Consider the following 262654-nt stretch of genomic DNA (forward strand, 5'->3'; position numbering starts at 1 on the left):
AAATTCAAGTTAAAGAATTCAGAGATTGAATTCATATGCCTTGCAAACTTTAGGAAGGGAAGTCAGTCTACTTATAAAAAATGTGGCTCAAGTCTTTTGTAGATCTGATCTTCAAGAGCAGTTTGTATGCATTTATCTCTCCTGCCTGTCCGCCCCCTGCTTTTCAGTTGAGGTTAGGCCTGTGTTTTATCTCGGACCAAACTTTAAATAATTTCAGACACAAGTCTCTTCCTTACCCGTTTTCCTTTCGGCTAACGCATGCCACAGAATGTGTGAAGTTCAGCAGTTGCAGACTTCAAGTTTATATATTTGTATTCCACTAACCTCTTCAAAAGATAAATTCTGTCCACATACGCTTCTGATATTTCTTCATTGTTTGCATGAAATGCATGACCCTCCGAGATCCTAGTTCATCTTAGGGAAAAGCACTGCAGCCCAGTTGGTGTGTCACCAATAGAAGAACTGTTCCAGCTAAAAGTATTCCATTTATGTCAAACAGCCAAGCGTGAAGTTGTGCGCTTTTATCATGATGACAGAAAAAAGGTCTGAGAATTCTCCCTTTATGGCTGCCTGAGATGAAGACATGCAATTAAAACAATGGAGAAAGCCAATTAGTGAGCAGACACCTTCCAGGGTGTGATGACCTTCAGAATTGTACCGAGCAAGAACAATTTACTGAAATGTTCAGAGCACGTAAAAAAAAAAAAAAAGCACTCTTGGTGCATCACTATTACTGTTGCTCATAGCTAGCATAGTATTGAAAAACCATAGTAACCATCTAGCAACACCATGGCAATCACCTCAAATATTCCAGCAAACCCTTAAAAAATCTTGGCAACAATCTACAATCCACAATGCCTCAGTAACCACTATCAACTTTACCAACGTCCTTGTAACCACCCTTAAAATCCTAGCAACACCCCAGCCACCATCCGAAGACGCAGTGACCACCTAGTACCACGCTACCAACCCCCTTAAAACTAGGGCTGCGTTTCCTAAACGCATTGTGAGCCACGTTGATCGTAGAGACCATTGGTGGCAATGGTTTCGTGATCTACTTAGGTTTACAATGTTTTGGGATAACGCAGTCCTAGAAATCCTAGCAACCACCAAGAAAAAACATAGCAACCACTTAGCATTATAGTATAAAAACCCAACAGCATTAAGCCCCCCAGATATGTTAGCTTCCCAAAAATGCAACACCATAGTGAGTGAACACCATTCACCCAGATTACTGTAGCCACCAGCTAAAATACCCTAGCATCTAATAGTGCATCAGTGACCACTACCCAGATAATCCTAGCGACGCATTAGCAACTATCCAGGAGTTTCTAATGACCCAGAATACCTTGATTAGCTGGTTCAAATGTGTTTAATTGTGGTCGGAGCTTGCTGGAAGGTGTCACTCCAGGATCAGGATTGGACAACACTGGGCTAGTACCCTGCCAACAACCTAGCAACTACCCAGAAAATCCTAGCAACCACCCTGAACACCGTAGCAATTAGCAACTGGCTAGCAATACTTTAGCAACCATTTTGGAAATGTTTGCAATTACCCAGGAAATCTTTCTACACTACACCCTATCAATAATCCATAACAACCTAATGACCATCTAGCCACACATGTGGGGGTCTCTGCGAAGGATCAATTACCCAGAAATTACCCTACTAAGTGTGTAGCAATGCCCCAGAATTCATTCAGCCAGAACAGAAAGAAAACAAGAATCACACCCAGAAAACCACACCATTATAACAGTTTTGCACTGGCAAGCATCACTTGCATTTTCTTTAGAAAAAGTAAAAATCTGTTTGATCAATTACAATTCCTATTCTTGGCTTTGTGACAACTCTTTGTAAAATGCCTGTGTAATTAACAAAACCCTCAAATAATACCCTGTGAAAGTCGTGGGACAGCTACTCTTTTTACCTTGGCAAATGAATGTCAGCCTATATAGTTAATTATTTTTCCCAATCTAATTGGAAACTTAATTGACAAAGGATTAGCCATGGGAAGGAAATAATTGCCTTATAGCGGACACATACAGAAGTTAGTCTGAAAGCAATTCTGTTCGGTGTCAGCCCCCTGACAAAGATTTATTTCATATTCTGTGTTAACAAGAATTTAATCTTTTACAGCAGCTTCTCAAGATGGGCTCACCGCTATTAAAAATACTCGTCAAAACTTGATTATTTCCACTAAAGCAGATCAAGGGAAAGATATCACCACGTTCAGACATATCACAAGCCAGAAATTCTCTGAAATTTTCTTCAAAGTCCTTAGACTGATCTATTACGTCAAAAGTGGTGTGATGTTTCATAATGTGTCCGTACATTCACATAAATGATTTGCAGATTATAAAAGCATACCGTACGTGTAGCACATATGGAAAGCAGACTGTGCCGCCCTACCATATGCGTACTGTATGTAGGCCACCCTTTGTGTCCTGAGACTGGTTTAAAATGCACTTAAAGTGTAAACTAACCCTGAAAGAAGTGATTACTAAAGAAACTTTCATTGCTTGGTCTGGTTGCACTTTCCATAGGGTTGCGTGAGCGGTTGTTTAATCTAGAGGTCCACCTGAGATGTTGCAGCTCATTTGGATGAATCTTGGGAACGATGTGTTTGGCCGATAAAGAGTCTCTTCTCATATCCGTGTGTTCCTCCATAGTTTCTTCACTGTTCTTTTGAAATACGATCTCATCATCGCATGCCTTCATGTGTCTCATGTATATCTTCATTTGACTGTGGAACTTCACATTTAGCAATTCTTCAACGGCCTTTTCACAGGTTGCCTAACTTTATTGAGCCACTTTGTAACTCCCAGGTTTAGCCTTCAAAAATATGTCTTGTCTTCAGCAAACTATATAAACTTGAAACCTACGGAGTGTTAAAGTCCTGGTGCTACCGGTTAATCTTTGTTCGTGTTTGTTTCGGGATCTGATTTTTCGTATTTGTTTGGGCTCGGACTTCTTTTCTATTTCTGTCCTTGCAACCCTAGACTTCTAGCTTGATTTCAGCCGGTTCTCACAGCATTTGGTCGTCTCTGATGGTCTCCTTCATATCTTCAAAAACCTCATCTAGGCACTTTTGAGATTCTAGCAGACTGAACCTCCTCTCTGAATCTGGTCAAATGGTCTCAGAAAATGCTGGTTTCTGTTTCATGCTCTTTTATTTCTTCCTGATTTACAGGCTTTGACTCAAAAAGATGCTCAATGGCGGTTGTGTTTTGATGCGCAACAATTTCAAGGTTGAAATCTTCATCGATTGAATCTATGTTCAACACCTGGCTAACCTGCTAACAGGAGATCTGAAAAGATGAATTTCAACAAAAGCTTCTCCCTTTGCACAAAAGGTCAGCTGCGCCAAAACAACATTCTGCTTTATTGCATCATAGTGGCTAGACTCGATTCAACACAGCAGGTACGGTTACGTTTTCAAAAGATTCTGTTCAACTAAAGCAGTTTTTAGACACGAGCACATACTTTACTGAAGAGAGAGCTGTATCTTTTTCATTAAATGCCAAATGTTACTTTTAGGCAACAAACATAAATCTTTTGAAGTTTACCAACAAATTGTAATCATTTGTTTGAAAGCAAAAAACTTGTATTTGTTCATTCAAAGTCGTCCCTTCACATTTGACCATTGTATTGCATCTCATATGCATCATGTGAATAAATTAGTTTGTTACCCAATCATATTTAACGCATTAAACACCTTTTTACCTAGAACTACTGAGTATATACTGAGGCCAAACGTTAACCTAAGTGTCATGGAATAAATCTTGTAGTGGATATCTTGACAATATTTACAATATAGCATCTCTCGTATACCGCATTGCTTATATAAAAATACTATCTGTATCTTACTGAAGAGCACACACACAAAGTGTGACTAAATTGAATCTAATCTCATAAATGTACAGTATCTTGACATGTTGTTAATGTTATTATGTTGTTATTATTGATACTTTGGCTTTAAAGGATACTTTCCACTGTTTAGAAGACTTTGCTTTAAAAGAGATAGATCAAAATGTTTATAGAATGCCAACTGACTAAGAAGCATATCCTGACATTTTGCTCTCATTTGTATAAACTGTCCTTATCAGAATTGAAAGGTTACCATTCGGAGTCAGAACTGTCACGTTGTAAATGCACTTACCTGGTAGCCAGAAAGTCAATAAATTTGCTGAAGACATTTGCATACATTAATCTTTCTCTCTCATCATCCAAGGACATGGTGCATAAACATAATTTTGAGTGATTTCCAGTGGGTAAAAGATCATTGTCTCTGTCTGACATTGTAGGAGTGCGGTTTTGTAGTTATTTATTGTTGTCGTTTCTTTGCTCTCCTTGAAATGAACAAGAGCAGCGTCTGTCACATACAGAGCTCATGGATGCCAAGAGAAGCTTTTTGCCGTGTTTGGATGCGAGATTTCTCCAATGATTTGCCTTTTATACTAGTGCAGAAACGTAAAGATGAAATTAACCAGACTTAAGGCGAGACACTTGTGGTGAAACCCCCCCCCCCCCCCCCCCCCGTCCAAAATACACATTTAGGTCTTTATTTTACTACACTTTGTCTATTTGCGTCTGTAGATTTCTCCTAAATTCAACAAAAGTTGGTGTTCTAAATCAACGCGCTGCTCCGCGATCTCTCTCTGCTTTCTTTAATCTCACAAACGTCTGGAAAGCTCTCTCTCTCCTGTACAATGCTATCGGATCCAAATATGGTAATTTCCTTTTTATCAGCAACCAATCGTGAAAGTACAATGGGCATTTAACTCTAAAAGCGAAATCTCATTGGCTGATGTCAATTTCTGACAACGTGATTGGTTCAGATGCATCACGTGACGCGCTCTGACATTTAGATGTGTGTTTTTGACTGTATTTCTGTTCAGTTGAAGGCCATAAATGCTGTTTATAAGTTTTGATGTGATTTAGGTGGTTTGTATTGTTGTTGCTGATGATTTGATAAGATATTGTGTCTGTAAAGAGTTGTTTCCACTAAAAAGTATGAATTTTTACATTACAAATCTTTAAATGCTGTATCTCAAAATGAGTTTTTTGTCATTCTCCAGTGACACATCTCAGCTTATGTAGCACCGATGTACACCAAACGTATTCTGAAGATATTTTCAGAGGGATTTGTTAATAAATCATTCCTGGCCTGATTTATGTGACATTTTAAGAAGAAAAAAATGGCTAAAATAGATTTTTTTAAGGCTATGGATAGTATATTTTGATTTCCTAATGAAAGCATATATCCTGAAATCCCTCTGAAATTCTTTTTTCATCTTGTGTGTAATCAAAATGAAAAAAGAATTTTGCACCTGGCTTTATCATATGTTCAGATCTATCTACCGAAAATATATGCAAAATTGTGCATATTTAATGAGATAATGCCTAATTTGCATAATTAAACATACAAATTTCCAAAACTTGTAATACATTTTTTTAATATACTTGTGTAAGTAATCAACTGAAGAAGTTTCATGGTGATATCTATTATTTAATAATGTTACCCCTATTCACCTGTAGTGTCTTGCCTTAAAGATTTGGTACTTTTCTCAGCAAGTGGGCATGTGATTCTAATGGATGATAACATGCGCAAAACATTGAGGAACTGAGCCATACGTACGGACCATAATATCACAGAGACCTTTTGAGACTTTTGTGTTCTTGCGATTGGGCCAATAAGCAGCCACCCTAGTAACAGCATAGCAATGCACTGAAATGCACTCAGATCAGCCTAGCAACTGCATAGCAATGCCATGGCCATTAGCATAATTTCTTCAGAAAATGTACAAGTCGTCTAGTCTCTTTAAAACTTTCAGGTGGCACAGATGGACTTGTGGTTTATGAAGCAAATTATTACGCTCAAACTGGACAATCCTAACACATTTCGGATGGTTTTGATACACATGAAAGATATTTATATGGGCTTCAGTGCAGCCCCTGTTTAACTAGATTGGAATTTGTAATGATCACTCAATTCATAGACAGACGTTATTGAGCCATCACCAGATGGTGCAGGGAATCAAGGTGAAGTGGACGCGTGCCCAGCCATATCCAGGCAAGTCTGTTCTAGCCTTCGGGCATAATATGGCTCATATAAAGGGGAAGCTGAATAAAGTCCTGTCCATGGATGAAACCTAATCCGTGACTAAATTATGACCTGCCATCGGTGACTATCCATTGAACACATTTTTGCTCTGAGCTCTCGTTTAATCTTTGTCTGGGAAACAAGCCTCAAAGTAAGATGAACTACCTCATTTTGTAGATAGTGTTGTATCTAAAAGTTTTGATCTTGATCCAAGGTCACTAAAAACGTCCCTTTATTTAGATAAAGTTGTTTTTCCCTGAGAATGAATGCGGTGTTTCCCACACCAGTGCTGAGATTACCCATCAATCATCACTATCTTAATATACGATGTATGCTTTGTTCTCTATATATGACGGAATATCATGCTGTCAAGATTCAAGGCTTGGGAATGAGTTTTAGTGCATTCTAGCCAGACTTTCCAACAGTTTGCACAACTACTAAACTAGAGGTCTCAAATTGACTTAGATAGTTTCTTGCAACCTCTCAAGTATTACGTGGTATCCTTAAATCCAGCCCGCAAAGAATTATTTACTTTAGTTTGCTTTGGATTGTAATGAAACACAGTAGTTTAGGGTTCTGCAACTCCGTTTCTTGGCAATATTTTCAAATGTTTCTGAAAGAAGTGTCTTATGCTCACCTTTTATTTGATCAAAAACACAGTAAAAAACAGTATTATTGTGATATGTTATAGATATGTTTTCTATGTGAATATATTGTAAAATACATATATAATCTATTCCTGTGATCAAACCTGAATTTTCAACAACATTACTCCAGTCTTCAGTGTCACATGATCCTTCAGAAATCATTCTAATATGATGATTTGATGCTCAAGAAACATTTATTATTATTATCAACAGTGGCGGACTGGGACAATAATTCAGGCCGGGATTTTGACTCCACTGCCAGGCCACCTCTGCTGCTGCAGTCACCACCACCCTATTCATGTAATCTACTGATAAACTTGTAGGCTAACCCTATTAATGTAACAGGTAGACTACCAGATGCAATATAAATGAATAAAAAAATAACCCTTAAAAACTCACTGTCCACCACCTCTAGCTCAACAGCAGGAGCATTTGCAGCTCTAGTGCAACTGTTGCTTCCTTCGTCACCTTTTCAAAATAAATAAATAAACAAACAAACATTGTAGGCTACATATTGTAGACTAGAAATGAAAAATCTAAATAACTAACACTGAATTCTTTTCCATACCATCTACTTGATTTATTTATTATTTAAACAATTTGACCCACTAACACTATTCGGTCTACTTTTTATACATTTTTATTTATTATATAAAATATATGCTATATGTAGACGAAACGAGACTTGACACATAACCACTTACATATTGTTGCTCGTTTGTTGGTTTAATTTTATATATTGTGATTATCTAAGTGATTTGTATGTAGTGTTAATTTTGTCACCTATTTTTAATTTAGTCTTAGTCTTGTGCCAAATGTCTTAGTTAGTCTTAGTTTTAGTCAACTAAAAGTCTCGTCTTTTTAGTCTAGTTTTAGTCAAAAGAAACTCAAGGTATCTTAGTCAAGTTTTAGTCGACTAAAAGTCTCGTTATTTTAGTCTAGTTTTAGTCAAAAGAAACTCAAGGTATCTTAGTCAAGTTTTAGTCGACTAAAAGTCTCGTTATTTTAGTCAAATTTTAAGTTTTAGCTAAAACATTTTAGTCTTTTTTTAAAATAACAAATTATTTCTGAGATTATTTCTGATAACCATTTCAGTCAAATAGTGTTTCACACATCTCAAATATTGGTTAAATGTCATAATTACCTGAAAAAAATGTAATAGATTTTTTTAATGCAACTAGTTTTTAACATTAATCTGTTCATAACAGATGAATATTCTATCTCCTGATGATGGCAAGTAGAGACGATTGGAGACGAAAATGAAGAGAGATTTTATCTTAGTTTTTATTTTATGCAAAACATTCTCGTCTTTTTTGGTCAACAATAATGCATGTTAATTTAGTCGTAGTCAGCGTTTTTGGACATTGGTGCAATCTCGTCATCGTCTTGTCTTAATCATGGAAAAAAAGGTCGTTGACGAACATTTTTAGTCTCGTCTCGTCTGACGAAATTAACACTATTTGGATGAAAGCGTTCGTCTGCCAAATTATTACAAATATAATGTAAATGTAATCTTGACCGACCTGTTCCCTTACTGGCGAACATGGCTGAGATTTTGCAGCAGCTTGCCGAGTCTGTGGCCAGGGCTTTTTCCCTTTTTAAACGCTCCCTCTCTGCTCCTCCTTTGCGTTTACACTCCATTTTTTGAACTATTTAGTCAGATATTAGGCAGTGCTTCGTGACGTTGGGTGGGATTGTCATTTTCACTCCGCCATTATGATTCGTCGATTGAGAGATCCGTCAATTAATTCGTAGTTGCACACCAGCCTATCACATGCCAGGCTGATCGTCTGCACCTTTTTTTTTTTTTTTTTTTGGCAGCCGGCAGGCCAGAACGACCGTCAGGCCACCAGTCCGCCCCTGATTATCAATGTTGAAAACAGTTGTGCTGCTTTGTTTTTATGGAAATCGTGATACATTTATTAAATGATTAGAAAATTCTAAAGAAAAACATTCATTTTAAATATAAATTAGTTACAATGTAAATGTATTTACATCCTTGCTAAATTCAAATGCCAATTCAAAGTCTTTACAGAAAGGAATTAAAATAATCACAAAATAAATGCCAGGAACAAAATTAATAAAAAAAAGCACTATTTGAGGGAATCAGCCATTTTTAGTGGTGTCCGAAACCATAGTGAACGTTATTGAGTGCACTCATTCAATCCCATAATGCACCGCAATAATGAGTTTACAACCGATCTGGGGTGCGTTTCCCGTACAACTATATAGCTCACTGCTTAACTACCATAGTACGATGCATCGTTGGAGAAATCAACTAGCTCGTCACGACTGTTTCCCGAAACCGTATGTCGCAATGTATCGTTCAACCACGTTGGTTAATGACGTCTCGCACGTGGTGGACTAATAAATTATTTTAATTAATCTGTTTGAGATCGAATTAACGCTAGATTTTGTCATATAAGTTACAGACATGGCATCTGAAGACCATTTCTAATTTTTCTCAGTTATTTTGCTTTATTGCCAGACTCAATATTTGGCTCGTTCTTACATAGTAGAGCGCGTTCGCACATGCGCAGTCTTCAAAAACGGTGCTTTAAATCTCTTGACAAACTAAAAGACGTAAATTACATTTGTATGTATTCGAAATAAATAACACGGGTTGTACTGAACGTCAGCTTGCTTATTTTGCTAAAGATAAGGATTATTTCAGTCTACATCTCATGTAAACTAGAAACTATGGCCGTTTCTCAATACCAAGTACGCAAACTTCGGACTTGCGTCCTTGGTAGTTCAGACTTGCCAAGTTCGACTTAGGAGAACGAACTCCCGAGGACGAGAGGACGCAAGTCCGGTTATTCTGCAAATGGGACAGCGGCGTTCTTGATCGCGTCACTCAGCACGCTCTGGCTACTCCGGTTATCTCTTTATGTATATTTTAGGCAACAATAAAACGAAATATGGTATAAAACAACACTCTGCCTCTTTTCATTAAAAAAAAAAAATCTTAAACACATTAAATGGCCACACAAATGTGGTTCAGGCAACGTGTACATTGATTATCTTCACTGCATAACAACACGAAATAAAACGCAACCCTGCTTCTTTTTGCTTTCATTTTAAAAATATTAAACATTATTGAACATTAAAACTGACATTTAAAAAACAGACGGGGTTGTGTCATTTTATTTTATTATACATGTACAGTGAAGAGAATGCTATAATAAAATAAATATATAAAATATTATATATATTTTAAAATATATAGCCTAAAATAAAATTACACAACCCTGACTCTTTTTGTTAAATGTCCGTTTTAATGATCTGATATCCAGTATAAAAGTATAAGTAAATAAAAATAAATAAAGCAAACAATTCAGTCAAACATAAGTCAGCTTAAAATAGCCTAAATATATAAAATTATGAATCTTCACTTTGCCCTCAGCCAAAACGATTTACCATGGAACAAATTATAGATTAATGAGACCAAAGATCGCCCGTTAGATATACACAAGAGAAGACGAATTATATCTCATGTTTAACCTCTAGACTAGAGACACCAGAGCCAGCGGCAGACATCAGAAGCACTAGCCGAGGAAAAGCTGGTCCAGTCGGGGTTAATGAGCGCTGAGCGCCCGGTGATCGCCTGGATCTCACAACTCCGAAAACGTCAGATACATTTTTTAAATAGACGCTATCTTTATAAATAATCCACAGATTTGAGCTTTAAACAACTACATTATCGACTGAAACACTCTTAGAATTACATTTCGTGACACGATAACAGTAGTAGTTTGATATTACACGGGTTTTCTCCTCTGCCATTGACGCTTGCTGGTGGGACGAGATGCATTCTGGGATACCTGTCTGTCTCAAGTCTGCACAAGTCACCTCTACATGCATCCTCGGTAAAAGGGGCGGATCAAGAACACATCCGGGGATTTGAACTGGACTTGGCTAGATGTGAACTTTTGAATTGGGACAGTACTTGGGCAGCGACTGATGACGTTTCACAAGTCCACAAGAACACAAGTACAGACAAGAACGCATATTGAGAAACGGCCTATGCTTCTAACCACAGCTCGAGAGCTGTCGTTCCAACCACACAAGTTTGCGATGCTGTTTGCGAACGTTCGTTGGAACGATGGTTTCGGGAAACACCAAATCGTTGAACTATGCTGATAACGACGGAACTTGCGACCATAGTTGGCTAACGATGCTTTCGGGAAACGCACCCCTGCTCAACGGCTATAGAGAATACCCATAATGCACTGTGAGAGTCGCAAGCCGAATGAATTCCCGCGTCTCGCCAGAAGATGGCGCTCACAGCTGAATCATCTATCAATCCATTTTCTTAATTAGGGGCCAAGCACTGAAGGTGCGGGCACCTATTGTATCTGTTCCCGTTCTTTAGGGGCCAAGCACTGAAGGTGCGGGCACCTATTGTATCTGTTCCGGTTCTTATTAGGGGCCAAGCACTGAAAGTGCGGAGGCACCTATTGTTTTCGTTCCGGTTCTTATTATTATTATTAGGGGCCAAGCACTGAAAGTGCGGAGGCACCTATTGTTTTCGTTCCGGTTCTTATTATTATTATTATTATTATTATTCTGCTTCTTCCGACTGGGCGTCTATGGCAGCCCATAGAAGCGTATGCGGGAAAGTTGTTCCGGTTTGACATTCTGATAGAGGACATTCCCAACAGTAATTGCACCAATTTTGGTGTCTCTAACTCATTCCCTCTAGCGCCACCACCTGTCCAAAGTTTCACTTATATTATGCTAATAACTTTTAAACCGTAAGGCCTATCAACAAAATTCTTTTTTCCTCTGATTCCTGAGCTCACGACGATTCGACTGGACCCTATGACGTCATTTTCCGTCATAAAAATATGGCCGCCATTTTGAATTGTCCAAAAAACCTTCTTTTGCGAACTCGTCCTAGACGGTTTGTCCGATTTGCACCAAAATTGCACCAGATCATCTTCAGGCTGTGGGGACAAAAAGTTATGGAATTCAAGTTGATTCGTCAAACCGTTTTCGATAAACGCGCAAACAAATTTTACGTAGCGCTTGCGAAAACAGACATAAGGCTGTATCTCCGCATCGCTTAATCGTATTCAAACCAAACTTCCTACATGTCATCACAAGCATGACCTGAGGCTACATGCTGCGTTTCGGCGCAGCGCCACCTACTGGTCTGGAGATATGAAAAAAGGCTATTTTTGCTTATAACTTCTGAACGGTTTGTCCAAAAATCACAAAAGTGGTCTCGATAGATTCAGGGCGTCATGTTGAGTTGACTGATATCCAATTTTTCCATATCGGCCATTTTGGCTGTCGGCCATTTTGAATTATGTGCTAAAATGCTGTATTTTATGAACGCATGAACGTATCGTTACGAAACTCAGTATGGGTCATCAGTACAAAGCCCTAAAGGTACTCAAAAGATTATGAGACAGCGCCACCTTTTGGTCAAAAGTTATAATGAAATTTCCAAAAATGCTAATAACTTTTGAATAAATTTGCCTATAGTAATGACACTGATCTCAATAGATTCCTTGGGTTATGCTGAAAACATAGATACCAATTTTGCCATAGTCAGCCAAACTTCCTGTCCGCCATCTTTATTTTCTTTTAAAACCTACTTTTTCGAACTCCTCCTAGACCGAACGTCCGATTTTCACCAAAATCGGATCGTGTCATCTCCAGACCGTGCCGAGTAAAAGTTATGGATTTCGTGTCGATAGACGAAACCGTTTTCGTATACCGCAGTGGCAAAGTTGAGGCATGATGCCAAAATGACTATTCAGGCTTTATATCTGCAATGCCTTGACATATTGACACCAAACTTTGTATGTGTCATTGTCACTTCACTCTGACCACATCACATCAGTTTCGTAACTGCGCCACCTATTGGTCGAAAGTGATAATCATATTTTTAGTTATTGTATGTGATTTTTCAACCATTTTGCCCAAATTCATCTTCAAATGTCTTTAATTGCTCCTTGCTGCAGTGGGTCTCACACTCCCAGCCACTTTGGCATGTCTTGTCGTCTTGCTTGCGCTTGGCCCCGGTGATTGCTGCTTGCAGCTATATTTATTATTATTATTCTGCTTCTTCCGACTGGGCGTCTATGGCAGCCCATAGAAGCGTATGCGGGAAAGTTGTTCCGGTTTGACATTCTGATAGAGGACATTCCCAACAGTAATTGCACCAATTTTGGTGTCTCTAACTCATTCCCTCTAGCGCCACCACCTGTCCAAAGTTTCACTTATATTATGCTAATAACTTTTAAACCGTAAGGCCTATCAACAAAATTCTTTTTTCCTCTGATTCCTGAGCTCACGACGATTCGACTGGACCCTATGACGTCATTTTCCGTCATAAAAATATGGCCGCCATTTTGAATTGTCCAAAAAACCTTCTTTTGCGAACTCGTCCTAGACGGTTTGTCCGATTTGCACCAAAATTGCACCAGATCATCTTCAGGCTGTGGGGACAAAAAGTTATGGAATTCAAGTTGATTCGTCAAACCGTTTTCGATAAACGCGCAAACAAATTTTACGTAGCGCTTGCAAAAACAGACATAAGGCTGTATCTCCGCATCGCTTAATCGTATTCAAACCAAACTTCCTACATGTCATCACAAGCATGACCTGAGGCTACATGCTGCGTTTCGGCGCAGCGCCACCTACTGGTCTGGAGATATGAAAAAAGGCTATTTTTGCTTATAACTTCTGAACGGTTTGTCCAAAAATCACAAAAGTGGTCTCGATAGATTCAGGGCGTCATGTTGAGTTGACTGATATCCAATTTTTCCATATCGGCCATTTTGGCTGTCGGCCATTTTGAATTATGTGCTAAAATGCTGTATTTTATGAACGCATGAACGTATCGTTACGAAACTCAGTATGGGTCATCAGTACAAAGCCCTAAAGGTACTCAAAAGATTATGAGACAGCGCCACCTTTTGGTCAAAAGTTATAATGAAATTTCCAAAAATGCTAATAACTTTTGAATAAATGTGCCTATAGTAATGACACTGATCTCAATAGATTCCTTGGGTTATGCTGAAAACATAGATACCAATTTTGCCATAGTCAGCCAAACTTCCTGTCCGCCATCTTTATTTTCTTTTAAAACCTACTTTTTCGAACTCCTCCTAGACCGAACGTCCGATTTTCACCAAAATCGGATCGTGTCATCTCCAGACTGTGCCGAGTAAAAGTTATGGATTTCGTGTCGATAGACAAAACCGTTTTCGTATACCGCAGTGGCAAAGTTGAGGCATGATGCCAAAATGACTATTCAGGCTTTATATCTGCAATGCCTTGACATATTGACACCAAACTTTGTATGTGTCATTGTCACTTCACTCTGACCACATCACATCAGTTTCGTAACTGCGCCACCTATTGGTCGAAAGTGATAATCATATTTTTAGTTATTGTATGTGATTTTTCAACCATTTTGCCAAAATTCATCTTCAAATGTCTTTAATTGCTCCTTGCTGCAGTGGGTCTCACACTCCCAGCCACTTTGGCATGTCTTGTCGTCTTGCTTGCGCTTGGCCCCGGTGATTGCTGCTTGTTAGGGGCCAAGCACTGAAAGTGCGGAGGCACCTATTGTTTTCGTTCCGGTTCTTATTATTATTATTATTATTCTGCTTCTTCCGACTGGGCGTCTATGGCAGCCCATAGAAGCGTATGCGGGAAAGTTGTTCCGGTTTGACATTCTGATAGAGGACATTCCCAACAGTAATTGCACCAATTTTGGTGTCTCTAACTCATTCCCTCTAGCGCCACCACCTGTCCAAAGTTTCACTTATATTATGCTAATAACTTTTAAACCGTAAGGCCTATCAACAAAATTCTTTTTTCCTCTGATTCCTGAGCTCACGACGATTCGACTGGACCCTATGACGTCATTTTCCGTCATAAAAATATGGCCGCCATTTTGAATTGTCTAAAAAACCTTCTTTTGCGAACTCGTCCTAGACGGTTTGTCCGATTTGCACCAAAATTGCACCAGATCATCTTCAGGCTGTGGGGACAAAAAGTTATGGAATTCAAGTTGATTCGTCAAACCGTTTTCGATAAACGCGCAAACAAATTTTACGTAGCGCTTGCGAAAACAGACATAAGGCTGTATCTCCGCATCGCTTAATCGTATTCAAACCAAACTTCCTACATGTCATCACAAGCATGACCTGAGGCTACATGCTGCGTTTCGGCGCAGCGCCACCTACTGGTCTGGAGATATGAAAAAAGGCTATTTTTGCTTATAACTTCTGAACGGTTTGTCCAAAAATCACAAAAGTGGTCTCGATAGATTCAGGGCGTCATGTTGAGTTGACTGATATCCAATTTTTCCATATCGGCCATTTTGGCTGTCGGCCATTTTGAATTATGTGCTAAAATGCTGTATTTTATGAACGCATGAACGTATCGTTACGAAACTCAGTATGGGTCATCAGTACAAAGCCCTAAAGGTACTCAAAAGATTATGAGACAGCGCCACCTTTTGGTCAAAAGTTATAATGAAATTTCCAAAAATGCTAATAACTTTTGAATAAATTTGCCTATAGTAATGACACTGATCTCAATAGATTCCTTGGGTTATGCTGAAAACATAGATACCAATTTTGCCATAGTCAGCCAAACTTCCTGTCCGCCATCTTTATTTTATTTTAAAACCTACTTTTTCGAACTCCTCCTAGACCGAACGTCCGATTTTCACCAAAATCGGATCGTGTCATCTCCAGACCGTGCCGAGTAAAAGTTATGGATTTCGTGTCGATAGACGAAACCGTTTTCGTATACCGCAGTGGCAAAGTTGAGGCATGATGCCAAAATGACTATTCAGGCTTTATATCTGCAATGCCTTGACATATTGACACCAAACTTTGTATGTGTCATTGTCACTTCACTCTGACCACATCACATCAGTTTCGTAACTGCGCCACCTATTGGTCGAAAGTGATAATCATATTTTTAGTTATTGTATGTGATTTTTCAACCATTTTGCCCAAATTCATCTTCAAATGTCTTTAATTGCTCCTTGCTGCAGTGGGTCTCACACTCCCAGCCACTTTGGCATGTCTTGTCGTCTTGCTTGCGCTTGGCCCCGGTGATTGCTGCTTGCAGCTATATTTCTTCTTTTTCTTTTTCTTTTTTTTCTTTTTCTTCCGACTGGGCGTCTATGGCAGCCTATAGAACCGTTTGCGGGAAACTTATACAAATTGGCACAGTGATAGAGGACAGCCTGAACTATCACCATAGCAAATTTGGAGTCTCCAACTCATTCCCTCTAGCGCCACCAGCTGTCCAAAGTTTCACTCATGTTTATGCTAATAACTTTTGAACCACAAGGGCTAGAAACAACATTCTTTTTTCCTCTGATTCCTGAGCTCACGACGATTCGACTGCACCCTATGACGTCATTTTCCGTCATAATAGTTTTCCCGCCATTTTGAATTTTCCAAAAAACCTACTTTTTCGAACTCCTCCTAGGCCGTTGCTCCGAATTTCACGAAAAATGAACCAGATCATCTCCAGACTATGACGACCAAAAGTTATGGAATTCAAGTTGATTCAAATTACCGTTCTCGAATACCGCGCAAATAAATTTTACGTAGCGCTTGCAAAAACAGACGTAAGGCCGTATCTCCACAACGCTTTATCGGATTCAGACCAAATTTGGTACATGTTGTCACAAGCATGACCTGAGGTTACTTGCTGCGTTTCGGCGCAGCGCCACCTACTGGTCCGGAGATATGAATAATTTATGTTTTTGCTTATAACTTCTGAACGGTTTGTCCAAAAATCACAAAAGTGGTCTCGTTAGATTCAGGGCGTCGTGCTGAGTTGACTGATATTCAATTTTCCCATATCGGCCATTTTGGCTGTCGGCCATTTTGAATTATGTGCTAAAATGCTGTATTTTATGAACGCATGAACGTATCGTTACGAAACTCAGTATGGGTCATCAGTACAACGCCCTAAAAGTACTCAAAAATTTATGAGACAGCGCCACCTTTTGGTCAAAAGTTATAATGAAATTTCCAAAAATGCTAATAACTTTTGAATAAATTTGCCTATAGTAATGACACTGATCTCAATAGATTCCTTGGGTTATGCTGAAAACATAGATACCAATTTTGCCATAGTCAATCAAAGTTCCTGTCCGCCATCTTTATTTTCTTTTAAAACCTACTTTTTCGAACTCCTCCTAGACCGAACGTCCGATTTTCACCAAAATCGGATCGTGTCATCTCCAGACTGTGCCGAGTAAAAGTTATGGATTTCGTGTCGATAGACAAAACCGTTTTCGTATACCGCAGTGGCAAAGTTGAGGCATGATGCCAAAATGACTATTCAGGCTTTATATCTGCAATGCCTTGACATATTGACACCAAACTTTGTATGTGTCATTGTCACTTCACTCTGACCACATCACATCAGTTTCGTAACTGCGCCACCTATTGGTCGAAAGTGATAATCATATTTTTAGTTATTGTATGTGATTTTTCAACCATTTTGCCAAAATTCATCTTCAAATGTCTTTAATTGCTCCTTGCTGCAGTGGGTCTCACACTCCCAGCCACTTTGGCATGTCTTGTCGTCTTGCTTGCGCTTGGCCCCGGTGATTGCTGCTTGCAGCTATTCTTCTTCTTCTTTTTCTTTTTTTTCTTCCGACTGGGCGTCTATGGCAGCCTATAGAACCGTTTGCGGGAAACTTATACAAATTGGCACAGTGATAGAGGACAGCCTGAACTATCACCATAGCAAATTTGGAGTCTCCAACTCATTCCCTCTAGCGCCACCAGCTGTCCAAAGTTTCACTCATGTTTATGCTAATAACTTTTGAACCACAAGGGCTAGAAACAAAATTCGTTTTTCCTCTGATTCCTGAGCTCATGACGTTTCGACTGCACCCTATGACGTCATTTTCCGTCATAATACTTTTCCCGCCATTTTGAATTTTCCGAAAAACCTACTTTTTCGAACTCCTCCTAGGCCGTTACTCCGAATTTCACGAAAAATGAACCAGATCATCTCCAGACCTTGCCGACCAAAAGTTATGGAATTCAAGTTGATTCGAATTACCGTTCTCGAATACCGCGCAAATAAATTTTACGTAGCGCTTGCGAAAACAGACGTAAGGCCGTATCTCCACAACGCTTTATCGGATTCAGACCAAATTTGGTACCTGTCATCACAAGCATGACTTGAGGCTACATGCTGCGTTTCGGCACAGTGCCACCTACTGGTCCGGAGATATGAAGAATTTATGTTTTTGCTTATAACTTCTGAACGGTTTGTCCAAAAATCACAAAAGTGGTTTAGTTAGATTCAGGGCGTCGTGCTGAGTTGACTGATATTCAATTTTCCCATATCGGCCATTTTGGCTGTCGGCCATTTTGAATTATGTGCTAAAATGCTGTATTTTATGAACGCATGAACGTATCGTTACGAAACTCAGTATGGGTCATTAGTACAAGGCCCTAAAGGTACTCAAAAATTTATGAGACAGCGCCACCTTTTGGTCAAAAGTTATAATGAAATTTCCAAAAATGCTAATAACTTTTGAATAAATTTGCCTATAGTAATGACACTGATCTCAATAGATTCCTTGGGTTATGCTGAAAACATAGATACCAATTTTGCCATAGTCAGCCAAACTTCCTGTCCGCCATCTTTATTTTCTTTTAAAACCTACTTTTTCGAACTCCTCCTAGACCGAACGTCCGATTTTCACCAAAATCGGATCGTGTCATCTCCAGACCGTGCCGAGTAAAAGTTATGGATTTCGTGTCGATAGACAAAACCGTTTTTGTATACCGCAGTGGCAAAGTTGAGGCATGATGCCAAAATGACTATTCAGGCTTTATATCTGCAATGCCTTGACATATTGACACCAAACTTTGTATGTGTCGTCGTCACTTCACTCTGACCACATCACAACAGTTTTGTAACTGCGCCACCTATTGGTCGAAAGTGAAAATCTATTAAATCATATTTTTAAGTTAATGCATGTGATTTTTCAACCATTTTGCCAAAATTCATCTTTAAATGTCTTCAATTGCTCCTTGCTGCAGTTGATCTCTCACTCCCAGCCACTTTGGCACGTCTTGTCGTCTTGCTTGCGCTTGGCCCCGGTGATTGCTGCTTGCAGCTATATTTTCATTTAGGTTCATACATGCTAGAGTCCAAGATAAAACTTTTCATCTTAATACTGTAGCGGTCAGCGGAGCTAAACGTTTTTTACGTTTCAAATGATAGTTAAACAGCAAGCACACACTATGCAAAATCGGCAGCCCTTCCTCCGCATTCAGTGTCCCAATTCACTCACTCATTTTCATTCACTCCTTCAAGTGAACTATATTAGTGGAGTAAAATAGGGAATAGTGAATGAGGGTATAGGTAGCCTACCACTCGTTCCAATCCCCAGAATACTAAACACCTGCACCTGCCATTACCAATTAAGGACTCATATGTATAGGCTACCAGTGCGGCACCCGAAATCACATACTTCTCTACTATATACTAGGTAAAAAACAGTATGTGACTAAAGAAGTATGACCGAATTCACAGTACTCATAAATGAGTAGGCAAAAGTCCTCGGATGGCCTACTTCTTCCGGTGAGATTCTGAAGTGTGCATACGATGGAGACTTTACTATCCCATGAGGCAACAGGAGAGGATTTGTGAATGGCAGTGAAGTGACATAACTGACGCTGGCAAATCACATGATAATGACAACATGGCGGATGTAGTACGTCCATATTACATTTACTCAACATACTTTTTTAGCAGTCGTGAAGTAATTACTTATTCAAAATAAGTATCGACTCAAGAGAGTATGCGATTTCGGGCACAGCCGAGCTCTCACACTCCCCTTATTGTCTGGTCTTGTCGCTCACCCATGAGAAGGACTTACATGACAACCTGCCTGTTCGCTATTCATCCGTTCACCCAGCTCCCGCTAGCAGTCCTCGGAGTCCTCGCCAGCCCGATTACCTGTGGAAAAGATACAGAGACTTTATATTCGGCTAAGTTACCAGTATGGATGTTCAAGCGTTTCCTTACATTCCTGTGGTGTGTTTTCCAGTAGTTCCTCTATAAAACTCTGAGTTGAATCCACTCCTCTTATCCGCTCTCTGTTCGTGATATACTGTACAGTCAGACGGTCATGATCTCAAAATAAACCCTTAAAGGGTGTTCAGGAATCTGACATGAAATGTTGCAGTGATCTTCTTTACATATTGATCTTACATATTGAGTTAAGTTCATTTCACAATCTTAGGGGCTGTTTACACAACACCGTTTTCAACTAAAAACAGAAAACTTGTTATGCATTTTGGCCGTTCGTTTACAGGACAACAGCGTTTTGGGTGCCTGAAAACGCAAGGTTTTGAAAACGGGTTTCAAAGTGCAAGTTTTTGAAAACGGTCTCCGTGTAAACCACAAAAACGTGAATCTCTGAAGATGATGACGTCATGCACATGCACATGTGTATTATGTGTTCAGTCTATAGTGTTTCATCGCCATCTAATGGCCTGGCAGCAGAATACAGGGTTTTTTATTCGTTTTCACGGATCCATGTGAAGGGGATCGTTTTGACAATGGTGTCGTCTGGACGCGGAAAACTCAAAGGAAAAACTTCTTCGTTTTAAGCATATCCTTGTCGTGTAAACACCCTTTAAATAAGATCAACTTTTGTTAAAGGGTTCTTCTGTGGAACATAAAATAATATGCTTTGACAATTGGCTCAGTGTTTTAAGTCAATGGTAACCAAATCCAAAATAATTTCACTCCAAACGACCAGTGAGACAAGATACCGCCGGTTGCGTTTGTAAGAAAGTGTGTGTCGGTGGTGTGGAATGAAAGATTCAGATGAGTGGGAATGTCACCATTGAACCAATCGGGGTTAAGTATTCCAGAGAGCCATGTAAAAAATAAACTATAACATTTCTGTCATAAAACCAGTTACTGTTACTACAGCAAAACCATGATCATTTGCATTTGTCATGATTTAAAAGCTTGTATTTTATGTTGATGGATGGTACAGTGTGCTCTTCTCTTCTCTTCTCCGTTGTTGTTGCTGAGGATATCTAACTGTATGAGATGTCTGACCTCTTCCATTGTGCTTTAAAGCAGAATATTCTGTGTAGAATTGGGTCAGATACAGATTGTGATCTCTGTCGCCTTGTTGACTTGTGCAAATGATCTGCTCTGCAATATCCTGTATCCTGCAGTTCTCGAGGAATACAATCTCAGGCATCAGTAGATCACTGAACATGCAGAGCAGGAGTATGAGCCGTTACGAAACTCTGAAAAGGGCTGTCATGCATTGATAACTGTTTACTTTCAAAATGCATGGCTGCGGAATCCATTCGACGAGAATTGATGAAGTACACCACCCGTCTAATGGCCCTCAGGTTAGACTTTGGGATCCCTGAAGTAGACAAACACTTCTCAGTGGACGTTCTCTTAACATGCCGGTCTTCAAAGTTCCTGAACTACATGGATTTTTTATTTTTTTTTCCCTCGTGGTGAAGATTTGTGATGATGCAACAGTGCTGAAACACCAGTGAGAGTTTAAAGGTGCACCCTATCAAAGTTGTGGATAACGGCCAAGTGTGTTTGCTGAATGATGCTCTTGTCATAACAAGCCGACAACATGAACAGAAATGTGGTGTGATGTGCCCTGTGCGATTACACAAGCTTTTTTACGGAAAAGTTCAAAGCGTTCACCTTGAAATTGACACGAGGTTTGACAGACAGCGCATAGTATAAAGTGACAAAGTGTCAAAATGACGGTTTCGTCAGAAAGTTTAGTTGCGATGTTCTTTAGTGAAGTGTCAGTTCATTCAGTGTTGGCGGTGTTGGTTTAGAATAAAGTAAATGTCGATGACAACGCTTAATTCGGTCTTAAATCACAATAGTTAAAGATCACGTGACATCATTGGGAAAATCGGATCCAGAGGCAGGCTAAATGACTGGAGATGTCTAGCATACGTAACCAGAGAGAAGTCTGACGCTTTTACTGGACGATCCAGTTATTACATTTTGATTAAACAATTCGAGGTCAAATTAAAGTCACCATGAAATTCAAATTGCTAGTAGTTATTTTTTATGGAATATTGCAGTAATTATTATAAATGATTTATCCTTGCACATGATTATTATTATTATCTTTTAATTCATGTCCCGTCCCCATAATCCACCTCCCTCTTGCAGAATCTCTTCTTTGATGATGTGTTTACCGGTGTGAGGGCGGGACAATAACCTGTCACTCACATGAGATCCACCAATAGCAAACCACAACTATCCAATCAATTCCCCACGGACAAAAATTTAATCCCGCCGTACATTTATTATTGTTTAAGAAGCAGTTTCACTCTGATATACGTCATAATATAGAGAAGAAAAGACTATCACAACTTCCATTTCATGCAATTAAAAAACAAATATATCCATATCACAATTATAATCTGTTTAGTTCATGGACTTTTCGTTTGCATTTCTTCAGTTTTTCCTTGTGTTATCCGTTACTATGGTCACCGTCAATATGAGTTCATCTAGATTTACAGGTGAAACTCGAGACATTAGAATATCATGCAAAAGTTTTTTTTTTCAGTAATTCAACTTAAAAGGTGAAACTAATTATATAGACTCATTACATGCAAAGTGAGATATTTCAAGCCTTTTCACAATATTCTAATTTTGAATTTGGGGTTTTCATAAGCTGTAAGCCATAATCATCAAAATTATAACAAATAAAGGCTTGAAATATCTCACTTTGCATGTAATGAGTCTATATAATATATTAGTTTCACCTTTTAAGTTTAATTACTGAAATAAATTAACTTATGCACGATACTCAAATTTTTCGAGTTTCACCTGTATTATCTTGTTTGTGATTGCCTTATAACTCGTTCATTCACACCCTGTCGGATCACCGTTATGTTTAGTTGTGTTTGCCATTGCCTGTCTGAGGTATTGAAATTAAATTTTACATTTTCTGAACTGGATCTGTCTGTCTTCATTTTAAGCCTGAATCACAACATGACAATCCACAGATTAATTGTTTACAATACATTATCTAACAGCCATTTAGAAAACAGATTCCATTTCATGCCGACTTTAATCCCAACCATGCCAGGAAACTAGTCCCAAAAGTGTTCACCCCAAAAAACTACATTTCTGTTTGGATTGTGAAGAGATTAAATTGCTTTATATGATGAACAAATATGATTTAGGCTTTACATTCAAACAATGATTGACACATACAGAACATTAGATAAGGTAAACATGGAAGCTCTGGTTCATTCTAGCGTGTGACTCACTCACAAGCTTTTGTATGGTGTTTAATATATGTGATGCACTCTGTGTGTTTATATTTTTAGGTGAAGCATATCCCTTTAAATATCATTACATTATATATAAATATCAAACCAAGAGACATTTGCAAACAAATAATGCTCAAACTTTGATAAGTACTAACTCTTTTAGACACTATTTTGTGAATGTATGAAGTCAGTTCCCTTCAAGTTCACACATGTGTCTTGGCAGAATATAACTGTCACTATTATATTCAGGGGGCTTTCACACTGGGCTTGTTTGCTGCGGTCCGAGCGCGATTGTTCCCGGTGAGCCCCACAGCGTTGGTCTGGTTTCACACTCAACTTGATTCTATCGAACCCCGGTGCGTTTGCGTGAATATTACGCCATCGCAAACGTGCACGGCGTATGATAGAAAACAGAACGTGGGTCAATATATTGTGTTTTTTATTAATTCGGTGCTATTATGCGCAGCTGAGTAAACAACACAGGTTTACTGTGTGTGTGTGTGTGTGTCGCATAAGGTGGGCTTCTGCTGCTTGCAAACTCTTTTGAGGAGACAGTGGATTTCCATATTTGTTGCCCTGATTCCACGCGCTATGCGCGAATACACTGCAGGCTCACTCTCGCTCGTCTTATCCAAGGTAAATCATCAACATTATCATCCCTTACATGCGTTTTATTTAACTAAATACATAACAATCAGCTAAAATGGCAGGTCACTTTACTTCCTGAACAAGCGCGCATCCGAGTCCGTGTTGCTTTTACAACCGAACTCACCCGGAGCAAACGAACTCAGAGCACCTCCTCCAGGTAGTCTCGGGTCCGCATGACAGCGTTCACATTATGTTTTTCATGTGAACCGTGGATCGTTCTGAACTAAACTGCCAGTGTGAAAGGACCCTCAGTTTAGTTTGGTTTTCTGTCCTTGTGTTCATCTCCTGTCTGCATGTCTGATATGTTGCCATGGTTTCTGATTTAATTGTATTATCCGGTTCAGTGTAGTTCACCTCGTTAACCTGTGTATTTAAGTTCCTGTGTTTGAATCTTCATTTGTCTGGTATTGGCAGTGTTATGTGGTTGTACTACATTGCCTACTTTGAGTTTGTTCTCTGAATCTTTACTATTAAAGACTAATTAGTATCTTGATCTTTATCGTCGTGCTTTGGACTCCTATGAGTGTGACAGAATACCGGACCAATCAATAAAATATGGATTATAAATTCATTGCCCTTGCCAGTGAAGGACTTCAACTGCTGGAGTGCCAAATCGCCCAGTGTACCTCTTTTGATGATGGGACCATCAAAAGCTTGTACTGGGTGGGAGCAAACTATTATTCGCCGCTGGACAAGATCTGAGTGAGGGAACATAAAGGGAGGCCATCCTCAGGTGTCTGCAGTGTGCTTACCCTGGACTGATTCCATCACTTTCAGCCACTACAGAGCCTGAGCCAAGCCCACAGCTCACCATTCTCTGCACGGAGAGACAGTCAGTGACCACTGCAGACAGAGTGCCCGAGCCTCGTGAGTCTGACCTGCAGAGCCGGCCAGAGTTAGGCCGGCGACACACTGGCTGCGTGGCGTGAACGTGGCATTTCTGTTGCGTGTCAGCTGCGTGATGGTTGCGTGGCGTTTTCTATGTCTTGCATACCAGAAACGTGTCTGACGCGGCGCTGCTGCTGCTAAAAAAAGTCACGTGATTTGGATCACCCTTGTTCGACATATGGAGAGAGAGTTGTGGAAGGCCTATACTTCATGTTAAACATAAATATATAGCCTATACTGATACAGCAAAGACAACATCTGTAGTATTGACGTCAAAATAGGCTACAGAATATTTCGTTCTGTATTGACAGGTGCAATATTCTAATAAAAACGGACACGCCACGCAGCTGACACGCTCACGCCATGCAGCCAGTGTGTCCCCGGCCTTAGTCAAGGGAGCGTTGGTGGAATGAGGGGATGGAGGAGTTGCCTGCCCAGTCCCTCGCCGCAGTAAGTGAAACCAGGCTGACTTCCATAGACGATTTTCCGGAACTCAAAGAGGATGATTCTCTGCCTCCGTTAATGTCACCCATCTCATTATCAGTTTCACCTGTCCCGCCCTGCCTCCCTCTCCCACCTCCTCTTCCAAGTTCAACCCAGTCTCAAATGTCTCCCGTCAGTCCCTCTGTTCATCCTCCGCATCCTCTCTGCGGTGTGGAATCCCCTGGCTCCACCTACGGCCGCTGATCCCATCACTCCACCTCGACCCGTCGCCCTGACACCTCCGCTCCTCCCTCCCTCTGCTCCACCAGGCACCATCGGGCTTTCGGCTTCACCGAGCTCCCTCAGAACATCAGCTCCGCCTGGGTCCAATGTCGCCATTCCATCGCCACGGACTTGGTCTGCTTTGCTCCGCACCTCCACCCCTACGGCTCTGTCTGGCTCAGACTCCACCACAGCCCTCAGTCGCTCTGATTTAACCTTTAACCCTCAGGTACCCCACTTCCAGCTCAGGGGGTGGTCGCTGAGGCTCCGTCACAGACCCCGAAGCCTGCCATGTTGTCCGGTCCCAGCTGTTCTCCATCTACGCCTAGGGCTCCATCTCCATCGGCTCCGTCACCGTCGCTCATCTCCATGTCGATGTTGACACCACCACCATGGCTCCTACTTCTTGCAACGCCGCCATGGGGCAGCATCAGGGAATCTCCTTGTCCCCTCACACCATCAGCACCTCCCTGGTTTCTCCCATCACCTTCACGGGATCTCTGTTCGATACTCCCCATCACCAATCGTCCTCAACCTAAAACTCCTCCCATCAGTGAACTTTCTGCCTTTTTGGAGGCGGCGTACCGTAGTGGTGGGCAGATTGAGGCTTCGTGGAACAGTTGAAGCAAATGTGCCATATGTTCTCGAGGCTTCGGAACAATCCGACACCATCTCCACGGTGTAAATGCAACAAAAACCCACGCCAAACATGCATAAAACACCTTTATAAGTCTATTGCAATATTGTTTTATTAAAAGTAAAATCAATGATCTAATCATTTAAGATTATCAAGTGTATATATGTTCTTTTATCAAAATGTCAGGGTTTGTTTTGTTTGTTCTATGAATGGCTCAGCTAAACAGGCCAATATTAACTACCATTATTCATTTTAATTATAATAATGTCTAATTAAAATGTCTACAAATGTATAAAACTGATCAGATATCAAGTAAAACAGTGACTCCTCATGATTCATGAGTTGAACCATTGATTGTTTTGAAACAGTTATGACGTAATAAAGCCTTGTTTACTAAAATCACGTGACTCTGGCAGTTTAATACACACTCCGAATCATTGATTCGTAAAGGTTTCGAAGCTTCATGAAGCAGTGTTTTGAAATTGCCATCACTAGTGTACTGTCACAATTATATTCAGTTTAGTTTGGTTTTCTGTCCTTGTGTTCATCTCCTGTCTGCATGTCTGATCTGTTGCTATGGTTTCTGATTTAATTGTATTATCCTGTTCAGCTGAGTTCACCTCGTTATCCTGCGTATTTAAGTTCCTGTGTTTGAATCTTCATTTGTCCGGTATCATCCATGTTACGTGGTCGTACTACTTGCCTACCTGCCTTTATCTAAGTTTGTTCTTTGAATTTTTACTATTAAACATGAATTATTATCTTTTTATCTTGTAATGTCGTGCTTTGGACTTCCACGAGTGCGACAATAACAACCACTGTAGTTCATTATATAAACAATAAACGGTGAAACTTTTTTCACTATTATCTAGATCCTTATTAGCATGCATATTACTAAGATCAGTAGCAAACCGTGACTTTTGAATCCTGGCCCTTTCACCCCCTTCCCTGGTCGTAAACTCAGCCTAAAATCAGCCTAGCTTACCGTGTACTCTTCTATAATACTGCATGTTACCTTTGACAAGAAATACCACAAGCATACATCAGAGTGAGCGTGAGAGTTATCACCAAAATGAAACAAAAAGTAATAAAACGCAAATCATCATTACCAATCACAGAGCTGAAAGCATTAAGCGGAAAAATCCTTATATGGAGAAAACAAACGTCTACACAACACAAACTGGAATGGCAGATTTGAAGAGTTTATTTACTCAAAAAGATTTAGATGTCAAATTATAAATTCCATTAGAACTGATTACTTTATTAAAAAAGTTTTTCCTTTTCAAACTATTATTTAAAAGTTTGTAAATATTATTTTACAATAGTTTAGGTATCTCTGAGAGCCTAGAGAGCCCTGATGGTTTGCCTCTGACTAGGATATTGGGTGTTTAATAGACTTATAAAGCACATATTAATGCCTTATTCTGCATGACCATATTCTAAATCCCTAATCCTACCCAATTCCTAAACTACTACCTTACTAACTAGTAATAAGCCGTAATTATGAGTTTCTTGAGGCAAAAGCTCCACAAAGTTTACAAAGACTACTCTTCATTTTTTAATGTTTTTTATTTTGGAACCAAACTAATTTCATTTTATGATTTTTTTTTTTTTATTATTGAAAATTGTGCTTGAACTAAATTGCCACTATAAATGCCACTTGTTTTGGTATTTTGTTAAAATTTTAATTGTATCTTAAGTGTCCAAAATACTGTACGCTTTGGGGCCACTGTACTATATATCTGAGCAAAACCATATTCTCTTTTAGCCCTGAGCATTTAACTTTGGTGGTGTTAAGAAGTAATTAAGGCCTTTTTTAATTTTAGGTTTCCTTAAGAGTAGTCGTCTGTTGTGCAAACACACATCCCCATATTCGCTGACCATTCCGGGCGTCTGAAACACGCCTCAGGGAATATATCTGCCTGTGATCTCACTCCTCTCTGAAGTTCTTGTAAGTAACAAACAGCTTCAGACAGCTTTCAGTCCACTCGGTGTCCATGAACCTGAGGCAAGTCTCTACAGGATTCCTCGCTAATATTAGCATTTTCATATCGTAAATACAATATGCTATGATGAGACATGCATAAAAATAGCACTAATCAAACGAGCTCAGACACACAAGTGGGGAAGGTTAGAACATCCACGTCCAGTTACTTCCTGTGTTCAGTGTTCCACTGAGAGGTTTTATGAGAGTACATTTGAAATTCTGTCTGCAAATATTACAATGGTTCCATTACTGTCGGTTACATTTTAATGGGGAAACATTCAGTCATTGTAAGTCAATGTAAAAAGGCTGAAATTATCGATGAATCAAAGTTTGAATGAAATTTGCATGTTAAATGATTTGGGCTGAACTAACTGCAGTAAGTTAATACTTCGGGTTAGAGGTTTAGAACAAACCCTCACCTGGATGTACAGTGTAATTGAAAGCGGTGTAATTACCTCCAGGGAAGTTCACCAACATTAACTGAACAAAAAATAAACTAGTATGATTATTACAATCTCTCATTCTTTTGTAATTTCTCACCAAACTTGTTATAATTAGCATATCCTGAAAGTAGAGAACTGAGGCTGGGCGAAGCAAATAACCTGAAGCATTCATGAAGCGCTTGTGCAGTTTTGACACTGGCTGAGAACTCACAAACATTAACACACAACAAGGATTCACAACTAATCCGCAAGAATGCCTTTAACTCTGTACCATTAAAGTCAGAAACCAAGTATATTGGTAACACTTTATTTCCATCCATCCATCCATGAAATGTTGAATTTTCCATTTCTATCTATCCAACCACCCATCCATCAAATGTTGAATTTTCCAAATATATCTGTGTATCCAGACATCCATCCAGGAAATGTTGAATTTTCCAAATATATCTATCTATCCATCCATCCATCCATCAAAAGTTGAATTTTCCAAATATATCTGTCTATCCATCCATCCATCCATCAAATGTTGAATTTTCCATATCTATCTGTCTATCCATACATCCATCCAGGGAATGTTGAATTGTCCATATCTGTCTATCCATCCATCCATGAAATGTTGAATTATCCATATCTATCTATCTATCTATCCATCCATCCATCCATCCATCCATCCATCCATCCATCCATCCATCCATCCATCCATCCATCCATCCATCCATCCATCCATCCATCCATCCATCCATGAAATGTTACATTTTCCATATCCATCCATCCATGAAATGTTGAATTTTCCATATCCATCCCTCCATCCGTCCATGAAATGTTGAATTTCCCATATCTATCCATGTATCCATCCATCCATGAAGTGTTTGAGATGCAGGTTTGAGAGGTGGCGCCCCGCCAAATCTCGCGGGAGTCAAGACTTGCTTTACGGCACAACGTCACATACATCAACAACATTTGAAGCAGCCTCTATGGAACACACTAGCATGCATTTCAGACGTGAATCATGGCAGAGTCGACAAAGAAAATGAAGAAAGCGTGGTCGGAAGAGTCAAGGAAAAGGAAACGAGAAACTGACCGCGTGAGGAACCAGACAAGAGTCCCACTCGGTTAGGCTTTCACTCGTTGGCGAGAGTCTGTCTGTGTTCGATGTCCGACGCTTCCATCCTACTGAACAGATACCGGTATACAGGGGGAAGGGGATCAGGCTGTGAGTGCAGAGACGGCTCTACGTGAGTGGTATTTACGACAGTAACGTTAAATACAAGTACTCCACAGCGACTCGAGGGGTCGCTGTTTGACAAAAACGGAAACTGCATAGTGTGCCTTTAAGCATCATAAAATGTTCATTAATTAAGCTGCGTCCCAAATGTCACACTATGCAATATGTACTCATCTGTGTAGTGTATGGATTTTATAAGGTTATTTTGTCACTCAACATCGGAGTCTGATGCCCCTCCCCCTCCGCTACGTAATTAAAGCTGCGACAGTTGAGCGCATGAAGTGTCCAACATTCCACACTTCGTTTTTTCCTTTAATTTAAAGTGCACTTTTTCTTTTTGGAATTATGTGGACACTATGTATACTTAAAAACATCACAGAGTAGTGCATAAGTATGCAAATTGGGACACATTGTTGACATTAAATATAATGTAACTGAACCCCAATTTCTATCATTTTATGGTATTTCAGTATTTGAGCTGCTGAACCTAAAACCGGTTTGGCCTCTGAACCAAAATAACAGTAATTCCTGTTATCACTTAACAGTATCACTATAGACTTCAGCTCATCTTCTAACTTTACACTGTGACGGAATAATCCCGCAGTGCATTGTGGGTAGTCTCCCCCACTGACTGAATGGTGAGCAGACTGACAGGAGGGCTAGTAGTGACTTTGCTTTTCTGTGGAGCAGCTCATGTTTAATGCACAGCCCTGCTGAGCTCTGAGTATTGATTTGTAAATGCACGCCGTGTGTTTATCCGGCTAAGATTCTCACCATTGTTTCAGGAGGCGCATTTGCATAGAAACAAGAGCCCAGGAGAGAGAGAGAGAGAGAGAGAGAGAGAGAGGAGGGGAGCATAAACTGGTGATGAGCTGTAGTTCAAATGTGGTTTAAAGGAATACAAATAAAAAAAAAACACGCGAGAGGACACGCCAGTGAGGTAAACGGTTCAGAGGCTAATGATTGTGATTGGTGGAAATATTCATTCATTCATTAATTTTTGTTGTATATTGTTTACTATTTGGTATATGGGTGGTCTGTTTGTTATGTCTGGTATGGTTGTTTATATTTGGCGTGTTGTTTGTTGTGTTTCATGTGCAGTGTTTGTTATGTTGAATTTGGGGTTTGTTGTTATTTATGTTTGGTGTTCTGTATGTTGAGCACGCTTTGTTTGTTGTGTTTGGGGTACAGTGTTTTTTAAATTGTGTTTAGGGTTCGTTGTTAGCTATATTTGGTGTTTGTTTTTTTGTTATTTGCTTCATCTTTGCTTTTTAGTTTGAAGATAGAACCATCAAACGGCCGAAAGGGACCTTTACAAACATTTAAAACATTATCTTGATAAACATTTACATTTATTATAATTATATGTATACAACAAGCAATTCATCTTAAACAACCCAGATGAGAGGTGTCAGTCGGGAAGTATTTTGCATTTTAAAATGCCATGACCACAAACCTAAATGTTCCTAGTAAATGCCAAGTGGAAGGAAATATGGCTTATCCTCTTTTGCATCTCAATAGTTTCTCCTGGACAATGATGTGATTAAGGAAAGATCAAATTGAGACTTTTGGTGATTTCCCTCCTGTAAAAAAAAAAGAGACTTCAACAGTTTCAGGCAGGATCCCAACAGCTGAGCTCAGTCTCTTTATAAACAAATTGTTCCTTTATTTCTGTCTATTTTTATGTCTCCTACAAAAAATGTAGGCAAAAACTTTTGAGGTAAAGTGAACAATTAAATAACGCATAACCAAAAACCACATTAAGTCTCCTGAGCTTCTAGAAATTCCCTTTGGGTGGTTGCATTTGTGTTTTTGTTAATGGAGCCCTGGGTATTGCAAGCATATGTCATTGCGCGCGCGGGTGTGTGTGTGTCTCTGGCAGCGCACACTTCCTGCAACAGTGGCTAGGGGGTGCATGTGGACAGAAGAAGCCACACTAATATATTCCTCACTGGCTGCTGTGAGCTGGTCACATGGGGAGCCAGTGCGAGTTTAAAAGTGCTTTGGTTTCCCTTCAGCCAGTGCAGTGTGAGCCTTTGCTTGAGACGCGCACACATACACACACACTACACGCCTTTGCCTACAGAACAGCAACTTTCTGTACTGGAGCTTCTCTGATACACACACACACACACACACGCACGCACGCACACTTTCACATCTGTGTGCAGCTATAGAGGACAAGACACAGACATTAAGGAGCAGAGGAAGATAAGGCTAGAGACGGAAGCGCACGCTTTTAAGTAAGTACCTTGATCGTATCTCTTCTTTATAAACTGTCAGTCATTTTTTTAATGGGACTGTTTTGTTGTATGCGGTGCAATTTGATTTGGTGCTTTGAAGGACGAGAAAGACATGCAAAGATGGACAGATTGTTTTGTTAGCTATTTTGGAGCTGGTTGGGATCAACAAATGATTGGCAAATGTCACCTAATGGATTATTTCCTGTTTGCTTGAGGTTGAACCTGGTGTCACAGTGTTCTCGTATAGCCTCAGCGTCCCCGGCTCTCTGCACGTGTTAGAAGGATGCGAGCGTGTTAGACAGCCGCGCACCATACGAGAAATGTGATTCATGCAGCCTCACTCCGGGAAGAGGAGGCAAACAAAGTGCACGGACAGAGAGGGAGACGGGGGTGAGGATCAGGGTACGGAGGGAATGGGAGAGAAAGACGGGGCGACCGAGTGAAAGTGGAGAGGCTTTGAAAAGCCCTGACACTAGGCAGACAATTAGCCCCGGCTTCTGTTATCTGTGCCTTTTCTGTAGCCGCTGCCCTGAAGGCGCGGGTCAAGGGAAGAGCTGACCCAGTGTCAACACTCCTGCATGGAAGCCATTATCAGGACCTGATTGATTAGTTTTAGCGGAAATCTCCTCATCTCCTCCTCCTTCGCCTGCTTGGGTGCCGCTTTTTTGTTCTTTGGCTGGGGTTTGGATCTTGTTGGTTTCCCTGGGTTTACTTTCTTCATCTGTCTCTTGGACTTTCGTTATGGGTAAATCTCATGGAAACTTGTCTGGGTAACATTTAGTTTTTTTTTAAAAATCAACAAAAATATTTTGAATGAAGATCCATTTTAAAAATAATTAAGTTAATTTGTATGAATTTTTTTGTTCATTATTTACATTTTAATTTACAATTGAAATTTACAATTGTGGAAATGTTTTGCTTGAAGGTCTGTGAATCTATTTTGGATTTACATGTATAGCTATATATATATATATATATATATATATATACACACATGTAAGTATAAGCAAACGCTCACTATATATCATATAATCCTTGATGACTCTACAGTCATATATACAAAAAGTTTGTAATGCATTTTTAATCTAGTACATAAAGTACAAGAGATATCAACAAATTAACAAATGTATAAACATTTTTACATATTGGTTTAAATAGTACGTTTTTATGTAATTTATTTCGCATTATGGTAATGAGCGACTTAAAAAAATAAATGAAAAAAAAAAGTGCCACAAAGCAAAAATTTGTACAATCAAAAGATACATATCAAATTAGCAAAATCGAATGTCTTATTACTGACGTTGAAATATGACCTGGACACATTCTTGACAGGTTCCATGAGATTCACCCTTATTCTGCACATCTACTGCTCGTTTTGACTTATTGGGAAGCGACATCCATTTATTGGTGGGCTAAAGCTCTTTATCTGTAACACAGGAACATGCTGCGGGGGTAAACCTCTTTCTCTTTGGTTTTAAAGACTCTGCCCTCCTCACATTAGCTCAAAGGGGGGTCAGCTTAACTCCGGCAGGGTTGACACTGCCTTAATGACGCCCTGTTTCATGCCTTATTGAAAGCGGTGACTGAATGGCTGCCGGACACCTACTTTTCTTTTTAAACGAGGGTCTCTGCTTTCTCTGTGCAGCGTTTCAGTTCGTAAAGCCTTCACTAAAGGGGCTCTCGCTGTCATCTGAGCAGCCTATAGCTTGGCACCTGGTTTTAGTTTGACTCCATCCACATCAACACAGTAAAAGAGCAACACGTGCTGGTCCGGGGATCTCGTGTGGATGTAAAAAAAAACGTTGCAGGCTCAATAAAAGAGTTAAAGTGAGGTGCAAGCGCTACATTAGGCGTAATGGAACTAATACTGTCCTATTGGCATATTAAGGTCTTGGAGAAGCAGTACATCTTTAGGTCTGGAATCTCGGTAGGGATTCCTCTCGCGGGGTGTGATTCGAGACCCCATGCTCGCGTTCTTTGCTCTAATCTCTCCGTCTTGCCCCGGAGCAGTGTTTATGATTCAAACAGAAGAAAAGTAAAATAACACCAGCATAATATTTCCCTTAACATACTTACCCCTTGGATAAACATCCTTAAACAGATGTCAGAAAGCAGGCTGATCACAGACAACGGGGGCTGCCGATGCTTTCTATCCCCAACATACACAAATTCTACAAATTAGAAGCTGGTGCTCGAGGAATCCGCCAAGAAAACGCTTCCCAGTCCGTGGTGCTGCTCCTGTTTTTAAAAGCCAGGACCACACTGAGATGAAATAGTCTTGTCATTTTTATGAACTGAATTGTTAAACTGTTGTGGTGCGTTGGCAATTCATTGCTTATTCAATTATGATTTGATTGATTTATCAATTTCATTTGACTGGGATTTTTAAGCATGTGTCTTTTATGCAGTAAATAAGAATTTTCAAGATGAGCAGCGATGTTATTTTCTTGACTCTTCCAATTTAGCCCTTCACTGAGCTAACTAATGTGATGTTGCCACCATTTGATAGAGAGAATGTGGATGGCGATTGGCGACAAACCCATGCCCTGCATTAGTATTCATTAAAATGCATTTAATTGCAAGAAATCTTGTTTTGACTTCCACATGGGAGAACTTTATATTCATATCACTTTATAAAGAGATTGAACTAGATTTGCATTTCCTGAAAGAGATAATGCTTTTGCAAGGCAGTAAAACCCAAAGTATATTTTGGTTTTCACCCAAAGGCACGTAAATTTAGATTTTTTAAATGCGTGTATATGTGCATTCAGCTCGCACATGAGCCTTACATTTTTTCTTTTTGCACTAATTAGTTGGTCCACATGGTGGCGACGCTGACTCTAGCATTATTTTACATTTGAAAAAGTAACAGAAGAGACGGAACAACAACAAACTACTGGAGAACGCAACAACAAAAGATGCCCACGTCACACCCAAATAAAAAAATACACGTAACTCTAGTGGTGTACATACATTTGTATCTGTTATAACTTCTGGAGGGAAATAACGCAGACACTGGAAAAAACGTTACACTTTTCAGGGCGCACGTGTCGACCACCTGTGCTATCAGATTGGAAGGCTATGCGTTCGGCTGAAGGCATACTCTAAACATTAGTGCCGAAACTTTAATTTAGTTTTACATAAAATTAGGTTAATGCATGAAAATGAATGTGCTTAAAACTGAGAAGTTTTTCCTTTTCCGCGTACAGACGACTAAACGAAACCCATTCACACAGGATCCGCGGAAACGACTAAAAACGCTGTATTCTGCTGCCAGGCCAGTAGATGGCGATGAAACACTATAGACTGAACACGTAATAAGCATGTACATGACGTCATCGTTTTTGTTGTTTACATGGAGACCCGTTTGAAACCCGTTTTCAGGCACCCAAAACGCTGTTGTCGTGTAAATGAACGGCCAAACCGCATAAAAAGTTTTTAGTTTTTAGTTAAATACGATGTCGTGTAAACAGCCCCTAAGCCTGAAATTATCTACAACACAAAGTTTGGATGAGTGATTAAGTAGTTCAGATTGAAATGGTAAAGAAACATAATAATTATGGTTCTGAGTTAAGAACAACTTAAATTAGGTTATTTTAATTATAATATTTGCACGTTGATGTTATGATTTGTTGTGTCTGCCTTGGTATGGGAATTATATAGCCTATTATATGCTATAGATGGATGCATCTGTTGCATGGATATGGATCATTTTCATGTTTGTAGGTGGGCTGAAGGGATTGTGAATCTATACATCTATCCATCTATACATTCATTGACACCTTTTGGGCTCCAAGTCAACCTCAGATCAAACTATCCCTGCCAGTATGGGCAATCTAATACATTGACTGCACCTCACCCCGATGCTCCTCCCCCCAAAGGAGTCTTCCAGATTTGCCTCTACTTTAAACTAATGAATCCCTGGGCAGCATGAAATCTATTATTCTGCCTTTTAACCCGTTTAATCCCACCGGTCACAATTGTGACCGCATATTTTTTCTTATTTCTGGAAGCTCTAAAAGTGTTGTTATTGGCTTTGGGCAAGTAATTCAACTTTTAAAAGAAAAAATAGATTGTTTTGAATAAAATATATAAATGTCATGTGACTGGTGTGAAAGGTCACATGACTAGATCAGTTTATTTCCTGCTTGCACATCTAGAAGAAGATGTCTTCCTCACACTACTACAAAAAGTAGTATATAAAACACCTTAATTAACAGATAGAACTATCAAATTTTGTACATATATTCTTTAAAGGGTCTACTACTGATATATTTTGAGAATTATACTCCTGCATATATATTTTGCTCGTAAGACATGTAAATTTGTTAACGGTCACAATTGTGACCGGTAGTATAACACAGTGTTTCAGTTGAAAACACAGGTTTTGGCTGTTAATCCTAGTTATCAATTGTTTATTATTACACAGTTTAAAACTATCAGATGTGTTGGACCTTCTAGACGTACGTGACCCCCCCAAGTGCTGTGTGCAGCAAACAGACGCAATTAAAAGTGATTGATAGTGATGGATCAGATAGGGAGTACCAGGGTGAAACGGCCTATTTGCCAGGTAGATTATTGAATGGCGATGCAGAGGTGAAACATCTGGAGGATGAGGCAGATGTTCATGAGAACCAATTGGTGTGCGCCACACATCACCACAAACAACCCTTTCTACAATGTACGGCCCATCTTTAGTGCACTGAATGAGTGCACACACATCTCCCTGAAACTGGCCTATAGGCAGGGCCCAAGTGTAGTCTTTGGTCTACTCTTGCCCATAGAGGTCTAGCCGAACAAGCGGAAGTTCATCCAGGGTGTAACTTTGTCCATGACAACCTTTTCATCTCACTAAACCTCCTTCATGAAATGACAAAGCGAGGTTATGGATGTCTTGGAATGTGTTGCGTAAATAGGCCTAATTGAAGAATTTGTATGAATTCTGACTATGTTGTTTCCCACCGGTCACTATTGTGACCAAGTATAAAACCTAATATTTCACTAACTTAACCAACATAAAATCAAAAAGGGCATAAAGTTTGTGTGTTAGGGAGGTCTAAGGAGTAAAATGCATGTATTAAAATTGCAAGAAAAAATTTGGGATTAAACGGGTTAACCCTGTCCACAAAACATCCTCTATTACTCAATTTTGCTTTTCACTATACATGGATCATAACTAATTCGATAACTCAAGCATATGACGTCTACACAAATCCAGATACATTTGAAAACACATCTTTTTCACTTACTGTAAGTTCAGCCTTCCGTCTACACTGCGACTGCGTTTTTGTCCTTTGAAAACTGGGGTTTTTCAGTTTTTTTACATTTTAGGCTTGATGAGGAACATGCTAGTGTGGACAGAGAGTGTTTTGAAACATAAACACCATTTTTAAATGTATCCAAATGAATGTAAATGTAGCTCAACTTAACATTGGTCCTCTCCTCAATGGCTCTCTTCATGTTCAGTGGCAATGAAGATATTTTCATGGGGTATTATGACAAATCCAGTACCTCCATCCCAAACTCTATTTAAAGAGACATCTAGACCCTTGCTAATTAAACACTGAATATACATTTGTTATTTACAGGCTGAAGGCCAGAAGAGTGTCTGCTTGTCTTTGAAAGGTCAATGAGTTTGCCGTTGCCTGGAACGTAATTTTGGTTTCTGAACTTTTGAGTTTCATTTACTGACCACCTCTCTCACTTTTGCACCTGTAGATAAAGATTTAAACCAGGCAAAATTGTCCAAGGTCAGGGCACAAGGGTAACCTGTACCTCTAGGCGCAGTGAAAAATACAGGACGAGCAGGAAATAAAGTAACCTAAATAACAACCCTCGAATACCTCCAAGTGAAGAGCAACCAAGAAAAATGCTGGAGCTCTTCTTTGGCCACAACGCAAGCTTTTAATCTATTAACTGCTGATCCTTAAACTCTAATCAATGCAGGCTTTTATATTTCCATTAAACGAGAAAGGGAAATGAATAAATAAATCATGCCGTCAGAGTGCCCAGCCTCCTTCACTTGGAAAACCATCACAGACGGACCTCTTCTTAGCGTGTGCATTGCAAATCGTGTTAGCGCTCAGGGGCAGAGTTATTTACCCAATTTCCCTCCATCCCCTTGGCTTTTTATGGCATGTCTGCATTATTAGTGCCTCTGCTTTTGATAGCAAGCACACTCGTTTATTAAGGGAAGGGGGCTGCAGACTTTTTGGTCAAGGGGGGAGGCGTTGTGTTGACTGGGAAACGTTAACTGCATTAGCATTCCCTATTTGGCCTCTGATTGGAGTGGACTGGGGAAAATGCCAAGGTACATTTCTCTGTTTACACCCCTGCATGGGCTACTATGAATCCTGGCACTTATTCAAGGTTGAGGGCCACTGGACACGCCACATTTGTGTCGCCTTAGACCTGAATGTCCTACGCAAGCTGAGTGCTTGGTTCCTCTTGCGAATTCAACAAACCTCATGCATAACCTGTTGATGGCATGGTGAACCTCATGTGAATGACATTTACGTGTGAGAGTGATAAAGAAACGCGGATAAATGTGAATATACAGAGGTTGACGTTTGCTAAATTGGTCAAGAGAAGGATGACATTGTTAAAAAGGAGGCACGCCATGAAGCAGAGTTTACATTGTTTGCTGGTGCCAATTTCTTCAAACACATCTGATCATTATACATATGCGTGTATATACTGCACATTACATTTAGTTTCCTCCTCAACAAGGTTGCAAATTGTGTTTTTAAAATGCAGTTCAAGTACCGCCATATGTCTTAACAATGAACAACACTATTAAGCTGTCTTAATGGCAAGAAAAGACTGTTTAATATTGCATAAGTCTACCCTTTCGCTCTGCAGCTTTTCGAACGGCAAACCTGAGCGATTAGATATTGTGAAATCCGTTTAAAATAATCTCCTCTTATTCTTAACTTAACGTGCCAAGCTAACTTGTATTGTCACCTGCAAGCATGATTAGATTTAGAGTGTTTAAAAGGCTTTTAATTGAAAACGGTGGCTTTATTAACAGTGCTGTGAAGCCCCGCAGGTGGACTCAATCTGCCCTGTAATCCTAGCAGTCTGGGTGTGATACGATTGTTTTCACTAAGCATACTGAATTAGCTGTGCTCCCCGCTGCCCACAGCTGCTAGTGCCTCCATCTAGGAGCTGTTTCCTTCAAGATAAATACTTTCATCTCATTAATGTGGCTTAATAGTTGTGGCTGCTATGGAAAATTGCACAGATTCCTTGAATGACCTTTTAAAGGAGTCATATAGAATTTTCCTTGATCCATTGAGGTGAAGAAGTTCATTGTACTGTGAAAACATACAGTAAATTTGAATAAAGATCCATTCCAAAAGACTATTAGTTTTTTGCAAGTTGTAAAGATTTATTATTAGAGGTTATTTTATTTTTTTGTTAGATTTAGTATTTTATTGAATGGGTTTACTGTTAGGCTATTATTATTATTATTAAATAAAAACGGTAAATTTAATAAAAATCAAATATGTAATATTAGTTATTCTATTAAGTTAATGTTCTCTCAGTTGTTAATTACAAAGGTTAAAGAGAATTAAGAAACCCTTGTTATTAGCGGCACCAGTGGCCGTTTAGTGAACTGCAGCCAGTAACAGCCACTCGTGCACAAGTAACACTGTAGTGTACTAGCCTACAAGAGACTGAACGTGAATCAATGTCCCGCTATAGTCACTGAAAAAGTTATTTTTCGTTCTTTGTTAGAAGTAAAAGTAAGTTGGAAATACCTTTGCAGCAACACTGTTAAGACGAACATCCCGAGTCCCGACGCCATGCACACTGCTGCGAGTGACAAAGATGCAAATATGTGCCGTCCGCTTTCCTCTCAGTAACAAAATGAACAAACAACAAAAATGACAGCGGTGAGAAAGCAGCAAAGAAAGCATCTAATCATCGCGATGTGGATATTCCTCCAGCTCTGCGATTCAACGGCATCATGTCGACAGATGACCCAGATAGCAGACCGATGTCGATTCAACGTTGATTTTTAGTTGTAAAGGTTAGTATCAATCATCAATCAAATTTCAACGTTGAATCAACTTCAGAACGTTATTACACCGAAAATAAAACATCGATTCAACATTGAAATGCGGTTGAATGGCGTGTCTGACGTTGATTCAACGTTAATTCGATGAGCAAAACGATGTTGTTTCAATGTCACGAGAAACGTTGTTTCCACATTGATTCGATGTCAGTTTGCTATCTGGGGAGGTAATTAAAATCACACTGGTATGATAGTTTGACTATTTGGCATATTTAAGACTATAGGACTATCTGGCTATGTGAGACTAGTTTGAATTAATCCATTTTCTTTGCATTATCCTAACGCTTTGCAAGCATTTCATGTGCAGGCTCTCGTGAGCGCGCGTAACCGTCACATTTTAGATTTTCCCGGCAAAAACGTCCCCTCACATAAAATAAATAAGTCTGGCATAGGAAGTCGGGGAAGGTCTCTTTTTTTCCGTTTCAAGCTGTTCACATGTTGGCATAAATAGTGATTAATAGCCTACATGAAAATTCTTACGCACCTTTTAAGATGTTGTTTGCTGTGTGCATAATAGTTCCATCATCATGTTGTTATGTTTTAGTAGCCTACCTTCATAGTTGCTTGACACACAAACATTCGCAGATAGATATTGAACTGAATTGCTCTGAAACAAGCAATGATTTCAACTTTTCAGGCTTGGCACAAGTAAAATCAATGGCATCAAAACACAGCATATGGATGATGTACAGTAGTACTGCCGATATATTTGTCATGTCAGGAGGATGTCTCTGAGAGAGCCGGGTGTCCAGGTGGCTTAACTGCCTACTTAATGAGCACCAAATGACTATATCTCATCACCAGATGGCAAATGTTATAAGAACGTCATTTACTTTGAATCTGTCTTTGCTGTGTTTTTTAGAAATAATTGGACTGTGATTACAGTAAAATGTCATGCTGAGTACCCTAACATCATCAGGCTGACGATATTTCCAAAAACGAGGACCCCCTGCTGTTTGCTCATTAGGGGTTTCATCTAACTAGCATGGCGCTATAGGGCCGGAATTATTTTTTTAAAGAAAAAACATGTCCATAAAATAATTTTAATTCTGTATGATCAGTTGTTTTAATATTACATAGTACAATAATATAGGCTACATCAATGACAGGGTGCCATGATGCACATTTTATGCAATATTTGTTGTTGTGCGAGCCAGAGAGCAGATATTACCATTTTATAGGTTGTTTGATGATGATGAATCGCATGAAAAATATGAACAGACTCTGTAGTGACACACACCTTCATTTAGAGGTTCTGCAGTTTAATACGGTCCGTTCAGTAAAACATACACTTGGTCTTCCCGATATATCACGTTTACACATTTTAGAGTAAAACCTATGAAAACCAATGCAGATATGGAGAAATATATATTGGAAACAAAAATGCTCAGATTATTCATAGTAAGGGTCAACACAAATAACTATAACTATAAAGATAACAATAATACTGTTCACACCAACAGATGACATTGTTCAGTTTATTCTAAATGCACGCTGCAGTTTTATCTGCCTCCTTAAACTCTCATGCTTTTTATAGCAGGATGGATTCTGATTGGCTGTTAATTTTTTTCTATCGTTCAGCAGCTGCAAAAAATCATTTTGAAAGTGATTCCAACGATATCGTTTCTCTGTGCCGTCAGCGTTATAGTTTTGGTGTGGACTCTCATGGTGCGTTCACACCGGACGCGAATAGCGCGTCAGGCGCGAGTCATTTCAATGTTAAGTCAATGCAAAGACGCGTTACGCGCGTAAGCGTCTTTGCATTGACTTAACATTGAAATCACTCGCGCCTGACGCGCTATTCGCGTCCGGTGTGTGTGTGCAGTCAGAAGGATTTTTAGAACCATATCTTTATTGTTATAGTTATCGTCCTTGGTGTGAACGGGACTTCATTTGTTAATTTATTCATTTAAATATTAGTTTTGTAAAGAAATTTAAATGTAGGCACAATTTTAGTTCTCTTTCGAGGGAACATCAATGCCACCTCATGGTTTTGACTTTTAAAGCTGGTTGAAATTTGGTAAATATTATTTAAATATTACAATAATATTAACAAAATATGTAAATATCAGAAAGTGTTGCCAAAATGCTGGGTTGTTTCAACCCAATTGTGGGTCAAATATGGACAAACCCAGCCGTTGGGTTACATTTTTTAATTACATTTTTAACCCAATGTTTGGGTTTGTCCATATTTGACCCAAAATTGGGGTGGAACAACCCAGCATTTTTTTGAGTGTATATATTGTGTGTGTGTGTGTGTGTGTGTGTGTGTGTGTATATATATATATACTTTTTTATGTGCATTTCTTTGTTCATCGTTCTGAAAAAAGATCAATCCAGATCCACTAATCAGGAAAAAAAAAAGTTCAGCAACGACTGCCCACTCCGATGAATTATTGCAAGTGACAAAATAATTAAGTTTGTCTATTTGTACTCTCTTGAAAAAAAGAAGAAAAAAAAAAAAGTTATTTGGCAGTAAGACTGTTGAGCTGGATTTTCATAATCTTTTAAAATAGTTACTGTGTCATTCATTGCAAACTCTATTGATTCTTAGCCTCTTTGAACTTTGGACTGAACAAAATAAATGATTATTTACTGTTTCATCTCATCTTAATCACCGTAATGAAGTAGGGCAGTATGATTGGAAGTAGTTAATCTGCTTAGAGAAATGCTCTCCTCTACGTCTCTATAGTCATAATTATTCCTCGTTCATTCCGGAGGGAGGCAGTTTCCTTAAGACGTTCATTAATTATGACACAAACCATAACTCTTATCTCGTAAATAGTTCCCCCCCACACATTCACGCTGATTTCTAAAATGAGCGGGTTTTGACAAATGCTTAACACAGGTGGCGGTGCGAATCTGGGGTGAATTTATAGCCGTCTTGCAAAAACCTGCACTTGTCCTTTTTATGTCTCCCAAAATAATAAGACATCCTGATTAAGTAGCGAGTGGTGAAGATAGCGAGGAACAAATGCGCTAATGGCCGCTGGAAATAAAACAGTTGACAAGGCTGCATGTAATTTAAGCGGTTTGACGGCTTAGGGTGCTAGTGTTGTGGAAAATATAGCAGCGTATAATTTACCTGGGACAGACTGAAGCCAAGATTTAAACCTTGTGTAAACAGTTAGAAGTGTCTTTGAACAAAACCCATCAGTCTTTGTCACTAGGACGCGAAGACAGTTACAAGTCCTTCGGGGGAAGTTTCATACACAACCATTCAAATGAAACTACTAATTAATTAGGATTTTTGGGCAGCTTTATATATAGATAAAAAAAAATCAGATTTGTCTTAAATGAATGGTTCACCCAAAAATGAAAATGTGGTCATCATTTACTCACCCTCATGTTGTTCCAAACCTGTGTGAGTTTCTTTCTTCTTTTGAACATAAAAAAATATAGTTTGAAGAATGTTGGTAACCAGATACAGTAGTTGACGGTAGCCATTGGCTTCCATAGTATTTTTTTTTCTACTTTTGAAATCAATGGCTACCATCAACTGTCTGGTTACCAACATATTGAACATACTTCAAAATATATTATTTTGTGTTCAAAAGCAGAAAGAAACTCAGGCTTGAAACAACAAGAGGGTAAGTAAATTATGACAGAATTGTAATTTTTTTTATCCCATTATTATTAAAGCGTAACTCTCGCCAAAATGCAACCTAGGCTATTTTTGTTAATCTACCTGAGTCAAACTTTCGCTTAAAAGCATAATTAGGATGGAAACACCACTTTTAAGATTGACCGTATTTTCGTTTTCGGTCAAATTGCCTTTTCAATGGAAGTGCTAGGAGCATTACTATGATAACATCAAAATCGCTATTTTTAAAATGCTAAGAAGGCTCGACACAAAATAAAACTGTGCTCGAAGTATCACCAGCATTGACTACATTGTTTGTGTACACAGAGTTTACTAAAAAGAAAGGTTTTGAACAACTCACTGTAGCTGTTGTTGTTTCTGGCCGCCGGCAGTTTGTCAGTCAAAAGTAGTCAATCTCCGAATGCAACGTAACAGGGAGGAGAGTAAAGATGGAAAGCTTCTAAAGCTTAGTTCCATATACATTAACGGATCATTTGTTGTTTTGTCGTTAGTGGAAATTAATATTGACCTTGTATTTGAAAAAGGATCCTCATATATCCCTTTTTATTGCATTCGGAGATCGACTATTTTTGATTGACAAAATGCCGGCGGCCGATTACATACTACAGTGAGTTGTTCAAAACCTTTCTTTTTAGTAAACTCTGTGTACACAAACACTGTTCTCAATGCTCGAGTTCATGTGTAGAGCCCCTGGTGATACTTCAAGCACAGTTTCATGTTGTGTCGAGCCTTCTTAGTCTTTTAAAAATAGTGATTTTGATTGACTGATATATTACTGCAATAAGGCTGTTTTTTCTTGCTTATTTTCCCATAAACCTCACTGAAAAACAACATAAAGCAAAATGTGCATCAACTTAAAAACAGTTTACATGCACAATTACAACTTGGAGATAGAATGTCCTGATTGATTTTAATCCCATTCATCTCATAAATATGATTTCATCATGACTTGACAAGTCTGCCTGTTCAAAGCTAGTGACAAATGAACCTTGATGTGGAATGGCACACACATATATAAACAAGGAATCATGCTAATGTTAAAGGAACAGTTGGTTAGCATGCTACATTTGGAAAAACCTGTAGTAGCGTAATTGTCAAGAGCTTGATTTTCCCCACTCAACGTCTCGGGCTCTCAGGTAATCAACCGCACATTCAACACATGCAAGTTATGATGCAAAAACTGATTAGACTAATTAAGACTAACAAATGGTCTATGAAATAAAAATTTTCTTCCAGTCCCTCGGCTGATTTGTTATGGTAATGCTCACATTTAAAAACTAGTGAACTGCCTACATAGGCAGCATTTGAAGTCGGCACGGGTACCAGGTCCAACCCCAATGTAAATGCAGTTTCAAAAGGTAGGCAGCTGAAAAAAAGTAAAAAAAAAAAAAAAAAAGATTGGATCACTCCACAAATTAGAATATGTTTGTCCAATTTGCATTCATTAAAATCATGAACACAGCTGTTCTGAATCAGAAGTTTTTGAGGTAAAAAGTAAATAAATTGTCTTTTATAGTTTGATAAGATGCATGAATTTATACCAAATTTCAATAATTTACACTACCGTTAAATTTGTGTATTATTTTTTTTTAAAACTTTTATTCAGCAAGTTGATCAAAAGTGAGAGTAAAGACATTCATAATGTTAAATATTTATATTTCAAATAAAAGTTGTTCTTTTGAACATTCGATCCATCAAATAGTCACTGTTTCCAGAGAAATATTAATCAGCACAACTGTTTTCAACATTGATAATAATAATAAATGTTTTTTGAGCATCAAATCATCATATTAGAATGATTTCTGAAGGATCATGTGACACTGAAGACCGGAGTAATGATGCTGAAAATTCAGCTTTGATCACAGGAATAAATTACATCTCACTATGTATTCAAATAGAAAACATATATAATAATATTTCACAATATTACAGTTTTTACTGTATTTTTGATCAAATAAATGCAGCCTTGGTGAGCAGAAGAGACTTCTTTCAAAAAAACATGTATTTTATATAGACTATATATTCATTAAATAATAGTGTATTAAAGTATTGCATATCAAAATATGATTTCCTTATGGAAACGGCAATTAAATAATTAAAAAACTCAATTGAGGATGGTGTATGAAGCTATACTTGTACTTCATTCAACACCAAAAAAATAAAAATAATAATAATAATAAACAGATTAATTTCCCCCCTGAATCGACATTTGTTTCTCATTTTGGCAGGAGCTATGTATGTTTAGAGTATTAGTTTAGCAACATGCTAAGACTTACTAAAGTCAATTTTGAGTGGTGTAGTGTGTGTGTGTGTCTGTCTGTGTGTGTGTGTGTGTGTGTGTGTGTGTGTTGCTGCCTGTGTTTCATATCAGTCCCTTATGAGGTTCAGTTGGGATGTTGCCTACAGGCAACAAACATCAAGGCTTCCTAAGTTTTGGAACAGAGTCCTCAAACAGAGCTCAAATTGTGCTAAGCTGACATATTAATATGCATTTTTGGCACTTCGATTGTCAACGTGATACACCTGTTAGATGCATTACTTAAAAGCATCAACGCTTCACCAGCAAAATCAGCTTAAAACAAAGTTTAGGGCATGTAAATGGCAAGTTTGGCCTAGTTAACATTACTCGTGGCTCTTAGCGTGGAGGATGAGAGACGGAGGAGGTGCAGACGTCGTACTTCGCTCTTAAACCTGCTTCACCTCCGGGGGACTGGAAACACATCAGTACGGTCTTGAAGATGGGATTGAGGGATTTTGTCATCCTGTGACAGATTTGTTTGATATCAGATTTTGCTGCATTGTCTAATCAGATAAACTCACAGCTGTTGAAATATGAATCGTGGATTGATTTAATTGATTAAATGTAGATGGAGTTTTTGGAAGCGTGTTCATATCCATCCATCCATCCATCCATCCATCCATCCATCCATCCATCCATCCATCCATCCATCCATCCATCCATCCATCCATCCATCCATCCATCCATCCATCCATCCATCCATCCATCCATCCATCCATCCATCCATCCATCCATCCATCCATCCATCCATCCATCCATCCATCCATCCATCCATCCATCCATCCAGAACACAATTATGTGGCAACAACATTAAATCTCCATAAAGTGCTGCTTACTTTAGCTTACCTTTAACAATTGCTCCTGTGTTGCTCCTGAAACCTCAATCCCCATTTTCTTCCCTCTCCCGTGTCAAAGGAGGAACTTTGAACTTCAGTTGCATCCAATCCAGGAACCATCTATTACCGACGGCAAAGCCGAACCTGTTTACCGCTTTCCACATCACATGTGAACTCTTGAAGCAAGGTTAGATGTTCTCGGCAGAGCAGGAGGCAGCACTGACAAACTATGATAAATTAGTTGTTTACTGACATTTTATGCTGGCTGAGGATGGCGGTTAGGGAGGAGATGCGTGTTAATGAGAAGAAAATAAGTCAGGGAGATATGCTTACATTGATAAGAGAAAGGCAAAAGAGCACATGAAGGAACTTGGAAGAAGATGATTAGGTCACGCCACAAACTACTAGAATATACACGAGATATATCCCACACAATGTTTATTCATGTGATGCTTATCGTGTCCTAGATTCCATCAGATTTAATGGCTCAATCTGTAAAGTGGGTGTCATGTACAGTTTTATTAAATGCTTTTTAAACGTTTTGTAAGATTTTAAACTTCATATTGGATAAATAATGTGTTTAAGTTTGAGTAACGTAAAAAAAAAAAAGATTAATAAGTGATTTATTTTTTAATATGTATTGATTGCTCAACTTTAAGTCATTTTTATACTGCTTGTCATTTTTTGTGTGCCAGCTTCCAAGCTCCAGCTTGCAAGTGTAGATTTGGACTTGACCGATTAAAAGCACTTTAGAGAATGCAGTGCCAGCAGATTAAATAGCATTTTAATGCACTTTGTAATGATCTTATATTGGGCACCTCCTCTGCCTACTTCTCATATGCCCTTAAAATCCCCTTACTGAGCAGATACTCCGCTGTCTGAGTCTTCATTTGTGCGTCGACCATATAGTGGGTGGGGAATGCTTTGTCTAGATGAAGGACATTGCTGACAGCCTCATATTTTGCTGTCCTTGTAAACACTGACCAATCGAAAAACACCAGAGCGTGACACCTTTATCAAGCCAGTTGCACAACTGCAGAAAACGTCTGAAAACCGACCATTTATAGCAGCATGTAAAGGCAGCGCACATATATCACTTAAAGTATAATGACATATAGTCAAAATAGCCATATTAAAAGAAAACCAATCAGAGTCTCTGTCACGCCGCCAATGTAATTAATGTGCCAGCGCCGGCATAGAGCTGTAACTGAAGATCAGTATTAGCTGTCTTATTAGCATTTTAAATAAGATTGAGATTAGTTACATTGGCAAAATAATGTGGCTACCAGTGCAAGTTTGGGGCCAATTTGGGCATTTTCCTGTCTCCATGCAATTAGATCTTTGACACTCACATTTCACCTCTATTTCACAGAGAGCAATTAAATGTTGAGTTGAAGCTGTAGAGAAGAATGGGGAAAAGAGAACAGAGCTTATTTAGCTTGCTCAAAGACCGACAGAGGAGCTAATGAAGAAGAGAATAAGAGGCGACAGAGATGAGCAGATAAATAGTTTGGCCTGAAAAAGGTGTCACTTAATATCACAGAACAAGCCCGTTTGGTTCCCATTCCAGTTAGCTTATGCTTGGATGCAGAATTAATGGGAAATGCAAAAAAGTTAAAAACATGTCGCAAAATATCACAAGAGATTAATTTGAACCTGTAGTTGACCCTTTCGCTAAACTCTTTCTGACCAATCATACATTATCAATGTATGTATTGTGTTGCAAAGTGTTTTGTTTTTATTGAATTCTGATGATTGAATATTGAAGCTATAAAGGGAATATTGTAAGTTTAGTAAGTTGAACTTGATTGACAGCACTTATGGCATAATGTTGAGTGCCATACAAGTAATTTCCACTATGTTCCACTTTTTAATTTTATTATATATATATATATATATATATATATGCATATAATATATTCTTATTATTAGTGTTAAATCACTTTCTAATCTTGCCTGTGTAAAGTTTGCATAAAGTGTACATCATTATCAGCATTAAAATGACTGTATATATTATGATTTATAGAGCTTTACAGCTCAAATAATGCACAGTTTGAAATAATTCATGGAAGTGTTTTTAAAAAATTACAGATTTCTGCTTTTAAATAATTCAAAAGTTGCTTCACATAACCTTGATTCTTTTTTAAAGCATTTTTTTCATAGTTTACCAACATTATGTCACACTTACTGTTGATTGAGCCTAATATGTATTGAACGTGGCATATTTCTTTAACTTCACAATACATACCCATCTAAATATTATGTGACCTACTAGAAAATGTAGCTCCTTTGATGTCACGAATTGCAACGGCTGACCAAAAATGTCAAAATAAATGACTGTATGTTAAAGTCTGTCTTATCCAAAGCAAATCATCAAAGTAACTAATATCTGACGTATGATATCTGTCTGGTAACATATTAGGTAAATATCACATAGCATCCAAAAAAAAAGCTTCAAACTCAGGATCAAACACAGCGCAACTTGGCAACCATTTTACATCATCAGGCTTCTTTTTGAAAGATCTTAACTTTAATCTGAGTCAGAATGTTACCGAGTTAACATACGGCACAGGGAAGTGCCAAATGAAAGGTCAAATGCCCCAGCATCCCTCAGTGCACAGATGTTTAGCGCAATTGCATTTTTCACCCACCGCTGCTGCATAATCTCTGCTGATCATAGACTTGGCATCTACCTGTACACTCATTAATTGATTCCCACCGGTTCGCCTCAACAGCCATGACCTAACTGACATTGCATCGGCCTGTAAATGGTCCTATTAAATCAGGAGATCTCGTAAACTTGCCGAGCAGGGATGTCTTTCTCAGGGCAGGTCAGCATTGGCTATCAATTATATGTCCAGATGACCTTCTGTGGCCTCACAGTGGGATGACTGCTGACCAGACAGTCACTTGCAAGTGTCTGGTTCAGAGCTCTCTTTTTGTTCTCAGGGCTTTCCTGTTTAACAAAATGGATTTAGCAATCAGCTTGTGTTTAGCCTTGCACAGGTCATATGTGTATACTATTATTGGTACATGGTCTTCCATTATTGATTATGTGGCCTTGAATGATGATGTATGCAATTCCCAACATGTCAGCCTATTGCTAAGTATTAAATGTCTGCCCTACAGACATGACTGATACATAAAAGCATGTGTCTTGTTGAGGGACTATTACTTTTCAAGGTGATTGGACATACTATTAGTGTCTGGTGGACGATAAAGTGGGCAAAACAATCCCATAAACTTACAACAGGAATGCAAGTAAGCAAGCAACCACTCAGAACACCATAGCAACTGCATAACCATGCCCTAGCAACTTCCTAACAACATCATAGTTACACTGCAAAAAACATCTGGGACACCCTAAAAAATGCCTGGCAACTGCCCATAACACAATATAAACCGCACAGCAATCCCTTAGTAACCAACTAGGACATCCTAGCAACCATCTAGCCACGTCCTAGGAACCATCTAGGACACTCACATATGAATGCCTAGAAACCACCTAGATACACATAACTCACCCTATTATCCAGCTAGAACACTACAGGAGCAATGCCAAAGCAACCATCTAACTACAGCAATACCATAACTACTTAGCAACCAGCCAGAGCACCCAGGTTAATGTAAATGCATGGAAATCACCCATAATACCACATCAACTTCATAGCATATGTAGGAACACCTAGTAATCCCTAGCATCCACATTCAAGATCCTAGCAATCACATATGTAGGAACACCTAGCAACCACTTAAAGTATTCTAGGTTATTGTGTACAGAGGTTTTCTGCCCAATTAATTAAAACCTATGTTTTTTTTCAGAATTTAGTGTATTATAAATTTACTGGTCGTTTTTTATTTGGGCTACAATACTTTTTTTATTGTTATTTTTTATTAGGCGGCAAAGAAATATAGAGCTGAGTATCGTTAGTGTAACAGTGAAAACTATTTGCATGTTTTCTAAGGATATCTCTCAATACTGGCATGTACAGGGTGATAAGCAACGGTCCTAATACTGAGCCTTGTGGTACCCATTGAACTTTGAATCAACCATATTGATTTATTTGTTTACTAAATTGATAACAGTCAGATACGTATGATTTGAACCCACTCAAAACAGTCTAGCAATAACCTAGAACAATACAGCAACCTCATAACTATGCCCTTGCAACCACATACGAATGAACGCCTAGCAACCACCCAGCACACCCTAGCAACCTAATACACTAAGTGAGATCCTCTGTGACATGCACTGATTAGACTAGTAAATCACTCTATTCTTTGATTGGTTCAATGGATTATTTTCTTATTTTTTTTATTCCCCTAAATGTTGTGAATATCAAGGAAACACTAAAAACTCAACTGTCGGCCAATTGAGTTGGATATTTGGCATTTACCACAGGAGAACACCGTTGTGTGTCACACAGCACTGAGCTGTCAAAAGACAGCGTAAAAGTGTTCGGCAGCCGGTCCATCTGTCTGGTTCAGGTGTGAACACTTCCATTTCTGTTCTGTTGTTGTTTGTGAAATAGTGTCTTTGTCCAAGAAGAAAATAAAAAGATTTCTGAAATGTTTGCTGGAGCGCTCGTGTGGAAAAGCGCAGCTGGTGACACCCCGCAAGGTGAGTGTCTGGTTGCGTCTCTGCAGAGCTGATTATTCCAGAACGCCGGACATATCCGCGCCTCCTCCCAGTCTTTCTGCACTAAGCACTTTCACCTGCTTTACAGTTATATCAGCGGCAGTGACACAGTGATATGTGCGGTCCAACATCCATTAAAATGTGTTTACTTCAATGTGAAAAAAAGAGTAAATTGTGCCCTGGAAGAAATGCGCTCTGAGCTGTTTCTGCCTCTCTCTCTTGCCAAACATGAGCCGGCCCGGGACAAATGCATTTCCTGCCCGATGCTCGGTGCATACTGAATGACCGCAGCTGATCGAATAAATAAATGGTATTTTGCCAGAGTAATCAGTAAAAAAATCTAGATTGGTTAAACATAAAATGCATTATGTGTACGAAATAGTGGTATTTGTTTGTGTTTTGGTCGTCCCACCCAACTCTAGTTGCTAGGTAAGACACAATCTTGGACCTTGTTATGTCTTCTGAAACATAAGTATGCAAACATATTTCCAAAACATGTTCTCAAAATATGATGGCATTAACATAAACCGAACTCTGCTGGGTCGCTTCGTTCACGGACCACCAGACAGTGTTGATATCTGCAGCTGGTGGTGAGAGGAAGATTGTCGTTACATGGTTGTCTACAAGCCAGAATTCATGTGATGTCATGCTCGCATTTGTTTGGCTGTGTTGCTATGTCGGTTGCCTTGGCAAGTGATGAAAGCACTTAAACAGAGTATTGCGTTTCCTGAAATGAGAGGAATGACAGTGACGGCCGGCTGCTCCGAGAGCCGCTCTGTGTGCTCGCTTTGTAACCAGAGCAGACCGCATGTTGCAGACGTTTAACATGTGTTTTTCTGGGATTGATAAGGCTTGGTGTCATTCGCACACATTTTTAAGATGGTTGTGTCAGTCACGTTCGGAGATTTTGAGATTACCTTGCTGATCAAATCATTTTAGACCACCATAAGGTGGTTACTCTGCTGAAAATCTAACTTCAAATAGGGTAGAGGGTCTCCCATTCAGGGGTGCATTTCTCGACATCATCATTAGCCAACAATGTTCTGTCGTTATCAGCGTAGTTCAACCATTCTGCGTTTCCCGAAAACATAGTCCCAATGAACATTCCCAAACTTGGGGTGCTGCGCCAAACACGAATTGAGCGTCAAATTCGCTTCTATCGTGTCTAGTTCGACAACATTTTTAATCCACTCGCGCGTCCAATTCGCTTTGAATAAAGCGAGCGTTTGAAGCGAAATATGTGTACAAATGTTCGTTTTTTTTAAATGCAAAAAATTTGCGTTCGAGGTGAAATTCGCTTCTTGTGGGAGGGGCAAGTGCTAGGTGGTTGTCTGTTTGCAAGATGGCTGACGTTGATCGAGCATTCATCGAGAGAGTCACCACTCTGTATTTGCTCTGGAGATATATAGCTCCGTATGACTGCTCACTGCCAATATCAGTCGTTCCTCAATGTTGAATGAGTGAATTAAAAAAAACAATAATAATTCAATGCCACAAGAACAAGAGGTATTACATATTCACAATATCACATTAACATTAGCTGCCAGGAAAAATAAAATGTTTTACATAAAATCCAGTGCTTTTAAAGCATTACATGTTTTCATTGCTTTTTTGTTTTTAGTTCCAAAAGATGTACACATAATGTGAAAATTTGGTTTATCTTAAGCCCACTTATTTTTACGTATATGGTATTTTCCCAATAAAACTAATAACTGTATAATATGTTGTACTTTACATTCCGTATTGTCGGATAAGTTGTTAAATGAGTGACTCCGGGCGGGACTGCACTCGTTTATCACGTCACTTCACCATGTGACAGCAGCAAGCAGGCTCCTGATTGGTTAATGCGGAGCAAACAGACGGCAAAGTTCATATTTTTCAACTTGGGAGTCAGACGCAAGTTTGCTTCAAACGCGTGAATGCACAAAAAGCACCAAATAAAATCACTCGCGCGTAATGCACGTATCGCACAAGATGCTCAATTCGCCTCTTTCACGCGAACTGGACGTGCGAATGAGACAAAATCGTGTCTATCACGCCGCAGGACCTCCTTTACATTGACTTAACATGGAAATCACTCGCTTCAGACGCTTCGCGTTCGGTGTGAACGCCGCATCAAGCTGTGGTTAGAAGCATTGTTTCTTGTTATTATGAAGTGGACGCCAATTACATACAGCATTTTAATGTGAATTGAAAAATGTATTGACATTATTTGCAATCTTGATATATTGATGAACCAACAAAGGTGTGAACATGTTACTATTGTTCCAGCTATTTAATTTGTCCAACAATTCATCGTACTATTGTAGTTAAGCAGTGAGTTGTTGAACGGGAATGTTGTTGTATCCTGGTCAGGGGTGCGTTTTCCAAAGCCAACTATGGTTGCAAGGTTTGGTGTTACCAATATAGTTCATTGGAACTTGCGACCATAGTTGGCTAAAGATGGGTTTTGGAAATGCACCCCAAAACTAGATTGTTCTGTTGTTCTGAACTAGTTAGATTGTTCTGGTTTGAACAAACGTTGCATTGTATCAATTCCATGAGAAAATGGCTAGTTGTTGTTAGCTGGGAAAGTGTAAGAGTCCGTTTAAACTGGTCTCACTGGTCTGGCCTGCGTGATTCATTTCTTTGACTCCATCTGGCTCTGTTGGTTTACGGTGTTCTAGCATGTAATCTACAACATCCCTGACCAGATAGCCCTTCTGTCCCGAGCAGTGATACACGGTGTAATCCATCCTCTTGCTCTTGTCTCGGTCGCTTTAGCAGAACTCAGTTAAAGCACTCTCCCCGCTGCCATGACTAATTCCCCCGAATGGCACGGCACTTTGCCGGGGTATTTGTAGTTGGCAGTCGTGTTGGGGACGTGAGTTTTCCCCTTGCTTGATTGTATCCTGCTTTACACCAACCTGATCTTATAACATGTCCAGAAAAGCCAGACTTATTTTTCCACTTTAAAAGTTGAATGTGGGAAAAGAAAAATTATATAATAATGGTGTGAGTTTTATTCAATTTTTAACTCAAATTATTGTAAATAATAAAATACAATTTTAAATAAAACAAAAAATGGAGTAAAATAAGTAATAAATAAGTCAAATAAAAAAAAAAATATATATAAGGTGATATTAATGGTGTTTTATTCGATATTTAATTTAATTTTATATTTTGGTTATTTTGATATATTTGTTTATATTTTAAATAATGAAACTAAGTTTAAAATAAATTGAAATATATATATAAAAACAAATATGAATAAAAATAACAAAATTAAACAAAACAAATTAAATGGTTTCCTTATTTTATTTATATTTTAATAAAATAAATAATACAATTAAACAATAATAGTGTTAATGGTGGTGCTAATGGTGTTTTATTCGATATTTAATTTTGAATTTCATTTCATTTTTATATTCTTTTATTATTGAAAATAATAAAATAAAATATATAATGAAACAAAGCAAAATAAGTAATAAAGTACAATTATAAAAAATAAATAATAAAATAAAACAATGTGACGTAAATGGTGTTTTATTCAATATTTAATTTAATAATTTATTTTATTTTTATATAAAAAAAATAATCATTTTAAATAATGAAACTAAGTTTAAAATAAATTGAAATATATATATAAAAACAAATATGAATAAAAATAACAAAATTAAACAAAACAAATTAAATGGTTTCCTTATTTTATTTATATTTTAATAAAATAAATAATACAATTAAACAATAATAGTGTTAATGGTGGTGCTAATGGTGTTTTATTCGATATTTAATTTTGAATTTCATTTCATTTTTATATTCTTTTATTATTGAAAATAATAAAATAAAATATATAATGAAACAAAGCAAAATAAGTAATAAAGTACAATTAAAAAATAAATAAAAATACAATAAAAAATAAATAATAAAATAAAACAATGTGACGTAAATGGTGTTTTATTCAATATTTAATTTAATCATTTATTTTATTTTTATATATATAAAAAAAAATCATTTTAAATAAAGAAACTAAGTTTAAAATAAAGTAAAATATAAAACAACTAAAAAAACTAATATTTTAATAAAATATAAAATAAAACTAAATATAAAACAAAACAAATTAAATTAAATGATGTAATAAAACTTCCATCATTAACATCCACTGTAACACAGAGACTGAAAAGATTCAGACCTGAGACAGTTTAGGAATATGCATGAAGTATTAATGAGCATATGTCATGACAAATGTTCAGTGTGGTGTGTGTAATCCTGCATATAGAGTCACCATTACAGAGATGGAACCTGTCCGCACCGCAGTCCATCACACATAAGTAAAGAGCTAAATATACCTCCTGGAAATAATGCAAATACGGTTGGATTTATTTAAGCTTAATCATCAGTCCTATGCGGTCATGCTGCGTTGACCATTTGAGTTGTCTTTCGGACCATCTGCTCTGCAGTCTGCTAACAGTTGTAAGTCTGCTGTTGGACACGGCCGTCCCACAGTAATGCACTGTCATTGATAATGCACTGTCTCTGTCTCATGTTTAAAAGTGGTCACTAATCTTTCTAAGGCCATGGTCATCTCTCTGGCTCTCTTTAGTGGGGTGAGAGTCGCTCATGCCACATCAGAGATCGTGCGATAAGCAGAAAATCCCATTGTATGAAAGTGACTCTGAGATTCAGCTTAAAAGTGTTTTAGCCTGGACAGATTGGGATGTAGAATTCCTGCTGCAAGGGTATATTCATACAAAATAGCCTATATGCATTCTTAATAGCACCGGATAGTTCAGATTTATTTTATTTTATTTTATTTTATTTTATTTTATTTTATTTTATTTTATTTTATTTTATTTTTTATTTTATTTTATTTTATTATTTTATTTTAAAATTGGGTACATTTCTGTTGAATAATGTAGAAATGTATTATTTTAATGGTAAAGATGTAATGATAATGTTTATCGCACATTCGGCAATGAAATGATTTGATTTATAACAATTGTTATAGTAAACAAGTAAAGTATTAATTGTTGTTTTGATTTACATTTTTTAGAAGAAGTTAAAAAAGACAATTTAAGGACAGTTTAAATATATCTATAATATGTTAAATATATTATTATAGGCTACATATATTTATAAAAAATACATATTTAGAATAAATTAACATTTTATTTATTGCATTTTATTTTTCGTTTGATTTTATATTTACGGCACATGAATTGTTTTGATGTAAAAAAAAAGACAATATAAGAAGTTTAAAAATATATATCATGTTTTAAGCATATGATTGTACATATCTATTATAAATACATATTTTGAATGAATTTACATTTTATAAAAATTTTCGTTAGATTTTTTAAAATATAATATTTCATATATTATATTTGTATTATATTAATATTATATTATATTATAAATTATATTAATATAATATTTATTAATATAATATTTACGGTGCATTAATTGTTTTGATTTAGATTTTTAGAAGTTAAAAAAGACAATATAAGGATAGTTTTATATATATATATATATATATATATATATATATATATATATATATATACATATATATAATATTTTAATGATATGATTTTAAATATATACAGTACAAAATGAATAATTATTTACATTTTATTTATTTTATCTTATTTGATTATATACTTAACTTTTTAGTTTTAATTCATGTTTTATTGAAAGAAAATAGTATACATAACATAAAGTATTTTTTATTTTATTTTATTTATGCTTGCTAATAGAGCATTTGTTAAGAAATAAAATACATTTAAAATACTTTTTTTGCAATTAAAAGCATTTTTTGTTATGTTTGCTTGATTCCATTCTTAAATTGCAGCAGTCTATAGCCTATAAGTATATATATATATATCTACATATATATGTGTGTGTGTATTATCAGTGCTTTATTATACATTACAGGGTTTGTAAACTTGCATTATTACACAGTAACAATATAGTTTTTAATGTGCAGGTATTAACATATTAACCAGTTCATTTTGGTTAAAAAAATGTCTTGCTTACCATATTACAGCTACATTGGCCTATTTGGCATCATGTTTTGGTATCCTGAGACTTGTGCTGTTAACCCATTTTTACAAGAATCAGCCATAATAAGTATGCTGCCTTCTGGTTATATATAAAAAAATGCATTAACAGGGCTCCAAACAAAAAAATCAAGTAAGGAGCCAATGGCTCCTATAGGGGAAAAAAACAGGCGCCAAATAATTTTTTTAAGAGCCACATAACAATGCATTTACTTTTAGTCACCCTGTTGTGTGCATGTCTCTCCTCTTCTTACAGTTTCAGCATTTTCATCTTGTCAATGTTCTGGGAACTGAAGCTTATTTGGGAACTGAATATCACTTCCGACTTATGAACTATATACAGTCAAATAATTTTTTTTATATAATAAATAATAAATTCTCGCAGCTCGCATGCACGAGAAACTGCACGTGCTAACGGTGCAGTCTGTGGAGCATTCTTCGCGATTATGTGATCGCGTGCATTTTTATGCTTGTTACTGTCCCCGTGTTTTCTTACAGTGTCTTTTTTTTTTAAATGGTTAGTTCCTGTAATGAACTCCGTTTTCCCCGCTATTTCTTTGCCCGTTCTTGAACAAAAGTCACAAAAAAAATTTTGTGTCTCGTGATCATACCTCAGTAGGGCTGCACGATTTTGCCCAAAATGATAATCACGATTATTTTGATCAATATTGATATCACGATTAATTATCACGATTATTTGTTGATTTGTCACATAGCCTAATTATAACTGCTTTTTACATTCATATTGTGCTACATTTCCTGCTAATGTGCATCAAAATAAAATGGGTCCTCTTATTCACCAAAATTCAGTGCATCTCCAGAATAAATAAAAATAAATAATGTATTAATATTTTAAATTGTATTTATATTTTATATACATTGTATTTATAATAATTATTAGGATTGACTAGAGATATTATCTTCTGTTATTATTATTATTACCTATTATTACATGGCTTGGTTAAATTCTAATGTAGAATCCAGTATATTATTTCTTGATAAGACACAGTTGCCATGAAAAAACAGCGTTGTCATGGACACGGAAGCAATACAATCGTTTTTAAATCAATATTTTGTGTCAAATTATTGATTTATTTGGAAGGTACCCATGTAAGCGGGATCCCGATGTCAGTTAATACAATTCTGTAGTTGTTATTTGAAGTCTCTCGCGCACTATTGCTCGTGCACAGACACACTCGGTCTCTCTCGCGCACTATTGCTCGCGCACAGACACACTCGGTCTCTCTCGCGCACTATTGCTCGCGCGCAGACACTCTGTCTCATCTCGTCCAGTTCGCTTCGCTTTTGTCCAGTCCGGCAAAACATTCGTTTCTACATCTAGAAACTAAACTGTGCGGTGCAGGGAACAACTCTGATTATTGGCTCGTCATGGAGCCAGCGCTCAGATTTTACAATCAAAGGGAGTAAATTTGTATTGTCGCCAATGGCGACCTTGGCAGAAATTTCACTCGCAAATAAATATATTTGGTCGCAAATGCGACCATTTTAGTCGCAGTTTGGAGCCCTGATTAATGAGTTTAGGCTTTTCAGAAATATCAGCGGTTACCTCGACCAGGTGTTTTCTGTGATCGTGCCACTGCCCCTTAAACAACAGGTAACACACAACCTCCATCCATTTGGCAAAGCTGGTTCATGCTAGATAAACTGAATAACCGAATGCTAGTCAGACATGCCAGGCGATTTGTGCTGACAGGCTGTTTATTATTCCGCGACCTGTATTAATGCCAACCGCGGTCACATTGAGAACCATCAAGGAAAACGGTAACAATTTTGAATCTCTGATTACTGAGCTGTCAGGCGCTGGGACAGAGAACTGGAGACGGATATCAACGCCAGGAGAATGTTAATAATAAAGTGGCGTTCAGGGGGCATTGCTAAGGGTGTCAAGGAGGCGCTTTGTCTTTCCCGTTCCCCCTCCTCTTAGTCCATCTATCTGCCCAATAGTCAGAGCGATCCTGCGCTTATTCTTTTGTCGGTTAATATTACAGGCGCAAGGTCAGGTCTGTTTGTAAGCACGCTCCTGCTGGAGTTTGATATTGATTTTAATCAAAGCTGCGCGGCTTGTCACCTCCTCACCTCAGAAACGTCCTGTGTCAGGGTTCGTATTTCACGCTCGGAAAGTTTTTTTAATTGATTGCAATTAGAACCAGCGGGACGGTGCCGTTGTGTCCTGAGCCCTCGTGAGTAATGACAAGCTGGAGGAGAGAGAGAGAAAACACACTTATCCTTTTGATCCTTTATAAACAGAACGTCATTGAAAAGTTTATTTGTGCTTTTGAAATTGTATATTTAACACGATTATATATTTTCACAACCGTGTAGTCCACGCATATTGGTAGGAATTTCACAAGCTAGAAACATCAGAATTGTTAAATTGTCATGTGCAGGGAAATTATTTACACACACACACACACACACACACACACACACACACACACACACACACACACACACACACACACACACACACACACACACACACACACACACACAAATAGGCGTAATGGTTTTTATACTGTACAAACTGTATATTATATCCCCTTACACTGCCCCTATCCCTAAACCTACATACACACACACATACACACACACACACACACGCACACTGCCCTTATCCCTAAACCTGCCCATCACACACACACACACACACACACACACACACACACACACACACACACACACACACACACACACACACACACACACACACACACTGCCCTTATCCCTAAACCTGCCCATCACACGCACACACACACACACACACACACACACACACACACACACACACACACACACACACACACACACACACACACACACTGTCCCTATCCCTAAACCCATCACAGGAAACATTCTGCATTTTAAATTTTTTAATAAAACATTGTTTTTTATGTTTTTTAAGCTTCTGCTTATGAAGCTTTCATAAACCATGTTTAAGTTGTAATACCAGTGTATTACGCATGTCATTATACAAATTTTTGTCCTCATAAATCACATAAACAAGCACACACACACACACACACACACACACCAATTGCTCACCAATTGATGCTTTTATTACAATAAACATTTCTGAAAAAAAAATTATACCATTTAAAAGTTTGGGGTAAATAAGAACACAAACAAACAAATACATAAATAAAGTTTTATTCAGGAATGATGCGTTAACTGATCAAAAGGGACAGTAAATACATTTATAATGTTACAAAATATCCCTTTTTCAAAAACTGTTCAAAAATTGTTTTGAACTTTCTATTCATGAAAGAATCCTGAAAGAAATGTATCATGGTTTCCACAAACAAACAAACAAAAATAAATAAATATATAAATACATACATACACTTAAATTGCAATATATCATAATATTCCTGTTTTTACTGTATTTTTGATCAAATCAATACAGCATTGCTGAGCAATCGAAACTTCTTTCAAAAACATAAAAAAAATCATGATTCTATATATTATCAATATTATATAATTGTTGGTAATCAATTCACACACATGAATCAATGTATTACAGTTGGTTGTTAAAAATAACATGTGCATAATAGCTGTGCAGTGTGTCAGAGAACGTCCACAGTGGCTGATCTACATACAGTAGACGTACAGCAACTAAAAGCGATTGGATTGAACTCCACCCCGAGGGTTCTGCTGTTGTGTCACGCAGCGTCCTGCGATCGATGCGGCCGACGTCAGTAGGTCTGCTCCTCCGCCGAGCCATCGAACCAGACACCAGATATGGAGAGAGAGAGGCAAGAGGAAAAGCACTCACTACCATTATCTCAGTCTACTCCTTTACACAGTAATTCCATTCCCTTGATAACGCATGCTGCCAATTCCCAAGGGACATCCTGGCAAGTGTAGGATCCCCAGCGCCTCACCAGATCTCCCATAATGTTAACAATTACAAGACCAGCACGTCTGGCTGGAAGCAACCTCTCTCGCTCTGCATGCCACCCAGCTGCCTATAGCAGTGTGATCGGCAGAGGGAATATGATACATTTCACAATAGAATACAATAGAATAGAATGGAAAAGAAAAAATATCATATGTAAAATATTTAAATGAAAGAAATAAACTGTTTACAATACAAATAAATAGACAAATAAAATGTATACAAAAATACATTTCGGGAAACAAATGTAGAAATAAGTTATTATTATTATTATTATTATCATTACACATTAAGTAACAAAATAACATTTTAAATTATCATTGTTGTAAATTTTTTATTTTAAAATATTGCAGTTTTTGACAACGTTAATGACAGATACGGTTCTATATATTTAAAGTATATAAACATTTATAATACTAATCATAATAAAATATATATCTTTCCGATAATCGTATTTACAAATTGTATTGTTTTGATTTGATTATTTCACCGATTTTTTTTAAAGACACGTTAATGAGAGTTATAATTCTAAATATATGTTGTAAGTACGGTAAATTGAATCAATAATAATAATAATATACTGGTAAAAACATATTTATTTTATTATTTAGCAGATTTTAATGACAGTTATAATTCTAAATATATGTTTCAAATAAATAAATATTACAGTAAATTGATCAATGATGATAATAATATACTGGTAAAAAAAAAAAAAAAATCATTTAAATATTTAGCAGATTGGATTTTTTTCTCCAAGTCAATTTTAGTGACAGTTGAAATTTATAAATTTATGTTTAAAAGTTAATACATATTCAGAGTAAATTTACTGTTATGAATAATAATAACAGTACAAAATGTCCAGAGCACTGCTACCAATAACAATACAAAAACGAAACGCCTCAGAACTATAATGTGTAAACAAAAATCCATCTCTTGCTTGCGTCACGGGTCTCGCTCTGCCTCAACCTCTAAGTCGTGCTATAATGATATCCAGTGGAGTCTCAGCATCCGTGTGTCTTCTGACTGTGGGGGATTCGAAACGCTTCACGTTTATTGATCAGAAACGTCCCCTCTGTCCACAAGTCTAGACTACAGTCATTTTATTTCCCTTTAGGGGTGAAAAGGAAATATCAATTCAAGGACCGACACTGGTTTAAAGCTACACTAAAGTTTATTTGCACATTGTACATGTTCTATATGGTTTTGATGGACATGAATTGATCCAGTGACTTAGAAACATATACTACACTTTAAAATGTATAAATATAATATTATATAATTTTAACATTATATATTTTAATATTTATAACAATGAAATGAAAGTGCAATGAGTTATTGTAATTTATTTATTTGACTGCTTTTCAAACAACATGATTTCAAACAGCTTAACAGAAAATGCATGTTTGTACATTATATTATTATATTGTTTAAAAGTGTGACATTATTTCGAATATAGAATATCGAATATTCGAATATCACACATTAATTGACATCTCTCTTTCTGAACATAATGCTTCCTTTGTACATTCTCTCTCTCTCTCTCTCTGTAAGAAAAGCTCATTGTAAAGGAAATTCCAAGCGATCACCTCCTCTCCGTATTCTCCTCGGAGAACCGCTAGCCTCTGCTCTCTCCCTTTCATCCGTCTCGGAACATCACAAACACCATGAGCAGCAGCAATGCGATCCTATGCATTATTTTTCAAAAACACATACCAGAGAGGAGAGCACACAAGGAAGTAATTTACTTTGAGCGTCTGAGCTGGACTCACTGATGTCTGCTGGACCCCTCGAGTGATTTGCTTTCTCCAATTTCTCTCTCTCTCTTTCACTCTCATTCTTTCTCTCACTCTGTCTCCATTTCGTTTGATTCTTGCCATGTGTGAGCTCTGACACCTTCCTACATGAGAACAGCTGGAGAAAAACTGAAGCCTCGCTTTTCAGATGCTGTGATTTACCGCCACGAGCGCTGGCAAAATTGCAAAACAGCATTCGCGCAACATGTCATGTCATCTATGGAAGATGTGATGACTTTCGAATGGAGGTGCCAATGATCGTCTTGCAGGTTTAATCTTGTCATCTTTCACTGGATATGTATTTGATATTATAGTCTAGCAGTTTTAGTGGTGCTCGTTGAGGCAAACATCCGCTTTTCAATTGCTCATACTTAGAGTAGGAATTTGAACAAACCTCTAAGCATTCGAAATTAAACTTCAGTCCCACAATGTTTGTGTTACAGACATGATACAATACCTCAAAATTAACACAGTTTATCAAAAAGAAGTTCATGACTTTTGCTTGGCGAGCTAGCAAAAGAAAGTCTCATAGACTTACATTGAATTAGGGACATATTTAGAGACAAATCAAACACTTGTCGGTGGACTGGACTCTTGAGTTTGCCAGTACACAACCACCTGGCAACCTCCCAGACACCCTTACAACTGCATTGCAACATGCTGAACAATGCCCAGAGGACCGTAGCAATGTTTTGGGAACCTAGTATTCTGGAGGAGAGTTTAACAAGGCAAGTGTTACTGGTCTTTCTCGCACTGCTCCTATTGTGATTCGAACCAACGGTAACCGGTTTAGAAGGCAGGCACACTAACAAGGACTCTAAAGACCTCAGTCACTGGTGTGACTTTTGAGGTAAGGGGAGTGAGGTGACCTGCACAGCTTTTACTTGCTGGCCTCTGTTACACTTATCCACCCTAAACCTCATTCCCATCCGGGTCATGGCACCAATATAACTGCTCATATTCCACTCCAAGCGGGACTAACATGGAGACTAACAAGGCACCAGTGGCGTCAATTCACCAAAATACAATAATAGAGCTTCAAGAGCTCGTGTCGTTTTACCTCACACACTCATGCACTGAAAATGTCAATGTTTATGTTCAAACCGGAGTCAGAAAATAATGGAGAGACTCAAGAAGAAGTGACAACATGTAGAAGCAACAGGACATTTCTGAATGGTTAGTTGATGAATTTATGTAGCTTATGTGTAATTATCTTCTAGTCATTGATTAGCATATGTCATGATAATATATAGATCGCGTTCCCGGGGGCGGGGTTTATGTAAATTTTAGGGCTAGTAAAGTCATAACCCGGGAGGAATGTTGTGCAGTCCCTACCAGCCGTTTGTTGTAGTCCTTAAAAAACGACTTATTTAAAAGCCAATATCTTCCTTTGCTTTGAACTTTGAGCGTTGTAACTTTGCAGATGTAGTTTATGCTCAAACAGCAACATTACACACTAACTAAAGTTAAAAAAGTGAAATCATAATGAACCAAAAAGCAACAGGTAATGTGCTCAATTCTTTGAAGAGCTGTCAAACCGCTTACATCATTCTCATCTTTTAGCTCAATCTCTACTTTAGCAGGTTTGATCTGTTTGAAGCAATGTGTCATCACTTTGCTTGTCATATTGTTTGAACTTTTCAATCTAACTTGCATTTGAAAAAAAATAATAAGGGAGATGAACAATTCAATGCCTGGGCATCTATCAGTGAAGTGTCTATTAAACTCACTGTTGAAGTGAACAAATATTTCAAAGTTCAGGCTTTTCTTCATGATAATCTGGGCTGTCGGTTGTTGGCCTTTGGCCACCGCTTGACCCTACTATACAACCTGCTAATGCTCTGGACACATTCCTTATTCGAGCAGGCCGTGGGGGAGGAGGTGTGTCTAAAGACAGGCCCTCTTCTGTGCCAAATGCCCTTGCCTCACTGAATGTGTTCTGCCACTCAGCATCTGACCTCGACATCTCCAGCTGATGTTTCGTACTTCTGATAAGGGTTGCAGCTGTTGTGATAGAAATGCCTACTTTTTGAAGTTGTTCAGACAACCCATAAGTCAATGTTAAGGCTTTCTCTAGAACATGCAGGCGTTCGACGAAAGAAAATATTTTCATCTTCATTCTGCTTCCACAGATCCCTCTGTATGGGTCTCCGGGGTGGCCTCCAGCACAGCCTGTACAGCCTTATAGCGTATAAGCGTAACTTATTTTTTTTTGCAGTGCCCTATACCAATATAATCAGTGAGTTGTACAAGTGCACTCCAAGTTCAAAACTTTCTGTCGTAGTCGCTTCTGCGTCTGAATGAAAGGCATGCATCTGGTATTGTTGTTTGCAATAAAATGATAGTGTTTGTAGGAATTTGCTCAGGAATTTCAGTTACAGAATTCTCGAGCACAAGATTGAATCGATGTGTGTAACAGTGGATGTAAACAGCGTATGACACTATGACGTATAATAGCCTGTAGTCCATGCACTTTTCCTCGCATTACCCCTGCACAATGCACATCTGGAGGTTAAAACCTTGACTTGACAGCTCGTTCATTGTTAGTCTTTTTTGTGCTTCCTTAACTTCAGTTATTATTTTGTATAAATTTTTCTCCAATAACACTAATCAAATTGTTGAGAGACTCTGGTGATGAATAGTTTCCGTACCTGTGATCCAATTTGATTTTCAGGTCTTTGCTATGTGATGCAACAATATCCAAAAGTTCCAGGAAATGTCCCTTATTGTCACCACAATCTTTCTCATTGTGATCAAGGAACAAGAGTTCCTGTCATCCTAAAAATTACGTAATTTGTAATAAAGTTTTGACGTATGCTCAGTTTTCTTTTACCTACAACAGACTGTTGGCATCAATATGACTGTCAATCAACTCCTTACATCCACAGTCCTGAACTCATTCCATGCTAATTAGGGATGCAAACGATTAATCGACGATCGATTAATTGTCAATAATACATTAATCGATCAAACTTATCGATCATTGATTAAGCAGGTTCATGCGCGTGCGTGCTGCTCAACCGCGAAACACAAGCGAGCGCGCCGGAGTTATGTTTGGGACTATTTTACACCTTCATCATGACTATAAGTTTTCGTGTGCATTCGCAGCCTTTTGTTTTGTGCAAATGTAAGTTGTAATAGTTTATTATGTGATTGTGTGCGCCTATCTATATCTGATTTATCTCATATCGGATGCATTTGGTTAAGAATTGTTGAAGCGTGATCTTTAGCGCGCGCAGCTCAAACGGCAATGCACGACTAATAATGACTATTGGGACTGTCATATTACATAACATTATAAAGAGAACAATAGTGTAATAAAACATTGTGAAGTATTTGGGTTTAGTTGCCGTGTCGCGTTGTTCCAGGAAGAGCGCGTCCACAACATGAGTCATTCTGAATGGCACGTAATTCAAGTTCACTTGTGCATTCACGTCATTTTGTGCAGATATAATTTGTAATATCATAATTGATCGTTAATTTAAATTACGATCAATCATGGGAATTTGTGAAAATTGACATCCCTTCAGTTCTATATTTGAAGTTTCCAGGTCTAGTAATCTTACTGTTACCTTTCTCAGACCAAGCATCGATAAGTGCTGCTGCTAATGTTTCAAGTTTTTCAAGTAGTTTACCAGATATATTATTATATGTAGACTTAATATAGTTTAGGCTAAGCCTACCCATATAGATTTTTATTTAACATTTATTTTATGTTGCTTCATGTTTGCAACAGGTGAGCCAGTGCACAATTATTTTTTATTTATTTTAATTTTCTGTGCATAATTTATTTAGTTAAACTACATAAATGCCATTCTGTACCGTATCCCAACTGTTACAATAAAACATCATTTGAGCAATATAACATGCATTTTTGTTCAGTGTATATAAGCAATATTTTGCTTTTTATGTTAGACACTATTGATACCGTGAGAAATGTACATTCTCATGAAAATAGCCGCTTATCAGTTAATCGTTAATCGATCGATAAGGTCAATCAATTAATGATTAATGAATTAATCGATAATTTGCATCCCTAATGCTAATACAGCATTTGTTTCTTTCTGTCATTGTGCTCCAGAAGATTATTTCGCATATTTTTCCAACATCGGTATCCATGGTCGATGTAAACACATTGCCCTTGTCCGTCCCCAGCAACAGTTGAACCCCCAGTGAAATGGCGACATGCAAAATAAAAAAAATAGCATTCCACCCAGTCATAGCTTTTATATATTGAAAGTCATTGAATTGAAAGTCTTCCGTTTGTAAATAGGAACTGGGTTGTCTGTTGTATTTGCACTGATGTCAGCTCTTTGCATTAATGTCGTGACGTCATGGGACTGGTAGTTGATTCGTGGGGCACCTGCTCCATGAGGTTTCGAAGCTAGTGCTGACTCTCACCTCTCCTGGCGTAAGGACTTCGGTGTCACACAAAGGGGATGTTTCGCTTCAGCTGGGACAGTCACATCTGAATCGGATGATGTTGTACAGCTGTCCTTTGCTGTCTTTTTCATGAACTATGCGTCTAGTAATACTTCGTTTCTTTTCATTTCTTTTCATGTCGTTATCTAAATCTGCTACAAATTCACCTCACTTCCATTCTAGCATGTAATGGTGGACTAATAGCACTGTAATCATGCAATAAAAATATATTACTTTGCATTGACCTGACCAGGCTGCCAAGGTATGAAAGCCGCCATACCCAATTGACGCTCCTACAAGGCACCACTGCTCATGTAATGACTAGACAACAACTCTAACATAATCAAGCTGCTGTATAAAAGTATTCACATTTGGAATGAAAGTATTTATACTCATTTGCATTTTAAATTAGTGCAAGTACAACAAATAGATAGATTCTTGTTCTGTAAATTAGTGAAAGTACAGCAAATAGATATATTCTTTTTCTGTATTAACACACATTGGGACTGAGAGAGCAGATATATTTGAAACTGCCCTGCTGCCGTCCTTTGTTCCCTCAGGACAGTAATTGTCTTTGTTGTCTTAAGGGACTGCATTTATATGTGCTCTTAAAATTCAGTCATTGTCTGATCCCCAGTTGCACTGAAAAATGAGCTGGTATACTAAACTGACGTTGCGCCGATGGACGTTCCACTTCAATTTATCTTCAAGAGAAGGGACAGTGAGAGGAGAGTCAGGGTTTAAGCACATTTTGGCCAGCGACTGCATCTAGCTTAGTGTGCAGTGCTTAAGCTGAAAATGTCAAAGAAATCCATTACGGCAAGGTTTAGGAACAGTAAGATGCGTGGCATTACCGCTGTCATTTTGAAGAGTCCCTTCAGTCTCATTTGAGAGGGTTCAAAGACTCCAGCCATGGGTTTCACTAAAACTCTTGATGATATAGACAAAACTTTAGTGTTTATTAAATCTGTAACTGGAACCAATTACTTTTTTAAGGTGCTCGGTGTAATTTTTACAATGTTCATTTGAGCAGCCTGACCGCATGAGGTTTAGGCAAGGATATCTGTTTTCTGACCAAAGGCCGGTTAAGGTTATTGTTCATGAGGCCTGTTAGGGAAAGGTCATTATTATCTGCGCAGCTCCATTTAGTGCTGCAGGGTACAATAGTAACTAGTAAAATGTTGTCACTTCACCATTCAATTTCTTGAGGTAAGTACTTAACACTTAATTAGATACTTAAAAAAATTAAATGTTACTGTCATATCATTATGAGCAGTGTTGGGAGTAACTCATTACCAGTAACGCAGGTTACATAATCAGATGACTTTTTCATGTAACTAGTAAAGTAACACATTACTTGTAAATTTACAACAAAATATGTTCTTTTTTTAAATAACTCAAGTTACTTTCTTTTTCCATTTATTGACTGACGGCTCTTCTGTGCACATGTTAGGAGAAACCTTGAGTTAGTGCAGAGGCGCTGTGTGCGCTGTGTGTGAACTAGATGGTATGATGTAGTTCTAGACTAAATATGAACATTCATTTACTCATCTCACTTGCACAAAAACAGATTATGTATTCCTCAAAATGAATAAAAACAGTGAAATTCAATATCTGCATATTATGCAGACATGCAATAATTACCGGTAAACGTTATATTACACAAATACTCTTTATGCATTTAATATCACTTTATTAAGTGATTTTACTTTTTTGCCTCTGACCTTCGATGACCCAGTTCAACCATAATAAACAAAAATGACCAGATAAAAATCACATTTGTGTGTTTTTTTTTATTGTTTTTTTTTTTTGAATTTGCATTTCCTTCAGCTTGAGGCTTTTTCATTTCAATTTTGGTGTGAAAGCATTTACATTTGCTAAAACAAAACATGCGAGCCAAACCCAGGTTAGAAAAAGTAATGCAAAAATAACATTACACATTACTTTCCAAAGCAACTTTCCCCAACACTAATTGTGAGTTAAAAAAATACACATGTAATTACTATATAATAACTAATTAATAACATTACACAATGCTAAACATTAGTAGTTAACTTAAATATGAATATATATGTATATATATATATATATATATATATATATATATATATATATATATATATATATATATATATATATATATTAAATTATGAATTAATATAAATATAATTTAAGGTATTTTTGATGTTTCCAAATAACCTTTAAAACAGTGTATAATATTGTTTTCTAATATTTAATAAAAGAGTTAACAAAAGTTAAGATGACCAATTAGAAACGGTAATAGAAGTGATGATTTTAGGGAATTTGCTTTATATAAACATCAGTGCGTAAATCACAATTTGAATGTGTATCTGCAAGAAAAGAAGTGGATAATACAAATCTTAACACATTTTGATTGAGAAAAAGAGCTGGTCTCCTCTTTTCTCACCTCTTCTCTCTCTCTCTCTCTCTCTCTCTCTCTCTCTCTCTCTCTCTCTCTCTCTCTCTCTCTCTCTCTCTCTCTCTCTGTGTGTGTGTGACTGATACTGGCTCTCTCGGGAGTCTCAGCGCTGAACTTGAGCAATTTCAAACATTAATTACTTAAGTGCTGCTCCCTGAGGGCTGGAGTCTCACTCCACTATTTGTTTTTCTTTCCAATGCAGAGCCCCCCCCCCCCCCCCCCCCTTTTCTCTCTCTCTCTTTCTCTCTATGTCACTCTCCTTGACTATTTCTGATGTTTGATGCCAGCATGACCACCATGACAATCCCCTGCTTTCATGGAAATAAGCACTGCTATTAGTAATTAAAAGTATTTACTATAATTTTCTAGTCAGTGTTGATGTGTTGAGGCAAATATGTTTATATGTTATCAAGAGAGGGGGAAGAGAGAGAAAGAGGAAAATTAGCAGCAAATTATCAGAACATAATGACTAATTATTAGGCAAGTTGGAACTCGATCTACACCCGACCCTGTCAAAAAAGAGGCAGTTTAAGTGATAGTTCAGCAAAGTAATGAACACTCTGTCATCACGACCCTCATGCCAGTCCAAACCTCTATGTCTTATTTCTTCTGAAGATAAATCAACAGTCATAAGAGTTTGGAATGCCATCAGAAGTAACAACACGTTCTGTTTGTATTTATGTAATCATGCTGAACATTACGAAATTAGACAAATTCTAGCAAGGACTTTAATACTATTAGGAGCCATAAAAGCCGCATTTTAAAGATAATACAAAAATATGGCATTTCCTTTGACTGAACAAAAAGAGTTACGGGAAACAATCATGCGTTTGTTGCATTAATAACCAACAATCAGGTTATGCTGACAGGCTAGTGGGCTGGGAAAGTTGAATACTGATGGATTTGACCATTTCAGTCATGTGGTTAGGGATGATTCACAATCATTCAATTATTTCACTACATTCAATTCATCTTTGCTCTATGAAAACATATGTGCAGTATTGCAGGAAACCACATCATGATGATATCTGAGACTTCTCTGACAACAAAGGACAAATCTCTAAAGTACTTTATGACAGATATGGAAGTCGATTTGAGAAGACAATTTACAATGCCATAAGCATTTTGGTTGTATCCATCATATCTGTCCAACATGTCTTCTATTTCGAGAACTGGCATCATAGCAGAAGTAGTTGTGAATGGGTTTCTTTGAGGATATAAGAGGTCAGAAATGTGCTTGTGGAGAGAGAGGCTTTCTCTGATGTCCTTTGTCTGGAAGTCTCTGATCCTCTGGCGATGTGTCCGGACATTAGTGCCGTCCGTGACCCCCCTCATCCTCTCTCGATCCTGTTGCTACGCGTCATTAAACTTGAGAGGCTGTCTGCGAACTGAACACGCGCGGAGGGCATGATGTAGATGGTCGTTTGGCCGACTGTGTGTGTGTGTGTGTGTGTTTGCTATGAATTTGTACTTGACTGTGTGTGTTTGCCTGTGAAGCCGGAAGTAACGCGATAAGCATGATAACTAGACATGAACTGGAAACTTTTAAAGAATAAAGGGGAGAAATTGCAACACTCAACATAGTGACTGTAGGAAACACTTTTCAAATGAAAAAAGTCAATCATCTTTAATCTTTAATCATCTTTTTTATTCAAACCCGAGTATTCAGACGAAGAACTAGCCTCACACTCTTCAGTCAACAATACCTCTTTTTCCGGCAACAACAGGAGTTCCCACGGGACTTCAGCGCGAGACTACAGCTAGCCGTCTAAAACACTATTTAGGTGAATTTAAACAATGCTAAACGCATCTTGTTGTCATGTAAGGACCCTGTTCATGTTGGACAGACATTTTTTTTTTTTGCATTCTGTGTCTGTTAAGAGGCACAAAAACACTCTTTATGAATATGCCCCCATAACTGCCGTTTTAGCTGAGTGGGAGCTCTGGGCATTAGCGGTAGCAGCTCCGTATTGCAAGCACCAATCCGTTTTGTTTTTTATTTTTTGTTTTTTTATAGACAGTACTCTCAAAGGTATAATGATCAAGATTAACTTAAAAATTGCCCGGAGTTCTCCTTTAAACTTATACATTGTACATATTTTAATATTTTGCATTACACTTCCTATACAGAAAGTGAATATATCCGATGTTGCTGAATAAGCGCATGGTCAACGTTGCAATCTTATTAGTCCTACTGTCACTGGCCAATTAAACAATAAATATCAGTGGTCTTTTGCTGCATTACAACAATAATGCAGAAAACAGCATTATAGTTTTAGGTCGGCAGTAAAATAAATAAATAAATCGCAAGATCTTGGTGGAATCACAAACATGCCTTTGTTTTTTTTAAGCACACAACCTTTAAGTTATACCCATTCATCCCTCTATTCCAAGTGTCTTTTCATCTATTTCTCTTTTGTGAACCACAACATGACTGCTGTCTCCCTTTGCCCCACATGGTTGTTCCAGTCATATCCTCTCCTCCACCACCAGAACTTCCAAATCCAGAAAACTCTGACCTGCTCCCTGGATGTATTTGTTCTCCCAAACCCTCTTACCGCTCCCCCTCTCCTCATCCTGGGGAGAAAAAGCCTTGCTGTCAAGTAAAACACAACTGACACTATCAATAATCGATTCCAAGGCACTGTAAAAACTGTCTCGCCCTGCGTGTAGATGAGTTGGTGTGGGAAAAGGTGTAAGAAAGGGTGATGTTGCATTGCAATCAGCTATTAAGTCTATGATACAAAGATAAAATGTATCTACATTGTGCTGTTTGCAAAATAAAACAGAACTATGGAATATCACATAATTTAAACAGGATAGCCATGAGATCTCTTTGGGGAAAATAGCACATCCATCATTCTGCTAGTTGTCTTTTGACATGAAGATTTAAGTTCCAATTACTTATTTATTCAATTCTAATCTTTAATAAGACATCCTAATAATATTGTCCGCACCCAGAAAGAGCACAACAAACTGCAGCAACATAAAGTTAAGTCATCCTAATGTAATGACCCTCTCAGTTTGAGCCTTAATTTCGATTTTATGCCCACTTGATTAAGATATCCTTTCTACCGTACAGTCCGCAGACACTGGACGCCTGCCTCGGCTCACCAGCATCAGCCGTTAGGACAGCTCCACGCGCCGACCAGTAAACAAGTCTGACACACACGTCTGTCAACCAGATAGGGGACGACAGCTCCTTCAAATCGAGACCGAGCTGGCTCGTGAAAAAATGCTGTGCAGTTAAGCAATCCACTTTGTACATCAGCAGTTCCTTTACATCGCATTTGCATTAGGGTTGCCATGAATTAAAAGCGGGGAGTTGTTAATAGGTAGAGGGTTAAACCAAGGAAGTTTATTATAGCTGGAGAAAGCCATCCATTACCATTCCCATTCATCTCGATGACAGCTGCTCCGGGCACACCGGAAGTACGCGACCTGCTTACTGCCATCTTTGCTCATGGGCAAATCACTCACAGGTGAATTACGATGTGAAAAAGCAGTCGTCAGAGAAATACTCAAGTTCACACTTTAAATAAAATCGATCACTTGCAAAACATCTAGTATAATGTAAGGAAATAGTTGCGACATATCTTGCTTGATAAAAGCATTTTCAAGTTCTGTCGTTACCAATAGAGTTCAATGGAACTTGCGACCATGGTTGGCTAACAACACTTTTGGGAAACGCACCCCTGGATGGCTAGTTTAGCTAGCTATGAATACTTTCTCTTCTGAGAACCCTGAAATGTGGCGAGGGTTTATAAAGAAAGATGCTTTTATCTTCAAGAATGGTGTAGTGCATCTACCTGCAGAGGCTAATTTTCCCCTCTAAACTCTCATCCCTTGGTTTGGGTTAAACTGGTTCCCAATGTTCTCTTAAGTGGTCAATATGCTAATTGTGAATCGATATTCATCCAGGAAGGAGTTAGCTAGATAGATAACTATGTGCAATAAAGATTATGCTTTACCCAGCCAAAATATTAAATCCCTGCCTGGTAAAAAGAAAATATGCGAAATCAAATAAACAGCCTTAGGAATTATTCTGCCACCCCTAATTATCCGTACCAGAGACTTTCCCTCATCCATACAAGGTGGATTGTCCTTGAGAGTTTGCAAAAGCTATTTTCACACCAGAACACTCCACAACCAAGAATAAACTAATAGGTTTTCTGCACTCAAGTGGAGAGGAAATGTTCAATTTCTTATAAAATTGGAAAGTAACCCTTGTCTCCACATTGTACGGTTCAATTTGCCACGTTTTGTGACTTGGCATCACATCCAACCAGAAATGTCACATCTCGGCGCATTTGCAATATGCAGTATATCTGCGTAAATACAAGAACTCAGTATGCGCGAAAGCGGTACCCTTTCCAACAGATGCCTGGTTTTAATGTCTCATGGCTCGCTCCGGTGTAAAAGGTCATCAGGCCCTTCAGCTGAATTCATTTCTGGAAAAGGTCTCGGTTAGGGCCAAACACGGTGGAGGAAATCCAAGGGATAAGGTTAGCACAAAGGCAGCCAAAAGTGGAATGACATATCTTCTGTGCTATTCCTCCTGTTATCCAGAAGTAGATCCATATTTGGTAGGGAATATAATAGAGCTTTGCTTATGAGGGCATGAACCCAACCTGTGTGAGAGATCAAGCTTAAAACAGCTTAGTAATATTTGTCCTGTATGTGCTACTTCATTTTAAGCCGTTTACTTAAAAGCAATTATTAAAAAGTTAATTCTAACTGTGTAAACTTCAGATTACCATAATAATTGTAACATAATAAGTGTGTTTAAAGGTCACAATATGTCAATGAAATAAGTGAACGAATCTAAATAAAATTTGTGAATGCATGAAATATTCACATCTCCTACGGTAACAGGACTAGATTACGGACCAGACTATTGTCAGACTATCTAAAGGGGGCACATACTTTGGGTACTTTGGCATATAAAATGATGGCAGACCTTTAGGGTCCCAGAGCTCATACAACATTAGCTGTCCCAGGTGCCCTCAGGCCCATAGGCCTCGAAAGACTATTATCCAGCCCTGTGAGGAAAATAATTAGACCTGGGGTCTTCAGTCTACTTTTCCTGGTGGGTCACTTACTTGCGGAGGTACAACCTGCTCCAACACACCTGCTTCTAAGTTTCTAGAGTTGCATCCAAAACCGCATACTGTCAGAATCGGTCCTAGATTTAATGTAGGACTTATGAAGGACCATTAAAAAGTATATTCTCGAAAGTATAATTCAGACATACTACGTCTGTCATGTTATGACAGTTGAGTCGCTTCTCTTCTCTCTCAGAAAAAATTTGCAAAAATATTATATTTTGGAGTCACTGGGGCAGTACCCCTATTTAAACCTCAAAGGTTCCAAGTTTTCTAGTTGTACTTTAGGGTACATATTACTACTCTAAGGTACTAACATGTGCCTTTTAGGAGTATGTAAGGTACTGTAAGGGTACTGTCAAAGTGACAAGTTGTTGTACCCCTAGAGGGATAATTTTTGCAAAAAAAATTCTGACAGTGTAGCCTTCTCATCTGGCGTTATGGGTCGACGTGCCTTTTGGTGGATGCACACATCAGAGTCTCGACAGAAGCATGAGACCATTCAGGTACTGTTCGCTTATTATTTCATGAATGCAATGATTTTGGACATACTACACAGTTCACATACTGCTTTTGGCATACTATTTAAGAGAAGTAGACATTCGGATGTGGGGTGGTAAATCCTGAAGACATTTATTATCTGGTTCACTGTGCTTAATTCGTGTTGGAACTAATCTCTACAGGAAGATTAAACACTTGTGGGCTAGACTAAAGACAAGTTGTAGTTTCACAGCTTTCAGAGATACAGGTTTTATTGTTTAAGGCACTGGACATTCTTTTATCTCAGTTCTGTCCAGTGCCGCATCAAACTACTATAGGTTCAAGGATCAGAGTTATCAGATCAAGCCTCTGTGTAGAAGAAATGTTCAATATCAAACAGCAAGAAAAAAGCACAAAGATAAGGCGAGGTGCACTGCATCACATTCAGCTTCAACTGAGAGAGCTGATGAAATTGTTCCGGCTTAAATTAAGACTGGCAAGGGTTCTTTGGAGGGAAAAGCAGCATTTGGTATTGGTGTCCTTGATGGGCTTACTACCTGACAGGCTACTTAGTCTGAGATGTACAACTCGCCCATTCAACTGTAGAAAAGTGGGGGAGAAACAGGGTATACTGACGCCCAGTTTAAACTATCACACTTCAGGGATGGTAATTAAAATCACATTATCACAAACAAAACATCTGGAATCCCACCGCCTATGAATGCTGGGAGCCTGGATTCGGGATCAGAATTATTTCAAAGTCAAAGCTTACATTGTTGAAAGAAGCTGCCACTAATAACACACTACCCTTACTGTCGACAGTTGGAGGTTTTCCTCCTTTGAAGACAATGTTAAAGGTGTAGGTGAAAAGTTTCCTTTGCAATTGGAAACAGGATTGCTTCACATATCCTGTCTGTTGTTTTGTGCACTGGCGTAAGTCTGCTTTCAAAGCTACTGTAAAACAAGACAGCTCCATGAAACAGGATTTTATTCTGTTTTGTACACAAATGGGGTAGTTTTGTGCCATTAAGTTCAAAGGAAAGCAAGCCCATAGAAGAGAGTGCCATCAATCAGTCTAATGCATCTGGGAGAAAATGTGTATCCAGACAATGCACAAGATGCTAAATTTGATATATAATGGTTGTCTTCGAATCTTGCTTTCTGAGATTCACGGGGTCTTGTATGTATTGCATCAGTCTTCCAAGTTTTCCGCAAGGGCTGTCTGCTGTAGGTTATTCTAGAGTAAATCTTCCGAGTCTTTATTCTCAGAAACCTTGCATATGTTGTTTCTCCTTAATTCGTGCCAGCTGCATGCATGCGGCTGTTTATGTCTGCAAATATTCTGTGCATCCCATTGCATAATTCAGGGTTAATGTGTCGATTGCCATGTCACGCATGCCAGGTGTGCCTAGCCAATTTCCAATTCAACTCAGGCAGTTGTTGTGGACTATTCTGCATTATCTCCTTACTGCAAAATATCCCAATACATTTCAACAAGCAAGCAAATTATGGTGGTTAAAATATAAGCCACACATCGGAACAAACTGCCTTGCATGTCATCGAAGGCGATCGCTTCACAGCGGAATAGTTTCGTCCAGATGGGTTGCTTGTGGATTCTTCTTGCATGGGGGATGCATGGACGGCTGCCTATTTCCTGCCAAGCACGGCGCTGCCATTGGTTCCATGTCTCCCCTTTCCAGAATGTTCTCTGTGACATTACTTCCTAATGAGCGTGTCAATTAGACTTAGGTGAAAGCTCCAGATGGCTGTTGTATGGTCAGGACTGTGTGTTGATACATTAGCAGTCCAGATGCATGGGCTCATGTACAGGAGATGAGAGATGCCAGGACTGCAAGTTGTTTTTATCCCACTAGATGTATGTCTTGTGTGAAGTGTACCATCGTCACTATCATCTAAGATAGATACATTTAGTAATTAGAAGGGTTGGGAATTGAGAACAAGTCCTTATCCTAGACATGGTTAATGGTTCTTGAACATCTGCATTCGTCTACCAGTAAAATAAATGTTTTAGATGAGTTGTACTTGTCTTGAATGTGATGAGAGAGAAAGACTGGCTGCTGTGAATTTGAAATAATACAGAGACAATGCAAAGTCATACATCTGCAAACATCTTTCTGTTGCATTGGCCTCGCTGGTCTCACGATCATCATGACAAGTCCGATTCATGAGCGAATTACTCTCATGAGTCGATTTGTTTTAATAAATGACTCTCAATATAATCTGTCGAAAGAATATCAGTCACTCCTAATGAATCAGTCAGGACTGCGTTTCCCAGAAGCATCGTAAGCCTACGATGATCTCAGAACAATTGCCACCAATGGTCTCTTCGATCAACTTAGGCTTACGATGCTTTGGGGAAACACGGCCCAGAACAGTTAGTGAATTACCTGACTCTGTCTCAGTCTTGACTTTTTGTTATTTCCAAATTCATACACACATCTGGTGCTTCCACAAAAGTACTGAATGAATCTTTAATGGTATTGTACCGAAAATGGAATCGTTAATCCGAATCGTTAATTTATTTTCGACTAATAAACCAAATAAACACTTATTATTTATCAAAGGGACAGTCACTAAGGAGTGACCTGATTTTAACTATCTTGATCAAGGATGTAATGGTGATTCATTGATCGACCAACTAGAGTGAATCTACTACGTTACAGTTAGAGGGCCAGATATTTAGCTTCTAAGCTATGATGTTAATGCAGATGGCATGCAATCATTTTTAACTGCAGAATTTTGACTTTTGGGAGTGTTAATAAGTGTTATAGTCAGGTTGTCTTGGTAATTAAATGGTGGTAGATACTATTGCACTATTGTGCTGTTAAGTTGACTAATTATCTAAGCGGAGCTCAAACAGCCATCAGTGAAATCGCATGAGCAGGTTTCATCTGGCCTGTGATTTGATTTGCCTCTCTGACAGAGCGTGAAGACAATGCTCAAGGAAAATACATTTTGCTGCTTGCCGCTTACTCTAATTTAACAAAGCTAAGAGTTGTTTTTTTGTACTCTTCTTCAGTGATATCTCAAATGACCCCAGATTAAACTACAGAACATGGCCTCCGGTTGCCAGAAATAAAACATTAGAAGACATCTGGGCTCAGTGTGTGTTGTGGTTTCAATACAATTTCCCATTGCCTTTAATGCAACAGGAGAAGATAACTGAACCAAAACATACATAAAAATTGAGAATATTTAGTTTTAATGGATAAAGAATTAATTGCATTACTTTGAATGCTATGATGACCTCATCTAACAAGTTTTCAGGGACACAGTAATATAAGTATAGCACATTAGCTATAATGATGTTTAACATAATTTCCACAATATTCTTTTTGTTTAGAATATCAGTAGAAACTAAGTTCCATTTGAAAGCAAAGAATGTGTTTCGGAAGCTCAAGTGCAATCAATTGAAAATTGTAAAGTAATTTTTTAACTTTTTGGGGAAAAAGCTCAGGCAAAGCACTGCTTTTTAAGAGCATCCCATGCATTCAGTGCTAGAATTGGTTGAATGGCTCAATACAGTAATTTATTTATTTCCCCTCTTACTTTTAACTTAATTAGTTTGGTCGAACAGTTTCCTTCCGAATACCTTTTTTCGCAGTTAATCCCCCGCAGTTATTGTTCCAGACTGCTAGTCCCGACTGAAGTTGCTGGGCTGTTCACGTCTTAAATTAATTCAGTCCCCCATGTCTTTAATCCACTGCTTCCCATGCTCCTTTGTTGCATATATTTATTTAACGCCTACCATTTCACTGGGGCTGGTTAAAGAGCGGTCTAGCCACAGCGGCTCTTTGATTGTTTTGTAAATCTAGAGCGCACAAACATGGGAGGCCGGCCCAATGTGGCTGTAAACACGTTTCTAGCGCTCCCCCGTCACGTGCTACCTTCCGTCGCTGGTCATCTTCCCTCGCCTCATTTTGCCCCAGCATTAACTTACAATGACTTGCAGAATATATGCCCTGTAAACCTGTAATTGCTTTCCTCGTCTCTGGTCCCAAGTGGTCCTTTATGCCGAAGGATCCATCTCTCACTCCCATTTAAAGGAGGGTTCCCTTTCATCCGTGCCTGGGATGTGTAATGATAATATGAAACCGGATTTAGCCTCGGTCTCTCTGAGTGCTGTCTTGGCAGCAGCTGCCTCCCTTACTGTTTTTATTGATGATGCTCTCTATGTATCACGGGTCTCATATCACCCATGGGCTGTCCTCTAATATGCCTGAGTGTAAACCAAGCCTCTTGTGAGAGTAAAGGTCATAACTCAAAGGGTTATTTAATAATGCAACAAAGGGACATGCATTTACCAAAGCACAGCTATAAGAAACTTTACTAGGCACCATTCTGGGCTATTTCTTTGATGTGAGCATACACGTAGTTTGAGAATCCTGTTTTGCATCTATTACCTGTGAAAAAGAAGTACACTAGCATACTTTTAAAAAGAGCACTTATTACAGAAATAATATACTTTAATGTAAAATACTTAGTGTGAACTGAATGTAATGTTTTAAACACAGTGCACGTTAATTCAAATTAAATGAAAATGTATTAAAATTTATTTTAAATGCAAGTTAAGAGCGCTTTATGACCCACAGGTAAATTGTATAATGCAATTTCATAATAACATGCTTAAAGTGTACTGCCGATTGTACAGTCTTGTCAAGCATTTATGGTAAATGAAAATATATTTGAATCTGATTTCTATTGAAACTTGAATGTCATGGATTTAAATCTATTTATAATTACACATTTGTAATAAAGTTGCAATTTAGTACATTAACATTTTTTTACGTAACTTTAAATGTAATATCAAATTAGCACTACAACTAAAATGATGGATTTATCGTGCATTTATTGGGGTGTTTTGTTCCAAGCTAAATCATCTTTTGTCAAAACAACTTCCACCTCTTATCCTTTTTGGCTTATGATGCGAACATCTCTTGCTATTCAACTTCTCTCTTCCGTCCATCTGGCTTCATTCTGGTAGCTCCTCCCAACATTTGTCTCATTTCATGCCTTGCTTTCCCTCAGTAAAATGGGTTGCAAACAGCATGTCATGTCTCTAAACCAAAAGCCATCTTATAAACAATCAGGCTATTTCGAGGCAAGGTTCATTCATGCAAAGCTGTGTACCGTTGCAGCACATTGAACTGATTTGTACGAATTAAAAATGACTCATGTGCCAATAGAAGAAAATCATTTAGTGTTTTTTTTTTGACAGGCAGACATCTTCAGCTCACGGGGTCTTAATTTGGTGTACATAGTAAAGGCCATTATTGCGTCTGCTCTAATATAATCTTCCATTTAACAAAAGGTACTTTGCAAGTGGAGACCTTTCTCTGAAACTTGTCAAAATGATGAATGGTGCGCGACATGATCTGAAAAAGATCAAGGGCTTCGTTTGTCTGAAAGGCAGGGATGCAAAAGGCAGGGGCTTGCTGTCTAATCCTTGAAAAGCCGCCATGAAATCTGGATCTCGATTGGCTTCGCCTGCCTTTATTCTAAATGCATGGAGGAAAGTTGACGGTTCCACCTTTATAATCCACTCACAGATCACACAAGCAAAAATTCCCCCTGTCATTCATCAAATATCATTTTTTTAAAGCAACAACTGAGAATTGAAATCTGTTTCTTTGCATAATTAGACTGTACATTAGTTGTTATATGGGAAAATGTACTTATTTGGCTGCTTAATGAGTTGTGTATGCTAATCTTCCGTAGTACATTATGGAATTCCACTGTGTAAAATAGAACAGGGACATATTAATCTCCAAATTGATTAAAATGTCATTTAAATTCCTCATTTAGGCTTACATCTGAGCCACGTTCAATCAGCTCTGTGTGAGAGATGTGTGGTTAAAACTTAATGTTGTAGATAGTTACCTGTGTTGAAATTGATGTCATACTTTGCTCGAAGTCTCTCAGGATGTCTGTGAAAGAGTAATTAAAGACTGAATTACCCGCAAATCCCTCCTAAAGAATCTTCTTTCCCCTCTGTAATGGCTTTTTGTTTTTGTTTGGCATATGATCCATCTCTGATTTATTTTCTATCGTTACCAGACCAAATCCATATATTTAAAGGGTTAGTTCACCCAAAAAAGAAAAAATCTCATCAATTACTCACCGTCTTGCCAAACCCGTAAAACCTTCATTCATCTTAGAAACACAAATTAAGATAATTTAATAATATTTTAGAGATTTCTATCCCTCCATTGACAGTTTATGCAATTACAACTTTGATGCTTCAAAAAGTTATTAAAGAGAAACTCATTTGAATTGAGTGGTTTAGTCGACTTAGTAAAACATTAAACATTCATCAATGCACATATCAGATATGGTCAGATATTGCTTGATGTGCGAGAACCAATGAGGTCCATTCTCATGTTAAGCAACACGTTTGAGCTTCCAAAAGAACCAATGAGGTTCATTCTCATGTGTTACACAGCACGTTTGAGCTTCAGCGAGAACCAATGAGGTTAATTCTTGTGTTACACAGCACGTTTGAGCTTCAGCGAGAACCAATGAGGTTAATTCTTGTGTCATCCAGCATGTTTGAGCTTTAACGAGAACCAATGAGGTTCATTCTTGTGTTACGCAGCACGTTTGAGCTTCAGCGAGAACCAATGAGGTTAATTCTTGTGTCATCCAGCATGTTTGAGCTTTAGCGAGAACCAATGAGGTTCATTCTTGTGTTACGCAGCACGTTTGAGCTTCAGCGAGAACCAATGAGGTTAATTCATGTGTCATGCAGCACGTTTGAGCTTCAGCGAGAACCAATGAGGTTCATTCTTGTGTTACGCAGCACGTTTGAGCTTCAGCGAGAACCAATGAGGTTAATTCTTGTGTCATCCAGCATGTTTGAGCTTTAGCGAGAACCAATGAGGTTCATTCTTGTGTTACGCAGCACGTTTGAGCTTCAGCGAGAACCAATGAGGTTATTTCATGTGTCATGCAGCACGTTTGAGCTTCCGCAAAAAAAAAAAATTGGTTTGTTCTTGTGCGCCAAGCAAGTACAGTTGAGCATCTCTTTATATTCCTCCCAGACCAAACTCAATGTGAAAATGTTACAAGTCTCAACAGGACGAGATATAGTGAAAGTCAGGGTGAGAGACCTGTGTTCACCTGTCTCTCTCTTTCTATTCCCTAAACTCACACCTTTGGATCAATCCAGAATCCACATGACAGGAGCATTCGATCCACCTTAGAGTTCAACGAGCTCTCCTTACATGCCAGGCCTTGATAAAAACATAACTTCCACCCTTATAAAAAAGAAAGCAGGCTTCCTTACATCCTTCACACCACAGTTTTAGCCTGTACTGTATCGATCAGTTTCATGCCAAAGGTGTGGAGGTGCCTATAAGGAACAAAAACGTAATTTTAACTTTTTTTCAAAATATTGTATCCTGCTTTTATTAAAAAGTAAACTAGATTTTCTGTAGAACTTGTCACCTCTGAATGCTAAGGTGGGAGTTTGCCAGGGCATTGGTAGGGTATCCATGGTCATTTCTAGATGCTTTAATTATTCTCTTTTTTGCCCAATTTCTAAGACTGCATCATGTTTGTTTCCTCAGTAAGAAGTTGTGATCAGGATTTGCCAAGTGAAATAAAACTAGTTTAGACTGTGTCAATAATAATTAGAGAAGTAATCTCTGTTTAAGAGCACTGCCTTAATACATTTTCTTTCTCAGCAAATCACTTGCTGTTCATTACAGTGTCTACAGTGTCGTGATTTACCAAATCATATATTGAAAATAAGTCTCAGATTGTATAGGTTTAACACATTTGTGCAATAGGCAGTAAAGGTTAGATCTGATTCAGAACAAGCACGATTATGATGATGGTGAAGTCAATGTATTATAATAAGGATGTTTTCTCTCCAATACACTGTCCACAAAATCTTGCTGTACTTTTTTAAACCATAAATAATCATTATGGCATCCTACACATGTCAGATTATAAACATTCTGCTCTGTAAAAAGTGCTATCTTTACCTGATCTGACCATTGTTATAACTTTCAGTAACTGAATGTAATGTTTTTTTTTTTTTTTTACTTGAATACATTTTTGAAATTCATTCATTCATTCTTTGGTCATATTAAGTTAGCAGACAAAACACGATTCACAGTGTGGATATCATAGAGACGAAAAGAAAGACGACAAAGAAACACTGCGTTCGCTCTGTAGCTCTGCACTCACAGAAATTGCAATTCTCTTTATAAATAAATATTTATAGTTATGCAATACAGTCAAGAGGCACCAGCTTTAAGCCAGGGTATGAAGCAAAATGCATGCATTCCCTCTTCCTCCCCCCTCTTCCGCTTTCTGTAGCTGTAAACCATGTTCAGAGGGATCGATATTCTCTCCGATAGAGCAGCTAATGCACTGTGAGCTGATTTTGCTCAACATGACAGCAGCAGCTCTGCTTGTGTGCAGTGTTTATTACTGACCAAACAGGAAGAACGAGGAAAAGGGTTATTCAGATATTCTTGGCTTTCTGACAGTAATGGCTGACATGTTAGACAATCAGGGTAAACAAATATAACAGAGCTGTTCGTTATTATAATATTTACATACCTTGTAATCAATGTCATTTCCGCATGGTTGGTAATTGCATTAAAAAAAAGGCATTTAAAAAACATTATTCAGAACTAAGTTTTACCTTAAGCATCAGTATTTTGCTGTGAATGATATAAGCGATACCTAATCAATGCCTCTTGGATTTCTCTTAAAGAAGGACTAATCCCCTTCTCAAACCATCAAAATGCTAATATCCTTTCTGTTTGAAATGCTAGGAGCTTTCGCTCTCTCTAATTTTCCTATTCTGAAAAAGACCTTTCTGAGTAACATGAGAGAGCGAGAGAGATCAATAACTCACTGAAGCTCATTATTTATTATCCTACAGGCTGAAGGCAGCCGAGGAGAGGTGGTGTAAGGATTAGCTAGCATGGCTATCCCTGCCAAACATAGTCAATAGATACACAAAAGTGGCCCCAGAAATAAACTCCATTATCCCCTCCCTATTAGCATGCTATTAGCAATTATAGATTTTGCTGAGTTGCATCCCTCTGGGTTGAATGCAAACATGCCAGGCGCCTTGTCTGAGTTCAATCATAATATGCGTGACAGAACGTGATCACAGGAGTGGCCTGAAACTCCCTAAAGTCAACAGCAAAAATATCAATATTAATGATATCACTTTTTTAGTGAGGTATGTAGTCATTTCATATTTGGATTCCCCAGAATGGCCAGAGTCACGTCATGTACTGTTCCATTCCATGAAATGGTTGTTAATAAATGGGCGACTATGCAACCGGCTTGACTTTGAGAGCAATGACAATAAGAGTCAGCGGATCAATAACCTAATTCTAAGTTTTTTAGACAGGCCTTCTTCAATATGTGTGAAATGAAATAGTCAATTGCACTCTGGTGAGCCGGAGCTCAGCTGGAGTGGGCACATTAAGTCAAACACCTGTCACTTGGGGAGGCGCTGTACTCAAAAGAGGGAGGTTATTATGCAGCATGACTGAGTCAAAGGGACAGGAGGACATTGAGACATGATCCGGGTCTCTTTTTAATCAGAGGAAGAACTGTAAGTGTCTATTGAATCAACTTTTAATATGTGCCAGTGACTGACTTTAAGGTTCCTTTGTGCTGATGTGTTCTTTACTTTCATAATATGTCTGCACTATAGCCTCCTGTCTTCCGGAAGCAAGACTGCTCAATAAATGTATATCATGTTTCTAAACCCATTGGTTGTTACAGCAACAGTTTCATTGAAGGCAGACTTAGTAGTTCACTCTACTGTAACGTCCAACACAGCAAAGAGGTTGCTGATGAATATCTTTGTGTGTTGAGTCAGGAGTTGCCCATCAAGGTGAAAAGACCCACAGCAGTTGCACTCAGTGATGCAAGAGAGTTGTCTGTCTCTGTCAGCACAAATCGATGGACTCTGTCAGAGCGAAAAGTGCACACACACCGATTTCCAGGTTGGTGGTGTAATTGTGTTGAATTAGGAGGATGTTGTTTGTGATCCCTGGACTATGTGAAATGAAATCTGAAATGAAACTCAAAATGGCTCCTATAGAAGAAGACATTTTTCAATTACTGTTCACGAAGACCATACACAATGGCTTGAAAAACAATTTGTATTTATTTCACTTCAGCAAGCTTTGCCTCTGTTCCAAATGGTGACCTCGGCTATTTTTGGCCCTCATTTGACTCCACACTGGAATGACGTAATGTTGCATGGACTGTTGGGTATCACCGTGAAGTCAGCACCAGTGCTATCTTCACAAAAGGGTGCACTGTTGGTGCATCAAATGTGTAACAGAAGAACTGGTCGTCACTATTTTGAACCGGAAATTGTTAACGGGGACACCCATTTATCCTGATGACCTCTTGGACACAAAGACAAAAACAAAGGCCACAAGATTGCAAGTCCACATCAAGTGCATAATTTTGGTCATGGCCTTTGTCTGAGGCATCATTTGACCAACACTTTTAAATGTTTCACTGAACTTCTTTCACCATTAGTTGAGACAACACGAGGGACATTTCATGTGAAAACAAATTGTCATTTCCTCCATCTTATAAGGCTAAAAAACTTTTCAGAGTGAAGGAAAGTGACCAACCACCTCAGTGGAATATTTTCCCCATGTGTAATTTAGGTATCTGGCAGGGAAAGACGATGTGAGCATGGACTGGCTTTAATTGATTGTATGACTAATGAGCACTGAGAGGAGAAGGAAGCTGGGAATAGAATCCTAATCACTCTGTCAGACCGGCGATGAGACGAGCTCCTCGCCAGGGTCCTGCCTTACAGCTCACACAAGGCCCCTGGGCAAATTTCCAATGGTTTCAGCTAGCTGTAGGACACCAGCCTCAGGGGTGTGCACATTAAGGTGTGCAAACAGAGAGTTCATCAAAAAGAGTCTAATATATACTAGTACAGATTACACCAGAGTGTCTACACAGTCACCTAACATTCTAGCAACAACAATTACTCCTTTGTTTTGTGGCACAGTGGTTTTCAACAGATGGGTTGCAGCCCAGGAATAGAATGTAGAGTGGATAGGGTGGCATGAAAGGTAATGTTTCCAATCAAACTCCACAGTATTTTTTGAGCAATATCAATATATCACTTGAGGGAAACTTATCAAAATAGGTAGGGGCCAACATGGACAGGTTGTGTGAAAGACCCTCATCTTCAAAAACCTTGAGCAAACCTACACAAAGTCGAAGAATATAAAACCCTGAATGCAATTGTGCATGGTTTGTGCTGACCCCGATGTTGGGTCACCACTTGACGTCAATGTAAATGTTGGTCCCTAACACAGAACCAACTGAGAACAACTGATTTAGCAGACTCTTAATTTGAAGCTACTTTAGTACACGTATTAGGGACCGTGCCTCTGATGTAACCTTGGGTTACATTTGTCTATTATGGACGCAATGGCAATAGAACCGTGCAGGGTTGGATACGTCAACCTTTCACTTACCAGCTCAGATCTTCAGCCACCCCAGCCTGTGTTGTAGATTACCCCCATTGTAATCTTCATTGTAATCTTTTTTCCGTAAATTGTACCTACGCTAAAAGGTTCACTCTGTGGTGGATTTCTGATCGTCTGAAAGACAGAAATACATTGCCACTGAACTGAGCAAGTGGTGAGGTTTCATGTTTGGCATCTCCAAGGTCCATGGACATAAATGATCTGAGAAGGACCAAGCCACTGTGGTAGTTTGGTTTGAAGAACTCTCTGAAGCAAATCAATCCTTTGGAATGGGCAGAAAAAAGCCATGGCTTCAGGACTAACCACATGTCAGTCTTATTAATTTCTCCTCTTCTCATTGAAGCCCTCACATTGTGACTTTTCTACATTTCTTGCTTGGTGTGTCACGTCAGAAGAGCATAGTAAACAGTTGGCTGCAGTTTTGGTAGTTTGTCTGAGGAACAGATGTTGCTTTTGCGCAGTGGTGGCAGAGGCAAACCCCCGGTAGCATCACAGGGCATTTCTGCCGGCAGTTGCCAGCTGGAACCTTTGAACCCGAACTATCTGAATGGCTGACTCTGTCAAACATCTGTTTCCTTCCCATGCACTGTTATTTTTGCTTATAGACCTTGCAACATTGACAAATTAACCTTTTTCACCTGTGGCCAGGGTAATGTGGTAAGCATAAATACTTTCCAATCAGAACAATGCGGTGTGATGGAAAGGTAAAGCATTAAAATGCATTCTGCTTTTTCATTGGACATTCGGTTGGCTGATAATTAACTGTGATCCATGGATCTTCCAAAAGTCTTTGGAGATTGAAAGTGCTGCATTCGTCTCTGATTCTGAGGGGAGAAAGAGAGAAACAGAGTGCCCTTATACCATTAGCCCGGGCTCTGCATGACAGATGTCCTCTTTAGACCAGTAAACCAATAGAAAAAGGATAATTACATCACAAGTCACAGATCACTGAGTCACTGTCAAGAGACCTTCTACTGCTCCTGCTAAGCTAAGACTATCTAAAGATCAAGACATTTTGGGCCCACAAACATTAGCAGGGGGAATATCTGGAGACCTTTTTCATTCCCAAAAATGATATAGAAGTTTATGACTTCACTTTATGATATCAAGATTAATTTTATAGTCGGTCCACTCAGTGGCCACCTAGGTACTTTCTAGTTATTTAGGTCCTACTGCTCTAAAGAGTGAGATCTCCAAAGTCCATGTTTCAGTAACATATGTCCAAATCTCCAATACAATGTCCCTTTTAGCTTCTCAGATTTCCTAATTCACTCCTTAAATTATCTTTGAAGTAAAAGACAGCCTTAACAGTTGCTCTTTTGTTAATTTGTAAGTTAAATGATGTAAACAACACTATCCTTATCCATAGCTTCAGAACCTTACAGAGGGTGAAAGCATCCTGTGTGCATTCCGTTGTAGTGTGTCTGCTTTTTTAGTCTCTCTGTAGTGTCCCAATTGGCTCGGTGTGGTTAGCACACAGGGTGGTCAGGGTAAGGACCAGGCCCAAAGCAGGAAGGGTCTATTCATGGGTGCTGCATTTCAAGGTCCTTGTGGAAAAAAAAAAAAAAAAAACGTAAAGAGAGTGTGCTTTTAGCTCCCACATAGAGCTCGGTTTATAGCTAGCTGAGTCTCACTTAAATAACTCATTTAGAATATGGACTGCATATTTAGTGCAGAGTGGGATTGTGGGTAAATACCAACAGCATGCTGTTTGCAGTGGGGCTTTCTGCTTACATTTGCACAAGGGCTGATACATGTCATGCAGATGAGTAATGGCAGAGCAGAATGGTGTAAAATCGCACTAAATAATCTGTATCACAGCCTATAAACCAATTCTGTTGATGGCCTGCGTATTCACATTGGATAATATAGTCATAAAGCACTTCTTTAATGACACTGACTGATGAATATTCATTGCATAGGTCCATCTGCACTATTTTATCATAAAATTGTTAAAGGTGCCATATGCGTGATAAACTCTTCGTGCTGCATGCTTTAAAATGCAGCTGTGCCTAACTTGGCATGAGGGACACAATGGTTCCTAATTAGATTGCAAAAAGAGAGTGCTAAACAATCTAGTTTAAAACAAATCTGCCAAGTTTTTGGAAATGTGCTCTTTGTATTCATGTTGGTTTCGTATGATTTTGAAAAACAAGTATATATATATATATATTTTTTTTTTCAAAACAGGTTTTTAAATATATATTTTTTCTTACAAATATCATTTATAAATTTCATTACACTTTTGAGGAGTCACACCACATGACACAACTTGACAGGTTATTGACCTTCACACAGAGTTATGAGGTTCATGTGACGGTTTTACCACATGACTTTGGTCACACCATGGACAGGACTTATTAACTCTTTCCCCACCAGTGTTTCCATCTACTGCAAGCGTTTTTGACCATTTTCACAATTTCATATCACCCAGAATATTTAGTTGTATGAATATCTGAATGTATCAAAAGAAAGAACAGACCCTCTGCTTTTAAACAAACAAACAAACAAACAAACAAACACACAAACAATCAATCAAACAAAAAAACAAACAAACAAAACGTTTTATTATAGCTTCATGTATTCTTTTTTTATCAACACTTGAATATGGGTAAGTTTCATAAAAAAAGCAACGTTCTGAGCAAAAAGCTCAGAAAATCGCAATTTTGTCAAAGACTACATCCAGATCAGATTCAGAACGATGATGAAAACACAGAGGGAGTAGATAGAGTCCATCAACACCCCTAAAGCTTCAAAGACGTCCTATAGCTCGTCCTGGGTCAACATTTCATTCAGTAACATTAGGCAGTTTTGATTTATATACTGTTTAATGTTGATGATCGCGTTATTTTACATACTTTATGCATATGATTACATATGATATGGCTTGTTTCTGCTTCTTCTTCGCATGTGTTTTGATCAGGAGATTCAGTAATCTTTCAGAAGATGTGTAATATCACCCCCACTGTATAACAGTGAGAACACGGAAAGCCAGAAAATTCCATCAAAAGCGGGGAAGCATTTTTTTACAAATGGCGGGGAAAGAGTGGATAGTAATAAGCAGCGAGTATTTTTGCTATGATAAATGTGTTAGTATATAATTAGTTTGTCTCTCTAAGAGATGAATGATTTTGTCACGATTATGAGACTTCTTTTCAAGAATTTCATTATTTTAATGAGTCTTTTTTGATTTTCATATACAATTGGAAAATAATATAGTAAAAAAATGATATTTTATAAACAAAGTTCGGGAGGAGCACGTTCAAATAATTGATCCAATTATCACATCATTCCAACCAGCTGTCAACAATCAGTAATCAACATTTCTATCCAATCAGCATGAGTGGAGACCTATATACATACTCATTTGACTCACCAACGTTCCTCGACAGTTTTTCAGCATCCCTCCACCACCCCGTCTCCTCACACTCGCCTGGTTACTTCCTAAACCTGCAATACGGGGGGAGTACTCTGGGTTCGGGCCGAATACCGAGCCCGGAGCCCTCTCTTCGGACAGCACGCCAAATATGCATACCATTTATTCCATCTGACTTATTTGTAAGTGTGAACTCGTGAAAAATATATAAATATGACATGGATTTCTAATGTACTTTTGAAATAAACTTGCACTTTTTCCAACTGGTCTATGTGCAGTCCTGATAGCCTCATGTATATTTTCTCCTAAAATCACTTAAACAAACTTCCCCATTTGCATTTTAAGTGAACAAAGGTTCCAGCCCTCTAGCATTAAAGCACTGATCCAGTATTGATTATTGGTCTTTTTTTTTTTCTTCTTAAATAACACCAGCACAGCTGCCGGAAGATCACAGCTCCACACCACAGGCTTTGACAGGATTGACATTGTATTTGGCATGCGATTAGGGGTGATGTGACGGGTTTAAATGTCAGGGCTATTGGCTGTATGTGTGCATGGCCGTGTGCCATGTGCGCTGTAGCATGGGTGCTAATCTGAGAGATCTGTGATACGACTGGATTGATGGAGGGAATTAGTGTCAGGGGGGGTCTTGGATGCAAGACTTAAATTACAGGATATGACCTCAGAGTTTGTGTGTGTGTGTGTGTGTGTGTGTGTGTGTGTGTGTGTGTGTGTGTGTGTGTGTGTGTGTGTGTGTGTGTGTGTGTGTGTGTCAGTAGGAAGACTACAGCCTTTGTGGAGAATTGATTGAGATTTTATCTTCGGATGTTCCGACACATTTAGGGCTGAGTGATATATTGAATATTCATGATATGTTTGTGATAACTTTGCTGGACATATAAAATTTGGCATCATCATGCATATTGCAAAGATTTAAAAGCAAGTTTTTTTATTTGGTCATTAAGATTCTTAAAGCCTGTTTCATTAGACTAGTTTCACAATCCTTCTGGCCTTGTGACTATGATTATGACTGAATATTACTATGAATCAAGTTGCTTTAATGTGATTTGAAGTGATTTGAAGTAGTAAAAATGGCATTAAGGTTGGTTAAATCAAACCATTTTCATGAATTATTGTGTTATATAAATTGATGCACATCTACAAATGTTTTCTTTTTCTTTCTGCCGTTTCAATAGCAGTAAAAGCAAAATATGCATTATGCAAAATGTATTTACATAATATTGTTTTTTTTTATTGTGAAGTTATATACACTATATATTTATTTAAAATGTATTACAGCACATACCTGGTTCTGAAACTGATTTTCCAGTATAAAACTTAATGTTGGTTAAAAAATGTTTTTTTTTTTTTACTTCATACATGTAATGGTGAGCTATTTAAGAAAATTGCTTTATGTATCATCTTTGCAACTCTAGGGAGACTTCTAGAAAGCATTGATATGCTACTGAAGATATTCAGAGTGCACTGCCATTGGCACTGCTATTTGTATTCAACATGTAGACTAATCTCCATATCCTTTAGGCCACATTGATTCATATTGGAGAATGCTTTGGCAAGTGGAGATTTTTCTGAAGGGAAAGTAAAAAAAAAAAAAAAAAAAAAAAACAGATAATAAAAAGTCTTTGCGATTTCCGTTCATCTGTCAGCGAAAGGTTTGGTGGGATTTTCCTGGCTGGTTCTTGTGATACTTCATACCTTCTTTGCAAGTATTCAGTTCAGGCTTTCCAATTTAAATGCAAATTTTACAGGACATCACAAGAAACCTGAGATGGGTGCAAAAAAAAATCATTCAGCACCAACGATAAATTATATATTTTAATTAACCAGCGAGAAGAAATGCCTCTATTCAGCAGCAATGGCCATAAATAAGATATGAATAAATAAATAACACAGGAGATAAAGGCGAGCAAAATGGGTCTCATTGAGCAACATTATTATAAAATCTGCAAAGCCATGGGATGTCATTAAGAGAAGGATCCTGAGCTGTCAGATATCAAATGTATTGTTCACGAGTTTGATGGGCTAAATGCTACTTATGGCCGCCAGAAAAAGGAGGAATTCTGAAGAACTGACAGAGAGATGCAATTTTAATTTCACTCCTGTCAGTCCTTTTTTTTTTTTTGAGTGCTGGAATAAATATGAAGTGTCAGTCAACAGACTATTCTCTGCTTTACTCAAGAATCTCAACGGAGTAGAGGAACGCTTTGGTTTTTATGCAGTGGTAATTGAAAAAAACGAAAAGTGCACTTTCTGACACATTTTTAATTTGGGCATACTTACTAAGTTGAACGTTAAAGGGTCATCAACTGTATTCTGTAATGATATTACTCCATAAGTAGTGCTGGGCAGCAATATTTGAGTAATATCTGGACATATTCTTGATTTCAAAGAGTTTATTGTCATTCGAATATAAATGATGACCTCATACAATGTTTATGATGAATTTTTGATGAACGACACACGGAGACAAACAAACGCAAAGACGTTATTCAGTGAGGATGTACAATATTGACTTTAGTCTAAGACATTGATCAAACAAAGAAAATAGTTAGCTCTTTTGTCTTCGCACTTGTGTGTATGTGAACCTTGTGTTTAGTGAGTGACGAATGGTAAATACAGCATGTTGATAAAAGACACGCTAAGTATGCAGACCCATGAATCAGAACATAATAAGTAGCTGACAAAAAGCAAAATATCCACAATATTAAACACCCCCATCAATAAAAGCAAATATTATAGGCACATCACTCCCACTTACATCTTCGACACCAGCCAAGACGAGCACGTTCTTGCCAGCAAAAACAATCAAGAACTTTTGCTACAAGTGAGCTAGGTTCTCCCGCAATTAGCGAGACGGTGTTGTGATTACAATGTTAAATATATAAATAAATAAAGTGTGTATACATTTCCTTTAGCAAGTCAACCATCCTGATAATGGGGTGTGTTATAATTTCCTGTTTAACTTTAATGAATAACTACCGTTGGGATCATGGGAGACAATTAAACAAGTGAGTGTACAAAACAAATAAAACCTTCTGCTTGTATTCCATCCATGGCTTTATGTGTGCATTCATTCAGTTTTTTTATTTATTCTTGGTTATGAATATTCCCTGTCTCACTCTGATGAATGTCTCTCTTTATGCTTGTTTTAACTGTGGGCTCTTTTTAATGTTTTAAATGCTGGTGTGCTTAGGGAGACAAATTGATATCCTGACCCTACAATGTGTTGCTTTTGGTCTGGATTTCAAATGTTTCACTGTGAAGTCTTCCCATAGGAAAGAACATCACAAAAGGGGTCCTGTTAATATCTCAATTATTTCTCCTGGACAAAAATGAGATTACATTGAGATCAAGTTGTGTTTAAGTCTCCTGCTTCTCAGAGTTTCCCAGTAATCTAACATATGTCGCCTCTACAGTTTCAGGAGTGATCTTAGAAATGCCTCAAACTGATTTTCTAAGATATGAAAGTCTTTCATAAATTACAAATTGGTAATTATTAATTATTTTTGCAATTCCATTTGGTTCCACTTGTGGTGCATACATTACACACTGTAACTTTACATTAATCTCCATTAAAGTGATTTCAGCAAACTTCCACTATTTTGCTTACTTCAACCACATGCCCTCCAAAAACATACCAGCAGCCAATGTCATTCAAAAACCCATGAACATTTAAAATGATTGATAGGCCTAGAGTTTTTCTGATTTAAGTTAAAGAAGGGTACTGTTTTGCTGTTCGCAGGGCTGTCAGAGACAGTTATGATTGATCAGGAGAACTGTTTCAGTGATATCTGTCAGGTAGTAGGAAAATCTTCTGTGTGTTTTTTGTGCCACTGTTGACACTAAAAGGAATTGAAGGCTGTTTGTTTAAATGACCCAGCTAAGTCAGCCAGAACAACAGTGGCTCAACCAATGGTGTGATTTTGAAACAAGACTTCCCTGTCAGGTCTTGGAGTGACTAGAAATGTGTGTGTCAGATAAGGGAGACATTCAGAAAGTGTACGTTTAGGGGTTTGGGAAACACTGTCCTGAGTTCTGAATTAGCAATAATGATCAAACAACATTTCCCCTGGTTTAAAAAAAAGTATGTGTGTATGGAGAGAGTGAGAAAAGATAAAGAGAGAGAAAAAAAGAGAAATAGAAGGCCAGATGAAGAGAGACTAAGGAGGTCTTTATGATGGTCAATCCTGGATCCAAACAGTCTGGCATTGTCTTTTCTTCTTCCTATTTCTCATCTAGGTCTGTCTATCCCACAGCCAGTTGGCCAGAGAGAATATCAGTCCCAGAGGGCATTGATTCCACTGATGAGACGCTATAAAGTAGGGAAGAGAGAGAGAGAGAGACAGAGATAGAGAGAAGTGGGGCGGGGAATCAGCAGGCAGAGACATTGGAAGAAAGAAAACAAGTGAGAGAGTGAGAGAGAGGGGGAGGGAAGGAGGAAACTGTCCTCCTCATGCTGTCTTGGCATCGGTGCCACCCAGTTTCTCTCGGGCAGGCCAGAAGCCTCACGATCTACCTCTGTGTGTGTCTCTGCAGATGGCCAACATTGTGACGTCCTTCTGCTGTGTGGTGCTTGCAGCCGTGGTGGTGGTTTATGCCCAAAGGCGCAGCCAGCAAGGTAAGTCCACATTTTGGATACTTCCTCCATCTGTTGTGGGTCTCCGGTGTGCGTGTTTGGTCAGGAACAAGACAATTTCTTAACAAAATCAGCTTCATCTTTTGTAGATTAGGGATCAGTTTGTTCTTTTCTGGTTATGTGTCTTGACTTTCTCTTTACTTGTCTTTTTTTTTTCGTCCCTCCTTCAGTCTGTCTGTTGGAGTGGAACAGATAAGTCACGTTGTGAGCAGAGGGTCAGTATCACCTGACTGTGGGGAGGGGTGTGTGTATGTGTGTGTGAATGCTGTTTAACGCATGGCCTGGCTGCCCGGAGACACAGAGGCTAGCCTGTCACTGGGTCAAAAACTAGAGCTCCAGAACAAAACAATCCTCGGAGTGTTTCTGAATGTGTCTAAGTTTGGACCAGACATGTTATCTTGCTGACTGTGATGGGTTCTCTCATGCTTGGGTGAATAAGCAACTATGTTGTTTCTGCATTCCAATTCAGTGTCATTTTGTAAGACCTCGGGGTGGAAGTGCTACCGAGGTATCCTTGTTTTGTTGGAAGCTACTATAAAGCTATTGTCATTTTTTTCCAGTTATTATTTAAGCCGGCATATTATGCCGTTTCCTAACCAGGTGCAACTCAAGTTTCCATCAACAAGTAATTTGTCTGTCCACAGAGAAGGTCAAAATGCTTCGCAATGCCTCACAAGCACATCCAATCAGAACATATTTGATGGACTTTGCACACTAGAGAAAACTAAGGGTTTGATGGAAAGGAATGCGTATAATACATTTAAGGGGTTTGGAAAAAGTGACAGAATTTGAAACGAAGAAGGAACAGCTAATTGGATGAACTGCCTACACCAGAGTGCTTTTCAGAAAAAGTGTTTCTCAACTTTTGGTCAAATGATATAGTATCACTTTACAAGACTCTTTGAGTTCCCTATCAGTCAGTCACGTCCAACGTTACATACGTCAGACATGATCTGACGAATTGGGATCTCGTCTGAGAGCCAAATAACCTTTGAGTGTAAACTGAACGAGCCAATGCACATTAGCACAAGATTTGAACCAGATTCTTATGCCTAATGCTGAATCAGATTCCGAGTTGACATCCATGATTTCTGCTGCGCTCTCGGTCTTGCTCTGAGCTTTTCTTAGCTGGTGTCTGGGGGTGCAGCATGACATTTCAATCGCATTGCCCAGCCCCCGTGCCTTCCTTGCTAGATGTGCATTAAGAACTTTAGCAGTATGGAAGCATATTTGGGCCAATATGGAACGCCATATATGCCAACATCTACGTAAAAAGTATTTTCCTCTTTCGCTACCCTTGATGGTGGGGTGGTCACAGGGTTCGCGGGGATTCCCCAGATGGAGTGGGCAGTTGCAGTGCCGCAGAGTGCTGCCACTTGTTGGGGTCATCCGCAAACCCATAAAGCACCTGTGAGACAACAGAAGCTCTGGCTGCTGGGGCTTACAGTGCTGCTGGACAGGCCGCCTCTGCCCTGCATGCGATGGCCACCCTGTAACTCTACAAGGCCAAAGCATTTATAATGTACGAGGGTAGTTCTGAGCCAGGGTTGATGCAGGAACTGCTCACAGTGATTGACCATGATGAAAGTCACAGCGCAGGCCCTCGGCCAGACGATGTCCATTTTGGTGGTCCAGAAGCGCCCCCTGGCTAAAATTAGCAGAGGTGCGAGATGTGTTAAAAATGAGCTCTCAATGCCCATCTCATAAGATCATCTTTTCGGCTATACTGTCGATGACTGTGACCAGCTGTTCTCCGCAATTCAGAAGCAGGCTGAGGCAATCAAGAGCTTGCCCTAACGTGCTAACGTCCGGGACGCTGTGACATCCGGGTTGGGGCCCTGTCCTCCACCTCACCGCCCCTTTGTGGGTTCGTCTGTGGTCCCTTTGACCCCCTAACTCAGAAATATGTTTGCAGCGATCGACCCGAAGGATGCACACTTTCATGTCTTGATTCTCCCTCAACACAGACCACTCCTGCACTTTGCGTTCGAGGGTCTGGTATATTAGTACAAAGTCCTCCCCTTTGGGCACCTTAGCCAGCTGGGGCTTCGGGTCAACTGGGAAAAGAGAAAACTCTCCGCTGTGCAGAGTATCTCTTTTCTCGGTATGGGGCTGGACTCGGTCAGCCTGAAAGCCTCACAGAGGAACGTGTTTGCTCCTTGGGCACATGACATCCGCAGCTGCAGTAACGATGCTCGGATTGCTTCATATGAGGCCGATTCAGTACTTGGCAACACTGCACGCACCGGGTGACAATTACCCCGGCCTGCCGCCAAACCTTCAGCCTGTGGTCGGACCCTGCTTTTCTACGGGCAGGAGTTCCCCTAAACCAAGTGTCCAGGCATGCTGTTGTCTACATGGATGCCTCCACCACTGCTGGGGTGCCACTTACAACGTGCATGCAGTTTCGGGGGTTTGGACGGGACCTTTACTGCATTGGCACATCAACTGCCTTGAGTTGCTAGCAGTACAGCTTGCGCTGGGCCACTTCAAATTGCCGCTACTAGGCAAGCATGTACTGCTCCGAACAGACAGCATTGCGACCACTGCGTTGATCAATCATCAAGGTTGAGAGTGTTGCTTCCTCCTGGGCGCTGGCACATGGCGCCTCGCTGCCAGATATATGTAGAGCTGTGGGCTAGGCAACACCTAACACTTTTGAAAGATTTTATAGTCTTTGTGTAGAGCCAGTGTTCTACCGTGTACTCACCCTGAGTGGCCAGTGAACGCCGGGGACCAACACTCATAAGTACGCCCAATGGTTGACCCATGTGGTAGGCTAGGTGCCATATGTTGTGATCCCTATGGTGATCCTATATTTGCATTCTTCCCTGTGGGCAAGCCCATAGCTTTCCCTTGGCAGAGTCTGCTCTGCCGTCCTTGCCGGTGTTGACTCTCCCCTAGTCTCGTGTAACCAGACCTTCAGACTGACGGCTGAAGGTCTGGAATTCATAGCAGCTTTCTTTGGTCAAGGCCCACCCATAAGGCCGTTTGACCGACATGTCAAACAACCAATTACAGATCGTTTCGTTCAGCGTCACGTCTCGGGGCGTGGAAATGTCCCCACAACAACAGACCGGCGTGCAACAAGTCAGTCAGCATAGAAAATCAAAGAAGGAGAAGAAAACAAGCAGGAAGTCATTGATCTGTTCGTGCACGTATAACAACAATGGCGTCTGCATTACCACAATATAACACAATACTGAATCGGCCAGCTGCGATGTCAGCGTCTGTTGTTTCATGTTTGCCCGCAAACGCGGCTGATATCCCCTTCGCAGTTAGGTACTTCACTTGATCTTCCATAATAGATAGGAGGGGACACACAACTAGTAAAATTGGATCTGCTGGGAATCCTTCTAAATGCTGACAAAGGGTCGGCCAGGCTTGGAAAATAATACTCTTCCCAAATCCCGTCGGCAAACAGGCTAACATATCTATTTTTGTCTCCACTAAGTGCCTCAAACAAAACTCCTGGACATCTCTTAAAGAGTCTATGCCGTGAACCTTGCATACTTTTGAGAATCCTACGTTTAGCTGATCTTGATAAATGCTCATTGTCACTCATGTAAACACAACAGTTTTTCTTCCACAATCACACGTCTGCGCTTTGTTTCCCGGCGGACCGAAAATAAACGCGACACTCGCGCCCCCCGGAAATCCGATAAAATTCAACCAATCAGATGACGACTTCGACATTCCTGAAGTGTTTCCAGTTAAGTGTACCATATGCATCAGACGTTTCGCCAACGTTCCGTGGGCGTGACGTCTGAGGCTGAGACTAACTCTCCCCTAACTAGGCTGGGGCTATCTCAGAGATATTCCATAGGTTGCACTGCCCTAATGGCCAGTCCCAATGTGTAATTTCCACATGATACCTCCCTATAGGCAGGATGTGGGTTCTGTAGCGTCCCTTTCCACCTGGAAAAGGCACACTTTTCCAGTGTTATCCAATAATCTCACTGTATGGGTCAGGCGGAACAGCAGTGATCGTCTTTCTCGGCGTAAAGTCCTGTCCCTCTTCCGCCCCAATAGGTGTGGGGGGATCAGGTGGCTTATGCTGAGCGCTGGATGGAGCAGAGATAGTGGCCCCTTTGGTAGGGAACCCAATTTGTCAGATCACGTCTGACGTAACATTGAACGTGACTGACTAATAGGGAACGTCTCGGTTACATTTGTACAATTCACGCGTTTACGATTACTGTACCACCGCTGAGCGGCCGGGTCAGGCTTGAGCACCCCTGATGTAGAATCTCAGAATCAAATTGTTCCTCATTTGTACTATAATGTACTTCAAGTCAATTAAACTAAAAGTGGTTGCTAAATGACTACTTACTAAAAAAGGAATCCTGACCCTATGCCAGTCAAAACTGCACATGTAGCTTCAGTTGGGAACATGGTTTGAGAGTGATAAGGCATCTTCTTGGATGTCTAATGCTGTTGTCATCCCCCCACACCCCTGCGGCGGCCCACGTTTTGTTGAAGCTAGTCTCTCACTAAAGCTGATTACATCGCTATAATGCCTAGTCATTGGCATGTGTTTCTTTGGCAGGCTTGTAGCACTGATACAGTGATGTCATAGTGGGGTGACATCACCACGTCATCCATCATCAGTGTTGCTTATCTGTTGCCACCCTTGTTCTGATTGGTCAGCTGATCATGTTTAATCTAGACAGCAGTCATCACAAATCTAAGCCTTTTGCGTAGACACGCACGCGCACACACACACACACACACACACACACACACACACACACACACACACACACACACACACACACACACACACACTTAAAAGTGAATGCCAGTACACAAACAGATTTAAGTACAGATGGACAAAAACAAATACACAGATGCAGAATCGAGACCAGTTTCATTACAATACACAAATATAGAGAATTGTATGTTAATGTGATAATTAACTTTCTATTCACATGGTCACACAAGATTTGTGTTTAATGCATCATTAGTGTAGGTATAATTATTGTTGAATATCTTTCAAAATTAACCATGACAAATGCAAAGAGTTTGTGACTTAATTAAAATGTTTCTTATTGACTAATTATAACTAAACTGGATTTGACATCTTGGAAAGTCTTTATTAGAATTCTGCCATTCATTTAATATTCATAGACTTAATATCCCATATGTCTGTACTTGAGACAAACCGTTAAAGCATCCTAATTCAGTTGTAGGTGGGTCTCTTCTCATATCTCTTCCATATAATCATGTCAATCACAAGGATAAAGATGTAAATCCTGATTTTGTGGGGGAAGGAAATGGTTCTGCATCAACATCTTTTGTTAGTCCATGAACAACATTCCATACTAACACACATACAGTAGTTTAACCCCATTTCCAAACAATTACTACCTAACCTAAAAGCAGATTGAAATGATTGGGTAACTAAGGCTTGTACAATGATGTGCTGTTTGTTGTCAAAGAAGGACAAAGACGGTTTATGTTTCGTAAATGAAAATATGCAGCATGAATAATATTATTAATGTGAGCTTCAAAGGATAGGGTGCTATCAAGGACAACACCCAGACCTGCATGGATGGCAAAACTATGGACTTTTTTTCAATGGTCAATAGTCACAGAGAAGCTATACGATTTTGCCAGAGTATATTTTGTACCTACCAGGATAATTTCAGTTTTACCACTATTGATTTTAAGGAAATTTTATGAAAACCAGCTTTTAATTTCAGCTAAGCAGCAGCACAGAGAAAGTGGAGGAAAAGCAGAAATAGGCATGGAAACAGGGGTAAAGCTGGGGGTTGTCAGCATAGCAGTGGAAATTAATATGGTACTTCCTAAAAATGTGTCCATGGGGCAGTAAATAAATAATGAATAAAAGAGGGCCCAAGACTGAGTCTTGGGGAACACCAGTGGTAACTTGCGATGGCTTAGATCTGAAGTTGTACAAACTCAGTGCGATATACAATCTAAATATACAATCTAAACCAAGACTGGCAGGTTCCCATAACTCCAAGGGAGGCCAGCCTTTCTAGGTGGATGATTGTATCAAAGGCCGCACTCAGATCAAGCAAAATAGGTAAAGTCAGCTGACCAGAAGCCACTGCCATAAGAAGATTATTAGTAACTTTGACAAGTGCAGTTTCTGTGCTATGAAGTGGACAAGTGAATTAACAAATGTTGTAATATTTTTTGTTTTAAGTTAAATTTTAGTTAACTATAATTACCCTGCAGACAACCAAAGTAAACTTTTGACTTTCTGCACTCTTCTTGTACATCAGACCAACATTGAATTTATTTTGAAAATAGATTCATAAATGTACATGAGTTTGCACGTTCTGTACGTACTAACACTGGAAAGATCTGTGATGTATTATTTTAAAGTGTTTTGATTGGTCATTAATTATTCAATCACTCTGTTTACATGTAGGGGCGGGGCTTATCATGAGTGAGCAAATTCCCACAAGAAATCAGAATGAGTTAAGAAATTTAAGCGAGAACTCACTCTTAACTCTCAAACAAAAACATGTTGGTTAAGAATTTATAATAAAGTTACATTAATAATCATGTGCTAATACCTGAATGAACTTAACCTGAATTAAGTTACACTTATGATCAGGAATATGGTTTTATATTATATGGACTGATAAAAAACTGATGAAAAAACAACAAAGGTGGTGTCAATACACATTTGGCGATAACAGTGGTAAGATTTTATCTAAATGGTATGTTTAATGGAATGTGAAGTAACATGAAGATGAAAAAAAATGAAAAAAATATTAAAAACTCTTCTTTTTTGTTTATCTGACACCTTTGATTTCCAATTCCTTGTAACGGACTTTCTTTGTTAAATACACATTTTACACATAACAGAAATATAAATAAAGGGTAGAAGTGTAAGGAGTATGCTTTCGAGCTAAAATATAATAGACCAAGTCTAGGGATATTTTTAAGACAGAACTAAGAGCACTACCCAGCCCCATCCTTCCATCAGAAAAAGACAGACAAAGCCTTGTTTTATGTCATCAGTCAGTGAGATGGAGTCCAGACAAGCCCATCTCTAACAATTTAATTATTCATGAGACCCTAAGTGAGAATGAGAGCAAATATATTTCAGAGCATCCATTGTCCTGGTCAGTTCCAATCCGGCTCAGCGTGGAGAGGCTGTTGAATTCAATCAATCACTTGTTTGTCTCTAGTGGCCTAAAGGGCCTCATAATACACAAGTACCCTGTTTGATGACGGCATCTTGATCTAGTATAGAAATGAGGAATGAATAATGTTGGTGAATGATGTGTCTCATGTGCAGACGTGCTGGATTATGACGGCAAATTGACAGCGTTCAGATATTTGCATTTCGACATGCGTGATTTCAGAACCAGGATTAAGACTTTGTCTTCAGTTGGTAAGCTGTGACTGGATCAGACATTTCTCTGCTGGCTTTCTTTGGTAATAGACAAATAATTTTGAAGCCGTCTACTAGCTATCTTCCCTAAATAGAAAAAAAACAGCATCCTTTTGGGGAGCAAGTGTGAATTTTATCAACAACTCCAAGTTTGGCTGTGCTAGAGGTGTGAGAATATGTGCGTATTGCCTCCCTAGAGAATTTGCATGGATTTTGTGGCACAATTGCACATTAATGTTTACTTCAAGAGCGGTGACGTTAAAGCTAGAACGTGTGAACCGTCTCTCATGCTCATACCTTGAATCAGCAGGGGGTGAAGAGAGAATAAAAGCGAATGCAGTGGCTATTTTCAAGCACGTCCTTGTTGGCAAAAAGAGCGTGTGAAAGAAGTCAGGTGCATGAACTTCTCACACTGTCAGCACCCTTCAAAATACATATCTCTTTTACTACCATTTTCAATGTGCTCTAGCTCCGCTTCAAGGATTTATACTAAACACATTGGGTGTTAAATGATAAAGCCTTATTCAGGAAAACCAGCTTCAGCCTTACCATGTGCTTGTTGAACTGTTTACCTCCAAAGATGTGCAAAAATAAATGTCTCACTACAGTGTATAAATCATTCAAACTCTCCACTGTCAATAAAGAACCTTTTCCTGCATCAATCAATGCTTAAGATGTTCTCCTTGGAAATCCCAACACCGAAAGCATAAAATTGGCATGGCTACACACAGCGCTGAGGAAACAGCTGTTTTGTGTGAAGCTACAGATGTAGGCCGTGTACTTCCCTTCCGTAGTTGCACTCTTATCCTCTTTTAATTAAACTGTGGAAATGAGACAACAAAGGAGAATCTTATGAATCCTGTCAAGGACATGTGTGCGGCATATTTCACCCTTATATCACAAGATAAAAAACAAGATGATGCCATGTTAAAAAAAAACATGTAGAGTAAGTATGTTTTTAATCATTTTATTTGTTTGTATGCATTGGTTTTTAGTGGTGAAATATTAGACATTATTCTTTATATTCTGAATGAATCTCACAAAAACATGATCCTTAACAGGAAAGTTCACCAAAAATTGTCTACTGGTTGTTAACTAAAGTTGTTTCAAAACTGTAAGACTTTTTTTTCCCTGTGGATCATGAAGATATTTTGAGAAATGTCTGTAAATCGTTGTCCATATTGTGACACTGTCACATTAACTATGATCTTATATTCCTATCTCTGTGGGAGACAGGATGTTGTGTATCGTCACGTCCTGTCTGATATCATCTCTGCACCTCCGGGGCCTTGTTTTTTTTTGCAAATCCCATTCTTATTCTACACCTAATCCTCAGTATGAGCTCCTATGCATTATTGTATTCAAATAAAATGCACATTATAAACATTAAAGATATACATATAACATATACTAATTAAATTAGGCTACAGTAGATATAGGTCTACTTGGGGCGGAATATACAGCCTATTTCGTGCTCAAGCGCACACATCAAGCTTGCCGCTTAGCACCGGCAAAAGTAATGATTATGAATGTGTCTGAAAAAATAGCAAGGGAAAATTGTAATTGTTTATTAATAAACTAGTGTGTTGTGAGTCAATTCGTTTGCTATTTGAATTAGTTCATGTAAAAGTACAAACTTCACGTTTCCCATAGATATATTTCTCATGTCTGTGAGACAAGTAGCATTCGCTGAGTTTCGGTTCATGTTTGTAAGTTCATGAAAGCTCCAGTTCATGAAAGGCACATTTTGTTTGTTTTCTTTGTTTTACAAAGGCACAACCAACGTTTTTATGTTATTGTGTGTTTACACAAAAGTAGGTTTACTTTACAGTTTCGAATGATATATATATATATTTTTTTTATATATATATATATATATATATATATAGACATATATATATTTATAAAAAAAAAAAAAAAAAAAAAAAAAATATCAAATGGTAAGCTAAATTTGAGGTCGATGGATGATAGATTGGATATTTTAAATTCTATGATTGTTTTACTTGCTAGCTTAGAATTAGGCTGCCATTTTGAAATAACCTCTGTGTCTGGAGCATGTATAAAATGCCTTAAAATACAGCTCTGGTAGGCTGCTCACTAGGTTTTGGAACAGAGCTTAAGTGTCCATCCCCTTGGTCATGAGCCAAATAACATGGCCATTCTAGGATTTTGCGAGCTCACTAATGGGGAATGTTTACTCATGGGGGTCAGCATAGATCTTAATATGCATTCGGGCAGTGGGCTGAAAGTCTTAATGGACTCGCACAATGCAATGCAGCTTCAGCGTTCCACTGTGTGTAAATTCATCTAATTGGCAAGGCAGAGTTGAACTCGGGATCAGACTGCTGGATTTGTGTTTGTTCAAGCGTGGTGTTCTTGTTCAGTACAGTGAACACTGCTTAACAAGAGAGAGACTTAGTATTATTTCACCTTAGTGAGATCAGGAGAGTTTCCAAGAGATGAGGAGGTTTATTCTTGCAGTTTTCTGTAAATGATCGTGTGAAGACTTAACGTCCGTAAGTGTTTCCCCTAGTTATCCTGCTTTTTAGTGTGTGTAGAAAAAAATCAGCTTTATAACTTTATAACATGGTCTTCAAAGGTTTTTTTATTTTATTTGCATTGTGGGTATAGTCTTTAAACTTTATTTAAAATGTAGAGTTCCCTTGGCTAAAGCCATCTAACTGCTCGGCTGGCAAAATGATCAAAGCTCTAACGGATAAAAAAAGCTCTGAAATGTTAATGAACTACATAAAGTAAAGTACACCTAATGCTGGGCTAGCAGTGGTCATGTTTGATTCACACTGCTCTTAATGATTGTGCCTGGAGAATAAAGGGCTACAACTGTGCCTAGATATGACTTGCTTGATTAGACTATACAATGAACTGCTAAATCTTTCCAAGAGGAAAAATAATCTCCTAACTTGTGTATAGATGAAGAGTATTAACTCTATTTTCGTGTTCATTATTCACCTACCCCCTATAAACTCTTGGCAGCTTCCTCTGGTGAGTCTTTATGCAGCGCTGCACGTCTTGGCATTGGAATTTCTGCCCATTCCTCTTGGCAAAATTGCTTAGCTGCCATCATGTTGGATGAAGACAGTTTGTGAACAGCAGTTTTTGAGTCATTGCACACATGCTCGATTGGACTGAAGTCTGGGCTTTTACTGGTTTGAAGCCACACCACTGTATATTTTGCCCAATGTTGTGGGTCATCACCCTGTTGGAAGATGTATAATCTTTCAATCCAAGGAGCTCTTGCAGATAGCGACACATTTTCCTTACAGGATTTGTCTTGTCTTTACGGGTTTTCCAGCTCCTGCCGCAGAGTAGCATCACAAAAACACAAAGCTCCCACATGCATAAATCACTGTGGAGTTTTCCGAATGTGATGTGCTATCTTTGGTTTGTACCACTGAGGTCTCAAAGATCTTATTCTGGTCTCAAAGAACATGTAATCTTCCTCCAAATTGTTGAGACTCTCACATTCCTTTGGAATTCCTTTGCCTGACAGTTGGCCAGCCTAGATGCAATATAAATAATATAAAATCAAATATACATTTTAAAATAAATTAATACACTTGAATTTGTTATAATAGCCTGCATATTGAAAAGTGCTGGTATCCATCTTGCAACAGCATGGCTGAGATCTTGGCAATGAAAGTTTGCTCCAAAAGTAAAAGTTCAAATAGTCGCCACACCATCCTGCTGAGATCAAATTCAATCTTTATTGAATTTTAAAGGAGTGTCTGTGTAATTTTTCTATAGCAGCACATCAGAGCATATCCCAAGGCTACTTCACGGACTGTCCAGACAGCTGTTTAAATCACACACGCTTCCACACAGATGTTTTTGTTTGTGAATAGAAACCTAATGTTGGATGAAAGTCTTGCGTAGGACATGAGCGATACATTTCTGGTGTGGATGGAAGGCTTTCCTCTGTTATTTCCCTTTTGTTGGTTGTCTGTGTGTGCGTGCACCTTCAGTGCCAAATGAATGCCTATGTAAGACATGCAAACGGGGAAATAAAACTATGGGATCTGTATTGCAACAGTGAGAAGGTGTGTGAAGGTGCCCATGCAGCGTTTCCATTACGGTATTGGGACAATCACTTGCATACAAAATAAATAATGTTACGGCAGTCCCTCTTGCCTTATTTGCACATACAAATAAAACTGTGTGTGTGTGGTCCTGGTAAACCTTACATTATGGAAGTACAAAATGTACCCACAAACATGGCAATATCCAAAATCTCTGATCCTTGTGGGGAAACTATTTGTTGGTCCTCAAAGTGTTCTGTGATGGGTAGGTTTTGGGTAAGTGGCATAGACAGAATGTGTGTAAGTTTTCGCTAGAATAATAGCATATTGGCGAGATTTGGTGTTTGAACTCTTGAAAGCGTCAAATGCTTCTATTCATGTTTTTGCAGTGTTGAGCAATGTAGCCAATCACAAACATCTGTTGATTTCTTGAATGCAATGGCCAATCAGACTTGTTTACGTTAGAATCCACTCACCGCTGGATTTTTTGTCCAAGAGTTTTGCACTCTCACAAATCCTCTCATTAACTTAATCTTTAACACAAAGATATTCTTTGTGCAGATTTTCAGTGATTATAGGGAGCGCTCTTTGAATTTTTAGAACTTTAATAAAACTTTTGTTTTGCTGCATTAGGTAAGGCATGCAGTGGCTATTTATTATTTGTATTGGTTGCCATTAGTATGCTTGCTTTTCTGTTAAAATTATAGTGGTTTAATAACAAAGGTATGCTGGGATGTGTAGGTTGTTACTAGGCTATATAACTTGAAACCATTTCATGACTTGCTATACAAGTTTGTTTTTAAAGAGGAAATGCATCTCCTTAGCCTTACCCTGGAGTTTGTTCACTCTAAGCCTATGGGTTAGGGGATAGAATATAAAGTTTGTACAGTAAAAAGAAAGCATTATGTCTATGGAAAGTCCTCATAAAATGTGCTAGTTAGACAGACTACCTGTTTGTCCGACCAATAGTGTCCACATTTTTATTTTAATCATTCGTAATAAATTATTATTCACAGTAGAGCCCGACCGATAAAGGATTTTGAAGGCCGATACCAATACAAATATTTGTTGGTTTTAAAATCCGATATTCCGATATATCGGCCGATTTTTTTTTATTTATTTTTTATAAACGCGCAACAAAACATTAACAGATTTCCCTAACATTAGTTATTTGTAGTTATTTATGAGTTTTAACTAAAATAATAACATGGATAATAATAATAAATAATAATATGAATAATAACTATTAAAGAAATACTTCAGTCACATTGTCAAAAGTTAAAAGGACAGTCAGTCAACTACACTGTAACAACGTAACGTTACTAGCTAATTCCGCTTCACTCTCGGCTTATTTAACAGCAGCTAAACTGGACATGATAGTCACAAATTTTTCATGCTTATTTGAGTTAAGTGAACTGATAGGGATGTTCTTTTAATTGTTATTCAAGCAATGTATGTCTCATGACCAACTCACCATGAACTCACTTAACCGTTGTTCTCTCTGCCCGACTCTGGCTGGATCAGCAGGTTGCAGGATGTGTGGCGCGTTATACACGAGTGTTGCCAACAGGGAAGTTGTAGAGTGCCCTCTGGTGGACAAACTATACAATGCCAGCACTCATGACATGGTTGAAGGCTGTTTCGTCCATTTTTTTTTTTTTGGTAATATTAATTTATCGGCCATTATAAATGCCGATACCAATAGTTTGGAAAATGCCTAATATTGGCCGATAATATCAAATTAATACTGGTAACAATACCGGTCATGTTCATTATCGTGATATATCATATTACCGTATCGGCACATGTCTACAACTGGTGAACATTCTTATGGCTTACTCAGTTGCATTTGCACATTACACTGGGAGAGGATAAATATATTTTAAGAATAAAAATATTACACAATCCAACATAAGGTGCAAATCTGCCTAAACCTTTTGATCCCATATTGTTAATGTGTATTACTGCTTTACGGCATGCACACGTACCCAAACAAACCTAACAAAATATTATAAGCAGGTCCCCAGATGCCAAAAAGAAGAGTATTAAAACGGATTTCAAAAATTTAATTCCTAGTGTCCTGAATAATCCACCAGGTATTTTTCAACCCCTGGGCGTGCATTCATTTTCCATATGCGTTTTTGTAATTGCATGATTATCTTTTCTCTGCCCTGCTCGAATGTGAGTGTTTTTCCTGCTGTTGTACTCAGAGCACCACTTTAAAATATGCAGATTAACTACCTGTCATATGTCAAGTGGTATTACAGAAATGAAATATATGCAGAAGAGCTCCACATTTACAGTGTTGTACTATAAATCTAAAGTTGCAATTCCAGTACATTTTGTGCATGAATTGAATGAGACGACACTGACTAGAACTTGAACCCGAGCTATACACAAATAGAAATACTGCAAAGCTCTGGGAGTTCTTGCACAAGGAACAGAGCTCTTTCGAGATTTGCTGCAATTGATTTGCTGTGATATTCTCTGTACTCTGTTAGCTATCAGAGTAAGAAAAACACCCTCATGCTCTGTCTGTAACCTTTTCAGCCAAACTGGCAAAAGTGATTCAAGCCTGGAAATTGATTCAAAGGACGGTGGAATTGGATTTCCAAACTACAGCACCCTGAATGGATGGATACTGCTGCCTTAAACATGCTTGTTGGGCTAAAGAGATTTCTGAGACATTCTGGCAAGACCTCTAGCAGGAAAAGCCAGTTCAGCTCAACCATTGCGACAATAAGCCATCTGCTATCAACAAAGCTAAAGTAAAAGAGTTTGAGTTAACCAGCTAGACTTTCTTGGTCAATCAGCTTTACAAGTGATACACTGCTGGTCAACAAGCCTCAACATCTGAAATGTATTTTAAACAGCTTTGCTGCGCTAGTCAGAGGACACACGTACTTATCCAGTTGCGTCTGTTTCTGTTTATTTGTAGTCGCAGGACAGTATGGTTTTATACTGTCACTGGAGAGAGTGCTAAAGCTCCTCAGGCCATATTTTTGGTGGCATATATTTGTAGAAATTATAATTCTTTCTAAATGTGATTTACATTTAGAAAGAATGATAATTTCTACAAATATGCCACCGAAAATATGACGTGAGGAGCTTTAGCACTCTCTCCAGTGACAGCCCCAATACAATTATATTTTCAATCAGAAAAAGCCTTTGAAAAACCTCGAGTTGCTTTATTTTATGACATATGCGGAGATAAATATGGATATCAGACAGTCCGGTATAAAGAGTTGAGACGTACTGACAGATAAAATAAAAACATGATTGTGATAGTCTATATGATTTGTCTGATTTCTTCAAGCGCTAATATTTACCATGTTTACCATGCTAATGGTTAGCACACATAGTCTTTTTCAGAGCGTATCAATATTTTTTTCCTTATACGGTGATCAGAATCCACATCGGATCACAAACAGAAGGTATTCAAACATGAAAGTGAGTTTTTATCTAAAATTATTTTAAAAGTATTTAATGCTGATGTTAGCTGGTATGAAGTGATCCGGCGCTGCCGTCTCCAGACTCAGGTAAACTCCGCCTCTGTTCATAAACACTCCTCAAGACCGAGATGGCCCGCTTTGGACCAAGGTATTCGGCGGGCCAAAAAACCCTGGCCGTTGCCCCCGAGGAAGCCCTGATGAGGCCCGATCAAGCCCTGGAAGTAACAGTGGAAACTTGTCTCCCTTGTCGGGCCAGTGATGCATTGTCAGTGAATCTTACATTTGTTGATCATGTATGCTAGCGTTCAAGTGTTTGAGGTCTGTAAGATGTTTTGAAAGAAATTAAAGATGAAAATTCTTTTGAAGTTTTCGAAAAACTTTTGAATGGCAGTGTTCTGCAAAAATTGTGCAAGCGCAATTGGTTTTCATTTGGTTGCAAAATCCAGCTAACACTGATGTTTTATTCAAATACTAAGATTTTTTTTATGTTCTTACTGTTGCTTCCAAAACTGGGTTAAAAAAGAAAAGAAAAGTAATGCCATTCAGCAAAGTGCTTATGAATTTATGGCTGCCTTGGTGTTATATTACAGCTGTATAATTTCCAACTATTATTGCATATTATCTTTGTAAATGAAATAATTATGAAGGGTGGAAATTGTGTGAAACAATTATAATCTGATCAGTTTAATGTAGAAATTATTTAAAACTACATACATTTAAAATGTATACCTGAAGCGGTTGAGAAAAAAAATGGCTTGAAAAGTACCAATCTGAACTAGACCAGGACTAAACCAGGATTAACCACCATAAACTTTGAAATTACTACTATTTCAATCTGGCATTTTCAAGAAGAATTATCTCAGTGGTCAGGCTTCCCTGTTTCCAAAACCATCTATTGTGGAAATCTCAACTAAGTAAAGTCTAGCTTGTTCAGCAGTCATTGTGTTCAGCTAACGTCCTCTGTTTGGTATTCAGGTTCCTAATCAATTGTAGTCCCAATGATGAACCTTTAGCTAATCCATTAGTTTTTTTATGAAGGTATGAGTATCAATATAATGGTAGCATTTCCCGTACACTGGGTAGTCTTGAGGTGTGGTCAATACATTGTTGGGTACACAGTGTTTTAGATTGCTTGCCTGCCATGATCTAATGGGACTCAGGTCTTCCCTACTGATGACATTTGTTCTGGTGTCTTTTGTACTGCATAATGACCTTTCCATTATCTCACAGCACACCAATATTATTTTATACTAATTAACTAATTAATGCATGTCCTGAGGGGATTCTTAATTAGCTCATTCAATCAGCATACCATTCTCTCAATTTCTACTGTACCCCTGGGACCCGATTCACTTCTGGATCCTTCTGACCGTGTGACCATCCCCATTCCAGCTTACTTGTCCTGTCTTGACCTGTCTTCAACTTGTCACCTATGTCCTCAAGCTCTCTGTCCATGTTTTTATAGAACGGGACCTCTTAACATCTGTACGCACCTCCGGCTGTGCTACACCGTCTTGGTCTAGTTTGGACTGTTGCTTTTCCAAGACCTTAATGACTTGAAGGTTAATGATGTGTCCGTCTTCTTGAGCAGAGACTCCTTTCCTTCAGCAGGTTCTGCTTGTGGATTCTTCCTTTCAGGGCATTTTTTTTTTTTTTTTTTTACCTAGGATTTTCTCATATCCCAAAACAGTTTTGCCATGTACCTGTTGCCTTTGGTTTGCCCTCAAAGGTTTAAGCCCTGTGCTTTCTGGAAAACATAGAAGTGGCATTGCCATTGTTAAAAGAATCGAATTGAACTGAGAATATTATAATAATCCAACAACAAAAACTTTTGAGTGTGCAGAAAAACCTTTCTGTGTTTTAATATTTTTGTCTGTATATGTTGCCTGTACTGTGGCAAAGATAAATCCTTTATAAAAATCAAACCTAATAATATATATATTTTTTAAATTGCCTCTAGAATGTTATTGCTCGGTGGTTGCTCTTTAATAGAATAAAGTAAAAAATAAAAAAGACACAACTGATAAAATAGTTAAAGGGATAGCACACCCAAAAATGAAAGTTGTTCAAATTTACTCATCCTCATGTTGATCCAAACAAGTATGAATAGGATAAAGCATCTAGGATGAGTTTGAAAAATAATGTTTTTTGGAAAATTCTAAATGGTGGAAAAATTTATGAAATCAAATCAAAGAACGAAGAAATCTTATTTTGTGTCTAGCCCTCACGGTTAAAAAAATATTAGCATGAACGTGAGTTTTGGCGCTAGAGGGATTGAGTTAGAGACTCCAAAATTGCTCCAAAAATGTTGATGTTCAGACTGTCCTCTATCAGTCTACCAAATTTCATAACTTACCCGTGAGCAGTTCTATGGGCCATAGACTCGAAGAAGAAGAAGAAGAAGAAGAAGAAGAAGAAGAAGAAGAAGAAGAAGAAGAAGAAGAAGAAGAAGAAGAAGAAGAAGAAGAAGAAGAAGAAGAAGAAGAAGAAGACGACGACGACTAACAATTACAATAGGTGTCTATGCACCTTCTGTGCTTGGCCCCTAATTATTTTAGATTAGTGTAAATGTAAAGCATGAAGAAACAACAACACAAGCAAACCACGCACGACACCAAGAGTTTTAAGAGTCCTAATACGGATAAATCTTCACCTGCTGCAATACAAGCCCAGGATGAGTTCAGTGTGGAGTGCACTGTCTCCTGAAGTCCTGAGTGGATCTCATGTTCAGTGATTCAGTGTTTGATTTCAGGTGATGGGGACTTATTATCTGAAACAGTGCAGGTTGGCTGCTTATCCTCTGGGGTGTATCGATCCAGCAAGCTCTCTGGGACAGCTAGACCATTCTATTCTTACTGATGCATTTACTCTATCTCTCTCTCTCTTCCTCTAGCCCTGCGCGTTCTGCCTTTGTGCTTTCTTCATCCTTGAGAGCATTATGTTACAACATTGACTGTGGAAAGCATCAGTGTGACAGCTCTTACTGTCAAGTCCTGAAGAACAATGCATACATTTAGAGATCGGTCGACCGGTTTATTTTGGCCGATCTCTGTACCAGACTTGCATACAAACTGCATCGCAATTATTTCCCAAAACTATTTTGTTTTTGGCTCGAGGTCATGGGTTCAAAGGACCCTAGGTTGATTTTACTCCGAACCATCTCTTTAAATGTGTATTAAACTAATTGAATTAAACTAGCGTTTTTTGCTCCTGTACCTTAAATTATCTCTATTATGATTGGCTAATTTCTGTGCAGTAATGTATTTCATACTGTTGTTCAACAGGTTTGGCCATGTATTCTTTCGGTGATGTGTTCATTTCATTAACTTATGACATCAATACCACGATTTCTGAAGGACTTATATTTGCAACTTATAATAAGATAGTCTAAGTAGTGTTGGGTGAGAGTTTGTGTTAGAGTACTTACATTATTACAGTGCCTTATTTTAAATATAGACTATATTTATTCAGTCACCCCTGACAAATACTTCAGCAATGACTCAAGCTGTGCATCACGGTGTGATTTCGATTTCCTGAATTTAACTTAAACAAGGATCGGTCCACTCGTTGTATCTGTGAATTACTAGAAAACAAAGAAACAATACCTCAGTGTTACGTTCAATATTCATTGAGTAGCCTATTACTGTAAATGTGACACTGTACCAGCAACATTTGTAAGCAGAATAGGCTGAGGGCAATTTCACTCCACAGCTTTTGATGTGAGAGTTTTGTTAAGGTAATTTTGTTGGCTATACAATTAGGCGAAATTGTAAAGGTTTTCATGATTTGAATACACTTTTGGTTTGAATAATAAGTTTGCTAAAGATTGTCATTTGACTAATAAAAAAGTGTTAAGACAGATACTTGTACAATATCTATAACATTTTAAGTTTTACAGGTTAGAAATTGTTTATTTTTACGTCAATTCATGATTTTTGCATTTATTATTATTGGTTAATGTTAATTTCTGCATATAGGCCTAGTGTCCTATATTTAGTGTAATTATTGTGAACAGCATTTTTTTGTTTTAAAATGTTTTAGAAATGATTAAATGTTGTTCTTTATTGCTATGATATTGCTGTACTATATTGGTGCATATAAATGATAATGTAATAATAGCGTTTTTTCTTTTCTTTTTTAAACCGTGATTTTTACAAAATTGTAATACTTGCGTTAACTATCTTAAATATATTTGGCTACTGAGTCTGTTTAGTTGAAAATAACCTGAAATTACCCATTTTCTTGAAATTTCAGAGCAAATATCATGAAAAACCTGCAAAATATCAATACTTTTTGTAAAGCTTTTCCAGCCATATTAACTACCAACGATAATGAGTCATTTCCTTGTTATGCATTTCTCATCTACCGATCTCAAAAAGCGTTTTTGGTGAGAATAGCTTGCATCTTTCACACTCCTTTTGAATGGAACTTTGCAGCTGACTGATACAAGTGTGTGTGTGTGTGTGTGTGTGTGTGTGTGTGTGTGTGTGTGTGTGTGTGTGTGTGTGTGTGTGGCTGGCTGGCTGGCTGTAAAAAAACATGAATTAAACAGTTGGCGTCTTCTACTCATGAATTGTACTTGGATACAGTGGTGTACAGTCGATGCTATGTATGATGTTGTTCACAATGATGATGCAAACATCGGAAACAATCACACCAAGTGTGAAAATACCCTGTGAGTGACTCTAACTGTTTTTCACACGTTTCCATCGCTTCCGTCTTTGCTGTTGACTCTCTATGAGCTCATTAAGCCGAGCACATTAAATGAAGCATTTGTGAACCGTCTGGTGATAGTTTCTATTTCTGCCCTTCATTAATCCTTCAAAAGATGTTGACGGTGACAAAAAACATTCCCCAAACAACTTTGAGCTTTGCGCTTTGTTCACCAAGTATATCATCAAATTAGTTATGCGAGAAAGGCGTAACTCGATGCTGAACTTGATGAAAGTGCTTGACTTTCATTGTCTTATAATGCATTATTGAGGGGGAAAAAATGCTATTTGTGGTCCGTTGAGGATAAAAGCTGCTGACAAGTGGATTCATTGGAGAATTCGATGTGGGTTGCAGCTTGCAGGTTGTGCATGGGGTGTAAACGTGAGCGTTCTTGCAGAGTTGATTCTGAAAGCGTATGCAGGTGTGCTAATGTGTCAGTGACACTCATTGTTTCGTCTTAATTGCATTAATTTATTTTGGAAAAAAACCCATCAAAAATTCAATAATGCCTTGAATACACCTTTTCTATTTAATTTTCGTATTAAAATTCAGCCTAAAGTTGCGATATTTGTAAGGTACTTTGTATCTTATCTTATTTTTAAGATAATTATTCAAATTTACACACGCACATATTCAAACAGATACATTAAAACTTTTACCTCACATTTTTGTAGTCATTACATTTAAAAGTTTCTTTAAAAAGGTATGTTATAATGTGAAATTTGATGGTTTGAGAGAGGTTTTGTGCTGGTCAGGCTAAACGACCAGTTTGGCCAAGGCTGGAAAACAAGCTTGAACCAATTGACTGTTCGCAAAGACCCGCCCCCCTTCGTTACTGTCGCTATGTCCGACAAGCTACGCCGCTCTCACGCCACACCATGTTCTCACACAGTGAAAAATACATCGCAGAGCAGAGAGGACACTGACAACACACCGACAGACAGGACAGACCAGGTTCGTGAACCGATCATCTCTTCCTTCTAGTTCATTTATAGCATCAAATTATCCCATGTTAATCTACTAACTCTCCTGACTGCTTTGTCCGACAAAATGGCGGATGGCAAAGTATGATTGGTCAGATAACCTGTCAATCAAGCTCCCAGCGAAGGGTCAATTGAGAGCACTAAACTTGGAAGAGTGGTTCAAGTGGCTCTTTTCAGCAGGGCAGGCATACGCTGTAAAAATAATAAAGTTGTAGTAAAAGATAAACTGTAAAAACTTCCATTGTCTGACAAACTTTTTTATTAAGGTTGATTGGACTATTGAATGTAGAAAAAGTTGACATTACTCAAAAATGTAAATAAAATTTCCGATAATTTAGGGGCTGTTTACACAATATAGTTTTCAACTAAAAACGTTTTTTTTTTTTTTTTGCGTTTTGGGTTCCTGAAAATGCAAACTTTTGAAAACGGGTTTAAAAGTGCAAGTTTTTGAAAACAGGTCTCCGTGTAAACAGCAACAACGCGAATCTCTGAAGACGATGACGTCATGCACATCCACATAATGTGTTCAATCTATAGTGTTTCATCGCCATCTACTGGCCTGGCAGCAGAATACAGGGGTTTTTAGTCGTTTTCGCGGATACATGTGAACGGGGATCGTTCTGAACGCAGAAAACTCAAAGGAAAAACCTCTCCGTTTTAAGCGTATTGTTGTCGAGTAAACGTACCTTTAGTGTGAGTATATCCTAATTACTTTATCCAACTTACAGGCTGCTGAGCATACTCCGTTTGATCACTAATGATGAAACATTTTGTTTTTGGTCAAGGGGAATTGTGACGACACATATTTGTTATTCGGAATTAATAGGTGCTTTTCTGTGAGGTTTTCTTCCATTTCAGTGAGTAAACAACATCCAGCAGTAGCTCTATATAACCTTTTCAGTTTGCTGATATACAAGTTAAGAAAGTTCTACATTTTTGAGTTGATAGAAATTATTGTATTATTACAACTTGAATTGTTAAGTTGATACTGGTTGCCTCAAGTATTTTGAGCTTTCTTAACTTCTTTTACAGTGCACAGCCAGAGCATTCTTGCTCTATTCATCTGAGTGCATCTGCTTGTTCAGCTTCAGCTGCCCCTATACCAGTCACTAAGGCATTCAAATTGAGCCCAGTGACCCAAATGATGACAACAAAAGTATGCATGCCATCTGTTTCAGACTCCATTTGATGTATCATGCCCCATTCACTACACCTACAAGCATAGCAACTCAGAGAAACTCATCAGATTCCGTGTTGATAGTATAACCCCCACTGTTTTTGTAACTCGCTTTTTCTCATCACTTGCAGTTATAGGTGCGTTCTCCTCTAAAGACACCAAAGAACAGTCCCGTCCCTCAACTTTTCTGTTTTTCATTCCCATCTAGCCATGATAATTCATCAAAGTGAAGCTAGCATTGTGTTCACGTGAGGCCTTGCTTGAAAAGAGGGCATTGGCGGACGCAAAACAGAGAACCCACATATGTCAAATGGCAAAGTCTGTGCATTAATCTTCACGCCTCCATCTGCATGCGCAGAGGTGTTTGTTGGAGAAACTGGGTCAGGAAATCCACAGTTGTTAGAATTAACCTTTGTTATCAGCTCTCACTCCTCTTACAACTCAGAGTCAACCAAATGCAACTAATAGTTGCTATGATACCAATGCAAAACAATGCATAAAAAAAATGCAACTTTAGAGGTCAATAGCCATCCTCCAGACTGATAGATGATACAGCGTTTGCTAAGTATACACAATTAGCAGTTTCTAAATGAGCCATCGAAGGTCACATTCCATGTCAAGTGCATATTAATATATTTTATGTCGTATTTAGGAATGTCATCACAATTAATGAATGTTGCTTGAATTATGCTCATCAGGAGATGCATAAAAGAAAATGCCTGTGATGTTTGAACACGCCGCCATTCTGAGCCTCTGCTCCTCGAACTGCAATGTAGTATTGAAATAAAGTACACTTTGAGATAAATTGTGCAAAGATAATTACGTTTTAATATCACCATAAATGCCACGACTGTATATGTAGTCATAATATTAGTGCAATTACTGTACATGATCTAATGTCTCTGTTTGCATGTGTGGCAGCGGCGGTAAATCTACTGATAGATTGCCCTCTTAGATTCCAAGCTTCTGTGTGTGTGCTCGGGTTGTGCACGATGAAGCAAACACTGAAGTGAAATGGTTGTTTCCAAAAACTAATGCTTGCAATAAGTTTTAATTTCCTGTGTGGGTTAGCAGCTGTCTGGTGGCCCTTAAAACAGAAGCTCAAAAACGAAATTCTTAAAATGTAATGATTACTTCCCCGAAAGAAGAGAGAAGTCAATTTAGTGTTGTTTACACAACACCTTTTTATGCGTTTTGGTCATTCGTTTACACGACAACGCTGTTTTTGGGGGCCTGAAAATGCAAACTTTTAAAAAATCGGGTTTCAAAGTGCACGTTTTTGAAAACTGTCTCCATATAAACAACAAAAACTTGAATCTGTGAAAACGATGACGTCATGCACATGCGTATTACATGTTCAGTCCATTGTGTTTCATCGCCATCTAATGGCCTGGCAGCAGAATACAGCGCTTTTAGTTTCACCTGAACGGGGATAATTTTGACAATGGTGTCGTCTGTATGCGGAAAACTCAAAGGAAAAACTTTAAGCATATTTAGGCACAAATAACCAAGCGTTTTAAGCATACCGGTGTTGTGTAAATGTACCCTTAAGGGGGTCGCACACTGGACAACTCGAGGTATCGCACACCGGACGTGCACTTTCTCAGTTTAAGGCCAGCAATATTGTTATGTTTAAGGACATTATGGAATTAAGATAATGTCTGTACTATGTTTTGATTGTACTGTACAACTAAATACAATCGTTGCTAAGTCTGCAGTCTGAACACTTTACCTCAGAGCGTCCGTTAACAGTAACTGAATGAATTGAGAATATCACCTGAAAATCCGATAACATCAGCAATTTTCCTTCAAGCAGCTGATTTCTGTGAATGAATGTAAAACTAAATGTATATTGCAGCACAGAGTTAAGTCTGTATATACATTAACAACGATTTGAGACAAATAAATGTAAATTTAATATAAAACTATGTAAGTGGCGCGGCAGGATTTTGAACACGGTCCTGAACCATTGCTGGGCGCCGCGGACAGACGCCAAATGGCGCCGCCGGTGTGTGTACACTCATAGAGAATAATGTGTTCAAATTTTAAAAATCTGGCGCTGCGCTTCTCGTCCGGTGTGCGACCCCCTTTATTTCTGAAAGTGTGAGAGACAATTCTTCCCAGTTATAATGATTGTGATGCCGTTGTGCGTACCATTAAATGTTACCTATGTGTTGCACTTTGTCTGGGGTGTCCAATCCTGCTCATGGAAGTCCACTAATTTATAGAGTTTAGCTCCAGTTTCAAATAAACACGTTTGAACAATAATCAAGGTCTTCAGGATGAGAATAAACTTCTAGGCAGGTGTGTTAGAACAAGTTGGAGCTAAACTCTACCGGACAAAGAACCCCCAGAAGCAATACTGGACACCCTTGCATCTGGTAGTCCTAAAATGTTCCTGCTCATGGCGGACAGAAAAGATGAGAAATTGCAATGTCCTCTCATGCGGAACCAATCGAGATCAGAGCTGAAGGTGAGGAACTCAAAACGTAGCCATGCTTAACAGATGATGGGGTTGGACTTTGCTTGCAAAGGTGGCAGCAAGATCCTGCAAGGTATCACCTAAAAAACACTATGCCTCTGGAAACATTCTCTAGTTGGAGAAAGCAGCCGAATGCTCTTTTCTTCAAACAGACCTGTTATTCCAGTGACACTCACGAACAGGTCCTCCCTTTCCGGACAGATTAGCCCTGAGTGTTATCCAAACAAGACTTGCACGTTGTTTTCCTTGCGAGTGGCAGTGTCTGGTGAGTAGCGTGCCACCTGTGGGAGCAAGGAGAAGGGCCACTAAGCAGGGCAATCACGCCGGGATTACCCTGAGGTAACGGGAGAATTTGGATGAAGTCACGGCAGCCTTTGGTCGTCCTGCAGTGAGAGGCTCCAACTCTGGGTGTGAGTTTAGGGAGGTGTTGGAGAAAGGAATTGGAGAGATGAATACAACGGAGGAAAAGGAGGTGGGATAGATAAGGGATAAGCACGGGAAAACACAAGAGCATAAGACTGTGTTATGAAAGGTTTTCTCATGGGGAGTAATAGTGTGGAATACAAAGCAGGCTTGTCACAGTAGAGTCTGTTGGGCTGCCAGAATGTGTACCCTTCGCAAACGAGAGCATCCCGTAGCAAACAGTTGCAGTTTCCTGTCTGCTGTCACTCCGCAAGTCTCGACTGCTCTCTCTAGAGAATCTGTAGTAAAGGTATGATAAGGTCTCGATCAAATGGCTTTGCATCAGAGATGAGTTGTAAACTCACAATCAATATACACCTGAAAAGATGAGAATACCACAGAGAATTTGTCAAAACCAGAGTATACATGTATCAGCCAAAACCTCAAATTAACAAGAAACTGTTACCAGATTTTAAAGACCACATACCACCTAGAATGTTTTATAAAATGTCTCTCCTTTTTTGTTTTTTTTGTTGTCTTAATTGAAATATGTTTTAAGGCACTTTTTGTTCAACCCATGCATTACGATAAATTAAAAATAACTTGAAAAGTAGGAATAACTACTAGTCTTAACATGACTGACCAGTCATCTGTCAACCATATAGTTGATCAATGTGGTAAACTGTTTAATTTTATGTTTATCTAAGTGATGAATTTTGAGATATAGACTCTCAGAAAGGGTTTTGAAAAAAGGTATATATATATATATATATATATATATATATATATATATATATATATATATATATATTTATTTATTTTTTTGTTCAAAAGACGTTTTGTTCTATTTAATATTGCAATGGATTTAGACATTTTTAATATCTGGTTTCCAGCATAATTAATAATCTATTATGACACACATACATTTATTTTCATACACTCGTTCTATTCCCTCATTATAATCCTAATTTTCACTTTATTACTTTGCAGATTACAAAATATTATGAAATTTGTTTTAATTAAATTAAATACAAGTCTATTATAATCAAACCACTTTTTTAAGACCATCAATTACATTTCCACTGTATTCAGAAACAGTTCCAAAATGTTTCCCCGAACAATATAAATGTGTATCATCTGCAAACAGAGCAATTTTAAAAAATGTAGACACTTAACAAATATCATTCATTTATATACAGTACAAACAATATGGGGCCTAGCTCCGAACCTTGAGGAACACCATAAGTGACTTTTATTAGATCCGATTTAACATTATTTATTTGTAAAAATGTATATCTATCATCAATGTAACCTCTTAACAATGAGAGGGCTTTTCCTCTTATACCATCCTTTCACCCTTTTCACTTTATAGTTATATCTCTCCTGTTTCATCATTAATAAGCCGTGATCAATAGTTTCAATTTTTTTTTTTTTTTTTGTAAGTCTAGGAACACTCCACAGTATATTCCTTACCATCCATTGCAGTGGAAATCTCTTCTACCAGTTCCAGCACTGCCATTGAGGTTGACTTATTTGCTCTAAAGCCATACGGATGTTCACTCAGTATTTTGTGTTTATTTGTAAAATGATCAAGCCTGCACACAAATCATCATTGTTGCATCATCATTTACACTGCAAACATGCAATGCATTGCTAAACTTGCAGTGTAGACAAGCTGTGAAGCTGTCCGGATGTTAAATATTCCTCTTAGAAGTCTTTAATTTCATCCCCTTTAAATCAAATCACTATCAAAGCAGTACTTTTGTTACAAATTCACCCCTTTCAACAAAAAAATCAAGACAATCACCTTCAGACTTCAGATCGCCTGCTGTGAACAATGTTCTCTCTCATTATTATGCATAATCCATTTTTGTGAGGACTATGACAGTGCAATACAATATTTTGGTCCTGATGCATCTGATTGGTGCTTAATAATTGTAACCCTAAATCAGCCGAATTGTAGAGGTTGTCCTTGAGATGATGAAGTAGTGGTTTACACCTAACCTTGTCACTAATCAACTTTGAAAATATATATTTTTTTTTGTTCCCTTGTTCCCTTTTATGGGGAATATAGAAATATTCTTGATTGTAGTTCACCAGAGACTGTATAATCCAGTGGTCCAGAGAGAGCTTGTAAACACCTTGGTCAAAGGGATGTTTCTAATCAGAAAAAAATGATTTATCTTTCTTTCTGAGACATGCCTCGGCCTGACATGATAAATGATCTAAAAGTGCTATTTTGGCGGGCACACTGGCATCCTCTCAGAAATGCTTTGTGATCCCTTCAGCATTGCAAGGTTTTTACATCAGAGTACATACTTTGCAGTCATCAAATTCCAGTCGCAAGGATTTCCTCTTTTGACATAAACACATCAGCATCTAAAAAAGACACTTTGCTTCAGGATTGATTGGGGAAATGATAACAACGGCTGAGCAAATGGAGACAAATTACGGCAAGCATTGTTGGTGCTCTGAGTACCTGTCAAAACAGACGTAAAAAACGAGCGGCAGGATTCGTTCTGACCCTTACCGGAGCTCGTTCCTTCCCTCTCCCTCCTGCTGCCACCCTGCGAGGAGAATGGGAACGGAGAAGGAGCGGTTGTTGGTTTTAGGCCTCAGTGTACTTCCTGTAAACTATGGGAGTGCTTTGTAATGACATCCAGGTATGTTTGCTCTTCATTTTGCACGGCTCATCTGTGATCAGCGCTGGAGGACATGTGTGCCGGTGGAGATGGAGTAAGAGAGGGAGGCGTACAGCAAGCAGATTTCAATCCTTCCTGATGAGGAGGACAGGGGGCCGCAGACACAGGCCTGCCACGGGATGTTTACATTCCAGCAGCAAGGCCACGCAATTCCCTCATTCAAAGCAGAGCCGAGGTAGAGCGGCGGAATAAATGTGCAAGTAATCTGGGTATAAAGGAGTGTTTTCTCCAAGGGCCCGGGGCCAATGCAGCAGGTTCATGCCATCTACTTCATTCTGAGAATGAATTAGATATTAGAAAATAATTGCAGAGTCGCCAGACAGCAAAGTGCTCTTGAAACTTAATTTTACAATCGGTTTATTTCTGCCATACTATATTTTATAGTCCACATCAGTTGTTAGTCTGTGTTTACAAATATTTATAGGCTAGAGGACTTTATAACATGCCATTGGCACTACAGGAATAGCATCAGTGACTTACCTGAAGACTCCAGAACATCATCAGTCGATTGGGTATGCTTTTTGATTTGGCTTGTTACCATTGAACATTTCACTCTAGAATATCTTGGCCCATGGTCATCCATCAAATATGAATGAAACCTTGGTTGGTGTATGTCTGTTTTTACGCTGTGAATTTACACTGCGCGCATTGAGTTGGACTGCATAATTTTTTGCAAGCACATCTTGAGAAAATCTTAGTTGTACTGCAGTGTTTAGCCTATTTTTTTTCTTCCAAGCCATGATCTTCACAGAATTAAATTAGAGTGCTCTGACATGAGACAACGTAATAAAGCTACAAGAAATTAATCACATTTCTCCAGCTACGTCTGCATCAAGCTGAATTTGTCACACGCTTGGTTTTGTCATTGGTCCAAAATCCCAACAAATAGCTGTGGAAGTCAGAATTAACAACTTCCTTCTTGGAAAAATACAACATAACATCACATAAACTCAGACTTCCAACTTGGAAAGTGATGCACAACTTTTTCAAGGAAATGCACAACTTTTTCGTTTACCCCCAGATGCGCGAGTATGACATCATGCAAACATGAGAGCGCTCAGGTACACAGTGATCATTCTCATTTTGGCACACAGAATGTATTCCTGTGCCTGTTTAGCAAAATGTTTCCAGTGACAGGCAATGATTGCATTTATCCTCTGTTTGCTTTAATAAATGTACTGCATTTATAATTTGGTTTCTGGGGAATCTTACACTTGTTTTTGTTTTTTTCCAACAATATCTTTATTTTCAATCTTACACTTGTTAAGCTAACAATAGCTTTGCTATTTTGTTAATCTTTTGAACATCAGCACTTACAATATAATGGCCAATGGAACACACACCTTTATGATTGGAAGTAGGTGAATATAAATATCCCACATCAACTTTGTATGAAACGCAGCATTAAACATTAAGTATGTTCTGATTGGCTGTTGCATATATACTTTCAGTGAAGACTTGACACTTCAAACGCCCGGTTGATTGGGACACGGTGTAAGACTAGACCAGCTCCCTGCATACTTCGCAATCATGATAATCACAGCATAGCATCAATGCCACCATAGTAACACATGGTTCAATTGCTGCAATAGTCTTATGCTGCCATAACCATGCTCTCGATAGGCTGTCTTTTAATACTTGTGTGATTCCTGAAATTCCCAACCTTGCACCAAATCAATGACATGAACACAGCAAGCGCAGCCCCATATATCTGCACAGCCTGTCAGCGGCAGCTAGATTTCAGCTCCACATGTGGAATGCTAAGGATGTATGTTACTGTGTATTAGCAAATGAAGAGGAGGGGGGTGCTATTGCTGTGGAGTGCATTTCTGAGATTAGGATCCAGTTCAATCAGGGTTGCCTTTGTGTATTAGGGCTTTGGGTGCGAGTGGGATGGGGTGCTTTAATCTCCTCTGGTGCCGATTTGCATTGGAGCGTTGCCTCATGCTGCTCTCCATCACAAGGGGCTGTTGAGTTGTACATCCTGTTTCATCTCCTCTGGCAGCCTGCTCATGTGTCTGGGGAAACAAAGTGAGACTGAGTTTCTGTCAAAAGTTCCATTGTGCATTGAATTGGGAAAATAATAAGCCATTATAAAAAAAAAAAAATCAGAACGATGCAAGGCCCACATCATTACATCCTAGTATATTTTTTCTTCTGACTAGTGAAGATATGAAAAAATGATATATAGTGATGTTATAGAGATTTTAGAGTTGAATGACATTGTTAGACATGACACTGAGCAGAATAATACGACCAATATTAAATAATGTTCATATAGTTTCACATTGCATAAACAGTATAGAATAACATGACCTGAATCTTGACCTGGGCCAAAACGTAAAGTTGTCCCCCTCTTATCAGTGGCCCTGTATGTATGTATGTATGTATTATAATATGAATTGTGGGCTGTTTATGCTTTGTTCTCAAAAAAATGCATCCATTAAAGATCAATTTATGATCTTTGTATAAAATTCAGCTGGTGGGAGTAGAGCAGCGATTTTACAATGACCCTGAGCTTGGCTCCAGCAATGGATCAACCATTAGCTTTGAACATGGTTTGAGCAATAGTTCCATCTCTAAAATTTGACTGGATAATCATTCATTTTAGTTAGTATACTTAGTATATACCCATTTAGGGGTTTTCGTAGGTCACAAGCTAAAGCGAAACTTGTGTTGGTCTTCAACTAGATAGTCTTTGAAGCATGTGGTGCATCACGGGAGGTCTGGGAGGAGAGAGAAAATCAGGAACAGCGCCAGTGGCTAGGAGTAAGCAAGCATCCCCCCTGACAAGTGTAAGAAAATAAACCAAGTAGCCAAACCCACATTCCCAATGTAGAGCGTCTAAGCCCAGGAGCCCAATGATGAAGCTGTCTGATCCATGTAGTACCAATCTGATACTTTTGTAATCCTATTGACCTTTGCAGACTATGGAGCATTTCATGACCTTTGTTTGTGTGAAAATCCCTCTGTGTTACAATATAATATCAGCCAGGGATGGAAAACTTCCATATGCCACAGTACTACCCAGCCCACCCGCAGCCTGGAGGCTTGAATGCGATGAGTCCCTGTAAACTCTGGCAGCTCTGAAAGCATGCTAATGCCATGAAACCAAAGATGGAACGGCATATTCATGATTTGGAGGAATCAAATGTAAAATTTTAAGACTCAGGCAATGAAAGTCATTGACCTTTTTGAAAAATGGGGGTAATACAAGTATTTTCAAGCTGGTTTATTGTGGTCAGTGATGGTTTGAAGCAGGTAAAGCTGGTTGTTGAAGTTCTACTGGTTAAGTTAGTTAAGAACCCTCTTGAGACAGCAGAATACCAGCATCCCATATTGGCCACCAGTATCACAAACGCGACAACTGTTTTTTGTAGGGACTGTCCTGCATGAAACTTTTGTTTGCACTGTGTACTTTCACAAAACAATATTCTGAGATAGTTAGTTATAAATTGTTAGTTCCAATGTCTTGTGTGATAGTTTGAGAACAAAGGACACTCATTAACACAGACAGCTTCTGTTTGCAGAGCCAATTAACTTCTTTGTGCTTTTGCCGCATATTTCAGAAGGACAGCTGTTCCTCATCTAGCCAGGAGTTCTAGTTGTCCGTCCGGTCCTCTATTGGCCAGTCTAGAATTCCCTCCACAAGCAACACTGCATATGTCCTGCTCATAAACCTTTAGCACTTCCATGTGGGTGTAAAGTCCCTCTCCTCTCATCTCTACATGACGCCTCCGCTAACCTCTGTGGCCAGTTTACATCTACATTATTAAGTGTCAGTTTGACAACTGCTTTAAACTCCAGCCATATTTCCCCCTTCCATTCTATTGCTAACGGGACCTTCAAACTCATTGCCCTTGAAACTGCACGTTCACTTGCATGCATTGGAAATTGTTTGGCTTCTGTAGTTGGGTTTGTTTAAAGAAATATGTTTGGAGCTTTTGACATGTTGAGCCATGATGTTATTGTGGGTAGTGAAAGTTTAAGGGCAACTCCTGGAATCAAACTTGATGCTTTTTGGCAAAAGACTTCTATCCTAAAGATAAAATGTGGTTGAATTGAATTGAATTGCCAATTCTATGCCACCATGTGGCACAATGAAGCAAACCTAAGATCTGATAAGGCTGTAAAAGAAGTACCTGCTAATTGCATAATGGGATAGGCATTCTGAGCTATCGAAAGGTAGCAGATATGAGGGATTGTTCTTGGGCTTTGTTGTGTCGTGCCAATGCGCCACCGTTCACTCGCCCTATCGGTGCCTTCCCGCAGCTTCAACAGATAAGCAGGCAGGAAACAAGAAATGGATTTATTTGATGCTCCATAATAGCACGGTCTGGAAAAAGTGGGCAGACAAGTGAGAGGCAACCCCTTAATGAGAATCCTCAAAGGGAACAAGGCAGAGGGCAAAGCAATGACTCCCATATTAAAGATATTTAGAGAGGAGATATTTCACAAGCTTGCACAACTGAGATTCCCCACAAAGCATCGTCTTCTGAGGGTTTCTCAAAAAAAAAAAAAAAAAAAAAAGCTATAAAATGACCTTTTTGAATTCAGGTATTTACCCTCCTCACAATTCTTCTTTTTTTTTTTGATATCTAACATATGTTTGAGAATGGTGATAATAATGTTTGTTCCATGGACACAATTCAATCGGTTCAAAGAAATGATATGGGGGGAGTTGTATTGAATATAAAACATCATGAATGCATGCAATACATTACATTTTAATTGAACGTGAAGAGAATATAATTACCCCTTTTTTAAAGTTGAAAAAAAATCTATAGAATGGTAATCAGGATGATGAAATCAGCAGACATTCAAGTTAGTTCACAGTACAAGGTGACCGGAGATTTTTCTTTGAGCTAAGACTGACGAAAGCGATGCCTAACTTATTCAAAATGTTCTTCTACTCCCATTCTGTCACTTTAAAATGATAGATCACATTATAAAGTGTCCTGTTTGGATATAAAAGTGTGTGTTTTTAAAAGTGTTAAGTTTTTGGTTGCTTGGCAGACATCAAATCAACTTATCTGTAGCAACATTGGTGCTATCAAAGATATTAATATAATATTTTTTACAATTGTGTCATTGCTTATAAGCTTATAAGGTATGATCTGTAAAGATAGAAACATGTTTTCTCCAAGCAGGAAATTTGCAGTCAAATTTGCGACTGCATGTCACGCTATCTACTGAACGAATCCTAATGGGCACGTCTGTGTTATAGCAAACATTCGCCGCTGTCACCGTCCTCCTCTCTTGAACGCAACAGCCTTTCTCTTTCCATTCTACTCAACACTGCTGCATCACAGGCTTTGACATCGGAGTAAATGTAAAATTCATGGATTTGGTTTGCCCAGAGCGTGTGGATTAAGCTACAGGGGTAGTTAGTCAGGTCAGTGGAAGAAAGAGAGATTGCTTTTTCCGACCCCTGTGCATTGTCGGAGTCACGACGCCGTAATGAAAGTCAAAGAGGAGCATTGATGTTTTCTCCGAGTTGTGTTTGTTTGCCTGTTTGTGTATTCTGAACCTTCCTTTTTCTTATGTTTCTTTCATTGTGGCAGCTGTCGCATGACGGCGGACATCTATAGGGCATTACTCGTGGTTGCGACATGAAGAAATGTATTTTCGTTTGATGTCAAAGCCCATAACAACACGCCTTAGGGTGTGAAAAAGATTACGTAGAAAAACAACCACATCTTCCTTTTCTTGTGAAAAACATGGTAATGACCGAACTGATTTTAAGTAGAAAAATAAACAGACCTGCTATTTTCTCATCTTAGGCAAACCAAAAAACAATTGTGTTCGATATTCTTAGCCAAAATACATTCATTCATAGATTTTTTTTTTTCACTCACAATCTCAAATAATTCAATGTGACAAACACAATCTTTCAAGAGTCTCTCCTCACATTTTTTTTCGCACATAAACATCACCAACGTGCCCTGTCTAAAACACAACGGTCAAAGATTGGTCATTTAAGGTCATAACAGGTATTGGTAACGCTTTACAATAAGGTTCTCTAGTTAACATTAGTTAATGTATTAACTAACAGTAACTAACTATGAGCAATCCATTTGTCCCTTTATTTATTAATCTTTGTTAACGTTAGTTAAAAAAAACACAACTGTTCATTGTTAGTTCATGTTAGTTCACAGTGTATTAACTAATGTTAACAAGATTTTAATAAAGCATTAGTAAATGTAGTTAACTAATGTTAAATAACGAACCTTATTGGAAAGTGTTACCAAAGTATTTAATATATTAAATTATATAAGAAAAGTCTTAATTATCATTGTTAAGAGGTCTTAAATGTAAGGGTGAAAAAACAGCAATCCCAATACAGTCTAATGTGATTATTAAACTTCAAAAGGCTATGGTTTCCTTTAAAAAAAAAATGTATTAGCACGGTTGCACATTCTCCAGATTAATTATGGCAATGTTTACTCGTGTTTATATTGTGATATGTGGTTGTAAGAGTGCATATTTGCATATCTCCCTAATCTTTTTAAATGAACAGCCGGCAACAGTGAAGCATAGACATTTCAAAATAAGAGTCCTATTAAAAGTTCCCCATTAAGGTTTTTTTCCCCTTCATATTTTGATTATGCCATAAACCAATGTAAACTGAATATTGATACATTTCCCTTTATAGTTCTTTAAATGCGCTCTTAAATTTTTCAACTTAGAAGCATGTGTTCTTTGGAAAAAAGTAAATGTAAAGCCATGTGTTGCAATTATGATGACGTCTGTTGCAATCGTGATGGCCTCATGATGATTCTGTTTCCCCAGGTGCCAGGATTCAGTATGAAAGGATAGGAAGTGATGTCACTATGCAATGCGGCTCGCTGGACAACGACGCCTCTGTATCGTGGAAGGTGAATGGCACGGACGTGAAGGCCCGTCGGCGAGAAGAAGGGCCGCGGCTCATCCTGATGGAGGTGAACATGAGTAGCAACGGCTTATACAGCTGCTTCCAGAACCCCGACGGCCAGCGTCGCGACCAGATCAATCTCCGTGTCGGACGTAAGTAGTGCCTGTTTATGCCGATTTCTTCTTCCTCATATTAACTACATCCTTCCCAGAACTTCGAATAACCCTGGACAGTGTTTACCCCGACACTTCATTCTGTAAACAAGCACTGCGGTCGTTTCCGCCACTTGCTACCCGGTCATCTCATAAAGGCCAATAACCTCTTGTTTGGATGTCTCCACTGTGTATTTGAAGAGTCTAATTATTAACAACAAACGTCATTGTTTGACCCTGACCGCTCCTCGGTTCTCCTCCGGCCCCTGATCCCAAACCTTGTCTTCTCCAGCAAGCAGCTGCTTCTATCTGTGTGGGAGTCACCGGGGTGCAAGTTTTACATCTTATCTATTTGTCGACGGGATTAAATTGTCGTGCTGGATCTTTTTTATGAGGATATACAACATGATGTGAGAGACGATAGCAAGCCTCGTCCAGATGTGCACAATACAACAGGGTCATTTTGTAGGACTTCTGAGTGCCCCCCAAAAACTTATTCGGACATTCAATCACTCTAAGTGGTATACTAAATATATGTATAGCTGGATATTAAAGGGGTGGTTGATTATGCTTTCACTTTTTTAACTTAAGTTAGTGTGTAATGTTGCTGTTTGAGCATAAACAACATCTGCAAAGTTATGATGCTCAAAGTTCAAAGCAAAGGAAGATATTTTCTTTTACAGAAATCGTTTTTTAAGGACTAAAGCAAACGGGTGGTAGGGACTACAATGAGCTTCTTCATGGGTTAGTGACATCCCTAACTCTAAAATGTACATAAACTGGGAACGCAATTTATAGATTATCATGACAGAATATGCTAATCAATGACTAGAAGATAGTTAATTACACATCAGCTACATGCGTAAATTAATCAACTAACCATTCAGAAAAGTCCTTTTGCAGTCTACATGTTGTCACTTCTTCTTGAGTCTCTCCATCTTTGTCCGACTCCTGTTTAAACATAAAAGGCTAAAAGTTTTCAGTGTGTGTCTGTTAGGTAATCTGAGCTGCTAACACACAAGCTCTTGAAGCTCCGCCCTCTTTGCCAGGTGCAGCAGCTCATTTGCATTTAAAGGGATAGACACAAAAACGGTGCGTTTTTGCTCACCCTCAAAAAGTGACAATTTTAACATGCTATAAAAATAGCTGTGGGGTATTTTGAGCTAAAACTTCACATACACACTCTGGGGACATCAGACACTTATTTTACATCTTGTGAAAAGGGCATTATACATCAAATGTGTTCAGATAGGCTGTGCATGAACATTTAGAACAACGGTGGGCGACGTGTTAGACTTTGGTAGATTCTTGGTAGAATTGGTAGATTATTTTCCGCAACTCTCATATAACCCCACAGCTAAATTATAAACTGCTATGCAGTAGCAAATGTGCAAAGCACTGCAATCAATATGATGTGACGAGATGCTACCCGTAACGGCGCCTGACAGCAATTTCATTGACTAATCAAATTAGACGAATGAAGAGGGGAAAAGTGGAGATGAGTCCTCTTATGAGAACATGATGAGGAATGCACTTCATCACCCGCCTCTGCGTACTTCCACGGCCGCTGAAAATGACTGAACGAAATGTAAGCGACATCACATGATTAATAAAAAAAAGTCTGGGTTCTCTAAAGGAATTTCATTTTACATGCATTAAAAATGCAACATTTCATTGAGCACGATTGGGATTTTTACTTGCCAAAAACTATGGCAAGTTTTTACTTTATTTCCATTTATTCTGTATGTCTCTGCAAAAAAGAAAAAGAAAAAAAGAAGTGAACTAAATCTCGATTGTTTCACCTAAGATAAAATGGAGAGCAAATGAAGACTTATCTTAACTCCTTAAGTGTCACCGGCCCACCGGTGGGCCCAAATTCATTACATATTTAAAATAGTAATATCCTATACTAAACCTAAACTAATATTGACAAACTATATATCATTTGAAAGCTTACAATCTCTAGTTTTCATATTTGGTGACTGATTTTCAAAATATATTACAGAGGAGCCGTAATTTATCAATTTGCAACAATAATATTTTCATACTCCTAAGGTGTTCAGTCCTTTATTTTGAAATAGTGATGAACATGAAAAATCATGAAAAAAAATGGTAGAAACCTCAGTTTGTTTTCATGCCAAGAGTTCAAAAGATAGCATTTGTTCAATTATTTTAGAAAAAAAGGTCTGAAAATGTTTTAGAAATAAAGAAAAACCATATATGGAAATACAGGCGCCCTTATATGGGCAGTAATGTCAACTAGTGAAAAAGTGTGGTACTGCGCTCAAACAAAATCTTACTGAAAGCTCATTTTTTGAGATATCAACCTAAAATTTAAAACACAACTTGTTCAGATTTTTGTCTTTGATTTTTGTGCAGTTTTAGAGTCACCAGGGTTTTGAAAAAATATATTTTATATAAAATATGAATTATTATTTTTTTATTTTTTTTATTTTCATAAACTCAAACTTCTATAACTTTTTTTCTGTTACACTTTCTTAATTTATTTAACTTCTACAAAAATCTGCAAATTTTCTTCTTTAAAACAAGACCAATCTTACATCCATATTCCAAAGCATTCTTGAGTTACAAACATTTAAGTTCGGAAAGTGCATTTTCATGTATATTCAAAAAAAGGGGGGTGACACTTAAAGGGTTAAAGGGATAGTTTACTTAACCACATGTCGTTCCAAACCTGTATCACTTTCAAACTAGTTTGGAAAGAAACAATGTTGAGTAAATTATGTGAGAACTTAAAATGTGGCGTAAACCGTCCCTTTAAGACATTACCGTAATCACACACGTCTCCGCAGTTTACTTCTGGTACCGTACTAACATCCGTTCCAGGTGATATAAACACAAGTGTAGCCAAGACAGATTGCCATTTACACATGGTAGTAACATCTTAAATGTGTCTCATGTGATCAGATCGTATGATCACATACTCCACCTGCTACGTCAGTGTGTTACTGCATTGTTGATAAAGCATAAACTGTTATAAAGTCAGCACATTGAGACACCACATTTTGAGAGTGGGCTACACTGTGTTCTGTTTAGCAGATGCCGTTAATTTAAACAAGCAAAGGTGTAAACAATGTCATTGTGTGGCTTTGCTCCGCAAAAAAAGCAGATTGTGAGCTCATGTCTGGTGGGCTAGTGGCCGTGTGGTCGCGCTTCCTCTCTCACAGCGGCTGAGTCACGGGCAAGACGGCTCAGCTAACAAGATAAGTTCTGCAGCTAAGTGTCTGAATGAGAATGGCATGGTCCCAATCCCACAGACAGGGAGAGGCTTCCTCCGCAAGTACGTCAAACACTCTGCCTATCTGTGACAGGAACGCTTGCCAGGAATTAGAGGGGAAGAATTTGGGTCTAGCCATTTACAAGGATTCCTTCAGCTCCTCTAAACAGTCTTTAGTGGTCTGTCCTAACCGAAACAGTTTGTAGGTCAACTTTCACTGAGAAACCATAGGAAATAAGTTATGATTTCCTTGATAATTACGCTGGTTTTTGTACCCACGGATACAATTATTTATTTTTTTAGCGTCGCCTCTCTTTCTTCACCATTGTGCTAGGGATCCCTGCCTACAGTTAAATCCTCATTGTTACAATGTATATTAAATAGTTATATGTTCTTATTGTCTGTGATTTTGTTGCACTGCACAGCATTTTTGCTTTCAGTGTGGGCCTGTAGCTGGAAACAAGAAATTATATTTAAAAAAATGAAAGATAAGGAGTGAAATCCGTAAACATCACAAAGTTGATGCGAACCTAAATCATCCACACAAGCAGCATGGCTCAACGTCTCAAGTGCATTAACATAAATTATTGTCCACGACTCTGAATAGTCTTTGTGGGCCACCTCTTCATACCCACCAGTACCAGATCCAACACTTTTTAATATGCATTGAAAAGAAAGTAGCAACATTTATTTTTGTTAGGGATGCACCGAAATTAAAATTCTGGTCTGAAACCGAAACAACAGGATAGGGCTGTCACTTTTGAGAAAATCTAATTCGAACGGATATCAAATATAGAGCAATGTATTTGAATATCTAGCCCCTCCCCCTAAAAAATAAATAAAGGAAAAAACACCGTGACGGAGGTTCAATCACAAATGTATTAACAGTCTAACAGTCATAAACAAGACTCAAGCCATAGCCTGTCTGAAAAAAAAAAATGTTTGACTTAATGTTTGAAACAGCAGGTTATCACCTTAATCTATATCAAGTCAAGTCAAGTCATCTTCATTTATATAGCGCTTTTAACAATGTAGATTGTTTCAAAGCAGCTTTACAGAGATAAACGTATAATTTAAGGTTACAGATTGTTTTGGCTTTATAGGTTCTTGAATAAAGATATTTTCCAGCTAAAGTTAGTTTTGATTGATTCACTTCCGTCGCAACGATCATTTGTTATTAAATTAGAGACGGCTAAGACGACACCATTTTTCTCTAAACTGACTTTAAACGCGAACCTGTGATAAACACTGATGGCGCTCACGTGCGCATCAATAATTAATTCTATAGTGATATGCGTTTGAATATATGTGCGCAGGTTTGAAAGTGTTTGATGTGCCACTATGCATAGCCAATCACAAAATTAGGCTACATGGAAAAAAAACAGAATCGGAACAGCACGGCACAAACAATAACGTGACAAGGCCGAGCCTAATTCATTTTTTTAATATTGTTTGCTAGAAACACCAATCTATCAACTTGATCTGGATCAAGTGCGGCTCTCTTTTTATTGACGATGTTCCCCGCGGTGGAGAACACGCGTTCGGAGCGCACAGACGTGCCTGGCACACACAGGTGTTTGCGCGTCAATATTGAGAGAAGAACCTTATTTTTAACGGTTATTTGACCATCTACGGTGTAGAACACAATATTTACAGACAGTACTTTTTAGATGAGTTGAGGTCGTAATTGTCCGCTCTACAGCGATCTACTCCATCTGTGTTTTGAGTATCATTCTGAATCTGATCTGGATGTAGTCTTTGACAAAAACATGTTTTTCTCAGCTTTTTGCTCAATGTTGCTTTTTTTTCCCTTTTTTTCTTATTCTCTGTTCTTTCTTTTGATATATTTGATGTTCAGATATTATGGGGGCCATTGAAAAGGTTGTGAAAATGAAAAAAAAAAATGCTGGTGCTGACTGGCAACTTAAAAAAAAGTAAAAGTAAAGAATCTTCAAGAATTCAAGTACCTTTAACAAGATCCACAACTACATTTCTTAAATGTGACCAGATTTTCTAGATGTCTTCTTTACATGATGTGCATGCTAGATTGTAAATTGTGTAATGACTGAGTGTATGAAACCCCATGATTCTGGAATAAATAATGAGCTCATCTATCATACTTTCATAAAGCTGTCTTGAAACACTCAGCATGATTAATACAGTCCTCTGTAGCATTATTGGTTGGCAGGAAATATGATGCATAAGCAAAGTTTACTAATAATGCTAAACTTTTGTGAGCGTGTTTGCTACTTAAATTTGGGCCTTTACTCCTTCTGAAAGTTTCCAACCCAAATCTCACGTGCACCAAATGTATCCATGAATTGAAATCACTGGCAAGTCAAATCCAACGGTTTGCCATTGCACAAAAACTAATGACTACCTACATAGAAGTCATCTATTAAGAAATTAAAAAAACAAACTGGGTTGAACTTCACTGAAGAATAAAATCACACAGAAAGGAATGCCAGCCTGATAAGCATTTTCATAAAAAGTATAAGGGCATAAAAAAACATATTCACCAGTAAGTTACCTCTTGTAAAGTTCAAGACTTGCACCATCCTTTTCTCCCTGCTGTTGATTTTCTGTTGCTCGTGTTCTGTCTCCATTTAGCTGTAAGAAACAAGAGAAAGCCATTAAAGTGGCATGTTTTGTCTGCCCTGGGAAAAAAGCTGCTTTCCTGAAGGATAAAGTGCTGGGTCTACAGTAAGCAACGCTGAGGGTTCAGGCAGGACCACAAAGTATGCGTTAGTGGGTTAGCGAGCTGTGCCGTTGTCGGAGATGGCATGCTCGTGTTGGGCTGCTCTGCGGTGGTTGTCAGGGAGGAGGTTGGAGAGAAGACACATGTCAAGGTCATCACTTCTTTGCTTGAGTGCTCACGATGCCGTAACTATTAAACTTTTATTATCTCACTGCAAGCAGAGGCAAACAAAAGCATTACACTAGTTGCCACAGCGCTTGTGTGGTGTGAAACCTGGGGAAGATAACAAGGGATCATCAAAAATATGTTATTTTCTGGTATTGCAAAGATACTTTTCATTCACTCGCCCTTGTGCCATTTCAAACCTTTCTTTCTTCCATGAAACACAAACGGGGATATTTTGAAGAACATCTGATTTGGTGTTTCCTTACAATGAAAGCATATTGTGTCTCTGAAATGAAAGCCAAAGAAACACAATTAAGGCCCATTCATGTCAAAGACAATAACTGTAATAACCAGAATTATAAAGCTTGATTAATTAATCTATTGCGCCACCATTCATGCATTTCAAAAAGTGAAAATCAAATGCCTGGCTAACCTTATATCTTCTAAATAATCAAAGTAGTTCCATACCCAGATTGAATTTCTCACACGCTTGCATATTTGTGCTCAACTAAAATTTCCACTATTAGGCAGATTCTGTGTCATTAGCAAAACATGAAAAATGACTTTCCTTTCCCCCCTAAGGGACAGGAAAAGAAAATTGCTTTCAACTACACACCCCCACTAAAAAAAAAGTCTGAATTACCATGTCCTGATCATTGCTTTGGCCAAACATTTGTTTGGTCAATTTCTTTAAGAGATGGCCCCAGTTCTTATTTGTATTTTGTTAAGGCTGAGCTCATTTTCCCTACCAGCTTTATTGTATGTGATTGATATTTTGCGTACCATTGGGATCCTCTGGGATTGTGGAGAACGGGTCGGCCAAATGTAGAATACAGTAATTGCATCAGAGCGGGAGAGAAAAGCTCTGCGAGACAAACCTAGACGAGACACACCAGCATGAGAGGAAAACAATTGCTTCTGTTTTTAATGGTTTTAGAAACATAGACTTCCCTCTGCAGAACTTCTTCAATAAAAAGAAAAACAACCTGTTTTGACAATAAATTGCCCATCATAATGTGAAAGAAAACTTGGTAACACTTTATTTTGATGCTCCCTTCCTGAACTTGCTGTTGACTATAAGTAACTTTGCAACTACATGTCAACTAACTCTCATTAGAGTTTTAGGGTAACACTTTACTTTCAGAGGTGTGCATAAGACTGACATGACACCTTCATAATCATGACATGACACACGTCATGAATATGAAGGAGGTTTTATGCATGTCTATGACAACTGTCATTAAGTGTCAATCGCTCAATTATGACATTTTTAATGCAAATATGACATTGTTTGAGATGTCTTTGTTATGACAACTTGACAATACCAAGACAACATAAATTGTCATAAATATGTCACAAACATGACATAGATTCATTATTAAACTTAAGAAACCACTTAGCTTTATGGGTTAACATTACAATATGTTTCATTTTAATGACAAATTCAATGTGTACCACTGTAGTTGAGGTCAAGAAAAGTATACATGACACTGTTTGACAGAGTATTAACACTTAATGACATTTTAATGACAAATTCAATTTGTACCACTGTAGTTGAGGTCAAGAAAAGTATTCCTGACAGTTATAATGACCTCATGGCAGCCAATGTCAAAACCAATCACATGACAGTTTAATGTAATGTTAACCCATAAAGCTAAGTGGGTTTTTAAGTTTGATCATTTATCATTTTCAGACATATTTATGACAGGTAATGTTGTCTTGGTAAGGTCAAGTTGCTATGACAAAGACACTGACAGGTTGTGATGTATTAGGGTTATGGCAAGTTGTCATAACAAAGACATCGCAAAAAAATGTCCTATTTGATTTATAAATGTCATAATTGAGCGATTGACACTTAATGACAGTTGTCATAAATATGCATAAAACCTCCTTCATATTTATGACATGTGTTATATCATGATTATGAAGGTGTCATGTACACCCTTTCAAGTAAAGTGTTACCCAACGTGACTTATAGTCAACAGAATGTGTTAAAGGGACCATTAAAAATAAAGTGAAACCGAAAACTTATATTATTAAAAAATATATTTTTTTTTTACTGAAGAGAAGTATTATAAAAGTTTGAATTTGCTAAATTATGTATACATGTTCTTTTTTGTTGCTATGATCCTATACAAAAAAAAATCTGATTAAAATATATGAATCTAAACCATTTAAGTTTTTGGATACATGCGCACACTTCATTATCAGAATTGCTGCTGAAATTGTCCATGCTGATCAATTATCCAGGGCTTTACATTAAGCAGAAGTGAGGGGAAAAGGAAAGAGAATTATAGAGATGTGACGTGCTGAAGTTCTCTGCAGCAGATTTATGCCGTTTAGCAGCTTTTCTCATCCTTTGGGAGGAAGGATTGCTGAACTTTAGCTGTAATTTACAAGCTTCTTTCTCCAGGATTTCCTCTCTAATCAAATTTTCCCCATTCTTTCCATACTGTCTGCATGTTCTCAAGAGAAAGACAGATGCAGGAAGAAAAGGGGAAAAAGAAAGAGAACATATTGCTAAATACTTACCCGTTCCAGACTATCGGTATATTTTAGCAAAGCTTTTCCATGTTATTCAGTGGGAATATGGTTACTGTCAAACATTTTTTCAAACCTAAGATGGATGCGGGTCTGAAAAGCAAGAAAATCAATAAGTAATTTACATTTTTTGTGTGGTTCATTTCCTCAGTCATAACCTTATTCCCTAGTAACATAATAGCGTTGTTATTTATAGCTGAAGTAGACAATGGCATTACAGGCCGTGGCATCTGGAGATTTCTGGATACCTTGGAATTTGGAATCTATGTTTTTAATCAGAGTTGTGATTGTACTGGGGAATTGTGGTAGTAAGGAAATTAATAGAATAATGCATTGTAGAAGATGTAGCGGAAAAGCTAGTGTAAAAAGAAATCGACAACCATCTGCAAATCCTCCACCAAAAACATCTGCATCCACTCAGACCATCCGAATGTTTTCAGGACAGGCTCGAAAACAGTAGCTGAGCTTTAAACATTACATAACACACCCCGTGTGCCACCAAGATGAACCATGTCAGATTAGCAACTGCTTTAAGAGGGTCTGTACATTCTTAACAGAGAAACATCGGCTCCAATGGACTTATGCCCTCTTTTTTTCTTCAAACAAACAACAAGAACTCAGCCCCTCATAACCCACGCATAAGTACCCAGGCTAGATGAAAGAAATCAAAGATGACAAAACACAAGAGCTTCTTTCGGATGAGCCTGTTTTATTGCAGAATAACACATCACTATTGATCTTGGCTCGATTGGAATCCTAAATGGTGGGCGCTTGCTTTTTTCCACCTACCGGCGTCAACATGGAGTGTGTCCCACATTGAGTGAGCTCATCACGCTGAAAACCTGGTGAAGCTGTTTATCTGTGAAGGCTTAACTTCAAAAGACAGCCCACACACATGCATGCAAACACACTCAGGTTGGGGTTCTGTGTGTGTGTGTTTATACTGTATTTAGTGGAAGGTTCAAATACCTCAGGCACCTGTCACAGCTGAACATCTAGGAAATGCAAATAAACATACTACAGCACATCCAAAGCTGATGACGTTATTATTCTTTTTTTAAGGAATGTTCTTATTTATTACTATATGACGTTTCCAGTACAGATTTTTGGGGGATTCTGTCTTAAATCAAAACTATTTCATTTCCTAAAGGCATGAACTTTTGTATTTGTTTAGTGCTTTTCACAAGACTTTTCAGTCAGCTTTACGGTTAACAGACCCCTACAATTCCCCCAGTGAGCAAGCCAAAGATGAAAACCAAGCCAAAAAACTTATTACTACCTAGCAAACATAAACTTACCAACCCATCCACAAACTCCTATGTACCCACCTTTTTATCTACCTTACCAACTGACCCACCTAGTTTGCCTACCCTACATGAACCTAAGCTTATCCCCCCACTACCTACCCTACCTGCCAACATACCTACCCTACACATAAGGGGCTTTCACACTGGGTAGTTCTAGGAACTAGCCACCAAGGTGCTACCCCGAGAACTAATGGTTCCCTTATAAACATTTTCCTGGTTGCATTCACACCGCCAATAGGAACTCTGAAGTGAAGTAAGCCACGCTTGTTGTTGTGACTTTTATTTTGACGGCGCAGGAGACCTTTATTTTGACACCATTGAGAACCTGTGCTCACTGAGCTCACAGTGCTCGCATTCTCTGTGTTTATTAATTAAAATCTATCTAACAGTCCTGTCTAATACGTTATTAAATAGAACTGTTATGCATAGAAAGTAGACAGTAATGAAAAGTTATTAGCGAATGGCGTGTGGTTGATGTCCAGTGTTGCTAGGTTGCTAGGTCCCCGTTGGATTTTCTCCTCAGCGTAAAGGTTGAGAGGCCCATTCATGTTTGTAGAGTTAGTTTGTGGAGTAAATATATAGGCTATAATCTGTGTGTTTACACAGCTTTTTTTTTCAAATGGCGGGTGCTGGTGTTTCGCGTGCGTTCGGCCAATCAGCGCACACTAACGTCACTGGTTCCTATAGTGCTGGTTTAGACCCAACTCTTAAGTAGAAGCTAAATTAGCTCCCCCAAAAGGAGTTCCTAGAACGAATAGGCCAAAAAACGTCTACTCCTGTCAATAGTTCTAGGAACTAAAGGTTCCTCCGGGGCGAAAGCCCCTACACACTAGGAACTATAAAAACCTATTTATCTACCCTACTCAGAGACCTACCCACCTCTGATCTACCTGCTTCACACAAACCCCACCCACTAAATAAACTACCTGCTCTACCGCATCTTACTTTATACCCACCCTATCCACTCGCCCACATACCAACCTTAAATAGCCTAACCTAATCTAATCCCCCACCCATACATCCACCTACCCTGCCTGCCAATCTACATATCCTGCACACACACTGAACCTAATCTAACTTCCACCCATGTGCATGTTTACCTACCCTGCCCACTGAACTACCTACTCCACATAAAAGCACCCACCTACCTATCTGCTCTATACTGCCTATCTACCCTACCCCTCTCCCACATTTTCCTTTCCTAATCCAACAATCTAACCTATAAAAAGTTAACAGTCCACCTATCAACTGACATACCCTATTGTACTGTATGCACCAACCGTCCTACCTAACATCCTATATACTTAATGGCTGCACCCACCTAGCTTCCTTACCAACCCCACACAAAAATGGAAACATTATTTGTTCCACAATTGAAAAAGGCAGTTGTACAATTGCGGCTTATTCAGCCACAACGAATGGGCACAGGATAACCTTTCTTACACCCAACAGAGCCTTGAGCCAAATGAAACCACTTTGCACACAAAGATGGCTGGCGGCCCCGTGTTTGATAATGCTTACATTGATCGCTTGTTTACAATAGCATTTTGTCAAGTAATAAGGTCAACCAATGCATCGTTTGAAAGATATGAGACTGCAAGTTCGTCTTACTACAAGCAGGATACAATCGATAACTTTGTAACAGTTTTGCCTTACCTTTATTCTGTTGTGGGAATGTAATGTTTGCCAGAATAATGGTGACATCTACCTTTTTTGTCCATGGGAAAGTTCCGATATACATTGTCCATAGTAAGGTCCTGACTCTCTGTGGTCATTAAAAATCCCAGGATGTTCTTCGAAAAAAAGAGTAGGGATTTAACCCTGGCATTCTGGCTAAATTTGCCCATTGCCCATTCAATGAAATATAACTTATCAATGTATTTAGTAGAGTGTCTGGAATGGAATGAGAACAGCCCAGATTTCTAATGAAAACTGGCCGTATAATTTTGAGAAAAGAGCGAAAGACGACAAGCGCTTTTGGTGACATTTGATCATGCATAGGCCAATTTCTGATTATGAGTATGCAATATAAAATATCTAATGGGAAAGTACTGTGATGTCATCTAACGTGTAGCCAATGCAATAACATATACAGTATGCCCATGTGCGGATTTGCATATTATTAAATAAGTGATAAATTCCTTAGAAACATAACTTAAACACCCTTTCATTATTCACCCACCTCTACCATGATCATATATTCTATAAGACTGTCTCTTGTCAACATTTTTTGCTCCGATTAATTAACAATGTCAGGATGATTCTGAACAAAAGCCACCTGCTTGCATCTAAATTGACAACAGAATGCGGCTTCCCAGAGGAAACATCTCGTTCTGAGCAAGATATAAGTGCCAGCGCTCATTTCCTGTTCCCTGCAGTATGGCACATGCCTTGGGTGTGTGCTCAAATTGGGAATTAAACAGCAGTAAAGTGTGTGAAGAGTAAGTTTGATTATAAGATATGGAAGGTCTAACAACTCCCACGCTGTGAAACACTCTTGAAATTCTTTTGAAGTTCAACAAGATAAAAGCAAGCTGTGAGAACTGTTTTCTCTGTCTAGCACTTTCTGTTTTTTAAAACTCTTTAAAGACCCTATGAAATACCTCAGTTGAACAATGGGTCAATAAACAATGAGTATATATCTATATTTTTTTTACTGTTATAATGTCAATTCTATTACAACCATTTGAGGCGGATCATTCAGAAGACCAACAGTCTTTTAAACATTGCCTATAGTAGCTTTTGTTTACATCATAGTCGTGAACCTTGATTTGCTGCTAGCTATCGTTAATTGGAGGCAAGTAGCGTTAGGAGGAGGGGCATTCTTGAAGGCTTTTTTTTAAACAGAAACATAAACTTGAATATGCCCTTGAGTGATTAGTTAAAGTATCAGTATTATTTTTTATCTGTATACTAGCTTATCCCTTTAGAACCAAATGTGTCGTCACACAGATCAGCAAGCTGTATTCATTGTACCGTAACTCTTCAACCGTTTGCACTATCAACCTCATTCAAATTGCCTCTGACAGTAGACAACATGCGCTTTTCGGCAATATACGGCTTATTACGGTAATTTCATGCTTTCTGTCAGCAAATGACAGCCGGCTTTCTGGCAGAGCGGAAAGGAAGGATTTGAACCGAGAGATACGATGCGCGGCAGGTTAGAGTGTTTTGGATTGCATAAAATAATAAAAGACACAAACAAACACATGGTGAAAGAAGTGGTAGACAGCAGAAGAGGGGATTGGGAAGATTTTTAATGATACTTGGGAGGCGGATGGCCGTTACTTTTTCACGTATCTTTACATGTGGTGTATGCATGTGTATGTGTGCGTGCCTAATACGAATGGACGCATTTGTATGTGTGCGTGTATGAAAAAAAGTGTCCTAAATGAAAACTGTGCAACCCAATGTCACAAAAAAGACTTGTATAGTTGTATTATACTTCATTTTTCAACTTTAAAGTGTTAGTTTCTTTCGTTCGTGATTTTTTCAGTTTTTTTCTAAATAAAAATCGGAAAATTTATTCTCGTTTTTTTTATTTTTGTCTATTTAAAATTCTATTTACAAACTCACCACACACAATGGTCAATAACTGTAATTTGTTGAAAGCTAATCTTTTTCTGAAAAAGATGACACCTTGCACATGAAGATAGCACATTGTTTTAGAATTTTACAGTCAAAAAATCTAAATATGTGAAAAACACCCATTTTAGCTTCAGGTTCTAAAGGGTTAAAGATGACTTCAGAGCTAACAGACATTCCAAAGGTTCTCTGTAAAATAGTTACAAAATGGATTTCCCTTTCACTGGATATGGAGTACAGCTGGATAAAATAATGAATAATTCAATTATTCAAGCTGCCCACCAAAAAAAAAAAAAAAAAAAAAAAAAAAACATACAGGTGTAGCGGCTAAGGCTCTTAGGGTTATTGCGTTTCCGAAAGGAAAAATGATTTCAGAGCATTTCCACTGGGAATCTCTCTCGTCTCGCCTCACTGCTTCATCAGAGATGGAATAATGGAACGCTGTGTCACACTCTAGCGACTTGCTATACAACACCTCATTCACACACAAAAGATTAATCATGTGCTGAATACTAAACCATTTAACAAATATAGTCTCTATAAATCCTAAATCTGGATTTAAACCATTTCCAAGGGCCATCGCCGTAGGCCTAATCATAACCTACTAGTCATTACACTAGTTCTCTCTATCAATTTGAATGCCGTTTGAGCCTTGAGTTTAAAAGGGCGTTATTTTCATTCCAATAAAAGGGGCCTTCATTTAGAGATGAAAAATAAACAGTGTTCATTATGATTAGGATCTTAGCCAAGTGTATAAATAATGTAGGAATAATGCTGTACGGTCTATCTCTACTCCCCCTAGAGGTCTTTCACCTCATATAATGAGGGCAGTGCTGCGCCCATACTGTGAATTATTAAAACCCAGAGCAATTACAAAAATTACACTACATGCAGTAGAAAGGCTATTAACATGAGCTGTATTGGCACTGGCTTCCTCTGATTGTGTTTGAAATGTCCCAAGGTTGAGCAATTCCTGCACTTACGGTGGCTCGCCAGTTAACTTTTGATTTCTTAGCATGAGTTATTCTTGTTTACAAAATTGTTGGACTTGAACTCATAAACTGCATTTTGCACACCCTCGGTTCTTGTTAATCAGGTCATGTGATGATCTCTGTAGGAGGCATATGTTTGGAACAGTGCAATTACCGAATCTATGCACACTTTTAAATGCAAGAAGAGGTCAACTTGATTTTTGTCCCAATCGTTGCCATTTTCCTATGTCAAGACTTGCATCTAGATTTGCACATTCTGTGGTTTGACCTAACAGGTTTGTGTTAGTGTGTTGGAGTTAGATTTCCAATGAAAATCTTGGTGGAGGGTTGCAAAACGAGGAAAGAATGTGTCTCTAATTTGTGTACAGTAACGGCATGAGGTTAGAGTTCCCTCTCTTCTGACACACAAACATACACAAGCTCACTGTATATGGTTACGGAAAAGCTTTAACGCAAGACTGGCAATTTTGATGAGTTGCTTTCGACTTGATGCCCAAAATGAGGGCTCGGAATTGGTCAAGCTCTTAAAACGCAAAGTTCAAAGTACAGACACCCTCTTCGACTTTTTGAGAGAATTACCCCAACATCCCACTCTGTAGTTAAACTCCTTCAGCTTGTTATTTTTCATGCTAAACGCCAGTATGCAGCTCAGAACAAGCAGTAATAAGTAGTTAGACGTTTCCTGAGTCTGTCTGGCTCCATGTGATCCAACCTCATAAACCAGCATGGAAGTCAAATCAGGTCCGGATGAAAGATGATAAAGCAGAGCCAACATGTAAGTGATCTATCTGAAATCTCGCCGCATCCACAGAGCGCGTGCAGAAATCCAGCACGCTACAAGAGCTGGATTGCTTATTTTCAGAGCAGAGCAGCTGAACTATTGTTATGTTTAAGGCATTCCATTATGTTAGATAATTTTCACAATCATAATCATTAAAACAAAGGCTGCCAATTGATCCGTTAATCAACGTAACTGCGTATCAATTAGCAGGTCATTAAAAACGCATTATTTGTGGCAGACAAAAACATTGAATGGACATTACAAAACACAGCTTTAGAAATCTATACATCGTTATTTCTTCAGTTAACAGCAGTCCACAGCAATCCATTTAGCCACATGTAAGTTGTTCAACATTGAAAATCGTGTTTTGAGACCCTTTTGTCCTCGTTCCGGATTCTACAGACATGACTAATTATATTACTGCTTTATCGCTTTTCTAACTAATCACACTTCATTAATTCTACCCTGTTTTACAGCCCTGTTTAATCCGTCTATAACTTTCTAAAACATCCAGGTTATAAAATGCTCAAACAAACTCTTTATTTAAAAATCACTGGACTGTGTCAACAGAAGAGAGGGATGCCGTCACATCATCATGTGACTTTCAGTATACTTGTGTGCAGATCATGTGACTTATGTGTATATTTGCCAGAGTTACTTGAAGATGGTGTTTGGATGCAAACAGAAATGTCTTGTTTCTTATTATGTAGTCCAGTGATTTGTTTGAACTGCCCTATTTAAGCATTTTATGTTGACAAAATGTGGTTGGAATGTTTTAAGGCGAGACACTACAGGTGAATAGGGTAACATTTAAAAATAATAGATATCACCATGAAACTTCCTCAGTTGATTACTTACACAAGTTCATTAAAAAAAATTTATTACAAATTTGTATGTTTAATTATGCAAATGAGGCATTATCTCATTAAATATGCACAATTTTGCATATATTTTCAGTAGATAGATCTGAACATATGATAAAGCCAGGTGCTTTATTCATTTTGATTACACACAAGATGAAAGAAGATGTTCAGAGGGATTTCAGGATATATGCTTTCATTAGGAAATCAAAATATACTGTCCTTAGCCTTAACAAATCTTTTTTTAGCCATTTTCTTATATTAAAATGTCACATAAATCAGGCCAGGAATGATTTATTAACAAATTCCTATGAACATATCTTCAGAATACTGCTAAGTGTATAACTGGAAAGTTTGGTATACATCGGTGCTACATAGGCTGAGATGTTTCTACTGGAGAATGACAAAAAAAAAAAACATTTTTAGAAAAAGGCATTTAAAGATTTGTAATGTAAAAAATCATACTTTTTTAGTGGAAACAACTATTTACTGACACAATATCTTATCAAATCATTAGCAACAACAATACAAACTACCTAAATCACATCAAAACTTATAAACACAGCATTTATGGCCTTCAACTGAACAGAAAAACAGTCAAAAACACACATCTAAATGTCAGAGTGCGTCACGTGATGCATCTGAACCAATCACGTTGTCAGAAATTGACATCAGCCAATGAGATTTCGCTTTTAGAGTTAAATGACCATTGTACTTTCACGATTGGTTGCTGATAAAAAGGAAATTACCATATTTGTATCCGACAGCATTGTAAAGGAGAGAGAGAGCTTTCCAGCGATTTGTGAGTTTAAAGGAAGCAGACAGAGATCGCGGAGCAGCGCGTTGATTCAGAACAAATAAATGTGTATTTTGGACTTTTTTTCACTACAAGTCTGAAAGAAGACATGTTATTGAAGACAAATAGCCCAAAATATCAAAATTGACCAGTGTAAAAAAAACGATGTTTTTGCCTGCCGTGTCTCGCCTTAAATGAAGGAATTTTGAGTGGATGTAGGAATTCAGCACAGAATGTTCGTTCATCCATCCATCCATCCGTCCGTCCGTCCAATGTCTTTTGTTACAATATAGCTAGAGTCTTTGTGCTTTGAAAGAAATCAATTTTTCTGCATAAAAAAGCTTTGGAAAACTGAAAAACCAAACCTTTACAAGGTTTTATATTCTCTCATGTGTGTCTCGTCCTATTGATTTTGCACCTCCAACACAAGCAGACTCTGCTCTGTGATATTCACAAGTGATTCAGTTGGAGACTTGATTAATCGGCGTCAATAAATCCATCAATGCATGCCTGTGCGCTAAAGTTCAGTATGCAAGTAAAGCACACACAGTGACTGTGAGTGTTTGTGTGTGTGCTTTAATTACTCTAGATTCTGGCTGTATTTTCATACAGCTAACTGTAAATTAGATCTATGAGGTTACAAGGGATACAAATTGGCTCAGTCTAAACAAACAGGGCTGGCAGGTTTGATTGGCAGCGGAGAACATAATTATGTGAAAGAGAAAAAAAACGGAAGAGCAATCGGCTGTCCTCTGCACACGAGCAATTCAATTAGTGGCCTTGTAACCAGAAGACAATCCTAGAGTGTGAAGCCGTGAATGAATATTCATTATGTGAAAGTTCATTACGAAGACAATTACGAGGCAAGGACCTTGAAATAGAGTCTTTGTTTACCCGAATTATCAAATATACTGTATTGAGGGGGGCTCAAATCATCTTAGTTTAAGTAAAAGCAAGTTTTGTTTACTTATTATAACGCACACAAAAAAAAAGTAAAATGAGCTTCTGTTTTGAATGCATGAGAACGGAACGTGCCACACGTTTTACTATTGATGGAAAGAGTAATTGGTGAGAATGACCAGTCAATGCAATGCTGTCGCCACTTGGAGACAATTTAGAAAGTCACTCAAATCGAATGGAAGTTCACTGAGATTTTATCGCAAATTGCTTCGATTGCCCCCTGTTTGATCCTAATTTAGTTTTGCAGTTTCAAGGAGTTCTGTAACTGAACTCTTAGATGAAGCTTGACTTCATTTTATGGTTTACAAGCTAAGGTTTGATATTTTAAGTATATGACAAGTTTAGAAATAAAAGATTGAAGGAGTTTTACAGACTGTAAAGATGGAATTACAAGGCAATGAATATGAAAGAGTTTTACTGCGTAATAATATTATATTTGAAGTTTTGTGTTGTATTGAGTATTCTGCTGGCAAAGAATAGAACATAACTCATACAGTACTTGTGTTGTATGAAAAAAAAATTGATCGCAAATAACGTGCTCTGAACGACACAAGGATGAGTTTGTGTTGACAAATTTCTCCATTCTGCCTAAAATTTAGAAGGAAATTATGGAAGCTTGTTTCCGCCACAGAATAAAAAATAAAAAAGGTAAAAATTGCGACTTTTTATCTCAATTCTGACTTCCTTTTCTCACAATTGCAAATTTACATCAGAATTGCGTGATATAAAGTTCGTAATTGTGTTTAATAAAGTCAGGATTGTGAGTAATCGCTATTTCTGACTTTTTTTTCTCAGAATTGCATGTTTATATCTTGCAATTCTGACTTTATAACACAATTGGGAGATATAAAGTGAGTCTATTTTCCTTAGAATTGGACTTTTTAACTCGCAATTGCGAGTTTATATCTCACAATTCTGAGAAAAGAGGTCCGTATTGCGAGATGTAAACTTGCAATTGCTTGTTATAAAGTAAGAATTGCGAGACTTAAACTTGCAATTGCGTGTTATAAAAGTTTCTCGCAAGTGTGAGTTCATATCTCACAATTCTGAATTTTATAACACACAATTGCGACTTTATATCGCGCAATTATGACTTTATTTCTCAGAATTGCGTGATATAATAAACTTGCAATTGTGAGAGAGAAACTCGCAATTCTTTGGCGGAAACAAGCTTCCATAGGAAATGTTACTTTTTTTGTATTTGTTTATTCTAACAACGCGCACTGTAGAAAGCCAGAAATGTGTGTCTTCTTAGATGCGATTTACCTTTGAACCTTGTTGTACGACTTAAATTCTCAATTCTAAATCAGTCCTCTAGGAAGCACTGACATGTTAATTATATTATATTCAAAAACACATGGCCATTAAATAAGCAAATATTTCTCAGTTTAACCTAATTAAAAATCCTATTTGTCAGACTAAAGTTTATTCAGATGTAACCCCTCACTATGCTGTATATTCTGTTTCTCATTAGAGTTTGGCAGTGATCTAGCAAAGGAGTGATGATTATGTGGTCAGATTGTTTTCTCAATAGATCCTTGATGGGACTTTAATGGAGAAATTGTTCCGTGTGCTCATAATGTCTGTGATTAGGGAAATGGCAATAGACCCTTGACAATGGAGGAAGGAGGAAACCATTCGAGTATTGGTTATGTTGATGACATCATCATGCAATATACAAAGCACACACACACATGCAAACATTAATCGGTCAGTGACCTTGGCACATGCTATTTAGCAAATGCTGTCTGTCTGAAGTGACAGTAAAATCTATTAAGAAATGTTTCCCGGGGTTAAGTGGCTGCTCAGTGATAATAAAGCAGAACCGCAATCTCAATAATTATTCACTGTGGAATCATGTAATTGTCGATAAACCTGAAACTACACTCTAAAAACTCCTGGGTCAAAAATAACCCATAATGGGTTGTTTTTGACCCAACTCCTGGGTTAAAAAGGGACCAACTAATTTCTGGGTTATTTCAACCCAGAAAATTGGGTTATTCTTTTTGACCCAACTTCTGGGTTAAACACCTGACCCAAATTTTGGGTAAAAACAACCCAACATTGTAGTTAATATAACCCAACTTCTGGGTCAAAAGAACAACCCAACTTCTGGGTCAAAAGAACAACCCAAATATCTGGGTTTAAATAACCCAGAAATTAGTTGGTCCCTTTTTAACCCAGGAGTTGGGTCAAAAATAACCTAACTTGGGTTACTATGCCAGTATGCCTTATTTCAGAAAATAAAACTTTGTTTTAAATTATATTACACACTTCAAGCACTTTTACATTTTTATTGCATTAAATTAAATTAAACTATATATATATAAAAAAAACACACACACACTTGGACATATTTATTTTCATATTTATTTTAGGTCAGACTGTAATAACAATATTAGAAAGAAAAAATAGAAAAATAAACAACTAAAATATTCGGCAACATTCAATAACTTGATTGAATTTAAGGCTTAAAGGACAAGTTCGGTATTTTACACTTAAAGCCCTGTTTTCAGATAGTTTCTGATGAAATAAAATGGTTAAGATTACAAAGACGTGAAACTTACCGAGTGGTCCGGGGTGTTCACTGATATGCTCACACAAAAATCACTGCAAAAGATGCTTTCCAACAGGTTTTATCGTAGTTAATCGTAGGATTGTTCCAGTGCACCTATGCAGCCATTGTGGAGGTGGGGGTGCTACCACAGAAACCAAAAATTCTCGGGACAGCAGCTTGTGTCCAAATTTCAATCTTAACCGTTCTATTTCATCAGAAAAGATCTGAAAACAGGCTTTAAGTGTAAAATACAGAACTTGTCCTTTAAAGGACAATTCCGGCGAAAAATGAACCTAGGGGTTAATAACACATGGTTACCGAGTTGACCGTTCTCTGGGATGTGTTTTCATGATAATCGAATGTAAAGAGTTTTATCTCTAAAAACTGATTAGCTTATAACGCTAGTATATATAAAATAAATCGTTAGTTAATACCACTAACAAGGCTCAAAATAGCCTAACAGGGTAGCATAATGAGGGTCCCTACATGCAAACCGAAGCATTGAGAACTGTGTAAGTGTACAGACAGTTTAAAAAGAAGATACTTTATAAAGACAGTACATACCAGTCGAGCCACGAACGCCGTGCTACGTGAGCTGGTCTGTAGGTTAAAGTCACAGTTCAGCTGTCTTAGCACGGCGTTCATGGCTCGACTGGTCGAGTCTGTTTTGCAAGATGGCTCCTGCCTGTATACGCGTAATGTACTGTCTTTATAAAGTATCTTCTTCTTAAACTGTCTGTACACTTAAAAAGTTCTCAATGCTTCGGTTTGCATGTAGGGACCCTCATTATGCTACCGTGTTAGTGTTAGGCTATTTTGAGCCTTGTTAGTTAGCCTGGGTTTCCCCAGACTGCCTTTGCGCAGCGCGATTTTATTCTCGCTGAAAGGCAGTCTGGAAACCATGGACCTGATTTTCGCCTCGTTTAGGGAACCAATCACAGAACGGGGAGGGAGCAGCAAGACGATGACGACATCTTTGCGACACAACTAAGCAGTTTGTTTATATCTATGGAGTCAACATGCAGACGCGAAGCTACCTTTTGATGCAGCCTTAGATATTGTTCTAAGTAGTTTAGATCGCAATTTTATTTAGAAAAAAGAGCAGCGTTTGGCGTTAAACCATTTCTCTACATACGTCATCTGGTATAATGGAAACGATTGGCTATGAGCTACGTACAGGCGCATTTGATAGACATTCTTAGCACCCAATAAACGGCGCCGGCGCATTCGTAAACCACGCCTCAAATACGAGAAAATGCACATGTGGTTCCCAGACCCAAGTCTCAACGAGAATTGGGTCTGGCGTTAGCCAGGCTACTTGTTAGTGGTATTAACTAACAATTTCTTTTTACTTATATTAGATATAGCGTTATAAGCTAATCAGTTTTTAGAGATAAAACTCTTTACATTCGATTATTATGAAAACAAATCCCAAAGAACGGTCGACTCGGTAACCATGTGTTAATTACCTCTAGGTTCATTTTTCGCCGTAATTCTCCTTTAAAGTCTCTGGAGAGCTTTAGGAATTTAAGCCTGGGACAAACTTTGGGGACAAGATTTTTGATAGTGTCCTCATCTAAGAGAAGAAATGCCTCCTCATCCATGTCTTCATCTGAAAGACAGAAAACAAGACAACATGAGTATTACTAATAAGTCGAGACAATTGTGAACCACTCACCAGACACTCTTTGATTATAAAGCTAAAAAATAATCACTTTTAAGGGAATGTTGTGTTGTTGTTTTTTAACGTGGCCCAATTTCCTAGTTAACTAATGTGGTTATTTTGCAGCATTGCCCATTTAGTGTGAATGACAGTCTATACTACTGTCCATCTTTTCTTTCATTAACAAGTGTAATGACATTAATGCAAAGGTGAATATCTGGCCTATTCTTATGCATAACAGCTTAAAGACAAGGCACAAGTATCTTTATAAGGGTTATATAGATATGCATACTCCACTGTTGAAGAAGTTGTGACTTTCACAGAATCTTGCACCGACACATTTAAGCCCAATTAAAGAATTTTTTTTAGGTATAGAGAGATGATATAAGGGTAGTAAGAGTAAAATGCTCACCTTTAAAATTCTCTATCAGCTCAGAAAGCCGCCACTCAGTTGGCACATCAGCGACAAAGCTGTCCATTTAAAATGACCTGGAGAAAATATAGAGCAATATAGAGGTTAGCAACAATTCGAAGACTTGACCCGCTTCTTTAACCTGTTAGGCTGCAACCCCACTTTTGAAAAATCCTCAGAAATGGCATACCCAAACTGAACCCTTTGTACTAAAAGCATAAAATATGCTTTTCTTTTGTCTGCATTATAATTACTAACGACTGGCTGTTTTAAATAACCTTCTGTGATCTGATTGGGCTTCAGACAAAAAAATTAGACAAACAATATATTATTTTTATAGTATTCAGCACGATGATAAAGTCTATATCCATTAGCATTACATTATAAATATAATCTATTATTATGAAAATACCTGGCATGGCTCGAAGAACACAGGTCAATCAAATATCATTGCAATCATGTTAATTGTCTTCACAACGTCTTTATCTGCATGTTACAGCGATCTCTGTTAGCTTTGTTTATGTCAGGGGCGTCCTTACATCGACACATTTGGGTATAAATTCAATAAATATTATTCCTGTCTATAGAACTCTGATGTAAACCTATGAGAATCTATCAATATTTCTCCAAATCTGCACATTTTTGAGCTAAAAGCCCTGAGGCACGTTGTTTTGTCAAGCGCTGTCATGACGACAGCACAGGATTTTTTTTTTTTTTTTTGAATGAGAGCGGCTGACGATCATAATTCATATTAAAGGACTCATTTTTTCATAACTTCTGACACAAATTAAGACATAACTGTCAATATAAGTTTCTCAGAATACAATAGTGGTCAAATACTGAAACTTAAGTCATATATTTTTAATGATGTATAGTTTGTCACGGTAATAACATTAAATCTGATAGTAACTTTGAACTATTTAACCAAATAACGCTTCAGTGCGCCGGCGCACTTGCAAAGGTTAACAGGTTTTACTTCGGCCAGTAGAGCACTGTATAATATGATAAGCACGGCGCAGCTGGTAACGTTAAACATAACTCAACGATTGTGTCGTCGCTCTAGCCGCGGCACGACCCGTTTATATACTGTCTATGGGCACGACGTCGCCACTAAGTTAGCTGCACTGTAACGTTAGCTAACGTTACTTAACGTTACCGTATTATTGCCGTTATTATAACAATGAGATAAGTACAGCACATGTTATGAAAAATAGAATTTAAAGACCGTGAAAAGTGAATTCAGTCATTTTCTTCTAAACACATTAAATAGCCTAGGTCATAAATGTATTTCTCAACAATGTGTAAAAAGCATTTCAACCATTTTGTCACCTAATTTCATGAACCTATCGTTATTTTTAATCATTCAAATTGTCTGGGTGGTTTTACACTTTCTTCTTTAGTCTGACAAACTCAAAACACATATTTATTTTGACTTTACACAGACTTTAAACTAGTTAAGTTAGATGTTTTCGCGATAGCGTAACGTTAGCTAACTTTACATGACAACCACAATTAAGTTAACGTACCACAGCTAACACTAGTCTCAACGTAGCAAAGCCATGGTAATTTTTTCAGCAAATGGTGCTAAACTAGCAACGGGGACATGGACACAGAAAATATTACATTATATCAACACTGAAAATACTCGCTTACCTTGAATACACGACGAAGTTGCATCGAAGAAGCACAGGCCAAAACGGATCGAGCGCGAAGTGTCGGTTATTTCAAATGTCTGCTGTGAGAAAATTCCAGAACAACTGCAGGGGGAGGAGCCGAGGGGGGACCCAGAACATGGGTTACTCTTTGAAAAATAACCCAGAAACTCAAACAACCCAGGAATTGGGTCAAAATATTAGCCCTATAACCCAGAAAATGGGTACTCACTGAAAAAATAACCCATAATTTTAACCCAACACAAATAACCCAGAAAATGGGTTGAAGAAATAACCCAGGAGTTTTTAGAGTGTATTGTGTTGTAAGCTAATAGTTCAGTCTGTGTTGCCATCCTGAAACAGGAATAACTTTGCTCTTAAATTTATAAATCTTCATCAGGATAAAAAAAATCCTGTTTTTTTAAGTACCTACATTTAACTTATTTTTATTATATATTTACTTTAAACACAAATGTAATGAAAATTATTGGATTTCATCACAAAAAATTACCTTGAAAATCATTTTCTCTGATAACGACTATATATTGTATGCAGTTGCTGCTCTCATAATTTGATATTGAAAGTATATTTATTTATTTTTATTGTAAAACAAGACAAAAATACTGATTAAGAACATGGCAGTCTAACTTTATTCCATGCACTTTATGAGACGACTTTCTTCCGTTCTGCATGCGTGTATCTTCAAAGGCTTGACTGGGGCGTTTAGTAAAATATGAACACATGTGGACAGCATACAGTGTATATCATCAGGCGAACGCATGAATGATGAATATTTCATAAGGAGCGCTTTTTCAGTTTTCAAGATCTTATGTTACCCCACTCACAGCAATAACCTAGAATACAGAAGCAGACTTTTTTTTAGATGAAAGATACTAGATAGATAGAAACTTCTTCATGAAATATGACTCGCAGTCCCAACGGTTGTGTGTTTTATCAGTGATAAATTTAAGACATTCATTTAAGATTTAATTTAAAACTGGGATGACTTAATTAGTATAATGACAAGGGAACTAAATTAACTTAGCAACACCAATTGGCAAACAAAATGTATTTGTTGTCTTGAATGCAGTTAGGTCACATGAGGACACAACCCTGTTTAATTAAACACGTCTATGTAAAACCGAGCCGCTGCTTTTTCTGTGCTTAGCATGCAAAATCAGCGGCGAAACATGAAAAGTATGTTTTATTTTTGTTTATTTAAGTTCTAAACCAATAATATTATTTAGTTACCATGGTTTGGAACGACATTGAGTTGAGTAAGTAATGCCATAATGTTCTTTATTCAAATCTTTTCTTGACCTAAACCATGTCATGTTTGAACACAAGCAGATCTCTGAAGCCTGTCGTCTTTCCAGAACGTTTGCGGTCATTGTAGCCAACTATGTGGCAAAACCTGTCCTTTCAGACTCAATGCTCGGACAAATCATGACGATTCCTGGCTGTGGCGAACATTCACGTCCTTTGATTACGCTCCACAAAGGCCTGGTGATGTGCGCTGAAAGACTTCAGTCAGTTGTTGTCTTTTGGTGTCAGAAGAAAAGAAGAGCAAACCAGAGGAAGCCACAGCATGGCAGAGCAGCGAGTGAATAAACCCGACTCTGCAGGACACCATTCATGACTTCATCCCGAGAGAACAGTACGCTCCATGTAGAGCTTCTCCAACATGTTGGTGATCATCTCCTTCTGGTTTCGTTCCTCATTTCTTTCTGTTTGTTGCTCTTTGAATATATGGCGCCATTGATGTGGCTCTTTCTGCCGTCTCGCTGTATCTTTCTGTGTGTCCCAACTGCAAATTCTTTAAAAAAACTTTTGTTTCTTTTAGAGGGGTTGATGTCTTTCATTTGCCCTTTCTCTCACTGTTTCTTTTCCAACCTAGGTTCATTGGAAAAACGTGCCTCTGTCTACTTCAAAAACGTACCTATACATACAATTTACTGCAGTTTCCAGCTGAAATGTACACTAGACTCTAAAAAATGCTGGGTTGTTTTAACCCAATTTTGGGGTAAATATGGACAAATCCAAACGTTGGATCAAAAATGCAATTTAAAAATTTAACCCAATGGCTGGGTTTGTCCATATTTGACCCAAGATTGGGTTAAAACAACCCAGCATTTTTTAGAGTGTAGTTATGAGTAGTGGTGCACGATATATCGGCCGCCGATATAATATCGGCCGATATGGTCATTGTTTTACACATCGGTATCGTTCCGATGTCAAAATAGGGTCGATGTGAACAGGCCGATTATCATTCCTGTGTATTTGACGTGCGTGTGGGGGCGGGGATGTTTGTTCTTACACTAGCGCATTTCAGCGCTGTGAACAGCGCTCGTGTGTAGGGGCGCGCGCTTTACAGAGGGTGCACCCTTTATCACGTCTCTCGTCAGAGCGAGGGGAATAACTGATACTGTGGGAACAGTTTTTATGTGTACTGGTGCGTACTTTATAGTGGGCACACGATCAACATTTGTTATATCCGTGCTGGACGGGGCGAGGTTTGAACCCGTGTTTGTGTGTAGGGGCGCGCACTTCATTGTGGGCGCGCAAACTAGTCATTACACCGTGTCCTAACAACACGCGACGCCGTGACACACGATAAAAGGTATCTTTTCCATGTTAATCAGAGTTTATGTCCTAACCAGCCGCGACGGCGACACGCGATGATTCTATTTTAGAAACTGTTTCTGTTTATATACTGTCTATGATTTTTCCGCGACGTCGCGCTGGAACAACAAAGACAACGTGTGGCAATGATAATCTCAGGCACTGTTTATGTGCTTTATTTAATGTTAAAAGCGTGTAATGTGACTTTGAATATCATTTAGTGCTCCAGCTTTGAGCTGTAAAAGCAACAATGGATAATTCACCTCAGATCTTGAAATTAAACAAATGGAAGGAAACAAGAAGGTTCAAACTGAAGAAACAAATGTATTATTTGACAAAGATTGTTTTAGTAACTCAGTAGCCTATGTATTTGAATACTGTTTAAATGGTGTAATATTTGTGAATTTGATTATGTAGCTACTTATCCATTTTCTTGCGATTGCCGTCAAGATTACTCTCTGGTGCTGTGCACTTGACGCGAGAGCCCGTCCACACGCTGTTCTGATTGGCTCTGGGTTTTGATTGATTTGTACGCATGTCACGTCGGGGCTAGAGTGGACAGACAAATTATTTGTCGCTGGATCTTATCGCATCGCGTCTGGTACACAGGTAAAGGTGCCCAATATCAGTCATAAAAATGAATTACAAAAGTAAAAAAAAAAAAAGTTTTGGAAAATAGCTCTTTATTTGATTATCATAAAAATCTGTTTTCTATACAGAGATATCGACATCGGTAAATATCGGTATCGGCCATAACAGCAATATTAATATCGGTTATCGGTATCGGCCACAATATTCACATCGGTGCATCACTAGTTATGAGCACAGTAAAACACCAACAACTTCACACATATGATTACAGGGCAGATTAATAAAGATTTGTGAGCTCAAATCACTCTTGCCATTGTTTGTAAATGTAAATATTGTCATTTGCATCACATAACCAGCTCCATTATGGCTTTTCTACCAAAGCAAACTTGCTTCGTAGTTCACCTGGTACAGAAATGCACTTGCGATGTGCTTGAATTAGAGTCCCGTGACGCAAAAGTCATGACAGAAGAGCTCAAATACTTGTAGAAGCAAGTTAAAATTACATGGTTGCTTCTGCAATTGTGTGTTTATCTGACATTTGCCTTTGTCAAAACTATTGGTAATAGTGTACAACAGTGATGCCAAGAGTGTTCCCATTCATTTGATTCTAATTTCTACCACACCATATAAAAAAAAAAAAACGAGCATAAAAAAAACCTAGCAAAACGCGCCGGCGCGTTTGCGGTCCCCAGAGGATTCATATAACGTTAACATGCATTTGTTTTTAAAAGGCAAAATACTGCCTCTAGTGTAAAAACAGGGAAATGTTAGTGCCGTAAATGGTCAATTGCATGCACTCTAAAAAATGCTGGGTTGTTTTAACCCAAATTTGGGACAAATATGGACAAACCCAGCCGTTGGGTTACATTTTTAAATAAATAATGTTAACCCGACGGTTGGGTTCGTCGATATTTGACCCAAATTTGGATTAAAACAACCCAGCATTTTTTAGAGTGTGACATCCAATCAAATGAACTTATCTTTTGTGGTCAAGGCTGACTGCATTCACACAAGCGATTGCATGCAGAGTCTTCAGCCTTAGAAAATCGCGTTACACTACTGTCATTCTCGACAATGCACCTTTGTAAAAGTGGGGATTTAGAACTTACTAGCATGGAGAATATATATAGAGACAGACTGTGCATAGAGATCCATTTAAGACTCAAACTCTCTTTGATACACAAACATTGTTTTTCTTGAGTTTCTTGAGTTTTTCTTGATGTAAATGTTGATAATTTATTGTACGAGCGAGAATGAAATTTTCCCCAAATATCCCAGCCCGGTCTCACCCCAAAACGTCATATACTGACGGGTCTTGACCATACGTCAACATACGACGAAAAGGGTACCCCTATAACGTCAATATGAGACGCAGACATAAGCGCACCAGCAGCGCCTCCTAGCGATACCCTAACGCATACCTAAACCCAACCATACCCGAATCGTCACACATGGACGTTAAAGGGTACCCTTTTCGTCGTATGTTGCCGTATGGTTAAGACCCGTCAGTATGTGACGTTTTGGGGTGAGACTGTGTTAAATATCCATACGATCACAAATGTGACATTGATTTTATACGACATTTCGAAAAACAACAAGGGTAATATAATGTGAAGTTTTAAACCCAGTATTGTCAGTATAAGTAGCTCTTTTACTTTTCGGCCAGGTTACTTTTCGGTTACTTTTGATATTAAATGTATAAAACAAAGTCTCACCTTTCAAAATTATTATTATTTTTTTTATAAATGTAAACAATAAATACTGTTTTGTGGCTCTTTAATGTGTCTGGCAGATCGCTGTAGAGCATCAGTTAAAGCTGCTCGTGAACCGATCATCTCTTCCTTCTAGTTCATTTATAGCATCAAATAAACATGAATGAACATCAGAAGGAATGTTGTTTTAACCGCGGAAATGTTGTTTTACACTCCGCTTCTCAAGTTCAAATCCTCCCATGTTAATCTACTAACTCTCAAAATGGCGGATGGCGAAGTATGATTGGTCAGATCACCTGTCAATCAAGCTCCCTGCGAAGGGTCAATTGGGAGAGTCAATGATTCAATGACTCAATAATAAATACAGCGACTGTGTACAAAATCGCATACGCTCTTGAGTAGGTACTTATTTTTAAGTAATTACTTCACAACCGCTAAAAAAGTATGTTTTATATTGTATGAATGTAATCTGGATGTACTACATTCGCCATGTTGTCATTATCATGTGACCTACCAGCCTCAGTTACGTCGCTTCACTGCCATTCACAAACCCTCTCCCGTGGCCTCATGGAATAGTAAAGTGTCCATCATATGCACACTTCAGAATCTCACCGGAAGAAGTATGTCATCCAGGTACTTTTTGCCTGAGTACTGTGAATTCTGACAAACTTTGTCACTTTTTTTCGCCTACAATTTCAGATGCAGCCAGCCACTTGACTCGATGACTTGCTCATTAAAACAGTGACTTGCCGCCACCTACTCCCGGGTTTAATTGAATATTTTAAAGTATCATTTCGTTTTTACCATCATTTCATATTTCTCTGTTGATTTAAAAAAAAAAAAACATTATCCCATAACATTATTTATGCCATTGTAATTCCATTCATGCCACCTCTGAGCAGCATTAAACAGTGTAAATACAATCTATATGCTTGTGCCACTGCAATGCAAGTATTATTTTTGTTGTTACTGATTTCATATGATTGAAATTGTTTTAGTTTAATGTAAATGTTGCCACAGGCACATTTCTCCATTTGACGTTCCAATTGTTTTATACATTTGTCATTTTGCAGTTATATTTAAATTGACCTGCCATCATGACAGACATTTTAAAGTTACTTTTATTATTATTTTTGACATTCATTTAATATTTTTGCTGCAAAAACAATTAAAAAGGTTTCTTAAGTTTCGAAACGAAAAGAATGTGGGAGTGATTTTCACACTAGTGACTCCAGAAGGCGTTTTTGAAAGGAAAAGACTTCCATTATCAGGTGGAATTGTGGTTTGTGTAGCTTTGCACGCAATAATTAGCATTGTCACATTCCATCCCCATCCACAGACCAGAGCGGCGTCTTTTGATTCCCCCGGCACCCTCCCTCCATTCCTTGGCCCAAATTAGAATTGTTACACGCATTGAGAAGTTGCTTTTATGTGTGTGGAAAAGTAACAGAAGAAATGTGGTGAGGTAATCCCCTTTGTGCCTCATTCATTTAAGAGATGTCCGGCTACATTTAGTGCTTTCAGACAGACTTTTTCCTCCCATTCTCTGCCTATTAGCATGCTAGTGCACAACACAACGACAAGCTGGTATTTTCATGGCTGTATTTTTTTAACATATTCTCTGGAGTTTAAGTTTGAGAGCTCTCTGCGTTAAATTATACTGATCAGCAATAGTAGAAGTGTTTAGTTCAATGTGTCAAGCTCTGTTAATGTGGGAAAATGTGCTCTTTTATTCATTTAGTAGACCTTTAACCATCGGCCTACCACATTATTATAATCTGAGCGGTTTCATCTGCACAATGTAATTTTTTTAGTGTTTGGAATGTACACGTTCACTAACATTGAGGTCGGGAAGATTTTTGCTCAACAAAACAGTAATATTAAAATATATTATTACAATTTAAATGAACAGTTTTAGTTTTTTGCTGTAATTTTCAGTCTTCAGTGTCACATGATCCTTCAGAAATCATTCTAGTATGTTGATTTGGTGTTTAATAAATATTTCTTATTAATACAGTATATTTGAGTAAGTTGTGAGAGTGTTCAGGATTCTTTGATGTACAAAGTTCTACAGAACAGAATTTTGGGGGCAAAAATTTTCCGTTTTGATCAATTTAATGCACCCTTGCTGAATAACAGGATTAATTTATAAAAAAAAAACAAAAAAAAAACACTCACTTTTGCACAACAGTATACATTGTATATATGAGAATTTGCTCTTTTTAAGATTTTTTGTTTTTACACAAAAATGGTCCTCAAACAAATGTGCAATACAAGTTGTTATATTTACAGCATGTGTGAGACGTGTGATAAAAATCACTTCACATACAAATTGTGTATGTCATGGTCAACTCCATGACCATGTAAAACCAGTACACTCTAAAAAATGCTGGGTTGTTTGAACCCAATTTTAGGTCAAATATGGACAAACCCAGCCATTGGGTTAAATTTTTAAATTGCATTTTTGATCCAACGTTTGGGTTTGTCCATATTTGACCCAAAATTGGGTTAAAACAACCCAGCATTTTTTAGAGTGTACCTTTCACATGATTTGTGGACACCAGAGAATTGTGTAAAAAATAAACAGAAATATGTCTACGTACATGTCCTTAATGGGTTTTGCGTCAGGGGACAGGAGCTAAATACTAAATTTTTGATTATGCTACCTTTTATTATTGCATCTGTCCAATATATTTGAACTTCACACTTTTTTGTATCATATTGATAATCATTAACTCCTGATTAGCTGTTTAACTGGTGCACTAATGAAACACAAACTGGCCCAATATCAATGATCTGTTACCATCGAATGTGCTCTTACATTGACTCCATGTGTTTTTTTGTTTGTTTGTTTTTTGTCCCAGGAATATGTCATCTCAACAATGATTTAAGGTCATACAAACAGCAGCAATGATTTCTGCTGAACTGCTTATCCCTTGTTTGCTGTCTGTTTGCATTGAGTTGTTTTATCTGAAGACTGGCGCCTGTTGCCCAGAATAAGACGTTGCTAAAACACTGGGGCACACAGCGACGAGATCGTGCCATCAGATAAGAGTAAAGACAGTACAGGCGGTACGGCCCTGGGCGCAGATTGGAAGAGCGCTTTGTAATCTCCTAATCCCATTAATTATTACATACCGTCATTATGGGGGCCGACGTAATCCCCTACAAGAATCAATCCTTTCTGAGACACAACAGCGCTGAAATGGAAGCAAGACCTTCATTCTTCATTCGTGATCTAGTTCAAGAACAAATATGAAGCATTGTGTTTTAAAACAACTATTTTCTGAGTTATTCCCGTCTCTGAAGCTGTTTCTAGTTGTATCCTTCAAGAATCAACATTCTAGGACTGGAAAAAATCTTATTTTTGCTGGCTGACCTTTTAAGAACCTCAAGACTAATAAAGATCAATGAAATAATGTGCATAGCCCGAGGACAACATAACTAGAAATTGTAGCAGTTGTAGTAAGTGTTCTAAAAAATAAAAAACAGTTTCAATGGGGCATGTAACTCAATAATCTGCGTCTACTAACATTTATAAGGCACTTCTATCATTTGTTTGACAGTTATTGCATATTAAATCTGCCACAAAAACAGCAATTGTGGATGATGTTGTTGTAACCAAATTAAACTGCTAAAAATGTATAGGCCGAATAAATCATTTGTAATAAACACGGCAACATTCCATAAAAAAGTGAATTGTGGATTTGGACTTCATGGTAACAGATAGTTCATTCATCCTAAAATTTGTATGTCTTTTTCTTCTGTTGAACACAAAAGATATTTTGAAAAATTAATTTTTTTCATACAATGAATTTGTTCAAATGTCCTTCAAAATATCTACGTTTGTGTTTTGCAGAAGATCGAGATTCACACAGATTTCTCTCTTTATTACCTGTATAAAGTTCAGAGTAAGAACGGTCCAAAAAAATGTACATGAATAAAAACCTTATTGGGTGAATCTATAAAACTTAAATGATGATGTTACAGATGGTTTAGTCTTCTCTCCTGAGCCTCATTAATTTTAAAACTTTATGGCCCGGCTTTATGTGGAAAGCTGTTTTTATTTACTCTAGGATTAAAGGCAACTCTTTGAAAAGAGCTTTGTTACATGGGGAAAGGGTAATTGAAATAGCAATGTAACATTTAATAAAAGGAGCTAAATTTTGCTCAGAATAACAAGCTTGTACTTTATAGATTGTTTCCTACTGTCTCTCTTGCTTCCCGGTAAACAATATTAGTTATGGGCCAGACACACAAATGTGCAGAGGGGAATTTGGTTTGATTTCTGCAGAATCTTCAGTCTGCACAAAATTCTCTCTTGATGTTTCTTTTTTTTTTCTTCTTCCTTAAATTGCATTTTCCAATTTGTAAATGGACCAGATGTCTGCAAGTGAATTTGTCCGACTCTTTGGAGATGGAAGCCGACTGTCTGGAGAACCCAGGTGATTTGTTCTCATTGCGGACGTCGTTGCCATTAATTGAGACAGAGGACTCTGGTTCTGGCTAGCCCATAACTCCAGACCCTAATGAGAATTGCATATTTTGCCCAAATCGCATGCTGCCTTGCTGATCCAAACAGTCCTTAGCTGTGTGTGGTGTGAGGCAAACTGCACTGTATTTAGTGAAATATGTTAGCAGACAATGAGTTGTTGGTTTAAGCGTTTAAGGCCATTGGTTGTTCTTGTATACGTCTGTTTGACTTTAGGTATTCAAGTTTCAAGTTACCTTATTGCCACATGTAACAGATACTAATGCGCATTATGATACACGGTTAACAGTGTTAAAAAAAATTAGCATTTATTTTATATGTTGTGTTTGTTGTAGATATCTTCCCGTACGATTACATGCTGTATGTGTTGACCAACCATTTGGACTGAAACATCCTCTCCTCCTTGAGATCCCCGGCAACCTCTTGAACTCATCAGGATAGAATGTGTGTATTTGTGAGGATAACATGCCTTGAATACAGATACAAGATGCCATAATCCATTCTTAACTTCTTTATAATGTTCCCTATATCTCATGTTCAGCTTATGAACGTCACTGGTGGTTGGCTGCCTTGTGTTCAAAAAGAGTTTTAAGCCCTGCTAAGAAATTACTATTTCATAACATTTTCAATAATTTTAGTGGTTGCTTACTTAAACTCAGTTCCATATGCATTCGTCTTAAAAATGACATCTTGTCAAAATCCCTGCAAAAACAGACACTGTGTTCTGAGTGGACTGTAGGTGCATGGAAGAGAGGATGCTTAACTCAAAAGAAGTTTGGGTGCAAGGCGGCTGCGGTGGGGGTAAAACTCTCTGAATTCATGGTCCAGTGAATCAATGGAATTCATTCTTTCTTACGCCCGGAGCACCCAAAGCAACCCTGGTACACATTCCCAAATGGCCACTGTCTCCCGGCTAAGTGTGTGATTTGTCATTTGGGACGAACCCCAGAATTCTTTGCAATCGAGAATGTAGACAGAGCACAACATCCTCCGCTTTTTGCCCTTTGTGGGAGGGAATGTTTACATTGGGTCTGAAGCTGGCTTGAAAACCTTTACTTAACTTCATATCCTTTTTACAGAAATTACAGACATCTGTTGAACTGTGACTAATTTTCACTTGGCCCAAGCATGTTCCAAAGTTACAACGGAGTCCCGATATCTAATTATAAGCAGAGGGATCATTTATGCCGTCGTTGCGGTGCAGAAATTAAGTCCCCGATGTGATTCCTGCAGGGATTCTTGGCTTACCCATCAGAAATGTTAATCTGCCTGATATTTTCACTAGAACACCGCAGAGGAAAATGTCAGGAGAAATGGTAAATATTAAGGGGAACCATTCAACTTAACCTGTCATTTTCCTCTCAAAGAAAATTAGACTGAAATTAGAGCGCACTTTATGCTCCTGCTGCCCCCATTAGAACTATTTCCACCCGTTTTTTTTAACCCTTGTATTTTAACTATTCATCTGGCAAGTGTTTCTCGGCTGAAGCCGTCTTTCTGAGGCAAACCACAACTCTGGGGTTGCCCTTGTAGTAATATAATCTTTATCCCACAGGTCAGAAGCCCTGGAGCAGTCAGACCTATTAGAATTCTGAGTGAAATCAAGGCATTCCATCTTTGGGGAGAAGTGTCCATCTAACAGACTGATAAATTAAGCTGTCAGGCATTTCTTGTGTCAGGAGTCTGCCTGACAAACACAACCGTGAGGTTTGCAATCCATTTGCACGCCAACATTGGCAAGAACCGCCCATCCTTAAATGATTGCCTATAATGACACCTTTCTGGGTTTCTTTTTCCACAACGAGATGAACTCTGCCATGCATTTAAAGCCTTGAATCTATTTCCAAACCCAGGCTGGTATTTTGGACTAATCCTCTCACTAGGACTTCTAATCCCTGGTTTAAACTTTTAACTTTTAACAGTTACTAATTAAACACTGAGTGATAAGTCCTGAGACCAACTTTGTGCCGGGATTAAATTTGCCAGACAGGAACTGAGCCGTCTACAAATACCAATGTGTCGTTGGGCTTTTTTGGCCAAATGACTTTCCTTACGTGCATATTAGAAGCCATTACTTCACCTCACCTCACTGAAGATACATCTTAAACTTTTAGCAACCTTCTCCATTATCTAGCGGACTGATGGGCCAAAACAGGATGAAAACAATCCTGCATACCCATGGGTTTCTGAAGCACCCATGTGCTGTTAAATTGCAATTGCTTTTGGGCCTGTCAGAGTAGATTACCTTGGTATTTTAAGCTGATTCACTCTCATCCCTGCTCGACCCACATGGCTTTAGATTGTCTTGGTGTACCAATTTTCAGCTCAATTGCTCAGTCTGTTCGCATAATAAGGAGGCTGCAGCCACACTGTACACATCTGCAGGTGTCTAGGGTAGATCTAGGAGGCTAAAAATGTGTAGGTTTATTGCCCTAAAGCCAGAGTGAGTCTAAGCAAAATATCTGCTGTCATTTTCAGTGGATCAAACTCAACGGTCCGCGGTTTTCCGTCAAAGAAGGCTTTGCATGAGCAAATTCCTGACTGATCAGAAACAATGGCTAGTGATCAGCAGGGGTAGAGTGAATGTGGGCCAGTGTTTGAGCTTAGTGGTCTCAGGCAGAAACCCAACATCCTCCCCCTCATAACACCCGTTTTCTCAGTCTTTAACCCCCAAACCACTGCCCCTCCTAACCCAAACCCTAATAGCTGGAGAAGGCTGTATGACAATGGGAACAAACAGGCATGTAATGCCGCCCGTTCCTGGCGGATGACACGGGGGACAGGAATGTGAAGGGGCTGGAGGTAGAGGGGGGGATGTCAGGAAAAGGCAAGGAGCAAAGAGCCGACTGCCAGAGCCCACTGTCAGATTAGAGCCATTAGCATGACTGTGAAATGACAGGGAGCTCCGTCCACACAATGAACACCATTTATCCCCTGGCTTTCTTTGGAATATTAGACTTTGCCGTCCACCATTACCCACCCTACTGTAGACTGGACCAAACTTCCCAGCTGTTCTCACACATTCATAAAAAAAGGGAAACTGAAGCACTGTTCTGAGGGATTTAGAGGGAATATTGGATTTTTTGAATGGCTTGATGTTTCATTGAGGTCTGTCCATCCTCACCGCTAGATAATCCTTGACTAATTGGAGAGCTGTGAGACATTGGAGATGATATGGTCTGTGAGCTATAGCCTGATGCTTACCTCTATCCTTATTTGCACATCTTAGCTCTCCCATTCTGACCAAGCGGGTTAGTCCAGTCTGTTTGGATTGTTTTTGGCAATTGCCAGGCAGACCAGCTGACCAGTCAGCAAAACCAATTTAACACACATTTAACCAGGTTGGGTGTTGAGCTAGACTTGCTGACAATCTAATTGGCCAGTCTATGAGATTAGCTTTTTTATGTTGGAATAAGCTATATTTCTTTAGCTAGTTTGTTTAATGCATAGCTATGTCAAATATTGGTGATCGCACCTTTCACTCTAGTTTTAAAAAGCCCCTTATTACCAATTGGAGAATGTTAGAGGTTCTCAATCATGATAACTTTCATGCTTCAGATCATATGCAATAGGTTTTTTTGGGGGGGCTTTTGACTAATAATTTTGAGTAAGTGCAAACACATTGCCCAGTGCTCTCGATTAAGAACACCCCTGTCAAGACCCATCTTTCACAAATACAGACACTCTTGGCATGCATGATAATGATTGAACTCTACAAAACACACACACACACACACACACACACACACACACACACACACACACACACACACACACACACACACACACACACACACACACATACAGTAAGAGATATTTAACTTCCCTTGCATTTCAGGGTATTGTTAAGATAGAACTAAGAAAAACTCCCAGGAAGAGACACTTTTCTCATGGAAGTCCACCTTGGCTCAAAGACCACCCAAATACTGCTCAGTTCAGGCTTTACTTTGTCCATGCTGTTGTCTAGCAGGGCAGTCCATTTACCTCTCCCACCCCTCCTTCATCCATCAGCCCATCCCTCTTTGTTTTTCAACCACATGCTCAGCGATCATCAGTCTTCCTCCCCGCATTTCTGTCAAATTAGCCCCTCATGATGACCCACTTCAGAGGCTAATTCCCCCTAGATGACTTACGCCCCCTCCCTGTCCCCATCAGTTTTTTGTCTGCAGTATTGGGTTCTTTGTGACTGCATGGAAGGAAGAGACACAAATAATTGCCTCTGGACACAAGCTTCAAGTCTCAGGACACAAACTCACCATAACGATGCTTATTATCATATGATCATACAATATTATACCATAACTTTGTGTGATGAACATGCTAAAATGTAAGTTATTTTTCACTGTTGATCTTTCCACTCAGTGTGCTGTCAATGAGGTAATCATGAGAACCACATCTGTCTGATTAATGTACAAATCAATCAGACTACTGAAAAGTTTGGATTAATTGATTTACTGAAAAGATTTGACTCAAAAGAACAATGCTCACACAAACACACAACGTAGAGCTAGAGTAAACCCCAAGGTTCTTAGTGTATAACATCTTAAATGTCTGTCTGTTGTTGACATATCGTATGGTTTTAGAAGAATATCATTGCACTATATCAGTTTTAAGCTTAACAGCCCCAATAATACCTCAGTGGCCAGGATTTTCTCAATAAATTCTCCTTTTGTGTTCCAAAGAAGAAAGTTATACAACAAACCCTTTAAGCAGGGGTGTCCAAATCCTATTCATGGAGGGCCACCTTCCAGGGGAGTTGAGCACTAGTCTTAATTAAACACACCTGAACAACTAATCTAGCTCTTCAGGATCACTAGAAACGTCCAGGTAGGTATGTTAAAGACAGCACTGCCTTTCAAGAAGGACACAGTGTGAGAAGTTTTCTTAATGCGTTCTGAACAGCAGATACCCAATAACCTGTACACAATGATTACAAATGTTTACTTTTAGGTCTGACTGTTAATATTCAGTGGCAGAAATTTATTTTGTGTGCAAGACTTGAAAATGCAAAGACGGGGTCACAGAATGTAGTCCACTTTGTCAATTCCAACATGTCCATTTTAAAATACTGCACTGTGAAGTATTCCTTAATCCTAAATCGGGATTCACTCTAGTGCTAGTTCAGAGTTCCAGCCCCTATCCGAGGAATTCCCTCCGGAGCGACCAGAACTTTTTACGTCCTTAAAATTAACATCTCGCAAACATCCCTTTGTCTCATTGATAATCGGATGGTTAAGGGACAATGCAGGAGAGGGTCTGTGGAAACAGAACTGCTATTTTTTTTCCACCACATGCTAATGGTTTCAATATAAAAATACTGCCTTGAGGTTTAGAGTCTGAGAGCATTATTCATGTATTCCACCCCTACAGATGGTCTCTGCTCTAGTCGCTGCATATGTACAACTTGTGTTGCTACCTTTGAAATTCACCTTAGACAATTTCACTGAAGTGGATATAATATTAGACCGGTTGCTTTGGTCACAGAGTGCTAAAAGGGATGACTGGTGATAATGTAGACTCCGATGTGATTTCTGGGAATACTCCAATTGGTCTGAGCAATTGGCCTGGATAGGTTTGTCTGTTGGTTTCCGCAGCATCACACAGCTCAGCAGTTAACAAGAGACAATTAACCAGTTTGAAAAGCTGCGGGGACTGTTACATATTAAACTAATTGCTTGCTGTTATATATTTAACCAGTAGCAAATGTATTACTTAATTACTACTCATAGCTTCGGTTAGCTACAAGTCATGCTAAATTATTCTTTTCATGGGTAAGAAAATAGTCTAAATCTAGTGATTTGAAGCTGTTGAGAGCTGGTTTACATTACTAGACCACCCTGAACGAACACACGTTGAGTGAAAACAACAGCACCTACCCTGACAAAGCCTTTGAGACCAGGCTTTTTTTTAAACAAAGTATATACCATGTTTTTCTACAGCTTTCACTGTTAAATAGATTGCTAACCCCACAGACTGTTAACACTACACAGTATATTACACTGAGATTTACTGTCACCGTACCATGGTGGACTTTGCTTGTGTGATGCTTTGAAATTATTCTGCTAAAGATTGCTGACTGGCTTTTTCCTCTCCCATTTGCTCAGCTCTGTCTGTCTCTACGGTGTGTCGAAACATATGGTCAAGAGGAGAAATGTTTTACCAGCAAAACATTGCATGAGTAAAGTGCCGCCTTGTTTTTCTCATGAGGGGTGGGGGGGCAAAGACAAACCCTGCCGCTAGCGTTCAGTTGATGCAGTACATACTCAGAGGAGATTGATGATTTATTGGCACTTGTGGGAGAACAATTCATTAAGCCGGTCTATAGCAGTGGTCTTCTATAGGCCTCACCCTCACTCCGATTCATGCACCTCTGTCGAGGATTTATGGGGCTTTTTTATATTGGACTTTCGATTAGGATCCAAGGCAGAAGATGAATTTGCATGCATGCACAGACGGAGCAAAGCTGTTCCTTGAAAAGATGCCAGCCAGGCACTTTCCGCACAGGACGAGCACTGTGACTAATTTATGATGATGGTTTTGCCTGTTTGGAGACCCCACCCCCCCCCCCCCCGAATCCTGATCTTCTAGACAAGATGCAAAAATAAAAGCACAATTTAGGATAACCAAAATATAGACAAATAATACGATTTGGAATTTGTGGATAAAGGCGAGCACATCTTTAAAACATCTTAATTCATACAAAAAGAAAAAAAATAAAACAATCCAAATTAACAAACATCCACGACCACGTTAAATGAAAATGGCAATTTGACTTTATTGATACAGCAATAGAATATGCAAAGAAGATTCTGAAGAATTTATATAAAAAGTTGTTTATCAATGCTTGCATGGGCCAAGTGTTGCATATGTCGTTGATTTTACAGGTCAAGTGTTGTATAGAGCACCCGTGTGTTAAAGCAAATATTTAAAAATGCTGTGTGTATCACTTCAAAAGCAGCTGCATTAGACAACACATTTTTTTATTAAATAATTAATAAATGGCTATGCAAGCTTTCAAACACCCACAGCATGCTTCCAGATTATGAACTTCTTGTCAGCTGTGTCTGACGGCACATTAGGTGCTGGGCTAGACAACATTAGGTGTTTCCTTTGACTGATCTCCACTTTCTTTGCTGTTAGAGGCCTTCCATGCAACTCGAGCCCCTGTCCCCCTCCCCACACTCCTCTCGCCGCTGCTTCCAATTGCCGAGCACATAGCACACATTCCAGACATGTCATGGAGGGGGGCTCAGAGCCAGCTTTGACAGATCAGCAGTTAGTGATGATAGCGGTGGTCGCCTGGGATTCTCTCGCTCGCCTTTCATGTGGCCAGGCGATTTGACGTTTGTCAAGTGACCCCTGCAACCATGTCTTTCATTGTGCTGGCCTTTTAATGGCCTCAGATTAGGGAGCAGACAGCCGACAATGCAGGGGGCCAATAGCACAGCCTTTCCTTTTGGGGTTTTGTATGACCAGCTGGATTTGTTGAGTGTGTGAAAGAGTTTACCTGATGCGTCTAGGGTCGTAGACTTGGTCAGAATCGCACATGATGCTTTCAGCACGTTGAGTGACAAGTAGGATTCGGATTTAAAAGTGGGGTTAAGGAATAAGCAGCCGAGGTCAAAGGCAAATGTTTTCGTCTGTTTCATTTAAATTGCATCAATATAGAAAAACAGGACTCCGGAAGGCAGAGAAGGACTTTTTTTCACCAGTAAGTGTATTTCGTCTGACAGCTAAATTGCACCTCTTCATTGACTTCTGCAATTATCAGCTTTTATTCCAAATAGTACTGAAGTTTCTCTTTTTGTACCAGGAGTTTGGAAGGTATCATTTGCTACGCCTGTAAATGATATGACAGCACTCTTAAGGTTATGGCTCCATAAAGTGAGGTCTTGCTGACCATACTGAGATCACAGAGGTTGGAAAAAAAATGTTGGGCTTATCCCGCCCTAGTTTTTCACATTCTTGCATTCAAATGCAATCCAAATACAAAAGAGAGGCCTGAGAAATACAAGAAAAAGAAAGTCTCATGCACACACAATTTCACAGTCATGCACATTAAATAAATCATACACATTATCAATGCAGAGGTTATAGCATATATGTGAGGCAAACAATAATGAGGCAAGCAGTTCCAACTTTAAATAAAGCATTTTTGCTTTGACAGTGTGGTTTTAGGAATAGATCACTTAATATTCACGGGAAATCTAAAAACCCAGACCTTTCTTTGTCAGATTTACCCTCCAAACTCTAACATTTGAAATAACTTTCCCATTCGCTTCCTACAACGCTAGTGTAATCAAAATGGCTTAAGTGACACTTTTGTGTAGTTTCTCTACATCTCCGTCTAATGCTGTTCTTTTGGCACTGGTAGCCTAGATGAAATCACTTGTAAGGAAGAACGCTGAGATATGTCTTTGTTGTTAATTCAACAACATTCTGTCCTACAAAAAGGGGGGGAACGAAAGAAAAAAGCATAAAGGAAACAATAGAAGTGTTGCTAGGTTGCAAATTCTCTCCGAAAAGCAACCTTCTTTTGTTTTGCCGCTTTTGCCCCTTTGAGATCTTCCACTGTGCGGATGGCCATGCACTTTCTTTTGGGCAGGGTGGGGAAGTAAAAGGGGAGGGTTCCGGTGTTTTTAGTAGCCAGGGATGAGGCTCCGTGAGCTGTCAGTGTGCCCATTTGTCCTGAGGGTGAGGAAGGCCTCCTGCAGGCCGAACTCTATGGAGGAATGCACTTCCTAAGGAGAAACTGTCTAAGCACTGAGCTAGCAGCTCATGGTTGGAATGTCAGGTCAAACACATCATGATCTGGACCCCTCCTCTCCTCTAACAAGTGTGCTACTATGTTTTCCCACACAGATCATTTTCAGCATCTTATTGTTAATATTTTAGTCTAGCAATGAACTATGCAACACCAGTCTGTTAATGTGTGGGTTTTGATTTTTTTTTTATCAATATTCCTGTTTACTTCTTAACAAAAGAGTAAAACTCAATTGGCAATTGATTCTTCATTGCGGACTAATGAATTGGACAAGATGTTTCACCCAAGTAACAAAATAAAATATGTTTTCACAGCTGTCTATTTTCTACAATTCTATCCTGCTGTAATACGCTCATCAAAATTTGACGAAGGAAAAATGTGAAAGGGTCAATTGAGAGGTTACTGAAGGATGGGTTATGTCGTCATTTGTGTTTGTTTGTGCACTTCAGCAAATAATATTTGTATCTTGTTTTATAGTAAAGATATATAAACTTGATTTATTTACCGAAGAAGAAAAACTGATGTTAAGGCTTGTTTTCTATCTAGAATGCAAGTGTACTTTGTCTTGTAGCACTAGTGGATTTTCTTCATTTGTTTTTCACTTGTTTATTCTATAATGTGGTGACAATCTATAAGGTGTTCTTGGTGGTTGGTAGACTGTTGCAATGTAATTGCTGATTGGTCCAAATCAAAAGAGTCCACCCTCATGTCTATCAATATATTCTAGTGTCTTTATTTTGGATGCTCCTTCAATGTACAGAGAAGTTTACTGGACTTTTTATCATCCGCCAAGTTGATCATCTAAAGCAGGGACAGGCAACTCCGGTCCTGGAGGGCGACTGTCCTGCAGAGTTTAGCTCCAACCCTAATTACACACCTGAACAAGGCAATCAATGTTTTCAGGATTACTAGATAGATACAGGCAGGTGAGTTGTTATCAGGGCTGAAGCTAAACTCCGGACCGGAGTTGCCTATCCCTGATCTAAAGTAATAGTACATAATTTAAGGTAACATTCATGTCTGTTACACAAAAAAGGACAAAGTTCCAAATCTAGGTTATGGTACTTTAGCAAGCACCACTAATAACATCGCACAGAAAAAGTCTTAAAGTCCCTTTCAAATGTTCTTCAGTCAGTGCCTTTTATATCAGGCCTTAAGAGCTCTGCAAGTTCCCATAAGGGCAAAGATACAAGGATCCGCAGCCGAAATTTCCATCAGAAATCTCAAAGCCAGACTAGTCGCAATCACGTAAGGAAAGAACCTGTGTGAGCTGACAGCTTAGTGCGATGTTTAGCGCAATCAAAGCTCAAAGGGAAACCCAGAGGTGAGCCTTAGAAGCGGTTTTGTTTCTTCTGGGCTCTAGTTTGTCAGGCCCCCGGGGGCCGATGGGGATGAGGAAGGAGAAGGCGGCGCTCGGCAGCCAACGGAGCTTAAATCACTCTCCATTTCACATACAGGAACACATGGGAAGGGGTAATAGTATGCGTAACCCTGGCAACTGGTCCAAGTCATCAGTTTCAATTCTTGCAGTGGTAGGCACGGTCCAGTGGCGCTGTAAGAAAGGGCCCTAATCTGGAAGGAGGGCATGGGCGGTTATTACATTTCCTTTCCCACTTGATGCTTGGAATGGGGGAGGTTCAAGGGGTTACACAGCCAAAGGAGCAGGGGGATATCGTAAAAGCCTCCTGGGACTTGTATTTTGGGCCGCTGATGGATTTCTGAAGGTGTTGTAGCTGACAAGGTACTTACATTTCCCCCCTTCTGCTTTTTTCACAGTTCTTCCGAAGGAACCGCAGGTGACGTGTCGATCAAACACCTACCCCAAAGGCTTCTACTGCAGTTGGCACCTTCAGCATCCGACGTACATCCCTACGGACTTCGAAGTCAACGTCCAGTAAGATATTTTCTTGTCTGCCTTTCCTTTTGTTTGCAACTCCATCTGTCAACCCTCGCTTTCCCGATCAGCCCCAACTTCCTTCTGCTTGCCTCTCGCTCCGTCTGTCATGCCATGCCCTCTCGTGTTCGGCAGAGGCTTTGAGACGCATTGAGCTCATCTGAATCAGTGATCTATGCGGTCAGACACTGTCTGCTGAGAGCTGATTAGGCCTGTCTGAGTCTGAGTGCTGGAACTCAAGGCAGTATAAGTGGACTCTCAACTGAAAGCCCCTGCGGATAACGCTGCACAGCTCCAGTTCTCCTTCTCTCAACCCCTCTTTCTCTCTCTCCTTCTGTCCACATCTGTCTGGATGACCATACGGCAGCTTTATCCATATGGGAAGCGTCTGAATCTACACGTTGTGCACTACTTACTATTTCTAATGAGATTACTGATCTTAGTTTTAAATGGCTTAATATAATAATTCAATTATTTAAGGGTGTATAATCAATGTCCTGTATACTGGACATTTGAAACACATAAAATATTATATTAATCCAATATAAGAACACATAGCTCATCGGAATCGTATGAACATACTTCCATATTTACGCCCATTCAACCATGTGTACGTCTGATTTAAGCTAAGATGATCTAAGATGGAAGCTAAGCAAGGTTCGACTTGGTTAATACTTGGATTGGAAAGTTTGGCAAGTACAACATTTTCCTGGATCAACATCTTTGTTGATCATGGAATAACATTCCATTCAACCAGATTTGAGGGACAAGTTAACAGTTTATGTCAAGTTTAGGCTTAAAACCAGGCGTAGGTGTGTCTACAAAAGTGTTATTCGCCTATCATTTCCCTCTGATTTTAGGGATAAGTTATGGGTAGAGTTAAGTTTAAGGGTAGAGATAGGGTTGGGAATACATTTTCGGACAGGAATGTTATTCCAGGATCAAAAAAATATGGCAAAATCACAGTGACCATGGGAATAACAGGTCATGTGAGTTTAGTCCTGCAATGGATAAAATATGTATTAAAGTGTAATTTAAAATGGAAGTTAATACCCTAATTAAACATTTTATTATGTTGTAGCTTTTTTATTTATATAGTTTAGCCAATAGTTGTTTTAATAGTTTAGCCAATAGTTTAGATTTGTACCTGCCCTGCCAACATGTTTAATGGTCTCACCACAATATATTTATTTCAGTTTTAATGGATTATATTTACATTTGTCAGCATGGAAAAAATACACTACAGTTAAAAAGTTCGAGGTCAGTAAGATTTTTCTTTGTGATACTTCGGCAAGGAATACATTCCTTTTTTAAATAAATAGCATATTCACTCAAAATACTTTGGTAACAATTTATTGTACAGTGTCCTACACTTATAGTTACTTGTAATAACTATTAATTATACATAAATACATGTAACTGACCTTAAAACAAACCATATTCCTAACCCTACAGTAAGTAAGTTGTAAATATTACTCAAATCTTACATTTATATCACATGTACAAAGACATATCTTGTTGAGCTGAGAAACGAATCACTCACAACATTTAAAAAAAAAGAAAAAAATCAGTGGCTAATGTGTCAGATTTGAATATAAAAGTATTAATACCCACTCATCCAAATGAAGTAAGTGGTTGACTAAAGTTGACCTTAATCAAATAGCATTGACCTTGTTTCACCTCTAACTTATAATCCATTAAGTCTCATAAATTGTGCAGTTTGGGTCATTATACAAGAACATAATGGCAGGACTAGACATTATCCACATGACAAGTGATTTATGTATGAAAATAGGCTGCAAGGTTTGCGAAGTATAACCTCAATAAAGCTTCATCAAAACCCAATAAATGATTTCTGCAATGCACATGCAGAGCTAATATCAGGAGGTTTAAAGGTCAGCTACAAGGCCTCTGCCCAGACGGTACCCTGGGGGCAAGCAAATGGCAGCCCCTAATTTAACATTATCTGCTGTTCTTGTGCCATGCGGTACCACTGCAAAACATCAAAATGGAATAATAATGTTTGTTTCTTCCGGAAATTATGGACATTTATTACATACAACAATAACTTAGTGTTGCTGTTAAAGGGATAGCTCACCCAAAACTGAAAATTCTGTCATCATTTACTCACCCTGACTAAAAAGAGGAATAAAAAAAACATCTTTTGGAAATTGATCTTAATGCCTTGATTAAAAAAATGAGGGAAAATCCAACCTCCAAGGAGACCCATTTTTTTTGTGAATGAATAATGTATCGTAAATAAATAAATGTTCTTCCTTAATACAGGGTTTATGCTAACTTAAAACCACTTATGCTAAGCACTGTATATGAATTATTGTGCTAAACACAGAAGAAGATATTTTTGAAGAATGTGGGAAACCAAACCGTTTCTGGTCCCCATTGACTTCCATAGTATTTTTTTTTTCTTTCTATACTGTGGAAGTCAGTGGGGATTAGCAACTGTTTGGTTACCCATATTCTTCTAAACATATTTTATGTTCAACAGCAGAAATAATTTAATGTAGGTTAAGAACAATTTGAGGGTGAGTAAATGACCGGATTAAAATAGTTGGCTTAATTTTCGCTTTAAAGGACTAGTTTATGTAAAATATGTTGTCTTTTACTGACCAAACCTGCATGAGGTGGTCCTGTCAGGATGCAAGACTGCTACAAGAAGATTACATTTTCTTTACATTTTTCAGACACAACCAGAGGCCCTTGGAGGTGACGAGGGATGATGTTCATAAGAACAGGTGTCACGTGAAGTTTCCAGAACTTTTCTCCACCTATCCTTACCGGGTCAACGTCACAGCAGTGAACTCGCTGGGTCGGGCTTCCACCGCCGTCACCTTTGAGGAGTCTTCAATAGGTACAGTTTATTTGACTAGTTCAGCGTCTTGTTGGAAAATGTTGTTGTTTTTTTAGCTTCAATGTCGACACAGGCAATTGTGTGTGTCGTTTAACCAAAAGACGCCATCTTGAAGTCATTTGCAAGTCGTTTTGATGGAAACACATTAAAATGCTTGAAAAAAATTATTTGTTTCGAAAATTCCCAATGGTTATTAACCTTGGATGATTTACTGGTGATGAGCAAACTGACCTGGCCAAAACATCTAGCTCAAATATCCCAGACACTCTGGTAACCTACAATCACCTACTTTACTGGAAGAACAACACCAATGCAGACCAACAGAAGTGGAGAAAATATCTCTGATATATTGGTTGTTTTTTTTGGTGGTGTTTGTTGAAGTGGCTTCTGGCAACTAAATAGAATACTTACATGCATGACTACATGTGTGCTTGATAGTAATAAAAATGCTAATGCCGTCTGGATCACTGGATTGACACCGAAAATATTTTCCCTCTGGTTCTAGTGTATATTTTATGGAAAATGGAATGAATTTCATATGCAACAGCGATTTGATTTCATTTGAAAAAGCAACTTACGATTAGCATACATTTCAGTGACAAGTAGGGAACATATTGATGGAAGTTTCAAAGAAATAAATTGCCTTACAATGGAACTAAAACATGCAGACCATTACATTTGGACCACAACTACAAAGTATATGAGAACTAAATGTAATGTTCAGCTACAATGCGAAAATAATTTTCAATCAATATTTTTGTATGATTTTTTTTTCTATTAAAAATATTGAAATCCATTATATATATATGACTTAGTTTTCCTACCCCATTGCTAAATTGTTTTTTCCTTGCTTTAAGCAAAAATAGAACCAGACTTTAGTGAGGTTTATGCTTAAAACAAGGTAAAAAAAATATATATATTGTCTACAGGATGCTTAGATATTTCACTGGGGAAAAAGATTACTGATTCAGAAAATGAATTTTTGCAGTCTAGCCCTCCCTCTTAGCATGCCAAGACGTAAAAAAAAAATTAGCATCCGAATAGCTGACATCTAAACAACATCAACAGTGTTTGAAAGTCGTAAAGAGTGTTTCGCTCAAGCCAGGTCAAGGCCCGAGCTATAAATCCTGAACCCACTATGTGTCTGCTATGAATAGTAAAGGGAACGGGGCTCAGAAACATCTCTTTGTCCTTGTGTGTATGTGTTTGTGTGTGAGTGAAGCTAAAACCGCAGAGCAAACAGAATGATCCTTGGACGCCGCAGCTTGAGAAGAAGAGAAAGGCCACTCTGTTGCTCCCTACTTATTTCCCATAAACCTCAGGATCTCCTGATATTCAGGGGACGCCTTCGCTCAAAAGACATCTCGAGAAATGTCACAGTGTGGCTTCTTTAAAAGACGTGTGTGTTATGTCAAACTGATTTTCTGCTCAGAGGGACGAGCCGGGGATCATAGAGAGGAAATCTCAACACTATTCATCATTCATCTCTTTTTCCATTGTAGTGGCATTCGTCATGAGTGCTTCTTTCTGTTTAGCCATTAAAAATGTGTTCGTGTTGTACTGAGCCTTGTCAAAGCTCATTTACCATTAGCATCTCAACATTTGAGGCAGTTTCACACTTCCAAACTATGTTAAATGAATGGTTCACAACTTGTCTTACTGTCATGACATTGCTAAACCTATATGATTTATTTAACTGATATGACTTGTAGGAAACACTAAATGAGAAATTTTGAACAATGTTGAAGCTGCCCTTTTCCAAGCTTAAAAAAGACAAAGTACCTTAAAAGTAACCGAAACGTTTTCCAGATACTAATAAGAAAAGACATTATATAGACTCGATCTATATTGGAGGTTTTCAGACGGGGTTTTATTCAAATCATTCACCTGGTTTATATAAAATGTTATTCCTAAAAACATTAAGGTTTTTTTTTTCTGGATTTTGACAAGTTTTCCTGATTGAAAAAAAATAAACTTGTAAACAAAAAATGTTTTAACCTGGCTTTTCATATTTTTGGTCTAGAGATGTATGAAAATGAATGCATATTTAATTAGATAATTTGCATACTTTAACAACATTTTGAAAAACAGCTGTCTTAAAGTACGGTACTGTGAGTAATCACCTAGGGTGAAATTGATTAGTTAAAATGGGTGTCCTGTTCAACTGTAGTTTCTTCCAGTAAACCATATCATTGTGTGAGAAAAAGGATAAAATAAATTTTTGCATTTTCAAACTAATTCTGTTACGAGTTGCCCCAAAAACATTTGGTGCCATTTGGTGTCAATTACGTCAAACCTGGCGAGACGAGTTGTTATGTGACTACGGTTAGAATATGACCATGTGTGAATACGATTTGAGAACGTTTCTCCATCTGTGTTCCACAGAAGAAAGAAATTTAATTCCGATGACAGAATTAATTTGAGGGGATTTATTCCTTTAAAATATGATACCTTTGATAGGCCGTGAGCTTACACCGACGTCTCTTTGGTCCAACAGTGAAACCTGACCCTCCTGAGAAGGTGGTGGCCAAACCCATAGCCAACAATGCACGAAGACTAGAGGTGACCTGGAACAGTCCCACGACGTGGCCCGATGTGGAGACCTTCCCGCTGAAGTACTTCCTGCGCTACCGACCGCTCATCCGAGACCAGTGGCAGCACGTAAGTGTGGACCGCCACTATTGTAGCTTCTTGTCCATCTCCGTTGCATCTTTAACATGTATGCAGAGCACATATGCTGTGTGAACTCTAGATTATTAATGATAGCCTTTTCATAAACCCGACCAGCTGGTGTTTTGGGCAAGTCGGTCAAGCAATGTAGTCTTGCTGGCTAACTAACAAGCTCCAACTAGTTTAAATGTTTCAACAAACCAGTTGTCTGTGGCTCAGCATCCCACAAGCCAAGCACACCTTACTTGTTAGCGTGCAGAATACAACATGGCGACCGGCTATGTTAGCCTTTTCTGCAAGGTTTTGAGTAGTGTTGCAGACATGTGTCATTTTCTTACAAGAATACAGCATCCTTTGGGGTCAAAGTGGGCTGGTGTGATTTGGTTCCATTGTCAGGTCTCCGCATGAGTCCAATTGTGTCCCTCATGCTCTACAGAATAAGACCAGACATGTTCTTTGGGAAATGATTTGCTCACTAAGACGTCAATCAGAGTTTTGAAGACAGCTGAAAGTAGGTGATTTATAACCCATAGTTTCATTTGTTGGCATACAGCTGAATGAGAGCACGTTACACCAGCCAGTCAAATACTCTTTCTTAAGAAGCCCCTTGGGTTTCTTGTATTTATTCCTCTTACATATCAAGGCTGAAAGTAGATGTTGCGTCATGCTCATTTCCATTAAGCTCTTTAAGTAGATGAGCACATCTTACTCTATAATCTAGTTACCGCCTCGCACAAGAAAATTGAGTGTTTCAGAACTACTTCAAATTGTTTTGTTTTTTTGGTGAAAATGATGAAGTTAAACTACCTGCTCTGGATGAATAGGATGTGCAGTTCAGGAGTGTTGTCATGATACAGGAATTTCTAACTTCAGCTTGAAAAATTGTAATTTTTGATAGCATGTGGAATATTTCCACAACATTAAAGTCATAAAATCATAAAATTACATTAACGCCCGCCAACCCGCCAATTGTGGGTGGATTTCAGCAGCGGCGTGTAACGCAGTCACTCCTACTAGCCACTTTGACAGGTTGAATTTTATATATAATATGTGTATTTTTCAATTGTAGTCTTAAAATGACATCTGAAAATAATAAACTGTGTGCAATGTACTTGTCAACATTTTTTATTTCTCGCTCTCTCTAATCTCTCTGACAGTGAGTTACACACAAACCCGCCTCTCCTCACTCACTCGTTTAATTTGCGCCGGATGAATATTGTTGGTTACAGGGCTTGAATTTTGGCGTGGGATTGCGTGTATTGTGCATAATTTTACTCATTCCCGCATATTTTATGTTCACACCCAAAGTGTGCGCACATAAAGCCGCCTCTCAGTACTGAACTGAGTTATTGTCCGCTGTTTCACTTAAACAGTCAAATACACACAAAATAACCGGTTGGCAAGTATCCACATGAACAGTCAGTTATGTTTTAAGGCGAGACACTACAGATGAATAGGGTACAATTTTTAAATAATAGATATCACCATGAAACTTCCTCAGTTGATTACTTACACAAGTATATATAAAAAACATTATTACAAGTTTTTAAAATGTGTATGTTTAATTATGCAAATTAGGCATTATCTCATTAAATATGCGTAATTTTGCATATATTTTCGGTAGATAGATCTGAACATATGATAAAGCCAGTTGCTTTTTTTTTTTTTTTTTTTCAGACAAGATGAAAAAAATCATTTCAGAGGAATTTCAGGATATATGCTTTCATTATCTAGGAAATCAAAATATACTGTCCATAGCCTTAAAAAAAAAATGCTCGCCATATTTTTTAATTAAATTGTCACATAAATCAGGCCAGGAATGATTTATTAACAAATCCCTCTGAACATATCTTCAGAATACTGCTAAGTGTATAACTGGAAAGTTTGGTGTACATCGGTGCTACATAGACTGAGATGTTTATACTCAAGAATGACAAACCCATTTAAAAAAAAAAAGGCATTTAAAGATTTGTAATGTAAAAATTCATACTTTTCTAGTGGAAACAACTATTTACAGACACAACATCTCATCAAATCATTAGCAAAACAATACAAGCCACCTAAATCACATCAAAACTTATAAACACAGCATTTATGGCCTTCAACTGAACAGAAAAACAGTCAAAAACACACATCTAAGTATCAGAGCGCATCACGTGATGCATCTGAACCAATCACGTTGTCAGAAATTGACATCAGCCAATGAGATTTCGCTTTTAGAGTTAAATCCCCATTGTACTTTCACGATTGGTTGCTGACAAAAAGGAAATGACCATATTTGGATCCGACAGCATTGTACAGGAGAGAGAGTGGTTTCTAACGGTGTGTGTGATGACTGGGTGCAAACAGCGATCGCGGATCAGCGGGATGATTAACAACGCCAACATTTGTTGAATTTAGGAGAAATCTACAGACACAAATAGACAAAGTGTAGTAAAATAAAGATCTAAATATGTATTTTGGACTTTTTTCACCACAAGTCTGAAAGAAGACATGTTATTGAAGACAAATAGCCCAAAATCTAAAAAAAAAATATGTTTTTGCCTGCCATGTCTCGCCTTAAGTGACCATAAATAGTTGAGCAAAAAAAAGCACTTGTAACAGTATAATGGATCCATGTGTCAGGTCTTAAAGCGAAAGCAGCCTAATATACCCGATACCAAATTATAATATTAAAAATATCTATATGGGAGTTTTTCCCCATGGTATCAATGTCCATATTTTGGCCAGTGAGTAAATAAAATTATGTCAATAGGCCTACCTGATCATGGCCATTTTCAAAGTATTTTCTTATCAGCTGAAACTGCTGTCTGAATTATAGAAATTCCGCAGGCAAAATATATTGATTTCAATAGGAATTCACACAGGATTTTTTGCTCTCGTCTTCCATCTACCTGTACTCGCAAAAAAACAGCTAGTGTTGTGTAATCGTAGTCATGGATGATGTCATACTTCACTACAGAGTACATCTCATCCCTCCTTACACAGAGCCCAACTACTAAATTTCCAAAACAACTATTACTCGGTGCCATACGAATCCTATTTGAGTTCCCTGAGACCACTACTCATCTGAAACAAACCATATCAGCCCGCACACAAGCTCATATCAGCTTGCAGCAAAGACCATATTGAGCTCCATCACGGCGAGGTGGAAACCTCATCAGTCTTCTGCAGGGCCGCGTCTCAGCTGTGCCTCATGTGTACTCACGTAGTGCATCACGACGAGAGGGCTTCAGAGAGATGAAAGAGCCAGCTCGGCACGGGGAAGCCATTCATTCTGCTGAGGAATGAGAGGATGGCAGCTGGAACAGTCCTCGCTGAGCGATGGGTGCCTCAAAGCTGCCTGGGATCTGACGCCGGAATATGGCATGGAAACAATCAAGCGCTCGCGGCTAGCGGACAATGTCCTTGAGTTTAAAAAGGGGAGCTCTTTAAATATTAATAAACTAACTTCCTGTTGTATTTAGGTGCAGGTGTACAAACATAACTCAGATTTTAATATCTCCAATTTCTGTGTCTAGAAACGCATCTTAAAGGCCCGCGATATCCTCACGGCAAAGTCCTTTTGCATTATTCGCTTAGGCCGTGTGTCCACCAAAGCGTTCTTTCACGCAGCTGGCTTTATTTTTCAATTGTTTTCAATGGGAACGTCGCGTTTTTATAAAGCCAGGAGCGTAACGAGGCGCTGAGCGAGTATTTAACGCTCAAGCGCTGAGCGCTCAGCGTTTTTTACAGGTCGCCGAGAGTTGAAGAATGTTCTTTAGGTAAAACGCAGCGCTCATAACTGTCACTTTTTAGCCATCCGTCCACAGTGGAGGAGGGGCGGGACTAATACCACACGGACCAACGGATGTTCTGTATCACAGCAATGATGCGTCTCAACTGAAAAAAAAACTGCGCTGCCAAAACGCTCTCAAGCGCCCGCAGCTCGGCGTTTTCAGCAGAACGCCTAGCGTTTTCAGCTGGCTCAAAACGCTTTGGTGGACACACGGCCTTAGGGGTAAAAAGAAGCAAAGAAATACCTTTGCTGTGATACACTGTTAGCAAACATCCCCACACCGTCCAGCCTATTAAGAGTGATGTTTATATGAATATGTAAATATGTGCTTATAGCAAAAGAAACGCATCAAAACTGACAGCGGTGAGAAAACAGCAGTTAAGAAAGCATCTGATCATAGCGATGTGGATGTTTGCACCAGATCTGTGATTCAGCGCTCCTGTCAAGTCACATCACATTTATTAATATAGCAGTTTATTCAATAGATTTCTTCAAAGCAATAAGCTTTACATTTTAAAACAGGAAAAAAGAAAACCAGTGTCAGTGTCTCTTTCAATTAAAACGTAATTTTCTACTATAAAGCGGCTCTCCAGTGTGTTCGTGTTTTGTCTGTCCTTGACGGACTCAACAGAGGAAATGAAGGAGAAGGCGGAGCCTCGGAGCCACACCCACTTATTACGTAATCGCCAGTTTTTTTCTTCCATTTTTTCTTCAAGTGTATCGGGGCGTTCAGGCACACTTTTTTTCCATTCTGTGCAGTGCAACTTTTTTTCTGAACAATCTAGATTGTTAAACGCGCTATTTAAAGGTGCATTAAGCAACTTTTCATGTTAAAAATACCCGTTTTCTAACCCATACATGCTTAAACAATTGCCTGATGGACTGAATGAGCCCTTCTCTGATCACTGAGATTGTCTCTATAATCCTGTAAAGTAAAATAAATAAGAGGGATTCGGGCCGGAATTTGAGACTGGGCGTGACGTCATGAGCGTTCACGGCACGCTCACATAGCTATGTCTGGCAGGTTTGTGTATTCGCCGGCATTCTCCGTAGAAGATGGATTGTAAGAGACCTGCTTGTAGTTCATTTCAAACACCAACGCAAACTTCACGTAAGATAAAAAAAAGAAAAGTGTTTTGTCTAGTGCGTGGCACTGCGTGCACATCTCTGGCTGCAGTTTCGCTTGCCGCCAGAGGTGGCATCGTTCTGCAAAAACTCGGAATATTGCGCTATGCACCTTTAAATGAAGGTGACTTGACTTGACTTTGAGATCTACAGGTTTAGGTAGACGGGTAGGTAGACTCAAATTCAAAGTACTTTTATAAACAAAACACACAATTTTGTGTCGCATGAGTTAATTTTGGATTCATGATATAAATAGTCTGGTAATTACGACTTAGCATTGTCTTTTCCTTTTTTTTTTTTTTTTTGAGCAAAGGACAAAAAATAATCAGCCATCTGTTCTGAAATCACACATTATAGGAACACAGTGAAACCTCTCAATTAAGACTTATTTGGATTCACTCATGACTGCTTTGGCACAGACGAGTTTGAATTAATTTAAAGGAACAGTTCCCTCTAAAATGATTCATCCTAATGTCATCCAAACCTGTATGACTTTCTTCAGTGGAACACAAAAGAAGATATTTGGAAGAATGTTTCCAAAGTATCCAAAAATTCAAGTCTTTGGGATCCAAAACAACATTGGACCTCACTGATTTTCATTGAATGGATCAAACTAAAATTTTCCAAATTGCTTACAGAAGAAAAAAACTGCATATAGGTTCGGAAAAATATGATTTAATCAATGACCCATTAAACATATCACAGCTATATTACAAGACCAGAAAAACAAACTGTACTTACAAAACGTCTCATCTGTACCACAAGTAATAGTTTGGTCTTGATGTATTTATTGAAACCTAACATTAGAAACGATTTTCAAACCAAACGGCTCAAATAAATGACTGGACTGAGAAATTCACCGGATCAATGTTTCTGCTTAGTTTTAATTGATGGAGCTGAGATGAAGAGACATATGGTGCAGCGGAGCTTTAAAAAGCACTGACATTTAACGGAAGTGTGGAGTAATTATAAAAGAGATATGCATACATTCACACCCACTGAGGGATGATCTTTGAAAGTTTTCATTCCCCCGAAGGTGTTTGGGAAGAGATTATAAGACATTTACTGAAAGTGGGAATATATCGGTGACTTTCTCTTTTGAAATGATCAGTATTTTGAGAGATGATTTCTGCTAAAGGAATAAATGTAAACGTAAATGTGATTTTTTTTTTGAACCAGACGGTGTAGTTACAACATCTACCAGGAGGGGCTAAAAGGGTATGCTAACCTGCAAAAATTTGACTAAGTTTAACCTAAGATTTTAAATACACAAAGACGCTGCACTCATATTACTATGAATGGGAGAATTTGCAATATAAATGGTAAATATAATCCAAATAAAAGAGCCAATCACCCATTCACCCTTCGCCTATCCGCCATTTTGTCCGACAAGCGAACCAGACAGTAGAGTTAGTAGATTAACATTGGTGGACTTGAACTTAAAAATGGTGTATTGGTGTCTTTCCGCGGTTGAAACTATATAGCTTCTGGTGTTCATTCATGTTTATTTCGTGCTATAGCTAGTAAAGAGGAACAGATGTTCGGTTTAACAGCGATCTGTCACGACACATTAAAGAGCCACAAAACGGCATTTATTTTTTTTAATTTCTTATGACAACATTTGAAAGCTGAGACTTTGTTTCTGACCAAAAGTAACCCGTATGTCTTGTCTGTCTGCGCATTGTCCGTTTCCTCTTTGTTCCGTGATGTATTCTTCACTGCGTGAGAACATTTATTTCCGGTAAGGACTTGTTTACATGACATGAGCAAACCTCTTCACTCCCGTTTACATAAAATTTGAATTATTATGATTATTTGCTCTGATATGTGGTTATTTTTATCACCATTTTTCGCATACCCCACAGCAAAATGCTGAACTCGTACAGTAGAGTAGGTCTGTTCCTGGCCACTGTTTTAATCTACTTGCAGCAGGTGTAAATCACACTTCTATGGACGTATTGAAAGGTTATTCTGCGGTGTGATGCCGTTGTAACTGGGTTTGCCTGTATATACGCTGTGCCGAAGTCTTCCTTCCGTCTCTGCATGAAGACACGGAGCAGAGACTGTGCAGCGACTTGAGTTGCCAGTTTTGCAATTCGGATTGGAGGGAAATATTCAGAATAACGTCACAGAGTTCATTCATGAAGTTGAGCGAGCACATGGTGAGAGTGGTAATAATGCAACTAATGTGTTTACATGCCTGTTTATTGCGATAAAAATAGCCAATCGGCACAATTTATTTGTGATCGTTTACTACGATTATGAGCTTAATCACTTAATCAATTAGTTGGATTGAAGTATTGTGTGTACAAGAGGTAAAGTTTAATTGCAGTATTACCAAAATCCCATTATAATCACATTATGAGGGTACATGTAAACTGGCGCATTGATATGTGGCCTGAGAGCGCCATGGCGGGCGGGTCTTTGCGAAGGGTTAATTGGTAAAGTCACTGCAGCTGAAGTTCGAAGCTCTGGTTGCTATAGAAACAGTCCGTGTTCTGAGGTCGCGTTCTTTTTTTTGGTCATGATTTGAGCGTTTAGCAATTTCATTGGTGATTTAAAAAATGAAATTTAATCGTAGGCTTGGAGGACAGCTTTGGAGAATATGATGTTGCCCGTTCAAAGAGATAGGAGCTGCACTCGCATGACTGAAGACCTGAGAGGTGTTTCAAAGATGGCTGCTGAAAGAAATGACTTGCCTGAAAGGGACTTTATTTATACCCAGGGATATTATAGTTAACTAAAACTGAAACTAAGGGGGCGTTTACACGACACCGTTTTCAACCAAGTAAAGATAACTTTTATTGCGCTTTGGCCGTTCATTTACATACAAAAAAAGTGGGTTTTGGGGGCCTGAAAACACAAACTTTTCAAAAACGTGTTTCAAAGTGCAAGTTTTTGAAACTGATACCGTTATCATCTCTGTGCAAACTACAAAAACGAGAATTTGGGTAAACTGTGAGGTCATATGCATGTGTATTATTTGTTCAGTCTTTAGGCACAAGTTTTTCTTTGCAAAGAGACATCGCCACCTACTGGCCTGGCATGAATAAGCATTTTTAATAATTTTCACGGATCTGTGCCAGGGATCATTCGTCTGTACACAAAACACAACGGAAACACGTTTCCGGTTTTAGTACATGGTTGTTGTGTAAACACCCTATTTTTTAAATTAAATAATTAAATAAATGTTAACTGAAATAAGGTAAAATATTTTCACAAAAAATAAATGTATTTTATTGCAACTAGTTTCTCAAGGCATGTTTCTCATGTCTCTAAACGTCTTGATGTACTAAAATAAAACCAAAAAATGTTGAATAATTTTTTTTTTATATATATATATTTTTAAATTACAATATACAATCATTCAAAACATTAATTCAAAACATTAATAAAATCTATAATAGTCTCTCAATGACACTAAAATAACACTGGTTACACCTGCGCAGTTAGTGCCCATTTTGCTGGTGGTTAATGTATAAATTGTGGGTTTTGGCATGTTAATACAGTCTACCGTTTAGTTAATTTTCCCTTGGGTTAAAGATAAAAAAGACAAGATGCAATGTTAAGCTTGCGCATGCACTTCATTAGCGCACACATTACAGAACAGGTGAAATCCTGTTAATTGTAAGCTATTCTGGAGAGAGATGTGAATGATAGATTGAAATAGATGCGAGCGGCGAGAAGACACGAGACAGCTGTGAAATGACTGCATATGTTTCACGCTCTGTCTTTTGTCCAGGAAAAGCAGCAGCATGGAGCATGAGAAAAAGAAAGGGGGCAGGGGGTGTGGAGGGGGGGTTGGTGAGGTGGGCCATTTTTCTTCTTTGCCCCTTTCATTCCCAGAAATGATGTATTTAAACTGGAGCTTTAACAAGCCGCTGTGGTGCCACTCAGCCAAATGAGAAACAATCTGCTCTTGACCAGTGTGGGCTTCTGGGAGTCGCGCAGAATGAATGTGCCGTTTTAGAGGCCAGGCTTCACAGAGCACCATCCAGTTTCAGGTGACTGATATGTGACTGTAGATCTAATGGGGTTTGGCCTTCTGTTGCTTCGGGAAATCACAATGATGGACAAGACTTAAGCTAGAGAAGGACTGCCGAGTACGTTTAAAAGAACACATGGAATTGCATGAGATTTAGATCGTTCTTTGACGGAAAATGGGTTGTAGAATAGCTAATCTTTTGACTGTTGATATAAAGGTTGTCCACGTTGTAGTTTATTTCTAGCTGAGTGTCGCACACCCAATGTGTTACGTTTTTGCCGGTTAGCATAGCCTTGTTAGCATATGCTAGTAGATGCCGTAACCATTTGGTTTTAAAAAAACACAACTTTTTCCATTTAAAATCCATTTAAATCAATTTAAAATGTTCTTGTGTGGTCTAAAGGAATGTTAAAAAGCTGAGTATTGATTCAGAAGGACTTTATACTGACTCCTGCTGGCATGGATGTAGAATTACACTAACGTATTTTGGTTACTGTTTATTGAACTGAGGGGTTATGGATCTTAATATCTCTGAACAGAGTAAAAAAAATACATTTATTAGGTTACTGATATAGCTTTAGTCTTCATCTCCTGTGAGTGATTTTAAACATGTTTTTGAGAGTTCTGTTCTTTTGAACTTTCTATTCATCAAAGAATCCTAGGCGGGAAATACATCACAGTTTTCACAAAAATATGAAGCAGCACAACTGTTTTCAACACTAATAATTATAATAATTAATGTTTCTCGAGCATTAAATCATCATATCAAAAAAAAATTCTGAAGGATCATGTGACACTGAAGACTGGATTAATGATGCTGAAAATTCAGCTTTGATCACAGGAATAAATTACATTTTAACATATATTCACGTAGAAAACAGCTATTTAAAATTGTAAAAATATTTCACAATATTAATGTTTTTACTGTATTTTTGATCAAATGCAGTAAAAATCTCAAAAACATAAAAAACAAATCTCAACAACTCTAAACTTTTGAACAGTATTGTATCGCATGTCTGCCCATTCATAATTAATAGCTAAGTATTATTTCATGGACATGAACAAAATCGTGCTTGCTACTAAACATAAATCTTGAATATCCTTCAAAGACAGTCCTGGCAAACTCTTCCTCTGAAACGCCTGGTTTCTTGTACACGAAACATGATTTGCTTTCACACTTCAATCTAACGTGTGCTTGAATGGTGCGAGTAACAGCATTCTCCTCTCTACGTCTTCCTGTTTATGTGCAAAAGAATTGTTTTAGTTTACATTTACGAATAAATTGCAAAACGATTTTCTTTAATATCTTATTTCACGAGGAAAACTGCAAGCATAAACAACAGCGCGGCGCAATAATTGCCTTGTTCTTATTTTTCCTTTGTTGTTCTCTTTTTGTAATGGAGAGACAGGTTCAAATAACAGTGCACTTATGCTGATTTATTGACTGCTAGACTGTGTTTCATAGGACCCATTAGCCATTAGCGTGTGATGTCAGTTAGCAGTCGCAGTTATGATATCAGTCCGCGGCGGGAGAAACACGGCTTTACTCCGAGGCAAATGAGATGCCAGCTCGGTTGTCTCGGGTGTGCGAATGTATGTGCGCAAGACGCTATGAGCTTTGAAAACACCTAGCCGAGACCTCAAGACTTGGTTAATAGCACTAAGCAGCGGTGTGATCTTATAAAATGTGTGTGTGTGTGTGTGTGTGTGTTTGGGGACCCTGAGATGTATAAGTCTGGTAAAAGTATGCTCAGTCACGTTGCGGTGCGGCCCAGGGGCCGGCGTTTTGTTTGTCGAGGCGACAGAAGGTGGAGCGCTATCATGACCTGTCCCTTCTCACCGTCCTGTCGGCCACAGCGTTCACACCCCCTCTTATTTATAGATCTCCACAGAAGCCAGGGTTTATCATGCAGGAGTACGTCCCCTGTGACCTATAGACACACACACACACACACTGAGGCTTACTTCATGCCAACAAAAACATCTGCTGAGAACATGACAATGTTTCCTTGTATTAGAAATTATGTCTGATTTCTTGTGTTATTTGATTAAAACGGCCATCTATCTTGAAACGGATGCCGTTTGAATCACAGTTTAGTGTGTTATTCAGTGGACCATTCCAACACCATGTTTGAGTTAATTGAGAATATTGCACTACTAAGGCCCCGTTTACACGAGAACGCTCGCGGGTGAAAACGTAAAAATATTTTATCGGATGTGCCTTTTGTTTACACGGCGACGGCGTTTTTGGGGCTTAAAAACGCAAAAAAGTGAAACCACCCTCCAGAGTGGAAATCTTAAAAACGCTCCACCATCGCGTTCCCGTCTAAAGGGTAAAAATGGTAAAAACGCAAAAGTCTGCTAGACAGCGAAGGCGCCGCGTACGCGTTTACGTCACAGGCATGCGCCAGTACAGGAAAATAACAAAACATTATCAAACTAAAATATAGCATTAATTTCATTGACAAAAATTCTGTCATTTTGAGCAACACGCGAAGAGCACCGAGGGTTAAAGCAGCAGCTTTACCGTATTAAACATTAAAAACTGTGTCAGCGTCTCTTTCACTTTCAGTGCTTCACATCGCCACCTAGCCGCCTGGAGTGCACACTACATCCAATTTTTACACACTTTTGCGTCACCGAATGCACGCAGATTCCCCCCCAAAACGCTCGTCTAAACGCAGAATAAAAAGTGATAATGCAACGCCACTTTTGCGTTTTCTCTTCAGATCGTTTCCGTGTAAACATAGCCTAAATTGTGTGTCTGTGTGTGTGTGTGTGTGTGTGTGTGGGGGGGGGGGGGGGGTCACAGGCTTTTCATGGCGTTTCAGGCTTTTAAGCTTTAAAAAGGATGCAAAAGCACCATGAAAGTATCATAAAGTGCTACATCGTGCACTATAATCTAAGTTGTCATTTTAAATCACATATTTTCAATGAATGGGTTATTCCGATTCACAAAACTGGTCTGAGTGATGTATTGGTGAATTAGACATGCTCTGTTCAATTCACTGACTCAATGATCCGATCGCAGCATATAACATCCCACCGGAGAGCCAGATTATCAACGAATAACAACTTCTGGACTTTTTCGACACAAATCGTGACTTGAAACTTGGAATGTAGTGCGCGAGTCGGATGGACTACATTTGTGACACTTTTATGTCCTTTTTGAAGCTTCGTTCCCCATTCCACAGCACAGTCTTGAGAATTTCTTAGCGTTCAACTCAAGAAAGAAAGTCATAGGGGATTGAAACAACACGAGGGTGAATAAATGATGACAGAGTTTGAACTATCCCTTCAAATCAGCTCTGTTTTTTATTCTCACATCAGATTCAATCCTCTTGTCAAACTCAGTCTTACACGGAAAGAACAGCCGTTATCGTTGTCTCGCTTACCATGTGCTTATTTCCCCACAATCCCCTTCTTTCTTTCATTCATTCACCCCTTGATTTCTCTCTCCCCTTCCCTGACACGCCGCATTCCCCGTCTCCCCTCCGGCCGCCCTGCGTTTAATGGCCTTTTGTGCATCTGCCAAAAGAGTCTCTCATCCTCCAGCCCGCACTTAGATTAATCAATAGCACCGGCATTGCAGTACCATTAGCATGGTAAAGGATATTAGCGGGAGAAAAAGGGGGTATTCAGCCATCTTTCATGAGTGTTGCCCCCGTCTGACACACTCGTCCTGCGGGCAGATACACACCAATCAAACATGTATGCATCTCTTGGATGCTGTTGCTCTTTTTGTGAGACAAAACTAGAGATCTTTTGTTATAATATTCAAGGTTACATTGCAAGTGTAGTGAGGGGAATTCATATATAGAGTCATTTTAACACTCAAGGTCACTGTATTGTTAATGTCTAGTTTCAAATCATCTGCAACAGTGCAAAATGCATAAAATAGCATCTAAAGTATTCATTTGAAGTACTATTATTAAAAATCTTACTGACCCCAAATACTTTTTATTCAAGCTCTCTCTTTTTTATTTACAAAATTTACAGACTAACAGCTGTTTGCAATGAACAAATCAAACAGAAGTATTTGAAATAGCTCAACACACCAATAATTGAAAAATGCAGAAGTCATTAAAGTTGCATTTTCAGTTAAATTTGCGGAAACCACTTGAAAGATGTGTTGTGTTTAACTATTTTAATTACTTTTGTATGATTAGTTAATTTCAAATAGCGGAAAGTTCATAAATCTTGCCAGTAAACCTGATTTCCAATGGGGGTTAATTCATTTTGATTACTAATGTACAAATACATACTGTATACTTTTACATATATATATATATATTTTACAAATAGTAATATATGAATTATTAAATGTTAATTTTAAAGCAACCAAAAGTAATTTACTGACCCTAAATATTAATAAAATATGACACTACAAATATATATAGATATATCGCTTCAATCAAAAAATGTTTGTGATCAGTAAGATTTTTAATAATAGTGCTTCAAATTAATAAATTATAAATTAATACTTATGCATTTGTACACATTTTTGCACATCATTTTTTACAAATAGTTATTTATTCATTAATAAATGTTAATTTTAAAGCACACTAAAGTCATTTATTTTTAATAAAAAAAATATTTTATTATTTATATATACATTTTTATATATATAGCCTAGCCTATATATGAATATACAATTGCACGATCTCTTCCGTATGTCATCGAACTGTCTGATCTGCTTACACCCAGTGATGCTTCGGTTTAGGGGTGTGAAAAAAAATTACGTTTTTGTACAAATCACATCCATCTAATATATTTATGTTTTCTCATGGCATCGGGTTGGACAGGCCAATGAGAATCTAAAGGTGTGGTCACATTTATCATTGTTCGATTCATTTTCACGGGCGAAATCTAAAATGTGTAATAGATCTTCATACACAATTTTGGATTTTGATTTTAAACCCATTACAAAATCGATCTAGTGTGCTATCTGAAATCCAGTTCAATGTGCCTTCATATCTTTACACCCTTTTCGGTCCAGTATTCTGTCAGTTTTTGGTAACTTTATTCTAAGGTGACAAACCAAACCCTAACCCATAATCCTATCGTAAGTATATTGAGTAAATGAATATTACATGTGTAATTACACGGTAACAACATCACCTTAAAATAAAGTGTAGCCGAGTTTTTCTCTAATGTATTTAGAGCAAGTGTAGACAGCTTCGTTGATCATCCCAGGTCTGTTTTTGGTCCATCATGTCACTCGCTCTCAGTATAAATGGTAGGGCTGTAACGATTAATCGCGATTAATCAAAATTCAAAATAAAAGTTTGTGTTTACATAATAAATGTGTGTGTATTGTGTATAATTATTTTGTATATATAAATACACACACATGCATGTATATATTTAATAAAAATGTGTTATTTATATATAAAATAGTTCTATTTATATATAATATAAATCATATAAAAATATATATGCAGTATATAAATGCAAATATTTCTCAAATATATACATGCATGTGTATGTATTTATATATACAAAATAATTATACACAATACACACACATATATTATGTAAACACAAACTTTTATTTTGAATTTTGATTAATCGCGATTAATCGCGATTAATCGTTACAGCCCTAATAAATGGACTGTGTGTCACACACACACACACACACACACACACACACACACACACACACACACACACACACACACACACACACACACACTTCCATGCATGTGACACTCCAGGCTCTGCCCAACACAGGCTCATATCACTGTAATTGGCCCATCACTGCCCTGACATCAGAGATGCTGGACTTCTGATTATTTCAGAGACAAGTGATATTACGCATCATTATCTATCATCAGGATGGCGATGGCACTAGTGTGTGAATGGACACACATTCATATACACACACACACACGAGTAAGTGCTGATGGGTCTAGCTCTCGAGCCGTTCCTCCTCAGTGCTGGGTTTAATACATTTGCACCCAAAACCATTAGTCTCTCTCCACAAACATTCTCTCCTTGTACCTTTACCCCTCTATTAAACAGACAACAAACAGTGTTAGCATGAAACTACTTTGAAAAATTATTCTTCTTCGTTGTCTTCTTCTTATTGTTGTTATTATAAATGAAGTATGATGCATGTCATACATAATATACAGGCAGTTGGTAATTATTGCAAATTAAATACCTGTGGAAAATTCATTTGGAAGTTGAAATTATAATTCTTTAATAAAAGGGTACCAATAAACATGCCCAACATATTTTGGAAAAAAGCATGTGTTGCATCATGTGACCACCCCACCCCCCTTTCAATTTGTTTATTTTAATGAAAGGTTGGATTTTTAGACATTCATACATACATACATACATGCAGTACACACATACATACACACACATGCATGCATTCATACATACATACATACATGCAGTACACACATACATACACACACATGCATGCATTCATACATACATACATACATACATACATATACACACACACACACACATACACACACACGTGCATGCATAGATACATACATACATTCATGCACACACACATGCATGCATACATACATGCATATATTCATACACACATACATACATACATACATACATACATACATACATACATACATACATACATACATACATACATACATACATACAGTACATACACACACACGCATGCATGCATGCATACATACATACATACATACATACATGCATACATACATACATACATACATATATACATACATACATACAGTACATGCATGCATACATACATACATACATACATACATACATACATACATATATACATACATGCATACATACATGCATACATACACACACACATGCATGCATACATACATACATACATACATACATACATTCATACATACATACATACATGCAGTACACACATACATACACACACATGCATGCATTCATACATACATACATACATGCAGTACACACAAACATACACACACATGCATGCATTCATACATACATACATACATACATACATATACACACACACACCCACATACACACACACATGCATGCATAGATACATACATACATTCATGCACACACACATGCATGCATACATACATGCATACATTCATACACACATACATACATACATACATACATACATACATACATACATACATACATACATACATACATACATACATACAGTACATACACACACACGCATGCATGCATGCATACATACATACATACATACATACATGCATACATACATACATACATACATACATACATACATACATACATACAGTACATGCATGCATACATACATACATACATACATACATACATACATATATACATACATGCATACATACATACATACATACACACACACATGCATGCATACATACATACATACATACACACACACACACATGCATACATACATACATACATACATACATACATACATACATACATATATACATACATACATACATACATACATACATACACACCGTACATACATATGCATACAGGGCCTAAAAATAGCAAATTCCAAGCAGCAAATGAGAGTAAAAAACAGCGTTGGCGAGTGTATGAAACGGTGTCAGTCGCCAGTTGGCCAGTAACCATTTTTGGAATTGTAACAATGCAATGTTGTGACAACATGAACGTGAAAGACGCTCTGTAAAGTTGACGGGTCAGTGCTTCATCATCACAAAAGTTTCAGCCTTTCCAATGTAAATATTCACGCGAAAGGGAATTTGTTACTCAAGCACTATGTGGGAAGTTTAACATCCGGAGCGCGCAACCTGAAAGCCACGAAATTGAGCTCTCTTTCATGCCTTCCTGTGCCTCAATGGACAAATTTAATTAAAATGATGTCAAAAACGTGGCTAGTTTCCTAGTAAACATTGTCGATTATGTCTTAAGTGAACGCAAACACATAACGCATGATCCGTATACACACACATGCATACATGCATGCGTAAATAAATAAAATGGAGAGAATCAGGACACTTCATTAATCTCACATCCAGGAGAAAAATTGAAATATTAAAGAGACTTCAGATTTTTCTCTCCTATTTTATTCAATGTAAGCCTTGGGTTAAGAAATCGATTTGATCATTAATAATAAAAGGAAGCCCCGAATAACTCATAACTGAGATTTTACATTGTTACCTATATTCCAGATTCATCAACCACTTGCATGTCAACGGTTCAAACTGAAGCATGAGCCTACGGTAGACTTACCTCTTCAGTCATCCTTGCATGTCTCTCCTGTTGCATTATAGTGCATTAGACATTAACATTCACCCTTGACAGCTTGAACACTATGATTAAGTAGTTTGTTCAGCTCTGAGGTTATTTTTCCTTGGGCGCTGTAAGCTGTTTCTTGATACTCGAAAAATGCACCTTGGCTCCATCTCTGCCGCCCATATTGATTCTCAGATCAGCCGGGGCATCCTTGAGATGTCGATGGATAAAGGTTTGTGTATTCACATGTCTTATTCAGTGTCACAGCCCCCTAAGGACTATTATCTTATGATCTGAGACTGCACAGCGTGGGGAACATCTGGGGCACTCTGCGCTGTATCAGTGTGTGTGTGTGAGATAGAAAGAGACGTTCTCAAAATACTAATTTGAAACGAAATACAAATTCGATACAAAAATAGACTACAGAGGATATGTGCCGACGTCACCGTCGGCCGGAGTGACTGCTGTGAGTCACTGAGTGGCAAAAAGACTGAGCCGTCACATTGGTTTTTAGCGTGAATGCGTTGAAAAACACACAAAATGCATCAAAAACGGGGAAGAGCTTTGAGATTGAATGTATAAATAGATTTGACAAGAAATCTGAGGTATATTTTTACTTACTGCTGAAAGCTATAGAACAGGGAAGCAAATGGATCGCTGCAATTCACAGAAACAACTGGACTTGCAGTTATCATCTTGTCAATATGCTAAATTTGGGGTAAAATCATACCCTAGATATTGTATTGCTATATATTGTATTGACAACTCATCAATATAATATATATCATCGTATATTCTGCATAATTGGATGTTTTTAAATAAAAACTATACAAGTTTTAGGGCTGGACGATATAATGATATATATAACATAAGTGGTCACATGGATTTAAACCTACCTATATTGTATTTACCGTATTTTCCAGACTATAAGTTGGAGTATAAGTCGCATCAGTCAAAAAATGCATCATGAAGAGGAAAAAAAAACATATATAAGTCGCACTGGACTATAAGTCGCATTTATTTTGAAATTTATTTCACAAAATCCAAGACCAAGAACAGACATTTAATCTGGAGTTATTCAGCTCCACAATAGCACACAGAACAACAGGCTGAATAGGTGCCCGGTGTGTTAACGTAACTCATTAACAGTTATTCAGCTCCACAATAGCACACAGAACAACAGGCTGAATAGGTGCCCGGTGTGTTAACGTAACTCATTAACAGTTATTCAGCTCCACAATAGCACACAGAACGTATACCTGGGAGGCTGAATAGGCTAAATTAACATTAGTCAGCGAATCCAACAAGTTACCGGTAAGCAAGTTCACCAAGCTCCCGATCTCATTCCACACTGAATCCATTGAGTTCTTCCTAGGTGTCGCTTCTGAACAACTCCGCTAACTAGAGCGCCCTCTCGCGGCTGCAGACGGTAATGTTTTCTCTTGGTTCATCTCAGTCCGTATGAATTAATTTTGATATATAAGTCGCACCTGACTATAAGTTGCAGGACCAGCAAAACTATGAAAAAAAGTGTGACTTATAGTCCGGAAAATACGGTATATAAATTAGCTTTATGTTTTTCCCTGATGTCGAAATCAGGCACATATAAATGTCAGGAAACACGATTCCTGGCCGCATGTCAATATCCATAGATCACTGGATCTTTGGAAAGTTGTAAGGAACACTATATCGAGTCCAACCTTTAGTTTAAACTGATAATTGTTTGTTTTACTCACGTTTTCAGTTTCCCCTATTAAATCCAGTCACGCAGCAGCTCTTCTGCCACTCCGGCGGGAAAGTGACGTAAATGCAGAACCAAACGAGGAGGCAAAAACACATCTCTAGCTGTGGAGCAAATGGGATATTTACCAGTACTTGTATTTGAAATATAATTTATTAAAACCAGGGCTGTAAATGTAATTCGGAATAATTAATTCATCATACAATATATAATACAGTTAGTTACTAATCTAATTTTATGAAATGAGCGATTTACACAGTACGTGAGCTCATATTTGTTTTCTTCTCCCAGTGTTTTTGACGGACACGGCCTCCAGCGCCTCCTCAGGTTATGCGTTAATACCGTATGTATTTTCCAAAGGCGGTCTATCTCCTTTGTTGACATTCAACCCATTAAAGAAACACATCTCATTAGCGACTGCTCTGCACGAGTCCCACTTAAATAGCATAAAAGGGTTCACATGCTGAATGAATTCCTGTACTTTCACACAGTCAGTTCTTCGAGATAAGCGCTAAGGTGTTTCCACTACCTTTGATATTAATTGCACCGCTTTTGGCTGGGCATCAAAAGGGGTCTAGAACCGTGGACAATTATCTATTAAACCTGTTGGTCAGCAGTAGCGATCCCGCAGAAGGGGGACTGAGGGAATAGCTCTCATTAGCTTGAGTGACAGAGCCTGCGCTGCTCAGCCTCTTTTATCCCGTCAGTAGAAAGTCAAACGTGAATTTTGAAAGTGGCACGTAATTGCTTTTTCTCTCCACAACAGTAGACACGCTCTCCAACTGGGGTGCCTGGCGTATTTATATCCCCTGACGGGAGGTCGAGGAGGAGCGCACGGCGCTATACACTCAAATGAGAGTTTCCTTATCTACAGTAGCCTTAAGTATGCTAATGGTCCCGTGCATGTGTATGCGACTCGTGTTTGTCTAAAGAAGTGGCTCTCAAGTGGTTTCGCTGCAGGTTTTTTTCATGGAATTCAAGTGGCAAACCATAATTGTGCACAATTATTATCATGACATTCACTGCGTATTGACCATTTGGGTTATTAAGAACAACAAAAGACATGGGAAGCATATTCTATGAAAACCCATTTACACCTCAGAGTAAAACAAAACAAAACTATATTTATATTTAGCCCGCTCTTATTCTTTATATGTAGGTATAAGTAGCCTACATAACATTTGCATAACCTAAGGTTTGAATAGATGCTAAAATGTACAATTTGGACGTATTGTCAACATTTTAAAACATAATTGTCAAATTCGAAATCTTTTATATTATAAAGATATTTGTATAGTTGCACCGTTGCCATTTTATAGATACATTTTCAGATCCCTGTTGTAAAACGTGTCGTAACGTTTCTTGATGCGCCAATTTTTGAATTCATATCGAGAGCGGGATTTGACAATTTGACGTTTATGGTTGCTGTTGCAAGATGGAGATGAAGATCGCTGATTTTGGTCTATTCTTAATAATCGTATGGATTCATAAATATGTGGATTACAGCTAAATAATAAAATTGATTACTTTTGTGAATTTATATTGTGTTTTTAAGGTGTTTTATGGTTCTATTATCATTCACAGCACATAAACTTCATTTAATAAATGCAATTGAAAACGCATGAATGCACAAAAAAAATTTTTTCAATACTTCTAAATAAGGATTTGTTCGATTTGTACATCTGCAAAGTTGAGCATACGTAAATAATAAATATTTTAGATGCTGTCAATGCGTCAGTATTGTAAGTTTCAGTATCTACTGTATGCAAGCACAAGTAAATGTACATTACTTTATGTTAATACATATGAATACACATGAGATCACATTGTTATATCTCAAAAGTGTACTTTTTCTCACAATTGTGACTATATCTAACAGTTTGACTTTAAACCTTGTGGTATGACTTTATATCTCTCTTACAACTTTGTATTTTACAATGTGACTTTATATCTCGTAATGTGACTATATATGTCTCACAATTGGATTTTATTGGTTGCAGTCAATTGTGACTATATTTCACAATGTGATCTCATAGTGTGACTTTATATCTAATAATGCAATGTGATTTTACATCTCATGAGACGTACTCTCACACTGACTTTATATCTTCGACTTTGTATTTCATGATGTGACAGTGTCTTATAATGTGACTTTATAGCTCAAAATGTGAATATTTTTCACAAGTGTGATTTTCTCACAATATTTCGTTCCATGGCATTATATCAAACATTTTTGCAACTTCATATCTCACAATAATAATATTTCTCACAATTGCAACTTTATACAACACAATGCGACTTTAAATCTCGCTATTTGACTATATTTCACAGTATGACATGTTGCAGTGGATTTAAATCTCACTATGTGACTTAATATGGTATGATTTGTCACGTTATGACTTTTTAATTTAAAACTTTACACACAATTTACCTCACCTTTTAATTTTCTCCTCTGAGGTAAAAACAGGCTTCCATCATTTTCCTCCTCCATATTAGCCTATGGTTTGTCATCATTAGTTGCCTTTTATTTGTATCGTTAGCATTTGTTTTCCCGCCTGACCCTATCAGGACAGATCTGTGACCCATGGTTTGGGTTGCGTCCCACCAGTTTAGAACTATTGATCTCAAAGATTAAAAGAACATTTGTAAAAAGTTGCCTTTTTTCCCGCTAGGATACTCATATTGAATTGTCCTTGGATACACAACGGCAAGTAAAAAGCCCAAGAATTTCAGGCCCCAATAAAAGAATCCACATCCCTTAAAGCCATGATTTCCATACCAAAAGCCTTAAGTCAGGACAGGGTGACAGGATTCTGAAGGGAGAAAGGGGTCACCATGCCCTCCCTTATGTAATCTCTCAAGAATGTTCCAATCTCCCATTCCTCCGGGCCTCCCCTCCGCTCACTGTATAGGCTAAGCTGTTTTCGGCGGCCATCTTTGATGCTTAGATGAAAATACTGTAGATAATACACATTGAGCGGAAGATCTGAGCGCTGCACCTTTTAGAAATGGGATGAATTTATAATGTCCCCCGCTGATATAGCTCAACAGATGAAGAAGGTGCTATTGTGTAGCTTTCAATGCCAGAGGAAACTTGAAAGCTGGAGCAATCACATGCAATTAATAGATCAAGAGATGATGTTATACTTGAATAATTATCAAGCATATGCTACAGTATATCAAGGCTTGAGGAGTAACACAATATTGGGAACTGTTACAGCACTGTTCATTTATAGGGACAGTTCCTGTCATAATTGGCTTCCAAACCTGAGAAATTTGTCAAAATATCTTATTTTATGTTCCACAGATAAGTCAATATTAAAAATAACGTAGTTAAAATATCAATATTAACTGTTGATTTGAATTTTGTCATCATTTGCTTCCAAACCTGAGATTTTTTTCCAATTATCTCATTTTATGTCCCACAGATAAGTCAATATTGACTACGTTAATTATAATTTTGCGCAAATAATAATTCACGTAAATGCATTGCTTATTCTGCAAATAGTGATTTATACTGGAATACGATTTTTACTAAACCCTTCAATCTTTGCTTTTAGCTTTGCCGTAACAGCTACAGTACATCAATGGAACCTTTCCATTGCACAAAAGGTTCTTTATACTGGAAAAAAAATGTTCTTTAGATTATTAAAATATTCTTTACACTAAGAAAAAAAAAGGGTTATTTTTGAGAAATGTTCACTGAAAGTTTCTTTGGGGAACCAAAAATGGTTCTTCTACGGCACCACTGTGAAAACTGTATGCACAGATACGCAAACAGATTATAAAATGTATGTGCATTAATTTATATTCAGATAAAAAGGACTTTGATTGAGCTTATAATGAAAATCCTAAAAGATTAAAAAACATGTAAAAATAGCACTGGATAATGAAACCAGACACAAAGTAAATAGACATTAGAATATATTAAATTAAGTCTTTTTTTTTTGTCTCTCTTGTTCTGTCCATTCAGGGGATATCAATTATTTATTTATTGAGATGCTGTTCAGATCCCGTGCATATTTCATAAGTGCTCATGTTGCATGAATAGCAAAAGACAAATGGGACACTGCGTTGGTACTTTGCCTGAATTTGGCGACTTGGAACTGTGGACTTCGACCCCTGAGGGAAGCTTGTGTTTACTCAGGGATTAAACTGAACTGCACCACATTAGCACTTCTTTTATTGAGCTAGTCTTTAACTGTTTTTTGGGCATTTCGCTCGCAATTCCCCAATTCTTTGTTTACGGATTACATCCTATATAGAACACGGCAGTATTTGCATTCGGTTAAACAAACAAAACAAAAAAACCCGGAATGGAATGACTTTAATCGGTTGGCTAGTTTATTCCAATCTGTTCCTCCGAAATCTGCGTGTATTCTTGGAACGGCACAAACACTTCCCTCGGTGCGCACTCCAAACCATCATTAAAAGCAATTCAGGTTAATGCACATACTTAGCGAACCACCATTTCTAAATCAGTTACTTTGAGAATTAGCACTGTTTGTTTGCACTCTCGGCGATGCGAGCCGCCGCTTTGAGAAGATGGGCGTTGGGTCTGGAAGCCGTTAGCTGGAATTAGTCGTCAATGATCTGTGATGCTGAGTTTGAACGCTTCCTCTTCCTCTAGACTTCCTGTAGTGATGTCAATGGACACATCAAGAAAAAAAAGAGGGTTGTAGCTGACAAAATGAGGGAAGTTGTAAGTGCTAATGAAATTAGTCCTTCAAATGTAATGCTTAAGTGTCCAGATACAGCCACACATTTCCTTTTCAAGACTGGAGCCTTTGAAGATAAAAAGCTGAATTAAAGTGCCGTAATGAGTCGCTCCACACTCGTTTTTTTTTGGCTCAGGAAATGGAAGTTGGGATGTTTTTTGTTGTTGTTGTTTTTTATCTGGTGCTATGGAGGGATAGCATATTTTTGTGAGTGCAAACTTGTTAACACTCAAATCACATCAAAAAGGCCACTTGTAGACTTTAAATAGTTAAATCTGGTGCTGTATGAATCTTTTGACTGGGCCACAGACAATATTTATTATTAAAATTATTGGTAGCACTAAGGTTCTGTTTTTAACATTAGATAAAGGAATAGTTCACTTCAAAATGAAAATGCTGTCGTCATTTACTAACCCTCAAGTTGTTCCAAACTGTATGAGTTTCTTTCTTCTGCTGAACACAAAAGAAAATATTGTGAAGAATATGGATAACCAAACAGTTGATGGACCCCATTGACTTCCATAGTATTTTTTTTCCTAATATGGAAGTCAATGGGGTCCATCAACTGTTTGGTTATCCATATTCTTCACAATTTTTTCTTTTGTGTTCAGCAGAAGAAAGAAACTCATACAGGTTTGAAACAACTTGAGGGAGAGTAAATGACGACAGATTTAACATTTTGAAGTGAACTATTCATTTAACTGCGTTAACATGAACTAACAATGGCATACACTTCTAAAGCATCTTAATGTTAATTTCAACATTTACTAATACATTATTAAAATCAAAAGTTGTATTTCTTATTATTATTTAATGGACCTGAGCTAACATGAACTTCGTTGAATTTGTATTAACTAACATTAAGAAAGATTAAGAAATATTGGTTGATGCATTAACTTACATTAACTAATGAGATCTTATTGTAAAGCTTTAGCAAATTATTAAAATCATTTCCTGTATGTATTATTTAAGGTCCGACCATTTCCAAGTCATTAAAAAGACCATCAGTTGCAGTGTACTTAGCAGACCCTACTAAATACTTGTGAATGCAGTTTCCAGTTTCAGTCTCAAAGGTTCTGCAAGGTCAGGGTTTCAAATTTCAATAACGGAAGAGTCGGAAATATATATCTGACGAAATCACTGGATTTTAAAATAATGAGAGATACAAGAAGGGCCAAGTTCCCTTTCCTGAACACTGTAAACAACTACTCTAAACTCCCATTCATAGCCGTTTCCGTTCAGTCGAAGTGTCCGCAACGTACTGGAAGTCACTCTTGAAAGAAAACTGTCTAAAATCCGACTTGCACCTGTTTGGCCTTGTACGCTTTCACTGATATATCATCAACAGAAGCTGTTTACAGCCTTTCGTGTTTGGTCAAGCAGGCATCAGGTGGAGCGCCGCACTCCACCACCGTCAGCTTTAAGCACAGCTGGGCTGGAGGAACGAATGAAGAGAAGTGGGCAGAATTTAGAAAATATCACAGCATGGTGGCAGTCATCAGCCAACAGTGACTGCTGGGAGTCTGGCAGTCCATTTGCTGCTCAGTAGCCTTCATGCAAGTCCCAAATCTTCTGTTATTTTCTATATCTTAGTTGGAATTGCTTATACCAAAAGATATCAGCGTAGTTGCAGTGGAGTTCAAAATATGCTGAATGGTAATAATAATATTTTTTATGTTTATTGGACTGTAGCTCATATGAATATCCCAATTTTCTAATATGTATATATGTATCAATAATATCCTACATATGTAAGTAAAGATGAGTATTCTAAACAGTAACAGTTTCTACGAAGCCTTTAAATATAAATGTTATGAATGCATTATTAAGCATTTATAAAGCCTTATAATCAGTTCTGAGTTATAATATGTAATTGTAACCACATTTGTAATCCATAATAAATATAGCTTAATTTATCTTTATTACAGTTTTAGGTTTAGTAATTGTAGTACTCAAATGTATTCATTTCATTTAGTTGCCAAAGCAGCATTTGTGCTTTTCTTTTTTCTTGTACGTTTAAGGTGTTCATCTAATATTCATATTTGATCTTATTTCAATTATCAGAAACGAATTGTGTTTATTTTCAGTTGCCAATAACAACTAGAAGCAAAAAGCCTACACAGAAATCACAGCCAATGCGAATGTGTTAAAGTCAACATGAAATGTTCACAACCAATGTGGAAGTAGGGGAGGATTAGTGTACAGGTGTTTATCTTTGGAATAACATGTGCCAATAAATAATTCAACCTGGAACATGTATTATGAAAGTAAATAGCATTTGTATGTCAACATTTGACTTTAATGTTTAATATACAGTTACATGTGGGTTTTGGACCAAATAAATGTAATTTTAGGTGGGGCTACTCTGTGTAGCGGCTCACTAATAGAAACCAATAGGCTGGTTGGGACAAAAGCTCAGATTTACATGGAAATATAGCTTTTATCTTGTCTCATAAGTACCCAGTGTGCAGCTGTTTCATTGTTTCACTGATTGCAATACACGATGTAAGAGAGAAATCCTCTTCTCGTTGTTCCGATGACACATCTTACACCTACAGTAATCTCATTTATGAGCTTTGGCCGCACTGAACGAGGGCCGGAATACAGTGAGGCGTCTAGGATTGTCGAGGTGTATCCATGTATGAGGGTCAGAGAGTATTTGGTATAATGATACGGCTATATAAATAGCTCTCTCTAATATAATGTCTCAGACTATTCTTTATATCCATCTTCCCCTCTTTCTCTCTCTCTGCACTCTTGCAATGTTACCCGATCCAGTAAAAGACAAACCGGAATCTGTTGATCAATTTCTTTTAGCCTTTAAAGTTTTATTTTAGGCAGGGATTTCCATGAACTTGTTATTTGTAACCGATGGTAGTGTTTTATTTGTGGATTTATAGCCTAGTGTCTTAAAAGTGCAGGCTTTAAAAGGACATTTTGACTCCCGCTACCGTTTCGGGAGGTGACGGCTTTGACAAAATGGCAGCAATTGTGAAATGGTTTGTGTAACAGAATTACAGGGGGAATCAAACATTAAAGATGCATTGACCGTTCTCTGAATGGCTAAAACTATTGTTTTAAAGCAGCCTTGCAAATAAAATCAGCTGATGTATGTAATTGACCGTTCGCAAAGACCCGCCCCCCTTAGTTACTGTCGCTATGTCCGACAAACTACGCCGCTTTCACGCCACACCATGTTCTCACACAGTAAAAAATACATCGCGGAGCAGAGAGGACACTGACAACACGCTGACTGACAGGACAGACCAGGTTACTTTTCGGTTACTTTTGATATTAAACATATTAAACAAAGTCTCACCTTTCAAATTTGGTCAGTTTTAAAAAGAAATTTAAACAATAAATACCGTTTTGTGGCTCTTTAATGTGTGTGTCAGATCGCTGTGTCGCCTCAGTTAAAGCTGCTCGTGAACCGATCATCTCTTCCTTCTAGTTCATTTATAGCATCAAATAAACATGAATGAACATCAGGAGGAATGTTGCTTTAACCGCGGAAAGGCATCAGTACACTCCGCTTCTCAAGTTCAAATCCTCCCATGTTAATCTACTAACTCTCCTGACTGCTTTGTCCGACAAAATGGCGGGTGGCGAAGTATGATTGGTCAGATCACCTGTCAATCAAGCCCCCTGCGAAGGGTCAATTGACCAAACTAAACTGCAAAACAATTATTGTTTCCTGACACATCTTTCAGACACTCTCCGTCTGGCATTGTTGAAACACGCCATTGGTTGAGGGTTTAGTTGGTAGATGCCGTAACTACACCATTATTTCTCCAATGGCGCCCATTTAAAAGTAGCCATGACAGCTGAGAAATTGTCGTTAGCCACTTTTCCACCATCGGACTAAACAGTTTTAAGAATGTTAACGTTCCCATTATCATACACCAGAGTTTGGTTCAACAAGGTACGATTACAAACCCTTCTTGGCCCGGAATTCTCAACGCGGCTGGCTAACCGTGCTGGAGAATGTGTAGTGCCGTCGTCACTCATTTGAGCGATGGAAACAAAAGTTAGTAATATAAATACCTGATCATCCTCCATAATACTCTTGTGTTAACAAGGCAACAACTACCGCATTTGAATTACATTCCAAAGAGCTCCATTATCACAGTGGAAAACGAAACCATACCCGTCCCGGCTGGGCCGGATCAGCACGGAGTGGAGCGCTTCAGCAGCGAGAACTGTTTGGCCCGATGGTGGAAAAGCGGCTGTTGAGGTGAATGGGAATTTGGTAATGAAAAGCACACATTTGCAATTCAAGGCCATATTGGTCTATTTCAACTCTAAATATAGGACAATAGATGGACGAAACGCTGCAGTTTGATAATAATCGAATCAAACGCCTGACAGCCCAGGTGCTCAGTGGCCACTTTGTGGGAAAGCGCAGAGAACGCGGTTTAGTCTGAAATTAAAAGGATGCAGCTTTTGTTTTGTGGGTTTTGAGGAGCACTGGGGAAATGAGCAATGCTCTCTTTTCCAATTATGAAAGATAAAGTTCAATTAAAATGTAAATGCAGAGACTAACAGCCACACAGGCTGTGTTTGTCGGCGCACACTATAGATGGAAAGACTTGCAGACGGTGCTAGTGGAAATTCAGTGAAGAAAAAAAAAAGCTCTTTTGGTCTTTGTTCTGAGCAGCTCAGGTGCAGATGAGCTATTCTCCGAGTCTCGAAGCAAACACACTCCAATTTTCCTGCTCACTCTTTCTCTGTGTTGTACAGCGGCACTTAGGAGACCTGGGAGGCAATGAAGTAATAGTAAATTCTTCAGAAAATATGCTCTGTTCTTTACTGCAGTAGGATCTTGCTTTGTGGGCAAAGTAATTCTTCCATCCCACTGTTTCATTTCGACTAAGCATGAGTGCGAGAGGTCTGTGCACCGGTCAGAATTGAACTCAGAACGCCCGTTACATTTTAATTGAATTCCTGAATTTGATTTGATTTTAAATGGAGGTAGCAAACTGCTGCAGATGGTATTTTAAATAACTCACTATGCATTTGTATAATGCTGCTTTATAATTATATAAATAATTAACACAGAGAAGCAAGACGCAACTGACAAATAACTAGTGTGTCAGGGCACAGGAAACCCCCGTTAAAAGGACAGGATATCGCAGCGGACATTCAAATGGATTTTTATTACGAATATAGGATTGACCTGAAGGAAAATACATATATCTATTGTAAATGCAGGTACACTCGCTTACTCTATCTCACAATACTCTACTCTATAAGCTTCAATGAACAATATCAATGAGAACGTATGTTTACGTTGCTAAGAGTGGTTGCTAGGGGTGCTGTGTAGTGATACATAGAACCGTTTGGTGAAGCGGTCACAGCCGTGTTTTATCGTGAATAAAAACTGCAATTGACCAATCAGAATCAAGGACTGGAACTTGTGTTATTAGTTGAGAAAATGTACAACAGTGTACATCATCCTTTCTGTTATGTGACTATATTAAATATTCCTGTTATTCCAATTCAACATCTTGTGGGGTCAAGGTCAATTGAATTCAAATTCCAACTGGTGAATTGAAAGTGAATGTCCCCTAGTCCTGATGTATGACAGATAAAAGCGAGAAAAGCGCAGATTGAGCAACTGCACATGATTTCGAGTTCCAGACTGGAGCTTCGGCAGTGCAGGACAGGCCAGTGATGGATGCGCGGGATGAGTCACAGACGCTGGGCCGTCTCTGCCATCACTCATCTCCCTCCACAGGCCTCAGCTGCAGTGCATTAGTCAAATTCCCCCTCTCCTCAAAGACATGCACGGGACTTCCCAGTCTCTTTGCGCCCCCTCCTCTGTTGTGGTCAAGTGACCCTCTCAACCTCATTACCCTCAGACACCAAAGAGTCCACAGGTGGTCCTCAGGTGTGTGGAAGTCCACGAATCACCCACCCAATCTTTTTCCACTACAAACACCTCAACATCGCATACGTCTCGTATGTAATCATCTCAACAGCGCACATCATTCCCATAAGTTCCATATCCCTGATTGGCTCTCTTGTTATTGATTGACAGGTGGAGCTCTCCGACAGCACCTCCCACACCATTACCGACGCTTACGCGGGGAAAGAGTACATCATCCAACTGGCGGCCAAGGACATGGAGATCGGCACTTGGAGCGACTGGAGCGTGGCGGTTCACGCCACCCCCTGGATGGAGGAACCCAAACCCATAACCTCCACCACTGAGAGCGACGTTATCCCAGGTATTCATGAGCTGTCAACCGTATGCCTACTCTCCTATTCACCGTAATGACAGTTCTGTCTGCCTCCGTGATCTCTGTTCTCTCATAAAACAATAATAGTGACTGATAATGAGGAGACGGTGTCTATAGCCCTGCATCTCACAGTCACGCTGCCCTCTGCTGTCAGAGAGGTTTAACAACAAATGAATAGAGTTGATGCACTCTTGAGGTTAATGATGAATTAACATCAGGTTCTGTTAAGTTTATGAATGAAAATTATTAAGTAGATGCCATATTTAATCGGACACCAGCGAAACCCCTTGAGGGACACATATGTCTGTTCAGTATGAACTCAAAATCAACCCTACCTCAAAGTCCAAAGTTATCCAAAAGAAAACAAAATGGGATACATTGATATTCTCTTTGTAACTTGGCCTTCAGCCTCCATATCTCAGTCAAAAAGCTTTTAAAAAACTGGGAGGTGTCCTTTATAATCCACTTTAAAGGTTTGGATTCTGCTAGGACTCACTTTTGACCATCCAATCTTTCCTGATGGATTTAATCATGACTTTCTCTTTTTTTCTCATTGAAAATTATGTTCTACCGTGAAATGATAGAATTATATTAGTAAATGGATTTGGAATACCACCGCATCGTAATATCCACGTTTTCCGAGTTTTTTGTCAGTCTCCCCAGTTGAGCTATGAATGCTCAGGTTTTTAACTGTAATTCTACCGCTATCCCATCGTTCACATTAGAGGTGTCGCAATATACCGTATTGACGATAACCGTGGTATTTAAGGAATTAAATATTGATGATATGTTAATACTACAGAGTGGTGGGCAATTTTTACTCGATTATATTTCATAAAAGAATATTGTTCCCCATTATTTCCAACAAAAAAAAATTGACACCGGCACAGAGTTTTGGTAATAAAATAAAATGTTAACTTATTTGCAGATGAATACATCAATGCATCCACGAATCCTCCTTATTGCAGGATGAAGTATATACAATAGCTAAATAAATAAACGGTTCATTGATCAGTACACAAACACATTAAAAATCAAGTAGTTTTGTTTTTTTACCCAAGTAAAATTGAAAGGGAGTACTTTACTATTACTTTACTATATACAATTAGTGGAGTAATATTTTACCAGGTTATCTGTACCTTTCCTCAAGTACTTGATTTGTGTACTTCGCCCACCACTGATACGACATATATGATTTCATAATCCTGTGCCAATTTGTTGACTCCAACACAGTAGGTGGCGGTATTGCACCTTAACACCTGTTGCCACCTGTCATAAAATGGACAACCGGATCTTACAGGAAAATGTAACTATGTAACGAGGTGGAAGTGTTGTATATGATCTGTATGATGTGAATCGTGCAAAAACGTACAATCATTAGAAAAACTATATGAACATAGCCACCAATTTTCCAAAATGTAAAATAGTCACAAATTGGCATGAGCGAGTGTTGAAATGGACAAAAGACAATGACGCAGTGTGTAGCTACTACTGCCGCACAAAAGAATCACAGAGGAGATAACAAATGAAAGAAAGACACTACCCACACCCCAAAAAAAGTTAGTTTGACACTTTACATAAAAATGCAGAGTGTTAAACATCCTAGTCAGCTGGAAATCCTGATCAGCATAATGTCTTTTAGTACGCTTTTGTACAGTTATGGTTTCAAACTCTCTCTCTACCTCCCTACACTTGTATCAATGGCCAAAAAAGAGATTGTGACAGCCATAAGTAAACAAGGAGTGTAATGTATGTCCTCCTATCAAAAGTAGTGTCACTAACTGAGCCCCAGTTTTAGTTTTCCCACCTTTAGTATTTACGAATCAACTTTTGGGATGGACAAAGAGAATCTTGTCTTGAAGACCCTTGTGATAGCATATTTACATTTTGTTTTATAAATAGCACTGACAACTTTATGACTGTTATTAGAAGTAATATCTAGTGACGGCTGCCCTGCTCGGCTTGATCCAGCAGACGGCATTGAGTTTCTATAAACTATACTTGGAACGGAGGAAGGAATCAAAAAGTCAGCAGAAATGCATGCTAGTTGTGTGAGCCGTGTGTCAAAACACTCTCTCTAAAAGCTCTCTTTCTTTTCTCCTGGGTAAAGCAGGAGAACGTCCTTGTAATAATTCACCCATTGCCTCATGTTAGTTCAGCATTTTATTTGCTTAATTTGAGATGAGAGTCATTGTGCGAGACAGGTCTTTCTACTTTATCTAGGGAGTCATTTCACACATCGTCACACTGCACAAATAATACAATAAACAAGCGATATTGAAACAATAACTAATATCTACTTACACTTGTGACATTCACAATTGCACAACATGAACATGTTCAAGCGATAGTGGAGCAGTTGTTTAGTTAACTGAACATATTGTTCTAACTCTATTGTATTGTGAGTTACAATTAAAAAGTTTATTTTATTAAGTTGAATGTCTCATGTAACCAGGCTTTTGACTCTTGGTTTAAAATCTGGACCAGCTATTGGGCCAGGACCCGACCAATACAACAGGAAGAGACTGCCTAACTGATATGTAAAGTGACCAATTACAGTTCGTTTTGTTTTTATGTACTGTTTGGAGTTTCACATTTATTTATTTTTTCTCCATGTTTTCCAATATCTATATATATAAAAAAATAATAATCTCATTTTCAGATTTTTTTAAAAGTTTAATGTCTATACATCATCAAGCAAAAGTGGTTTAACTTAATAAAATTATTTCCTTACACCATAAAGCTAACTTATTTGCCACACCTGCCAATGATCAGTGACTTAAAGGTAGGGTAGGTCAGAATTGTCTAAAAAAACTTTTATTCAAATTTGTTTAAACTGTCTTTATATACCAATACATAATTAAAATGCAAGTACTCTGAAATAGAGAGTATAAAAAACTGAGTGACTGTATTTAATCTTCAATAAACACAGCTCATTAATTCCATTCACTCCCACCTAAAAACGGGTGCGCGACTGCGCGCACGTGGGCAGAGCCAGTAATAGCGGCGGTAGTCATGGCGACGGAGAGTGACAGTCGCGCAAGCCAATCACTTGTTTCGTCCCTGTAGAAATTAATGAGCGGTGTTTTTTGAAGATTAAATACACTATAGTCACTCAATTTTTATACTCTCTTTTTCAACTTACATTTTAATTATGTATTGGTATATATAGACAGTTTAAGCCAATTTGAAAAAAAAGTTATTTAGACAATTCTTACCTACCCAACCTTTAAAGGCACATTGCGGGAACTTTTGGCAACTAGGGGCGCTAGACCTGTAACTTTCACGTCTAGCGCCCCTAGAGGCCACAAGCGCCGCAGCACTGTTGCTAAAGTCATCCCTCTCGCGTTTTCTCTTTTTTGCCTCCTCAGAAGCAGTTTTAAACTTTTTCCTTGCCTCAGCCATGGCCAGGAGTCGAGCAGGCGGAAAAATAGTAGCAAAAGCGTTAGCTCCTTGAGTATATCAGAGCTTGCGGTCACGTGACGGTCGTAAAGTGATTCGTTCTCCAGGCATTCTCCAGGTCACATGACCTGGCCAGAGACGGTGCGTCTTCTCCAAACTTACATAGGCGGTATTTCAAGAGGGCAGCCCCGCTCGGAGCATTGATAGTGTCAAGCGCTGTATATTGGCCTGAGGAATCATTTAAAATAACTCATATGCTTCAACTCTTTAGGTCACAAAGTCGCGGTGTGCCTTTAAAAAATTTACCGGGCTTAAAGGGATAGTTCACTTTGAAATTAAATGTTACTGTGTTTTAGCTTACCTCAAGGGCATCCAAGATGTAGGTGTCTTTTTTTGCGCAGTAGTTTCAATTTTTATATTTTTAGGTCAGAGCGTTCTTGTCTGACAGTCATATCATGCAGGTCTATGGTCATTGTCTCAAAGAGCATATACAGAGTCCAAATTAAAACAATTCCCCATCGTAAGTACACATTGATGGCCTAAGACACGAAACGAGCGGTTTGCATGAGAAAACGAACGGTATTTATATCGTTTTTACCTCTTGTAACACAGCCACGTCCAAATGATCTGAGAGCGCGGGCGCTTCCTTCTGTGTGACGTGTGCGCAGACTGGTGCATAGATGTATACACTAGATGTCGCCTTGGCTACGGCAGTTCATTAGAATGAATGTCTTTAATGTGACATCTAGTGTATATATATCTATGCACCAGTCTGCGTACACGTCACACACCAGGAAGCGCCCGCGCCCTCAAATCACTTGGACCTGGCTGTGTTACAAGAGGTAAAAACAATATAAATACCGTTCGTTTTCTCACACAAACCGCTCGTTTCGTGTCTTAGGCCATCAATGTGTACTTACGATGGGGAATTGTTTAATTTGGACGATGGGGAATAGTTTAATTTGGACTCTGTATATGCTCTTTGAGACAGTGACCATAGACCTGCATGATATGACTGTCAGACAAGAACGCTTTGACCTAAAAATATCAAAATTGAAACTACTGTGGAGACAAAGACACCTACATCTTGGATGCCCTTGAGGTAAGCTAAAACATGCCAAAATTTAATTTCAAAGTGAACTATCCCTTTAACAATTTTTTCATAGCCATTTTAATCCTTAAAAGAAAGTTACAAAAGTTATTCAGTCAAGGGCAGCGAGTGATTTTTCTTTTTCTTTGTCTTTTGTGGTTTGAATCAAATAAAAAACACATAAAACACGTGTGTATCAGTATATTGGATATGTCCATTAGCTCTTAAAGTGACAGCAGCCTGATATTCCTGCTCTTGTCGCTTTAAGAGCTAATGCACAGATCCAATATACTGATACACGTGCATTTTCTTTCTCAACTGTTTAAGTTAACGTAAGACATACCTGACAACGTTTACAAGGATACATGTCAAGACAGGCATTTTGACATCATTTTGATTGAATATGTCTTTTCAAGCACAAGATGATGTGAAAGAGAGCGCAAAGTTGGTATTTGTGAGCTGTCTGAGACGCTGATTTCTGGGCACGTCCCATACAGCGTGCGAGAAACGAGTTGAGTTCCCCTTCGTGTCTTCTTGCACTTTTGACCTAGACACATAGTATGAAGGTCTGCAGGGTTTTGTTGTTGTTCACACCACGTGAATTGAGTAAAAAATTGAATACATATAATAATCCATTTAAAATATGCTAATTGTATTCAAGTCGTATGTACGAATTACATTTTGATTGTATTTTTGAAGAAATTAATAGATAGTCATTCACCCATGCAGTATGTAGTACTTGAACCAAGGACATACAAACCCTTTCCTGTTTAAAAAGTGACCATTTTCTTCTTCCCCGGCAGAAACCACCCCTGGTCCGCCGTCGGCCGCACCGCGAGTGGGTAAACCCACAGCGGCCTGCTCCACCCTTCTCTGGTCAACCCACCTGCTCCTGGCCTGCGTCCTGCTGTCCATCATGTGGTATGTGACATCACTGCAATGCTATTTCCAGAATGAACATCTCATTCCCTGTGTGTATGTTAGAAAGGATCACAAGCTTTCAATGAAACAATTGAACAATGCCTGAGGTATTAACAATGAGCAATGTGCGAACATAATGTGCAAGCATTTATAAATCATAAGAGGCTTACAGTACCACTTTATTCATGCAGATGGACTGCACTTTTCCTAATTGTGTGCCATACATAATGACAATACACTTGAGAAACCAATGACTAACTAATAGTTGAAATTTGTTGATTCAGTTCATTAAAATAGAGTCTGGGTCTGGATATTAGTGGATCTGATATTGATCTGGGTCTTGGTTCAGTATGGTATTTGTCTGGTCACAGTATCGGTTTAGGGGGGTCAGGTCTGGGTCTTAAGGCGAGACACTTCAGGTGAATAGGGTACAATTTTAAAATAATAGATATCACCATGAAACTTCCTCAGTTGATTACTTACACAAGTTCATAAAAAAAATGTATTACAAGTTTTTGAAATGTGTATGTTTAATTATGCAAATTAGGCATTGTTTCATTAAATATGCACAATTCTGCATATATTTTCAGTAGATAGATCTGAACATATGATAAAGCCAGGTGCAAATTTATTTTTTCATTTTGATTACACACAAGATGAATAAAGATGTTCAGAGGGATTTCAGGATATATGCTTTCATTACCTAGGAAATCTAAATACACTGTCCATAGCCTTAAAAAAATTGATTTTCGCCATATTTATTTGATTAAAATGTCTCATAAATCAGGCCAGGAATGATTTATTAACAAATCCCTCTGAACATATATTCAGAATACTGCTAAGTGTGTAACTGGAAAGTTTGGTGTACATCGGTGCTACATAGGCTGATATGTTTCTACTGGAGAATGACAAAAAACTCGTTTTGAGAAATTTAAAGATGTGTAATGTAAAAAATCATACTTTTTTAATGGAAACAACTATTTACTGACACAATATCTTATCAAATCATTAGCAACAACAATACAAACCACCTAAATCACATCAAAACTTATAAACACAGCATTTATGGCCTTCAACTGAACAGAAAAACAGTCAAAAACACACATCTAAATGTCAGAGCGCGTCACATGATGCATCTGAACCAATCACGTTGTCAGAAATTGACATCAGCCAATGAGATTTCGCTTTTAGAGTTAAATCCCCATTGTACTTTCACGATTGGTTGCTGATTAAAAGGAAATTACCATATTTGGATCCGACAGCATTGTAAAGGAGAGCTTTCCAGACGTGTGTGAGATTAAAGAAAGCAGAGAGAGATCGCGGAGCAGCGCGTTGATTTAGAACGCCAACTTTTGTTGAATTTCGGAGAAATCTACAGACGCAAATAGACAAAGTGTAAAATAAAGACTTAAATGTGTATTTTGGACTTTTTTCACCAACACGTCTGAAAGAAGACATGTTATTGAAGACAAATAGCCCAAAATCTCAAAATTGATCAGTAAAAAAGAAATGATGTTTTTACCTGCCGTGTCTCGCCTTAAGATGATATACTTCGTTTTCTGCATTACGTGTCATCTCGCACACTGTTGAGCGCACAAGCCTTTTAAAGTAGACTCCTTTGACCATGAGCGTGGAAAGATAACTTGCACATGCGCTGTTGTACATGGACTGCACCGATGATGAAAATTACGTCACCAGACCGTTTGCGAGCCGGACCGTGAAGTATACTTTCGGCTTTAGCGGTTCTGGTATTGATCTGGGTCTTAGGAGGCCTGGTCTGGCTATTGGTGGTGTGGTAGTGATGTAGGTAATTAAGGGGTCTGGTTTTGCTCTGGGTCTTAAAGGGTCTGCTATTGATCTTGGTCTCATGGGTCTGGTATTGATTTAGGTCTTAGTCTAGTCTTGAGTCTTGGAGGTGGTGGTCTTCAGTCCACTCAGGCTTTAACATCATTCACATGGCCACAGTCCTTGCAGAACGTGATTTTGTATCACTCTCGGTACTAAAGTACTAAACCTAATGAACAGACTTCTGAATGAGTTCCACTCTCAAAACAAAGACTATTGGGCCTTTTTGTAATTATGTGAAATTCGACTTTCTCAGACACAATTGCAGTGTGGTCAGCCCTCTTTCATCCGGGAGAAACTAGAGATTGTTGACAGCGGGTTAGAATACAGGACAGCGACTAGAGACCATTGGCTCATTAGACCAGCACAATCCACCCAGAACCCCTGAGAAACTGAGGGACGGACCGTTTACTGATGCTTACAGCCATATAAACCTCATCGATCCCCTGCAGGAGACAGAAAGCAGGGGGAGATAGCCGAGTAACAAGCCGGAGATTCATTAGCGCTCGGGCCATATGTTTACAGCACGCCTGTTATCTCAAACTCAGCAACACAGTATAACGAGCCTATCTCTAATTAAAGCAAGCTCATGCATGGAGCTGGAAGGCAGGAGGAAGCGTATGATAGCGCCTCGGGGGTAGGGATGTGTTCGCCCTCGCGAGACGGCCACGTACGCGCACAAACACCTTCGCCTTATACCTGCACACTGAGCCGTGCTGAGCAAGATTTAATTGGTCAGTCTGTAATAAGCCAAGACAAAATTAAAGGCAACATCACGGGTGGCTGCTCACCAATTACAACTTCCCACTGGCATGAAGTGGGAGCCATTTGGATATTGCTCTCATTGGCCCCTGTTTGTTCTCATTTGCAATACTGTGTCTGTAATTTATGCTGGAGTAGGCTGACCGCTGGATAGAAGTGCTCATTTGGGGAATGTTTTCAAATTCAGTTAAGGAGTTCACTATATTGGTTTTGTGTTATGTACATACATACCTTCAACATTTGGTATTAATTTGTGATTAATCGCGAGTTAACAATGACATTAATGCGATTAATCGCAAGTTAACAATGACATTAATGCGATTAATCTCGAGTTAACAATGACATTAATCGATTAATCGCGAGTTAACAATGACATTAATGTGATTAATCGCGAGTTAACAATGACATTAATCTGATTAATCGCGAGTTAACTATGACATTAATGTGATTAATCGCGAGTTAACTATGACATTAATGTGATTAATCGCGAGTTAACTATGACATTAATGCGATTAATCGCGAGTTAACTATGACATTAATGTGATTAATCGCGAGTTAACAATGACATTAATGCGATTAATCGCGAGTTAACAATGACATTAATGCGGTTAATCTCGAGTTAACAATGACATTAATCGATTAATCGCGAGTTAACAATGACATTAATGTGATTAATCGCGAGTTAACAATGACATTAATCTGATTAATCGCGAGTTAACTATGACATTAATGTGATTAATCGCGAGTTAACTATGACATTAATGCGATTAATCGCAATTAAATATTTAAATCGTTTGACAGCCCTAATATATATCTATTAAGTGAATGAGATGAAAAAAATAATACATTGCACAATTCATTAAATTCCATAATATAAATACTTCAGCACAAATCTAACATCTATTTTCTTTTCTTTGTTTTCAGATGTGTACGCTTCATTCCTGTGGAAAAAAAAATGAGGAGTCTTCTATTTCTATTTTGCACATGTTAATAGATATCGTGCATTGATAATTTAATTCAAGTTCTTTTTCTCACGAAAGAAAAAAAGACCTAGAAAGATTAATAAATGCTGACAATTACAAAAGGAAGACAAAAGAACAATAAAGCATTTCGACATCTCTGGCGATGACAGCTGATGGCAGACCAGACGCAGACACAGGACCCGAACCCCAGGGGAGCAAAAGATTTGGGGACACGAGACTCACCTGCCCGGCAGCACAAGAACAACACACACAAAAGTCATTCACCGCATCTCCGTTTGTCATACAAGATTTCTCCATCCATTTCGATCTTTCAAACCGTTCCGAGGACTGAAAAAGCTCATTTTGTGTAACATTGATTTCCACGACATACAGCTAACTCATCATGCCAAAGACTTGGACTGTTTTTCTTTTTTCCCCCATGATCCCTAGCTTCCCCAAACCTGTGTCTGTAAGGAATTGGAACTGGCAGTGCAAAATCTTCCCAAGCTTCAAAGACTGAGGAGTAACACATTTATTTTGAAGGCCATCATTTGATATCTGTTGTATTCCTTTTGTTTTCCTCTTTTCTTTTAGCATTTCTCTTTTGGCCCGTGAACACAGAGAAGTTGAAACTGTAAATAACAAATTGGTTTGGAATGTTCTGGACCACCTTTTGTAACAGGAAGAACAATGTGTCGTGTCAGACCATCTGAAGATTAAGCACCATTCGGAAGCATATTTTCATTCTTCGACTATTTGCCTTTCACCATCTGTTTTTAGCAGACTTTTCTAGTCGGTATCACAGTTTAATACTACCTTCTTCAAGGACAATTTTTTCACTTTGTTTTTGGTTATCATTGAACAAAATATAATTTTAGAACCTTAGCTTTTTTTTTGTTGTTTATCTGTTTGTGTTTGTGTTTTTTTTCTTCTTTTTTTCAAATCATAATTGCTTAATTCTCCTTGATCATATTTTGTAAACTATGATATGTATCTTTAACATGAGAAAAAGTTTATTATTTAATAATGTATGTATTAGCTTTAGATTCTTGTAACCTGTATCTGGGTTCTTTTTATAGATGTATATAAAATGAGAAGTTGTTCATTAAATGTGACCATTTCACAATGAGTAGAACTTGTCAATCTTTTTGTCCATGTCCGTCATTGAGTGTGGTACATTTCTCAAATGGTTTTACGTTGGACATCAATAAGCGACCCAACACAATACCAACATTGTTCACATAATAGTCCTTAACCCATTTGTGCCCAAATTTTTCTGAATGGTTTCATGCATATAGTCGTGTTAATAGTGTCCAATATGAACATATTCTGCATTTATACCAGTTTTTTTTTATTTTATTTTTTTTATCGTATTTGAATGTGCGGTGGGCAAATATGTTGTATGCACTCCCTCAATGTAAAATATGAATAGGAGGAGAACATTTGGGATCATGGAAGAGGTGTTAGTGAGATTCTTAAATCTTAAAACACAACAAACAATAAATCCATTTGTCTTAACCCTTGTGTGCTGTTCGGGGTCTTTTTGACCCACATTTCTAACTTGGATAATTTGACGTGGTTTAGTGTAAGATTTTTGCACATCTTTTGGAAAATGCAGTTTTTAAAGAAACAAATTATCACTTTAACCAGCTATTTGCTATTTGACTAACTGAAAGACATCTTTTCACAACTTTTTCCAGTTGTATTCATATACATATTATGAATTAATAATAATGTAGAAATTAAACTAACTGGAAAAATTTGTGAAAATATGTCTTTTAGAGCTCTGCAGTCATCTACTGGTTAAAGTGATATATTTTTTTAATTTTTAAAACTGAATTTTCCGAAATATGGGCAAAAATCTTACACTAAACCATGTCAAATTATCCATGTTATCCCAATGAATGAAATTTAGAAATGTGGGTCTTTAATAAGTTTTTTTGTTTTTTTAAATAAAAACCTATATATTAAAAATATACTATTTACATTTATTTATATACATTTTGTGGAGTAAAAATGTCCAAATGTTAAGTAAAAACATTAATAAACTGAGTAAAATGACATTGTAAAAACAAAAAACAATTATGGGTTTGCCTTCGCCATGCTTCCTGGAAGTAGGGATAGGAAGTTGACAGCCTCATGTGACAGGAAGGAAGTGAATACCTTTTCTTTTTCTTGAAATCCTTTACTTGGTTGTTTGCTTGCATGTCATTGAGGCATTAAACATTGATAAAATCTAGAAAAATACTTACAAAAGGAAAATGACAACTATACACTGCGGCAACTATAGTTGCCGGTGGGCTTAAATCTAAAGTATGATTTCACTTTTCTAACTTTAGTTAGTGTGCAGCCTAATGTTGTGTTTGAGCATACACAACATCTGCAAAGTTACAACGCTCAAAGTTCAAAGCAAAGGAAGATATTTGCTTTTAAAGAAAAGGACTACAACAAATGACTGGTAGGAACTAGACGACATTCCTCCCGGGTTAGTGACATCAGCAAGTCTAAAATGTACATAAGCCCCGCCCCCGGAACACGCAGTCCATGTTGAGAAGAGGGAAAGTTGTTGTAGTCGAGGACATTTGTGAGTCAGCTTAAACTTTAGCATCCATCTTTTCACATGCAATAGAAAGTCACTCTGTGTGCATCTCACAACAGTTCCTATATGTGATTTATAGATTACCATGCCAGAATATGCCACATAATACTCCACATCAGCAACATAATTCATCAACTAACCATTCAGAGACGTCCTGTTGCTTCTACATGTTGTCACTTCTTCTCGAGTCTCTCCATCTTTGTCCGACGCCATTTTAACATTAAAGGCAGAACAGTTTCTGTCATTTTAGTGTGTCTGCGTGAGGTAATCGCAGCTGCTAACACACACAAGCTCTTGAAACCCCGCCCTCTGCAGCAGCTCATTTGCATTTAAAGGGCCGGGCACAAAACGGTGCATTTTTGCAAACCCTCAAAAAGTGACAACTTTAACATGCTATATACAAATATCTGTAGGGTATTTTGTGCTAAAACTTCACACACACACACACACGTGATTTCACGATGTTGGCCATGTTACCCCACTCTATCAAGTGACAAATTAATTTGAAGCATAGCATTTAACATTATTTCCCCCTGCCATCTGCAAATCTGGAACCAACTCAATTTCATGAGAAAACATAAATATTTTACAAGGTGCTGATTTCGTATGAACACATATGTGATCTGTACGATTTTAAGAAAAAAACATGAAGGTCCACCCCTAAACTTGTCAGTAGGGTTTAAGCTAATTGAATGAAATGGTATGAGTGAGAATGTACAAATTCATACAAGTTACTTACCAATTCACTAAACCGTAAAATATTTATGAACTGTTTTGAGAGTTTGCTGAACAGAACTGACCTGTGACCCAACTTTGGAACCGCTGATCTAGTATGAGCCACCCTTCGGATTATTACAGAGCGTGGATAAGGTCTCATGATAGATGTTTTCCTTTGACTGAAATGCACATGCGGAAGATGAGGTTGAAGATGATTACAGATGATGGCATTTGAAACGTTCAATTAAACCATGCTGGATCTCTGCAAAACACGTTCATCTATAAAATCATAAAACACACTGCAGTAATTTATATAAGTGTTACTTCTTTCTTCATATTTTTTCTATAGGCTGCAATTTGTGTTTGTGTCCACTTGCAACTACTGGTATGTCAAAGTAATAGTTCCCAAAAAGAAAATTGAAATCCTTTCCTCAACATCATGTCGTTTCAAACCAATTACTATCTTCAAAAACAACAAAGAGCTCCACCATTAAGCTGGGCTCAGACTGCAGGAGTTTTTAAACCATTTACATTATGAAATCTGGTTGCATCATGAACATTGAGATAATCTTTACTGATTGTCTGCTCGCAAATTGCAAACATACGCACACTTCAAGATTCGAAAATCATCTCACAATACAATATATTATTATGATTATCATGCCAGAGGGAGCAGCTCACATGATCTCATGCGGAAGCGGATGTAAACAAAATATATATTGTTTGTTCTTTAGTGAGAACTGGAGGTGAGATTTTAAATGGCGATTTTAATATCTGTTAAAGGGTTAGTTCACTCAAAAAGAAAAATTTGCCCATGATTTACTCACCCTCTACACTCGTCACGTTTAATAAAGGCCTTATGAAGTGAAGCGAAAGACCTTGACCTTGACGCACAACGTAATGACTAACGTGGATAGAGCAAAACAAAACACCAGTCACGAAGTCAAAAATAAGAGTAGCTTGAGTTTGTTGCTGAGCCCTGTTTGTTTGAACCGCGAGAGGTGTCAAAGCTTAAGCTTCTCCTACATCGTCAAGTGTTACTCTTTTGGCGCAAGTCGTCTACCGGAAGCGAGTTATTTTAGTCAATAAAGGTTTACATATGGATATTTTTGTTACACGAAAGCATCACTACACTTCAGAAGGCCTTTATCAAACCCCCGTAGCCGTGTGGAGCACTTGTATCATGGATGGATGCACTTTAATGGATATCAAAAATATCTTGCCATTCACTGCCATTATGAAGCTTGGAAGAGTCAGGACATTTTTTTATACAACTCCGATTGAAGTCTGAAGTCCGATTCGTCTGAAAGAACAAAGTCATATACACCTAGCTCTTGAAGATATTTCACTTGAGGGTGAGTAAATCATGGGCTAATTTTCATTTTTGGGTGAACTTTTCAACCCTCTGGAGATCTTTTTTTTAGTATTATAATTATTATTATTATTTTCAATGAAATGATTGTACTATTTTAGTTTGATCATGTTTTTATTTAATATTTTGTGGGGACTTTATGGTATTAAATTATATTTATGCAGTAGTTATAATACATTTATTCACTTTTTGAGCATGGACCTGTCATGAATCTTTAATGCTTTGGAGCACACATGAAGTTTGGTCTCTTTTTAAAGATGACATTTGCCATGTTATTATGTGAAAAAAGTTAATAAAAAAAAAAGTTAACTTGATTTTTTTTTTACATTTTTCTTTACATTTAGTATTAAAAAATACACAAACATACAATTTGAAATCTTTATATGAAAAATATTGTATATATATATATTAAAAAAAGAGCTTTCAGTAAGATTGTGTTTGTGCGCAGTACCAAACGTTTCCAATAGATGAAATTCATATCCCATTCATTTCCAATGTGGCCATTTTTTAGTGTGACAATTTTTTTATTACCATTTAATGTTTTCGAATCATGTTCATGTTCATGCTAGTAGCAAAAAAAAAACATTAACGTTTTTGTTTGAAAGTAACCCATCAGCTCTAGAGGGTTAACAGTAGTATGCCAGCCAAGGTTAGTCGCAACGGCTGTCACATGTCAGCTTATAGCACTAACAGTAGCTTGTAACTTCTCCCGCTCCCCCTCCTGCTCTACATACTGATGGCACCTCTGACCAGGACCATTTAGTGTCAGGACACCAGGTTAATTGACCCAAAATTAAGGTTAAAACACTTAAGATTAATTGGTGTCCCGTGCCACCCCTGTCAAGATGCGGCTCGGGGCGGTTGCCCTTGTCGCCCATCCCCATCGTGTATTGTAGTGTTTCTAGGCTCCAGGACCAGTTTAGCTTTCTTTAATTTCCTCTCTCGCTGTTTAGACTCCATTTGCCCTCTGCTTCTGCCCTGGCTGGCTTTCTGCTCCTCAAGGGCCGGCTTCTCTCACCCCATCCCTCGCCCACCAGCGATCTCCCAGCCAGACACGTCGCCCGGCCTAGCCTTTCCCGTTATGTGTTCCCCTCGTTCTTTTGAAGGCTGCCTGGGAATTAAGCTGCCCAACGCACTCTGCTGTGTTTTAAATATTTTCTGTTGACTGCTTTTGACCATTTGTGAGCTAATTATCTATAAACTGATTTTTTTTTGTGTGCCTGAAACTGAATTTTATCCTGATCCTTGAAACAGATTTTATTTTTGTCCGTACGGTTGTAGTACGCTTTTGAAGACACAGGCAGCGGTACACCAGCTTGTTTTGTGGTCGCCGTTTCATAACTTCTCTCATTCGCATCTGTCTCCTTGTAAACTTGTCTCTCATTGGGTATTGTGAAAGTACTGAGGTAATCATGGTCATAATCATCATCCTGATTTAAAATTCTAAATATCACATTTGTTTGATATTATCGGGGTCGTCCCGAAGTGACTGTGAGCGGACCGGAAGATCTATGAACGACCTCACATTACCAGATAATCTAAACTGAACATCGTAACCGACCAAGATCCTGCACAAGATTTTATCTCAGATTTTCTGGATGGTTAATCAGGGATAAATCGGCCTAAAACTCCTGTAGCCTGAGCCCGAATTTGGGTAAGTAAAATATAAGTTGTGCACTATTTTCCAAGTCTTCTGAAGCCTCTGAAGATATTTGGAATGAAATATCTCTTCCACCAACTCTGAAATTGACAACAAAGCTATGTTCACACTGTCAGTGTTTGGGATTAACTAACAGTTGTGAGTCTCTAAATATCCTGTTCACGTAGTAGCAATAGCTGATCGAGTAGAAGTTGAGCCCATATTCTGTTCATGAATATCGCCTGTAGCCATAGTGACAGTGGCTAAACTAGTATCAAAGATGGCGATATTCATAAAACTCAAAAGTCTTATCACAGTTGACACAACAAGAGTCCAATCGAAGTGCGAGTTCTTCTATCAAATCTTAATTAACCAACAACAGCTTTTATAGTAGAGAGCGGAGCGTTTGAGTCGATCACGGACCACAAACCTGATGGGGCAGCTCTAGTGGAAGAGGACTCTAAAACCTTCAGATGACTTCTCACAATTATGACTTTATTTCTCACAATTCCAAGCTTATATCTCACAATTCAGACTTTTTTTCTCGAAAATACAAGTTATAACATAGGTCAGTCTTAATTTTGAGTCTCACGATGTTGAGTTTACATCTCGCACTTTGAACTTCTGTTCTCAGAATCATGAAACGTTCTGATAAGGTTATTTCCCGCAATTTTGAGCTGATAGCTCCCGTTTATATCTCACAATCCTGACTTTTCTATCTGAATTCTGAGATTACATCTAGCAATTTTGACTTCCTGAATTGGGTTTATATTTCTCCATTCAGACTTGAGGGGGAAAAAAATTGGAATTGCAAGAAATAAAGTTAAAATTGTAAAATAAAAACGTGCAGTTAGCCATGGAAGAAACAGCTTCCGTATTGCGGTCTCGGTAAATTACTAAAACCAAAAAATAAAATATGCAACACACACATTAGACATAAGCAGTTGTCCCTTCCAGTTCAGTTCACACAGCTGGGGTTTGCAGAAAATGCCCTAAAAATGTACAGGTATGAATTTGGTTACATAATTTGATTGTCACTCCAGTAAATAACTGAACTGTTTGTAAATGTAACGCAATAAGAACTCATATACAGGACTGACAACCATATTCTCCTGCTATGTGAAAGTGACCCAAACGATTTGAAGTCATTGGCACTGTATTTGAGAGCTTCAGTGGAGAGGATAACATTCTTCAAAATATTTATGTTTGTGTTCCAAAGAAAATAAAGTAATACAGGCTTGGTGTGACATGAGGTTAAAGTAAATGATGGCAAAACTTTTATTTTGGGTGAACCTTTCCTTTAAGGTACAGTAACACCACATCACTAGTGTACATGAAGTAAAAAAAGAGAGCATTTCCTTATTTTCTTCCATATTTCTTCTAAGTTCGATCATGAACTACTGACATGAGAGTTACTATGTCTGGGAGAACCATAATTCTCCTTCAAGCATCAATCTCTCTCAGTCTGTACACCCGAAGGCATACTGTTGACTTACCCTTCACTTAAAGTCTTCTAAAGTCTAGACCCAAGAACCCTTATTAGCTGGCAGGAGAGAGGAGAAACTTACAGGAAAATCAATGGCTCACAGGCTTGCGGTCTCCAACGGCCGTCTAGCCAGGCATTACGATGACTGATCGGTCATGCCAGGCCTGTAGCGTTCAGGGGCTCGGTTAGTTATGGAGGATAGATTTGAGTTTTCTGACGGACAGCTGCCATGCCAGGATATTATGGAGCTTTTTTGACTTTTTAAAGTGCGTCAGTTGTTTCACACAGAAGCACGTCTTTGACACAGCTGGTGCTCACTGTTGCCATCTTGATTGACAGATGAAATAGCACTGATTTGCTGTAAACGATTTGAATCAAGATTTCTGTGAGGGGAGTAGAAATGATTTATATTTTTTGAGAGAGGTTACAGGCTATGCCCAAACTTTGCAATTTTAACAATGTTTTCACTCTCCACAAAGGCCTAAATGAATTTTTATCATCACAGACCTGTCTGTTTCATTTTTTATGTAAAATTGAGGCCGAGATTTTAGGTTTTCATACATTTTGCAGCTACTGAAGCAAATTAATTCCAATGATAACAAGTTATTCTTGCAGCTGAACACAATTGAAATGGGCACCACTGTTTTAAATGGTATTAAAAATGTGTTGGCTTCTCAAGCCAAAATAAAATATGTGCTGTGTTGTTTCTTTTTACTTTAAAACAAGATGGTTTATTTTTGCCGCCCTTACAAAAAAAAAACATTTGTTGTAAAAAAAAAATTATAATTACTGAATAAAATTTTGGTCAATGTATTAGTAGTATAGCCTACTTGTAAGTGTAGTATTTCATTCATCACATCATTCTTATGACTAAATTGATCCAATTTTTAGTTTATAAAAGTATACTTTTAAGTGTTGTTTAGGCATAATCTTTGTAGTAGACAACTATTTTTTTCTTCACTATTGCATCTATGCTACAAGTGAACCTTCAGGTAATTTAGTGTACTAGTGTAGTTAAGTTTACTGTTAGTTTACTAATTATATCTTTCTAGCTGAAACAAAAAATCAAGGCAACTATGACCAAGATTAATCAACATGAACCAATCATAAGACATAACTTATCCAGACTAACAAACAATGACAAGAGTAGCAAAGGAAGGGGAACCAAGAACTAAAAGACAGGAACTAGACTAGATGCAACAAAATAAAAGAAAACATGAAACTTATGCATATAAATCCATGCCACTTTGTGCACCTGTCATTCACTTCGATGTTGTGTCGAAACTGACACTAGGGGTCCCTATAGTAAGCACCACAACTAGCTGAACTGTGTTTTGAGTTTTGACCCAGAGTCTCTCTGTCTTAGGGGACTTGTCCTTGCAAGGGGAATAGGTCACTTCAGCCATAGATGACATTCTCTTTTTTTTGTTTGTTTTACTACAGCTGGAAACACCTGGTTGTTATGTTAGGGAAGTGTTCTCCTTCTTTGCCAAGAAAGGAACACTGCCGATATCACATCCTACCCAAGGGGAGGGTAGTGTGTGGAGAGTACGTCCTATAGACTCACCTAATGGGAAGTACTATATAAGGAAGAAGTTCCTGTGGTGGGCTCCACCTAAGGCACATACAGTACTACAGGCCAAAGTTACTGGTGAAGGTTCACCGACAGGGAAACTGAATAGTGGAAAGATACATCATATGGGATCACAGTTAGGGAATCAGCACATATGGAGCACTTAGCCCAAGTATAAGGGCTCATCTGAAAAGAGGCATACTATGAGTTCTGGGCCTGGTAGTGAAACCCTCCACAGAAGTTTGCCACCAATGAGTGCTTGAAGGTACAAAAAGGCGTCCTGGGTTCTCCAGAATAAGGGAATTCAGATTGACAACAAAGCAACATTATCATCCCAGAAAGGGAAAAAGGCACTGAATGCAAGCATTACTCCAGACCAGTTTTCACGTTTTACATATTAGTACCCAAGACTTGAGAAAAAACTGGCTCTACTTGGAGATTATAGATTCTCACAAAGGTGCTGGGTGTTGCCCAGCCCACAGCTCTACAGATGTCTGCCAACGGGGCACCATTAGCTAACGCCGAAGAGGTAGAGTAAGTTCTCACTCCCAGTGGGCATGGTATGACTTGGGCTTGGCATTCTCGCAGTTGTACTGAGGTGAAAAGAACACTGCTGTTTCTGGGCACGCGCCTGATGAACTGGATTGCAAAGCCGAGCCGTTCTGATGAGCTAGCTTGACAGGTTGGAAAGCACTAGCCACCCATCTAAACTGCACCAGCAGCACCAATGTAACAATGTCTGGCGTACCCAGGCTGGGTAGCTCCTAGTACGGTGGAGCAGAGGCTGCTACATCGGGAGGACTTGCGTCCCTTAGAACTCATGGCAAGTGGTGCATCCGAAAAGTAACCTTGCTCCGGACGCCCGCGGTATAGGGGGTTGATGGCGGTCGAGGAATATGTGCTTCTTAGTATGTCATCACAATTACATGTCTCTCTGCGGCAACAGAAGGGCAGGGTGCGAAGTACTTACATCCCCTGAGGTTCTGGTGCGAATATTCAATGCTTGGCCATCGTGATGATGAGGGCCACAAGCATTAGGTGTTTGAGTATGACCAAGGGAAAGAGGACACTGCTCCTTTGCTGACCATGAAAGAGCTGTTGGCCTTCCATCATCTGTCAATAGAATATTAAAACAAACTCCTTCCAACGGGAGTGAGGCCGTCCCCAGTCCTGGGGTGGGCAGGTCAGCTGCTTCTCCTCCTTTCTCTGGGTTGCCCGTCTCAGGGCCTTCAAAGCCTTGGATAGTCACAAGGGTGACAGGGCCGGTGCAGCCTTCGCAGGGGGGCACCTCAGTGGCTTGAGTCTAAAGGGGGAATTAGAGCAACGCCTCCGTTTGCATCTTTACTGCAAAGAACTGCTGTGCAAAATCCTCAACAGTGTCACCAAAAAGGCCACCTTGGGTGATCCTGAACCATGAGAATGGACATCACTCGACCCAGAGCCTGTGCTGTGATCTTCTTTTTGTGATCTTTGGAACAGTCAGTCGCTGAATGCATTTCCTTCAAAACCTTTGGATCGGAACTACCCTGGTGCTGATCTTTCAATGCTTTGACTTATTAGAGTTACAGGATGGCCATCACATGCAAGGCAAAGGTGGCCTGACCAGCGCCATTTTAAGCCCTTGCTTTCAGAGACGAGGTAAACTTATATGCCCTGGAAGGGAGCCTCGGACGATTCCTCCAGGTGGCAGTATTTTGTGGGCATAAACGCACCGCAATCGCACTCTCCACCTCTGGAACCTCTGAGGACCATCAAGGTTGTGAGGGCAGAGGAGCCAGCAAAGCGTGTTCTGGCAGAAAAAGGTGTCTTCCACAACTTTGTGATCTTCTCATGAACTTCGGGGAAGAAAGGAACCGGGGAAAAATGTGGCAGTGCATTGCAGTGCATCCGACCCCAGAAACCAATTGTCCAATCGCAAGCTTTCGGGGCAGGGCAGAGGAGTCCACTCAAGCCTGATGTATACGGTTGCCCAGGCAAGCATGGCTGCTAACTTGGCATCAGCCATAGACTGAGGGTGGAATTCCAAGCAAGTCATCTGTTTCGGAAGTCATCACCCTCCTCCGATGCAGCGATTGGCAGGTCATTTTCCTCTCAAACCCAGAATGAGAAATTAAGTTCACCCTCAGGTGAACCGCCTAACTCAACTGGGGGAGGAATGGGAGACCTGTGGGGAATCACTCGACAGAAGCTCTCTCATTGTAACTCCCAGATCACCCTAAGTTCTCGCTGCCGAGGCCTCGTACCTAGAGATCAGTGGTGTGCAGTGGTGTTCTGAAATGAGGAGGCAAAGTCCTCACGGTAACATTTTCCTGGTTAAATATGAACTTACATTGCATTAAAAATATATAATTAGGGCCCGAGCACCGATGGTGCGAGGACACTATTGGAATTGCTCTGTTTATTATTATTATTATTATTATTATTATTATTATTATTATTATTATTTTCCGCATTTAATCGCATTTTTGAGGGCCTAAACATGCACGAAAACTCACGAAAATTTGCACACGCGTCAGAACTGGCGAAAATTGACATCTGATATGCGTTTCACAATTGGGCGGGGCAAAATGGCTCGATAGCGCCACCTATAAAGGTTCAACGGAGTGCGCCTTCCGCTACGTTTCACGTATGTGTACGAAATTCGGTACATACATGTAATGACCCAATACCTACAAAAAAGTCTCTTGGAGCATAGCCTTAAACACAACAGGAAGTCAGCCATTTTGAACTTCCTCTCTGATTTTTGTGCAGTTTTTGCCATTTTCAGGCCTCGTACTTTAACGAACTCCTCCTACAGTTTTAATCTGATCATCTTCAAATTTGGTGAGTGTAATCTTAAGGCCTTTGCGACGTTAAATTGCGAAGATCTAGAGTTTTCGTCGAAGGGCGTGTCCTCGGCGGCCTGACAAATTTTGATGTTTCGCCATGAAACAGGAAGTTGCTGTAACTCAGGCAAACAATGTCCAATCTGCCCCAAACTTCACACGTTTGATAAGCGTTCTGTCCTGAACACATGACCATGCTCAAATTAGGCTACAGTCATAGCGCCACCTGCTGGAAACAGGAAGTGACATGTTTAACACTGTTTTGGACTCCTAATAACATATAAAAAATTGCCAGCAAGTGCTTAACAAGTTAACAACATACTAGAAACATGCTAAAACATGCTAGCAAACATTAGCTAAGTGTTAAAGCATGCTATTACTGCAATTAAATAGGAATTTGCTGTAACTCAGGCATTGAATGTCCAATCTGCCCCAAACTTCACACGTTTGATAAGCGTTCTGTCCTGAACACATGACCATGCTCAAATTCAGTTACAGTCATAGCGCCACCTGCTGGCAACAGGAAGTGACATGTTTAACACCGTTTTGGACTCCTAATAACATATAAAAAATTGTCAGCAAGTGCTAACCATGCTAACAACATACTAGAAACATGCTAAAACATGCTAGCAAACATTAGCTAACTGCTAAAGCATGCTAATGCAATGAAACAGGAAGTTGTTGTTACTCAAGTAGGCAATGTCCAATCTGCCCCAAACTTCACACGTTTGATAAGAGTCCTGCCCTGAACACATCTACATGACACTTTTCAGTTATAGCAATAGCGCCACCTACTGGCGACAGGAAGTGACATGTTTAACAGTGTGATGCAGTACTAGCAACATATTAAATATGCCATTGAGTTATATACATGTTAGAAACATGTTAAAACATGCTAGCAATTCTTAGCTAAGTGTTAAAGCACGCTAATGCAATGAAACAGGAAGTTGGTGTTACTGAAGAAGGCAATGTCCAATCTGCCCCAAACTTCACATGTTTGATAAGAGTCCTGCCCTGAACACATCTACATGACAACTTTAAGTTAAAGTAATAGCGCCACCTACTGTCGACAGGAAGTGACACGTTTTACACTGTGATACATTACTAGCGACATATTTAATATGCCATTGAGTTCTAAACATGCTAGAAACATGCTAAAACATGCTAGCAACTCTTATCTGAGTGATAACGCATGCTATTATACCCATAATAAAGGACATTTTTGTAACTGACTTTGACATACTCCTCCTATTTTTACCTACTTAAATGCACATTGCCCACCATGCTCTGTCTTCCTAAAGCCACCGGGTGGCGGTGGCACGGGTGCGAGGGCCCTTTCATCGCTGCTTGCAGCTTTAATTCTATTTTGGATTTTTAATGTCATCAAGTTAATGTTTTAAGCATTTTTACATTTATTCCAAAATATAGACAGTAACTATTTAAACAATATAACAATATAGCTGTTCTTTTTAATAGTGAACTTATTTTCAGATAATCAGTCATGCTCTGTAAACACTGGTCACAGATATAAACTATCTTTAATTTCTCCAAGCTGATTGCTCACCATTTCAAGTTTGATTTTGACATGATATAAAGCGGTGATATCTAAGGGGCTGAGCTGTTTACTTACTTTTTTAATTAGCCTTCCAATTCCCAAACGTGAAACACGTACGAAAACAAGAGGCGGGATTTATCGCATTAACTCATCATATCATTCATAACCCCTCTCAGCATGAGCATGGTCCATGCAATCAAGACAGCGATTGCGGCCATCCGAAGGAGAGAGAAATCGCTGCACCAAGAAGGACACGGACAAAAAAGCATCTTTATAAATACGTGATCTGCTGTGTAGCTCTTTCAGAGGAATTTGCTCTCTTTTCAATGAAATTATCTCTTTTAGACCACCACTGAAGCACCCAAGGGAACTCCCTGCACTTTTCTGTGTACACTTAGAGAGACCGCTAAAATGTGCTGGTGGATCCAGCAGCGGAGAGAGGTGAATGGAAAATCACTTCTCTTTTACCATAAGAGACATGGTGCTTCGGCTCTGAAGAACAAAGATGAATGAGTGGAGCATGCCAGCATAGGTTTTTTGGGCTCCCAAGAGTGGCCCCCAGTGTCAGTCTCAACGCAACGTTGAAGTGACTGACAGATAGGAAACATCATTTTCCTTTAAATGCAATATCACTTTGAAATTATCACAGTGATAAAACTCTTCTTCAAGTTACAACATTTTTCAACCTGTTCTTCCTCTGTCAAATGCTGAAAGTACTCAGGCTAAACCAGTCTGGTATTTTGACATCCTTTGTCAGGCCTAAAGTTTAAACCTCTGACAGCACGTTGGGAAAAATCAATAGACCATTGCATGCCTGTCTGCACCTCGGCCTGTCTAATGACAACCTCGACCTTTCAGAGGCGCTAACTATATGAATGACACCTAATAACTGCAGGGCAAATTCAGTTTTGCCCCTCCCTCTATTTCCAGTAGGTTTGGGAATCCAGACGCAGATACAATATCAATCTCCAGGAATAATCTCCTAGCTGATCTTTAATATTTCCTGCTCAGCACTGCGTGGCGTATATACTCGTGGAATAGATATGATATTTACTAAGATAAAATGTTAAATAAATCTCCATTTTAATACATTTTGGATAAGTTCAGTAAGTGTGTAGCAAAAGTTGACATTTAGATGTAATAAATAATAACTTTTTCGTACATATCTTTAAGAAACAATGTGCAAATTAAGACTTTGAAATGGGATAATGCATTATTAATTAATTTAAAACATAAGTTTTAATTAATCTCATGTCTCAAAAATTAATACATTTAGGGAAACTTATAGAATAACTCAGTTTACAATATTTACTTTATCCTACACAGTTTATAACTGTCATTGTTATAACAGATTATACATCATTATAACTATAACTCATATATAACTCATTAAGTGTACAAGGTACAGTATTACAAAGCAATTACTGCCATGCTGGGAAAACCACATCATACCAGTCTAGGGGCGCTTACACATTAGTGGGAAAATACATTTTAAGTTTGTGGAAAGAGCAGTGCAGTTTGAAATCAAGTAGAAATACAAAATATTGGATCTCCAACAGCACAACATCAGTGTTCGTTTTGTAAATGTTATAATCCTCTTCAATATCTTGAGATTGCATGATGGGATGTCACTTTTGCAAAACCTTGAACTTATTATGCACCTACCCCTTTTATATTAATATATTAGCAGAATCAGTTCTAAATTAATGTAAGTGTCATATGGTTATCACGATGATTTTTGGAGCATGGTATAGCTGGTGCAAAGTGGTCTACCAGCCTCCAGCTGGACCCATGTTTTCTGCCAAGTTCAGGTCCACCAAATAGTCCAGTTCTAAATCTGCTTGAACCAACTAAACAAACAAAACAAACAATCATACAATATGTAAAATATCTGAACCTAGCCCAGAGAAACCGCATTTGAATTTCTTCATTGCATCTTCACAACACCTGTAATAAGAATAGAAAAGTTGAAAAAGTTGACAGTTTTTATGGAAGACAATTTTTTAGGTGACTTTGCAATCATACAAAATAAACAATAATTTGTGCAGCAATACCACAAACATGTAATACAATTTGTTTGGATTTTTCCCCCCGAATATTACAGAAATATCAAAATAAAACTTTTCTACTGCCTCTCTGAAACCTGAAATCTTGCCCACATCTCGTACAGATGAGAACGTTGTCAAAACGGTCCTCGTTCACACGGATCTGCAAAAATGACTAAAAATGCTGGATTTTGCTGCCAGGCCAGTAGTTGGCGATGTCACTTTATTAAAGACACACTACACGTTCGCGCACATACGCATTATTCTACAGAGGGGTGAATACAAACAATAAAGATAGGTAAATAATGCATCTCTGCTGTGTTGGGGAAAGTTACTTTAAAAAAATAATGCATTACACAATTGCATTACTCCTTAAAAAAAGTAACTAACTGCATTACTTAGTTACTTTTTTATAGAAAGTAATGTGTTAAGTCACTTTTGCATTCATTTTTATCATCTGGCCATGCTTGTTTATTTGCAAAACAAAAACCAATTTTTATTCCTTTAACCCCAAAACTGAAATGAATGTCTAAAGTCAGTGGCATACACTTTGAAGTAAAAAAAAAACATCTACAATGAGATTTTCTCTCATCTACACAGACACAGCCATTTTCATTTTTGCAAATCATACATTATTACAAGGAAAAATATTAACAAACAAGGGAAATCATTGTTGTGTCCATGAAGAGGTGAAAAAATTAGGCATAAATCTAGCTTACACATTTACCCAAATTATTATACATGTTTAACCGAAGCTAATTTTGGTGGGTTTCTCCCATCCTCATACAATGTCACTTCTGTCTTTTACGGCCCTGACGAGAACGTCGGTCTCCTGCGCTGGCAAATCCGCCGTTATAATAGCGATCCCCCGTGGAACAAGCGCGCCGGCTCTTAAAGGGAATGTGAGAGGACGCTCTGATTGGTTTATTTCACGTTACGCCCAAACCACACTTATGAATAATGAAGCTACTTCAGACCAACCCATTTTAGATTTGCGTCGAGCGCAAGAGTCATTTATCCCGCCGGTATAATAGCGACAGCGCCTGAGATACGCCCATAAAGCTACTTGCGTTTCGCGTTTGATACTTGCGTTTCAGATCGTTCAAATAGGGCCCAAGATGTTTATCTAAAGTCATGTTTTGTTATTAGTGTGGTTGAATTGGATCATCAACGATCAGCAGCAAAGACTGTAGAAAGTGTTCCCCTTTGACATTGGTTAAAATGTTGTATTAAATACATAAAGTATATTAGTATAACATATTATTTGCATTTCACAGTGCTTATTTGAAAAAGTAACTGGACCCAATGTCAACGCAGTGCTGACGTGCCAACTAGTCTCTCCCTATGGAGGATCCCTTTACCACTCTACAGATAAAGCGTTGTGGAAAATTTGCGTATCTCCCCGTAGTGATAAAATTAAATTAAATTCTGCATCAAATTTATAGGCAGGACAAGTAGTTTGTTTAGGCTTGGTTTGTAGGGAATTACAAACATGCGCACATATATTCAAACGCACATAACTATAGAATGAATTATTGATGCGCACGTGAGCGCCATTAGTGTTTCTCACAGGTTCGCGTTTAAAGTCTGTGTAGAGAGAACGGTGTCGTCTTAGCGGCCCCTAATTTAATAACAAAGTATCACTTCGATGGAAGTGAATCAATCAAAACTAACTTTAGCTGGAAAATAACATTATTCAAGAACATTATTCAATATGTTACCTTAAATTATTCGTTTATCTCTGTAAAGCAGCTTTGAAACAATCTACATTGTTAAAAGCGCTATATAAATTAAGATGACCTGACTTGACTTGACTAACGATATCATTTTCAAAAACTTGCATTGAAACCGGTTTTCAAAAGTTTGCATTTGCATGCCCCCAAAATGCCGTTGTTCTGTAAATGAATGGCCACATAGGATAAAAAGTTTTGCAAAGTTGCAAATGATGTCGTGTAAACCGCCCCATACGTAGTTTGTGGATCCTCGACTGCTTCCCTGCTGGAGACTTTCATCTGGCAGATGCCGGGCCAGCAGGTACACCCTATAAACTCCGTGCCCGTCTGAAAGCTCTTCTTCATGCAGAGCCAACCGGTGGATATATTTCTGTCTCTAAGCTGCGTGTTTAGTGGGGGTGTAATTCTTCAAATGTAGATCTTCAAATTTTGAGCTTGTTTTAAATATTTTGAAAGTTTGTAATGTACATCCAGCTGCTGTAACCCAGAAGGCATTAGTGGCTCTCAGGCATTTTAATAAAATGGATTTCAACACTTTTACAAATAACTATTTAATATATATCAAACAAAATATCAAACAAATTATTACATATATTTTCTCAGCACTAACTGTACTTTTGGAGCTTATTTATTCATTTATTTTTGCAATGACAAATACCCAACTGGTATTTTAGTGCTTTTTTGTGGATGTTTAAAGCCAGTTTTTCTCAAGTTCACATATGTGTCCACACTCTATTTCAAATCAGCTTACTTATGATTCACTTATGTTTTTTCTGTCTGTGCTTTTAAGCCATTATGCCAGTTTCATGTATACAGTAATATCTGTATATGACTATTCATCTGTTAAGCGTTAACATTCTTTTGTAATGTTATTAAAATGACAATTATTTTCTATTTTCATATAATGCCATAATAATTTCATATAATTTCTCACCAAATAAACATGATATTTAGTACACAAGATGTGACTCACAACTGATTCCAAAGTTTGTTGTCACATATTGCAATACTCTAACATAGAAAATATATATTCTACTTTATATTCTACTTTTTATCAGAGGTGTAAGGAGTACCTGAATGCTTCATTACATTATGAAGTCATTACATTACAAGTCACCAGTTCCAATACTTGAGTAAAAGTCTTAAAGTATCTGACTTTAACAGTACTTAAGTGGAAGATGCACTAATTCTCAAAACCTGAGGCATGCAAGTGAAAAACAAGAAAGTTGATTTGTGAGGAGAACAATCACATGTATTTTCTAAAAACAAAATTAAACATATTGCAATAAATCAGGGGTGACAGCAAAAAGTCTCAGCTAAGCTCAAGTTCAAAAAGGGCATAAGTAAACCAATACCCGTTAAAAAGGTCTCTTCAATAGAACGAATCAATAAAATAACGTTAAGTAAAATAAATGAGTCAAAGCCAACTTGCACTGGATGTGCTGGTTTCGGATGCGGTCACGTCCTCGTCTCATATATGAAAAACCTGCTAATTACGTAAAGCAGCCATGTTGACATGTAGCCAAGTTTGGTTGAGGGTAAAACACACAGGATATAGTTCCTTCAATGTCCTGTAGATGGCGATATCACTTCTTCTGTAGCAGATATAAACTGCTAAATGCAAAATGTGAGTACCGATAATTGCATCACTCATCACAAACGTACTGGAGTAAAGAGTATATACTTCAGTGTTTCCTCTAGGATTTTTTCCAGCTGTGGTGGCTGACCCATTTCCCCAGGGGGAGGGGCGCCGCCCATGAGTGATATTTCCATGGGCCACGCCCCCTTGCCCCAGGTGTTTAAACGTCCCCTAAGTATTATAATTAGGGATGGGTATCGATTCAGATGTTCCGATTCGATTTCAATTCGCAAGCCCTCAATTCGATTAAATTTCGATTCTCGATTCGACTCAATGAATATAGATTTAACACAAAACCTATATTTATAAAAAAGAACAGTGAACATAAGTTTACGAGTGGTTAATTAATAAAAAGAAATTAAGAGCCAGTATATTAAACTCTTATTATTTTAGGTACACTTGGGTACATTAAAACAGATCCCAACCATATATATCAAATGCATACAGTGAATAGACAGGATTTTGATGCAAGATGAAAAATCGATTATTGAAAAAGTCAGAACAGTCTCATGCCTTGATCAAACAGGATCAGGTTATTTTATGTTTAAGATAAAACAAACATAAAATCTCACAGCATTAGAGTAACATGAGGCTCCAAGCCTATGAAGTGTAGGAAAACTAATACTGGCTTTTGGGTGATATAAATAAATATGGCAAAAAAAAATCGATTCATAGCCTTTGAGAATCAATATTGAGTTGACCACATTTTAAAAAACGATTAATCGAAAAATAGTTTTTCTAGTTATAATATGAAAGGTTCCAATTTACTGCGGCAAAGCGATTATGCGCATCCCGTGCGCCGAATGATGCACTTGAAGCAACTCGAAGTCACAGCGTGCAGTGCGTCGCATTGAAAAGTTAAAAGCACAAAGCGAAAAGAGATATTTGATGCTTACTGTATTATATCTATGCAACAGTTTATTGAGCCTTTTCTGTTAACAGTTTTAAATTTCAGTTACAGTGCGCATGAAGAACAATTCATAGTGCTCTCTACTCCAGTGCTGTAATCTAACAGAACTAACGCAATACACTCCAGTAAGATAAAGTCATTTTATGCAAACCATAGACCTTTACCTACAAATAAAGTTATAATAATGTGAACATTGATCTTGGAGAGTGTCATCGTGTTACTTGTAACCGAACGCGACGCGCTGTTTGAATAAGTTACTGAATGGAGAATGACTGAGGAGAGATGAGTTTTCACTTAACGACTTAAATATTATTTTTTACCTCACATTATGCTCTCGAATGACTTTAGAAGTCTTGGAATATAGTGCACGAAAACTTTATGGAGCTTTACAATGTTGTTTATGCCTTTAGTGGGGCTTAACAATAACACAATAGTATGCACAACATCGGACCTCACAGAGAAGCTGCAGCCGTGGCGGGAGGATTTTTGGTGTGGCGGCCCACCACGGCAGAATGAATGTAGCGGAAACACTGTACTTATTAAAAAACTTAGTCAAGTAGAGAGTAAAAGTTGCTAATCTCTTTAGAGAGTAAATGTTGCAAATACATTTTTATACTCCGTAAAACTAGCCAAAAAGATACCTAAGTACATTACATTTACGCAAATAATTTACACCACTGCTTTTTATCAATACTTTTAGCTATTAATGAAATATTCATACATTTTAAACAAAATTTATTTTACTATTATTATTATTGAGCTCATGGCATTGTGAGATTTCCATCTCTAAGAAGGACACATGTGATACTGTCTTAGAATTTGGCCAAATTAGGTGTCTTAGAAAGCAATAATTGTCTACTGTGTCATTTAATTATCTTAGAAGATTTAGCTTAGCAAGTATTGCATATCTCAGATTCAGAAGTCATAATTATGATGTGATTTGTAATTAAGTGACATTTAGCTAACTGACCAAAAAAACAGGAAGCTTCCTTTGCACAAAACAAATAACAAAGAATACAGATTAGAAGTGCATTTACTGCTTTATTTGTATTTTTCCAGTTAGCCACAGGCTAGAACATGAACTGGTTATATTTTGTCAGTTCATGCATTCTGGGGTTTTGAACCCATGACCTTGGGAGTGCTAGCGCCATGAGCTAATGTTTGAGCTAAAGTAATGCTAAATTAGCATTGAGTGTGTTAAGAGCAAATGCAACTCCACAGGGATTTAATTGGTTAACTCCATCATGCAGTCACATTTCAGGAAAAGGTCAGATTTCATGTATTCAAAGAGTTCAGAAAAATTATGAATGGGTCCGAACACCAGACTAACTATCAGGACATACCGACACTATAAGGTTAGGGTTAAGTTTAGGGGTTGGTGTTTGTTTCAGCTCTGTGATTGACATGCACTGATTGTATGCCCAACGGTTGCTAAATGCTATGGTAAATATTGGTTAATGTTAAGTTTCCTTACTAAATATGGTTAAAAAAAGCCACTGCAAAGCCACCGATGAAATAAATCGGTAATACTTTACAATAAGGTTCATTAGTTAACTACCTTAGTAAACATGAACTGAGAATAACAACAAAAGTAGTACCGTAGTGACAACAATAGTAGTAGTAACAATACTTCTACAGCATTTATTGATCTTAATTAATATTAATTTCAAGATTTACTAATACATAAAATCAAAGGTTGTATGTGTTAACATTAGTGTGAACTAACAATAGCAAACAATGAACAGCTGTATTTTTATTAATGAAATACTCTAACAAATGTATTGCTCATTGTTAGTTAATAGATTAACTAATGTTAACTAATGAACCTTATTGTAAAGGGTTACCAACAAATCTGATGGGACATTTTATGTGATGGAACATAAAATTGTAATTCTCAGAATTCAGTGTGACACGTCACATTTGATGTTTATGTTGTTAAAATAACGGTTTCTTCTTCTTTTTTTTTCTAATCAGTTCATTAGGGTTTTATGAGACATCTTATGTTGATAAATTTATGTGTATTTCACATGACTAAATGAGGATTTTTTTTTATGAAACATAATGCCCATTCTATATCTATGTCCATCATGATTCATAGATTGACAAATCCCAAACTCAATCCTGGATTTGAAAAAAATCCAGACTTTCCCACTTGTAAACACGTCATTTTCATGTGCGCTCATCTTATAAACACGATAATTCCGACGTGACTTAAAAGCAGTATGTCCTGCATCGGCTGAGCTTTCTTAAGCGTCCGTGTAGAGCACATCTGATGCACATCAAGTGTGAATCACTGTGTAATCCGCAGCAGAGAGAGGAGAACCCCACGACCGCCCTGCTGCCCGCCTGACAGATGATCCTGGCCCCCGTAGACGTCCCGGGACAGCTGAGAAGTGTGCTGTTCATCTTCCTCTGACTCTTGCACCTCCCAGCAGCAGAAGCGGAGCTTGATGAATTGGTTCTTTCCCAATGCGGATGAAGGCGGCCTCCTTTTATGGCCGGTATTGAGCGCCAAGTCTGGTCCGAGAAAGGAGGGGGGCCGGGTTAAGGTGGGAAGGCGCTAATTAATTTCAGTCTTGGCCAGGTGACCGGCTGGATTCCTGCTTAGCCAGACGCGAGCGGTGGCAAGCACTCCGGGGTCACGAGGTCAGCGGGGGGGAAATGGGCCAGACGACGGACAAGAAAAGGAGAGTTTCCTCCCTTTCTTCTTACTGAGACTGATTTACAGTCCACTCCATCAGCATGAACTGCATTTGGCATTCCCAGTCCTGCCAGAACGGCCCGGCGCACGGCTGTGATGTCTGTATCTGGTACCGGAGCGGAGACGGCGCTCAAGGGGCCGCGGAGAAGCCCGACACCTCACAGACTGGGAGGGCCGCGGGGTGTCCCGTGACAGTCTTCAAAGACTTGCCCTGGCCAGGCGCGCAATGACTGGCATTTTTATGACTTGGCAAAAAAAAAAAAGAGCCGCTGTCAAGAGAGGATATAGCACTCTTCTGTAAGGTTTAAGGTGAGCCTGATTCACGGTCACTGTCAGGGCCAAGACACAAATACTAGCTGCCACACTCCGACCCCAAAGCCGCATGTGTTGGCATATCCAAGCCAGTCTAACAGAAAACACACTATATCCTGCTAAAGTGACGGGCGTACAAGCGCTATTCCGTTCTTTGGAAACACTCAAGCCTCAGGAAATCTGAAGGAACTTTCTGGGATTTTAAACTAACAGTTCGTGCAAAACTCTAGATGTATTTATTCCCCCTCATCTTGTTCCAAACCCATATGCTCTTAAAAGGATTGTTCACCCAAAAATGAAAATTAGCCCATGATTTACTCGCCATACTAGGTGTATATGACATTCTTCTTTCAGACTAATACAATCTGAGGTATATTTAAAAATGTGCTGGCTCTTCCAAGCTTTATAATGGCAGTGAATGGTTGTTTCTGTTTTGAAGTCCATCAAAGTGCTTCCATCCATGATAAAATTGCTTCACACGGCTCCGGGGGGTTAACAAAGGCCTTCTGAAGCGAAGCGATACGTTCGTGTAAGAAAAACATTCATATTTAAAACTTTATTAACTAAAATAACTAGCTTCCGGCAGACGACCGTACGCAAGTCGACTTACGCCAAAAGAGTAACACTTGACGGTGTATGACGTAGGAGTAGCGTAAGATGCTTCTCGTGGTTTAAACAAACAGGGCTCAGCAACAAACTTAAGCCCCTCCGACATATTTCTTAAAAAATTCTCGTTTCAGACTTCGTGACTGACGTTTTGCTTTGCTCTATCCTCTCCGCTTCTGAGTCCGTCATTACATTGGGCGTCAGGTAAAGGGTCGCTTTTTCGCCGTAAATCGATGCGTACGGCCGTCTGACGGAAGCTAGTTATTTTAGTCGATAAAGTTTTAAATATGGATATTTTTCTTACACGAACGCATCGCTTTACTTCAGAAGGCCTTTATTAACCCTCCGGAGCCATGTGGAGCAATTTTATCATGGATGGAAGCACTTTGATGAACTTCAAAACAGAAACAACCATTCACTCCCATTATAAAGCGTGGAAGAGCCAGCAATTTTTTTAATATTACTCCGATTGTATTCATATACACCTAGGATGGCTTGAGGGTGAGTAAATTCATTTTTGGGTGAACTAACCCTTTAAGGCCCCGTTTACACGAGAACGCTCGCGGGTGAAGATGTAAAAATATTTTATCAGATGTGCCTTTCGTTTACACGCCGACGGCATTTTTGGGTCTTAAAAACGCAAAAAAGTGAAACCACCCTCCAGAGTGGAAATCTTAAAAACGCTCCACCGTCGCGTTCCCGCCTAAAGGGTAAAAACGCAAAAGTCTACTAGGGAGAGAAGTAGAAGGAAGGTTGTACGCAGGCGCGCAGACTTGCTGTTGTTGTGTGGCAGTGCTTCACATTGCCACCTAGCCGCCTGGAGTGCACACTACATTGAATTTCACACACTTTTGCGTCACCATATGCACGCAGATTTCCCCCCCATAACGCTCGTCTAAACGCAGAATAAAAAGTGATAACGCAACGCCACTTTTGCGTTTTCTCTTCAGATCGTTTCCGTGTAAACATAACCTAAGTTATTTTGATTACATTTTGGAGAAGGCTCACCGTCTCATTTGAGGGACGAATACTGTTTTGAATAATTGTACATAAAATAGTTTTTCCCTCCCAAATGATGTCAGTTTATGGCTGTCCAGTGCCAGAGTAGCCTGCAGAAAGTACAGTGAAAGACCTGTACGCCACAATCAAACGAAACGCATCAGTGTGGAGAATAAATCGGCGTGCAGAATTTTTCATTTTGGGGTGATAAGGAAAGTTCAATAAGCAGAGGGAGTCAAATGTTCCAACTGTCTGTGTCTGTCAGCAATATCAGACAATGCCTGCCTTAAAATGGATAATATGCCGTGCAATTATATGACAGACGAAGTACTGTGCTTGATTAACTTTGATTGCTGGCCCATTATCCAGAAAATAACAGCTGATGTGGCCATTAGAGAAGTTAGTGAGACACAGCTTTTCACCTTTTATTTTTAGACGTTTGAATCACATCTCTTAGACACCCTATAATTGTTGCTCGACGCATCAGAACTTAAAATGCAGTGGCTTATTTATTAGTTTGTTCGTTATATTCATGTTTTATTATTATTTATTAGATGGCAAATCACATTTACATTATCCAGCGTTCTCAGAGAAAGTTCTGAAGAGCATCGTTAGAAGTGGACTCCAGTGTTACTAAAGTCAATATAATTTCACGGTTGGCGTGATATAACTAAATACATTCCTAATAAATTACTGATCTTTATTCATAAGGCCCTTGTTAGATTGTTTTTGTCTATGAAGTTGGTCTTCAGACGCGGCTTGTTGCTCTTTATTAGTTGTGTGTTTTACTCTACTTGTCTGTGCCCATATAAAAGTGTGCCACTCACTTGAAGCAGTCACCATTAAATTTTACTGTCACTGTTACACTGTCTCCTCTATCCAAACATGTCTAAGTTAGTACCCAATAAAATCTGCTTCATAACATTCCCTAGGCTACAATGACACTTGCTGGACACACACTGAAAATGCGTCCTCATCACAAAATGCAATTGACATATTTATCTCTTATAAATGAATGGCATCAATGCCCACAGCAGATGGTTCAAAATCTGGGGGTAGCAGGAATTATAAATAATAATAATAATTTAAATCTGCAACCCTGTTACCTATTCTGGAATTATTATTATTTTTTCTAATTTATGTTTATGCAATTTGTATGTTTAAAATTGTGTTAATATTGTTTAGTTATGTTCAATTGTAAAATCACATGTCCCAAATTTGAGTAAAAATTGCCTAATAAAAATGGTAAACCTCATATAAAATAGAAACAATAGAAAAATAAAACAGACAAATAAATAAATCTTAAAGGGGACATATCATGAAAATTGGACTTTTTCCGTGTTATAATCGGGTCCCCAGTGCATCTACCAACCCAGAAAACGTGAAAGGTGGCAACATAGCAACTTTGTTTTGATGAGCCTTTCTCTGCAAGCATGTCAAAAAATAAGCAGATCAGATTTTCCTCCCCTTCTGACGTAGGAAGGGAATCTTATAATAATATTTTTGTTGGTTTTTGTAAGTGACAACAGTCACAGTGTGACCAGTTCTAACGCAAAGGCAAAAGTTTGAGCAAAGCATGTAAACTGTTCTGTCGTTGCTGCACAGACGAGCACTGAACACTATTTGATCAAAAAACGTCACAGCTGTTTTATAAAGACCTCAGGGAACTGTGTCAACTTTTGTAAAAGTAAAATATGACGGCACATGCAAGTCGATGAGATAAGTCAATGTATCTCAGACAACAACTACATAAATGTATCCACTAACCATTCAGTAACGTCCAGGTGCGTCTAAAAGTTACAACCTCTTCCTCGGTCTCTCTGTAAGTCTGCACTCCACTGCTGGTTATTACTGAGATTTAGGATGAGTGTGTGAGATGCGCATATGTTTTGTTATTGATGATGTATCCGAAGCTTGTGTAAAGAATCGGCCATCTTCTGAAATGAGGCGGGGAGCAGCAGCTCATTTGCATTTAAAGGGACACACACAAAAAAAAACGGTGCATTTTTGCTCACTCACAAAAAGTGTAAATTTTAATATGCTATAAAATCTTCCTGGCATGATTATTGTTTGGGGAATTTGACATGTGTTCCATTTCTCATATTACATATATTGTATTTGTTGTGAAAACTGCACCATTTTATGAAAAACGTGAACAATTATGTTCAATTACATTAACAACTTTCAGGATAAGTTACAATATCATGCAATGAATTGTACAACAACTCTCAAATGTTAAACAATAACAACAGTAAACAGATTTAAAATACCAGCAGAACTCTTCAACACTTCATGTGAACAACATGACAGAGTTTAGTATGTTCAATTCAAAGAAAATAATAATAATCTAAGCATATTAAAGAGCCAAATCCAGCAAGTTTAACACTGTAGAATAAAAGTGTAATGGCCAAATAATTACACCCATAAAAATAATTATAATAATAATTTGTTACATTTATATAGCGCTTTTTCTGAGACCTCAAAGCGCTTTACATAGAAGGGGGGAATCTCGTCAACCACCACCAATGTGCAGCTCCACCTGGATGATGCGACGGCAGCCATATTGCACCAGAACGCCCACCACACACCACTAGTGGGCAACCAGTCTTGGGCTACAGGGTGATACGGCTGCTGGTAGTTTTTCTGTATATGCACGCACAATTTAGTAGTGTAGTCTGTTTCTAAACGCAACAGCTTTGTTTGAGAGTTTGTCCCCATTCAGCTCCATGACTGTTTTCTGTAGGACTTCAAAAGTGTATCGAACATTGGCTGGGTAATGAGGTTCTGGGCATAAATTAGGCCGAAGAGCATAGAAACCGAATCCAAATCTTGTAAACACCTTAATTCCTTTAAGCACAATCCTAATGTCTTCTGGGTTTTCACCAGTAGTGGGACCTTTTATTACATAGGCTAGATCCCCAAGGTAGTGCTCTCAACTGCTGTCTGACAGAGGCTTCATTCAAACCCTGATTTTTTTTTTTTTATAATAATAAATAAATAAATAAAAAAATCATTCACACATAACATGTCAAGAGTTAACACTGGTCAGCACTTTTCCATAGTGCTATTTTGATCAAATTAAGAACCACAGCATGATGTCATTCTCTGCTCCTGGGGGGTGACCTGTGTTTACTGTTCATCTCCAGCTTTAGTCAATGCCTCATAAATGTTGTTTATTATGCTCAAATAGCATTAAAAAAGCTTATTTGTTCAGGCTGGAGCCGCCAATACGCACGTGTAGTCATGAGGGTTCGTCTCAGATCACTGAGTGTTTCTTTAATGAGTAGGATGTAATGTAGTCCAGCAGGTGGCAGTAACGGATTGTATAAAGTTAAAGGGGTGGTTCAGGATTTTGGACATCGGACCTCATTTTCAAGTTAGCCTAGTTGTTATTCATCAGTGGAGACAGTTTTCAAAAATGTTCATCCAGTCCTTCCAGTTGCTTAGTTCGCCGATGCTAGGCTAGCGCGAGTCAACGGTATAAGCTAGCCTGCCATTAAAAACTGTTTTACCCACTCCACAGTACACCAAAAGCAAATAAATTATAACGCCAGACTGTCGATGTAAATGTCTATTGAGAGAATAATGTTAGAAATCAAACTACCCTTTCATTACATTGCAATAGTTACACTTTGTTCCCTGTATTTATAAGCACAGTCTACAGCAGCGGCGGACTGATATTAAGTTACCTAGGCAACCGAGAGAGTCTCCACATGACGCAAGTGTATTTACCTGCCGCTGACACTCATCACTACAGAAGCAGAGTATATTTCACTAAGAAATCAACATAGGAGTCGGACTATGGCCACGTTTGAAAGCCATGCCAATGTTTCAGACTTTGGAGACGAGGAATGTGTTTTATTCAACGAACAGTACATGTATGAGCCGGAATACACAGACGAAGAACTAATCGAGATGGATGCTAAAAGGGCAGAAATTGAACTGTAACGTTACCTCCACTAACGTTGTCATTGTCATTCTATCAGTTATGAAAGGGACTAGCTTCATAGATAGCTTTAGTAGCCTAACAAAAGTTATTACCTGTTCATCTGCTGTTGGTGCATATGGAAAGACGGCTGGAACTGCATTCCTTGTCAGTGACTTATGAACGTTTCGATGATGGGGGTTTTCAAAGTCGTCTGGTCTAAAATAATCACTACAAATTCGCAACTTTAATAGTCTCTGCCGGTGTCTCGTTGTCCAAGCCAGCAGAAAGAAGTCACAGTTGGTTCCTTTCTGGATCTCTCAATGGAAATTTGTGGAAACTTTTTGCATGACCATCTATTTGGTTTATTTTTACAATTTCGAAATGCACAACGAATCACCATGTTGCCAATTCCTTAGTTTACAATCAAATGTTTTTCAATATCGTTGTTCATGGCTACTACTAGCTAGCTAGATGTCCCGTCTGTAGTGCACGCTTCTGTTCTGTGTTTACTTTTCGGCGCAGTACTACTAACCGGAGCAAAGTAAAATTCCGCCGCTGCTGAGAAACTAGTTCCTGTAAATGTAATGCGATCATTGAGATGTAAGAGTACCGGTACGGTAGTTTGATTTCTAACATTATTCTCTCAATAGACATTTACATCGACAGTCTGGCGTTATAATTTATTTGATTTTGGTGTACTGTGGAGTGGGTAAAACTGTTTTTAATGGCAGGCTAGCTTATACCGTTGACTCGCGCTAGCCTAGCATCGGCGAACTAAGCAACTGGAAGGACTGGATGAACATTTTTGAAAACTGTCTCCACTGATGAATAACAACTAGGCTAACTTGAAAATGAGGTCCGATGTCCAAAATCCCGAACCACCCCTTTAAGTGCATTGGCTAAGGTGAGGTCTGAGAATGTGTATATGATGGGTGGTTCTGGTTCCACATGGAATAAAGATGCCAGCACCAGCAATCCCTTTCTCTTGATTTGTTGAATATTTCATAGAATATAATGAATAGATCCAAGAGAAAGAACCCATCAGGGATCCTATCAACCATATCCTTGGAGTCCCCGCTCTCACTCACAAGGCTTCACCAAAAACACTTTTTAAAGTGCAAAAAGTGCATTTATATATATATATAAAAAGAGTAAATAAAAACCATCAAAATCTTCGGGAGGTGACAAAGCCAAATCAAATAACAAAACCAAGTTAACTAAAGGGGCTTTCGGGGTAGTTTTAGGAACTAGCAACCAGTGGTTCCCCGAAAACCCTAATAGGAACATTTTCCTGGCTGCATTCTGCAACCTCTAACTTCACAAAATACATTATACTAATTATTTTGAACATTAATAAAGAAAATAATACTGAAAAATAACATTAAAGTCCACATGAAATCAAAATTGACCATATTTACTTTGTTTGCCTATATTGATCGTTTTGTGGTGAACAATTCATCCATGCAAGTCAATCCACACAAAAACAATTTTTGGCTTCGTAATCTTTAATCAAAATCTGAAAATGCCCCTCCCCTCTGCATTGGAGGACCTTCCCTGATGACGTAGGTTTGACGGTTTTGGTGTCTGCTTAACATCTGTAACCACACCCCTCCAACTGACAGTAGACAGGCTGCCTGTGTGTTTGCGAGCATTGACAGCACGTGAAAGCAGAGATGGAGAGTTGGCGAGGAGGTGCATTTTTGGTTGTGGCACTCACAGAACACTTTTCGCATTCCCTAAAATTCCCTCATTACGGTAACATTTCGAGGAAGGAGGGATAACAGTGAGGTCACGGATGTGCTCGAAGCACTTCGCGCGCGAATGCTTCAAAAACTTATGAAAACATAAAACGCAGGTTACAATCATAACGGTTAAGGTTGCAGCAGTAATAGCAAATCAAAATAGTTTTACAATTACAATTAGTGTTACTATTGACACACATCGAGATGCTCGCGATAAATTATCCAGGGGACCATTCGAACTCTCCGCATGTAACGGCTCAAACATGTAAGGTCTGATTCCCGTGACGTGTGCTCCTGTTCTTCTTCATCTTCCCCCTCCTCCTGCTGCAAACTAAACTTCTCGATTGAAGGGGACTGCTGGCGGTGTAATCCTCAACAACTGATTGTAAACTTGCGTTTAGATCTGCCTCCATTTCTGAATGAAACACCTACTTTTCTAGATCCAATCAGGTGCTAGTTGGAAAAAAAACAAAAACACGCCAAATACAATTTTTATAAATGAAGAGAAAAATAGCATTACGTGTAATATTCAAAATGTGAATGTACTGTATGTTCACACACATATATTACAAGAGATTTCTAGTTCCCAGCATGTTTTGCTCCTTTGCATGCTTTAAAGTGTTATTTAATGTCTTTTGTTCAATATTAATATATAGGGTAGGTAGTTGATAGTAGATAGGTTAGTGTTTAATGTTCTATTATTTTGGAATTTAAAAGGTTTTCTGGTATGTGTGAGTTTTTGGGGTGACCATTGTGCTGAAGAGTAGAGCCTGTGGTTCGGTTGATGATTGGACAAACATCATTAAAACTAAAATAACAACATTTTAAAAGTAATGGCTGTGCACTCCTCAGCACAGAGATAGTCTCTTGGTTAAAGCTAAAAATTTATCCCATCTAGCGGTGAAATTGTATATGACTACCAACTGAACATTACTTTCTAGCCCCTCCCGTACCGAGGGCGTTTTAACTCCTACGGTGGCCGTATCCTAGATGGTAAATGGACTGCATTTATATAGCGCTTTCACAGACCCAATGGCCACCAAAGCGCTTTACAATATTGCCTCACATTCACCCACTCATTCATACACCGACGGCGGTGTCAGCCATGCAAGGCGATCCAGCTCGTCGGGAGCAGCTGGGGTTAGGTGTCTTGCTCAAGGACACCTCGACACTTGATCAGGTGGAACCGGGGATTGAACCACCAACCTTCCGGTTTGTAGACAACCTACATGAACCACTGAGCCACTGTCGCCCAGTGCTGCTAGATGTTGCTATAGCATTATGCACAACCATGCTATAGTCAGCCAAGAAACTATAAAACTTCAAATTTACACACATAGGCTGAATTACCTGTTGAGAAGAAAGCAGGCGACTTCTGTGTCCCTTTTAAAATCCTTGCTCCTCATTAGCGCTTTCCATCTTGGAAAAGCCACTCCAATATTGACTTTGGTCTTGTTGATTTGCCTGTTGCGTTGTCGTTTTAATTCTCTCTTTCGCTTCCTTGGCGACTCTCTTACATGTTCTCAAGAATCACATGATCCTCCATCTTCAACAGGCTTTCAAATCTGCCGGCAGTCGCGAGTAATCTCTCCCCTCGCGTTCGTCACGGTGCCACTGAGTGTAAAAGCGCGAAAGGCGAAGCTTGAATTTCCAGGTATGTCCCTCTTTGGCTAATGTATTTTCAAGATGGAGGTGCAACATGGCTGCCACCATTTAAGTGACTCGCTCGTATGTATTCTAAATGGCAGTTTCTATACACTTACGAGAACACTTGATTAGTTGGTAGAAGTAATTACACATTAATGAACACATATAAATTTGAAAGAAAATGTTTTTTGCTAAGAATCAACTTAAAAAATGACACAGTGTAGCTATAAATATTTAAGTACATGCATGTGTGCTTTTGTTAACCATCTTGAAATCATGAAACATTTATTATGTAAATAATTAGAAATATATTACACTATACATGAAGACTTCAGATGCAAAGACTTTAAGTGCCATCTGAAATGTTCTTCTAGAATGATTATTTTTATTAAGCTTGTATGTTTATGTACAGTTATTTCACTTTAATGGCAATGAAACTTACCTATTAATTGTCATTAAAGTGAAATTAAATATAAGAGCTTGATAAAAATGCACTTAGAGGCTTTTGCATCTGAAGTCTTCATATTTTTCTATACAGTATGTGTTTACGTTGCATGAGTAAATATATCTGCAATATATTACACATGCAGTACCATATCTGATCACATGTACATCCACATATTATGAAGTGTATTGCTGAATATAAATTTACATACATTATGATATATTAGTAAATATATTGTCACATATTTTTCAATATATGAAAAGCGGCAATTCCTAATGTATTATTCAATATATTGTAATATATTAACACAATGTATTATTCTGTATAATTTCAAATATACTGTTAAACCATTTAATATATTGATCATTCATATATGGGAAATATATTTTCGTTCCGTAAGGAAGAACAGCTCCGATCCCAAAAGCGGAAGGATGTACCCCAACCAAGAAACGCTGTGTGAAATCAAGACTTTGAAGAACTGCTGAGTCCAGAGAACCTAGCTTGTTCAGGAAGCTAAGCTCTTGCAGGAACAAGGATATTGAGGGCAGGAGTTGCCCAGCCTTGGATTAGAGGCAAGACCAATGAGCACCTGCCAATTGCTTTTGCACATGCCACTCCTCTGTACATATGGGTATACGATGGCGGCACACATCCACTAATTCAGATAATGAGCGATTACTCTTCCAGTCACCTACTACAGCGATAGCACTCATACTGGTGTTATGATGCATTGCTGTGGTGTCTTGTCTGTTTTTGGCATGGTTAAGTGCAGCGTTCCTGGGAGCTTCAGCATAAAAGTGCAGTTTTCCTAAAAGAGCAAAACGGACAACGAGCGTCTCTTTAAAGATGCCTTTCCGTTTGTGCGTTTCTGTATGTGTTCGTTTTCTATCTTTGGCCATGATCACTGTCTCACATGTCTGGGCTAAGAGCTGGATGGTTTTCATTGAGAGAACGTGACCATGTCGGCACTGGGGTCGCGACTCTCCTTCCTCGTGAAGGCTAGAGTCCCCTCTGCTGTTACCCATCCCGGTTCCTCTGTGCTAGGATGGTTAACACTCTGGGAGATCTGAGGGTTACAGTGGGCACGTTTCTGCTGGGCCAGTCCACACGGTCCTTCGGCTTTTCTAACGTATCGCGTGCCGTCGGGCCGGGTGATGGCGCAGGTCTTTCTCACCGGGGACCGAGCGTATAATTCATCACTCTGGCTGAGCTTCCCCCTTCGGGGGTGATTGCTCATGCGGAATCGGATTCAGAGTTGACAGCCATGCTTGCCCTGGTGGCAGCGGGCTTCGAGTGGAACCCTCCACCATGTCCCGAGCGCTCGCGGTTGGATGATTGTTTGCCTCCCAGGAATCCTCCGACTGCCAGCTCGTTTACTCCCTGACAGAGGCACGCCTTGGCACGCCTTGGCACGGATGTGTTGGCACACCCTACGCAAATACGCATTACCCCCATTAAGCCTGCTCACACAGACACTGTGCAAGGTTAGGGAAGACAAGGAGCGGGTCTTGATGGCCCACCCGGACTCGGTTTTCGGACCCGATGCTCCTCGCGGCAGCCCCTCCTTGGCGAGTTCCCCTGAATAATTAATGCACCCCCCCCCCCAACCCCCACCACCACCTTTTTTGTGCATATTACATTGATGTGATTTCCAGCATAACTCTTCATATATTTACAGTAAGTCAGGATTTAATACACGCACCCTAGTGTGTAAACTAGGCTTCAGTTGAAGCGATCTTTAGCCGAGTTTCCACCGAAATTACCCGGAACAATTTGTCATAGGAACTTTTTTCCCAGGAACTTTTATTCCCCAGACATGTTGCTGTCTACTTTTCCACCATGGTCTAAAGTACCATGAAGATTAGGCAAATTAGTCCGGTGACCTAGACTGCGCGCTCCTTTATAGTTCCTGCTGCATTTCATCTTCTGCACTCTCGGTCGGTCAAATTTTCAAAGCTCCATTGTAGATTCGAATAGCAAACAACTGTAACTGCACGCACCGCAACAGATAAAAAAAAATGGTTGTTGAAATAAAATGCTGCGTGGAGTCAACCAATCAAAATGCGGCATGCACTCAACCAATCAGCTTGTTCAACGCCCAAGTCCCACCCCTGAAAGTTCCTGAACTTTAAAAGAGTACTACCACGCAAGCAGGGACTTTCGGAGGGGGAAATATTTACCCGGATTTCATTTAGACCCTGGTTCCTGTGCTGGAAACCACCCCAAAGTTCCTAGTTCCTGGGGAAAGTTCCTAATGTGGAAGGCCATGATCACTGTGTCACATGTCTGGGCTAAGAGCTGGATGGTTTTCATTGAGAGAACGTGACCATGTCGGCACTGGGGTCGCGACTCTCCTTCCTCGTGAAGGCTAGATTCCCCTCTGCTGTTACCCATCCCGGTTCCTCTGCACAAAGCAGTGCCAATGGTTAACACTCTGGGAGATCTGAGGGTTACAGTGGGCACGTTTCTGCTGGGCCAGTCCACACGGTCCTCCGGCTCTTCTAACGCATCGTGTGCCGTCGAGCCTTTAGTCTTTTAGTGTTTGAAAGGTTTTAGTGTTTGAAAGGTTTTAGTGTTTGAAAGGCTTTAGTGTTTGAAAGGCTTTAGTGTTTGAAAGGCTTTAGTGTTTGAAAGGCTTCATGTGTGGAGACTGTTTGTGACGTACTGCCCACTTTTGGAGTTCACACACCATTTTGGAGCTCTCCGGCCTGGAGCTACATTTATATATCTATATCGCTATATCTACTCGGCTTAAAGGGATACTCCACTTTTTTTGGAAATAGGCTTATTTTACAACTCCCCCAGAGTTAAAAAGTTTAGTTTTAAAGACTGCACTAGACCAATGGTTTTCAATCCTGTTAAATATTTTCAGCCATTTAAAATTATTATTTTTTAAGTCAAAAGGCTGCCTTAAAATTTTAAGTACAATCAAAGTGTCCATACTGGTCATTATAACTCATTATTTTAAATATCGTCTGGTTTTGGATTGCTCTTTGTAAATTGACATGAACATTATTAGATGTTTCAATTTAGCAAAGTAAGTAAAAAAAAAAGATGAATTAATAACTTGAATTCTGTAATAAGTGAACTGTTGCAGTGGCTGAAAGAGAATTAAATTTCCCCTAACTAAAGGAAACAACTATGAAATTATATTTTAAATAAAACATCAGCATTAACTAGAGCTAAAACTCTTTTCATTCTCACTAAGAGCTTTTGTAGACATACAACAATAAATAAAGTCAAAATGGTTTGTAATAAGTGAAGAAGGCAATGCTAAGTTGTTTAATAACTCTGGTGAGATCTTGAGAGATTTAATCCCACCAGACATTTTTCTTTTCTTTTTCACAAAGCCACTTCACTCTGACACGTCACAATGGGGGAAAAAAGACTAGAAACTTCCATTTCATGCTGACTTTAAATGGATACTCCACTTTTTTTGGAAATAGGCTCATTTTACAACTCCCCCAGAGTTAAACAGTTGAGTTTTACCGTTTTCGAATCCATTCAGCCGAACTCCGGTTCTGACGGTACCAGTTTTAGCATAGCTTAGCATAGATCATTGATTCTGATGGGTCCAGTAGCATTTCTTTCAAAATGACCAACGAGTTTCAATATTTTTCCTATTTAAAACTTGACTCTTCTGTAGTTAAACCGTGTACAAAGATCGACGGAAAATGAAAATTTGCGATTTTCCAAGCCTATATGGCTAGGAACTACTCTCATTCCGGCGTAAGAATCAAGGAACTGTGCTGTGCAGCAGGCGTAATGATATGACGAAGCACTTGCCGTCAACAAACCAACGTGAAAACCTGCTTGCACAGGGAGTGTGCCTTGTAGCATGGAGACATTTGTGAGAGACGATTTAGATGACATTTACTTTGGTGCTGAACCGTATTTATTTGGAAACCTAATTTGCCGCCTAAAAACTACACAAACTTAGTCCCGGTCATGTTGGAAGTTACCGAGCTGGGGACTATTTTCAGGTGCTTCGTCATATCATTACGCCTGCTGCACCCATGGTACGGCCGCACAGTTCCTTGATTCTTACGCCGGAATGAGAGTAGTTCCTAGCCATATAGGCTTGTAAAATCGCAGCTTTTCATTTTCCGTCGATCTTAGTACACGGTTTAACTACAGAAGAGTCAAGTTTTAAATAGGAAAAATATTGAAACTCGTTGGTCATTTTGAAAGAAATGCTACTGGACCCATCAAAATCAATGATCTATGCTAAGCTATGCTAAAACTGGTACCGTCAGAACCGGAGTTCGGCTGAATGGATTCGAAAACGGTAAAACTCAACTGTTTAACTCTGGGGGAGTATTAAAATGAGCCTATTTCCAAAAAAAGTGGAGTATCCATTTAAAGTCAGCATGAAATGGAAGTTTCTAGTCTTTTTTCCCCCATTGTGACGTGTCAGAGTGAAGTGGCTTTGTGAAAAAGAAAAGAAAAATGTCTGGTGGGATTAAATCTCTCAAGATCTCACCAGAGTTATTAAACAACTTAGCATTGCCTTCTTCACTTATTACAAACCATTTTGACTTTATTTATTGTTGTATGTCTACAAAAGCTCTTAGTGAGAATGAAAAGAGTTTTAGCTCTAGTTAATGCTGATGTTTTATTTAAAATATAATTTCATAGTTGTTTCCTTTAGTTAGGGGAAAGTTAATTCTCTTTCAGCCACTGCAACAGTTCACTTATTACAGAATTCAAGTTATTAATTCATCCTTTTTTAAACTTACTTTGCTGAATTGAAACATCTAATAATGTTCATGTCAATTTACAAAGAGCAATCCAAAACCAGACGATATTTAAAATAATGATTTATAATGACCAGTATGGACACTTTGATTGTATTGAAAAATTTAAGGGAGCCTTTTGACTTTAAAAAATCATTTGAAATGGCTGAAAATATTTAACAGGATTGAAAACCATTGGTCTAGTGCAGTCTTTACGGCATGGGATTTGCTAAAGTGTTTTATAAGATATTTCCAGAAGATGTCGCCATATAGCTGCTCAGACATCCCAATTCAAGTACTAGCAAAAAATCATGATTCAAAAATATTAGACAAGCACATCTTTTAACTAAATGACCAAAGTGTGATATACACATGTAATTGAAATGCTTGGAACAAATTCAAATGGTTAATTAATTAATATTTGTCGATCATGAATGTAATGTGTTTTAGGATTTTTAGATACGCATAGTTCAAAATGAAATGTTGTTATAGAACATTTATGATTATTTAGACAAGCTTGAGCGCAGATTGTGATATAATAAAAAAAAAACTAAACTGTAAATTGTGTTATGTTCTATGAAAATGACACTGGACTGAAATGTTCAGCTATAATGTAAGATTAACCAACAGTTGTGTGACTGTAATCAGAGTATGGTAAAATGCGTTTTCATTTTAGTGGCCACAACACCATTTGAAGATTAATATATATTGGGCAACATATTTGTGGGGATGTTGATGTGGTGGGACATCTGGTGCATCTGGCTTTCTTGCTCAGATTACAGACTAGAAACTTTACTTCTGAAATGTAATGGAGGACAACAAGTTCAAGACTGTGAACACAAGACAGCATGATCTGGATTTTGATATGCTCATATCCAATCCATATCATATGTAAGAAATCACCTGTGCTCCAGTGATTGCTTCTATTGTCAAGATGGAACATGTTTAACTCTGGAAAATATCCATTGCCTTCTCCACTCTGTGGTTTTAAAGATTAAAGGTTTTAGATTAGTATTATCCACCACCAGGTCTGCCACTATACTTTTGAAATGGAAAAACAAAAATATTTGCTTAAGGGGGAGGGGCATTCTTGGAATAAATGAGACTTGAACGCTTTAATAAGAAGTGACATAACACTAAAAGTGCATAAGAAAGGTGAGATTATTTAGAGGAATGACGTTACAGGCAATTTGTATAATTTCTGTAATTATTCTTATTAACAATACTTATTGTTAGTTAAAAAATAAGGAAACGCCCTAGTGATTTCAACAATCAGTGTGTTTATTATGATGATCACTGATTTTTTTCTCAGTTCATCTTTTCTTTTCCCTTGGTTTTCTAAAGCTGATTAAAGGATAATCATTAGATTGTACTAGATAACGCAGCAAGCAACAAGTGACCTCGATTTCTCGCTCCACCAACAAACTAACAAGTTCATATCCATATGCATGTGTTATTTTTATGCGTACACTAGACTGAAAACAGGTATAAAATGATCTTTTGAAAGATTAAACTGCTGGTTACATTACACGTGTCACCAATTCAGTGTGTTAGAGCAGATTAGGAATTTAACATTTTATATTATCACTTATTTTGGGCACTCAGTAATGCTGTAAAAATATTTAGCTTATCATTTTGCAATAATTTGTATTGCTAAGTAATGTAACAGGTACTTCTCTTTGAAGTTTTTTTATAAGGCACTATTTTTTATTTCCCTTTTGGTTATTTATATAAGAAGTTTGGTGGGGATACGTGTTTTATGTGTGCTGTGTCCAGTACAAATTTCCTCTTTGAAGTAAGCCTATATTTAAGATATTAAGTTTCTTGGTAACATTTTTAAACAACTATATTAAGAATCTCTTAGTACATTTTCTAGGACAATTTTTTTTTAATACATAAAAATAAATAATAAAAAAAAAAACTTAAATGGAAAGAACATATATCACACTAAACCAATGCCACATTATTGGAATTTATCCCAACCCAAAATTCATGGTGGGGCCGATGTACAATATGGGCTTGAAAAGTGGGCCCTACATGGGTTTGTCCATGGGTTCCATTTTGGCCCTATCTGAATTAGCCCCAGTATGGTCCCTACATGAGTTTGTCCATGGGACCAATGTCGTGCCTATCTGAATTAGCCCCAGTCTGGTCCCTACATGAGTTTGTCCATGGGACCTATGTCGGCCCTATCTGAATTAGCCCCAGTATGGTCCCTACATGGGTTTGTCCATGGGACCAATGTCGTGCCTATCTGAATTAGCCCCAGTCTGGTCCCTACATGAGTTTGTCCATGGGACCTATGTCGGCCCTATCTGAATTAGCCCCAGTATGGTCCCTACATGGGTTTGTCCATGGGACCTATGTCGGCCCTATCTGAATTAGCCCCAGTATGGTCCCTACATGAGTTTGTCCATGGGACCTATGTCGGCCCTATCTGAATTAGCCCCAGTATGGTCCCTACATGGGTTTGTCCATTGGATCCATATCAGCCCTATCTGAATTAGCCCCGTAAGGTCCCTACATGGACCTTCTGTGACAAACTCAGAACACATACTTAATTTTGACTTTACAGGGACTTTAATGACGTGGGTGTCATCTCTCATCGTCTTGTTTTAGACAGGGAAAAAAAGGTCATCAACGAAATTTTTCGGTCATAGTTTTTAACGAAATTAACACCGGTCCATGGGTTCAACGTCGGGCCTGTCTGAATTACCCTCATTATGTGCTCTAAATGGGTTTGTCCATGGGCTCCGAGTCAACCCTTTCAGAATTAGCTGGGACGGGCCTGTCCACAGGTTCCTTGTTGGCTCTATCGGAATTATCCACATGATGTCCCCTAAATGAGTTTGTCCACAGGTTCCATGTCAGGCCTTTCATACTATGCCTATCCTAATCTACCGAGTGTGAACATTTGCTTTTGCTATGTAGGCTAAGCAATGACATCATATAAATGCTGAGTAAATGACCCAATGAATGATGGGGCAAAGTTACATAACCAAATGACACATAACAGGTTGTGACAACTCTTTATTACATATAAAGATATATAAAGATATATATTCTTTATCACATATAAAGGGTGTTGCTGGCATATCATAAACTTGTAGATGAATCATTTGTGGATTACACTTACTGTCCTGCCTCATCCCACTGTATTCTCCCTGCAGGAAGATTTCTGAAAGAGAGAAATGAGAGAGTGTGTAGAACAGGTGTTTTTATAAAGAGGCTAAAAACCATCATTTATGCATTATAATGCATAAATAGGTTTCATAGAAAATGTTACTACATATTCTGGAAACCACACCTAAAAATGTAAATAGATTTTTATTGAAAAGTTGTAAAAACATAAAACATCAAAACAACAATATCGATTTTTTTATTATTATTATTACGAAACAAATCAAAACCAAACTCCAATGCTTGTGGAATGTTTTATTTTGCATCTGGACATCTGAATGACACGCTTCAAAAACAGTGAAAACACAAAAATATATAAACAAGGTCACATTACATTTCACAGAAAAACAAACATAGCTTACAATGGCAAATCTGTGTAAACAACAGGCAATTTATCACAACTGTCAAACATTTCACTGAAGTTATATTATTTCAAGCTTTTTGCCTGACCGGGCAAGTTCATGCACAGGGGAGTCTGACAAGAGCCACGGTTTCTGAGGTGAAAAACATTTACCTCGTGGCAAATTATATCAGTAACTTAAACAAAGGTTATAGAAAATGAAATATGACAGCAATGTCAAAACATTTAGGAGTAGGTTGCCTTCAGTAAAGGTGGAATTAATTGAGATACCTAAAACCTTCCAGAAGAATGTGCTGACAGCATGTGTGCAAAAACTCAGGCTTAATATGTTTATGTTGTGTATTCAGTGCTCAACACTGTACATGAACCCATCATGTATCGTTACCATGGCTCTTCTGATGATGTGTTCACTGGCGTGAGGGCGGGGCAACCTGTCACTCACATGAGATCCACCAATAGCAAACCACAACCATCCAACAATCCAATCAATTCAAATCAAGTCCCGGCCGACATTTGTTTTTTGCCTTGTCCATTCCCCTTTTCACTTGACCACTTGTCTACTTGCATGATGTCACGATTAGCCACACACCCCCCGGGTGATTACGGACTCCATTTCCCATCATGCATCTCCCTGGACTGATTACACCATACAGCTGCACTGCGCTGATTACACACACCTGCACCTCATGTTCAAACACTTATTTAAAGTCCCACTCCGATCATATTTTGAGCTATTTTTAAACATTCCCAGTGGTCTATAAATTATGATTATACGATTTTTAGCCAAAATCTCAAAACCTGTGCCGTTTTCTGGGACTTCGCTTCAGCAGAGCGGCAGTAGCTCATTAGCAATTCGCCTCTGCGTTGTGGGCGGAGCCGTTGGCACGGAGAAGCATTACAGTATTATATATACACGTTAATTATTATTATCCGAAGTTAATCAAAGTTATCACCGATCATTATTTCACTCTGAGACGTCGCGGTAAAAAACAGCTTGACTACGTCTCAATATTTCATCCCTCCCACAGTGATCAATCAGGACATATTTAGTATCAGTGGATTGCTCGGAATTTCGGGATTATTATGATGCTAATGTCACCGCTCTATCTGAAAAACTGACTGACTCTCTCACGAGTGATGGGCTTGACACACGAGGGGACAAACGACTGCGACAGGCGAAACTCGTTGCCACCCGGCGTGTGCAAGTCTACTTGGACGAGCGCGGAATTTCACATGCACGAATGTCGCCTGTTGCTTGGCTGGAGGAGGCTGGCTGCCCTCTCTCATTATGTAATGATGTAATTACTGACGGGATCAGTCTGTGCTCTCCAAACTTTAGTTTTGACGATTGATAGACGGTGAAAAGTGACTTATTTGTTACAGTATGTGTTCCAATTTGAGTATGAGCTTGTGGCCCCGCCCAGTGGAGTTACTACGTCACAACTCCAGTCTATTTTAAACGGCATTTTAGCGTCTGCTACTGATTCACAGACATTTGAATGTAGAAATACTCAGAAATACAACTTTGAGCTTATTTTTTTCAAGATATGTCCTCTAACACCAGAAAAATGCCACAAGAACATGTTAACACCTAGAAAAACATGATTTTCATCGGAGTGGGTCTTTAAGCCACACTCACACAACACGCTTGGCTAAGTCTTGTTTTGCTGCTGCGAACATTTACAAGCGTTCTTCCATTTGTTTGCCTGCCGGATGAGACCGTGTCTGTTCCTGATCTTCTGCCTAGTTCCTGCATCCTGTGTGTTTGCTGCCTGCCCTGATAACCTGCCTGTTTATTGACCACGATCTTGCCTGATCTTCTCTGCTGTGTTTGCTGGTGTATGACCCTTGTGACTCTGTCTAATAAAGACATGTTGCACTTGGATCTGAACGACTCATATGCTTCGTAACACATGATGCATTTCCTCTATTTAGCCCAAGTGTTAAAAATGCTGGGTTGTTTCAACCCAAATTTGGGTCAAATATGGACAAACCCAGCCGTTGGGTTAAATTTTTTAATTAAAAATGTTAACCCAACGGTTGGGTTAGTCCATATTTGACCCAGATTTGGGTTAAAACAACCCAGCAGTTTTTAGAGTAGGCATAAAGACTGCAAGTGTGTGTAAAACGTTTGATTACTCAGTGGGACACACTTATAGTCTTTACAAGTGTATTTATTTATTATAAATATTTATTATATTTTCAATACTTTGCATTTTTAAATAAACTTGTTCAGTATTTGCTAACTAACAGAAGACACAGATTTAAATGAAGTGATAACAGTTGCAAATGTTGTACAAAACAGTCCTACACATACTCATCTTTGCACCAATACAATGTGCAACACTTAGTTTTTACTATACCAAATTATATGTATTTAATTCATTTAAATTACAGTGGAATGTTTTCCTCGACATCTCGTGATTTTCGTGGGGCTCATGAGTTCCCGAACATAATGCATGATGGGTAGCGGCTACCTTCGAATAACGGTATTGGAGATGGTGGCCCTGTCCCAAATGGCACACTTCCTCTGAGTCCACACTTTGGGGACGTCATGTAGTGCAGACCTATAGGGCCCTTGGCGCGAGTCCACGAGGGCGCATTGAGAGGTATTTTTGGGACAGACTCGATCGTCACGCCGGAAATAGGAAGATGGTCCGGTTGGTGTTGTTTAAATATTATATTTCTATATTTACATATGACTCAGTAAAGCCCTGACATTCGGTTCTATTTATTTAATGAATCATAATGCGATCGTAGCCTATTATTCAGCAAGCTATTTATGTTTAGAATAAATATAAATATATATTTATGTTTGAGACATCAACCACTGGTTGATGACCATAATGTTTGTTTAAACTGTAGGTAACAACTGGTAAAATGTACACCTAGCTAGGTCATACAAACCATAATGATATTTACACTTAATTATTTTCTTCTCAGCCATGTTAACAATTGTCCGTCAGCGAAAGCTCCTCCCATTCGTTGTCTGATTGGCCTTTCGCAAATTCGCAAGGATTCCTGGGTAGTTAAAGTGCGTGAAGCCTGCATCCATGCGGGCTTCGCGGAAGACCGCTTCAAGGGTACAAAGGGGGCGCTGCTGAGCACACTTCAGAACGTTAAAATGATGAATGGGACGTAGACTCAGCGAGCACGCGCAATTTAAGTCCACGAGACCGAAAGTCCACATGAAGTGCGTCATTTGGGACAGGGGCAGTGTGGGATTATTGTGCATTAAGGGCACTGCACTTTGTCATTTTTAAGACAGTCCTATGCACTTACTTCCTGTCACTTACACGCACTCTCAAGTGGCCAAGACTGCAAGTGTGGGTATTTGGGCAAGGCAAAAATTCCCACACTTATATTTAATATAATAAATAAAAGCTCTCTATACACTTGCATTTTTTGCAAGACTATACGTGTGTCCCCTCGAGTAATCAAAAGTTCTACACAATCTTGCAGTCTTTACGCCTACTTGAACACTGGATGAAATATAGGAAATTCGTCATGCAAGTAGACAAGTGGTCAAGTGCAAAGACCGCAAGTGTGGGCATTTGGACAGGCATTTGTCTGAGAGCAGTTTCACTACTGGGGTGTACTATTGTACTAACGTCACAATAGAAAAGAAAAGTTGGTAACACTTTACAATAAGGTTCATTAGTTAATATCAGTTCATGTTTAACTAACAATGAGCAATTGCTGTATTAGTTAATCTTTGTTAAACTGGATTAATCTTTGTCTAAGATTAATAAATGCTGTAGAAGTATTCATTCTTTGGTCATGTTAACCAAGTTAACTAATGTTAATGAACCTTATTGTAAAGTGTTACCGAAAAGTTTATCTTTAACTTTTAAGTTA

At 38.4% G+C, this 262654-nt stretch overlaps 1 protein-coding gene and 1 long non-coding RNA gene across 2 annotated transcripts; one reads left to right on the plus strand and one right to left on the minus strand.

The window, feature by feature from the left end:
• The first annotated feature begins 31572 nt into the window (after positions 1-31572).
• Positions 31573-219172, plus strand: cntfr (ciliary neurotrophic factor receptor). Its single transcript, XM_079600814.1, has 9 exons — positions 31573-31845; positions 94959-95040; positions 129177-129410; positions 173575-173692; positions 176395-176561; positions 179059-179222; positions 208863-209052; positions 214360-214477; positions 218009-219172. Coding segments are annotated over exons 2-9 (1074 nt in total). The 5' UTR covers positions 31573-31845; the 3' UTR covers positions 218010-219172.
• On the minus strand, positions 151366-153641 carry LOC306992195. Its single transcript, XR_013796232.1, has 3 exons — positions 153619-153641; positions 151966-152042; positions 151366-151502 (listed from the first exon to the last, which is right to left on the minus strand). It is a non-coding gene; the product is annotated as an uncharacterized lncRNA (long non-coding RNA).
• Positions 219173-262654: the final 43482 nt, after the last annotated feature.

Source organism: Phoxinus phoxinus (genome assembly GCF_949152265.1).
Source record: "Phoxinus phoxinus genome assembly, chromosome: 23".
Classification (NCBI taxonomy): domain Eukaryota; kingdom Metazoa; phylum Chordata; class Actinopteri; order Cypriniformes; family Leuciscidae; genus Phoxinus; species Phoxinus phoxinus.

Coding starts and splice junctions, on each gene's coding strand:
- cntfr (XM_079600814.1), top strand. CDS start 94,959: ATGGCCAACATTGTGACGTCCTTCTGCTGTGTGGTGCTTGCAGCCGTG. Junction 95,041..129,176: donor CCAAAGGCGCAGCCAGCAAG/GTAAGTCCACAT, acceptor CTGTTTCCCCAG/GTGCCAGGATTCAGTATGAA. Junction 209,053..214,359: donor TGAGAGCGACGTTATCCCAG/GTATTCATGAGC, acceptor CTTCCCCGGCAG/AAACCACCCCTGGTCCGCCG.